The sequence below is a fragment of the Rhipicephalus sanguineus genome, chromosome 1, assembly GCF_013339695.2.
Source record: "Rhipicephalus sanguineus isolate Rsan-2018 chromosome 1, BIME_Rsan_1.4, whole genome shotgun sequence".
In the NCBI taxonomy this organism is placed as follows: domain Eukaryota; kingdom Metazoa; phylum Arthropoda; class Arachnida; order Ixodida; family Ixodidae; genus Rhipicephalus; species Rhipicephalus sanguineus.
The window spans coordinates 280,634,076-280,918,252 of NC_051176.1; the positions used below are offsets into that span (position 1 = coordinate 280,634,076).

At 45.0% G+C, this 284,177-nt stretch overlaps 11 protein-coding genes across 14 annotated transcripts in view; 6 read left to right on the forward strand and 5 right to left on the reverse strand.

Moving 5' to 3' along the window:
- The first annotated feature begins 32,345 nt into the window (after positions 1-32,345).
- Positions 32,346-96,113, forward strand: LOC119379108 (uncharacterized). Its single transcript, XM_037648287.2, has 6 exons — positions 32,346-32,963; positions 63,380-63,829; positions 77,707-77,936; positions 80,922-81,258; positions 87,651-87,824; positions 92,409-96,113. Exons 1-6 carry the CDS (start codon positions 32,457-32,459, stop codon positions 92,685-92,687), a joined length of 1,977 nt encoding a protein of 658 aa, XP_037504215.1. The 5' UTR covers positions 32,346-32,456; the 3' UTR covers positions 92,688-96,113.
- A 3,497-nt stretch (positions 96,114-99,610) lies between these two features.
- Positions 99,611-117,345, forward strand: LOC119379109 (TNF receptor-associated factor 5). Its single transcript, XM_037648288.2, has 10 exons — positions 99,611-99,658; positions 102,834-102,904; positions 103,721-103,873; positions 103,949-104,046; positions 106,486-106,569; positions 107,126-107,197; positions 107,273-107,470; positions 111,227-111,460; positions 114,319-114,369; positions 115,938-117,345. The coding sequence occupies exons 4-10, from the start codon at positions 103,993-103,995 to the stop codon at positions 116,163-116,165; spliced, it is 921 nt and encodes a 306-aa protein (XP_037504216.1). The 5' UTR covers positions 99,611-99,658; positions 102,834-102,904; positions 103,721-103,873; positions 103,949-103,992; the 3' UTR covers positions 116,166-117,345.
- A 1,254-nt stretch (positions 117,346-118,599) lies between these two features.
- On the reverse strand, positions 118,600-135,312 carry LOC119379111 (probable caffeoyl-CoA O-methyltransferase 1). The gene is made up of 7 exons (XM_037648289.2): positions 135,128-135,312; positions 132,740-132,877; positions 128,586-128,691; positions 124,144-124,262; positions 123,288-123,342; positions 119,362-119,495; positions 118,600-118,883 (listed from the first exon to the last, which is right to left on the reverse strand). Exons 2-7 carry the CDS (start codon positions 132,854-132,856, stop codon positions 118,731-118,733), a joined length of 684 nt encoding a protein of 227 aa, XP_037504217.1. The 5' UTR covers positions 132,857-132,877; positions 135,128-135,312; the 3' UTR covers positions 118,600-118,730.
- A 12,200-nt stretch (positions 135,313-147,512) lies between these two features.
- On the forward strand, positions 147,513-152,343 carry LOC119379113 (PRELI domain-containing protein 1, mitochondrial). Its single transcript, XM_037648291.2, has 4 exons — positions 147,513-147,680; positions 148,003-148,098; positions 148,830-149,052; positions 151,655-152,343. Exons 2-4 carry the CDS (start codon positions 148,007-148,009, stop codon positions 151,952-151,954), a joined length of 615 nt encoding a protein of 204 aa, XP_037504219.1. The 5' UTR covers positions 147,513-147,680; positions 148,003-148,006; the 3' UTR covers positions 151,955-152,343.
- A 4,889-nt stretch (positions 152,344-157,232) lies between these two features.
- Positions 157,233-159,415, forward strand: LOC119379112 (sec1 family domain-containing protein 1). Its single transcript, XM_037648290.2, has one exon. It carries the CDS (start codon positions 157,423-157,425, stop codon positions 159,307-159,309), a length of 1,887 nt encoding a protein of 628 aa, XP_037504218.1. The 5' UTR covers positions 157,233-157,422; the 3' UTR covers positions 159,310-159,415.
- Positions 159,416-165,447: 6,032 nt separating this feature from the next.
- Positions 165,448-167,268, reverse strand: LOC119379114 (WD repeat-containing protein 70). Its single transcript, XM_037648293.2, has one exon. It carries the CDS (start codon positions 167,252-167,254, stop codon positions 165,473-165,475), a length of 1,782 nt encoding a protein of 593 aa, XP_037504221.1. The 5' UTR covers positions 167,255-167,268; the 3' UTR covers positions 165,448-165,472.
- Positions 167,269-167,662: 394 nt separating this feature from the next.
- LOC119383033 (glutaredoxin-3-like) lies at positions 167,663-180,859 on the forward strand. Its single transcript, XM_037651003.2, is given in 11 exon segments — positions 167,663-167,724; positions 168,065-168,126; positions 168,129-168,181; positions 168,392-168,466; positions 170,562-170,675; positions 174,554-174,638; positions 174,707-174,796; positions 176,926-177,076; positions 177,860-177,970; positions 178,808-178,940; positions 180,758-180,859. Coding segments are annotated over 11 exon segments (981 nt in total). The 3' UTR covers positions 180,803-180,859.
- A 5,294-nt stretch (positions 180,860-186,153) lies between these two features.
- On the reverse strand, positions 186,154-188,979 carry LOC119379115 (RING finger protein 145). 2 transcript variants are annotated; one of them, XM_037648294.2, is made up of 3 exons: positions 188,689-188,979; positions 188,128-188,295; positions 186,154-188,057 (listed from the first exon to the last, which is right to left on the reverse strand). In XM_037648294.2, exons 2-3 carry the CDS (start codon positions 188,285-188,287, stop codon positions 186,433-186,435), a joined length of 1,785 nt encoding a protein of 594 aa, XP_037504222.1. In that variant the 5' UTR covers positions 188,288-188,295; positions 188,689-188,979; the 3' UTR covers positions 186,154-186,432. The 2 variants fall into 2 exon arrangements, with proteins under 2 accessions (XP_037504222.1, XP_037504223.1); XM_037648295.2 differs by having other exon boundaries at positions 188,659-188,898.
- A 3,672-nt stretch (positions 188,980-192,651) lies between these two features.
- On the reverse strand, positions 192,652-202,339 carry LOC119379118 (protein MAK16 homolog). Its single transcript, XM_037648300.2, has 6 exons — positions 202,196-202,339; positions 201,650-201,696; positions 201,245-201,571; positions 199,234-199,363; positions 198,879-199,001; positions 192,652-192,870 (listed from the first exon to the last, which is right to left on the reverse strand). The coding sequence occupies exons 1-6, from the start codon at positions 202,208-202,210 to the stop codon at positions 192,655-192,657; spliced, it is 858 nt and encodes a 285-aa protein (XP_037504228.1). The 5' UTR covers positions 202,211-202,339; the 3' UTR covers positions 192,652-192,654.
- Positions 202,340-202,555: 216 nt separating this feature from the next.
- On the forward strand, positions 202,556-214,596 carry LOC119379117 (catenin alpha). 3 transcript variants are annotated; one of them, XM_037648299.2, is made up of 18 exons: positions 202,556-202,804; positions 207,996-208,121; positions 208,197-208,386; positions 208,698-208,864; positions 208,926-209,045; positions 209,109-209,198; positions 209,258-209,431; positions 209,505-210,186; positions 212,205-212,405; positions 212,464-212,615; positions 212,672-212,756; positions 213,046-213,107; positions 213,168-213,455; positions 213,518-213,652; positions 213,711-213,803; positions 213,866-213,889; positions 213,978-214,110; positions 214,362-214,596. In XM_037648299.2, the coding sequence occupies exons 2-18, from the start codon at positions 208,017-208,019 to the stop codon at positions 214,364-214,366; spliced, it is 2,706 nt and encodes a 901-aa protein (XP_037504227.1). In that variant the 5' UTR covers positions 202,556-202,804; positions 207,996-208,016; the 3' UTR covers positions 214,367-214,596. The 3 variants fall into 3 exon arrangements, with proteins under 3 accessions (XP_037504227.1, XP_037504224.1, XP_037504226.1); XM_037648296.2 differs by lacking the exon at positions 214,362-214,596 and having other exon boundaries at positions 202,557-202,804; positions 213,978-214,251; XM_037648298.2 differs by lacking the exons at positions 212,672-212,756; positions 214,362-214,596 and adding an exon at positions 212,898-212,967 and having other exon boundaries at positions 202,557-202,804; positions 213,978-214,251.
- A 583-nt stretch (positions 214,597-215,179) lies between these two features.
- The window catches only part of LOC119383039 (protein RRP5 homolog), an 81,231-nt gene continuing 12,233 nt past the window's right edge, over positions 215,180-284,177 (reverse strand). The window contains 31 exon segments of the mRNA XM_049413025.1: positions 215,180-215,355; positions 215,438-215,603; positions 217,409-217,562; positions 220,973-221,141; positions 223,698-223,882; positions 224,143-224,716; positions 231,732-231,978; positions 232,088-232,187; positions 232,261-232,344; positions 235,946-236,140; positions 236,417-236,464; positions 236,466-236,514; positions 240,790-240,908; positions 244,105-244,441; positions 245,064-245,233; positions 249,519-249,646; positions 250,126-250,251; positions 250,917-251,007; positions 251,009-251,128; positions 252,931-253,026; positions 253,096-253,170; positions 254,561-254,749; positions 262,585-262,629; positions 262,709-262,753; positions 262,824-262,955; positions 264,721-264,990; positions 264,992-265,042; positions 273,601-273,661; positions 273,762-273,818; positions 281,680-281,894; positions 281,896-282,054. Coding sequence (XP_049268982.1) covers positions 215,181-215,355; positions 215,438-215,603; positions 217,409-217,562; positions 220,973-221,141; positions 223,698-223,882; positions 224,143-224,716; positions 231,732-231,978; positions 232,088-232,187; positions 232,261-232,344; positions 235,946-236,140; positions 236,417-236,464; positions 236,466-236,514; positions 240,790-240,908; positions 244,105-244,441; positions 245,064-245,233; positions 249,519-249,646; positions 250,126-250,251; positions 250,917-251,007; positions 251,009-251,128; positions 252,931-253,026; positions 253,096-253,170; positions 254,561-254,749; positions 262,585-262,629; positions 262,709-262,753; positions 262,824-262,955; positions 264,721-264,990; positions 264,992-265,042; positions 273,601-273,661; positions 273,762-273,818; positions 281,680-281,894; positions 281,896-282,054 — 4,632 coding nt within the window. The 3' untranslated portion in view covers position 215,180.

Here is a 284,177-nt window from a genome sequence, read left to right on the forward strand (position 1 = left end):
GCGCAATCTTAACAAAACGATCACTAGAATCGTGAAGCTTACTCAACATCGCGGCCAGCGTGAGCGTTGAAACCGTCCTTGCTGGTCAAACTCGACACATCAAAATAAAGAAGAAGCGGGCGTGGCAATATCGTGATTGTGACACGTAATACTCCAGCTGTTATTATTATTAATATTCCCGATGCTGCAGCCGATTCTTTTTCGACGAAGCGGTGTGGCCATTGAAGCTGCAGCCTGCTGTGCATGCGTGCTCGCCGTTTCCAGTGAGTACCCGATAAATCGCGCTTTTGTACGTAAAATAAAAAGATGCACAAGGATCGAATCTCATTCACTTGCGCATTAAATTTTCTGTCGCGAGTATGCACCAAGTCGGCCAGCAACAAGTTTCGTTGAACGTCATTCATGACGAAGGGAGCACGCCTGCCAATAATATTTTGTTATGTTATTTCTGTAGTTTTACATGACAAAGCCACGCTACATGTGATCACCATCGGGGTACGCCGTAGTGATTGACTCTGTATTAACTTTGACCACCCGTCGTGGTAACTTAGCACGTTATGTGTCGCGCTGACGTGGTTTCGATTACCGGACGCGGCGGCCGCATTTCGATGGAAGCGACATACAAAAACACCTGCGTACTTAAACTTAGATGCACGCGAAATAACTCCAGCTTCTCAACATTATTCCGGAGTCACCCACTAAGCGCCCTCCTTCGTAATAATGTCGGGGTTTCGGCACATTAATACCCAAGAAAAATATTATTAACTTTGACCACCTAGGGTTCTCTAACGTGCACCTAAATGTAAATAGATAGGTGTTTTTTCATTTCGCCCCCATCGAAATGCGGCAGCCGGGAATTGAGCCCGCGCTCTCTTTCTTAGCAAGCGCAACGCCATAGAGCTGCTAAGGCACCACAGCTGGTTCAAACATGCATTTAAAAATTGTAGGGCTGCTAGAATAGTGAAATTTTCAGACAGTCAAACACAAACATTTTGAAAAATCGATCTGCGAATATCGAATAGGATCGGACAATTTGTTTTAGGAATTTAAAAAAAAAAACAAGTGAAATATAAAGCTGCATCCGCCCGGGTAAACAACAACAACAACAACAAAAGTTCTTTGTTTCGCCCGGTTTATGAATGAAAATAATTCCTTTCGAGATTCGCTACCATCCAATATTAAATGATGCCATTCACTACGCTGTATTCTGTCGGCTTCTAAAACAGTTTGTTACCAACAACTTATTTACCCTGATTAAAAAAACAAACAAAAAAACACTACAGTGTTATTTGAGGATTAAACTTCTAGTTTATTGCTTATATATTAATTAATTTCTTGCTTTGTTGGTTTGCGCACTGTTGATTTTATATAACCATCAGATTACTAATATCAATTACTATTATTATTGTAGTACATGCATGGGTATTTCAAGATAGAAAATTTCTTTCCGATTCCCGACTAATCTTCAACTACCAGTCATTGAGTAATTACTTTTAATACGATGATTTGAATTTTTTTAATCGTAAGCATTGTCTTGCGTGTCTTGATGGTATGATGCTATGTTTAAATAGTTATGTTGCATCGATTTGTATTTTACCGTAGTTTCTACTTTCGTTGCTGATCGTTTGTTCTACATTTTTATGCATGTACTAACGGGAGCTCCCCCTGACACTTATTCCTTTGGGACCACCTTCTGCATGACCTTTACAGAATAATAAGATTAATATGATGAAGAACGAGTTGAACAGTTGAAGATAACGTTAGAAAAATTTCGACATTGGGACACCCGGTGTCCGGTTATGACGAGCCTGCCAATAACGAACAACTTTTTTTAGTTAGACTATCTATCTATCTATCTATCTATCTATCTATCTATCTATCTATCTATCTATCTATCTATCTATCTATCTATCTATCTATCTATCTATCTATCTATCTATCTATCTATCTATCTATCTATCTATCTATCTATCTATCTATCTATCTATCTATCTATCTATCTATCTATCTATCTATCTATCTATCTATCTATCTATCTAAGCATATACGCTAGCCTCGTATCGGCCTATAGCAGCGGTAACACACGTAGACAGAGAAAACCGAAATCACCCAAAAATATTTCCGCACTTGTACAAAATAAAATGCTTTGCCAGGCGCGTTGGTTAGTTCTGGAATATATTTGAGCGAATAAGGACCAGACACAAGAAGAGTGTCTGTGGTGTACTGCGCTTTATATTCTCATGTTTTTTGGGGTTTTTTTTTTTCGAATAGAACCAGTTGGTATTGAGCGCTCGTGTAGTCATCATCTGTTCTTGTGTCCCGTTCTCTTGCGCTCAAATCTATTGCACTTGTACAAACATAAAATGAACACATCAGATCACATGGATTGGGTGTGGAAGACAGATATCCTGTCGACCATGAGCATTCGGTATGTCAGGAAGGCACTTAGCGTGCGCGCCATGGCTATCACACGCGTGGGGCTGTGCAGGTGGGCACCACCGATGAGTAAAAAGCACACGTGCCGTCCTCGAAGCGATGGGCCATAAATAGACGAGGTACACACGTTGATTCAAACAGGCATCCTTCTTCTCGTGACGCCAGCAATCTTTTGTTTATCCCTTATATTCGAACGAATACAAATAACCGATAATTGCTAATAGGGATTCGAATACGAATCGAACAGTCACGACTATACGATTTATATTCGGAATAGCGAATATTCAGGAACTTTTTTTATTGAATTAAGAAAAGTAAACGAAGGAGTTGTTGACTCCATTTCTTGTCGATGGTGACACTTTTCACTTGGTTATTAGGATTTTAAAAAATTTTAAATGTATATATAGTCTTGCATTTTATGAGTTTAAAAGTTACCCTTTTAACACGGACCACTGATGTTTGGCACATACAAGCACGATGCACACTTTTGATGTAGTTCACTCAATACTTATCACAAATATAAGCGTCTTCAAAAAAACGTTGGGGCACTTTCATTGCTTTGCGATTTATCCTTGATGGTTATAGGCCTAGAATTTCGCTAATGCAAAAGTTCGCTCTGAGTCCAGCAAGCGGAATCGCTGTCTATGTGGGATGTGCTTGGGACAGTCGAGCAACAGATGATGTACACTCCTTTTTATACGCGCTTTCTGAACCCCGCCGTCTAAGACCGCGTCCGCTGTTTTGTACTTTTCTAGCGTTCAGAAGGACGTTTGGGAGGTACGTTGCGGTGACACGGAATTGCATTCCCAGCATGTCAGTTGCCTCAGCATGAATTTAAGCTGGCCCGAAATTTTCTCCTCACGTCGTACGACGGTAACAGTCATGACAACGGAAAGTCACTACTGACCTCTGCGTCACTGCTATGCGTTTTAACCGGGGTCTCGCTCATTGTCTTCTCTCGTCTATCCATTCTACTTTCAGTTGGGACGGATGCTATAACAGGACGTAGTACGTACGCGACTGAAATGAGCACTGTGTAATAATATTCTGCAGCTCCGTAGCAGGAACCGAACTTTAAGGGAATGGCCGACACACACTTCGGCCGCAGGGGCCCTTGGGTAGTTTAAAGATCATCGACATTCTCTCTTTTTTTCTTTTTGGGGCCTGCGCTTTTTTCGCGCTTCTAATTCGTCGCTATTCACAGTCGGAGAACGTAGCCTTCTGAAAATAAAATAAATAGACAAGGTCACGCGCGCGTTATACTAATAGCAACGCACTGAAAAATTTTAAGCCATCTTGCTGTGAAAGCCAAGCACGTGCCTGTGAAAAGACCACGTGTCTGTAAAATAAAAAAGAGAGTACGGACGATGATGCGCTTAAATTGGCCAAGTCTTCACTACGTCCAAGAAGCCATCCAGTCTTGCGGGGCCAAGGGCAGCCTTCATGTATGTAAATTAAGAAACGTCCATAAAGTGCAGAGCTGGGTTATGAGGGGCGTCGTCGTAGAGGGTTCCGGGCTAATTGTGATTATCAATGGAATTCTGACTACATGCAATATAAGTTCAGAAGCGTTGTCGCGTTTCGTTTGCCTCGAATTGCGGCGGACGGCGAATCAAACCGGCAGCGACCGCATACACCTTAGACGTCGCGGTAGCTCGCAAACTATGGCTCAGAGTTGACGGACATGAGGTCTCAACTTCAATTCCTGGCCGCCTTGTAACGAACACGGTATGCAGAAATGTTCACGTTATGTATCCAAACATGTACACTAAAAACAGATGCAGATCGTGTGGCGATGTTTGCCACGCTTGGTCACATGCTGTGGGAGTGTACAGTGCCGATCCCTCCCTCTCATCCACCGCCAGCCTCCGCTCGCGCTGGAAGACCGCACTGTTCATCTCGAACCTGACAGTATGTATACAACTCTGGGCCATCTAGCGAGCCGAGGAAGCCGCTTCGAGACAAGGTCTCGGAACCACGTCCGTGGCGAGTGCCCATGCAGACCCACTAAAAGGACGGCGTACTCGAATCTTATTGATTCGTCAGTAAAGTTTACGTTCTCCTTCGTGCACCGTGAATTTGGTTATTATTCAAGAACACTCAAGTGGTCAAAATTGATTCGCCATCCGCTCACTACGACGGGCGTCATAATCACATCATGATCTTGGCGCGTAAAACGTCAGCACTTCATTATTTTCTTCAACTTCATGCTCAGCAGCGGGGCATCATTTATTCAAGGTTACCATGCAGGCATGCACATGGGCGGCAGTTAGAAGTGCGTGATGTCGCCAGCGGAAATGTGGTCATAGTCGCGCCCCACCGTGGGCAGTGTATCGTTTCCGTCCGGAGAACCAAAAAAAGCACTCGACTTGGGCACACGTGGCGAGAAGGGCTTCCGGCGCCATTGAACTGGGAGATACAACGCGCATGCGATACGAAGCGCGAACGTCGCTATATGCATGCTGCGGAGGCAGTGTTGAGACGGGACGACCCTGTCGACCCGCTACACACACGCTGCACTGCGGGAGCGAAATATAACTATACGCCAACCGTGAAAGAATCCCGTGCGGCCTGTGCTCGACTTGTGGAGCCCGTTTATCTTTTATCGCGCCCCTAGGTGCCAGAAATCGTATCTTGGACTGGAGACGGGCGGAAATGCACGAGCGACCGCGTTCCTTCGTGACGCCCTGCTTATCAGCGTGCGGCGGCCATACGAGGGCCCTGTGCTTATATGCACGTTACAAGGGGCGCGACGTAACCGAGGAAGGCCCCGTCCTTGAACTGGCCGGCTAGCCAGCTGCACGCGCCGCCGAAGCTATGTCTGCGTGCTTTGGCACACCGTTTGATGCATTCCGATGAAAACAGTTGCGTGCAGTAGGAGGAGGGCGGGGATGATCTCGCGATGTCGGAATAGGGAAGGAGTCGCGATTATGTGAGGCTAAAGCGAAGAGAACTAAGTTTTCGTCAACTTTGTACACTCTGAATTATTAAAGAAGGTGGCAGCGTCACAATTAGGTACCATTTGTATGCCATGCAAATTGGACAGTTTATTGTACTTTTCTTTCAGCGGCTCGAAGAAGCCAGCAGCCCGAGAAAGGAACGCAAACACAACTTTGTGTGTGTCACGTTCGCTTTATGTTGTCTGCGCGCCGCCGAAAAACAAGCAAACAGACAAAGAGGAGGACAACAATGGTTTCAACTTGTAACAGCATCAACACAATTTATGGAGGACAAGCAAAATTATGGCATTCCAGCTAAAAGGGGGCGATGGGAAGAAGCCGAAGTGCTCTATTGGCGCACATATACAATGCACTTATCTTCTGGATCGCGCTTCTCGTCAAAAGTCGCAAACATTGCACCTGCGTTGTTCAGCATTTGCATTAAATTGAGGCTGTCTCTGTGCTGGAGAGAAGAGCGCAGTAAAATTATCTCACAATCTCGACGACTCTCAAATGATTTATGAACTCGTGGTATAGAGACATTCTTTAGAGGCTCGTGCACGACGAGTGCAAGAGAACTAGCCTCGAGGCTGCTTGTATACAGGAATCCTAAATCACGCAGCAAACGACTTACAGGAAGCCGTACTGTCCATTAACAACGAGGCAATAATCCTTAAACCTGATTCGACAGAAGATCTCGCCAGACTTAAACGTCTCCATTCCCACTGCGAACAGCACAGCAAGCACACATGATAATTGATCTTAGCAACCTGGAAATTATCTAACCAAGCGCGAAAGAAATTTCATTTCTGCATGGTACAGAGCAATCGCTGTGTCACTTACGCACTCCGGACTCGCTTTTCTGACAAAATATGCCTCCAACGTTTCACGAGCGGTTTATTGCTTCCGCCTAGGATGTAACAATACTAACTAGCCCAACATTTAACTCTTTTAAAGCACGTTTTTTTTTCATTCCCTAACAGTGCCTTCAACTTCGGCACTCGTGCGTACATTACCCCCCCCCCCCCCCCCCAATGCTCTGTTGTATGGCCTATACCTTCATTGCGTCATCACATATAAAAATAAGAGGTGAGCGTCATATCATCATTATCGTCGTCAGCCCATCTTTTCATTGTTATTCTCCAGGTTTCTGTCCCATATGTTAGAAATGACAAAATAACATGGTTGTAAATATTCCGCTTTAGCGACAGCGGTAAGCTACAAGTCATGTGTTGAGCATGCCTATACGTATGTGCACCAGCCAAACCTTAATCTTCAGTGCATCTCTTTCACATGAGTAGGCTCCCGTGTTATTATTTTGACGTAGATATACATAATCTTCTGTTGATTCTAGGGTCCGCTCGTCTATCCCGAACTCTCCGTTTGGTTGTCGAAATAACGCGTGCCATCAAGGGCAGATGGAGACACCGAAGCGTCCTTGACGACCGAACAGATCGACTGGGTTTGTCCCCTTTAGCATCAACGCGACGAACCGGTTCAACATACTAGTGTAGCTGCTATGGAGTCCCAGCAGTCTCCATTATTCGGTGCCACCACGCCGCCCAAGTGAGTGTCAACACTTCAGACGAAAATAGCCTGCGAAAATTGCGAAATGGCCTTTCATATCGCACGCTCCTAGTCTACACCTGGGAGGTCAGCTTAGACTCCCGTAATAGATAACCCGCCGCGGTGATCTAGTGGTTAAGGTGCTCGACTGCTGACCCGCAGCTCGCGGGTTCGAATCCCGGCCGCAGGTTGCCGCGTTTTCGATGGAGGCGAAAATGCTAGAGGCCCGTGTACTTAGATTTAGGTGCACGTTAATGGACCCCAGGTGGTCGACATTTCCGGAGCCCTCGACTACGGTGTCTCTAATAACCATATCGTGGTTTTGGGACGTTAAACCCCAACAATTATATTATTATATCGCTTAAGAGATAGGACACTTTTCTTCACCCCTTAATAGGCCATGAGACAATCCTCGAGGCCTGTGTAAACAAGACGTATTAACTGCAGACGTTGTCTTGTTCAGACGCAGTGTTTCACCTTGCAAGCAGTGTCGCAGCCTGCCTAGAGTTGCTCGCTGCATACATTTTAGTGCTACTTTAACCCGTTAGCGGCCACTGGTCAGACTATATAGCGAAAAAGAATGTTTTGCAAGGTTCCACCGTATATTTCTGAAGAATCTGTCCTTTGGCAGTTCACGTTCGAATATTCTCGGCTAAACTATCTCGTATACACATATAGTTGAACGCTGCTCTCTAGCGGGCGAAGCGGGCTTTAGCACCACTATAACCAGGCGTGGTGCCTCGATACTAACGCACACTGCGCGCAATTGCTGCGGCTCTGGGTTTTGTTGACTCGGCATGGCGGTTCTCTTCCGCCAATTTGACGCCATGCTGCGATCGGCTTCTCTTGTTTTTCGTATGCCGACGCGCTCTGGGAGCCCCTGTAAGCTCGGCTCTCTTCTGACGCCAGGAATTGCCACACGGAAACGAAGCAGAGACAGAGAGAAAAGAAAGAGCAAGCGAGGTACGCGATACGGAGTTGTAGGATCGACCCTCACGAGAAGAGATACTGTATTGCTTTTTGCGGCACAAGCGAGACGGCGGGCGCAGCGCGCAATGCTGCTATCTCTGTATGCGCGACGCGCAACCAACCAGTTTGTGTCAGAAAGAACCGCCGGTGTCGTTTGCCTGCACAGAGTGCCGAGGTACGTGCCATTTCAACTCGATGTTGTATTGCCGGTCGATTCCTTGAATCTCCTCGATATTTTTTTCTCTGTTTCATTGCAACAAGAACCTGAACGAGGGCACCCGGTAGAGTATACACGAGGCCTACACTGCGCGACCAGTCAAGTTGGCGGGGTAGGCTGATTAAAAAAAAAAACTGAAACATAGACGCGTGCAGAAAAAGGTATGCGCATAGGTATATACAAAAACGAAAAGGCGAACAACCCATACGTCGTTCGGGCGCGCGCTGCGCATTCCCTTCCGTTCCGAGCCGCATAACGATGGCGTCCCCTTGGCAGCAGTCTATAATTCTGAGCGGGCAAAACGAGTCAGCGATGGGAAATAGGAAGATCGTGCACCAGACATCAGCGCTGCGGGAGTTTACTCCGCGCCCGCCTCCCCCTTGTTTGGCTCGCCCTTCTCGTCATGCAGAGAGGAACGCGCTCGTACTCCACTGCGCGGACAACAACATTTATTCGGATGATTGGTTAAAAACCGAGCACCCGAAGACACTGCGCATGCGCGCGATGCTGCGATACGCGGAAGGAAGTCATTACGCTGCTCATAAACGAGCGCATCCTCTCGTCTCAACCGTTTCCGACGGCCGTTCTCCCGAAAGCCTATAGGAGGAAAGAATAAAATCCAATAAGCGCTAGAAAAAGAGAGCAGTGCGATCTTCGAGAGCGGGTGCGCGCGCGCACACACACACACACGGTACGCGGAACGGCGGTAATAGCTGCTGCTGTTGCCGCTACTGCTGCTGGATCAGCGCGCGGCCATCGTATGTAGAGCCCGGCCAAACCCATACGGAGGATGCTGGGCCCAATATTAATGGTCGCGCGCTCCAGCCGCGCCGAACTGGGTCGCGCGTCGTCCCGGGTCGGCTGGCGCAGGAAGTGTATCACACGAGCCCGCCTCGGTGCTGCAAATTTGACTCGCCGCGGCGTGTAGGAAGGGGGCTGCTGCTTAACGGCTTTACGCGCCGCCTTCTGTGTGCGAATTTGAGCGATGCAGCGGCACTTAACCAAAGTGGCCGCTTCTTGACCGTGCCCGACTCTCCTCGGAAGGAATGTGTCGATCGTGCCCGGCTTTCCGACGCTAATGTTTTGGTTTGATTTGTTGCGAGGCCTCCTGTAAATCTGATATTGAGATAATGTAGCCCTGTTTTGGCAGAGTGGCTATAGATGAAATGCCTTACGGAAAATAAAGGATTCGACAGGGAAATAATGCGTATTAGGAAGGAGCCGTAGACGCAGGGAACTGAAATAGGTTGTAGCATTTGTGTCTGCTGCTAGCTTGGGTATGGAAGCCTGTCAGTTTTTTCCAATGCTCGGCTAAAAAGTTACTCCTGACCACGGGTTCGAACTCTCCTTGAAGAGAAAAAACTTGTAAAAGATGAGAACGGATTCTCAAGGCTGACTTTACAAAACTTGCGTGGAGTGAAATATAAAATTTACACGTTCACGTTTTTTCTTTCTTTTCGTAAGCACTGCAGCTGCTCACACTCTGCACAGCAAAGACGAGGGATGAATCCAATGTTACGGGGCAACATTTATCTTACCGCAACTTTGTTTTCTTCCTTGCAATTTTTATCACCATCGCCACCTTCACCCGGGGATTTTGATGACGTGTTTGTTAATGAGAATGCGACCAGTATTATTATTATTATTATTATTATTATTATTATTATTATTATTATTATTATTATTATTATTATTATTATTATTATTATTATATTATCCTCTCAAGCCTGCAGGTTATACATGAGGCAAGACCATCAGCTTGCATCATGTGACTGCAGGCCAACCGCTTGCTCCGCAAGTCGTAGTAATGCGGATGGCTGAACGGCCAAGGCACTGACTTTCGAAACCACTGGACCTGAAAGTCGTCGAGCGCAGAGGACACAAACGAAGTCGCACAGAGCCCCGCGCTCAACTAAACCTTCGCTCAAAATGCACCAGCACGCCAACATGACCAGCTTCGGTGCCCTGACCGCAATATACCCGTATATTCCACGAAGTCTTTGCACGCGCACACACAGTCGAACAGCTTAGATAAACGCTCAGCTATAGTTCCAAACCATGTCGCGGCAAAGCTGACGTCATATCCCTGTCTGGCGGGTTAGGGGGTAATCTTATCGTTTGTTTTCAAAAACAGCACAGGAACGTAGAAATGCGCGGACAACCGCCTGCTTAAGCGGCGATGAGTGCTCCACAGTTGTTGTTTTGCACATTATTTTTCTTCATTACTTCAGCAAAAGTCTGTTAGAAAAATCACCGCCCGAGTGCTCTTCACAGATGGTTAACCAGCGAAGATGAAACGTGCGGCCCCGGTGTTTGTCACTGGACTAATCCCGACGGTTCGTTGAAGTATTTTTCAATTATTGCTCGCGTCTGCGCAGAAATCTTAATTGGTGTTTGCCGCCTGTGTGTTCCTTTCTTCATGTATAGTGGACCAGCGGTGAGTGTTGGCGCTTGCCCAATTTCTATGGCACATACGAGCTGGGAGTTTGTGCGTACGTATGACGGACGAATTTTGGTTTCACCTAGACATATACAAGACCTTCGCTGCAAAATTATTCTATCTATCTATATCTATCTATCTATCTATATCTATTATCTATCTATCTATCTATCTATCTATCTATCTATCTATCTATCTATCTATCTATCTATCTATCATCTATCTATCTATCTATCTATCTATCTATCTATCTATCTATCTATCTATCTATCTATCTATCTATCCACCTACGACTTAATAATTGACATAATTGACATAATTGAATTGATTTATTGACATAAAAATAGTGTACAGTATACAACAGTGTAAAAAATTGCATCTGAATCCCTAGCCAAAGGCTAGTTGGGATTCATTCAAAAAAGTAATTTAGAAAAGGGCATGCACAAAGAAGTTTACAAATACAAATATTTTACACATGGAAAGTGAACATAACGTAATGTATTTACAGTGCTTGGCAAATGATCATGGATGCAGGCAGAGAAAAAAAAAGAGAGAAAAGAAAGGTATGTAAGGCATTGTTTGAGAAGAGCATATCAAACTTCACAACAATAAATGAGCGCATCAAAAAGTATTAATGACATTGGGATACTATGAAAACTAATCATGACATATATATCTGGACAGCATAACAATACCGAGTAAGTACTGAAAGGAACTAGATTCTAATGCATACATACATATTATATAATTGCAGATGAGCGTGCACATAAGTAATGTAATAGCATATTCCATAACTTTCTTTGAAAATGTATTTAATATAGCTATTTCTAACATTGTAACATTTGGCGTCTATATTTTATTAATAAATATTTTTTGAGTGCAAGAGAGAAATTCTTATTCTGTTTATTTCTAGTGGAAGGGTATTCCACACGGCGATTCCATTAGCTGTAAGTTTTCTGTTACCGTATACATTCTTTGTTTGCTGAGTAAGATAGTTTCCTTTTACTTTGTTACGGCTTGCATAACTGGAACATGAAAAATTTGATGAGGAAACTGGATAGTTAGTGTTTATACTAGAATGGACCATGAGAGCTGTTTTATAATCGATTAGTGTGCTGAACGGCATGATATTTAGGTTTCGGAAGAGTGGTAGCGTGTGCGCCGCATAGTCTGAATTCGTTATAAATCGTATTGCTCTTTTTTGAAGTTTTATTACCGGTTCTAGGTACGTGCGGTAAGTGTGACCCCAGGTAACAACACAGTAGTTAAGTGACTATGGAATACGCTAAAGTAAATTACGCGTAAAGTCGGTAAATCAAAAAGGTCTCGACACTTATATAGAAGAAAACAAGCTTTACTCAGTTTTTTGCAGACTTCGGCAATGTGTGGTTTCCAGTTAAAATTTTCATCAAGGATAACGCCTAGGTATTTTATCGAATGTACTCTTTGCAGCGCTGAATTGTTTAGTGTGAGTGTGCATGTGTGTTCCTCAAGGGTTTTGCGTGGTGAAGTAAACACAATGTACTTGGTTTTCTGTGTATTTAATGTTAGTCTATTTGAAGAGAACCACTGGTGGATATCAACAAGCTCCGAGTTCACGGATGCTATGGTATGGTTAAAAGAATCTTGAGCGCATATGAGAGCTGTATCATCAGCATACATAAATATGGAAAAGTTTTGTACCACGCTAGGCAAATCGTTAATAAACAGCGAGAAAAATATTGGTCCAAGAACAGAACCTTGGGGTACTCCTATAGTTGTATTAAGAAACTCTGATTGGGTATTGGCTAATTGTACTTGTTTGTTTACGGTTTTCCAGATAGCTTTTAAAGAACTCAAGACACATTCCACGAAAGCCATAGCATTCTAGTTTATTTAATAATATGTTGTGGTTGACAGTATCAAAGGCTTTTTTTATATCGAGAAATATACCTACCACTGTTCTATTGTTATCTAAGTGAAAATTGATAAGTTCAGAAAGTGACAAAACAGCTGTGTCGGTGACCTGCCCTTTCTAAACCCATGTTGACAGGTTGTAAGAATACTTTCGTGTTCTAGGAAAGACATGATTCGTTTAACTATTAATTTTTCAAACACCAATATTTATGATAGTTAAAATGGAAATGGGACGGTAGTTTTTCTGGTATGTTTTTGTCACCGGCCTTGTAAATCGGGATAATCTTTGACAACTTAAGAAGGTTCGGGGTACGTAGACGTATAAAATGATAAATTAAAGATTTTTCTAGAGGCACACAAGGATGTCAATGCATTCCTTTAGCGCTAAAGAAGGTATATTGTCGCATCCGACTGAAAACTTAACTGGCATACCACAAACTACAGCCCAATTTCACCAGCCGTTATATCAGTAAACTTAAATGTGTTAGGGTTACGAGGAGGTATTTAATGTATTCTTCGCTGATCGCCGTAGCCGCCAGTCGAGAACTGAAGGTGCAAAAGTAAGTGTTAAACGTCAGAACTAGGGTACTTAATGATATTCCGAGAACCTCAATGTCTGGCATGGTCATATAGCTTGCAGACGGTTTAAGAACCGAATTTATAATACGCCATGTTGTTCGTGAATCACCTGAATTTTTCGTTATCAAGTTCGTGTAATATTCTTTTTTTCTTTTTCGAATCAGCGCTGTTACTTTATTACGGGCAACTCTGAATTGCTGTAAGTAATAATCATTGTTCTTGTGCATTTTTACCTTTGAATGCCAAAAATCTTTCTTTTTTATTTGTTCTAAAATGGGCCGATTCATCCATGGGCAAATTGGTGTTCTATAATACTTTTTGTCCTTAGTAGTTGTTGATTTCATTAAGGCCTCACTTAAGCATTTACTTAGCTTGGAATAGGAAGCATTCACGTCTGGAGTAGATACTTCGACAGACAGCAAAGATTCTGGTGAATAAATGCATTCAGTACTTTGTAGACATGCACGAAGGGCTGGAAAAGAAATACGACTATGGGTGTCTCGTGATGTAATGCGGGGAACCTGTGTGACTGGGAATAATATAGTCGTAGGGGAGTGATCACTTATAGTTGCGTCATAAGTAGCACACCATGCTTCTCCAGTGTCGAAGTTGCACAAATGTGATCAATACAAGACGATGATTTTGGCGTGAACACGTGTTGGTGCAAATATAACGTTATGAAACCCGTATGACAATATCATGTTGTAATACTCTGAATGGTAGTCCTTAGGCTATCTAGTTGAAGTCACCGCATATTACTGTTTTTTGCTTGAGCGTATTTACGTGTTGTAGTAACCTTTCAAAATGTTGCATGAAGTCTGATAATTTTCCCTGGGGGCGCGATAAACCACTATGATTACTCCATCTTGACATCTAACAGCAATAATTTCAAGCTCAGATGAATACGATTTTGAGTAATCAGCAAGAACACTGCAAGGTATACCAGATTTTACAAATAAGGCTACACCACCACCTCTGTGGCGAGGCGTGTCGCGCAGTCGAAAAGAAATTGTAACCAGGTATGCTGTAAGTTTCACTCTGTTTTAGCCAAGTTTCGGAAACAGCTATGTAGTCAAAATCAAAAGCGTGCAATGAAAGTAAGTACAGAAATGATCCATGTTTTTCTGTATGCTACGTATATTACAATGGATGAGGCTATGGCAAGAATTCACTTCTGCAAAATGGCTTGCAGATGTATCTCGACGTCCATTCAGACAAGCTTTTTTATTCAAATTATTAGAGAGATATCGTTTTCACATCGGATATGAACGACATTGGAATTTTCAGCTTTTCTTGCCAGAACTTTTCCATTGGAAAACCAAACAAATTTCCAATTTTTTCACGCTTCCTCGATATTGCCTTTCCCAATAGAATCTTATTCTCCGCACACAAATGTTCATTTACATATACAGGTCCATCGCCTTCGTAACCGAAATCTGCTGGGGTAATTTTCTTCTTTTTCACCGCTTGAAGGATTCGGTTGCGGGTTGAGCGTGACCGACATCTCACGACCACATTTTGTTTTGTTTTGTCTTTTGAGGGCACTCGATGAACCACATCAAGTTCCTCCGAAGTTATTGGCTTTGTGCTCTCCTTGGTGCTCTCCTGGCCGTTTCGTTAATCGGATGTATACCAAAATTGGTATGGCATAACATGACCGTATTACGAACATAAATGACCATGAAAATCATGATATGCATGTCATGAACAACATGATTCACATTCCACGGCCTTGGGGCTCTTGCGGCCGTTCCGTTAATTTCATATATACCAAAATTGGTATAGCGTGACAAGAGTTCATGACGAACATAATGACAGTTCCTAACGTGCAAATCATGACACGCATGTCATGTGCAGCATGATGTACATGACATGGTCTCGGGGCACTTGAGGCCGTTTAAATGAATGGATGTATACGAAAACAGGTATGACGAGACATTTTTTGTATAACGAACATAACTGACACGTGGTAACATGAAAATCATGACATATTGCATGTCATGTACATGATTTACATGTCATGGTCATGGTGCGATCGCGGCCGTTTCGCTAGCTTGATATACGCCAAAATTGGTATTGCGCGACGCGACTGTATGACGAACATGAGTGACAAGTGGTAACATGAAAACCATGACATGCATGTCATGTATGGCATGATTTACATGCCATACTCATGGTGCACTCGCGGCCATTTCGCTCGTTTGATATACACCAAAATTGGTATTGTGCGATGTGACTGTATGACGAACATAATTGACAGGTCCTAACATGCGAATCATGTTATGCATGTCATGTACGGTATCATTTACATGACACTGTCATGGTACGCTTCCAGCCGTTTTGTTAACTGGAAATATACCACAAGGGTATGGCATGACACGAGTGCGTGATGAACATAAATGACAGGTCATGCATTGTATATACCAGAATATACGTTTCATTAGCATGGTAAATACCAGATTGTGCATGCATGTGTGCATGGCAAACATGCGATATATGGTGAACTAGATGCCATGGCATGAAGGATTTCATTTGGCTAAAAGGCAAACAAGGCGATGTATGCATCTCTTTGCTGGGTGCTTCGCATTACATCGATTCCGACAGTGCGTGCAGATCTGCCGGATTCTTTTTCGCATCGAATGATTGTAGTCTCTCGATAATACGCTGTCGCGTCCAAAGAAAACATAAGTACATAACTGATATGGCGCAGCTGAGGCTCACAAAATGGTCGATGTTAATTTCCAGAATTTCTCTAGGATATACAATCCAGGCAGTCGTTGTGAGATTTTCGTTTGCACTGTTCTTTGGGTAGTTTTGCTTGAACACCAGCAGCAACAACAAAAAAGAAGGCCCTCTTTGTCGGCCAATATGTATCTTATAATTAGGGGTGTGCGAATATCAAATTTTTCGAATACGAATCGAATACGAATATCCACCTTCGAATATCGAATCGAATATCGAATATCAAAGGAAAAATGCCTCCACAGTAACGATATTTTATTTAGCATGTAGCTATTTGAAAAAAAAAAAAACATTAACAGCCTGACTGGCCACACAACATACCCTGCTATCTCCAGAACACAATGTCCAGGCTAGCACAATGCACATCACAACACAAGCAAATATCACGGCACAATGAAAGTAATGACTAGATGTTATCATGAAGAAATATGAGTTGCTCCACATGATCAGGCAGCAGGCGCTCCCTTCTAACAGAGACACCCCCCCCCCCCTTCCACTGAAAAGGCACGCTCGCTTGGAACAGAAGTGGCTGGTATAGGGAGGTACATGGGGCAAAGCTTTGCCAGACTGGGGTATCTGAAGGTGTCTATAGTCCGCCACCAGTCGCATGGGTCACTGTCTTTCTTCAGAAGTAGTCCCGCATAGTGAACGAGTGGTAGTGCGGCACGTTATGGCCGCATAATATTGAAAATGTACGGTTACATGATCGCCAACAGTGCTGCACGTCGGAGATGCACCAGCAATAAATCATACGTATTGGGGCGCTCGTCGCAGGCAGATGTCGTGCCTCCGTGTACTTACGATGTTTATCGCTCCTCTTGGCAACGTTTTTAGCTATACGAACGCATCAGAAATGTGGAAGACGAGTTATTTTATACATGATAATCGAATCGCATATTAGAATTTTTCGAATATTCGAAGTTATCGAATATTCGAAACTTTTCGAATACACGATTTTCGAATCGAATACGAATATTTCGAATGTAATATTCGACGAATATTCGAAACTTTCGAATATTCGCACACCCCTACTTATAATTGAGAAAAGCATCTTGAAGAGTGAATTGGTTCACGCACAAGACTAGTGGCGGATGCTAACAAAGAGACGGAACTCAAAAAGACTCATTGAAGTATGGTGTATAGTGTAGAAGAGCAGTCTGTGCATGCACCATACTTTCATGTGCCTTCTCGAATGTCCGGCGGGCCCTCGGGGTGGCGGATAGGATGAACCTGTCTGCCCCAACGTGGGACTAAGCCGGGTGCGCGACTTCGTCGCGCCCTGCTGGACCTAATAAAAGCTTTTTCATTCATTCATTCATTCATTCATTCATTCATTCATTCTCGACTGCTATCGTATCGTATGTGTGTGGTGTGTGGTTGTATGTGTTATGTGTTTATCAGTGTATATATCATAATCATCACCCAGCACCTGGAATAGCATGTCAGGCGAATAGCCAGACTAACATCTCCAGCTTTTCATTAAAACATTTCTCTCTCTCTCTCTCTCTCTCGCGAATGTTATGCCTTCCTTTACATTCGCGCAGGAATTTCGTACTTCAGCCTCTTGCACTGCATTCTCACGTCACTAGCTGCCACAAAACACAACTGCGAAACTTGGTGTATACCCTGAACATAGTTCCACGCATGCATGCTGCCGTCGTGTGGTGCGATTAGCTAGAAGCGTAGCACCGAAGCGGGACGACGCGGCGCGCTAATGCTAATGCGTTTAAAAATGAAGTCCCCAACTGTGGAGCTCGTCACGTGACGCGCAGAACGATACGAGCGTCGCCTATGCTGCCCAATGGCGCGTATCAGTGCACCACCCTACAGCGCAGTGGGCAGTCCCAAGGCGCGTGCGCTGAAGCAGCAGCTGCAAAGGGCAGCGACATGGAGGGCGAAAGATGCGCCAGGCAATTGAGGTTAGAACGACGACACGCCGGGCAATTATATGCAAGGGCCCCCCTCGTAGCTGCGCGAGTGCCGGCCGACAAACAGAGCACGCCGACGAGCTGGCCGTGCTTTCTTTCGGCCCACTTTATTTTTATTTCTCTCCCCCAATACGACGGACGCGTGCCCGGCAGACCAGTTTGTCAGGTCGCATCTCGATGGCTTGCTGCAGCCTAGGCCACGGTGCGCATGGAAAACAAAATACCACCCATCTTCCATTCAAGTGCACGTGCGCGGCTACCGCGGAATGACGCGATGAGCGATGCTGTACAGTGTCTGTGTGCATAGGAGACACGCGAGCTTCGTTCTCGACGCCACGATCGGGCCTCTGCGGTAGCGCGGTTGTGCGTCCTCTATCACTGTCCTCTATGCAGTGATAATAGCTGCGCGAGAACTAAAAGCAGCCCGCGACTCACGGCGTATACCCTCCTCACAGGCCTGTAGGATTCTCTGTTGACACTCTTAATTGTTGAGAAGGATGGTGCGTTGCACCAGTACACTATAACTATCTCATAAATTAGTACAGTGTAGCACAATTAGTACCAGCACGCATAAGAAGAGTAGAACACACGCAGCGCGCTGTTACGTTTCAATGCACCAATGTGTTTTTCCTTTGTTCATTGTACTTAGTTGCACTACACTGAACGGCTTCGTTATGATGTACCTGAAAGCCCATATCACTGCCCTAATGACACTCCTTGCTAAGGCACATCGGTATCTAGAGCACTGAATCACAGTGATTAGCTGGGCGAGTCCGTAGAGCTGGGCAGTGCACGACTGCGCGAAAACGTGGGTATGCGTAATACCCAACACCAGTGCTGGCTAAAAGGGGATAAGAAAGCCGTTTGAAATTGTTGCTGTTATGTACTTCGATTTCAGCCAAAGGGCAGATAATCGATCGCCGCACTTTGATAAAAAGAGGGAAAATCGTTGCTGACATTCTTCTGCAAGACTACATTTTCCCATTTTCCTCTGGAGCCATGCTAGCGGCATCCGTTGGGAGGTCCTGAAGAACGAGACGTCATATACGTTTCAATGCCAACTGCTTACAACATATTGGAAGTAAATACTGCTGCGTGCAACTACACTGAAGTAAATTAGAATGACGGAAACTTCTGCTAGTTGGTTAGCATTCCTTGTAAAAGAAGGTAAGGAGTGCAAACACGGACAAAGAAGGGAACAAGTCAATACTAACGCAGTAAATTATGTGTGGATGACTTCTTAAATGATACTTGAGGAGCATTTGTATGTGAAGGCAAATTCATATGTCATTCTTCGCCGGCCGCCAACACCGACTTTCCTTTATCATTTCGACGGCGGCCGCAAGACTGCAGGTATATTCTAAGAGAAGCCGTGGTTATGCTGGGGTTAGGAAGATGAGGACAGCACTGGTGAGGGTAGATGGGGAGAGACGATCGCTGCCTCCGTCAAGTGAGTGGCACGTTTTAGCTCGCGCACAGGCAATCTGCACATTAAAGCAGGGGAGAGTGACGACCACTCCTCGTCGCTCCTCACCAAGCATCTCCGACGTCACTAAACAAGGATATACTCCTCACATACGCCCACGAAACGAGCATGGGCTCCCCCTGCGTTACCGTATACGCCATACACACGTTTGCAACGCCTAGTGTTCATTCAGTGGGGACCTGACGCCGTCTGGCAGTCGTTCAAAAACTTACCGTCTATACACCTTATCGTTCGTCTCGTCGCGAGAGCGCGCTCTGTATGCGTACAGTGGCAACTCCTTTCGGCGCTCCTGCACCAAGTTACACCCAAATTGCGTCACCCCTGCGAAAAAAAGGGGGTTTTCTTGCAAAGTGTGCCGAGTCGCCTCTAGGCTCGAGTGCGCAACCACGGAGAGGTTACCCCCTTCCGTTATCGAATGTTTCAGGCCGACGTCGCGCTGACGCTTGGCAGCGAGATGAACAAGAGGAGCGTCAACAAGCGGCGCCCTTTGATGTGCGCTTCCTCCGCGCTCGCGTGAGTGGCTGATCGGACGGCTTTCCCGACCTCGGGGCGAGAACGCAATAGACGCGCATTACTACCGCTCCAAGAGGCGGCAACTGGGCGGCAAGAACGGCGCCCTCTCTGCCGAGCGAACGCAGCCAGCGAAGAACAGAGAAAACAAAATCCCCGCGTTTCGCCGAGAAACGCAACGCCCTATATTTGTCGTCACGAGTGTGTTTTGTACGCGACGAAAAAGAATGGACGGTGTGTTTGCACGGGGCTGAACGCTGAGGCTGCACCATTGTGAGCGCCGTGGTCAATCGTCGTATAATAGCCAGGTACGCTGAACGGAGATGTCTGCGCTCGCGCGGAGTGGGCTTTAGATTAGCAGCGCCCGGCGCCAACGTGTGGAATTGCTGCGTAGCCGTGAAACATGCCGTGACGTGAAATGTGTGTCGAGCCTCGATAGCATACGTCACGTTTCCTCTGCTGACGGTCTGACATACCACGAAGGGACTTTGCTGTTGCGAGCATACACGATGGGCAATAATGAACTGCTTGTTCGTTACGGAAGTGGATAATTGTGACGAAAAGACGGGGGCAGCGCTTCATGTTTCGGTTCAGTTATAAAACGTCTCCTGCGAGCTAGTGTCGTTCTAAGCATTCGGAATTTTTGGAGAAGAAAAACTGCACAAGGGGCCACGTCGAATTAATAAAGTAATTATGAGGTTTTACCCAAACCACGATATTCATATTAGGCACGCCGTAGCGGGTGACTACGGACTAATTCCGACCACCTGGTGTTCCTTCACGTGCGCCTAAGTCTAAGTGTACGGGTGTTCTTGCATTTCGCCTCCATCTAAGTGAGGCTGCCGTGGCCAGGAGTCGAACCCGCGTCCTCGAGATCAACAGTGAAACACCTTACCTGCCAAGCTACCACGTCGGGTATGGGAGCGCTCTCGACTGAAGACAGGTGTTTCGGCGGAATAACAACGAAGGAGGCAAGATACGCGTGTGATATTACTGATAAGCACACGTCTCCGAGGGCTGTGAACCTTCAAATCCGTCCGTGGAAACGTGCGCTGGAGGTCTTTTTTTATTTTCTTTTTTAGCCTGTGGAAAATCCCCCAGACGTTTCGCGCGCACTGAAACATTGTCACTGCGTTGTTCAGTATCAGCGTAGAGAATTTGTCCTTCTTAGAGAGACAGACGTGGGCAGTTTAAGAGTTGCGTGAGCTGTTCAGTTGACGGGCTGGTGTGTTGAAGCGATTAATTTGTTCGATATAAGACTGCAAGGGCATCTTCACTATCTTACTATCACTTCAGTCGAAGTTCAGTCGAAGATTGATGAGGATGGGACGTTATGAGTTGGAGCACTTTTGAACTATGCTATGCTCAATGGGCTTCTTCTTTTTTCTTCTTTCTTTTTTGATGATGTCTTCATGGGAACATTGCCACATAGAACACATGATTTCGTGCCGAGTGTAGCAGAACGCTGTGGCGACTGTGCGCCACAGCAGGTCTCACAGAAGTTTCCCAAACGCAATCATATAATTCAAGTGGAATCATGAGGTGCAAGCTCACGCTCACGAACCTCGCTCAGTCACCGCGAAACACGTTCTCCGCTCCTGCGTTAAGTCATATGAAAGATATGAATGGTAGTGACAAATTCGTTGGTTGTTTTCGCCGTCCCCGGCTATAGGTTTCAAAGACACACTTCTGTTGCAAGAGGCTCAGTACAGTGGTCATTGTAAGCTGTCACTTAGAGCTCATATTTTAGTCTACCTCTCTTCATTGTCGCTTGTTCGGGGAAATAATGAACAGTAGAGCCGTCGCAGAGAGGTATGAGGTTATTAACGTTCAACAACAAAGAGCAAAAGAAAAACGATGTATACATTCGACGTGCGAGCAGCATGGGATGAAGCAGGCGAGGATGACAGTTATGTGAGGAAAAAAAAACAACAAAAAAAGACGTATGTGCCCTTCATAACAGAATTTTCAAGCTTATCAGCAATAACGCATGCCATCGTGTTGCCGTATTGATCAAAGACCTCGTGAGGCATTCATAGGACAGGAAATATGAAACTATATTAGCCCGATACAGGTTACTTTTCCAGTGCATGAAGCACTGCATCTGCAAGGAGAGGCTCTCCTCTCGTCAGTGTCATGCTATAAAAACTGAGTGGGCCACGAGAAGGGCAACATTCTTAGTAGGTGTACGCAAATAACTGCGCCGCGATATGATAAGTTACTTGCTCTCTATGTTGTATACGTAAAAAAATTACACCATCTCCCGCTAAAGCGGACCATGAGGCGATGCGAAGCCGGAGCACTTGCACGATCGCGTTCCGTTGGCGATCGTCTGGCATGCTACCGACCTCGCGTCGTGGAACGCGAAGAGAGACGCTACGCGCGTCGTATCTTCCATCTAGCCTGGCCGTTAATTCTCACAGGGCGAGCGGGGAACGCGGTCGACAGGCGGGCGAGAGAGAGGTAGCGTAGGAGAGGAGAGAGAAGGGGAGGGGACGCGCATGCGCTCGAGCTCACCGCGGCGTTGCGCAGGAGAGAATTTCGGCATGTCTAGCCTGCGTTTCAGAGGAAGAGTGGAAAGGAGGAGGGGAGAGGGGGAGGGGAGAGGGAACGTTGGGAGGGGAGAGGGAATGTGGGGAGGGGAATGGGAGGGGGAGAGGGAAAGTGGAGAGGGGGAGAGGAGATGGAAAGTGGAGAGGGAATGTGGAGAGCGGAAGGGGAGAGGGTATGCGCATGCGCAGTAAGGGTGGTCACGCCGCACACCACCACCACCACCACCACCACCGGATTGAGCTCCGCCTTAAGATACTTCGCATCTAAAACAGGCGGGATTTCGAGCTACAACTCGTGCATATCTTGCTTTCATTTAAGTCAGTGTTCATTTCTACAGAAACTCGGTAAGCAAACAAAGATGCAAACTAGCGAGCGAGCGAACGAACGAACGAACGAACGAACGAACGAACGAAAGAAAGAAAGAAAGAAAGAAAGAAAGAAAGAAAGAAAGAAAGAAAGAAAGAAAGAAAGAAAGAAAGAAAGAAAGAAAGAAAGCTATCCTTATTTAAAGTAGTATTGCCGAAAGGGCACTGAAGCAGTTACCATATATCCTCATTCGCTAACTGCAGTGTATAAGTCTCTCGTTGCGTGCATGTTGCAGGCATTGATCATTAACTTTAAAAGCGTAAGCGAAAAAAAAAACGCTGAATGGGCTGGGCGCACTGCTTACCGACCAAGTATTGCATGCGTCGCGAAGCCGGTAACACCGCCGTCGACAAAATAAAAAAATAATAATAAAAAGGTGGGTAAGCGAATAATTAGAGCCGTACGGAAGAGAATTCAGCCGTCGGGTACAAGCAATGTTTTCCGTGCGCACTCGATGGTTCGCACGCTATAGGCTATCTTAGACGCGTCGGAAAGTCATCGCCTTCACTTTTCCATTCGTTTTATGTAGCCCGATGTTATATTAGACGCCTTTGTCCTATAATCCCGCTGGACATTTTCTAAATAGCGCTGCAATTCCTTTCTCCGCATTTTTCTCGCGTCGAAAAGGAGCGCGCGGTCATTAGCCGAGGCACCAGCGTCAACGAGCCAGTGATGCGCTCCCGCGCGCGTGTGTACTATACCATAGCTGGGAAACATCCACCAGCGTGCACTATGCATTTTCATGCGCGCGCACCGCGAGAGAGCGTAACAGCGAGGCCGATCGAGCTCGCGCGGCCTTTGTCTTCCCTCCGCGCAGGAGGAGCTCGAGAGAACGATCCCAGCAGCAGCCGCGAAATGCGTGGGGATTCCCACCTTCTGTGCCTCCCTCCGCAAATGTCCGAGACGGCAAATGCGGAAGTTTGGTTTCTTTCCTTTGTTTTTCCTGCGCTTCTATTTTTCTTTCCAGCAGCGCAAGCTTGGCGGCCGGCGCGCAGAAAGGAACACGGATGTGTGCTCAAGCTGGTAGTTTTCGGCGCGTAATCGCTCCTTTCGCTCAAGAGGATGCGCGCGCTTGTAAACTGCCTTCGCGCGAAGGCGAACCGAAGCCACGTCTCGACTCCCACGCGCATGCTACTCGCCCGCAGATATGTCGTCCTTGGAGTATTTCCCGAGTGTTGCTATATGCGGACGTTGTCAATGGATTGGGAATAGCGCACTTGGGCTTGCCGTCACAATGCGTGAGCTGTCGATCACGGCAGGAAAGTAGATATGCGCGTCACTTATCGATTGGTCTCGACGCGTGCCCAGGGGCTTTACGGGTTTCCGTCTTCCGTGATTCCTGTACATTGTCTGTCCGCGGTGAACGAATCACCTTGCTCTCGATTTTGTAGCGCAGACACGAGTCCGAACTTCCGGCGCCCGGCTTCCTTTCCGCGATCAACAACCTTCAGTCGACAGCGATCGTGAATTTGCATACTGTATAAACTCCGGAAATGTATACACTTTTTTTGGGGGGGAGGGGGGGGTGGGGGTGGGGGGTGGGGGGGGGGGTTGCTCTTCTAAAAGAGGAAGCTGCCGGTCCCTGACGCCAACAGTAACTCCAAAAAGGAGAAAGACGTTTAGTGACTCGATTTTAGTTTATTGGTGATCGTCCTTAGGGAGCCGGCTGTCTCCGCCCGCTCATCGTGGATGACATGGGTTCGATATCCCAATCTCCCAAACTCATTGTCTGCCAGCAGAATACCGGACGATTGCTGCTTTGGCTTTTCCATTACAGGGCATATTTACAGACTCGAAGTCAGCCCCGCAGTGTCTGTCATCAGCTTTAGGTCGTGGTGCACAAGACCAACCTAGTATTGGAAATAAGAAAAACATATCAGCAATTAAAAGACAAAGGGCATGACATAACTTTTCAATGGCTTCCAGGCGTCATCGACGGCAACGAACATGCCGATAATTCTGCAAAGAATGCTCATGAAGGTGGCGTGCAGGAAGCCATTCCATTATCACGAACCGATGCAGCATCAAAGATTCGCTCGCTCGCATGTGATCTAACGCATTAAATGTGGAATACGTCCGGTTTTCTGCATACCCGCCTTCACCATCTGGATCCGTCACTTCAAATTCACATTCCATCCGGACTATCCTGATTTGAAACAACAGTCCTCTGCCGCCTGTGGCTTGGAGTGTCTTTCACGAACAGCTTTGCTTACCGAATCGGAATGGCAGACAGTGCTGCCTGTGATCACTGTGGCAGCGAGGAAACCATTGCGCACGCCCTGTGTCATTGTCCTCACTACAGCTCCCAGAGACAGCGCTAGCACGCCTTGATCACCAGCCGCTTTCTGAACAATCAATTCTGGAGTGCCGAAACGTTCTATAGCTTCCAACCAGAAAGCCACGAAGGCGCTGCTGAAGTTTCTGCGCTCAACCTGCATCGCTAGACGACTATGACACTCCCGCGCTTGAGTGTGTGTGCGTTTTTCTTTCCCTTTTTTACCCTTTTCATTTTTTTTCTTCCTTAACTTTCTATCCCCCTTATCCCTTCGCCAGTGCAGGGTAGCAAACCTAAAAGCTTTCTTCTGGTTAACCTCCCTACCTTTCACTTAGCCTTCTCTCTCTCTCTCTCTCTCTGCTATCAGCTATATTGGTTCTCTTTCGTGCCAATCACTTAACCGTCAAGTGCAATGAATCGAAATACAACGGATGAAATTATGCTGTTATGTGAGTAAGAAGTTGTATCTGATCGTTTGCTAGCTTTAACAGTGCTATGGTCGTTCCAAGCTACCGGAACCTTATCTGTCTGGGGGTTTTGTGTGTGTGTGTGTGTGTGTGTGTGTGTGTGTGTGTGTGTGTGTGTGTGTGTGTGTGTGTGTGTGTGTGTGTGTGTGCGTGCGTGCGTGCGTGCTGTGTGTGTGTGTGTGTGTGTGTGTGTGTGTGTGTGTGTGTGTGTGTGTGTGTGTGTGTGTGTGTGTGTGTGTGTGTGTGTGTGTGTGTGTGTGTGTGTGTGTGTGTGTGTGTGTGTGTGTGTGTGTGTGTGTGTGTTTTCTTACCGTGCGATTGTGGTGGCTGAGTCAGCGTTCGCTTACCAGTTCTTTCTAGAGAGTGCGAAAGCAGTCGCGGAACATACGGAAAATACATATGGGTCCCCTGAGAGAACAACCACTTGTAGCCACATCCTGCATAACTTTCCGTTGCATTCATCGCGCTCTTGAGGAGGAACTGTTAGGCGCGTTGCCGTTAATGGCTCCAAATAAGGAGTCGGAGGCGCGGCTAATCTTGAGAGAACAAGTGTGAAATGCAGTGAATTAGCTTTACGGAGCACCTGTCGACACTATGCATCTGACAATGTGTTTGGAGAGGCTGCAATTCCTGTGCTACGCAGTTAATTTTGACTTTTCTGAGAAACATCGGTGTGAACGAGACATTCTTTTAGTTTCGCATGAGCCCCGGCGTACGCTTAGTGAGTGCCGTGTGTTCTCTGCGTATCATTTCATTTGTATTCAACTATAGAACGGCATAAAAACACAGTAATCATTCAGGATAGTTTTTAAACAAGCGACGATGCTCTTATTAAATGAGACATACTGGAACCGAAGGCATATTTGTACTCATGGTTCGGTCACGTCTGCCAGATCATCAGGTGCAGTTGTCATGGCAACTGTCGTAATCACAATGAAATTTATATAGTTGCATTCAAAATATTTGTGGTGACCGAGCTTGTTGATCTGAGAGCTGTCCTATACAACACATTTCACAAATGCGACCACGCAAACGGGTCACATTATGCGACTCAAAGTCAGCAATTCAGAGATTTGAGTTTGTTCTACGCAACAGGAATCACAAACAATTTTTACATGAGAGTAGAAAGTGTCACAATCGAGACCGTGCGAAATGACCCAACATAATATTTCTGCGGCTACCAAAGCATACTGGTGTTACTGGTAATGACCTAGCCGATGACGCAGCCCGACCCGCCCATGAAGAAACTCGACTGGTTCAGATAGCACTGTCTAGGACTGATATTGCAAGGCTACTTTATTTGCTCGCTCGGTATACCACACACACTTAATGATCGTCTCCTGGCTTTCAAAAGTGTCACACAGGAACTGGATCCTTCTTTGAAGCTGCAATTACAATTCGAAGTTTCCCGCTTCAACGGGACGTTATGACGCCGCGCCTTGAGGGGGGTTACATTTATGAAGGCATGTGTACTCGTTTCGCATAGGAAGGGCTAACACATGCGACTCTTGCTGGACCCAAGGAACCATTGAACACATCCTGTAAGTTTGAGCTCGTTATAGTACCCAGTGATATCGCATAGGACTAAATCGACTAGGCTCGAGACTGTTTTTTCAGAAGCCAAGATTCTTGGTTTATGGCTATGTGCGTCGATGGCGCAGCAGGCAAGGAAGACGTTGTGGTGTACCTAAAGTCCACAGGTCTCTGCGACCGCATGTAGACTTGATGTGCTCCTCCTAGGGTGCGCGCAATTAGTACTCCCTCTCTCTCTTTTCACCCCTTCGTTCCTCCCCCTCCCCAGTAAAGGGTAGCAAACAGAATGCGCGCCTGGTTAACCTCCATGCCGTTCCTCTCTCTCCTCTATTTCTCTTCACATTTTCATCTGGTATCGAAATTTTTATAATGTGTCGCGTTTTCATGTGCGTAACTTTTTGCACCGACATTAATTGCTTAACATGTTACTTAATGAGCATGCATGGTCGGATTCACGTAGCGCTGGTAAAGACCACATTGCTTAATTAATAATGCATGTGTTAGGCTGATAAAAATCATATAGTGTCAAATGTGGCCCTCAAATAATATACTTGCAGCCTTATGTGGTAATATGTGGCCTTACCTGCAGTCATTTATGGTCTTCGTACGCTTGTATGTCCATATGTACCCCCATTTAAAAAAAAGAACCATAAATATGTAAGTGTCATGTATAAAACGTATATAAAAATTCCGCGTGTATAATTATTTTGTTCATTTCATTTTTATTTATTTTGATTATTTTGTGCGTTTACAAACATACTCAAGTTCAACGAGCTCAGAGGTAAGCCTCTTGCCTACCGTTATAAGGGGGACGGCCAATTATTACTAAAACATTTCTGCTCAGTTTCAAAATTTGACAACTGACGAGAGGTTCGATTATCTAGCTGCGAGCGCCTTGGTTACAGCGTTTACACGCACGACGACGCACCACCTCAGGCACCAGCCTCGCATTATAGTGCAAATGCTCACAACCGAACCGCGGAAGACGTGATCAAATTACGCAAGATGGAGGCCGTAGCGAAATGACTCCTTTCACTGGCGCCGCACGCAGCGCGGCCGCGGTGTGGTCAGCTGGTCACGCCTGGCGCCACCAAAGGTGAAGACCTCCGGCCACGCGGCGCGTTCTCCACCAGGCCAGAAAGCTCAGAATGAAGCCACTGCCCTCCGTCGTACCTCGGACCTTTTTTTTTCTGTTTTATCAAGCGTGTTCCATTTATACATGCGCTCTCGCTGCTTTTCACAGCTGTTAAGCCCTCCGCCCTTTCACACACGCGTTACTTTTCTTGTATTTCGACTTCATAGCGTCAAGACCGTTCTCCGTGTTGTCTTGGCACTGCTTCTCCAGCTGACCTTGTTTCCATTCGCATGCAACTTCAATATTCGCCACCTTCTTACCACTGTGTATATATAGTTGTCCCTTCTCATCCCGCAGACACGCCGTTCCTTTCTTGGTCCAGCCTTGTAAATTCAACGTGTGACGAGGCTTCTGTTGGCAAGACCAAGCGTGCCTTCATCGCATCGGGATCAACTTTGCTTGCAGCAACTATATGAGACTATGCGATGTGTACAACATCCCTGGAGAACTTCAGCAAGTGTCATACGACAGCATACTCGTTATTCATCAGAAGGACAATCTCTGAACGCTGATTTGCGCATGTACTACAACGACTCTGTAGCTTGACAATATGAAACATTCTTGGCCAACAAGGAATGGCACTTCGGAATTCCATGCAACGAAAGTGCTTGTAATATTTTTCATTACAAAATGTATTAATGAGAAATCATGCACACGTTGATTGTGCGCGCATGTCTATGGATGTATGCGCCTCGTTTTTTTGTTTTTTTTTTTGTGTGTGTGTCTTAACACTGTGCATGTCATACCTTTCACCCGACAAGACGAGTAGCATGTCAGGCAGTCAGTGAAGCATTCTGCCTTGACTGAAAACACCTCTCCCTCGCTGTTCTGTCTTCCGCTTCGTCCCTTAATGAGTGTCTCGGGCTGTGACCGTTTCGAAGTCACCTTCGCCAGATCGCCGCACCCGGCCGTGCACGGACAGGAAAAGCCATAAGCCAGAAGGGTAGCTCGCGCACTTGTGCCCTTCCTTCAGTAGCGCTGTGGGAGGTCGCCTGGCCGGCTCTCGCTTTTCTAATTACTGCACCGCTCTTCGTTACCTTTACTGGCTGCGAAGTAATGTCTTGTGCTGCATACGAAGCACTGCAAACGTGGGACGGTTGAAAGGGATAGATTTTATTGACCAGAAAGAAGGCGAGATTGCATATATAGCCCGCTGCTCTGCACTTGGTTAAGGGAGATGCAGAGAAACGTGAGAAGAGGAAGAAAGATGACAGGCGGCGATGCAGCGCCGGATAGTGCACCATTACACGGCGGGGCCTAATGGGCGATACGTGGGCGAGTCGAATCAAACTCTATACGCGTAGCTCAGGGGCGTAGCCAAGGGGGGGTTGGGGGGGTTCAAACCCCCTCCCCCCGAAATTTTTCAGTTTTGCTTGCGTATATATACACGCACACATACAAACGCACGCACGAACATACATAAAGTATGGTTGAACCCCCCCCCCCCCGAAAAAAATTTCTGGCTACGCCCCTGGCGTAGCTCGAGTGAATAAGCGCACACTTACACGCTGCGCAATGGCCACGTTCCTCACTCAAGATCACTTCAGCAAGTCCCCCTAGCATAGAAACATGGACTTCGTGTCTAAAACGACTCTTGATTCTCTCCCAGCCATCAAATGGGCGCTTGTGGGAGCATCCTCAATGTGCCTATGGAGCAGCACTGTCCTTGTCCGTATGCGCGATAAGAAAGAAGTATCTTTTAAATCGAAACTTTCTTCGCGAACCCTCCCGCACCGTGTTGCTGGGTCCTGCACTCTTGCCGAATAGATCACACTAAGAAATTACAGCGGGAAACCATGTGTCGATGTATGTTTGACACAGTTAATGTGCAGCATTTAAAAATGCTCATTAGGGATACACGTGTTTGACACGAATGAGGACAAATCCCACTGCACTCCAAAACTCGTCGTTCGTGAAATGTTGCTGAAAGTACTTAGCTGCCCCGACGTTCGATTGAACTGCGGCTCGACGACGCTCCTGTCAGCGTTGTGAAAACGCACCTATAGCGTGTCAACGCGCTAGCCTGCACAAAGAAAAACCTTCAGGAAACCAACAGCATTGCGGAAAACGCACGAATCGTCTGAACGCACTTGCTTGCGCGCAGTACTTTCTGAAACGTGTTCTATGCCACCTTCTGAGACATGCGCCTGCGGCGTATGAATGGTTACGGCAATAAAGAAAAACACGTAAGAATGTTCAAGGGAAATAATCACGTGTGTGCACTTATCAGTTTTAATACGCCAAATACTTAAAAAATGAAAACCCGCGTCGCGGTGGTCTAGTGGTTATAGCGCTCGACTGCTGACCAGAAGGTCGCGGTATCGAATCCCGGCCGCGGTGGCCGCATTTTCAGTGGAGGCGAAAATGCTTGAGGCCCGTTTACTTAGATTTAGGTGCACGTTAAAGAACCCCAGGTGATCGAAATTTCCTGTGTCCTCCACTACGGCGTCACTCATAATCATATCGTGGTTTTGGGACGTCAAATCCCAACAGGTATTATTATTAGACTCAGAAATGAAATTAGCGTCATCGCAGTAGATGGAAAAATAGATGGAAAGATAAATTGATTGTCACATGCTTCATAACGTGCAGTGTAAGAAAAAAAGGGGTGCCAGCGAGGGTCTCGATGCGATGAAAATAAAAAGTTACAGGACGAGTTCGTCGCCGAGATTCGATCAAAGTTTGTCATCGTACGTTGGCACTGCAGTGCGTGTGTACAAGCTCCAGCACTTCGTGTATTTTGATTCAACGCATTTTCTGTGTTGAAAAAAAAAAACATGCTATCTAAGCTTTACCAGGGTGGCTGAAAGGCGCATTCGTCGTGGAAATCTGCAGTGTGCTAATTGCACAGTGTTGTGCCATTTTGCCGGTCTCGCTCACAGAACCTTCGCATACGCCGATTGCCACAGTTAGTGGGATCTACATAATTTTATTTTATTAGTATTATAGGCATTGCTCTAATAAGTTCTCAGCTGCTTGTATACATTTCCTTTCAAATGTGCTAATCTTACCCTCATCTATACGACACAGAGCGCACGGTATCCTTTAGATCTCAACATGAGAAAAAATGGTCATTAAGCGTCCTGTGATAAGTCGGGCGTGGTCGAAACGTAATCCTTGCAGCACATATCTGTATGTGCTGTCTTTCATGTATGTCGCGGTACTTCGCCACCAAATATTTTTCTTCGTTCTTGTTGAAAGAGATGTGTACTATCTACGCTATAGTTCTCCGGTGGTAAACTGCGCCGACGCGAGGCAATAAAAAATCGCTCATGAGGTGTCATAATAGGCAACGCTGAAATATATGCCAGCAAAAAGGCCGTCTTTGAGAACGACAGTTTTTCCGGGTCCTTTATATGAATCCTCGCATGTGAAAGAGCGGAAGGCGTGTGATGTCGTTTGCTGCGGTCTTCGTTCTCATTACGAGTCTCGTCGGCGACCAAATGAGCTGCAGCGATACAAAGCGGTGTTTATGAGTCTGGATGCGAGGCTCGTAGTCCAAGATTCATTTACTAAGATCCGAGACACGAGAAACGCCGTGACGGCACTTCTTGTCGTAGTCAAAAAAAGAAAAAAGAAAAAAAAAAGAGAGAAAACGAGCACGGAATAAAAAGGTGACAATATTCCTCTTCTTTTCCTATACTGTTCTTTTACTCGCGTCTGTATTTGCTAGTTTCCCGTTTGTTCTTGCAGCACTTCCGTTATGACCTGAATCTGCTGCCGACTGCTTGCAGGGCACGGAAGAACTGATGGGATTGTCAAGCCGGTCTTGCCACTCTTTAGCTCGACAATTGATAGCATTAAAAAAAATCATGTTTATCGATTGATATTCGAATGGCCTCGCTTTCTTTAATTTCAGCCGTAAGGCGTAATCTGCGCTATATTATACGTAATTAATATATAACTGACACAGTTTTCTGACATCGAACATCGAGGTGTCTACCTAAGGAGGTGTACACTACAGCAGCAGAGGAAAAGCGATTGATTGATTGATTGATTGATTGATTGATTGATTGATTGATTGATTGATTGATTGATTGATTGATTGATTGATTGATTGATTGATTGATTGATTGATTGATTGATTGATTGAAATCGGGTGGGTGGATGTACGGGTTTAGCTTACGGTGTGGTGCGGAATCACTCAACTGGATACGAAAAAAAATCGATCGCAGACGCTCTGTTCTCTTTTATTAGGTGCCAAAAAGAACGAGAGGTGAGTTCCCGACAGCGGTTCACTCCTCGCGGTCAGAGCCCTTCCTCCTCTTCGTTCGGCGGGGATGGTGCTGGGTGCGGCCGCCACTTTCGGACGGCCGTCGGCGGGTGGACCGAACCCGTTTTCTGGCTCAGTGTGTCAGTAGGCGAGAGAGCGGCAGCCTGACCCTCGGCGTCTGCTCACTCGCCAGTGGCTGCGCGGCCATGAGCAGCGGCAGGCGCATCCGGCCCGAGCGGTCCGCGGGCGCCCAGCGGCGCAACGTGCAGAAGCTCACCTGGCGAGACTCGCACTGGCTCCAGGGCTTCTCCGACGTCGACGATCAGCGTGGTGGCCCGTCGGCCAGCCTGAGCGACATGGGCGGAGGCGCGGCGCTACGCCGCGTGCTGTTGCTCTGCGAGCGGCAGCAGCACCGCGAGGCTGCCGCGCTGCTCTCGCGCCTCGCGCCGGCCGCCTTCCGCGCGCTGGTGGCTGAACTGCCGGTCGAGGTGCTGCTCGAGCAGCTGCCCGCGTCTCTGCCGCCCCTCGAGGCCCTGTACGCGCGCGCCGCCTTCCTGGAGGAACCCGCGACCGCGCTGCAGGCGCTCAAGCCCGACGCCCTCGTGCTCCAGATGGTGCGCCTCTTCGCGCAGCAGCACGACGCCGACCGCGACGGAGCCTCGCCGTGGCTCGGACCACCCCAGATGATCACCTCTTGCAAGAAGCTTCTCAAGGTGCGTCCTGCACCGCCGTGCATGCTGTCGCCGAGGGGCTCAGCACCAACCCGCGCTTTCTCTGGCGCTGGGCCCCCCGCGCTACGCCCACACAGTATACAGTATGCTAGTGTGGACGTACTAAGTGTCCGGTGTCTCAGGGGCCAGGTTATTTACACCTCGTGTGCGAGTGATCAGGATGCGGGATGCGATGCAGAATAGATGTGGGACGTGTTTTTGTGCTAATCTTTATTGACGTTAATCAGCATTCGACGCAAGCGTTATGTACTGTCATAATTCACGCAGTAGCGCAAAGAATCGCATGGACGGTGAAAGAGTACGTAAGACGGGACACTGCGCTGTGTCCCATCTTGAGATTTCGCCGTCCGTGTGATTCTTTGCGCTGCTGCCTGAATTATGTACTCTGTCCTTTTGTGTGTTCCGTCGTTGACGGCACTGCGGCTTGTGCCACAGCAGGTTTAAAACATTGTACTTAAACACTTGATAAACTTATCAGAGAATATGTCGAACACTTATCCCGTGTACGTCAGCTGCTAAAGCGTCTGTAAGTGGGACTGTAAGTGTCTGTAATTCTGGTAAGTGCCAGGAAACTTTCACATTTTGCTGAGAGTCTAACGGATTTCGGTAATGCACTTAGCCAATAACATGGCGTATCGGTGATCCTATACTTAACATTCTTCCTCAATTATTGAGTGCCAAGCTTTCCGCATCATCCGATCAAGCTAAAGCGTCACATCAAATGTCACTACACGAAGTTCGACTGGGTATTGTTCATTTTTACATTCCGAGCGTGGTGTGATTGCGCTACGACCCTCGAGATTTGTTGAATACAAAGGTCCGAAGTAAAGGCAGGAGCGCTTCCGAAGAGTTTTCTGTGGTGCCTTGTACTTAAAGCACTTTACTACCTTTTTTTTATCTTAAAGGAGGACAGGTCACGTTTTAAAACCGTTACATTTGCGTGCAAAGTTAAGGTTATATGCAGTGAAACGTGCATGAGCGAGTGAGCAATTCCTTGGCCCTAAGTATTTTTCCGTTTCAATCAGTGCATTCACCTAAACTTCAAGATATAGCAAACAAAGACCGTAAGTTTGTATAGTTTAGGATTCGACTTTTCAAATTTTTTTTTAGCTGCGCCAAACATCGCAAACTAGACGTTTACGAACCACGCTGACATTATTATTGTCATTAGAGTGCCAAGACTGGCAGCCTCTAGATAAACAGTAATTTGCGCAGTGTAATGCACAATTACCAAGTTACGTTAAATAACTGTTTAATTCTTAATCTAAGCTGGCTTAAGCAAATGAGCAGCTTGGAGCGCTTATAGCCAGTCTTCGAAATGATCTAGCTGAGGGGGAGAAATCCATAATCAAAACGTTTTCTTGGGCCAGTTGGTTCATGACTTCAGTAGGAAAATTGTAGCGCAAAACAACACATGGACCGACAAAGCGCCAGTCCCGTGTTCTTTGTCGGTCCTTGTGTTGTTTTGTGCTACAATTTTCCTACAGAAATCTATAGTGAAGTTCTCGTACGGGCGACGCAAACAGATAATTCACATTCGAAGAAAGCGTAACTTTCGCGGAAAGAACTCCCCTATAACGTCACTATTGCCGCCTTGGAACCTTGCCGTGACAACTCTCCTGAGGTGGTGCACTGCGGCTTACTTCAGCGTGAGCGGTCTTGGTGCCGGTATAGCGCACTAAATCTGCATCGTCATTCCGTCATGTGTTTCACCTGCGCCGCACCATGTTTACCGTGGCGGTTGTTCGAAAGCATTGAACTTGCCGTCGCCAAAAAGAACAGAAAAAAAAACACAAAAAACGGTGCTTTGCGGGGCTGCGTTAATGGCAACGTGACGAAAGGCTGACTGATAAGGTTGACTTTATAGGCGCCCTTTTTTCGCGTTAATTTCGTTTTCCGAGAGCCTTTTTTTTTTACATGATGTAAGGAGATGTTGGCGCTCAAATAAGGCGCCGGTTACTCCTTAGCTCTTAGACGTGTCGAATATAGAGCATATAGGGTCCAAAGTTTCCGAACATAACGAATCCGCAACACGTACAATATACGACTTGAAAAATGTGAAACATTCGCCTTACCAGAAAAGAAATTCGTAGGCTTTTCGCCTATTTCTTGTACAGGGTCGACCACATCTAAGCTGAACACCTCATTAGTATTCAAGACCTCATTGAAGCTGTTGTTTAATACATAATTCGGAAAATCATTACGGTGTTTGTCGACACCATGATTAGACGTTCTATAACGGGCATTGCACTCGTGAAGTATAAGAAACGTTCTAGTTTTATCGGTTTGAATACTAATGAGGTGTTCAGCTTAGATGTGGTCGACCCTGTACACCATCCTAGTTTCTTCTTTTTAACACACTGGCGTATACATCAGTAAGCCACACAACGGTAAGATTACGTAAAAGATGTTTGTGAGGACAGTACCAGTGCTCGTATAAGTAAAGGATCTTTCGATCTATGGCACTCACGTCACAGCCCGGAGTTATTTGCCATCATGATGAACCCCACCCGGGCAGTGAACGTGCGGATGCGTTTCTGCGATCGCTCTAGCCATGGTGGTGTGCGCTGTGGTTCTGTAGTTCTCGAACCTCAGTAGAACGACGGAGAGACAGGAGTCGGTGAACACAAATCTCTTCCGCCTACCAAAGGTCGTGCACAATCAGCGCGACAGCACGAAGACGCTAAGCGCGAAGCGGCTCACTTTGTGGCTGACACGTATCAAGCGCACCGATCTCCGACCGGGCCGATATCCGAGCGTGCGGCTTTCACTTCGTATCACGCGAGCTCGAAAACATTTTTTTAATGATTAAAATGCTGGGACTCGACGAAAGAAGGGCACAAATCGCATTCGTAGGCAGGCCATCTGAGCAGCATTGGGACGATACGAATACCGATTCGGCGCCGACGCTTCTGCTGGGATACAGCGCGCGTCATAAATGCCCTGCGCGCTACGATCGCGTGAAAAGACTGCGCCTGCAGAAAGCCGCGGTTCATGGAGCGGCAGTCACGGAGTTTAAATTGTCACCGGGAGTGGCGACTCAGTGGCAGACCAGCCTTCCAAAGTCGCACGAAAAAAAAAAAAAGAGCCTGGTTTTTAGCTTTCGCAAGGGACTTCAACGCTTTCATCTCCTGCGGGGTCACGAACACCTAGAGTACGCGGTAGTTGAAAATGTCCCGTGCGCCACTTGAGGTAGAGCATTCACGTTGGACGTGTCGGCGCCCGGTCGCAGCATGCATACGGGTCCACACCGTAACGCATATGCACATGCTATTCGCATCGAGAGCGCACTGATATTACTTAGCGTAATATGCCGTTTTGAGCGGGCGACATTGCGCCCAGAGAGTCACGAAAACTCCACAAACACTTCAAGCTAATCAATATGTGAGTGGCACTGTACAGAACGAAGCAAAACAAAGCAACAGCTGTTTCACCATTGTGGCCATCGCTTCGACGGAGGCACGTCGTGAGGTCACGTGCGAGCCTTGTATGGGCGCTGTGTGAAGGCTCTAGTCGAAACTAACGAGATGACGTAGTTGTATAATGACAAGTGCTTCTGTTTGTGTGATGGTCATTTCGGCATTGTATTGTGCGCCGTGCCTACATCGTCTTGGTTCTGGCTGCAAAAGCCGTTTCTTTGCACTCTATAAACGACGTGATAGGCTGTTTCTATAGTCGGTGAAATCAGGCATTACACACAATTGAACAATTTCATAGCAGTGTGCAGGTCACGGGATGATACAACAGTAATAGAAGCAGGGATTCTGGACTATTTGTGAGCAAATTACATTAACTTTGCGCAAAAAAAAACAAAAAAAACGTACCCGCTCTGGTATACGTTTGCCAAAGTGAACGGGTGATAGTTCCCGTGATGAGCCCTATCGCAGTTTACTGCTATATCGTCGTGCTCCAATCAGCTGGCCGCTTATCTACCAATATCAACGACTGAAAGTCAGGCTAGTTGGTGGACATAAAAGCTCGGCTTCCAGACACAGACAAAAGTGTAGCGTCAATGTTTCGATCCTTATTTGAGGCTCCCCATTACTTGCTTCCTTCACTTTTACTCATTATTCTTTGTCGAACACGTGCTAATCAGTCATCTTCACTCATGGACACTATATATGACACACCTGCTGTCGTCAACTTTTGTGTAAACGCGTTAGATATGCAACTCAGTGTCGCATACTTCGCCCGTTCATACAGAAAGCTGATAAAATAAAGGCGTGATTAGACTATTAGCATATTGATTGGGCTTACGAAGCAACGTCGTGGTTATCTTATGTAGCGATCGGTCATGCGCCGCGCTAAGGTCGTCCCCACCTCCCCCTTTTTTTCGCAGCGCAACTTTTCAATTTCTTTCAATCCGTAACAACGCACTAAAGCATGTAAGAAATGCCTGCAATAACAACGCCACTCTGCGTCTATCACAGCAGCTAGCTCCACGCATCACTGGAGCCGTTTTTCCGTACGAATGACGTCACATGCCGCGTAGCGCATGCGCTCATGTTACCCGTTGCGCTTGCATGCGCTCCTGTGTTGACCGCCTGTTATTCCTGTCGTCCTGGAGGTCGGCAGCCAAAGAATCCGCGACGTGACACCGCCGGCACGCGTGATTTTCGGGCTGCACGGGGACGCCAGCTGAGAGGTCGCCCTTCGTTCGACAAAAACCGGGCACGCTCGCCGCACGAACATCTCGCGTGACTCGCGCGACGTTTACAACGTCAGAGGGACCACGGTCGCCGCACGTGTTCTTGTGCGTGCAACTCGCCCTCGGCATTAGGTGGCGTGGCAATACGACCCTTTTGCATCTAATTATACCTTGTAAGCAAACTAACCGGCAGTGGCGGTTTTAAAGAAGGCTTATTGTGCGATGCAGACCTATACGAGCGTTCGTGAAACACGGCTCCTCCACGTTAACGAACGCTGCGCGGAAAAGCCTCCTTCCGGCGGGTTTCTTCACTCTTCGGGCGAGAGTACGCGTGACCGAGACCGATACAACAGAATTGGTAGGCGTTGATATTCAATAAGTAACTATATGGTGGTATATAAAAAGCGGAACCAAACCTGATTGTCACTAACTCATCACATTCAAGCTGCTTGCGGTGAAGAGCTCAGAAACTTAACGGCACAATGTGCGCTGCGCGTAAAGTATGTTGAGTGTTACTTATGGTGACTGTAGTACGTAGTGAAAGGTGTGGACGGTTAACAAACGGGACTCACTCAATACGCAGTAAGTGGAGCGTGCGCAAAGCGGTCACGTGATTTCGGAAGTCACCAGAAGTACGAAGGCGATGGTCAGAAGTGCAGTGTTAATTAAAGCAATAACAAAGTTTGTGAAATACCACATGCAGTCAAAGAAAGAAAGAATAGAACAGAATTTTAAGCACCATCATCGTCGTCAGCCTATCTTATGTCCACTGAAGGAAGAAGGCCTCTCCGCAATGATCGCCAACTCACTCTGCCCTGCGCGAGAAGATTCCATTTTATGCCTGCAGATTTCTTAATTTCGTCGCTTCACCTAATCCTTTGCCATCCGCAGATGCGCTTTCCATTCTTGGTACCCATTTCGACGCCCTAATTGACACCGGTATCTGACCTTCTCGTTACGTGCTCTGCCCAGGTCCGTTTTTTTTCTCTTATTATCTACTGGGACATCACTACCCCTGTTTGTTCTCTGATCCACTCTGCTGTCTTTCTGCCTGTTAGAAGTAAGCATAAGTTTTCATTTATTGCGTGATTACAGCCACACCACCCTGGAAGGGGCAGCCCCTCAGGATGTATCTCGCGATTTGAGAAGAAACCGCCGTGGCAGCTTATACAGCAGGCAGTGCGTTGCACTGCTCAACTAGTAGGCGCGAGATCCATTCAGGGCCAAGGCGGCCGCATATCGACGGGGACAAAGTGCAAGAACATCGATGCTCCTATATTATTGCGATGATAGCAATTATATGGACAACCTCGGCGGATTTTTGCCGTCGCCGTCCTGGATATATATATATATATATATATATATATATATATATATATATATATATATATATATATATATATATATATATATATAAAGGCAAAAATAAAGAAGAAAAACATTCTGAAGTACCCGACCGGGGATTCGAAACAGCGACCACTCGCTCCCCAGAGCGCTGCATCAGACAACTCAACCACATGCCACGTATGCGCCGGCGAAATAACGGCGAGCTATTTATATTCACCAGGGGAGCTTGAGCATGTTTTCTATCACGCAAAGCTCCTATATTTTCTTTCAATTTGAAAACTGCCCTTGAGACACGCACGACAAAGTGGCTCCTTTATGTACCCACTCGTGATGTGGAACGAAAAAAAAAAAAGAAAGAACACCGGGCACACCTTGCGTCAGACGCCCCCGTGTGGCAGGAGGGGCAGAGGGGTCACTTCGCGCGCCACAGTTTAAAAGAAAAAGAAATATCTAAGGGCGTCTGATTCTCCATTCTCGACACGCAGTCTTGGTCAATCCCCCAGAGTGGGTATGTGCCATAATTCTGAGGAAAGAAACAAACAAAGATTGTTGACACTTGCAGAGCGTTGCTCAAGCACAAAGATGTAACGACTGTGACGGTTGTTAGTTCAGGCTTGTCCTGTGTACCTGTGCGTTCATTTCGGGCGTCCTTCTTTGTGCTTCTGCGGCGCGCCACAAGTATCCAGCTGCTTGTCGTTCTCCGAGTGATATTCCAATTTCTTGCTGTCGCATTCATTGCTTCGCCCTTGCGGTGAAACTGTGACTTTTTTTAGATCCACATTAAATAACTCCAGGCGATCAAATATTAATCCGCAGTCCATCACTACGGAGTGTCTCATAAACACAGCGTGGCTTTGGCACGTATAAAGCAGAAGAATTTAATTGTACATCTGGGAAGACCACCGTCAGTCTAATACATCACACGGCACTCTATGAATAAGCATATTTCTCTCGAGCAAAATTGTTCGCGCGAGTCTTCTCGCGTGAAAAACAAACTCGGTGGTACTAGATCGCGTATGCGCTAGAAGCTGCTCTAGCCAATTCAAACACACTTGCTGACAATGTCCGGTGCGCCGTGACGACATGGCATCCACGTTCTATGTTCCTGTTCGGTTCATCGTTCGTCAGAGCCGCCCGCACATGTCCTCCTAAGCGCGCTGAACACTGCAGGAAAGGCTATCTTCCGCGCGCAGCTCTGTAACACGAACTGTTAGCGCGTGACTCGTGTGTTCCTTTATATATAACCGCCAGCCTGGCACGACTACTGATCAAATGAGTTCAGAGTTTTCTCTTTAGCTGGTGTTATCAATACCGGCACGCACTTAAAGGCCACTATAAGATCCGGCAGTCAGATGTTGCGTCGTTTATGTCAGACGTTGAAGGTACCGTGAAAGGATGGCGCACGATAAGGCAAGAAAAAGAAAGGTCCACGACGGCTGCGTGCGTGACTTGCGCCCCGTCGAGCTACACTGGGGCCTCGAGGTGCAGCTCGTGGCGGCGACTCGAATCTCAACGCAGCTTAACGTTGCGCCGGCGTGCGCAGCCCTACGCGAAAGTTGCACGCTTGTACGTTCTGCGTGAGAGGCGAAGCTCTGTGTCTCTCGACGTCAGTGTCGTTTTCTCGGCTACGACTCGAATGTCAGTGTCGCGAACTTGCTTTCTTTTGTCTCCTTCGTGACGCCGTTTCAGCATTACTTAAAGTGTAAATCGGGCGTACCGTTGAGAATGACATTCACGGTTACTTTTTACCAGAAACAATGTAGGTGAAGAAAAAGAAGCGACGCCGGCTGAGGTTCTCCAAAAGCGCTCGGTGGAGTTTTAGGCCACGCGTTTCAAGCTAGCCCTCGTCAAATTTTTTATACGCCTTGCTCAATTTATTCAAATGTGCGCCGGTGACCATCGCTGCCGATGCTCACCGTATATATATATATATATATATATATATATATATATATATATATATATATATATATATATATATATATATATATATATATATATATATATATATATATATATATATATGACTCACAATTCATGCTACACGTGCTCTTATATCAAGATACGCAATTTCAGCGAGCGGACGTTCGCGTAATATTTTCTGCACCTCGCAACCTCGGGGAACTTCGTCACATCGTCGGCGAAAGTGGTTTTCCGATCTAAGGAAAAAAAAGCGTGACGTTAGATTTGCACATTGTTTGTGCTGTGTGTTTCCGTTCTCATGCGGCAAGTATTCTGTTGGTCAAACGAGATTACGCGAGCACAGCTACAATGTAAAAAACAAACTATCAGTGGAGGTGTTCTGGCTTCTCACTGGCTTGGTTCCATTCCAAATCTGAGCAGGTACATGGTCATTGGCGTGATCGAAATCAGCTCACACGTAAAATAAGCGGGGCTGAAGCAATATCATAACTGGGACACATGTGTGTAAGATCGCTGTATATGTTTGTCCGGATAGGGGATGACGTATTATGGTTTAGGAGCAGGTGCAAGGTGAGTTGTGTCATTCAATGTGTGCGAATGAACCAAATAGAAGGTCACGGAAAAATTCGGCAGACCCCACGCGTTGTGGAAATCGGTTTCATGCGAAGCAGTCAGCGAGTACTTCTATGCTGTATTTTATGTCCTTGAGCCAACCGTTACGAGGTGGACAGACGTGTTTTTGTAAGTGTAGTAGCTCTGTGCACCTCATGGGCTTAGCAGGCAAGTCGACAACACTGGCGTTTAAAGGGTAACTTATGGTGCGACGTAACGTCAGCCTTCACGTTAGAGTGCATACGTCAGTATATTATCGAAACTAAGTGCACTTTACGGTGCAATCTATGTGAATATCATACGTAACTTTCGTTAACGTATTCCTCCGGGGTCGAGCAATGTTTCACTATAGCTTGCTGAATCATACGAAGACAATTGTAATGTTTATTAGACTGATATAAAAGCGGAGCCAACACTGGAACCACAGACGTTAATCTCATATGACGTCTGTATCGTAGGAGTACACATGTAGTGTTTATTGCTTTTTCTGTAAAATTTGATAGTCAGCACCACAACCACAATTGACGTTGCACCGGCATTACGCCTGCGTAGGCTGTTTTTCCAAACCAGTTTATAGACCTGGCCTGGCTCTGCTGTAGAATACCTGATTGCCACGCAGAATGCTTGGGTTGGATTCCTGCTGGGATCCTAATTTTTATTCTTTACATTCGTCGGGTCAGCGCTGCCGATGTCGGTTTTTCTGAACGCTCTCTTATTTCAATTACCAATGTCTGTTCTCGGCGTTCCTGGGTGGGTAGATATAAACTGTAAATCACCTGTGGTGCATACCCGTACACAGCGGCCCGTGGTAAACGGGTATGTGCCACGCGTGTCTGGAGGAAAGGGTTTGACGACGTAAGCGACAGGATTTTCACGTTATTCATGTCATCACCCGGCAGTCATATTCGTCAAATCCTCTTACCCTTCCATGCCACTTTTGGTCTACGCCAGTTAAGGGGGCGATCACGAGACCCAGACGTAGGCGGCAGATATATCTATACGTAGATAGAAACGCTCAAACGGCCAAATGTTCGCTAAGAAATGCTTCGCATTTAATAAACAGCTGGAATTTTAGCGCCCTCTTGTATCTTCGTGTGTGTCGTGTTTCTTTTTTGTTTTGTTTTTGCTCTTTTTCCTTATGTCTCGCTCAAATTCATTCTGCGACATGCATAAATATTCAGGTTCGCTAGCGGAAAGATAGCATATTTACATATTTGGTACTTCCGCTAAATTTCACGTTCGACACCTGGTGTTCGTGGAATTGATATCTCCCCCCTCCCTCCTCCGCTTCATTTCGCTGTTTCACTAAGTCCAAGGCTGGTCTTATTAGGCAGTAGGTTGTGCCAACTAAAATAATTAACATTTTGAGGTACAGAAAAAACAGCTTTTCTTTCCTTCGCGATATTCATAATGAAAGAAAACGAGGCCGCTGCAGCATACGTTGAGCTGAAGGAGCTTGAGCTCGGCGGCAGGACGGGCACGCTGACACAAGTGGCACTCGCGAAAGCGTGCGCTCGCTCACGCCGGTCATTATACTCCCCGTGAATGTACGGCCTCGTTTGTATTGCGCGGCGATGATGGTTGAGTGGTGCTCTGGTGCTCGTGTGTATCACCGTTTCTCCTGGGGACTCATGATGCCGTACGCCGTGACTTCCGCGCTCGGGAGGCACCGACGACGAAGCACGCGCGGCCACCTGCGGCTGCGGGGTCGAGGCGCGGTTGTCTTCCGCGATCCGTTGCACCTTTCGGCTCCAGTTGGCACAGCGACGCCACGGGCGACTGTTTGCCATGCAGCGCGCGCTGCCACTCGCGTCGAAGGTCGCGGCCGCGGTGCTTCGCCCGATGACCCCGCCTCGAGACGTCCGAGAAGTGTCGGTCCAAGCGACACACTTCGTATGCAGTTGGCGACGAGCACGCAGTGGCTGTACTGTTTGGTGTCTCGCGGTATTTTCTGAAGTGGCTCTCCTTTTTTTTCGTTCTTTCTTTTTCTCGATCCTTGCGGGTTGGTTAGGAGCTGTTCTGGTCGACAAAGGCGATTAATTTTCATTCGGAGAGGAAAATTTTCTTATTCGCGAAAGAGTAGCGGTCGGGGTCGGAAAATCGACTGGAATACGCTGCTTTATATTCAGCCGCTGTCGGTACAGAATACTCTCGAAATGTAGAGGAAACACACTATAACAAAATTGCGAATAAAAAGCCGTGTCGACAATAGCGTCTGTAGTTCACCAACATGACAAGTTCCCTCTGTTCTTTCTCTTTTTTTTTAAGCTTCTGTTGTGGTTGAATCGGCGAGCAAGTAACTAACTCTTAATTGTACACGAGTGTTATTGGCTCGTCGTAGAAAATGCTGAATTAGTGGCATTCACCCGTAGGAGACCCGCAAATGCTGATTTTTGCAGCCATGAATAAGATGTCTGGACGAGGGCCCCGCACGTTGTCCGTCATGTTGCCGTGCCGTAGCGTCGCTCCGAAAGTAGTTCGCTCGAGTGTCGTGCATCAACTACAGTGGATGCGACGGCCGTGTCCGGTAATCAGGCACATTTTATACACGTACGAAACAGCCGCAGTCAGGCATTAGTCCCCCTAAGCCATCTTCATGCCTTGTATGCGGCGTCCAGTTTTCGAAGTGGACGCAAAGACGGAACGGGCAAAATGGAGACGTTATGTTTCCTCGGAGTCTCCTTAGTGGGTTACGCATACTATATACATGTATATATAGAGAGCCGCTCTATACACAGTGGTGTCTCGGTAGCGGCGCCCTCGTAATTAGAGCAGCGACGGCAATGAGCGGTGAGTGATCGCCTGCTGTATGCGGGTCTGCGCGGCCGATCATTAATCGGCGCGCTTCGAAGTGGCCCCATTCACGGCGCAACGCGCTGCATCTGCGCCTCGGGGCTCCGTTCTGTGCGGGAGATGCGAGTGTCAGTTGCATACACGCGCTGCAGCGCCATATAGCCACGCGCTCGGTGCAGGAAAAAAAGAGAAGCGCCTGGACGCGCCTCTGTGCGCCCGATATCGATATCGAGGTGTTGCCGGGCGGAAAATAAAAGGAAGGGGAAAACAAAAGGGGGCTGCCTGCAACAGTCTCGCGCGCTTCCTCGATTCCGGCGCGGGGCCCCGGCGGCGGATTTCCTCGTTCCCCTTTGTTTCGAGCTCGCGCCTCACTGCGGTGCGAGCGTGTCCAAATTTAGTCACGTGCGTCGCGCATATACATATCGCATGAACCGCATCCAGGTACATACACTCATGACGCTTCGCGTCATTACGCGAGGGCGGCGCCGCATAGAGCCGCTATGGGTGTCCTGCCCAAGTCGTCGCGTAATTAGGCGCCGCGATTTGAATGCCGAGAAGGGAGCGTCCACCGCGGCGTGCTCCCGCGATTGCCAGTCTCGGCGCTTGCGAGCCGAACGGACAAACAGTGGCGCTGAGAAACTCGATGAGCGGCGCGGCTGGCCGATAGTTCACGGTCTAGTTAACCGTTGCTTGCGAAACGTTAAGGGCGCGGAAGGGTGGTGCTATACTTAAGGCCGCGACTCGACTGGCACTGTGAACGCAGCAATGCGCGCGACCGTCAGGCGTGTCTATAATCGCTTGTCTGTATATCGCTGACGGGCATCGCGTGCAAACTCTGTAGCCACCGAATCATATCACTGACATCAGCGGGAATTTCCGCCACCGGCGCGAGCGGATGCTTGCTCCATATAGCGCCCCAAGAGAAAGACGGGTGGGGTATGCCGGTAGATGAGGATGTGAATATACGGTCCGATTTTTCGTTCGCGTCCTCGAATGAAATTGCATTCACGTCAGAATGCATGTCCCTGTAGTAAGGATAATGTTGAAGAAATTGTTTTCGTAATGTCGTCTTCAACACACACACACACACACACACACACACACACACACACACACACACACACACACACACACACACACACACACACACACACACACACACACACACACACACACACACACACACACACACACACACACTTTCACACACATATGTATGTATGTATGTATGTATGTATGTATGTATGTATGTATGTATGTATGTGCTAGTCACGCTCCGCCACGCAAATCCATTCAATAACGCTGTTTTTTAACGGCTTTCCAATACCGCCTTAAGCTGAATATGCGACCAAACTGCCAAGCATTTATTTAAGCGCGCAGCTTCGAAATACTTCTTGAAGTGACAGGTGAGTTGGTTGTTATTCTGGCAAATATAATTGTAATAGTAAGATCTGGGGTTTTACGCGTGCCAAAACCAGAGCACGCATCTGCAACGCAGCGAGCGCGCGGAGCGTCGGCGTCGCGAGGCGAGAGAGGGGGGGGGGGGGCTTAACCGATCGGCGCTCGCCCGTTGCCGATCCATCTCGCCCGTTGCCGATCGGGCGAGGTGACTACATACTACTACTACAGAGGAGGGAACGACCCACACCCTAAGGAGCTTCGCCCCTAAAACTTATAGGACACTTGAACTTCGCCTTCAAGAGCGAACGCGATAGCGTATTCGGGCCCCGTGTGCATCGCCTTCTCAATTGCTAGCCTAGCTTCGGTTCTCGGTGCATGCCTCAGCCGTGCCGCAAGGAAACGAACGTCTGCGCGCGTAACATTGGCCATTTCAAACTATACTAGAATGCCTACTGCAAGTACAGTTGCGCAGTGCCCCCCTATACCCCATAATTTTTCCTTTGCAAGTCAGCGAAGAGACCACTACGCGTCCGTAAGGCAACACACGAACCTACGCAGCTGCTCACTTTGTTGATGTTTTTGCTGCTGCTGATGATTAAATATGTCCGAGCGCTTTGTAACGGGTGGGCCTTCAAAACACCCACTCGTTGCGCTATTCACATGTTTTGACGCCTGGCGCGATTGTGCGCTTCTCCCACGCAATATTACATGATTTAAGAAGAGTGCTCCAACTACATGGCATTCATATAGTGTTTTCTTCCGAAGCAGTTTCAAGCGATGTCGTGGCTCTAGGGCAAAACACCTCCTTGCCACGCAGAAGGCCTGCGTTCGATTCTCACTCGAACCGAAGATTTTTATTATTTATTTTATTTACAACTTTCTCGATTTTTCGATCACGGACAACGCTGATTTTTCGCTGACAACCAACGACGCCGACACCGATACCGGAATGTCTGCAAAACGAGGTCTTTAACGCTATCACGTTAAAACAAATGGCGACATTTTGAATACATGCTCATAAAATATCGACCTTGTAATCCAAATAGCACACTGTATATATGAGCAGCGAGTAATGGGAAGTATAATAATAACATTAATAATAATAATAATAATAATAATAATAATAATAATAATAATAATAATAATAATAATAATAATAATAATAATAATAATAATAATAATAATAATAATAATAATAATAATAATAATAATAATAATAATAATAATAATAATAATAATGAAAGATCGCGACTCAAAAATTAAAAAAAAATAAACGCTCAGTTATGCACTTTGGGAGAAACAATTTTCGGGATTCATTAGAGCCAGAAAACACCTAATTAACGAAAAACCCTGTTAATCAATTATTTCGCTTGCGTCAGCTCTAGTTTGAGCAAATTTGTCCTGTCGTTTTGTCTCCTATCGTCGTCTTCATAGCGAGTAAAAAAAAAAAAAACTCAGACGCTAACGCTAGAAGAAAACATAAGCACAGCCTTTCTACGAAAAGAAAGGCCTTAATCTCAATCTTGCGCATCAGTGTTTTTTCGAAATTTGTATGTGAACTCCAGCCAAGAATCGTGCGTTAGCTTCATTAAAAGCGACTCGCACGTGGAGATAAAAAAAACCTTTACTCGGCGCCAGATAGACGCGTAGACAAACAATAACGATAGCGTGTACTCCGAAAGGGGTGTGAAGTCATTCATGCGCATGCCTTTACGCGCTTGCGGCTCATGTGAGTGGTGAATGAGCTGACGGAGAAAGCACGCGCCGGCTTGTAACCTGATCGCCCACCGGTTCACGCGGTACGCGATGCATGACTCTTATCACAGCATTCTGCAGGCCAAACGCTTCCTGTGAAAGCAGAAACGATTGTTTTGATTTAAGTACTCCAGGCGATAAAGGAAGCAAGCACCACGGACAACAGAGCCAAATGTAAAGTGTAAAGGTCGCCGACGCCTTCTCGGTTTTTCTTAATGAATCGCAGTTTGCGATACATACATACATACATACATACATACATACATACATACATACATACATACATACATACATACATACATACATACATACATACATACATACATACATACATACATACATACATACCACTCGCTTATACAGCACAAAACTCCCGCAGTAATACTTGCAATGTGAATCTCTAACATGCGGATAATGCTTGGATAATGCTATCGTTACGAAAGATAGGAAGACAGTCATGGCTTGTTCGCGCGGCCAGGAACTGGACGATTTTGAAACGGGAAAAGACACACACAGGGTGAAGCGCGTAATGTCAGCAATAGAATGGAGGATGACGCGCTTCACCCTGTGTGTGTGTCTTTTTCCGTTTCAAAATCGTCCAGTTCCCGCCAGCGCGAACAAGCCATGTATTCGAACCAACTAGCCCCCATAGCAGCTTTAGAGACAGTCAACCACAATAAAACAAAGTTTAATATAATAGCTTAATGTACGCGTCTACTTCATATCAGGACAAAGATAGGTGGCTTGCAGAAGCTGCATACCAGAGGAGCGTATCACGGTGGTTCTGGAGTACCAAGCTGAAACAGAGACACCTTATGTGCTACTTGGAGCATGTCGCCTCATTTGCACAAAAAATTACAAGAGGACTGTGCAGATGGCAAGTTTGTTTAGCTTAACCACTGTTAATGCACACGAAAGAAGTTGGAACGCGGCTGGAAATCAGCGTTTTGTATACAGCACTTTATTCGTTTACATGTTCCTCGCTGATTAAAATCCGTGCGAGTGATAACGTGAATTGCGCAGCGGATTTTGACCGGAAGTTTCTGCATACGCAAACGCTCCTTCAATGAAGTGCAACCAAATCATTCTGCTATATATTTTGGCCATAGTCTATTTATATTCGTAGTTGTTAAATGTGCGCGGTAATGCCTCCGTCATATTTCGCAACGATATCGAGTCTCGTAGAAAGCACGGGTTTCAACTTAAAAAAAAAAAGGAGAGTTAGACGTGACGACATGCCGTCAATTTTTAGCGAGGAATGTCAGCAATAGAACGACGGCTGGAACGCGCGTGTTCGGACAACGTTGATTCTACGTTTTTTTCCCAGGGTCGGGGAGCACACAAGAACGGAAAATGTGTGCGCATTCGCTTGTACGTAAGTGGGAAGTGAAGTTACTTAGTTCACTTGCCCGCAAGCGTACGAGTGACAAGGTGGGTTACGTCGACATTATTGTCAGCTCCCTTTTCACGCTTCCCTATGTATCGCCAATTTTCTCGCGTACCGCGTTGCTCAAGAGAGAGAGAGAAGTGGTCTAGCGCTGAGTAATCATACAGACCCAAAAACAGCACATGCATGACAATTACGCGCTCATATATGGGGCTAGTCAAAAAGTCGCAGCTTTCGCAAGAAGCGCCTTTGCGGTCGCGTGGGGTGATCATGATGTCACAACAGGCGGTGTTAGTCTGGCAGAGCTCGTTGTCGATTGCGCCACCTGGGCGTCCCTTTCAACGTCACGTGTTTCACCACTTATGACTTAATCCATGGCTGTCGCGAAAAGGTCAGATAAATGCGCTGTGCTTCCGTGTGCGTTATCCACCGGACTTCTGGGAATACTATCTGTTCAAACGCGCTCGTGATTGAGCCCTCTTTTTCTCACGTTGTTCAGACGCCCCCTGCTTTAAGGACAGAAGCGCTTGCATGGCCAGGTCAAGTGCCTCCACTTGATTGCACTCCATGCACGATGGAGTAGTTTCACCCTTTACTACGAGCTTCCGTGCAGGCCGATCCTGTTCTTGCTCTCTAAGGGAGCGGATAAGGCGCTAGCAGCATACTTCTTCAAGTCCGAGAAGGTCCATGAAGTTAACTCATCTCCAAGCTCGCGCTAACTACATGATGTCATATGTTACTGCTGTTTATAGATATACAGCGGCGTCCGTCGCGGTGGTACAGTGGTTACGGTGCTCCGCTGTTGACCCGCAGGTCGCGGGTTCGATCCCGACTGCGGCGGTCGCATTTCGATGGAGGCGAAATGCTAGGGGTCCGTGTGCTGTGCGATGTCAGTGCACGTTAAAAAAAACAACCGGATATTTCCGGAGCCTTCCACTACGACGTGTCTCATGATCATTTTGTTACGGTATGAGCCGGGTTCCGTAGTAATATTTTGGTTTTGACGCGTAAAACCCCAGACATACATGCACATATACAGCGGCTGCTGTCCGGCTGTACGCTGGAGTGATATTTTTTTCTTTTTCTTTTTGCCCAAGCGGCTGTTGTTAAGTGCTTACTGGTGGGCGCAATCAAACGTTAGTAAGCGCTGTCGGATGTGTGATACATGCCCGCTAATCAGCGATAACTGGACTCTTGTTTGCATATAGTCGTCATGCCCTTTATCCCTGAACCAGGTCAGACTGACTGTCGCGCCATGCGTAAGAAAATCGCAGCGAGTGGTCCACTTCGGTACGTTGGCGTTCGCTGTCGAGCTCACTCTTACTTGGTGCGAAACAAGGGGTGCATGCGCGTTATACCGGAGACAAAGGCCTGCGTCGCGCAGGCTGGTGATTCATCTAAGCGAGCAGTAATCACTGCGACCTCCAGCTCTCGGCTCATCTATAGTCGCTGACAAACAAACGTGACTGATAAGATCGGGCTTGGGAATTCCTGTGGCGATTGTTCTAAAGCGCGTGCCATCAGTAAGCCCACCTGGCTGTGATAAATGCTTTGCGAACGTCTTGCGTGACTCTGAAAGGGTCTTATCCAATTCGACCGAAGAGCGCGAGCCAGCGCGTTCTCACATTTTAGCTGCAGACGAGACAGTATTCGCGTGTCGGTGTTCGGCTGTGAATTGTGATGTTGTACACGCGCGACATAGCGTGTACAACATCAGTTGTCGTCTATCTAAGCATACACGCATTATGACGCGTTCTCAAACGGTGCCGCACATGACGCGCTCAAGCTAGGTGTCTGGTTGCTTCTCGCGTGACTTCTGCGACAACTTCAAGACTCTTCCGGGCACATTCCAGTTCTCCTCGGAGGCGGCTACTTCGGTGCCTTCGTTATGTTATACTATAGTGAGGGTCCTGCATGTTCAGTACATTCGACCACCTGTCCAATAACATACGGTTGGACGTGGCGAACCCTTACCTCCTCTATATTCCTTCTAATATGAAGTGGTAACTGCTTTTAACGTATTTTGGACGTATTTTGGGTGTTATGTCATCCTGCGTCAACGCGTCAACTTGCAATTTACGCGCCCTTACACCCAATGCTGGTTTGCAGAACCCTGCAAACAAAGTTTGTTTCGGTCTCAACAATGTAAACGGCATCTTTCGTCAAAGCGACACAGTTCCTCCACACGAGAAGTGAACGAAGGACGAGTTGGTTTTAAAAAAAAGGAAGGGGAAGGGGGTTAGAAAACAGCCTACACGTTGGAAAGAAGGAAAGACACAGGACACAAGCAATCACTAAAAATTACTTTATTAAAGTCGACATGAATATTTAAGCGTTAAAAGCAGACCAGCCTGAACGTAAGTCCGTGATCTGTTCATATCAGTCAAAAAAATAAAACCGAAAATACACGTATATATTGGCTGTAACCGTACTATATGCTTCCCTCGATCCACCCCCAACCCCACCTTTATTATTATTTTTTTTTCGCTGAAAACATAGCCTCCGCTTCCGCAAGCAAACATTCCAATGTGGAAAGCCTCTACGCAAGCATATTGTTGACCTTTTTTGCAGCCGCAAAGAACAGTATTCGCATTGAAACCTGGACCAAATCCACAACGCTTTCTCTCGTGAGCGTTTCCCAGCGGTCGACCGACTTCCCTCATTATATCTCCGACTTCACAACTGGCTATAGAATAATAATAATAATAATAATATCTGGGGTTTAACGTCCCAAAACCACGATATTATTATGAGAGACGCCGTAGTGGAGGGCTCCGGAAATTTCGACCACCTGGGGTTCTTTAACGTGCACCTAAATCTAAGTGCACGGGCCTCAAACGTTTCCGCCTCCATCGAAAATGTAGCCGCCGCGGCCGGGATTCGTTCCCGCGAACTTCGGGTCAGCAGTCGAGCGCCATAACCACCGTGGCGGGGCTGGCTATAGGATCCACTGCTACGAACAGTCCCATCATGATAACATTTTAGTGAATACAAGACATCGCTGCTGAAAAAGAAAAGAAAAGAAAATTTCGACTACAGCTGCGAGCTCTTTTGTTTCGCCAACCTCGCGTCGCGTCCCTTTCTTTTACATGTCGTCCAAATTTTTGCGCCGGTCTTTCAACCTCGCCGAGCACCTTGGTTCTTTGTCCGAAACAACGCTGCTACCGGACCAGCAACAAATATGCTGCACTGCACCTAACTGCGGACACATGGCGCTGGGCATGAAGGCCCGGTCAAAAACAAGGGAGGACACGCTCACGCTAGATGCTTATCGTGAGAACTTCTGTTCTTGAAGCGGCCCCGTTTTTGTTTCAGTTCGTCCCGAGGAAACTCAGTGCGCCCGCGGGTGTGCCGTTGGTCGTGCAGCTCATTAGACGCCGGGCTGTTCCCGATCGGGCATGCTCCGGTGGCCCTTTGTTTCGACTGCGTGCGCTTCATTACAGCAGTTTATACCGAGCTTGCGGCGTGTTCGGCGGGAGCACTCCGCGGAAGACGCGCGTTACGCACGCATGCGCAGGCGTGAAGTCACGGGTCACTTGCCAGTAATTGATTCGGAGTTACGAGAATATTGATCCACGTCGCAACATCCGCGAGTTGAGAAAGAACTGATCGCTCGGAGATACCACCATGTCTACCGCTGAGCTCCGTGAAAAAAAAAAATAAAAAATAAAAATAAAATTCTGAGGCGATTCCGGTCACTGCCGATATATATGGCACAAACCGCGTATCGTATATTTAGACGTTGCGTGCATCCACGCAACAGGCACTGTAAACAGCTTTGAGCGGGCCCGTTCATTGGCGTCGGCATCCTTATAGCGTTGACACACGAAGCGTTAAATTGTGAATCTTAGCTAATTAGGTTGCTATAATCACACGATGTTTTTTTTTCGCCCTTTTGGCGAAGCGTATGCCGAGCATCATTATTTGCTTGGATGCTTTCTTACTGACAATTAAGAGATATGCACTTTTTTCCGGATACCCGTTATTCCGCAAAGGAGACGGAAGGACGGGGTGTCTACCGACTGCTCCCTTGTCGAGTGTGAAATTTGAACCACTTGGCAAGTGCTACTGGGAATGTGCACTGAAAGGCATGTGAGCATTCTTAAGAGTCCAATCCTCGGAACAGGCCTTTGGCGACGTGCCCGAATTGACAAGTAGGACAAGCGGCAAGTTAAGTCGACAACAGTCGCAGCGTCGAGATATAAAGGAAGTGAATGAATTAAAGCATTTCACTAAATTTCACTGATCATCGATCCCCCACATACGCGTGGGATCCACCGACCTTATCAATTTGAGACCATCGACGCTGAAATACCAAGTAGGTTTAGTTGCTTTTTTTTATGTGACGCAATACTAAGAGAGGGTTTTCTTCTTATAATACCGTTAATCGTGGCGTCAAATGTTTAGAAAGAAGGACGGCCTGCATCCATGGCTGCTACCTTGTAACCGCCGTTATCGTCCAGGTCAGGCGGCAGCAGTATACACGGGCATACAGGAACCCCAAACAGGAGAATTTGCCGATTAAGGCTGACATTCATTCATGAAACTTGATTAGTATTACATAAGACATGCAGGCGTTGGATGCCAGCACTGGGAACATGGTAACCGAAACATTCGCCCACCAAAGACTACTCTATACGCTCTATCATGCCCGGGTCTATTTATATGCGCGATGCATGAATTGTTGACTATATTTGCATTGGCGTTATCTTATTTTGCGTTCCCCGCTCTTGTAAATGCACTTCCATAATATTTTTTTAATTAATTCTAAGTAAGCTTTTCAAGAGCAACAACAACAACTTCTCTGCTACGCCTTGGACGCAGGCCAATGAGCAGACGCAAACAAATGACGCACTCAGCAGTGATCCCAATCTAGTGACGGCTTGAAAATCCTTATCCTTGATCGGTATAGGTAGGGGCGTTAATACGGCGCCTACTATATTTTCAAAATTTCTTCATCATACTTCAAGGACAAATCGTTCTAAGAAAATGGCTTGCACTTGTAAATCTCCCGAACCACGCAAAGCAATTACACGCTGATAAATGCCTTTCCGATGCTTAGTGATGGCGCCTACATTTTCTATCTCACTCTCTCGCTCTCTCTCACACACACGTACAATGAATGAGAAGAAGGGGAACCGAGTGGCCCCATCTTTTGCTTGGCATATGCAGCGACCAGATAATGAAGCCAATGAAAACATAGGGAAAATTGTTTGTGTTACGATCTAAGTACACAAATGATAAGCTGAATGTAAGTGAAAGTGGACGAATAAACAACTTGCTGGAAGTGAGAGCCTACGCTCCCGCAACGTCCACATTTAGCGCGCGTTGCGCTAACCATATTCTGAAGCGAAAGGTGCGTGTACAACGACAAACGTAAGGGAGATACATACAAAAATAAGGCGACCTCAGAATATGCTAAACCAACACGCCCACTTTTCATCTTAACGTCGCACTACCAGTTGCGCTACAAAGACGGTTGCTCACACGTCTGAATTCCTGTATAGTATATTCATGTATGTGGGCAACGTTTAACTGTAGGAGTGTTATCCAACGCTATGAATGCCTTCCTCGATACCAATATCTATCTATCTATCTATCTATCTATCTATCTATCTATCTATCTATCTATCTATCTATCTATCTATCTATCTATCTATCTATCTATCTATCTATCTATCTATCTATCTATCTATCTATCTATCTATCTATCTATCTATCTATCTATCTATCTATCTATCTATCTATCTATCTATCTATCTATCTATCTACCAAACACACATAATCACAGAAATGAACTTTACCCTATGATTTAACTTATCGGCCACCTGCATTTACCTGCATCCGGCTGTTTGCAGTGTAAGTACAGGCTCTTTCGACAACTGTCGCGCTTGCGAGCCACCAGACCATCCTCTGCGTTCCTCGCTTTACACACCTGATATTCATCATGCTGTCGCACCGTGACTAGCTCGTTAGAACCGCACAAGCGTGGCCACCAGCGCAATGAGTTCATCGGCGAGTGGTTTTCTTGCATAATTTGTTGGATTACGCGAAACCGTTCATTACATTAAAAACGAGTGCTCGCTCCAAATACGCCTTTATATTCGACCGCAACATCGTGAATAAACCACAGCTTACGGGAAATTCAACAACAGAGTAGTGGTAAACGATAAAGGAAACCTAGGGGCCCGATATTCATTACAGCGAGCATGCCTGAGAGGCCTGTGAAGCTCCTTGAGAAATTCAAGAGGGCAACGGCGTCAATCACGTTTATCAGGCTCAGCTATATGGTGACAAATTTACAGAAAATTTGAGGTGTCCAGGTCTGTATTGACAAAGTTTATCGGCTATTCGAGTAGCTGAAAGAAGAACTCATTGCAAGCGGTGGATACATTTACCCTTACTGGACCGTTTCTACTAGTACGTACAGACGGGTCCGCTGTTAAAGGGAACACTTGCGTTCAGGGCATGTCAGCATACCGCTCTCTTCCAACAGCACAGTGACTTAGGTTTGCATAAGACTACTAGTGGTTGGCAGTTCCGACTCCCTTTGAGAGACTATAGTACCGTGCAATAACAACGTTTCCGCATTCACTTGGAGTTGGGGGGCCAGCAAAGTGAAAGGTGCTCATTCGAGTGTTCCCTTTAACAGTGGACCGTACTGTACAGAATGCTTTCACAAAGGAAGCAAACAGACATAGACGTCACAATAGACTTGGGATACATCACCAAATGGGTAAAGGCGTATTGTATTTGACAAATAAGCTCGCAACACGTAAAACGAGCATGTTTGTCGGTAAAATCAAAGCACAACAAAGCGCTTTCTTTCTCAGAACCTAGAATGTGCCCCGTCTATTTTCGGGAAATAAACAAGATAATGGCCGACATGATAAGCTTTTTGCCTTGCGACCATTGCCATGGTCGACTAATAAAAGACATATTTACACGTTTAACTCCTTTTTTCACGGCATGTCACCACATATGATTAAATAGAGTAACGAGCTTTTTAAGGAAGGTGACTAACACTGACCTTCCTTGAAAATCTTCTCTTTTTTTCCCAAGTGGGGCGTTTGGAGAATACAAAAGTCGACTGCACTAATCGCTCGTTGAAGTTCTACGCTAATAAACTGCCGCTGTGCAGCGGTTGTAACATTTCAACTTTCAACCCAACTTTTGAAGGTAAGGCTTTCGGAGCAACCATTCTTTTCTGCGATGAGTAGCACTGTTTACAATTCGCAATGAATATGCGAGTATAGATGGCGCGAGATCTCCGTTTGCACTTTTGATGCACCGCTGCCTGTGCACACACGAATACCGAATACCTCCTCCTCCCAACTTGTAACAGTCCTCCATTCGGCATATAGGCGCCGATAGGGACAAATGAAATTTTTTGCACCCTTTGCCCTACGGAGACGACGCTCAGTCGCTCACCCACTTTTGAGTGCCCACGGCAAGATTTAAGGCTTTTTATGCTCGCATTTTAAAGTGCTTCCGTGCGACACATCTTCACTGCAAAGCTGTGTTCATGCGGCGGTGGCCCATAAGTGACCGCTAGATGGCAGCGACCTACGTCTTCTTGGAACCAGTATTTGTGCTTATTCTGTTGGTGAACTGAAGGTCGCTTGCCCTGCAAGAACTTCCGCTCTTTCATCTTCAAGTACCTGTGCATACTTCTTAACTGCACTGTCAACAATTTTAAACAAACGCGTCGGCTATCGCGGTTAAAAGCAGATGCTCAGATGCATTGTATTTCTTTTCCAGCGGGTGCGTGTTCCGGTCCGTCACACCACCGGAGCTCATCGACGATCAGGGAGAGCCATTCTATAGCGGCGATACGCAGGCTGACAATACCTCAAGTGCAAGGTTTTCGCGGCACGTGCACTTTCGGTTCCGCGAGCTGGACGAGAAGCAGCTCACCATGATGCGCCAGCGTCTCATGTGCCACGTAATATCTGCTCGTGCTGCTCCATTTACTACGTCGACCTTTCCTGGGCGCGGATACATCTCCGACGCTGCAACCAAATCTCCTCGCACTCATTAGAAGCCATTTGTCTGGTGCCTTCGCTTCTGGAGCTAATAATAGCGTACGCGCAAGGCTCGGAAGTGCTACCGCAAACGCACGTACGCGGTTATTCGGGCCAAGTACGCGCGTTACGCAAAATTATTCACCTTCCGTGCCCGCCATTCGCAATTGGCCTCCTATCGACAGTCTCATCGTCTGGCGGGCGCGCAGCCGCCGAACTGGATCATGTGGCCCGGCCCCAAATGCCGGCGGCTTTCTTTTATTCAGTCGCCGGCGACGAATTGCTGTTTGTATACCAGGCGAACGTGGCGTTCCTTATTGCGTGCGCTGGGCACAGGTGAGTTTCGGACACTGGTTACGCGACCTAAGCCTCGACGAGGCCGAATGGAACAAGATGTGCGCACATAGACGCACGCACAGTCTATAGCGAGCATGCGCGGATTAGCGGGGGACACTGGTCGCGACAGCGATCCCCGCCGGGTCGTTAGCGGGTCGCTTCTCAGCCCGGCTCGTCCTCCTTTTTATGGGACCGCCTCGGTTGCAGCCGCCGCCGGTCACACTGGCTCATTACGTGCCTGACCCCTCCCGCCCAGGCTTCGAAGCCGCGCTTCGTGTGCGTGCGTTAGCGCGTGCGCGCACGTTGAGAACGGCTCAACTGTCGCTCGGCGACTGGCTTTACTCAGTGAAAAAGGTCGCCTAGTTTCGGGCGCTAAAGGTGGTCGCCCAGCGGCGCCTGCGGAGATGACATCGCACTGTGTCTACAGAGGTGTGCGTTTTTGCCAGAATATACGCGGGTGTAGCTCGGCGTCTCCGCCGACGAAGGACCAAAGAAAATAAAATAGAAGGGTAGTACTTTGCTCCCTGATCTAGATACTTGGCCTAACTAGGGGCTATTGGCTACCCCGAGGATTTGTTGGAGTCCCCGTGCAGAAGCCCTCGACGAACATTTGTTTGCCCATTTATTACAAGGTGCTCTTGCAAACGTGGGCACTTAGCCCAGACCCAGTTTCGTAACGACAGTTATTGGAAGCCGGCTTCGGTGCCACCACGAGAGCCTGCTGCTGTAAACGATGTCAAAAGCGTCCGAGATAACTTCAGCGCACGGTTGCCAAATGTGCTCTTACCTGAAGACAACGTCACCCAGAGTGCACGGTTTCCTCGTGCAGGTGCTGTTCGATAACAGCCGAGTAAAGCTTTGGTGAACGACTGAGCGTTCGTTCGCCGATGCAAGGGCACATTGTTTGCCTAACTATGCGGACTCGAGTGGCTGCGATCGAACCGTATTCCCGGAAGGGAAGGTCGCATTTTGACGAAGGAGAATAGCGAAAGGGCTAGTGCGCTGATATTCGGGCAAATTAATTAAGAAACCAAAGGTAGTTGTAAATATCTCGTTATTCTCCACAACGGTAATTCACCTCTACTCAGACGTAATTTTGGTAAGGTGTCATCAGTCATTGTTATCTAAATAAAGTGGTCAACGAAGTGCTCGCGCATATCGAGAGGCAACTGGTGGCGAAAGGTCATCTGTGTTTGAAAATTGCGTTCACATCGACAAGCTTGCGAGTGATGTCGTGTACGAACACAAAAGTTGCATAACGTCAAAGTTGCATTTTCAAAGTTGCAAGAACATAAACATTGTCTAAGGTTACATTTTGCATATAGTGCAAAAGTAAACACGATTGTATGCACCCCTATTAATTTTATAGTGTTGAAATAACCCCTTCACTAAAACTTTGCTTCACATGCACTCAATACATGTATACTATTTGCATTAATTTCTTGGCACATAAAAATGGTGAAGTTTGTGCGCTTACGAAAGAAAGGACTGAGTATATAGTTGACGAGTTAACTTGGCGTAAAACTCTGCCAGGTAGTGGAGTCCTTTAGGTCGCGTTATTGCCACAGAAATACACAACCGCGATACAGCACAGGACCAAAGTTCTCGCATTCTAATTTCAGTCGTTTTTCTTGCTATCGAGTTCAGCCAATATCTCTCGAGAAGCCTTTCTATTCCGAATTTGCTGCATAATCTTGCTGTGGTCACGTTTCCGTCGACGCACGTATCGCGACGATCACCTATTAGTGTGTGCTACTATAGGGAGGAAGCTGAGTTTCGAACCAAACAGTGTTAACAGGGGCTTTGTTTTTTTCTTTTCCGAAATTTATGGAAGTATCAGAAAACAGTCGCAGAAACTATCTGTACTCTATCTGCCCTCTATCGTCAGTGCGTGTTTCAGCTAACGTGTAGAATCTGCGTCAGAAACTCGAAACAGCGGTGCCGTCAGACACGAACATCGGTGTATCGAACCGAACATCGAGGCTGAAAGCGGCCGCGCGAGGCTGGTGCGCACTAACGGAAAACCGGGCGGTCGGCGTTCGAGGCCTGCTACACGTTTCTCTTCCTCCGCGTCCGCTCGTTTCTTTTCTCCTTTGTTCCAAACGCGCGTCCTGTCTTGTTCGCAAAGAAAAGCGCACTGTAGCCGATAAAAGTAGACACGTCCACACCGCCAGCGCGCGGGCCACGAGAGATAGCTATAGTGCGCGCCGAAGCCGCTCCCTTTAACAACATTTTAAAAAAGGGGGGAAGAGGCGCAGGGGGCCTAGCCTTCGTTGTTCCTACTCTTCGCATCCGCCTCAAACCAGCCTACACGAAAAGAGAACAAAAATCAAGACGAGTTCGCCCACTGAAATTGATCGCAAGAGCGCGGACGAAACAAGGGAGTGCGGACTCGTATACCATACTATACTATCCACGAATTGGGTTAGGCACCAGTTAGAGGCGGCGGCGGCCACTTGACGCGCTCAGGTGGGCAGGCCACGCGCTCGGAGCTCTGAGAAGTGGGATTCAGAAACGACCCTTTTTATTCGAGGCTGATGGGCAACGTGCGTAGATTGTGCGACTGTGCGCCGGCGGGCCACTCAGGGTGTACGCGCAGAAAAACGTAGAAGTGAAATGTCAAGCTTCTCCTTTGTTCGAGGCTATCGCGGACGAAGAGGTGCATTCCGTAAAAGCCAACGGCTCCCCTCCTCAATACACACGAAGCGGCGAGCAGCTGCACTGCGCGGAAGAGTCTGCTGGTGATGACCTACGCGGCGTGCAGCTACAGACCCATTGTCCTTTTTAGAGAAACGTACGCGAAGGCCGAGGTAGAATGCGCGGTGCGGCGTTTCACCCTTAGCTTATCGCGTTCTGCCGCATTTAAACTTTCGTTTTGTGTCGAGCTCGCTAGAGAGTGAACTTGAATGCGGCAGAAATGAGAGCTAGTCGTGCCATATATGGCCCCGACGCTGCGGCCCAGCTCTTGTTGCCCAGTGTAGTGCGTTGAACCCGCGCCCGTCTATCGACGATCCTTGTTTCAATTTTGTTTCTCCCAAGAGGGGGGTGGGGCTGCAGGCTTGCCGCTGTATAAATGATGAGCGAACAGCCCGGTCTACTGCGAATGATAACTTACGGACTGTCGATGTTTGGTATGGTGTCCAACCAGGTGAGGTTCGTGCTTCCGGCTACTCAATTTCACTTAGTGAAAAAGCACGAATTAGCTCAAACACAAAAGGAAAGTGGAGATGCATCTTCGTACGTGTGCATTTTCTTCACGTCGAAGGTACCCCCTGGAAACAGTGACAAACATCACTTGGTAAAAGATATGACATTGTTCGCGCTTTTTCTTTTTTTGTCCCATATAAGTCATCGTCGGTATTCTTTACAACTTGACGTCGGCATGAGGAGAGAGAAAGAAAACAAACATTCACGCAAACGTACTATGTTTTACTACTGTATGTGGATCGGCGTCGCATTTACTAACTTCTATTCTTTCCTTATTGCAATGACAGCAGCCTCACGTGGGAAACATGTGACTGAAACAACTCTGGCGAGGCACCCACACACATTAGAGAGTATTAGAGCATACTCTGGTTAGGCACCTCTGACCTGAAAACAGGCCGCTCAACAGAGGAATGCAACGAGAGTACAAAAGAACGTAAAGGTTAGGGTCGCCTATTGCTCGGGGGCCACTATATTCTGTGTCTGCCCATGTTATACTCTAAGAGAGGAAAAAAGGGAGTAATTTGTCTCTTTTTTTGTGAGACTTTCTTTATAGAGGCGCGTGAACACTCTTCGGAGATCATTATACTCTCGTCGGAGAGCCTAGGAACCCAAAGAAGAGTTAACGTGTCTCTTTAAAGAGACTCATATAAGTGTCAAGTCGGGACTCATCGAAATGAGTCCTGACTCTTTTCGATATTTTTTTTTGTTTCTTAGAGTCTGTAGGGCCGAGCGGCAGGTGATGTTCACAGTGCTTGACCAAATGAACGATCATCCACCATCAGAACTTTTCATCCTGGCAGCTTAATTTGCGCTGTTGAAGTTTGCGAGGCCTACGCTTCTGCTGTTCAGTGTATGCGGTTGAATTGTTCGTGCTAGGCTATCTTTTTCTTTCTTTGTGTAAGGCCATTCTGCTCTCTTTCGCCCCCTCATTCGTGCAGAGTAACCAATCCAAACTATCTCTGGCTAACTTGCTTGCTTTTCTATGCATCATTTCTCTTTCATTCGTTCGCTTGGTTATACGAGTGTTCATTACAGCGTGCGTGACTTATACAGCACACACTGCCCGGGCGTAAATTAGAGCAACCTTTGCCCAAGGTGTTCTATTCTCCCGCTGTCTTGACTCTTTGTCTTTTAGTATTCTTTGCGGACTAACCCCAGTTTCTCGTCACTGTTTGACCGTTTTCAAAGGCATATCCCGAAAATGGCGGAGTCTAAAACAGCGGTAGAAACAGCACTGTGGTCCTGACCGCGCAGCGCTACGGCACCATGGCATGAAGGGGTGCCCGTCTCTTTTATTTATCTATTCGTATCACCCTACAGGTCTCAGAGGAGCATTGAGTTGAGGGGGGGGGGGGTTACAATAAAATGACAACAAATAAGGTATAAAAAGGAGGGCAAAACAAATAAACATTGGCATTGGATGAGGATGTGTGTGAAGGAATTTCAAGCGAGAGACGACTAGACCACGATTTATAGTAGTATTACACCGTTAAATAACAAGTCATTGTTAATAAAAATAAATCATTAAATGAAATCTAATTGAAGTGAAATTAAAATCTTTCACGCAGCGCACGAACGGCGCTTTCGTGATCACCGGTTGTACTACATATAACGGTGACGCGGGCAAAGCATGGCAGCAAATAAGTGTAATCCATCTTTCTAAAGTCGATAGAACATATGTATGCAGTTAAGCCTACGAAATTGACTTTACATGAAAACAAATCGACGTGTTAACGTATTTATTTGACAGTCTAACTTCTTGCATTCTATAACAGGTCCGCACTCTATGAAAAAAAAAAAAATGCCCTCTGAAGTTGCTGTTCATTATTACAGCGAACAGCGCAGTAGAACTACAAAGGTAAATGGAGTCGTATACAAGATCCTTATTCTTTGTGGCAGAGTTTACCCCGGACAAACAGGCCGATGCACGAACGATCGGCTTAGAGAAAACACTTGCAATGTCCGAATCTTCTTCGTGAGCACTGTCGCGACTGTGGTCGATAATCCACTTCATAGAAGCTTAAGACGATTTATAGAAATGTATCGGCTATTAACAGAGAAATTATCGAGGCTGACGAAATTTTGTATGGGGGCTAAAAATCCGTTAGCTGTCGCCTTGCGTGAGGACGAACTGACGCTTTTAGAAATCACTTTCAATAAGCGTTAATCACGGGATAATGGGAGCGGCACCTATACGGGCGGTTTTTTCTAGCTGTTCAATGGCGATTTATATCAAAACCTGTCCACTGGCAAAACAAACGTTTCTCGAAAGTTTGGCGCTGTATTCGTTTCATGTGCCCTTAACTGTTTTTTTTCTTCGCTTGGGGTATTACCGCAATTCATGTTTAACAAAATATTTAGAACAGGGGGACACAAAATAAGCGCATGCACATTTGTGCAATGCACGCAGGTAATTCAGTAATTAGTTTGCTCAATTATTGCTCGTTTTTAAGCGGGCAACTGTGAAATGTTTTCATTAACTACCGCAGAACGAATGAAGGAAACAAGAGAATAACGAAGACGTAAGAGACAAGGGTGGCTATCGTGCTATTTCATTTCACTCATTCCGAAGTTGCCCTAATTCGTGAAAACCTTATGCAACACAAGTTAGCCCTAACTGCCGCCTTTTTGAAGTCTGGAACATTATAGACTCGAGCTTGCCCTCGCTGCGCATTTTGCGCCAATATCTTTAGTAGGAGGAGCCCAGGACACAGCCACAGAAGGTGATCTGTGATGAGTGTCTCGAGTAGAGGCAGGCGCCGGACACTTAGGGCACGCTCCAGGTTTATTACTCGAAAACTATCGGGGTCAGGGGATAGCAAGTGTGAGGGCCACACTGGCCCGAAGCCACGGAAGATACACGTCGCCTAACTTGTCCTCGCGTTGTCTTCGCAGTATTCCTGCTCTGTTGCCCTGTAAGAATGAAGTATGGCGGCATCGTAAATTGTATCTTCTCGTACCGCAGATGATTCTTCAGGCGGATCCCCGAGCGCGGCAGCAGCTCCGCGGGCGCAAGCAGGCGCTGGACCGGGCGCTCGAGGGTCTCGGCCAGCATGGCCTCGTCACCGCGGCCGGAGGCAGTGCTGAGGCTGCGGGCGAGGCACCTCTGCTTCACTTGGGCGAGGCGTTGCGTGGGCAGCTGGAGTCGCTGCTGTCACGCTGCAAGGTCGGCGCCCTGAGGCTGTCGGCCGGGCACGAGGCGGCACGCGTGTCGCTCAACCGCGGCCCGGCGCCCAGCACGGCGTCGCACCAGCGCCAGCTCAGCCTGCGCCGGGTTCAGGTCCAGGAGCGTCTCATCCGCAACAAGACGCTGTTGGACGCCCTCGAACCGGCCGAGCAGGCTGCCAGGGGCCTCGAGACACTGCTCGCCGTGCTCAGGAGGAGAATACAGCTCGACAAGGAGGCCCTCTGCCAGGTAAGAGTGCATATACGGGGAGATAGAGAAAAGTAAGCCAAGTGTTAGAAACAACACCGGCAGGGGCGTAGCCAGAAATTTTTTTCGGGGGGGGGGGGGGGTTCAACCATACTTTATGTATGTTCGTGCATGCGTTTGTATGTGTGCGTGGCTATATACGCAAGCAAAATTGAAAAAAATTTCGGGGGGGTTTGAACCCCCCCAACCCCCCCCCCCCCTTGGCTACGCCCCTGAACACCGGTAAGACTTCGCACCCACTAATGGGGAACCCTGCGACTCCTATGACTGCTAGGGTACTGGTGTCGAGAAGGCGGCCTCTCTTTTCAGCTCTTTTTCACTCCCCTTATTCCTATGGCTTACAAGGCACGTGTACTTGTGAGCCATAGGCTTCTCTATCGAAACAGCAGATTGATTTCCTGATGGAAGCTAAGGCGTTTGTTTAGCGTAATATAATTACATTCATTCATTTTCGTTTCGATTATGTCATCCTTTTTCCGCGGTCATATCATATGTGTTTCACGACCCACTGTGGTAGCTTAGCAGGTAATGTGTCGCGCTGCTATAAGCTCGAGAGCGCGAGTTAAGGATTCACGATCACAGCGGCTGCACATCGAGGGGGCGAAAGGCCAGAACAGCCGTACGCTGAGATTTAGGTTCACGTTAAAGAAGCCCACGTGATCAAAATTAATCCGGATTTCCCCATTACGGCGTGCATCGTAATCATATCGTGGTTCTGCACGTAGCCCCCCCCCCCCCCCCACGAATTGTCATCGAACTACGGTAAATCGAATTATCCCTTATGTCGAACTACTTCCGAGCACGACAATGCTTTAACGCCAATGCATAGGAAAATTTACGGCTACATCGAACTAAAGCAGCAGAAACACTTGATATATCGAACAACGGGCGGGGTGAAACGCCCCAAGAAGTTGGCTTTCCCTCACAAGACCTTGGTTTTTCCTAATGGAAGGGGACTTTGGAGAGTGAGCGGTGTAATTAGGAGGGCGCTGAGCAGGGCGAGTAGAAACTGCTCTCCGTAAGGCATGTGATAATCGACAAAGTCGAAGGCAGAGGAAGGAAGTGTGACTTCGCCGCTGCGTACAGCATCGCAAGAAGCACGCTGAGTATAATATTGAAAAAAAAAAAAGGCCACATTGGGGCCAAGGCAGAGTATAGTCAGTGACAACCTAAGAATGAAAAGTAAAATGTACCACTGTCCGCAGGGGCGTAGCCAGAAATTTTTTTCGGGGGGGGGGAGGGGGGGAGGGGGGGTTCAACCATACTTTATGTATGTTCGTGCGTGCGTTTGTATGTGTGTGTATATATACGCAAGCAAAATTGAAAAATTTCGGGGGTGGTTTGAACCCCCCCCCCCTTGGCTACGCCCCTGACTGTCCGTGCGTAAAATGCGCGTCCAATCGCGGCCGTTTTGTAACAGCGAAGCTGGTGTATCTCGGCGTGTGTCGTGACCCAAAATTATCATCATCATGAACTGTCACGCGCTCTCTTCGTCCTCTTCTGCTTCGCTCCCAGAGCACGTGCAAGCACAAAGCGAAGGAGAGATGGTGAAGAAAGAAGGGCGAGGAAAGAGAAAAAGAAACAGAGATAGAGAAAGATATAAAGAAAGAGAATCTCTTGGCGAAAAGAATTCCACATGAGGTGGCGGCATTCGAACCCGCGTACCCACGATCCTAAGGTGGACGCGTCTTAACCACTCGGCTATCCAGGCACACTGACGGAACGTAGCATAGCAAGGAGGTAGAAAAGAGAAGTGAGGGTGAGGACGAGAGATGTGTGGGTGAGGAGGAGCTAAAGGAGGAGAGGGAGAGAGTATAGCATAGCATATAAAGAATGAGAAAGAGAGAAATAGAGAGAGAGAGAAAGGGAAGAGGATAGAAAGAGGAAGCAAGCGAGAAATAGAGAGAGAGTGAGACAAATATAAGAAAGAAAGAAAGAAAGAAAGGAAGGAAGAAAGAAAGAAAGAAGGAAGAAAGAGAGAAAGAAAGAAAGAAAGGAAGAAAGAAAGAAAGAAAGAAAGAAAAGAAAGAAAGAAAGGAAGAAAGAAAGAAAGGAAGAAAGAAAGAAAGGAGAAAGAAAGAAAGAAAGAAAGAAAGAAAGAAAGAAAGGAAGGAAGAAAGAAAGAAGAAAGAAAGAAAGAAAGGAAGAAAGAAAGAAAGAAAGGAAGAAAGAAAGAAAGAAAGAAAGAAAGAAGAAAGAAAGAAAGAAAGAAAGAAAGAAAGAAAGAAAGAAAGGAAGAAAGAAAGAAAGAAGAAAGAAAGAAAGAAGGAAGAAAGAAAGAAAGAAGAAAGAAAGAAAGAAAGAAAGAAAGAAAGAAAGAAAGAAAGAAAGAAAGAAAGAAAGAAAGAAAGAAAGAAAGAAAGCGCTGTGCGGCCTCGTGCGTGGAGCTTATATTTATTTTTAGGTTGCAACCGACTATGGTTTGTTTTCGTTCACACTGTCGTTTATTTTACCAAAAAGTCACAGTTTCGCCGCAACGGCGAAGCAATGATTGCGATAGCAATAACTTGTAATGTAACGCGAAGAACGTAAAGCAGCTCGGAATTGCCAGCGCATCGCTCGAGCCCAAAGGACGCACGAAAAGAACGCACACAGGACGAGCGCGAACTAATGCGTCACAGCTCGACACTTGAAGCGCACTGCTAAACATAAAGCAGGACGCACGAAACAAACGAACAGGTACACACAAGACGAGCGCGAACTAATTGTCACAGTTGTTACTTATTTCTGTTTGAACAGCGCGCTCCTTTCGCAAACGCGGCCGCTGCAGCGAGCGAAGCGAAGCACCCCACCGGCCGCCCCTTCTTTCCTTGAGATAAGCGCAGGAAAGCGACGACACCCTGTAGAGCGAACAGCAACGGCGTTTGCAGGGGCGGGGCGACCATCTTTAAAGCGCGCAATATGCGCGCACGTCGCGCCATCTATGTGGGGCACTAAAAAAGCATGCTGAATTACATGGTGTATATAAATAGCTCGCCGTTAGCAGGCTGAGAGACGGTGCTGTCGTGGCCTAACGTCTAACGCGGCGGGCTGCAAAGCGAGAGGTCGCCCGTTCGATTCCGCGCGTCGGAAAGAATTTAATGATTTTTCTTTGTGGCCTTTCTATATATATACATACTTATACATATACGGTGAATGACGGCGACGGGGACGGACATTTTCCAGCCGAGACTGTCCATATAATTGCTATCGCAATAAAATAGGTGTGTATGCTGTTGAAGAGGGCCGTTCTCGTATACACCATAATGCGCCTTGCAAATACTCCTTCGGTCTTTTCCTCCAACTACCCAAACCCTTTCTTTTTTACAAACCCAGGAGTTTTAGCCTGTAGCACTCTTAACGGCCTTTGTGTGACGTGTGAAGTCAATTGGTAAATTATGCATCTCCGTGAAAGATTTCAGGAACTAGTACAAATAACCCAATCAGTGACCAACCAATCGCGCGAGTCTTCAGGGATATAGCGCTCAGTAAAACACTAAAGCTCAGTAAAACATAACACTGCCGTTATTATAAGAAGGTATGAGGAATTCTGGACATTTTTAAAACATCGATTAGATTGTTAAAAGAAACCATCAAATACAAATTTTCGTTGCGTTTCATATTTTGTATTGCTGATGCTGCTCGTAATGGCAGCTGAATAACAGCAAGAATGGTTTGGCCTGCTTTAAACACAGCATGACGTGGCAATATGTCGTCAGCAGAACCACCGGATACCGCGTAGAACTACAACTACCTATCATTCGAGTGTATATACATGGAATGTCATGTAAGCACTACTTCAAAATATTTTTAGGTCAAGACTTGAGCGCGAACCAGAACTTACCACAAAGAAGAGATGAGACAAGCACTGGCGCTGTCTCATTTCTCCTTTGTGGTCCGCCCCGATTCGCACCGATGTCTTAAAAGTTATGCACCAACAAGGCCCAACCAAAATTTTATTTGTGCTTCAATATCACAGGACGGAAAAGACGCTTAAATAGTATTTTATTAGCAATATTCGAAAGCGTTAAATCTCAGTAGTTCATATACACTGGCAACACAAATCGTTCAGAACATAAGATCGCTGGTGAACAGCCGAAAATGGAGCCTGTTTGGAAGACCGTTCGGCGCCGCGTTGGATTCCCTGGTCAAAGAAGTGGATCCCACTTTTGAACATTGCCCTGCCCAGTCAGTGAAAGTGAGCTAGCTGGAACCACTTCCTCCTTCCGAGCCTGCTTCCTGCGCACTGCGGCTGCTGTGGCTCTGGTAGGCTCGATGTAGGTGCAAACCAACACTTGGTAGGACACAGGAGCAGGACACTTGTTGGACGAGGGACAGTGGCTCTTTGCACGAGTTCCTGCATGGTGTTAACGAGGTATATAGTTATTCATCACCAACGTCACCAGGATATATGCTAAAGCGATGGAGACGAATTGTTTTGAAAAAGGAAGATGTCACATGCAAAATTGTGCGCTGCGGACCAAAGCTGAAGTGGGAAGAAAGCTTCAATAAACTTTATTTATCTGTGCCTCAAACATCGCAGCGGATGACTGCTTTCTCGAGGCTCACCGATTCAAAAGTTGACACAGTTGCGTCACGTGTGAGTGATTCGCGTTAACAAGATCGATAACGGGGCTCACCTGCTGCGCAAGGGTTTCTTGCGTGAGACGTTCACGTCGCAGTGGCTCCTCCGATGTTGCCCTGGATGTCACGGATAGTTCGCAGTGTGGTGGCTGCCATACAGGAAAATGCGTAGCCTCGGCCTGCCAAGCCTTGCTCCGCCAGTTAGAGTCGTCCTCCTGCTGCGTCATCGGTCTGCTCCAAGTTGCCATGCGGTGGTCTGCCTTCTCTGCAAGCATTCCCGCTACGAACAGGCTTCTTCTGGACACGGGTGGAATGGCAGCTATGCACTCCTGTTGCAGCCTGGCTTCGTCGTGGCAGCCAGTGCTGACGATGCGTTTCCTGATTGGCTCTCCAGACGCCTTCAAACGCGCGCAGCTTGGCCTCGCGCCTCGTGCCTCAGATGACCCGTCGTCTTCGTCGTCTATGCCTCACGCAGCGTTTGCCGTCACCGAGACAAATTCTTTCCTTTTTTTTTTCTAATTTTATAACTATTTATTATATGAAAGTGAATATAATATAGTGCTTTAATATATTAAAACAATAGTGCTGAACGATAGTGTTAGCTATTTTACCAGCAGCTAGCTAGTGCGACATACCTTGTGAACCGCGATCAGCGGACAGCGGCCTGAGACGAGCCTGGTGGTGGGGTTGTGTCTGAGGGCGTGTGTGCGTTCGTTCGACGACGCGGTTGAGCGTACGTGAGCGCGAGAGACAGTGTGCGAGTTCGACGGACGCTGTGTACGAGTCCCCGTGCGACGAACTTGAGTACGTGTGTTGTTTCGTGTGAACATTTTTTTATTAATAATAAAAGAATATTTCATGCAACCAAGTCATCCTGTGATCTGTGAGTCCCGTATTTCCAACAATAGTATGTCACTTTAGATTTGCGAATGGATCGACATCAGTTTTGTAAAAAGAAAAAGTAAAAAAGTATTATGTTGTCGTACTCTCATGCGCAATACATACATTGGCTTATACCGTATAAACCACTCTACTCAGAGTTACACACTAGTGTACTAGATATTCTAGTACCCTGTATCAGAGTTTACCATCCCCTGTTGATAATTTTGCCGCCAGATGACACTGCGCATCCACTTTCTCTGGCGCGAAATTTTTTTTTTAATGACTATGTAGATTTTTAGGGAAAATTCGGAATGGGTGCCTTGAATGAGTGCCTAAATGACTACGCAAGTTAGTTCCTCATAGAGCGAAAGGAGATGCATGCAATTGTAATATTTTTATTAAAATTGTATAAGACAAAAATAAAGATACCCGCTGCAGTGGGTTATCAGGTAAGGTGTCGCGCTTCTGAGCTCGAGGGCGCGGGTTCGATTTTCGGCCATTGGCGGCCGCTATTCGATGGGGATGAAATCCGAGAACACCCGTGCACCTAGATTAAGTTCACGTTAAAGAACCCCAAGGTAGCCTCAATTGATCCTAAGTGTCCCGCTAAGTCTTCCCTGATAAGGACATCGTGGATTTGACGCGTCAACTCACAGAAATAATTCATTTAATATTTACAAAAAAATAATTCTGCGGTTTTCTGTTGCAAACCCACGATGTGCTTACAAGGCACTGCCGTTGTGGGTGACTCAGGCTTAGCTTTGACCACCTGATGTTATTATGTGCAATGTGTAACGTCATGCAATTCCTTGTTATGCACAACTCACAGATTTAGTATCATTTCAACGGTTTTGTCTCATGCACTATTTATGTTTTGCGCTGTGCAGGTTCAGAATGTTAGCATTGCCGCACATGACTTTGCATTGCCACACGTGACCGAATTGAATTTCATAGTTTGAAATACACTTCGGTTGGTTCGTGAGGTTTGTACAAAAGCGACTCAAGCTATGAGAGACGCCGTGGTGCAATTTCGTGCATGCACATCGCGCAGTGTTTTCGCCTCCATCGAAATGCGACCGCCGCGGCCGGGGTCGAACCCGCGGCTTTCGGGTCAGCTACAGAGCACCCTGACCGCTTGGCCACCACGCCTGCTGGAGTTCACTTCAAGTATTGTCGTACTTGGAAATCACTAGCTGCAGACGTGGTGTATCGCAAAGATTTAAATATGTGTTAGTGACTTTACCTCCGAAACAATGCGTTAATGCCACTAAGGGTCATGCAAGAATAAACAATCAAAGAACTGCTCGACTGCTTGATTATCGTGAGAAAAATAGAAAGAGCGGGAAACATCGCGTAAACACTGTTTCAAATCATAAGACGCAAATGACGCTTCAATAAGCTTTTATTATTAATACTCAAAATCGTTAAACGCTCATACTTCGTAGACACCGGCGATACAAATCGCTTGGATTCTCGGATCGCTCGTGGAAGTTCGAAAGATGAGCCTATTTACAAAGCCGTACACTGCAGCGCAGTGTGCCCTTGTTGAAGTGGACTTTTAACTGCGAGAACGTGCTCGTACAGCCGGTGAAGTTGAAGTTCACTGGAACCACTTCCTCGTTTACGGCCTTCTTTTGGAGCTCGACGACTGCGGTTGGTCTGGTAGGCTCGATGTAGATGGAAGCAAACACATGCTAGGGCACAGGAGCAGGACACTTGCTGGACCAGGGCTGATCGACTCCTTGGACGAATTTCTGCATAGTGTTAAAAATCTATTTTCATCACTAGCGCCACCAATACTACACGGAAGAGATGGAGGTGGACACTTAGACAAAAAGACGCGCTTGCACTCGCCAGGCGTGAACGGTCGTGTGTAGAATGGACATTCAACCATTATTCGTCTGGCGCTTAATTCACAACAGTACAGCAGCTGCTAACTGCTTCTCTAGCTCACTGACTCAAATACAGTACTTTCAAGAGTTCAAATTGTTGCTTCATAGGTCACTGCTTTTCGTTCATAACATTCATGACGGAACTCACCTTCACGGGGCTTTCTCGCGTGAGGCATCCACATCGCATTCGTTCCTCTGGTGTTGCCGCCGATCTTCCGCAGTGTGCTGGCCGTCATGCAGAAAATCGCGTAGCCTCGGTCCATCAAGTGTCGCTCCGCCAGTGCACGTTCTCGTCTCGCTGTGTCGTCGGTATTCTTCGCCATTCGAGTCGTCATGCGGCAGTCCACCTTGTTTGGAATCAATCCCGCTGCTGAACAGTTTCTCCAGGAAATGGAATGAAGAGATGGTCGTGCAGTAGTAGTGCAGCCAGTGGCCTAGCTCCACCGTGACAGACAGTGATGACGACGCGCTTCCTGATTGGCCCTCCTGGTGCATTCGAACGAGGTGCGTCATATCCTGCTCCCAGCGTGGCTCCGTGCCTCGTGCTCAGTTCGCGCGCGATCTTCGTCGTCTTTGCACCACGAAGCTTTCGCGTTAGAGAGGCAAATTTTTTTTACAGAACTTTAAAGCCATTTGTTCGGTGAAACTGAACATATGTAGTGGTTAAGAATAATTTGGGAGCCTATCTTTGAGGTCCCACCACGCACATATAATGCCGCGTATTTGCTGAACTGAAAAAAAACTACAATTCGTTATTTCGTTCGTTCTTGTTTGTTTTCGTTTAATCTTTTTCCTCGTTCGTTAGTCTGATCATTCGTGAATCCTCGTTCGTTCTTTAGTTGGTACATTTCTTAGTACATTCATTCTCGTTCGTTCATTCTGCAGCAGGGGCGTAGCCAGAAATCTTTTTTTTTCGGGGAGGGGGGGGGGGGGTGTTCAATCATACTTTACATATGTTCGTGCGTGCATTTGTATGTGTGCCTGTATATATACGCAAGCAAAATTAAAAATTTTCGGGGGGGCGGGGTTAAACCCCCCTCCCCCCTTGGCTACGCCCCTGTTCTGCAGGATCCCACAGATGAGCAAAGCTGGTTTTGTGTCCTCTTAAAGTGAACAGCGTAACAGACGATAGTGGGCTTTGAATGCATGCACGTGTGCTATCACCAATCTCGTTGTTATATGGCGCTGATATATCATGCGGTCTAGGGTGCCTCGATGCGTGCGCCCCCCTTAGGGTGTTGCAACTCTTTGAAGGGGGTGGGGCCGCCGCGCCGCCATTTTTTGGTCAGCGTCCCGCGCCTCTCAATGGCGCCGTCGTAGAGCGGTGAGACGCCGTGAGCAATGGCTGTATACACCTTTGCATTTTTTTAGTAATATCGCTCCGACGTTGAACGAAACTTCGCACATGATGCGCATGCGTAGAGAGAACACTCGTGTGCGAGCGCTTTCGGCCCAGCTGTTTGATTTTATAGTCGGTGACAATCTAAGAATAAGAAGTACAATGTACCACTGTCCGTGCGTAAAATGCGCGTCCTATCACGGCCACTCTTTTCTATGACGTAAAGGTTAGCAAAGTAGTGAAAAGTGCAATATCGAGTCGTTTGCTGAGACGAGAGGCGAGACACCATTGCACCGGCAGCTGCCATCCGGGTTTTCTTGTCATGTTTGTTTCTTCCAAAAGAATGTCTCTCGTATTGTTATTCTATTGTTATTCGGACATACCTCAGCGTCACTCTCGCCAGTCGTCATTCGATGCAATCAAAGCTTGTGCTTGTGCCGCTCTTGAAGCATAGCGAAGCGGCAGGCGCTCGGAGTGTTTATCGCGTACCATCGTTTCGACATCAGCAAGTTGCGACGAGGCGTGTGTTTCTTACATTATACGCCAGTGATATCGCCTGAGGATTACTACACTCGCCGATCTTTTTTTTTTTTTTGCGAGGTGCTTGCTTTCCAGCGCGGAGGCACGCAAAAAAAAAAAACGAAATGTGTGGTCTCGTGGGCGGAGTTTATATGAATTGTTAGCGTGCAACCGACTACAGAGGCTTCCGGCGTCCAACGAGTATACGCACAGCTGCGCATGAAGATGCTGAGGCGCTGTTTACATTGATACCGTATTTTCTCGCGTATGACCCGCCCCTGCATATAGCCCGCACCCCCAACTACTAACCGCGGTAAAATAAAAAAAACTAATGAAAAAATCCCGGCATATTATTATCGTGAAACAGTGCTGTGAAGCCAACTTGCTCACCGAAATTCTCACCGAAAATACGGCAAATTCATTAAAAGTTTTATATCGAATTGTACAATATACCGAATTAATTCCCGTTTTTTGTTTGTTTGTTTGTTTGTTTGTTTTTTGCATGTTCGATATACGTGGTTCGGGTTCGACTTCTTGGCGTCGTGTTTGGCCCCGTACCCCTTTCCTCGCGTTCACTGGTAACCTTGAGTAGCTAACTTACTCGTACTGGAAGGTCAACGGCTCTTTAACAGCCAAACGTGGCTTAGTTCGTAGAACATGTTCCACAGCCTATGATCACTTTCTGTTTTGATTTACAATGCGAACGATGGGCCCAAGAAATTATTTTAAAGACATGTTTCATAGTTCATCCTTGAAGTATAAGGCAGCGCATCCAATTTATATACCTCTGTTGCTCGCATTAACAGCTTCGATCGGCTACCGAGGAGTTTTATAGACTAAAAACAACTATCATTCATAACTATACAACTCCGCTGCTACATCACCCGTTTTATGCAGCACTGTTACGTACGCGTAAAACAACGTAAACAACGCAGCACTTAATTTTATAAACAGAACAATTCAAATGATGAAAATATACTATTTAATTTATTGTAAGCATGGAATTTACTTGGCATGCATAAAGAAATGGTTATTATTGTACTACCAAAATGCAGCGTAATCAACATGCAGTGTGTGTAAAGCCTCAGTATTTCTCATTACTCATTACATTTCTCACTACCAGGACTTAAAATCCCTTTGAAATTATTCAATATGAGAGCGCCGCGCGCATGTATCGCACTTCAACGGTCGTTATACTCGGCGTATCGAACGACACGCATCGCCATGTCTTCTGTTACATGTGTACTCTTCTTAATGCGATAACCTGTCGCAGTGGCCAGCGGCGTATGGCGTCAGGTCTGCTCGTGTTTCCACTGCTGCGCCTTCATACTCGTGACACCGCTGTACGCGGGTGTACGAAATGCAGCGTGCTAGGCACACAGTGTGTGTGAAAGAAAAAGAAAACGTGGTCCACAGTTCCCGTTCCAGCACTGCAGTTTTGGCAGTTCATGACGCGAAACGCCAAGTAATCCTGCAGTAGCGTTGATAGGAATGACATTATAATGAGCAAGCCCAAGTAACTCTTCTATTGGTGACATACCTCCCGTTTCTCAGGTATGTAGATGTCAGGCACAAAGTTATGCCCTTAAGGTCTCTGAAAGAGTGCCGCGCGAATTGCACCACACAGCTTGGCAGGGGTCCTGGTGAAGCAGTCTATAGGAATTTTAGGCAAAGACGCGTCGCGTTCGAGGCTTGAAAATGAAAGTGTGTAGTACAGGGGTCTCAAACTCACCTGAGCGAGCGGTCCGCAGTCACGAAATTTAGCGCCACAAGGGCCGGGACAGTCAAGATGGTTGAAGCAGTAAGGGGAGGGGGGAGTTTGAACTAAATTTCACCTACCGTTGCCCCATATCTCATACATGGCTCACTTCTGAAGGGAATTTGACGCGTCGGGTTTTGAGAAACATATCTATACTGGTCTCCGCAATGACTACAATCTGGGCGCCGATTCTGAAATATATAGTTTTCGCTAAACGGTGTTGTTTAGCGGTATATATATATATATATATATATATATATATATATATATATATATATATATATATATATATATATATATATATATATATATATATATATATATATATTAAGGTGCGAAGCTAATGCGAGTACCATTTAGCCACAAGTCACAAGACCTTATTTGTTGTGAATCCGCGGGCCGCGTGTTTGAGACCCGTTGAAGTATATTTTTATTTATTTTATTTACAGAAATACTGCAGGCCGCATGGCCCAAGAAGCAGTGGCAATATAAAAGCAATATGAACATTGAACAACAAAGATGGAAAACAAGCAATAATAATGACAGAATTTTAAAAAAATCAAGGCAACACAAGTGGCAAAAAAAAAGGCAGTACGATTGAGTGAGTGTGAATGCAGAAACTGTGAAGCAAATAATCAAGTGAATTAAAATAGAGCCAATTCTGACTAACAGGGGAAAAGGAGGTTGCGTACAAGGTAACGTATAGGAGGAGGCATTCTACTCTTCTATGGACAATAGGTGGTCATGTGACAGGTTATACCAATCTTTAATTGCCTGCGGAAAGAATGAGAATTTAAATACATTAGCTCTGGCAAAATAAGGAGCTGGAGAAAGTGTATGAGTATGACGAGCCCGCCGTGATGTAAGTGGAAATATGTGTGGTGCTGAGTCGAGCCCAAGCTTCCGAGTGAGCAAAGAAAACAGAAATTTTAAACGCTGATCTTTGCGCCGGGATCGCAATGAAAAAACTTGATTTGATTCCATAATTGATGTAACGGAAAGCCTGTGGCCATATAAAGAAAAAAAATCGCACTGCAGCACTTTTTCAAGTAAACATCGAATGGATTCATGAAAGGAGTTTATTGCCTCATGAATCGACCGCCGCAAAAATTTTTCGAATCCGTCAAGTACGAGCGGAGTTGGAGAGATTTGTCGCACGCCGTGATTGCTTTCTCTCTTCTCTCGTCCCGACGAGCGCGCTGGAAGCTAAGCGGGGAGGGATGGCCCGGGGGAAAGAAGTTACGTCACGCGCGCCTCATGACCTTGAGCACTTATTTTTTCTTTGAACGCGCTGCTTACTTTCAGTGTGATCGCGAGCGGGCACGTGGGGGCCTCACGCGGCGGCCACGGTAACTATGCAGCTCACGATGTTCAAATCAGCCAATGGCCGTGAATAGGGGTATATGGCGCGGTCATTTGGGTAAATGGCTTCATTTGTAGATGTAAGAGGGAACGATTTCTAGCTGACATTGAGAATTAATTGTAAAATCCAGGCCGCCTGCTGCGCTATAAATATTTGGCTCGAGTGCTCTCAGGAGCCCCGACTACCTATCGGCAGCGTTTTCTGACCGTGCTGAAAAAATGTTTCAGGGCCCCTCAAAGTTACTTGTTAGGGTAACATCTAGGTACTTATATTCTCAGGCCTCAGTTAAGGGTTTAGAACATATGGAATAAAAAAATTAAGGGGGCTGTGCCTTTTTGTGACGCGAAGAAGTACTGTCTTGTCAGGGTTGAGTTCCATGCCCCATTCATTACATCAAGTAAGGATATTATCGAAGGCTATATTAAGAGTCCGTGTAATGAATACCGTTATATAGTACGTAATCATCTGCGAATAAACCTATCTTTATTGGTTCATTAATAACTGAAGCTAAATCGTTTATGTACATTAGGAACAAAAGTGGCCCCGGGACACTGCCCTGGGGCACCCCTGAAGATCGCGGAAGAGTGCCTGATTTTTTTTTTATTAATTTCGACACATTGTGTACGATTAATTAAATAGGCGGAAACCCAGGAAATAAGAAAATGCGGAAGGCAAATCATATGTAGCTTCCGAATAAATTTATCATGCGAAACGCGGTCAAATGCTTTGCCGTAGTCTAAGAAGATCGCGTCGACCTGACCACCCGTGTCGAGAACGGAAGCTAAAAAATGAACAACGGAAGCCAGCTGAGTAACGGTTGAAAATCCTTTTCTAAAACCATGTTGGTGTGCTGATAATATGTTACTGTCGTCTAAAAAGTTTGTTATGCAAGTGTCCACAATATGCTCAAGAAGCTTACAACGCGATGAAATTATAGATAGAGGTCGGTGATTTTAAATTGACAACTCATCTCCCTTTTTTATGCATGGGAACTACACGTGCTGATCTCCAATAATGAGGAACGTAAGAGGTCATAAAAGAAGAATGAAATATGATTACAAGAAATTTTGCTAAGGGCTCGGCACAGAGGCGAAGAAACGCGTTTAGTATTCTATCCGATCCAGGCGATGACTTTGCCTTCAGTTTGAGTAGCGTATTCAAGACTCCCTCATAGGACACAAGACAAGATCAACATCAAATGAATTCAACGAGGAACCAGTGGTACGAATCTCAGCAGCAACAGGAAACACGCTATGAAACTGACTATTAAAATGATCAGCAACAACCTGCCTATCATTCAGTATTTTATTATGTGTAATCTTATGAACTGACATCTTGCGCTCTTTAATACAATAATTCCAATACTTCTGCGGATCATCTTTGATAAAGTTCGGCAAGGTAGTGTTGAAGTAAAAATGTTTATCGATGAGAAGCTCCCGCGGAGGTGGCCGTAGTGTGCGTGAGGGTGAACGAACAGCCGGAGCCTTTCGAGCGTCGTCTCGATGACAGGGGGCGGTGACCGCCTTCTTCTTCGTGTCGCAGTTCACGCAGCTGCGCAAGGAGATCGCCGAGGAGCTGGACGAGGCGGCCGTGTTGGCACCCGTGCTGCTGCGCTACTCGGCCGGCTGCCAGCGGGTGCTCGAGCTGATGCGCGACGTGGACGAAGACGACTCGGACCTCTCGGCCGGATACCACTCGGACTCGGACCAATCAGGAGTGCCCATGCAGCGAGCGGCGGGGCAGGGTTGCAAGGCTCCCTCGTCCAACTACAGGTCGGTGCAGGAGTGCCTTAAGCGTGATCCATCGCGAAACAGTCTGGCTATTTGGGTACCTATTAAAACTTTCGTCGAAGCCACTTCCACTTATGGCACCTAACGCATGGTTGTTTCAGGGGCTACCTTCCTGTGTCTCTCCCCGGTTCTCAATCTTTGGATTTATTATGTTCATTTAGTCCTTATGTTCAAACCATGCCCCATGTGGCTGTGCGATATGCCCCCTCGACTATGCCTTGGTGCATTTTCTTTGGGGAATTTTTACGCTTTTACTATATGTAAAAGCATATGCCCTCTTGTCATGACTCTGGCTGTTTTGTTAGCTAATGCGCATAGTTTTTCAAACAGCGCAAGAACAGGACACCTAGAATAGACCACACAACACAGGCGTTGTGTGGTCTATTCTCGGTGTCCTATTTTTGCGCTGTTTGAAAAACTATGCGTACGTACCAGCAAGCCCGCTTAAGCACAATTTTGTAGCTAAGGCAGCCGACCAATGGGGCAAACAACACTTATATATGAACACCAACGAAAGGGTTTGTTAATTTGGCCCCCGATTCAAACGCCTTTTTCTTACTGACGCCCTTGTCCATTCTCGGCTGTGTTGCCTCACTCTTCCCTTCCGAGTCATGGCTACATGTAATGTTCACGTACTTGACTGTTTGGCAAACACACTTTGTCGTGTGTTTGCTAAGCCCTCTTGCACTAAAATTGTTTGTAGAAGCAAAGCTAACCAATTCTGACACGGACGATCGGCTAAATAACACTTACGAACTAAAAGCTCTGTGAAGTAGTAGGCCCTTTCTTTTATTCCTCTCTTCACTCCGCGCGTCCGTCTCAACGTACTCATTTTATCTATACTTGGAGCCTCTGATCGAGTGCACCACTTGGCAAGGAGTAGTCACATCTCAAGTACAGTAAATATCGCATCAAAAAGCAGCCAGCTTTGCTAGATGCTTCAATTTTCGCTTAGAGGGGTACTGACCCCAATTTTCGAAAGTGATTTTACTCTGCTATAAAATCATCCTGTATACAGAGACGGCGCTGAGCAAGTGTTGAGCTCAGTAAATGCTGATAAGATATTTTATTTCTTGACATTAAAGTTGTTTCTCACACGGCGCACTATACTTATATCGACGACAGGCTACAGTGTCAGTTCTGGTGACTTCCCGCTCAAGTATGGCTAGTTGTGATGACGTCAGGTACCAGAACATTCAATATGGCCACTTGTGCGTCACCAAAAGAGCCACGGAGCGGAGCGGCAGTGGAAACGTCACGATATCTTGGGGGAGCACGTGACAAGAAGCTCATACCGCGTTGTTAAGTCAGGGTACAGTAGGAACCGAAACTAGCTTTCAGAAACATACTGTAATTACTTTTTCAGTCTGCACTGGCCCTCCATATGACGCAGAAAAAAAAAACGACAACTAAAAATTTTCGTGTCCATATTCCTTTAGAGATCGAGGTATAGATTTATACGGGAAAATTTACGTCCGCCCGAACGGCTTAGTGGCTCAGCGTTCTCAGATAAGGCAACGACGGGTTCGCCCGCCGAGGGGTCGCCTTCCGAAGGGGGCATAATTTCAGCCCAAATTCTTGCGCGCTACAGACCCAGGCAGTTTTCAGACTTCAAGATCTCTCATTCATTCATTCATTCATTCATTCATTCATTCATTCATTCATTCATTCATTCATTCATTCATTTTTTGTTCTTTGTTCATCATTTAGTCACTTATTTCCTCATTTCTTTTGATCCTTTGACAAAGCCGGTGCTTGACAGACATTATAACAAAGGCACCGGTCAGTGAAAAATCCCATGAACGAGATATTTTTTGTGAATCCTTAATTTTGTTGTTATTTTAATCTCGTATCACCTTTAATCGGCAATAAGTACGTCCGAACTACGTTCCGAATAAAAATAATAATTAATCAAACGTTTAATCAAAAGAATCAAAAAGTTAATCAAAAGAATAATGATGATAATGATGAAATTTATTTCAACTACAACTAATCCTTCAGGGTGACAACTCGACCCTGAATGTTTACTTCTAGAGGGGCTTATACACAAAACTTTCTCTATTTATCTGACTAGTACACAGCAGTCATAACTTCGCATGAGCTTATTTACATTAGGATAAAATTGCATTATTGACAGTCTGGCAGCAGCTGCTTCTCTTTCGCTGGAATTGACTCTGTTGAACAGAAAATAACTTCTATAGTCAACAAAGTTGCAACGCATGCAGTCGCCAAACGCTGTGCGAATAAAAAGGACTTCCTGTGCCACCTTCTTCATACGACTTTTGCTGTATGGTTTGTCCGCTTCATTACAGTCTAACCGAATAATGTCATCTGTAGCTTCGACCTGCACTGAAAGGGCTTGTTGGTAAGGTAATGTCTAGACAGAGCAGATAATTTTAAAAAAATAATTCTGAAGTTTTGCGTGCCAAAAGCACGATATGATTACGCGGCCAGCTGTAGTGGGGGACACCGGAATAATTCTGACCACCTTCTGGGGTTCGTCAAAGTGCACCTAAATCCAAGCACCACAAGTGTTTTTGCATTTCGCTACTACTTTCCTATCTTCTTTCTTCTTTCTGTCCTCCCATCTTCCTTTCCTCTCGCTCTTCCCTCCTCCTGAAAGACTAGGCAGGCGTTGTGCACCTCTAGGTGGCAGTTGTCAGCCTGATCTCTCCCTGTTTCCCCTGTGTGTGCATATCAACTACTACTACTACTACTACTACTACTACTACTACTACTACTACTACTAATAATAATAATAATAATAATAATAATAATAATAATAATAATAATAATAATAATAATAATAAGATAGCAATGCGACCGCTATGGCCGAGAATCGAACCCTCGTCCTCAAGCTTACCCGCTAAAGCACCTTACCCGCTAAAACATCCACGGCGGGTGTGTGGAGGATGGGGATTTATAATGCTGGGATCCTGAGTAGCCTGCCGTTTCGTTCAATCGCAGTTCCAGCTCAAGCGCAATAGGGACCGACGTCCAGTCGTCATCGTCCGAGAGCGCAGCGGCCGAGGAACTTGCCGCGGCGCGCCAGACCATCGCGACGCTACAGCAACGGCAGCGCGAGCTCCAGGACCGGCTGGCCATCCAGGCGCAGAGGATGGTGGCGCGCGGGGGTCGCTTCGAAAGCTCGGCTCAGGGCGAACAGAGGCCCTCGGCGCTGGTGCGACGCTACGGCAGCCTGTACGCGCAGGCGCGCGTCGACACGCTCGACGCCCTGGACTCCATCCCGCAGCTGCGGGACGCCGACGAGCTCAAGAGCAAGCTCCTCTTCTCCGTGGTCGTGGTAAGCATGCGCAAGCTGTGCCGCGAGCATTGGCGCATTGCCTGTTAAACATTTTCTGCACGTGGTTTCGGTCCGTTCTGCAGCAAGGTATATTGACGGGAGAAAATATAGGTTGCAGCGGCATACGTACGGCAAGCGTTACCAAATCATGACCAGCAGCTTACTCGCATCTTTGAAAGGATAAGTGTACAATTATAGCGTTCTACTGGTGCTAACATGGGCATAGGCGTGCGCACGAGGCGAGTGAGCGGGCGGGGGGGGGGGGGGGGTGCGCCCCCTCTAGTCATCGAAATGGGGCGCCAAGTCTGCCCCACACCTTTGTTCAGTCGGACTTGTCCAGTCATTGTTCAAAGTACGGGGTTATAGCTACGCATGCTTTTTCACGATAATGGCGACCGGGGGCCCCTGATGTTGCATTCGAAGAACTGTTTAATCCACCATTGACTGATATTCTACTAAAGTTTTGTTTTTGTCTCTCTCTCCCGCCTTTATCCCCGAAAAGCCGGAGACCAAAGGCAAAATTGTCATTGTGAAAAGCACGTCATCGCTTGATTTTCAATGTTGTCTCCATTGCGAAGCTTGTTTTCTTCGGTCTCAACCAATAAGAGCGGGGAGGGGGGGAAACTTGCCACCCCCCCCCCCTCTAATGGAGAACCCTGCGCACGCCTACGAGTCTAATAAAGAAACTTCATCAGAAGTTAAGGATCGCGCCGCGAGCAGTGTGACGGAGGCGCAATATTAAGAGCGTGGATTAGGACAAGTGCGGATTAGAAAGCAAAGAGTTGATGGTATCCACTATTCTGAGTGACATTAAGAGGGTGAAGAAAAAAAATGTAGTTGGGCAGGCCTCACAGCTGGTGGTCTAATAGAGAGACTGAATGGAGGGTGCCAGAAGAAGCGTAGACGAGGATGGCAGAGAATTAAATGGTTGCGATGAAATTAGGTAATTTGCAAGCATAAGAAGGAACAGTTCACACGAAAAAACTGATAATTATGGTAATAAACCATATTGTTAGCGGCGCACATACCAACGGCACCTATCGCAAATCGTTGATATATTGACTGCTTGAAAGAAAACTATGAATGGGCTATCATGTAATGCTTCATAAGACAAATACCTCTCCCTTATAATAAGATTTTAGCGGGGGGGGGGGGGCTGGTTTGTACGACTTCACCTTTTAACGCACTGGCATGCATTGACGAGGGACCACATGTAGGAAGGAAAGCCCCCCCCCCCCCCCCCCAAACAAAGTTTCTGGCTATATACGCTACTGCACCTTGTGTGTGTCTTTTGTTCCTGTGGTCCAAGTCAATAACTGGAATCGACGAAGATCTCTTCCTTGTCTACAGTGATCACGGAGATTTACGAGGAATGCTCGGCATCAAAAACAACAAAACCCGTAACTAGCCCATCAAAATGTCCCAGCGACTATAAGTACGTAGCGTAAGCTTACTACTTCAAGTCATTGTTTCTGCCGGAAAAAAGGTCCACAGTCCACACGTTGCCGTATATTGAGATTATAGGCGTCTGAGCTGCCTCGTTGGGCTCTGCAACCTTGCCGGCTGGTTGCAACACAATCACCACCACGTTGGATCGACCACTTCTGGCAAGCAAATTGTATTAGGCAAGGCAAGGCAAGGCAAGGCAAAAAAGAAAAAAAAATGTTGCGATAGCTCGCGTCCATTTTTGACATAAATCGGATTGAAATTTAGAAGCCTCAAAGGGCAAAACAGCTGCCAGCAGTTGGCTGAACATGTGACGAACGGCTGTCACGTGTATCATAAATAAAATTGTGCTGAAAATTTCTTGCTGAGGTTTCTCTTTATTTTGTTGCTTGCTTACTTATATAATCCTGTTATTTCAAAAAGTCATTTAGGACTGGGGAAGTTCATCAAAAACAAGTGCAATAACGTACGTATACCTTTAAAATCTAACAGGGTGAAAAAAAGAAAAAGAATTAGGAGACATCATCTGTTCACTTGCACATAAAGGTGTTCTCACTCAAAATGGAATGGAGTTGTGGCAACCCGTAGTTAGTATACATGGGAACAGTTGCTTAGGGCATCGCTTAGGTAGAGTGCTTATGATTTCAACGCCTGTTGCAAGTAATTTTGTCATCGTGGCGCAGGGGCGTAGCCAGAAATTTTTTTCGGGTTGGTAGGGGGTCAAGCACCATTTAGGTATATATGTATGTTCGTGCGTGTGTTTGCTTGTGTGCGTGTATATCTACACATGTAAAATTTTTAAAAATTCGGGGAGGGGCAGCAATCCACCCTCCCCCAGCGCCGGCTACGCCAATGTCGTGGCGCTATATATGTGAAACTATCATAACAAGGTCTCTATTTTTTACTTTTTTTTGGGGGGGGGGGGAGAAGGAATGATCTCAAAACGCGAATTTTGAAGTACTCTGAAAAGCTACTCAGAAGCATGCACGGAAAGACGAGCTCCTGTGTGAGCAGCTGGGCGAGAGGGCGGCTGGTCGTCAGTGCGGAGGACATGGGGATGAACTGCCGTAGACGTGCGGATTTTTAGCGCTACCCCGCTACTCCTCGTCCTCCTCCCGAAGCGGGGGACTGACCGCGCGAGAGCTCGCGAAATTATTAGATAATCTGCATGCGAGTTCAGCCGCACGAGGGCTGTTGTGGAACGCTGGCGTCCTCTGTCGAGCGTAACAGTGATCTACTTCGAATACGAGGCAGCCGGTATAGTGGCGCGGCGGGAAGGACGAAAGTCGTGGCGCCAGTTCACTATTGGCTCAAAACTAATTTTATTAACGGTCGGTTGTAGTTACATGCATTCCTTAATCGCGTTTGGTAATGGCGCGATGCATAATATTGATGGTTTTCTTAAATGCGGCTACTCGCTGCGTGGAGGGCCCTTGCAGGATACACGAGTAAAAAAGCACGAGGAAAAGCTGATTTTGCGTTGTCACCCAATGAAGCAAAAGCTGGTCGCGTCTTTCAACACGCGTGCAAAGTTCTGGGAGACTACAGACATTACTGCCGTAGGCTGCTCCTGCGTTGTCCACTGTAAGCGTGCTGTACAAGAGGGACGCTGCATTATGTAATAATCATTTCTTCAGTTGCCAAAACCACGGTCAGGGGCGGATTCTGAGTGGGCAGAGACGTGCCCACGAGGGGGCAGGGGAGGCGGCCGACCCTGCTAATCATCTGAGGTAGGCGCCAAGGCTGCCCGATACATTTACTCAGTCGGACCGTCGTTGTTTAATGTGCAAGGTTGTGGACATGCAGGTTTTTCACAATAGTGTACACCGAGGACCACTGATGTTGCATTCAAAGAGCTGTTTTACTTCCCATTTTTGCCCCCGGAACGCCGGGGACCGAAGGCAGGCCGTGGCGGGAAACACGTCGTCGCTTCATTTTAATTTTTGAAAATACTGCGAAGCTTGTTTTCTTTCGAACTCGACCAACGGCACTGCGGTGAGGCTTCGCCCACCCCAATGAGGAACCTGCGCACGCCTATGAGTGTGCGGGTCCGGTTGTGCTGACACCTTACCTGGAATGTTACCACAGCGGGTGCGCTGCAGTGGGTGATTCTTCTTCCCCAGTTAATGTAATTGGTCAGCATCTTCTAGCTGTTGGGTCCTTCTGCATTTTACCCTTGCTGCCGAGGTCTTAAAAAATTTCTACGGTCCGTCCACACAGATAGAGACTAATGAAGCGTATTCGGCGAATTTGTGTGTGTGTGTGTGTGTGTGTGTGTGTGTGTGTGTGTGTGTGTGTGTGTGTGTGTGTGTGTGTGTGTGTGTGTGTGTGTGTGTGTGTGTGCGTGCGTGTGTGTTTGTGTGTGTGTGTTTGTGTGTGTGTGTTATGAGAATGAGAGCAACCCTCAATTTCATAAGCTTTGAATAACTGGCTGCATATTGGCGCTTACATTCCCATTCCTTCTTCCTACCCCTCAACAAAAACTGTTCACACATCTAGCCGCGTCGCTTGGATAAGAATAATTCGAGGAAAGCGCTCCTCCAGCGTCATTGTATTCGAAGACGGAACGAGTGCCGCGCACCTCTGGCCTTCAGCGCCCTGTATAAATGGTCTCGACCCAGAGCTTCTTCTAAGAAAGACGTAATCGCCGGGAGCCGCTGTGCCTAGCTCTCGATCATGGATTGGCTCACAATCCGCGTTCTCTTAATCCCCGTACTTGCAATCAGCGGTTTACACACCTGGTAGATGTGCAGTTCCTGGTGTTCGAGCAATTGGCACGACATGCGGCCACAATCTTCAAGTATTTACTCACAGCTTTGTCGATAAGGGAATGCAGCGCAGCAGTATTTCTCCTTCTTAACCCGAAATGTATCTTGGAGCCGTCCGATTTATACGGAATCACTTCTTCGATATAAAACGCACTTGTCGCCGTTGTTATGCTCTGAGACATGAAGTCTCCGTCGGTATCGCTGTAGCGTGCGTTTCGCCCAGATAAAAGCTATAGGGGTATGTTTGTACAGTCACGTTCGGAGAACAGCGAAGCCGATTTTATCGGCGTGATGGGCTGCGAGGCTGCTGATAGTATTTCGCTCAGAGAATTGATAATAATATCTGTGGTTTAACGTCCCAAAACTACGACATCATTAATAATAATATCTGGGGTTTAACGTCCCAAAACCACGATATGATTATGAGAGACGCCGTAGTGGAGGGTTCCTGAAATTTTGACCACCTGGGTTTTTTTAACGTGCACCTAAATCTAAGCACACGGGCCTCAAACATTTTCGCCTCCATCGAAAATGCAGCCGCCGCGACCTTCGGGTCAGCAGTCGGTGCCGTAACCACTAGACGACCGTGGCGGAGCGCTCAGAGAAGTGAAAGCAGCGAGTAAAGCATCCGCAAGAAGCTCAAATATGTCATGAAACTACTCTCAAGGGTTTTCTGAGGAAAAACTTCGCCCGAACTACTTGTTGCGTCGGAGTTTCTGCGAATACAGCCTGATAGGACTTGTCGCCATTGTGTGCGCGTGTTTTACGACTAATTGACAGTGGTGTTTGCCATTTCTTCTTCAAAACGCCCGAACTTTTTCCCGAAGCGATTCTTTTTGACGAGCGCAGAGGGGCATGCCAACGTAGCGCGTATACTTTCTCGAGGAAACTACAGTCGAGGTATGCTTCGGATGAGAGGGCTTGTGTCGGATTCCCCCATAAATTTATTGTCTCGGTATTGTCTCTGATTCTCCGACAAATTTGTCGGCAGCTCACACATCAGTAGCAGGCCAGATCTCCTCCGGCCGACCTCTCTTCTTTGCTCGCATTAAAGCCAACCTATCTCTCTTTTAACTTTCACTTTATCAAATTTTAGTAAATACAACGTGAAAAGACAGTCGCTTCGTCGACGTGTGGGGAAATCTTGCGGCACGCTTGTTACCACCACATCCTAATAGCAGCGTAACAGATGGGGACAAAGCAAGGCAGGCGACACAGGCTGTCAGATTTTTTTCGCAAGTCGGATTTTATTGCCGACTGTTCGTCCGCGATCGCGAAACGCTAAATTGTCGCACAGCTGTCACGTTTGCACCATCGAGTTTTACCGTTGGGGAATAGAAGACAGGGCACACAAGCGAGGTTACTCAACACCTTTGTCATCGGCCCTATACTTGCACAATATCAAACACGATAGTCTAAAAATGGCAGCCATGCGAAGGTTTAATCTTTCGCGATCACTGACGTCCAGTAGGCGATAAAATGTGACTCATGGAAAAATATGTCTCTTTATTTGAAGCCTCGATAAATTGAACTTTGTTGTCATTGTGTTAGCCGGAATTAATATCCACTTCTAAGGAACTTTCATAAGCGGAAAAAGAAGTGTTCTGTATTATACGTATTTCAGATCATGTAAAGTCTTCCACAAAGGTTTACGAGACCCGAGATTTACGAAAACGCTTAGTTCCCGCGAAGTAATACTGGAGTGCATAGCCTCTAAATCAAAGGTTCAGTGTATGTGGTAGGGACGCGGCATCACGATGACCCATAGAAGCGCCATAAACGTGCATTCTCTGCGAAACTCCTGGCCCTTCCATGGCCCACTGTTTGCAGTTTTTGTTACATAATTTAATTTCTGTCACGGCAAAGTTAACGCGTGATTACTTCTGTCGAATTCTTGTTTCATCACAGAGTTGTAGTTTCGTGGAGCGGCATTAATCGCAGCCATTTGCAGCAGCCGCCATCTTTCTTGAAGAGAAGACGAAATTAAGAACGCTTATTCCTTCGTATTACAGAGATTCGTTCGAGTCTCTGGAGGATACGAGGAATGGCAGCAACCCTTGCATTGTCTTCTAATCTTATGACGACCGGTGAATATAGACTATATAGTGCGCCTGTTCGACAGTCCGCACTCCCGGAACCAAATATAGATTGCGCACGCGTCTATCTGCCTTTTTGCAGCTGGGCTTCCGGTCGGTGCAAAACAGCGTGAGCGAGATGAAGGCCCAAGTGCGGCGTGCTCTGCAGATCCCGGCGCAGCTGAGCAGCGACCCACGAGTTCTCGAGCTCGATGCCAGCGTGGACGACTACCTGCGCGCCAACCCGGACGCGTGCGACGTGTCCCGGAATGTCGAGGTACGATCGCGACAAGAGGGCGCATTGCGTTGCTCTGTCTCTCACCGACCTGAATTAGAGAGGCCCGATGTTGTATCACGCTTGCAACGTCCGCAAACGGATTGGTGTCAAAAGCCATGCGCCCGCGTCGGTGCTCATCGCCGGCCGTGAGCCCGCGCGCACGAATGCGTACGGAAGCCGCTTACAAAACTGTTCCAAGTGTTGTCGTCACCCGCTTATCGCCGATTTTATCACTCTCTGCAATCTGAATCATTAGCCTCAAAAAGCTCCTATTTCTGAATGCGGTCGTTTGTCTAATACACGGGGACATGTCTGCGAAAAGTGCCGAGGGTCGAATTCCTGAAGCGTTGTGTTCATAGAAGCTGTTCGTTATTGGCCGGTTGTCTTCGTCATTATTTAGCCTAGCATAACTATTGGCTGGAAGCTGCCCTTACGATCGGTTTTAGCGTAAAAGCTTTTTCCGAATCCCGACCCAGAAAAAATTTTCTGAAGGTTACCGAGCTGATTAACCGCCTGTGACGTCGAGTACAGAAGTGTGACAATACGGTGGCGGGAACAACAGTGGCCTTCCTCTTCTCTTAAATGTTTGTTCCCCTTCCCCAGTGAAGGGTAGCCAACCGGGCTCAGCCCATGGTTAACCTCGCCGCCTTTCTTTTATCCTTCTCTCTCTCCCTCCCAACTCAGAAAGGTATTGCGATGTTTTATGCAGCATGCTGGTGACATCAGGTATTGTTCTAATATCGGCTGAATGAGTTAACAAAAGCTTTCAAACGCTGCAGTTGCTCGCTCCTGCGAGTACTAATTAGGAGATGCCGTACATATTGTTAGCGAAGGCGGCCGCCCCATGATGAAGAGGACGACAAAAAAAATTGTGAGCAAATGTCCTCCGTGAAGGTGGATGAAGCTGTTTAGCACGCGACACCGAGGTGACACAGAATTTTCAACAAAGCTACGAACTAATTTCTTGTCTGGTTCGGAGTTGGGCGTATCAGCATGGCGTGTTCTTCTTTCCAGTGTTCTTAAAAGGCAGATCGCGCGAACACCGCAACGCATGTCTGACATCAAATTTTCGCAAAGCCCGAATTTTCCTGATGTGCATACGATTCTCCATGTCAGCTTCACACCTTGTCCTGCTGAGGGCTTCCATAACTCCACCACGAAAGTCGACGAAGGCTTCATAGAAAGCTTTCTTCCCTTACATTTGCTTTGCACCGCCGGTACAATGCATTCATATGGTTGAGATATATTCACTCTCTGCCAGCACGTGTAGCCCAGTGATCAAAACACTCGCCTTCGGAGCGAGGGGGCCCATGTTCAAGTCCAACCTCGCCAGGAAATTTATTTGGGTTTATTCATTTATTTCTGGGATTTCCTGTCTTCGGACACGAAATTGTGCCAACGAGTCATATACAACTTCGCTGGAGAAGTTTAGGGAATACGGCCCCATTCGCGTGGGCGGTCGCCCAATGTTAAAAAGCCTTTATTGACAAAAAGTCAATAAGGGCTCTTATTCGGGGCCGTTATTGGCAAAAAAAGTCAATAACCACCCATATTCACTAAAATCAACGTGCAACGCAAGAACTTGAGGTAAAGTTTAACCATATCCTAACGCAAGGCATGCCACTAGCCAAACCGGCCGGTCAATGGCAGAAAGCACGAACGAAAATGCTTGTCAGCATGGCTCCAGAATTAGAATCATATGCGTTCTTGAGTTACCAAAGTATAGGAAATAAACGAGCGTGTAGAAGGCACAAAAATGAAGATACGTCCACTATGACGATTGGGGGGCAGTTGTCCTTATCAATCGTTCTTGCATTAGAACTTCTTGGTGACTACGGGTCTGGGGCCCAATTTACAAATATTTCCGCTCGCGAGTGTTCTTTTGCTGGATGCATTTGCTAATTATATCATCAACGTCATGATCGGTTCACATATCACCTTACGAGCAGCTCTAGCGTAAAAGCTTCCTGTGAAAACGATTCCTCGTTTAGGCATTGCACGCCATAAAAATAATGATAAATCACCCCTGAGGTTGTATCTTCCTCCCAAACGATAGTCGTCATGCTTCTCGCTTGCTTCTCTTTTTTAAATGCGAAGCATTTCTTAGCGAACCTCTGGCACTTTGAGCGTTTCTATCTACGTATCTATCTATATATCTATCTATCTATCTAGCCGCCTACGTCTGGGCGCTCTCATGATCGCCTCCTTAACTTGGTGTAGACCAAAATTTGCATGCGAGGGTAGGAGGATTTGACGAATATGATTGCCGGGTCATGACATCAATAACGTTAAAATCCTGTCGCGTACGTCGTCAAACCCTTTCCACTAGACACGTGTGGCACATACCCGTTTACCATGGGCCGCCGTGTACGGGTATGCGCCACAGGTGATTGACAGTTTATATCTACCCAGGAATGGCGAGAACAGACATTGGTTACTTAAATGCTAAAGCGTTAAGGAAAACCAGAATCGGCAGCGTTGACTCAACGAATGGAAATAATGAAAATTAGGATCCCAGCAGGAATCGAACCCAAGCATTCTGCGTGGCAATCAGGTATTCTACCACTGAGCCACGCCAGGTCTATAAACTGGTTTGGAAAAACAGCCTACGCAGGCGTAAGATCGGCGCAACGTCAATTGTGGTTGTGGTGCTGTCTATCTAATTTTACAAGAAAGCAATAAACACTACATGATACTCCTACGATGTGTACTCCTACGATACACGCGTCATATCAGATTAACGTCTGCTGTTCCAGTGTTGGCTCCCCTTTTATAGCTATCTAATCAGCATTACATTTGTATACCTATCATTCAGCAAGCTATATTGAAGGATTGCTCGACCCCGGAGGAATACATTAACGAAAGTTACATATGATATCCACATCACCGCACCGTAAAGTGCACTTCGTCCAACAGAACGGCGCAGTGTCCTCTTCATTTCTTACGAGGTTGGGCGATGGCCGCATGGTGACCGAGGATGATGCCAGATTGATTGACAGCCGCTTTGTAGACTAGGCTACGCAGGCCACATACGCCCAGGTAGTCTACGAATACGACAAACACCATCCACTCATGTTGGTCTACCTAGCACTATCCAGGCCTACCAGCCTCGAAGGCCTATACCTTACCAACGCGATGGGCGGCTTCAGGTTCCGACATGTCGGCGGCTCTGTCGACAGACAATTTGTCGACGAAATGACCGCGGCATCCACGAATTCCAACAGCTCTACTATACCACATACTTCACTACACATGGACCCCTCGACACCACGATCACGACCGGATCCTATAACAAGTCATGACCAGCTGCTGGTGCTCACTGATCACGGTGATGATGCCCTTGTTCAAGAACTGTCAATAACTTCTTGCACACATGTACACTGGTTTGTGAAACGTGCGTGCGTTCTCGGGACACGTATAAGCACTACATATCAGCTTACTGCTTCTGGTGTTGGTAATACCCACGTTGCATACCCAAACGTAAACAACTGGTTATATAACACATATGCGGCACTTCAACATATATATGTGTGCGTATAAAATTTATACAAATCTTTAGCGTCATTTTGTAACGTGTCGCTCAGTAAAAAAAAGTTACGCCACAGTCTCCTACACGCCGCATGCTTCGCATAACATCGACTACCACGGTACGTGGGATCTGCCGATTTTTTTCTTTTTTCTTTTTTTGCAGTTGCTCTTGCTGTTTAAAACTCTGCGCTCTCTGCCGTCTTCTCAAGAATGGCATGTTGCTAATGACGTGTATTCCATTCTTGACACGAAAGTACTGGGAATGCAGTGTTGAAAACTGTAAATGCATGAAAGGTAGACGGTGGTCATTGTTTAGGCGCAAGATCAGCTTCCTAGGGTGGTCATTTTATTTATTTATTTATTTATTTGTTTGTTTGTTTGTTTGTTTGTTTGTTTGTTTGTTTGTTTGTTTGTTTGTTTGTTTGTTTGTTTGTTTGTTTGTTTGTTTGTTTGTTTGTTTGTTTGTTTGTTTGTTTGTAATTTGTGGCAGCGCCCGCCTTGCGTTATGCTTCTCGGCGCTACTGCTGCGCCCTGTGGCGCAGCAACATTATCAGGTGCCTTTATGCGGCTTCCGTGCCTTGGAGCGCTGTAGCGAAGTGTCGTGTGCTGCTGGTCGGTGTGTGCTGATACGAGAGCAAGCCGACATTGTTGCATATCAATAGGCGACATCAAATATAAGCACAGAAAAGTTTAGTTTATCCAACACGTAAAAAGTAAAAACAAGGTGCCGAAGATCTGAAAGGAAAGGCAGGGAGGCTAACCTGGCGCCAGTAACCGGCTTGCCACCCTGCGCAAGGAGAGACAAAAATTAAGATCACTGGCATGAAGATGGCGCAACGCATCTTATAACAATAAAAGCGAAAAAAATATGCGTTCTGACGGGCCTCCTTCATTTGTTTACAGCCTCTAGAACAATGGCAAATCAAATCAGCGCTTTCCTTTCAGCTTCCAAGTGAATGTAGTCAGTTGAATGTTTCCACGTTGCGTAGTCTAAGTGTACTTTTGTCCTGGTGCGTCATGTTCTTACCCGTGGTTCGTCTTGGTGCGCCGATGCAGGAAGTGTGCGCGCAGATCTGGGCGACGCTGTACGACTACCCCTGCCTCAAGGGCTGCGCGGGCCTGACGCGATACGTGTGCGACTGCGTGCGGCTCGCCTGGGCGCTCAGTGTCCACGGGTTCGCGCTCGAGTTCGAGACGCGTGCCTTTAGGCGGGAGCTGCACGTACGCTTTCACACTTCCGACCACCGGTCGGAGCGCATTCGCACCTACCTCTGGCCGGCCCTGTTGCAAGCACCGCGGGGGCCCTGCGTCCACAAGGGCGTCGTCATCACCTGAGCGGAGTCCGCAGGTTCGCCGGGCCGCAAGAGGAGCACGCCTCCCGCGTCGAGTTCTGACGACCGTCAAAAACACGGCTGGCCCATGGTGCGAGACCGCCTTCGTGGGCGCCTACATAAGGGGGCTCACTGCGTCACCAGCGGACCGGAGAAAACTCACCATGGGCGCCCCCGAATACTTGCCTGTGCTATGTGAAGGACTTTTGTACAGATTGTATTGTCGAGAGTGCGTGCGTAAGGGAGTAAGAGTGCAATAATATCCATCTGCGTTGTTTTGACTATCAAATAGCGAGCGCGAATTAAAGTTCGCAAATTAACTTCCTACATGTATGTCTACGACGCTTTAACAAAGCCGTTATAACGACTCGTTCAAAGCTAACTGGCGTGCAAGTCGGTCACGATAGACTCTGATCAGAAAATGTTGATGGGAGGTACGAGCATATATTGTCTGCAGTCAGATGAATGTTGGTTCGCACAAGGCTTCGGTTTCAACGTTATTAAGGCTCACTGTTGCAGCCGGAGAGTGTCACGTTAATCAGTGACCATCGGCATACTTCTCAGCTTACCAATAACGCTTGAGCGCTCGCACGTTGGCACCAAGAGCGCTTTGCAGTTGCGACGAGGTTTACGTATGATTCCAATACCATAAGTATAATGAAGTGTCCTGTAATCAAGAACAGTGGTGTTCAATTCAACGTTGTTGCTGCGCTATGATAATTAATGCGGAGAACGAGAATTCATATCAAAAAAAAAAAAAAGGAACCCTGAATGCGTACCAGCAATACGTAATGTCGTCAAAAACGGTTTAAACTATTATGCAGCGTCCGTCTATAAAGGCCGTTACTTTAGATCATTAAGGCAATGTGCTTCGACTAACGTGTCTTGAGCCATATATAGTCAATTGAGATGTTGAGGAAGAAGAAGAAGACTTCAATAAATGACGACTCCAGAACTAGTCGTCTGTTTTTGTGGAGGTGGCACCGAATAAATCTTAATACGTTATACTGAGAGAAAGTTCTTTTAGGCTGCCTGACTGAGTATGCTCACGTATTCACACTTTAACTCATTCGACTACCCTAATTGTAAGAGCTGTCAATGTAAAATGCCATGAAAGAAAAGTTTCAGAGGGTCCATAAACACTCTTACGAGATGAGGACACGATTGGAGCTGTCGAGTTGTGTTATAAAGAATAAGGCAATGCGAGAGGCCGACTTGCGCTATAGAATGTTCGGCTCGTTGAGTCTAAATCGTTTGCTCTTGCTGCGTGCGATGTGCACGAATACCGGCGAGAATTCGAGTCACACTCTGATTATTTCTCCGTGAACGTCTTTCTGCATGTACTGCCGCTTTCCAACAGCTCCGTTGACGAGTCCATCGAGCACGTCGATGTTTCGTAAAATGGTGTACGGATATCTAATGCATAAGGTTAGTCTGCCGAGCCTGTTCCCCGTGTCTGCCTTGCCTAGCCCTTCTCGTATTTGGTGACTCGGATGTAGAGCACACACGTTTCAACTCACGCTTGTCCTCTGAGACCTCCTCGTTAAAGGAGCGCCTCGTCGACGAGTCTTCTGCCGATGTCGACGCTAGGCCTACAGCGTACACGTCAGACTTACTGCAGCTATGCATGTTGCGCGACACTGCCTCCACAGAAGATACGGCGGACAATGGCGCGCTCCCTCCGAGTCGGGACTTCCCCTTCTGCTGCGGAGATTCCCCTCTCCTAATCCGCGGCTGCAAGTTGCTGCGGCAGTTGTCGGCGTCAGTCAGTTCCGCTGGGAGAGGTAGCGTGCTTTCCGGACACGGATTTTGTGGACGCCCGGCTGTGTGCGTTCGCCCCAGCCAAGTAGCGCTTTCGCGTGAAAAACCGCTACCAAGTGAAGCGTGGATCCAAACTTCGTGTCGCTGTGTGCGCTGCTGTTCTCATATTTTGGCGAAAGCAGACGAGTTTTATGAACTCAAGCTTTCCCAAACGATGCCAAAAGGAAACCACTGCATAAACAAGTAATATAGGAGGACATTATTAGCGTTCTAGCTTTGACTCGTTCGATTGTCCTAACACGCCCGACCCGGCATGCTGCAGAAACACGAACCATAAATGGCACGTCTTGTGTAGGGAACGTGCTCAACCTAGCGTGTGTTCGCTAATGTCCATTCAATTCATTGAACTTGTTTATTTTTTTACATGACAAGCGTGACTGTGCATATATCACTCAGAAGTTGTTTTTTTTTTTCTTCTTCTTCTTATGGTTTATCAGCAGGATCACTGTTCCTCTTAGCGTTGTGAAAATTCTGTCCACAATTTTCTTTTCTTTTGCTAACGTACAAGTCTAAAAAAAAGTTCTCCCTTTCCAGAAACGCATGTGCTTCTTCTCGACTCACGAGGCTAAAATATTCGCGATGGCCTTAATTAATGTCTAAACGCTCTACATTTGGAAGAAAACGACAGTATAAACATTGTCATGGCTTACAAAAAATGCAGTCGTTAACGGCAACTCCACCTTACTGCGTTACTGCAATCGTCCAGATATGTAAACGGCAAACTTGTATGCAACAAATACATCTAAATAATCCCTTGTAATTTGTTACATAATTTGACGTTTTTGTAATTAAATGGTTACACTTTTTACTCGGTAAAGCTCCTCTAATTCAATTACTTTTTTCAGTAATTAATTTCATGTGCCCTATTTCACTACTGACGAGTGTGTACAGGTGAAACAGCCAACGCAGCTTGTTGGGTCTCGAGATGAGCTGCGCTCTCGGAACACACGGACACAAGTCACGCCGTCGTGCAACCAAACACATGTACATTTTATTAACTGCTTTTACAACGGCGAGCTCGCCAGCCAAATCTAATACATGACTAGTAACGCGCTAAATAATTAGATACATAACACCGCTACAACACACAGGCAACATAACACACACAGAACAACATAACACAAACAATGTACCGCGAATGCGGCGTCGCCGACGTTCGACTCACCACACGAGTCCGTGGGACCGAGCCGCGGTATCGCCCCCACGGACCCCGCGCGAGAGACCACCATCCATGAACGCTGACAACCCCCCCTCCCCCCCCAAAAAAAAGGTTTCAGTGCTCATTCACAAGCACCTGGATAACCTTGCTACCCGCCAAGCGGCGCCACTGCGCCGATGGATGGATGGATGCTATGAGCGTCCCCTTTAAAACGGGGCGGTGACATGTCTGCCACCAGGCTCGAAGAAAAAAAAAAAAAGCTTTCTTGTTTCATGTTGGCCTAATACCTTATCTGCATTGATTAAATCTATGTTATTATACCAAAAAAATATAAATTCACGGTCCATGCCTCTTAAGGCAGAATGACCTTATTTTTCCCCCATTATTTATTTTTGTTCTTTATCTCTACTTTTCTGCCACCAATACTCTAACCGTCTCTTACTTATTTCTATCGCGGACGTGTGCAGCTTTCCATTGTTGTCCCTAAAACCCAAGGCTTCATGTAGACTCGTGCCCACACGTATACCTGGGTGAATATCGCCACATTCAATCAGTACATGTTCCATCGTTCCTTAGTTCCCCGCAGCATGTACATTGTTCTTCTTCGTTACTGAATCTCGCTTATAACTACGTGTTCTAAGGCAGCCCGACCTTGCTTCAAACAGTAAAGCGCTTCCCCTTGAATTATCATAAAACCTTTCCCTCCTTATTTCGTTTTTTCCCTTTCGGTAGTTACTCAGAGCCGGCTTCTTTTCCATCGCTGCCATCCAATAAGTCCTCTCCGCCTCTCTGACCTTCCGCTTAATGCTCCTTGTTGCCATATCGCCCGCACTGCTAGCCGTATATTTACTGGTGAGCCTCCTAGTTCTTTTTCTCCACTGCGTGTCAACGCTTTTTCTATACAAATACCTGAAAACCTTCTCTGCCCATCTACTGTTCTTCATTTTCCTCAGCCTCTCTTCGAATCTCATTTTGCTCTGAGCTTCCCTAACTTCAAAGCCTGTCCATCCCATATCACCCTTTACAGCCTCATTTGTCGTCTTCCCGTGAGCGCCCAACGCGAGACGGCCCACCGTCCTTTGATTTACATCCATTCCTGATTGTACCTCTGACTTCATGTACACCACTGAGTTCCCAAATGTAAGCCCCGGGACCATCACACCCTTCCACAGCCCTCGAAGCACCTCGTACCTATTGTATCCCCATAAAGCTCTGTGCTTCATAATTGCAGCATTCCTCTTTCCCTTTGCTACCGATGCTTTCTCTTGTACCTCCATATATCTATCCCCCTCATTTACCCATACTCCGAGGTACTTGTACTCGCTTACCCTCGGTATTTTTTGGCCCTGTATAAAGACCACATGGTCTTCGTGATCATTGAATACCATCAATCCACATTTTGTTGCACTAAATCCTAGTCCTAGAGCCTCACATTCCCTTCCGCATATATCTGCCAGTCGCTGCATATCATCTTGACTGTCCGCAAATAAGACAATATCATCAGCATAAAATAGACCTGGAAGCTTCTGCTCAACCATCGTGCCGACCTGCTTGTGTGACAAATTAAATCCAATGTTGCTACCTTCTAGCGCTTTTTCCATCCTCACCATGTACAGCATGAATAACAGCGGGGACAAAGGACATCCCTGTCTCAGCCCCTTGCTAATTTCAACGCTGTCCTTGCTACTTATTCCTTCCCATTCTACACAAACTGTATTTTCTCGGTATATTTCCCTCAAAAGCTGCATACAGTCGTCACCTATGCCCACTTCTTTCAGTATATCCCACAAAATTTCCTGATTAACGTTGTCATACGCCCCGGTAATATCTAGATAAGCTACGTATAAGGGCCTGTTTTCTATTTTCGTATTTCTATACACTGGGTAAGAACAAACAGATTATCGTCTAATCGCCTGTCAATTCGAAATCCATTCTGAAGTTCTCCCAAAATATCATTTTGTTCTACCCACGCTTCTATTTTTAATTTTACTGCCTGCATCGCCAACCTGTATAGCACCCATGTAATAGTTAGCGGTCTATACGAGCGAATGTTATCCTTTTCTCCCTTGCCTTTATAGATTAAGTTCATTCTACCTTTTCGCCAACTGTCTGGTATTTCCCTCTCCTGTAAGCACTTTTCTACAGCTTTCAGCAGTGCTTCTTTAGTTTTATGTCCGAGTTCGTTAATGAGGCTGACGGGAACCTCATCTAAGCCCGGAGTAGTGCGCTTAGGAATTTTTCCTTCGGCCTTCTTCCAATTGAAATTCTCTAGTACTACATCTTCGTCGGTTGCACTCCTTTGCGTACTTTTACTCACTGGGGAAATCCCCGGGGCGACCTTTTTACGCCGTTATGCGCCGTTATGCGCCCACAGCGCCATCTCTCGCTCGACGGTGGAACTAACCACGCTAACTACGACTAATCCGCCGCACGCGCGTGTCATGCGGCGAAAACGGCTTTACAGAGGGCGATAGCATCCCCAAAAGCTTTGAGCAGTTGAGTTTTGTGGGAGCTACAGCAGAACGGCCGCCGTTGTGTCACAAACAGCCGGGCGGATGCCCATGTTAAGACAGGCAAACCCGAGGGCGCTCTCTATTTGGTTCATCATCTTAACGCTGCTCCAGATGTTGGTCGACTAGTTGAACCCGTGCTGCTATGGCTAGATTGCGACGGCCACGTCAACTGTTCATTAATTCTACAGGAAGCACATTTCTCCGAGCCAAACCACTGTAAAGCGCTGCGATTCACGAAGGACACAGACGGGAGCATCGCGGGCAATGTAACCACAATCTTGTGCGCAAGGTGTTCGTGAGTTACAACACCGCGCGTCATTCTGAGTTACACGTACATAAAACGAGTTTGAAATGTCGCGCAAATGAACGAGGGAAGGTGATCGAAGAAATGTTGAAAAGTAATTCCTTATAAAGATAAACAAGACACGTGCGACACGCTGCAAAGAACACAGGGATAGCCAGGTACACTTGACCTATTTACAATATTTCTGTAATGTTAGTAAAAGTGAAGGAAACTAACTGAGAAGTAATCGGTTACTTTTCAACGACTCCTCAATTCATTTCTGGAGCAGTAACTGGTCACTGTAATCAACTACATTTTTGAAGGAAGTAATTGTACTTCGAACAGATTGCTTTTTTTTTCTTTTTTATCATGTGCAAGTCCGGTTAATGAGTTGCCAATAGTTAGCATGTGACCAGATTGAATACCTACAATGTAGAGAGCTGGGTCCGCATTCACAAAAACATCTTACGCCAGTTTTCTTCCTAAGAGAAAACAGCAACCAATCCTAATAACAGACACACAATTATCGAAGCTGACTGGCCAATGGCTGTGAGCACTTACGAACGACAAGCTCCGTGAATTCGGCCTCTGTTCATCGAAGCCGTGAACACTCTGGCTATAAAAAGCAAGTGCGTCGATGTTTCCTACAAGTGCCATAAAAATCTTGTTGAGCGACAAGCAATCTGCCCGTGAGGAACGAGTGCTGCATCCTCGAGGCCTCGCACATGCCTTTCTGTGAATCCTATTTATTCTCGCCATAATGAGTGAATCATTGTGCCAAACTGTTCAATAAAACACTCTGTGTGCGTCTACAACTGCTCCTTTTTCTCGACGAAACCGAAGCACTCGGCTAGCGCGCCTCTAAAAATGGCGCGCAGCCGCTATCTTTCTTATCGGGCGCCTGGAAGTGCATGGGCAGCCCAACCCTTTTTCTGACATTGAGGAAAAAAGTTTTCTTCTAACGTTGAAATTTTATTTCCTGCTATTTGGAGATAAAACAAAAGAAAAATGACATGGTGGCTTCTTAGGCAAATGTTGCCGTTACTTTACCATATTTTGTCAGGCAGTATCAGCCAACTATCTTCGCTCTCTCACTGGCGCCCTCTCGACTTCGAGCCGCTATCGCACGATAAGGACAGACGCGCCCCTGCGGGCAGCTTCCGGCGGGAGCTTTTCGCAACATCAATAGAAAAAATAAGGTAAGTCGCCACATATTTCTTGACTTCAAATAACACCGATTTGACCCAAGATCATCTGCGTGACCAACTACGGCTCTGCACGCGGTCCGTCCGCAAACACTGTAATAATATCTGGGGTTTAACGTTCCAAAACCACGACATGATTATGAGGGACGCCGTAGTGGAGGGCTCCGGAAATTTCGACCACATGGGGTTCTTTAACGTGCACCTAAATCTTACTACACGGGCCTCAAACATTTTTCGCCTCCATCGAAATCGCAACCGCTGCGGCCGGGATTCGATCCCGCGCGTCCGCAAACACGTTCTGTGTCATTCGAAGCGCGTTCAGTCTGCCGTGGCCGGTATAGTTGCATAGAACGTTTTGTTGCACTAGTGTGTGCTGATCGTGCTGCGGCCCACGTATTGTAGGTTGTGGAACAACACTGCATTAAATAATCCTGAATAAAGGGTGAAAGCATATCTTAACGCCCGCAAGAGCGCACTTATTTCTGCGTACGACATTAGGCAACGCGTAGCCGACTAGCGACGCGGTCGACTACAATCGACAGCGCCTTCGGCCATGCCGCAACGCGGCCTTGCCCTCCAGCAACGACGACGGCGCTCGTTGCCAGAACAACGTGCTCTGATAATTCCCGGGTCGCCGTCGTCGGTGCCGGAGAAAGTTGACGCGTTTAGGGTAAAGGTGGCAGCAACTCGGCTGACTTGAAACAGATACCTTCATGTAGAGTATCTATATAGTGGTAATTCTATAAAGCGGTAGTGTATTGCTAGCGGGCTGGCAATTTGTGCACTTTTCAGTACACCAGAAACCGAGGACTGCACATTTTGCCATTTGGCTGCAGCATCGGTATGTTTCATTGTTAAAAAAAAATGGTGCATCACACCCAATGTGGAAATCAATTTCATGCGAAGCACTCAGCGAGGCGCTGCCTATATGTCGCACTTTGAGCCAAGTCTTACGAGGGGGTCGACGTCTTTGTGCAATTTGAGTAGTAGTGTATATTTTGGGCTTACCAGACACGCTGACTACACTGGCGTCTAAAGGGTAGCTCATTGTCTGGCGTATACGCCGGCACTCACGTTACAGTAAGGACGTCGCTTTTTCGAAACAAAGTACAAGAAGCGTTCGTTGGCGTATTCCTGCGGGGACGAGCAACGTTAGAGACTACAGCTTGTTGAGTGACAAAAATACATGTGCAAGCGTTTGTGTATCACGCTGAGATCGCGAACTAAAATTATATCTTGCTTAATCCACGCAAAGGGCCTTGTGAAGTTTTCAATATCTATTTTCACTGTCCTGGGTTGGCGTGAATCACCCGTGGCGCATAACCGCATACCATGGGCCGTTTTATGCGGGTATGGGCCACACGCGACTATGGGAAAGGCTTACATGATATACGTGACATGCATGTTATTTATGCCGTGACCTGTCATTTGTGATCACCCAGACGAAGGCGGCTGGATATACACATGGAAACCGTCAAAGTATCTTTGGTCCCCAAAGAAATGTGCTTCGCAATTAAACTTATTCCTTCCGAACAACTCCGCCATATCCGATGCATGCAAAAAACCTATGCACTGCTCGCCCTTCCGTGATTCACCAACTTTCATTTCGTATCGAACTTTCGCAGAATAGCCATGGGCCGAACATAATACATACAGTAGCATTTTATTTGCATAAAAAAGGCAAAAGAGGATGTGGATAAAAGCTGTCTCAAAATTGCAACGTGACATAACACCATGACCGTCTATGCGCACTGTAATAAGCGATAGCAGCGTGCTGAAGACACTGGAAAAGATGCAAAAGGAAAAAAAAAGCATTGGCGTAGCCAGGGGGAGGGCGTCATTGGGAGGGAGGGTTCAAACCATAGGTCGGCAAACTCACTCGTGAGCCGCCTCGCTCAGACTCAGATCGAGACGTGAGTCTGAGTCTGAGTGAGTGCAGGTGAGTAATATTTTGGTGAGTTTGAGTCAGAGTGAGTCTGCTTGAGAACAATTTTAGTGAGTCCGAGTGAGCCCGGTTGAGGAAAATTTTGGTGAGTCTGAGTCCGAGTGAGGCCTAAGCGCAAAATATATATATTTTTTTAGTGGGTCTGAGTGAGCTCCACTTTTTTTTTTTTTTGCCTCCTTGCGGTGCTATCTACTCAACTTCAGCCTTATTATCAGCTTTATGTCGGCTCGCGTTTATACTCACGTCAACTCACACATACTTCAACGCACTAGCGTCCATATACGCCAGCTCAATATTTATTGATCAGAGGCATGAGTTACGAAGGGGGGGAGGGAGAGGTACCTTGACCTCCGCACGTAAACTCTTTCACGGGAAGTTTATAAAAATATCTCGCGTGGGTCATCTCTTTCAATACAAATGTCTTTACTGGATTGGAACCACTGGTAACTCGTATATGAAGGCACGAGATCAAATGGTGCCAAGTAGAGCTCCGATTATGCGAGATATTGGTGTTAAAGAGCATTGACCCAATGGCCGAAAAAGCTAATTATACGCTAACGGACTCATGAGTCGACTCGCTCAGGCTCACTCAGTCTCAGATCGAGTCGTGAGTCCGAGTCTAAGTAAGTCCAAGTGAGTAATATTTTGGCGAGTTTGAGCCCAGTGAGTCCGGTTCAGAAAACTTTTTGTGATTCTGAGTCTGAGTGAGTCAGTTTGAGGAAAATTTTGGTGAATCTGAGTCCGAGTGAGCGTGAAGGGCAAAATGTATTTCATGAGTGAGTCTGAGTGAGCTCCACATTTTCTGCCGACCTATGGTTCAAACCCCCTGAAATTTTTCAATTTGGCATGTGTGAATGTACACGCACGCATGCATACAAACGGACGCGCGAATTACCGTATATATATATATATATATATATATATATATATATATATATATATATATCACCCCAACCCTCCTCGAAAAAAAAATTTCTGGCTACATCCCTGAATATTAGCTATACGAAAAAATAGTAAAATACGCATAGAATAACAAGATAACTGATGGACTTTGATATTATAAGAGTAACAATAGGCCACGTCACCGCACACAGAACCGAAATGAATCATTTACATCAATCACTTCCGTTTAAAATGTTGCATGGTTTATTTGTGTAACTGTCGAAACAGCAACTATACACGTTCCATAATTAATTAAGCTTTTCGCTATTTAAGTGCTCTTAGCCACTGGCCGGCGGCATTCGCTCCACTCATCAGGGCTGACTGGATATGGTTCTTGCCAACAATTGCACATCGTAAGAGCGTTTCGTTAATACGGGGATTCTGATTTATTCACACAGGAGAGAGAGAGCAAACTGACTATTTTGACTATTTTTCTTTCGAGTATTTCGTTTAGGCAGTAACCACCTTTTAAATGCCCATATACAAGAATCGACGAAGCTTTTCGCTCAGAAGTGATGTTTGCAAACAGTGAGCGGTCATGCTCGCTAATAACTCCGACATCATGATCGATTGGCCATGCACTGTTCGCGCAAATACTTGCAGCCAGAGAACATTTTTATGCCGGCGCGAGCTCATGTCTTTAGTTAGCGCCCAAGAGACCTCGACTGGCCTGCTTTTAGTTCATTTATTCGTTTGTTTGCTTTGCACGTCTTATCTGCGCAATTATCACGTCGACAAACGGGAGACGGTTTACAGGTAATCAGGCAACGAGGGTAGTAGTTTCTCTTTTGCTCGCCAGTGACATCACCGTAAAAACGAACGCCGATATTAGCTTTTCGGAGTAAAACTAGGGTAGTGACTTTAGTGAAGTCACGCTTTTTTGTGTGTCAGCGTGACAGTTGCCTTCAGCAACGGAGTCATCACACGGGAGTAAAATTAGGCTTTAAAAATGCACCGTGGGAAAACACCACACTGTGAACAGGTTTATATAGAGCATGCGAAGGGTCCGCAGCTGTCTTTTCTTTCTTTCGGTATCGCTTCCCTGTCGACTGCCTAAAACTCTGTGTTTCTGCCACCAAATTGCAGGTTTGTACCGTTTTATTGTGCATTGTTTGTATTCTTTGAGAGTAGACGGTCCGTTTCTTTCTCTCTCTCTCTCTTTTTTTCAGCCTTGACAAACTTTCTATTCAGATCTATAGCAATGGACGTACCTATATGACCACCCTCTTGCTTTGAGAGCCCACCTGTTTTGTTTCGACGCTTGGACGATCTCGAATGATGTGACTTTCAATCCGAGGCGGAAGCGATCCTTGGATGCGAAGGTAACCTTCAGCTTGAAGAAACTTAATACCAACAGCGACTGGTTGAAACTTCTTACACTAATATTTCGCACGCAGGTCTCTTTGCTCGGAGCTACTCGTAGTAAAATTGCTAGCCAACCATGTCTCTAAGTGGGCCTCAAGTCGACATGGACGACAGCTCATCCGGAAACAATGTTCGTATGCAAATTGCTCTGTTTAAGAGTAGATATATTTAACCGATTGATTAAGTGATTGGATCATTAAGCTATCGCCTCATCTTAATTCGATTTGCGCACTTACTCTCAAAACGTGCGATCTTCACTTTATATTCACTTTTGAAGTATCTATATGCAATTTGTCTTATTGCGTTTCATACATATGTCTTATTGATTATTCAGTATTGAAGCTAACATTTCAGTGTTGCACACAACTATTTGCTGTCTCCTGTAATACGAATGTTTATTTTCTCTTTGTAAGTATTAATAGAAGATCTCTTCCTTACAGTCTTTGATTTTGAAACCTCCATCTGCATAAAAATCATACAAAAATGGACCTACACTGTATGCGATAAATAAAATTCAAAATGAATTCAAATTGAATTTAAATTGAATTTAAATTGAATTTAAAATATTCAGAGCCGGAATCATGCAGCACTACGTACGCCGAAGTACTTCATCAGAAGTGACTCGGGCCAATCGTGTCAAATACCAGTGAACGCGACGGGAAAACAACAAACAGTTATTACAAATCAAAAGCTTTAGGAACTGACCGCCCTTTCTTTTTGCAACATATACTTTAACCGGTGAATACATTAACCTTGTCACATTACTTAAAACATGATCTACCATACGGCTGGCGAAAAGGCACCGTCAAAATCACCGATGACCAATGGTAGCCGAGCCATTAAATGTTTACTTTTCAATTTTTAAGGATAATTTTTAGCTAGCCAGATAATCGGTGGGCAAAAATTGTGTTGGTAATGGAAGGGGGTACATGGCTTGTATCATAACCCTATAATCAATCAATTTTTGTTTGTTGTTTCGTTTTTCGTAAACGTTGTCAACGTTAGTTGGAACACATCGTGCACTTATTGAGGCTGACAAAGTTAGTGGTGCCGTTTATGTCAGATCGTACGTGACTTTCAGGAACCTATAGCGTGCTTATATGACTTCCCGTTATTCCTGCCCATACCGTAAGGGGTGCGGTTTTGTTCCCGTTTTATGATCGATCATGCGCACCGCTGACATTGTGAAGAGTCGAAGCTATTCGAAAAATGTGCGCACTCCCGCATAGGGAATATTTAATTATTTATTCTAAGGTTTCCAACACTACCAGTATTTACGAAGTTAACATCAACAAGGCGTACAAGTAACTTGCTGTTAGATCGAGCTAAATTTCGAAAGCATGTGCCAGTAAAACGAGTCAGTTGGTCGTAATAGCAGCAGCAATAAACGTTATCATCCTGTCAGCTGCGACATTGTGATTACTGAGACAGTTTCTCACTCTTGTCACGAAGTCACGTTCATGCTCGTTTGTTTGATGTTACGCAAGGTGTTACGCACAAAGCCAATGTGTGTACTGTGACGGTTGCAGTTTTTCTGTAAGAAAAAAAAAATCACTAGCCTAATTAGCGCATATGACACTCCTCGCGATTTAGTGCTCCGACTGATTGCCTGGCAATAGCTTGGCGAATGATGATTCCAACTTCTGCATTGCCTGTATGAGCGGCGTAATTTCTCCCATAGGAGTCAGCCCTTTCGCTCATTGTTAACACTTCGAGTAAAAGCGCATCGGTGGGCAATATTGCACTGCGAGCAATATTCACATTGTCATAATGTTTCGATCTTGTCGCTTCCGGAGCTTGTGAGGTCCGCGCTATTCCCGGGTTGAACGCAATTTCTGGAACGAGTGACTTTCACCGAGTGAAACGATTGCGCACTCCGCCGGAAGTGTCGAAAGCTGTCGGGATATACAGCTGCTATACGTATGTCGCGATAAAGATAAGGGGAAGACGTCAAAGTTTAGTGGATGGCGTTGACTCACGAGTGACAGATACTTGGCAGAATCGATTGCGAAGATGGCGACACAGAGTTCGCGAGGCCATGCGCCTATCAGATCAAGGTTGAGCCACTGTACTAAATGTATGTGGTAAGGGCTCGTGTGAAAACAACGCCTGTCACAAAGAACAAGTTATGCAGATACGATGCTGGAATCGATGTGAAACGAAATGGTTGATTATGTGCTATCGCATATAAACGCGCTGTCAGCAGTTCTCTATACCGTCCACGCAGGAATGAATGTCCCTAAAACTAAGGCGAGGCGCGATGTTTCAAGAAGAAGAATGCGATTACAGGTGTGTGCCCATAGGCGTATGGCACGAATGTAAATACGCTTAAGGATTCTACTTCCCTTACGATGGATCCTCCATCGTTACGCAACTAGCTATTCGATGAGATTTTTCGCGCTCCAGGGAGTGGACGGGGGTTGTGAAAAGGTGGGGTCTGGGGTCATAATTCAGGGAGGAAGTTGCTTTCCTGCCAGCCCTTGGTATATCTCGATGCACTACACTGTTAACCCATGTGACACAATTTAAAGTTCCTTTTTTTTTGTTCCATTGTTTGTTGCTGCTGTAGCCTTCCGTCGAGGTCATACACCGGCCACATTGTTCACCGGGAAAGAGAACATGTAGACTTTCTGTACTGGGCTGCACGTACGAGGTAAGAATTAAATGCAGCAAAGGCTGTTTGTTTTCTTGTTTGTTTACATTTTCCTCGGTGCCGTATTCACTGTTTTGCTCTTAATGTCCCTAATGTTCGTAATGTTCCTTCGGTTAGAACTTAGTACATTCACAGATGTGGAAGGCGCAATCAAAGGTTGGTTCACGCACCCGCTTCCATGCGTGGGCCAGCTATCGATTAGGTTACATAAAGAAGAAATTAAATGCCCGGACAGTTATCTCTCGCGAAGACCCGCACGTGTGCATGATTTACAGGTGGGGCTGCCATACATGCGCATGCGTAAACACGTTCTTGTGTCTACTTTCTTTCCCGTCGCAGTGCGCTTTTCAGTTGATAGTCGGCGTTTGTGATGTCTTCATCTTTTCTTTTGTGTCCATGTGTGTTTGCACACCTTCCCTGAAATGCTGATATTGACACCACGGGACTGCTCACGCGTACGCGGAAGAATGTGCAGGCATTTGTTTTATTAGGGATTAGCCATTGCAATGTAACTTACGTTTTGAACCGTGAAGGCCAATCGCTTTTCGTTGTCCAGGGCACGCAGCATGATCTCGAGGGCCACGAAACGTTGGAAAGCCACATGAACTTCATCCTCACTTACACCGAGGTATGCTGGCTATGCTCACATAATATGTAAGCCGTTCGCTTTAAATTCGGCTCCGATGTTGCTGCCGCTTTTCAGAAGGCCAATGGCTCCATGGAGACTCTCCGGCAAGCGCTCACCGAAAGCACGCAGCAAAACCTGGAATTGCAGAGCAGCTTGAATGCCATAAAGGAGCAGATGACAAATATGCTCAGAGAGCAACACATTCTTCAAGAACAAGTCCGCCTACTCGCGTCACGGGTTCACGATAGTCAGCTAGAGTGTCGAAGGAGCTCGGTAAGTGTCAAAACTATCGCGCATATATAGTATTCGTAGTCAATTTCCTTTTCGTGGTTCTATAGATGCTAGGTGACAGGTGTATCACAAAGATCCTAGGGTGTGTCCAGATAAGATCGAACACGAGGTCTCGGTCACCATTCCCGATTTTGATGAAACTTACTGTAGGTCTAGGCATTACATGATTACATCCAGAACAATGGTTTTGAAGTTAGCTTCGCGCAAAAAAAATTTTTTTTGTTCGCCTGAAAAAAATATATATATACAGCGTAACAGGGGCTGACTTCTGGCCTTGTTGGTACGACATACTTGAAGTGTTTAGCGCAGAATTATGAAGACGGGACAGGAAGAGAGAACACGTACACGGGCGCTACGTCTGTGTACGTGTTCTCCCTACTTGTCCGGTCATATAAAAAAACAATTTTCCGCCAATTTCGCGATTTCTGAAATTTGAGCGCGCCTAGGGAGAAAACGGTGCACTTCTTGGTCACAATATTTATTCCCCTCAAAGAACAAGTGATATACCATCTTATGAGTCTATTATTTCTCTTGCTTGTCGAAGCACTTTTGAAGAAAAAAATCACAAACTTGGCAAATCGCGCAAAATACCTGTATTTCAGAATTTATTGCCGCAAAGAAGTAAAAGTGAGGATAATAAAAATCGGTACATATTAACTTTGATACCTTCGCTCTCTTGTAAAATAGTTTTCGTGGTTTTATCGTGCTCCGTTTCACTTGATAATTGGGCTGAAACGTAAGTGATTTACCAAAAACGCCGAACTTTGAAAATAGTTTTCTCAAAAAGGCCATTTTTATTTTTTTTAAATCGCTCTGATTGAAGTCTAGAACGTCATCTACCATTCAGCATAAAAAAACGTTGCATTATTTTGGTTGATAACAAGTTGTAAGGCGTCAAATGTGACCAAGTCAGCCTAGCAGCCGCGTCGTTCGTTACGTGCTGAAACTCGGATATAAGTTGTTCAAAATACTTGTACGTGACATAATCACAAATCAGCAGCTCCACACCAACAAATGCGCAGCCCGGTGTCATGGTTCAGCAAGCTTTGTCTTGCCATCAGCCGCTTGACAAACCCGCAGCAGCGGCCGCTCGATGCTGCAGGCGCTCACATTACATGAGTGACGCTTCGACTGCAGATGAGCGCCGCTTGCGCGCCAAACTACGCTCAGAGGACGAACGAGAGAAGGAATGCATCACTGTGAAAGTTAAAGGCCGTTAAGTGCCAACAAATGTTATAATATACAACGAAAACTCTGCCGGCAACTTTCGCAGTGAGCGCCTTCAATACAGCACGCATGTATTTTCTTTTCCCTGCTGTTACGCCCGCAGTCGCAATATAACGTGCAAAACGCTCGGCTTGCGTTGAATATAATATGTGCAGACGCACAACAATACAGTACTGTAAACGCGGTGCTTTAATAAAGCAAAGGACTTGGATACACTTCTTTTCACAGCCAGCTGACACAAGTGTTGCACGAGATGGAGAACAACTGCAGTTTGAGTTGTTCGACCATCGGAAGCACGTATGACAGCTTTCTTTAGATGTCAATGGCTTGCTTTTGTGTCATATATTGCTGATAGAGTGAAGCTAATCATCTATAGGTCATCACAAGAGAGGAAGCAACACATGAGCGCACTACTGGACGCGGTCACTGCAAAATTGCCGACAGAGATTTCATTGTATATTATGGCTTTTGTTGGCACTTAACAGCCTTTAACTTTCACAGTGATGCATTCCTTCTCTCGTTCGTCCTCTGAGCGTAGTTTGGCGCGCAAGCGGCGCTCATCTGCAGTCGAAGCGGCACTCATGTAATGTGAGCACCCGCAGCATCAAGCGGCCGCTGCTGCGGGTTTGTCAAGCGGCTGATAGCAAGACAAAGCTTGCTGAACCATGACACCGGGCTGCGCATTTGTTGGTGTGGAGCTGCTGATTTGTGATTATGTCACATACAAGTATTTTCGACAATTTCTATCCGAGTTTCAGCACATAACGAACGACGCGGCTGCTAGGCTGACTTGGTCACATTTGACGCCTTACAACTCGTTATCAACCAAAATAATGCAACGTTTTTTTATGCATACTGGTAGATGACGTGCTTCACTTCAATCAGAGTGATATTAAAAAAAATTAAAAATGGCCGTTTTGAGAAAACTATTTTTAAAGTTCGGCGTTTTTGGTAAATAACTTACGTTTCAGCCCAATTATCGAGTGAAACGGAGCGCGATAAAACCACGAAACCTATTTTAAAAAAGAGCGAAGGTATCAAAGTTATTTTGTGCCAATTTTTATTATCCTCACTTTTACTCCTTTGCGGCAATAAATTCTTGAAATACAGGTATTTTGCGCGATTAGCCATGTTTGTGATATTTTTCTTCAAAAGTGCTTCGACAAGCAAGAGAAATAATAGACTCATAAGATTGTATATCACTTGTTCTTTGAGGGGAAAAAATATTGTGACCAAGAAGTGCTCCGTTTTCTGCCTAGGCGCGCTCAAAATTCAGAAATCGCGAAATTGGCGGAAAAGTGTTTTTGCGGCCAAAATTTATATATATATTTTTTCAGGTGAACAAAATTTTTTTCGCGAAAATAATTTCGAAACCATTGTTCTGGATGTACTGCCTAGACCTACAGCAAATTTCATCAAAATGGGGAATGGTAACCGGGACCTCGTGTTCGATCTTATCTGGACACCCCCCCCCCCCCCCCCCAGCAGGTAGTGCTGCATTAGCACAAAAGTAAAATGCTCTAGCGAATTTTTCCGCCGAAATATGCTTTATTACTTATTCTAACTTTATCACAGTTAGTCTCATAACCCGTTTCCTTAAGTACAACGGTTAGTGTTACAGGGGTATGAAAAGATTTGACATTTCGAACAGAATGTACCGGTATCCTTTCTTCCCTGATGTCATTGAGGCATGGAATGGGTTGCCGAGTGATGTAGCAAATACAAATGGTGTTAATAAATTTATGCACTTACTTGATGTACATTTATGTGATTTACCGCAAAGATTATTGCGAATGTTATTTATTGTTATAGGAGTTCAAATCTATCTTTTCGTCGGTTGTAAGAGGGCTTTTATAAATTTGTATATAGTGTGTCTTATTGTTCTAAGTTGTATAATTATGTGCCTACTTTATTTGTACGGAGTGTCGTACCCCACTGTAATGACCCTCAAGAGAGGGTTAACAGTATTTCTAAATAAAATTTTAAAAATCGAAATACTGTTATTCGATTTATATTAGATTCAAGAATTCTATTTACAAACTTGCCGAAGTCTTTTTTTCTTTAATCGAAGGCATAAAGATTCCAGCAGAAGCAATCTCCCCATGGCTGTTGACCTTATTCATGCGAATAGCAATCAAGCAATCGTAAGTCACTCTTCAAATGGCAGAATATCAACGTACAAAAATAAGAAATTAATTCACCGAATTCCAGTGTAAGTCACCTGGCCGCCGTCGTTAATATGTCGAACTGCACCGTCGGCTGTCATCTGCTCTACGAACATTTGTCGCATAAAAACATTTTTTTTTTAAATTTTAACACGGATGTACTGTTTCCGGCGTCGAAATACCTAAGTACGCTGTACTATACCGTAGAAACTTTTTCCGGCTAAAGAAACTCCACAATCGCTATTATGAAAGCTGTTTTGAGTGAGCGTAGTCGGCGTCCATTTCTTTGTAGTTCCCACCTAACCTAAGACTGAAAGGGGTGTTGACTACATGTTCCCTCTGGCAGGAAAACATGGACGTTCGGCTGGAGGAGATGCTGTCGCGGTCCTGGTCGCAAGGCAAATTCGTGTGGTACATCAAGCCCTATAGTGTCCTGCGGAGGCAGCAGGAAAACGGCGAGATTGCACGCGTTGTCAGCGCGCCCTTCTATACGGCCGCCCCAGGCTACAAGCTGCGCCTGATGGCCGACCTGAACGGCTACGGCGAAGGCCGCGGAAGCCACCTGTCTCTCTTCCTGCAGGCACGTACCGCTGCCCTGGTTTTTCGTTCGCTCTAGTTCGAAGAATAACGACCACCCAACATATTTGCCAAAAACATCATTTTATTCGCAGCAAGTGAGGTGTTGGTCATCGTTTCGTTTAGAGGATGTTGACAAAGACGAACAGATACAGTTGCTACTCATTAATCGACATTTCATTTCTGCGTCGAAATACCGAAAGATGCTTTCCGTTAGATAATCACACGTACGCTAACAACTAAGGTGACTTTGCACTCTTTGATCTTCGAGCCCTCGTCTGTTTATTAATTGTACATCTTTTTTCTGTACGCGAAGAATAATAAACCGAACATGAAACTTCAATCATTTCGTTTCGGGCCGTAGTATTGCTTTAGTATTTTTGGCGATCTTTTTCCGAAACGAATGAAATGGTGAAACATTGAATGTACATTCATGAATAATTCGTCAGCTCAAACTCCCATTGAAGGGTGACTTATTTGTTCTACGTGACAGTTTCGGCATTCTTGTTTTCAAGATAACGTTAGACTTTGAATCCAGCTCACGGCGTGGATTCACTTTCACCAAGGACAAGAACATCTCTGATACTGACCCTTTACTATACAGGGTGTTTCAGCTAAAAAGCACCAAGTCTTAAAAAATTAAGCATAGGCGCTACGCGTCTCCAATTAGCGCAATATTGTTCTGAGCCATATAGAGCACGTCAGAATATTTTTTCCAATCCGCCAAGCTCGCCAATTAACAAAGATTGCTTAATGAACTTTTTAAATAGTAAGTCTAGAGAAAAGTTTTCCATACAAAAGTTCTAGCGCTTGCTCAGAAACATCTAATTTTTCAACCTGTGTTAAGATAACTCCCCTGCCTAAATTTTTTCCGGCCTTTCTTTAAAGCGCGCGAATTTAAAAAAAAAATACCACGTGACTGCCGCCAAAGCGCGGCGCTTTCAGTGCCCTCAAATGTAAGTTGAACGAATTATCAAAGGCTGCTCCGCGCACGAAGGTCGATTGAGCAGGCTGCCGGTGACTGCGATGGACGATAAATGATGATAGAGGCGTACCATCTAAAAAAAAAAAAACATCTACGAAAGAGCGGCCGTCACGTGTGAGTGCATCTTTTATCTCGGTCCTTCATGACGCTGTCACCCTCGCCCCTTCCAATGTGTTTCTTCATTGGTACGAAAAGAAAAGAAAAAATGCCTACGCTGCATCAAATGCTGCCTACGGTGTTCTGTGGCATTTGCTCCGTGGCTGCCGCTATTTCGTTGAAGAATTTTTGTTGTTGTTGTTGAAACGGTATGCTCATTTTGTCGCTTGACGTCCATCGCCACCGATAACCTGTTCCATCGATCTTTGTGTGCGGAACAGCCTCTGATAATTCGTTCAACTTACATTTGAGGGCACTAAAAGCGCCGCGCGTTTGGAGGCAGTCACGTGGTATTTTTTAAAATTCGCGCGCTTTAAAGAAAGGCCGGAAAAAATTTAGGCAGGGGAGTTATCTTCACACAGATTGAAAAATTCGATGTTTCTGAAAAAGCGCTACAACTTTTGTATGGAAAACTTTTCTCTAGAGTTACTATTTAAAAAGTTCATTAAGCAATCTTTGTTAATTGGCGAGCTTGGCGGATTGGAAAAAATATTCTGACGTGCTCTATATAGCTCCGAACAATATTGCGCTAATTGGAGACGCTTAGCACCTATGCTTAATTTTTTAATACTTGGTGCTTTTTAACTGAAACACCCTGTACATGCAGCATCCCAACGGTTATAAAAGTATGAAAGCCTCGGCGACATGCGCGTGGTCGAACCGCATGGACTTCGCGAAGCGCCTGGCCAATCGTCTACCACTAAATGTTGAGCAAATGAGAGGCATGTCGAAAAGAAAGCTTTCGCCGTCATACGTATTGCAGCTTTGCCTGGTTGAAGACAAAAACTACGCATTGCCGCGCGTCATTTGTGCCGAGTTATCGCGGTCGTACCGAGTAGTTGTACTGAATTATCGCTGTCGCGCGTAGTACATTTTCTTTGTCCGAAACTTCGCGAACGCTCTCGCGAATTCGGGTGGGTGATAGCACTGTCCAGCTTCCACAGCACACTATTTTATTATTATCGCTTGTTTGCTGCTGAGAACCGCAGATAATGTGCTGACGTGTCATTGAGGAATTCTTTTCCGCAGCCACAACGTCACCTCATTTATCCATCGGTGCATGTACGGCGCATTGACAGTTGCGGTGGTGCAAGTGTTCGAGAGACGCTCCGCCCAGGAAATACTGTTACCCGCGCCAATATCTTTTCTGCTCCCGTGCACAGGAACGCTCAATATCACTACAATGATTAGATAAAATGTCGAGATTTGCTGCTTTAACGACCACGCACAATTTTTACAATAGAAAGAACGAGAGCGTTATTTTCTCCTGGCGGTTTCCCGTCTTTTCAACACAATTCGTGACGCCAGACGACGTCTGTTCACACGAAGTCATGAGAAAATAAGTTCTCGATTGGTCCATATACGGGGGATATCAGTTGTGAACCGTCTCCTATCATGCTTTTCCACGCAGTCGCACGCCTGTTCTTCCTTGTCTCGTATGGTTGTCGTGCGCAATCAACTGATTTCCCTTCGTTTTGTGCGTTTTCGACTGCGCAAGTGGAGATAACAGCGTGCACCGGAAAATCGCGAAATCCTGATAAACTGAACGCTAAGCGCTGACGTTGTCCATGTGTTTTACGAAGAAATAAGTAGCGAGGAGGAAATAGCGCCGGCACGAATGGTAGTGAAGGCGAGAAAGGAAGCGCTCTCTCGTCTTCGCACTAGGAGTAGTTTAATCAGGTGGTATTCCTTGTGCAACATGCTGTATTCTCCTATTGCAGGTAATGCAAGGAAAGTTTGACTGCGTGCTCGACTGGCCATGCAAGTACGAGGTGAGAATGCTAGCTATGGCACACTTGCCGCAGCCAATGAAAAATTGTCACTACATACGTGTAGTATTATACGTGTAGCGAGCCCTGGGCGCGAGGAATGTGACACGCAACTATAGCAGTCATTGCCATTTTGACAGCAAAGGTGAATCGAAGAATTCACAGCTGGATGAAGATCTGAGACTAGAACCTGATTACTCCTATTGTGGTGTAGCGGCCCCCGCTGCCACGTGGGGAACCTCTTCTTGCTTGCGAATAAATTAAGCCACCACTCTACCCTCAAGCTGTCAACACGTGCATTTCTTGCTTCCGTTAAAACGAGCTCCCGACAGTGATCTTTTAGTCTGCGCTAGAATGAAACTAAATAAAGAGACTGCGCAGAGGATACGCATGTACTGGGGAAAAGAGAGCCGAAGCTTGCGCATTCGACTGGCCAAGGCTCTTCTTTGCGTATCTTCAATCGCTTCTTGAAGTGTATTTAGGACAAACGAAACAACTTTTGGGCCTGGCGTTCTTTTGGTAGATTATTACATATGCATTTTCAGCAGTGTCCTGTTAGCACGTGGTTTGCGCGACGGTGTCACCGTTCCGTATATCAGTACCGTAATGACCGATATAGCGTTTTAGCTCGATTATGATGATCACGGCTATTATGTTGACCTCCCGCGTCTTTCCCTACTCTTATATTTTGCAGTCGTTACAGTGATATTTTGTTGACAAGTCTCGACACTCCTGACACGCATACAAAATTAAGTACAGCTGGCTGTAGAGGAGCTAGAGTAAGGCCCTCCCTAGACTGTACCTCGCCACATACGTGTACTACATTAGTAATGCAGGAGGAGTTAGACTGACAAGAAGTCATTGCTTTTCGAAATACATTTTCTATGGTTGACATTAAGCACAAGTCACAATTAGCATGCACATCGCATGAGCTCAGTCTCTCAACATCCCTACCCATTTGCGGAAGGTATTGAATGCCAGTGAGTGTTCATCTCCTGCTAACTGTAGGTGTCGCCACGCGAGCTTTTTACAGTAGGCCACAAACTGGGTTGAATTCATAAACGTCTTTCTTCGTAAGTGTAGTTGTTCATTTGCCGCACAACATGTTCAACATCACGATTGGCTGGCATAGGCTCTTACGAGCAGTTTGAGCTCAAAAGCTTCGCAAATAAGGGCACAGAACAGTTCTGAATTAGCATTCGCAAAAGAACCTTACCTTTGAGTTTTTCCTAAAAGAAAATTTCAGTCAATCTTGATACAAGATCTATCATTAGTGAAGGCGGCTGGCTGATGTAAATGGTCACTTAAGAAATTAAAACTTTGAGAATGCAGCCACTGATCTCCAAAACGTACCGTGGTAATAACCGAAAGCATAATCTACGAAATTTCGTTCCATCAGTGAAGCGAGAAATTCTGAGAACTTGCGAGCGCCAGAGCTGGAGTTGTAAGCGTCACACCGCCCCTAAGTTACATGAGCCACAGGTGTTAACGTGGTAGTGACAGGCACTGCATACCAGTTCAGGAACCCGCTTATGGAAACGATGCGTTTCACGGGTGTATCTCTGTCGCAGCACGTGCTTCGCGTGGTGGATCAGACGGGTCGCGGCCTGCACGTGGACCGGCAGCAGTCGTTCCGCAGCATCCCCTCCAGGAGCAAGCATCTGATGGGGCGGCCCGTCACCGAGTGCAACGTGCCCATTGGCTTCCACACCATGGCGCCACTATCCGAGCTGCACAACGAGCGCTCCGGTTTCCTCCGCAACGACACTCTCGTCATCGTCTACCGCTGCAGGATATGACTGCTGCCCCCCAGCGCCACAACGCCGGCGCATTTCACCGCACTTCGTCGAAGACGCTCTGCAAGCAGGGCATTCCCCCGTGTCCTCTGGTGACACAAAGGACCGCTTATCTAATGGACGATAATCCTCGCAAGGAACCAGACGCTTGCAAGTTGTCCGCGAAACGTGTCACTCCCGTCAGATGTGCTGATTCCCTTCGAAATGATTGCGGGCGTATGCATTAGAGACTTAAGGTTCACAAGGAGGCACCTCGCCTGTTACAGTGCTACTGTTGCAAAGGCCAACCAACACTCTCGTCTGCCTTGTCCTTCCTTACGTAGTCCTTGCTTCTTCTGCATTTGTGGCTACATATTACAGCGGTGCGATGCGAAAAGTGCTGTCCTGTTGTTGAAGCGAGTAGCTCGCACTGTAGGCATAAATTAAAACGCGAACAAATTGTAATTATTTGAAGCGAGTACAGGTGTTCGCTCGTGCATGTTATATTAGCGACGTTGATGCTGTGATATCGAGCTTGGAAGCGGCGGTCGGTGTGTAGTCAGATTATAAGTTAAACCCCTTCACCAGAGTGGTTCCTTTAGCCGGTATGAATTGAAGCTAGCTATGCTCGTGTTCGCTCTTCAACAACAATTATTTTGACGGTGGTGGTACCGTTAATTTTAACGATACGCTGAATTTTCAAAAAATCGCGCTGTCAAAATGCATTTCACGCTGTGTTTTAATTCATGCCGGCGATGTACTGTAGCATGTAACTAAGAATAGAAAGAAAGCACAGACTATAACGTTGCCAGTCATAAACTTTCGCAAATTTATTACTACATGCCAGGCGTTGTACGGTCGTCATCCAAGAGTCCTGTGAATGCCGACACCTCCAACCACCGTTTCTCACAAGAACATATCAGCGTAGTACTCAGGTGTAGGTATTGCGCTGCGGCTCAAATCATAATCGGACACATTAAGGGTAGAGTACCGGGTGAGAGATCCACAAAGCTTCTAGGGCCGAATTCAAATGTTTTTTTTTTCTGTTTTTCGTGTGCTGTTTGCTTCTGGCCGTTCTATTTCGATAATGATGTCCTGCAAGAAGTCGTGTGCGTGGTTATATCGTGCATGTTAATCATGTATGCCCGCGTCCTGCAGGGACCACATTGTGGTCTGCAGTATGTACTAAATAAATTTAAGAAAGAATATCGAAGTAAATCTGTGTACTAGCGTTATACCAACAGTACGACATATATGATGCTGCTACACATTCCTTGTTGCTTGGTTAGCTGGATGCGCTAATGATATGCCCAGCGTCGTGATTGGCGCAGTTTCCAAAAGGCGCCGTTCCCAAAGCATTTCGTTCGTAAATGATCTTGCCGGTGTGTGTGTGTGTGCGTGTGCGTGTGTGTGGGGGGGGGGGGGGGCTTTTTTCTTCTCCTGTGTGTGAAAAATAACTAAAAGGAAAATGAGATGGGGGAAGCCCGCACCATCAGGAGGTGTAGCGGGCTCAAGCCAATTTATGATAAATGAATAGGCAAAATATCCCAAAAGAAGTTTTGAAAAAAAAAACAATTTGCTAAGGAAAACGTCGGAGGGAAAAATCCAGTGGCTGTGCTGTCATTTCATCTAATAGCTCGTATGATTGCGGTTTTGGTATACTGAAGGTGCTTCTGTGGTCGAAGGCTATGCTTAAAAGGCGCATTACGACTCAATTATCGTGACAGCAATAAACATTGCCACCAATTAAGTGCGAGTATACAATTAGTGTAAGCAGGTCCAAAGCAAATATGTACACACTCTGCCTGTGCACCGATTGTGGTCCCAAACAGTACATTTGCTCTCGGAGGGCCATCGAAAGAACATCTAAAGAGCCGCTGTACATAAGCAATATTGCCACGCGTTTTCGCAAAGCATTACTGTATCAAGCGTTTCGCAGGAACAAGCATCTGGCCAATCATCATAGCGAACGTGTTCCTTGGATAAGTTTTTGAGTTTGATCCAAATAGCTCTACAGGCAGAACCACGCATACCGCCACGGTGGCTAAGTGGTTACGATGCTCGGCTGCTGACCCGAAAGACGCGGGTTCGATCCCGCCCGCGGTGGTCGCATTTCGATGGAGCCGATATGCTAGGGGCCAGTGTGCTTAAAGAACCCCAGGTGGTCGAAAATATTCGAAGCCTTCCACTGCGGCCTCTCCCATAGCCTGAGTAGCTCTGGGACGCTAAACACCATAAGCCAAGAACACTGCGTGCTTTATTGAATTGGATAATTGAGCACGTTCAGGAAAGCTAAGGAAAGATCAGGCAGAGACTTACTTCCACCATGGGTCTGCCACATACACGGTGTAAAACAGAATTGCGGTCGCACTTGCGCCCATCACAGAGCGACAGACGTGGCGGTATACCGCGCAGACCATGCTGGTGCTTTGCCTCCGCGGTTGAAGAGGCGAAGCGTGAAAAAAAGCTTTATTTGGGGTTTGCAAGAGACATCCCTACCAACGTTACATACAACGGGCACCAGCGTAGCGTTTGTTATACGTGGCGAACACCATGGTTAATGTCCACCTGGATTTTTTCTCTACTCTTTCATTTCTTGAGGACGATGTTGACGCCGTCGCCGAAGGGTAGCATGGCGAGTTGCACGCGTTCGTCGTCCTTCAGCTTGGCATTGAGAGCTCGCATCGCCAACGCTTCAGGGTGGGAGGTTTCAGCGTCGAACACTGAGCCGCCACGTAGGACCTGCATGAACATAATGCCTGGTATATGAAACAAACATCGTGCCCATGAAAGGACAATAAAGAGAACGCACGAAAGGAAAAAAGTGCCGATAAAAACAGAGAGAAAGGGCCAAGTACTGTTTTTCGTCCAAAAGATGCACTTCAATAACAGACGCCGCAATCAATGACGTACGCCTGTTTAATTCAATCAAGCGCGAACTCCATCCTCAGCGCACGACCGCTGGGGCGTTTTTGCGAGCATACCTTAGCACCTGTCTTATATAACTATTCTTTTATTTTTTTCACAGATATGAAAAAAATGGGTTCCCGAAATTATCTATGAATAGCAAGCTATAAGACAGCAAACAGTGCAGTACGATATCTATGAACGTCGAATACGCGAGTCAGACACAGGAGATAACGGTGCGCACTTTTTAGAGGACATATACGCAGATTCCTTATCGTATACGTTTAGAACGACATGCAAGAAGTGCACTCACATTATCGAAGGCGATAATCCCGTTCCGCTTGACTAGCTTCAGACAACGCTCATAGTAGTCATCATATTCTTCCTTGTCAGCATCAATATAGGCGAAGTCGTAGCTTTCCGTCTCTCCGTCCGCAATCATGGTGTCTAACAAGCAAGAGAGAAACCAACGACAAATTCGGGCACACCTTAAACAGTGCGACGTGCCCATTAGATCACGACACAGAACGCTTCGTAGCGTCAACCACGAATTATCGGTTGTTCTTTATAACATATAACATGTGGTGTACAACAACCTGAAAAGCAACAGCCAAGAAAAAAACGGAGAGCTTAATGATTCGGTTAGGTACTGATGAAGAGAAAAGGCCAGCATAATGGCATATGACAAGTCAGCGTGTGCGCCACAGACATGCGCAGTCCACTTATTTCTAGTAAGCGCAGCAGAGCTACTGCAGTAGGGTCGTGCGTCGATGAACCTCGAGGTCCCGGGACCTTTTTCGTTCTTAAAAATGGCTCATCGCATTACCGGCCGTAGCAATCACAGTGATAAACTCCTCGGACGTCGAAAGATGAGCACTTACACAGGGTCGGTTTTGTAGTTTCAGCGCAACCACCTATGTTCCATGCGGCCCTGCTAGTCATTCTGGTAAAGAGTTACCCACATTACTGAAAGTGATGCCTACAGCTGCAGAGTGGCACAGTGAAGTGACTGTCGTAGCGTCAGAGTGCGGGCGGCAAAAGGTCGAGTGAGTAAAACAGGCTGTGAAAGCTATCTAGCGTGGAAGTCCTCGCAAACTTCATCAGCGCAGTGTGTGCCCACTTTCCTTTCGTTGCTCCAGTGTTTGCGCTTCATATCTAAAGATGCTACAACTTCTTTGTTACAGTCCCCACAGCTGGCTCATCTTAAAAATATTAAATTAACCGTGGTGTTCTTACGTCCCGTAGGCACGATCTAGCTGGGACAGGTGTGTTTTTAGAGAACTCCAGAACTTTTTTTTTCTTTTTTTTACCTGAATGCCGCGCTACATAGCGTCTTTTCGTCTGACACGGCTTTTTTCCGCACCCACCAGAATGTGGCCGCTGCATCCGGGAATCCGGGACGCTACGACGCATAGCGCTCAGCAGCCAAACGCCATAGCCATTTTGTCCCGCGGTATTAAATTAACCGCAGATTGATTGATTGATTGATTGATTGATTGATTGATTGATTGATTGATTGATTGATTGATTGATTGATTGATTGATTGATTGATTGATTGATTGATTGATTGATTGATTGATTGATACCCACAGCTTCACGAGGAATCAGGTCGTCTTAGTGCAAGCAGGTGGCCGGATGTCCTAATAGTGTGAGTGCCTGTAAATTGAAGTAATCACGAAAGGGGGCTTCTCCTCACGATGACTCATGTTGCAGTGAAGCCAGCTGTGGCGGGCATAGTTCTAATGAACTATGCATGCAGCTCGTACGCGCGTGCATGACTTAACCGGCACGTGACAAGCGTTACTACATACAAGCTGTCTCCGTTAATATAGCCGGAGGATTACTTAAAACAAATAAAAAAGCGCACTCCTCACTGTCACCCCAACATGACTGTCCGTCAACCCACAGCAGCTTCCGCATATTTAACGAAGAAAAAAAAAACGAAGTATATTTTGCTAAAGGCATAGGTTCACAGACTGCAAAAAATACTTGACGTGAGCAACGGAATATGGGTTCCTCGAAATAAAACCCGAGTTTGCAAAAAGTAGTAATAAAAAACCAACTAACAAAAACATTGAACAGCAGATACACCGTCGACGAACACGACGGGTGCTGATGTGTGGCGACGCGACTGTCGCATTCAGAAACGATGAAAACGAAACATCGCGAGCATGTAGCTAAAGATAAACGAACAAAAATGCCACAGTTTTGCCGCAAGGGCGAAGCAATGAATGCGGTAGCAACAAATTGTAATGTTGTACAAAGTAAGGCGAGTTGCTAACTCCTGTAGCTTCCGATCTGGCGTAACTCAAAAATTACACCATTTCCCGCTAAAGGGGACCATGAGGCGATGCGAAGCTGGAACACTTGCACGATCGCGTTCCGTTGGCGTTCTTTGGGCATGCTACCGGCCTCGCGTCGTGGAACGCGAAGAGGAACGCTACGCGCGTCTTGTCTTCCTTCTAGCCTGGCCGTTAATTCTCACAGGGCGAGCGGGGAACGCAGTCGGCAGGCGTACGAGAGGGGGGCAGCGTAGGAGAGGAGAGAGAGGGGGAAGGGACGCGCATGCGCTTGGGCTCATCGCGGCGTTGCGCAGGAGAGAATTTCGGCATGTCTAGCCCGCGTTTCAGAGGAAGAGTGGAAAGGGGGAGGGGAGAGGGGAAGTGGAGAGGCGGGAGAGGGAAGGGAAGAGTGAAAGGGGAGAGGGAAGTGGAGAGGGAAAGGGGAGAGGGAAGTGGAGAGGGTATGCGCATGCGCTGTAAGGGTGGTCACGCCGCACACCACCACCACCGGATTTAACTCCGCCATAAGATACTTCGCATCTAATAAAACGCCGGCGTATGGAAACGCGGCCGCTTCAGCGAGAGAAGCAACCTTCGTGCTGCATCGCAAACAGAGCGGTGAGAGCAGCACATACGAGCCGTCGGCCGATCCGTGTAACGACCGCACCCGGCTGAGCTAAGAGCCGAGTTTTTGTCGGAGCGACGAAAGACGGCCGGAGTGTTTCCTCTCCGCCAGATGTAAGCGTTCGTCGGCTGCGCTCGCACGCCTTCACTCGCACATAGGACATACGACACACCGGGCAATGTCATCGATTTTGAATGTACGTATAAGGAACCTCAAGGCGACGCCGACGGCAAAAACACATCGCATTGAAACAACTGTAGCGCGAGGTTATAATGCGCGCTGGGCCTGAGCGCCCGGATTTCTCTACCGCTCCCAGAAACCCTCGTTACCGCGGTTTGCATGCTCAACCGTGTCACGGTAGCTGCCACTGTTTCGCCAGCTCCCACAAATGTAACAGCTAAAGCCAGAGAAGAGAGCCGTAGCATGTGAGCCATTGCGAGAAAATGTGGAAAATGTTAGGCAGCAGGATATTAGGTCGATGTAGATCGTATAAAATTCATATATTATAAAGCTTCTAATTAAGTCCCGCTGCGGCTGCATCTCTCAGAAGAGTAGCGCGCAGCACGTCCGAGACATATTCCCTGTCGAAGAGCCCAACAGCTTAATTCTGAATCAATGTTTTTAATTTTCGGCATATCACCCTTATTCCCTCTTTTGCACATTGCTGTAGCACCACGCTCTCGATTGCACTCTGGATGAATCAGGGGTATCAAGGGGCGCGGTTTGCCGTAAGAATCATATGAAACCAAAAAACGCTGCAATCAAAGAAAGTCATGCGGGAATTTAACTGTATTTTACTGAAGTGTATAAGTTAATACGCTTGACTGTTTAATTTGCGATATACTTTACACTTCTAATAAAAGAAAAAGAGCCCCCACCTCCCTTTTCTTAGGTATAGATGCAAGACCACAACATACGTGGGATGTTTCAATTTTGTGACGACTTAACCACTCATTATGCAACTTTTAGTGAGCCTTTGTGGGCTTTGCGAGAACGCGTTCACCGTGTCTTCTAGATTATAAGGCGGCTTCACTGACTGCGACGAAACTTTCTTTTCTGCTTGAATCTCATTCTCTAAAAACCTTTGCATTCATGGGTTACGGATGATTTAACACCGCTATCGACATCACAGCAGTGGGTCCACATCCATTAAACTGCGATCCAATGTGGGGAATACTAAAATAGCGACATGCCGGCGCGAAGACCGAGTGTTTGACAAGAAACCAAGTGACTTACTCCCGTTCCACCGTCGTCACATATTTTCCACTTGCACACGGGCACGGTTCTTGGTTTCAGAAAGAGACGTGCACTACCGTGCACTTAAGTCTCACCTAAAATGTCAACAGCTTTGCCAATGCGAATGTCAATCTTTTGCTCGACTCCAGCCTGCGAGAAAATAGAGAAAAAGACGCTTTACACCGGCCGCTTCGTCGCTGTAAACGAGCTTGCGCCAGAAATCAAGAAACGCCGTGATAACGGTCTGCCGCTATACTGAGCTGATGCTGTCAGTGGCAGATTCCGGGACCCATTGTGCTATCGCGCACAGTAAGAGATAAAGCGCACAAGTGCGTTTCGAACATTCGCGCATTGTAGTCCACGTATGCAGCGCATTACGTTACATCATACCGCACATTGCATTCAGTCCTTCAAGATTGTCTAGGAAGGTATTACGTAACTCATTCACCCCGGATGCGTGAGAAATAGTTTTAAAGTGCTTTAATCAGTTTCTTACCGCCAACTGGCGGAAGAATTGTCACCTCTTTTATTTAGGCCGTTGCTTCTTCACAAATGACGTCCCAAAAACAAAATAAACCGTCATCCTATATACAACTATAAGAACGTGTGCCCCGTGTTGGCAGGCGACTGAAAGCAGCAAGAAATCGCTTATACTGCCCACGAATGTGTGCTACACTCACCAGCCTCGAACAGTGCATTTAGTCGTAGAAGCCGAACGTTTGCACGCCGTGCGGATGGCACTGCTGAATGTAGATTTCTCACTCAGCAAAAAGGCAACGTCAGACAAGGCGCAAGAGACCGTTAATCAAAGATAGCTCCGCCATCGAGCCCGCTACACAACTGACAAATCTAAACAGGGACGTCGATCGCTGTGTCCCGTATAGTTGTTCGCTCTTTTCTCAGCGGGACACGTAAGGCGCCGAGAATCGCACTTGGTTCCGTGAATCGCACCTCTTTCCAGAAGGGCCTACCGACGTTGGCGGTCTCTTGGTCGATGTCGAGGCCCCGTACGATACCGTCGGGAGGAAGAGCCAGGGCCGCCGACAGCGCGCTGCAGCCAGTGAACACACCTGCGCCACAATAACGGGAGATTTATGTTTAACGTACAAAGTTCGAGAGGTGCCACAGAAAACGGTGACTCCGATCGCCTTCCTTATACACGTAGATGCCCATATATACGCCGGCACAATTCTCCATGCGAATCCTATAAAGAGCTTTCTATCCAACTCTCTCTCTCTCTCTCTCTCTCTCCGAATCGACTGATACTCACTAAATGTTGTTTAACGTACGGCCATAGTTTAACGTGCGCACGAGGGGGGCAGCCCCCTCCCTCCAAATCATCCTAAGGGAGGCGCCAAATCTGCTCCCTGTCTTGATTCAGTCGGACCTTTCACGTCATTTCTTAATGCACAGGGTTATGGCTACGCGTGTTTTTTTTTGTTTTTTTTTTGGCGATAATGGCGGCCAAGTACGCCTGACGTTGCATTCAAATGACCAGCCTTTGTGAGAAGCACGTCATCGTTTCATTTTCATTTTTGCATCCATTGCGTAGCTCATTTTCTTCCGGACTTGACCAACGTGGAGGGGGGGCTAAGATGAAGCTTGACCCCCACCCCCTCCCCCCTAATGGAGAACCCTGCGCACGCCTATGCGTACGGAAGCTTATAGCGAACGAAAAAAATAGGACAAAGAAAGACGTGACACACACAGGCGCTAACTTGCAAAAATGTTTATTTCGAAAACAGAGAACCACATATATGGCCAACATCGCTTTTCCACCATCATCATTACACGCCCTTTGCAAGTTCAACTATCTTTACGTAGACAGGCTAACTCCTTACAGGAGAGGGCAATAGACGGCTTGGAAATGCACTTATCTTCCAGCCTATCAATCAACTCAGCCTCGATAATTTCGCGGATTAGCTGACCTCTGCTGGTATTGACAATTCAACACTCCTGAAAAATGGGCATGCACGTGGTATGAACATCGTTACTTGCATTGGCACCTGAATTACTGCAGTGCCTGCAGTGGGCTTCGAGGAACCCACCCCTTTTTTCCTTCACGTTGTAGTGGTGCTCCTTCAAACGCTCGTTAACGCACCGTCCACTTTGACCCACGTAATTCTTGCCACATGTTAATGGAAGCTTGTACACTACTGTATAAGTAAATTCTATAAACCTATTTTTATGGTTCTTTTTGCACCCCTGCTTCTCCAATCACATCGACTAAAAAAGATAGGACAACGTGCGAACGTAAAAGTAGTATTTTCGGCTCCTAAAAAATTGCAGTGTTTGTGCAGACTAACCAGACCTGCCTCATTGGAGATGAAAATGAATAGATGAATAGATGAAGAGAGAGGTAGAGGGCGGGGACAAGATTCTCCTTCCCCCTTTTGGGCAGTGGCAGCCTAAAGTCCCTAGATTTTTTTTCTCTAAAAATCTAGGGACCTTATGGTAGCCGAAGCAACCTGACAAAGGAGGTGGACGATAGGTACTGAAGGGAGGGAGCGGGGGGGGGGGGGGGGTGATCGCCCTTACCGCCCCCCCCCTCCTTTGTATCCGCCACTGCATGCGTGTGCATGTGTTTTTTAACCTCTCTATGTTTGCTTTTATTTTTTACCATTCTATCTCACCCCCCCCCCCCCTTTTCCCCAAAGCGGGGTAGTAAAGTGGATATCTATATTCCGTTGATCTCTCCGTTTCTTGTATCCAATCCCTCTCTCTCTTTCTGCATGGGCATTTGACTTCAGAGTGGACAGAATCAAAATCCAACCTCAGAAGTGGTGAATCAGAAAGAGCTACTGATAAAATTAAAATATTATACATCATTTTTCGTTATGTGCCGCGATTAGTATTCTGAGGAGCACCATATCTAGTGTGCAACTAGTACCTTGCAACTAACAGAAAGAGTGCAAAATACGAGGAAAATCGCCACTCGGAGAAAAAGGGCAAGCGCCCGATTGTTCACTCGTAGTTCGTATAATGCTATAGCTGAACGATTTTTGTTCTCAGGCGTTATATTTTATTGGCTGGCCACTATCACTTTTCCCAGCATCAAGGTTATCTGGAATTATCTCTCACGAAAAAAATTCTAGCGTAACAGCGTTTCGTCAACTATGACCCCATTTGTCTTCCCCTTCTCTGCAATTCCTATGCGCATCTGTTTAAGCGCTGCCTAAAAGAAAAATAATGTATTGGTAACTTTCATTTAGCGCATCAGCCGCATGTGTTCGCACTTTTTTTTCACAATATTTGCTGTCCCCTTGAAGTTAACCCGTTTCTACGGAATGCATACACCTGCGTTCTAGTGAGTCATCCTATCTGGCGAAGGGAATTTCGTGAAGTTTTAGACTCCCCCGATGGAACAAAAATGTGGTTGCTCAGCTGTGGTGCAAGAAAAGTAAAGCCGCCACCATCACGCACATGCATGGTGTCATTCCGACAAACTGCATGCGACAAGATCCTCTGGAGTGCCTAAAACTTATCTGGGCAGAAGTAAGTTTTCTATGGCCAGTAGAAGCTTAAACGCAATTAATTTGACATTATTTTCGGAGACTCGTGTTCGCGTGTTGTAGCGGGCATTAAAAAACAATTCCTCTTTTGAGTTGTATCGTGTGACTCGTCATTTGTATAGCTCACGGTCGCAGAAAGCGTCTTGTGGGGCGTCGCAGTCCCTCCCCCCTCCCGAGAACTGAAAATCCAATTTTTGTGACTATTTAGCTTATAGGCAACTACTCGTCGCCGCCCCGTTACAAAAGCGAATTTCAGTAAATATTGTCATCATCATAGTTAACTCACAATGACTGCATAAGTGGCATGAAATGCATGCGCGTCCTGCTGCACTGACGACACAAGTTAACTTCAAGTTATAGACTAAATAATGCTCGCTTGCATGTTTATTTTTGACTACGCTTAGTAAAACTTGTTGTTGGGCTATTGGTACATGCTTACTGAAATACAAAAAAAAAACAAGAAAGCGCCCTGTTCTGTTCTGTCTCGAGTCCTTCCTTGATGGTTACGTGTCTATTTTGTATTTCAGTAAGCTTATACGCTTAGCTTGCACTCGGCCTCTCCTTGTTTAAACGGAGATCTTCACGCTGTAAGTGGAAGCTGTGTCGAAAATACCAGCCAGTATTTGTACATCGGTTGCATTTCCCTTATTTACTATTCTCAGTACAGCGAAATGGGCTAGTTGGTACTGGTTCGTTATGTTACAGCGCATCAGGAACGAAGAAAAAAGCTAAGGCACGGATACGACAGGACACAGCGCTGTGTATGTGTGCCTTAGCTTTTTTTTCTCCGTTCCTGTCGCTCTGTAACATAATAAACTATTCTCAGTGCGTTACTACTTCCATCAAGCTTTTCTGACATCAGGACAGAAGTGGCTAGTAATTTAACATATTTTTAAAAACAGCGCAAGACGCCAACACGGACACTAGAAACAGAAGGAACACATACCAGGGCTATGGTGTGTTCAGCGCTTTGATGTGTTCCTTGTACTTCTTTTGTCCGTCTCAGTTTTCCGCTCTGTTTCTTTTTTCAAATGTGTTCAAGCACTTTCACCAACTGGCGCAGCTTTTGACTCTTCCACATGACTATGAAGAAAGCACTCCTGGGACATGCGCGACATACCCGGGCCGCTGGTAATGATATATATTCCCGTCACCTACATGAACTTGACACAAGAGGGTCGAGTCAGGAGTCGAAGTGACCCAGAGTGACATAACCACGTTTACGCGCATCCCGCCAAGCCATTTGGGTGAGTCGCCCCACCCTTTGAAGGCGGGTTCACACCAAACTAGCCTTGACGCTTGCTCGGCCTGACTCGCCAGCCTTTACATAAATCCGATGATCGGATTCCGGCCCGACAACACGATCTGTCCAGGCTTCCAGAGTGCCGCACCGAGGCGCATCCGTGTTCCTCCTATACAATATCGGAAGCCGAATTCACCAAGCTTTTCGCTCGTGATATTTACCATACGCCGGACGCCTTCGCTAATAATCAGACCATCATCGAAATGTAAGCTGGAATTCGCCTTTACAAACACATTTTTTCTTCGGTGATTGGCTGTCAGTCACGACCAGTCTGGAGCGCACGCGTACAAGCGCACATGAACAGCAGCTGGGAAACGCGAACGTATCGTTCGGCCGTTGACAAAGCCTCTCATCATAGGCACATTCGTAAGATAAGCACGCTATTCTTGTGTGTTCGCTCGCTCCACATCAACATAAACAACCTGCGAGTGTTGCTAGGCGGCGACACATTTTGTGGGGATGGGCGTCATACGGAAAACTGAGCGGTGCAAACAGCGGGGAAAGTGATTTTTCCGAGTGGATCGCGAAAGCGACGTCCGAAACGTAAACTAATGTGTACCGATCGAGTCTATACTTACCCACTTCCAGGTACTTCCTGGCACGTACGGCCTTCAGCAGGATTTGGTAGAGTGTCAGCTGCGCAGGCTTGGTGTACATACGCCCACGGGGCAGCTTCACAGTTTCCTTTGCGTATTATTTTTTTTTCACAGAAAGTAAAAGAAAAAAGCATGTGAGAAGCGGAATCACGCCATCGCAAGGGTCAGTGAGGGCCCTAGCCATGCAAAAACACAAACCGAACACAATACGTTTCGCCCCGCATCCCGGGAATGCCCGCATCTCAACGCGAGCGATGCCACGATCGCATTACAAAGACTTGGGAAAGCTTCTTTACGACGAAAAATATCGTATTTACCGATATTTTACGATCATGACTGTATGCACGGATGCTGCACAGAAAAAAAATATGCAAGAATAACTGCAAACATGCACTGTTCTGATTTTTTTTTCAACTTACTGCTATGATCGCAAAAGATAATAATAGGAGTGTACGTGTATTCTATTAAACCATGGCTGATATCATTTCACCTGTATATTCACCCACGTAAACGTTCATCCATTTTGACATCTCAGCAAAGCTGCGTAGAAAAGGGAAACTATATATTCTGCTCGAACAGAGGTGTGCTGCACAGCTGTTGACTCTGCGCCAGCGAGGAGAGAGAGAGGGAACAGGAGGACTGACGAATCATGATGAGGAAGAGAAAGGATTTTTTTAATCTGTGCATATGGGCGCGTGACGCAGCGCAATTCCTGAGCCCGCGTTTTTAGCTTGCAATAACTACAAAAAGGCTCTTGTCTGCCCTGCAGCTGCAGCGTCAACCTTTATGATCCCAGGATAGCGTGCTAGCATGATGGCTGCTTACTGTGACATTTTTACGACCTATCAGTTCCTTTATTCACTGTCGATAATGAACGACTTAATAATCGCAAAAGGCGTACGCACGCAGTTCACAGAAAGCAACACGGTGCAAAGGAATGAGCGTATATCACTCGAAATGGCAGTTGTATTTAAACACAGCAGTATCTTTCAGCAAAAAAGAAATAAAATTCCATATCGTGAACGCGAATCAGCGGCTTCGTGTACGATTGGGAATTCGAGGCGTCCGCCGTGTGCGGAAAAAAGAGCGCTTTCACATCGGCCTTTTCGATGCAAAATGCCTAAGCAACATTGTACTCTGTTTATTAGACGAACAGTTATCCGTATGTAGCGACAGAAAAATGTCCTATCTGAGGTATTATTTGTGAGGCTGTAACCTGCTTCGCTTTCTTGGAAGCCTTGGTGGGAAGAAGCACAGGTGGAGGGTAGGGGGAGTAAGAGTTAACACCTCTACATCCGCACTCCCTCTAGGGCTGTCTAGCGAAGAAGAGGTGCATAGATGGCGCGTGCTGACGTCATCGCTGCCGCCAGGCCATGTGGCGATGCAGCGTATACTACCAAGGCATGGTGAGAAGTTGCACCTTAGTCTGAGGCACTTATTCTCGGCATATTGCAGCACGCTGGAATGTGCAAATGGGGGTCTTGATATTGCGCCCATGACACCATATTCAGACTTTATGAGTGCAGACCTAGACAAAAATTTCCTAATCCGCGTGTAAACCGGTGCAAATCGGGAAAATGCTAAAGAAACAGCTCGTCAGTTGCACTGGTTGAGTAGTAGACGGAGATAAGATAGATGCATCTACAGAATTATCGCCAGGTATACTCTTCAGAGAGCCTAATAATATTGGCAATGCGCCCATCTTTCCACGCATTTAACACACGTAAACGCGTGTTCCAGATGCATCTTATGGGTCTCAACAGTTTACGTTTACAAGCAGGAAAGATGACAGATTGCACATCGATTGCACATCGGTTTGCACGCCCAGTACAGCACTAGATGTCGCTGAAGTATATACAGGGCGTCCCAGCTATCACGAAGCACGATTTAAAAAAGGAGGAACGCCGTTACGCGAGCTAGTGCATATATTTCCCAGGGTAGTGTAGTAGCCACTACTAATTTTTTCGTTAATGAGGTTTAGTTAATTAGTACTAATTATGTTTCTAACTCGACAAGTACTCACCTAATCATCAAAATGTCAATGAGGAATATGCAGGCATGTTCACATGACATCTAACTGCGCTATTTTCAGCAACGTACTAATTACGTGCTCATTTTTTTCCGGCTGATAAAGAAAGCCACGAAGTATGAAAAATAACACATGACTACGCTCCCACCCGCAAAAGGTGGGAGCGTAGTCTTGACTTGCTACCTCACAGTGAGCCTGTTTGAGGGCGCTGCTTCCTGATCCGCGCTAGAGTCACTGTATATGCTACCTTTAATGCGCGCTGCAGTCTAGTCACGTGTCAATTTTCAGATTTCGCGAGCTTTCTTTATTAGTCAAAAAAAGCGAGCACGCAATTAGTACCTTGTTGAAAAGAGCGCAGTTAGATGTCATTTGACCATTCCTCATTGACATTTGAATGATTAGGTGAGTATTTGTCGAGTTACAAACATAATAAGGACTAATTAAATGAACCTCATTAACGAAAAAATTAGTAGTGGCTACTACAGTATACTGGGAACAATATGCACTAGATGTGCTTCGCGCAACGACGTTCCTCTTTTTTTAATCCTGCTGCGTGATCACTACGTTCATCCCAGACTGCGGTTGACTACTTTCAGCGAACAAGCAGTAAGGAGGGGCACAGCCAAAGGATTGTGAACCACGGGCGACGTTAGAAAATTGGGTGCGATAACTGGACTCCCAGTTCGAGAGCCTTTTGGTGCATTATTTCGTGGAAATTTACGTCATATAGTGACATACTGAGATATCTGTTAGAAAGGCGTAAAAGCGTAGACAGAGTGCCCCTCCCCCCTCTCCGTATTGGCCCTCGATTCAAGGGTTCCCCATTAGGGGGGGGGGGGCGAAAATTTGGTCGAGTCCAAAGGACAACATGCTTCACAATGGATGCAAAAAATTAAAAGAAAATGAAGCGATGACGTGTCCAATTGGTTTTTCTGAAAACGGGAAGTAAACACTTCTTGAAATGTTATATCTGGGGCCGTCGGCCGCCGTTATCGCCAAAAACCTGCGTGGCCATAACTGCGTAAACGTATGGGGCAGACTTTGGCACCCGCCCCCCCTCCGAGGTGATTAGTGGGGGGGGGGGTGCCCCCTGTCCCCCTCGTGCGCACGCCTATGGGTACGGCCACGGCAGCCGCATTTAGATTAGAATGAAAGGAAGAGGAAAAAGAAAGCTCGTTACCGCGACTTGGGTGCACGTTCAAGATTTAAGCCCCTAAAATTCTCGGAGCTCGCAAGCAAGCCAGTGGTTTCTCTGTCGTTTGATGTTTAAGTCTCTTGTGCATATCTTTTTCCTAAATATACAACCTTTGTCATCCCTCAGCAATTGATGATTAATCTCGTATGAAGATCTTTTAAGATTAGATGTGTACAGTTCACGAGAAAACCTAAATATGTGAGAGCCTGCAAGCCATGTGAAACTGCAAGATTCTGACGAGTGAGTCCGAGTTAGCCCGGCTGAGTATATTTTGACGAGTCCTGTAAGTGAAATCGGCTGAGTAGAACTATTCTGAATCAGAGTCTGAGTGAGCTTAAAGTGGTTAAGGTGCTCGACTGATGACCCGCAGGTCGCGGGATCGAATCCCGGCCGCGGCGGCCGTATTTTCGATGGAAGCGAAAATGCTAGGCCCGTGCATTTAAATTTAGATGCACATTAAAGAACACCAAATGGTCAAAATTTCCGGAGTCCTCCACTACGGCGTCTCTCATAATCATATCGTGGTTTTGGGACGTTAAACCCCAACAATTATATTATTATATTGCCCCTCTAAGGGCGCTTTCTCCTCCTCGAAACATATATACTTCTCTGAAAGACACGTGTACGCTATACGTCAGCATCGAACATCACATTGCATGTTTGTTTGAATGCAGTATTCACTGCCACTGATCAGGACTCCGTACTGTTCAGATACTCCCTGTTACAGACGTACGCGAATTGTCATGAAGCACGCTACGCGAGGTGAAGTGACTTGCTGCACACGACAGGCAAGTGGGGCGTCGAGAAAGTGATAGGGCGTCATGCAGAAACCACAGTGAGACAGTATTTGTGCAGGGAAATTTCGACAGCCGACCATACCATGGGCATGAAACACGACCTGCTCATACTTACAGCTATGAGCTTCTCGAGCACGGGGTGCAGGGTGCAGTGCTCAAGGACGTAGGCTTCGGCCTCCGGCGTTGCGATCTTGCCTTTGCCCCTAGCACGATGTGAAGGTGCCGTCTCCATGGCTGTATGATGCACGCGCTCCTGCGAACCGGCCAACAGTATTGGTCCAGTCCTTACGGTACATGCAAACACAGCAACAAAACAGGACCACAACCCTGCCAGCCCAGTTTCAGCGCAAGCAATCCAGTATCGTTATGTATTTCAAGCATATGTCAACCGTCATAACACTATAGTGTCAGTGTTGCTTGAACAGATAATCTCGGGTAATACCCCACTAGTGGCATACATGCCAGCAATTAAGTTCCTACGAAAGTGTGCATGATGTGGCCCGTCCTGTTGTAATTCATTATGTTCTCATCCACTGCATTCGAGGCTGCCCTAGACCCTCCCCTTCATCGCCGGCATGTAATACCACACCATGCACAACAAAGTGCTCAATGTCACCGTGTCTGTCATTCTTGTGGATATATATATATATATATATATATATATATATATATATATATATATATATATATATATATATATATATATATATATATATATATATATATATATATATATATATATATATCCACTTACAGCTAAGCGCGTCTACAGAGTGCCAAGCGCGCAACAAGCTCCAGGTGTTTATTCCAGCAGAAAGCTTAAATGTGTTTTTTTTTTTAATTCTCTTCGAGCTGCATCTGGTTTTCTCCAACTTCCACGGGATGAGTGTGTAAATAAAAATTCAGAAAGATACAGCCGCGGGTGATGTGAGAGTGAACTCCGAAGTTCTTTTTTATATAAGCAAAGCTAACTCGTGATGTGGACGCGTGTCGGACAAGATATGCAACAAGTAGGTTGCCCGTCGAAGTAATAAACGCACTGACAATAGGAAAACTTCTACACTCTTAAAAAAAAGTTAGCAGAAAGGTAGCAACTGCAAGCAAATAGGTCGTGACTGCAGTGGTTACTAACTTTCTTCAACCGTTACTAACCTCTTGCTACCTGTTTACTACCTACGTTAATAAGCAGTTACTAGCTGCCACCGCTACTAACCTTTTCCTACCTTTGTACTACCTACGTTAGTACATAGTCAGTAACTGCAAGCAAACAGGTAGTAAGTGCAGCCGTTACTAACTTTCTTGGACCGTTAGTACCTTTACATATCGCTTTTAATCGGAAACTGGCGAAGAAAATGTCCGTGGATCAAGAAAAAAAAACAATTTTCCTTTCTAAAATTACACAACCGCAATGTCGAAGCGTGATTCTGCTACTGTGAAAACGGAGGAGCAATCGTTAATGGACTATAGGCAAGAGCTTTACGCGCTTTATTACGCAATATAAATTCCAACAAACTGACATGACAGGCGGAGGTGAAAGAACCCCAGGTGGTCAAACTTAATCCGGAGTCCATCACTACGGCGTGTCTCATAATGATATCGTGGTTTTGGCACGTAAAACCCCAGTGATGATTATTATTAGCTTTTTACTGTCTATGTACTGACACAGGAATACGTTCAAGTGCACTGAGGCTATATTAGTAAGTTTCGTGCCTTGTCTCGGCCGTTGCATAAAAATTCAGAAACATACAGCCGCGGGTTATGTGATAGTGAACTCCGAAGTTCTTTTTTACGATAAACAAAGATTATTCTTGATGTGGACGCGTGATGTGATGCTTTGTTGTGACAGTTTTATAAAAAATAGACATGAAGTATTGTATTTTTTTATCTTTCTTGAAAGCAATTTGGGTGTTCCCTTAATTACTAGGGAGCGCGCGTTTTCACACTCTGACCTTGTGTTTTGAATTATATTCGGGATGGAACTTGGTGCCTGCGTTCAATGGCGGCATCGAATTGTACACTGCTCATTTCGCACTTTCATTAAAGAAAAAAAGAACGGGGGGTGGGGGGGGGGGTGCTGGTGAACCATGTCGGTGAATGCAAAAATGTGCGTGCGCTTTGATTTAGAATGCACGTTAAACAATCCCAGAAGGGATAAGGTTTGGAAAACATAGCGCAGAACCGAAGACAGGACAAGAAGAGGACGGGGCGAGCGCTCGTCCTGTCGTCTACTTGTCCTGTGTTCGGTTATGCGCTATGTATCCTGCTTAAACAACCCCGCTTGTCAATATTTACGCGAAGTCCCCCATCTGTACCGCGTGCCTCATAATCATATCGTGGTTTCCTCACGTAAAGCTCCAGAAATCGATTTAAGGATAGACCGACTCAAACCGAGCCAATGCATTGATCTGGTTTGATACATATACAAAAAAATACATTGATACATAAAGTGAATCTCTAAATCCACTGTCAAGCGTGACAGCACTGCAACGTATTTGAGACTCACCTTCGAGGTTCTTGAGTCTGAGAAGATCTACGTTCGTGATGTACACCTCTCGTCGTGCAGTCGCCGGCGTGATTCCGAGCTCTAGAAACGACGCCGTAGGAAGTGACACAAGTGCCTTATCGACGCCCACCGCGATACGACAGCATTCGAGGACAGCCACAAAGGTTTCAGCGCCTCTACCTCAGTGTTTACAGGCACCGCGGCGTCGTTCGGCGAAGGCTATGCGTTGACGCGCATGCTCGTCGGCGCATGCGACGTTTGCTGAGCGCCAGCGAAGGCGCCAGAAGCGCTGCCACGAGTGAAAGCTGCGGCTTGCAACCGCTAATACAATAACTCGCCTCCGCGCTCTTCGTTGTGCACGCCGAGAATGGCCATTCACGTGCATGTTTGTCTCCTGAACGAAACGTTGTAAACTTGTGTGGCTGTATGTGTTATTGTGTTATGTGTTGTGTATGTGTTATGCGTTTATCAGTGTATATGTCATGTCATATCACCCAGCACCTGGAGCATGTCAGGCGAATAGCCAGGCAAACATCTCCAGCTTTTCATTAAAATGTTTCTCTCTGTCTCTCTCTCGTTCGTTTTCCTATTTCCTCTTACCTAGTCAGAGGCTTCCGTGTATTCTAACCGGAGCCAGTTGTCTGTTTGTTACATGACCGCTGGATGAAAAGAACGCACACAGTGCGCGCTTCCATATAAATGTGTGTGTGTGAGCTGTAGTGGAGGGCCCCGGAAATTTCGACTACCTGAGGTTCTTTAACGTGCACCTAAATCTAAGTACACGGGCCTCAAACATTTTCGCCGCCATCGCAAATGCAGCCGCCGCGGCCGGGATTCGATCCCGCGACCTTCGGGTCAGCAGTCGAGCGCCATAGCCACTAGACCACCGTGACGGGGCAGGCGGCCGTAATTTATGACCGTCGAAGGGAAGCCCGCCGCCAACAATGGGCTGATCTGATCATTAAAACTAGTGCGCTTGTGATGTGGGCGCGACTTTGTCAACGCAGATTCTAGGCAAAGTGAAGCAACCCCTCTCTTAACAATGTTAGAGCGTGCAGAATCAAATGGCAACAGTCCCTTTTTCACACGAGGATGGTAAAACCGGCAAAGGTGGTCACTGTCTCACAGTAGCTTGAGGTCTAAGAATTGTAGACAGATCTCCATGGGTACATCGGCTGTAAATTTTAGTCCGCGTCCATATTCTTTAAAAACATTGAGAACATCATCAGAGAAAGAACGCTCAACTTCAACACGATTTGTGCCATAAATAACAGTTACAAACGCACTTGGCGAAGTAAAGCCATCCTGTTGAAAATCATCTGAAATATACTTGTGGGGTGAAGAGGGCGCCCGTTTGTCTAAAAGAACTAAAAAATCATCAACATATCTAAAAAACTTTAAAACCTTCTCCCCACTTAAAATATTATCCAAAGTCTTATTTACATCAGCTTAAAAAAATCACACAGAACTGGGGCGACACAGGAACCTCTACAAATTCCTTGTCGCTGCAGATAGGGCTTCTCGTCAAAAGTAATAAATGTGACATAAAATTTTGAAAGTGCTAAAACGTTCTCAGCGGACACGCCCGCGTGGTTCTTAAAAGGAACGTCACTATTATGCACTTTCGAACGGTGGCCAGAAGCTTATCACGAGGGACAGAATAAAACAAGTCTTCCACATCTACCGAGAAAGCATCAGGAGTCTGCTGGTTATTTCGAATAAAATCGCCGACATCACCTGAGCGCTTGATGCGAAAGGGATCGCTCACTGAAAGCGTCTTCAGCTTGCCTAAGAGGAACTTGCATACGCTCACCTGCCAAGAACCACCTTCATTAACAATAGTTCCGAAATGTATGCCCGCTTTGTGGATTTTTGCCGAGAAACATGCATTCAATAAGTTATTACTTTTGCAACTTGCTATAGTCCTAGCTCACGTAGGCAGACCCACTTCTTTGCAGAAGCGACGAACTTAGATTCAACGCAAATAGCACTCTTTTTAACGGGTAGGAAATTTCTGTTCACAGCAATAAGAGCCTCCTAGTTGAATAGTCCCTCAGGCAAAACAACAAAACCACCATCCTTTTCAGCTTCAGTGTTGCGGAGTTGCCACTCCGGAATTGGAATGACTCCGGAATCATTTCACATTCTCGCGACCCCGGAATGGAATGGGGACAACGCTTGGAGGAATTGAATGGGAATGGAATTAAGCGCCTTTTGCACGGAATGGAATGGGAATGGAATTACGTCTTTTTCCGAAAATATAGAACGTTTTCGCCTACGCACTGTTTTTCAAACTTCAAACATTAGTAAGTCAGAGCCTCGAATTTAACAATAAAGCAGTATTTTTAAAATGGCTTGGCTGATTACAAGCACGGTAAATTTATAAGCAACGCGCCTACTACAAACCGAAGCATGAGTTAGTGTACAAACAAATGCATTATCCCAGCAGATACTGAAGGGAGAAACAAATTATCCCTGCGCGTTGGTTCCCATTGATACCCCCACACGAAAGTGGCGAATACTCTATGCACAACCTGATCTTTATCTCACGAGCAGTTAAGTACACGACACACGCAAATAACGTTTGCGACAAGGAAGACATTGCATACCTGCGCACAGGCGAACACAGAAAATTCTCCTCACCCCATCCATGCTTGCGAGGCGCGCTTGATAAGTGTGAGTGCTGACGGGCACTGCTGCCCAGTGTTCCGTATTCGATGCAAAGGCACAAGGTGCCCGAGCGGTGCACTGTTCCAACTAATACCGGCAGATCTAGATGGTTTTGTTCCCCATTAACCAAATGTTAGTTTTCTCCATATTCACGACCGCTCCAGACGCGTGACAAAACTGCTTAGCCCTTTCAGACGCCACCTATGAATAACTGACTGTAAATGTGTAAAATCGATACAACGTTATTTCAAGGCGCTCCATATTTTATTGCAACAAAAATAACGTCATAACATGTTAATGTATGTGTGTTATAATAACTAATCCTAATTAAGTTTCAATTAAATATCTATTGATCCTGTAGTCATTGACGCTCTGTTCATAAACTGAATAAAATCTAAGGCTAGAAATATAGTGCAAGTTCATTTTTGGTTATGTTCATTTTAAGCAAAGAAAAATTATACTTTTCACATGGCTCGCAAGAAGCGGCACGTCGAACGACTTGTCGAACGTGGTAGTGCCTTCACTAAAGTGATCATATGCAACAGTACACCGCAAAATGAAGTTAAATGAAGACAAGTTTATTATGCAAGATGTTCAATTCATCCAAAGCTCGATATATATCGCTCTTTCTTAGCCCCTCGTTGATACAAATAGCAGAAACAAGTGGTGTACACAATTGTGTATACATAGCGTCTCAAAGGGTTAGTCTTCTTGAACATTACTTTTGCCAGCATAAAAAATGCTATGTCATAATTTTACCACTAACACATTTAAGCTTAAACAATATTAAAGCATCATCATTCGTTTAAACATGCTGACCATGCAAATACTATAGGCAGCGGGAGAACTGTCCCTATATGGAGATCAGTAGGGTGGTTGTACTGCACGAGATATCATATGTCACCAAGCTACTATCCCTCGACCTTGGTAACGTGTTTTACGTACTTTGGCAGTTCTTAATGCATCTGACGACATCAGCTTTATGGGGCGTTCATTGTTAACTCGATAAAACTATCAAGATGCCTTTCCTACCCTGAGGGATTACAGGAATGGAATTGAACTGTCCGGCCATTCCCGGAGTCGAAATGGGCTAAGTTCCTTAATTCCGAGGAATCGAAAGGAATGGAATTGCGGCAAGTTCTAATTCCCCGGAGTGGAATTGGAATGGAATGGAGGCGCCCATTCCGCAACACTGGTCAGCTTGCACACACATTAAATTCTTCTTCTTAAAAAACGACACCACATTGTTCAGTCTTTTTGCTGCTGCTATTGTCCAGAACTTGGGCTGTACACTCGGAAATGCAGTCAATACCATTCTAGCAGGCATCTTTCACGGTCCTGGCTGCAGCCTTTGCTGATAGATCCCTGTTCAGGCCCACCAGCTCATGGGCGGAAACCCATCTCTTGGTGGATCATTGCTCTTGCGCATCATCTTGTAGGTATATATGATGATCGGTCACGTGCTTTCACTAATATCGTCAATGGGGATGGCAATCGCCAGGCAGATTCAAAGGGCGGACGTATGGGCTCCCCGAAACGCACCACTAAAGCGCGGACAATTTAGAGTTGGTCCTTTTAGTGCGCCAGCGAACGCCGGTTGTGGTCCAATGACCGAGTCAGACCCATGAGTTGATAACACAAACAAAATATATTCTCAGTTAAGGCAGTACAAGCATCACACAAACATGCACACTCGGCTGGTACCAGTTACAACTTCACAATATAACTCGGATGGTGTTAACACAACGGGAACTAAACAAACAGATCACGCGCTACAAATGCAATCTCATGCATTACAACCTATTCAAGGCCGGTTGAAGTCCTGAATATTCAACAGCGTATCCAGTCCACAATTCTTGGACGGAACTTCAATGCTTCTCTTCCAGGAAACACTCACGCAAACTCCAGCGCTGATCGTCGTAGTTCCCTCCGTCGTCAGTCCCGAATGTTTCTCTTCCAGGAAATACTCACGTAACTTGTCACTGCTCACACGGCGTCACCATCCGATTCCTCCAGATCGACGATCGACTGACCGCACATTATCATAAACACGTCTTCTTTGGCTGCGGAGCCACACTCAACATAACTTCACCATCTCCGGACCGACTGACTGACTGACCCCTGGTCGTCGGTGCACGCTTTCATCTCCTCTCCCCCGGGTTCCAGAAGCGTCCGAAGTGTTCTCCGGCGTGCAGCCCAGCTAAAGCTAGGGAAAGGGCGACATTTTTCTCGTCGATTCCGCTCGCGGTGGCGTCACTCGGCGTTGCATCATTTGTTTCTTCTGGGTATTTCCAGACTTTGCCGGGCGTTTGATCCGAGGCGGCTGGTTGTCCACGGCTGTTTCGAGTGGGCTAGGAGGAGCGTCGGCGCGCCGGCGTCTTTTGATACTTGTTTTGTAGCGTTAGCTACATTTGCCTAGCCGGAGCCGATTTTGCGTGGATCCTCATGAGCCGTGCTGCGCATGCGCGAGGATCAGTGATGTCACACAGTTGGCTCACCGGAGCCGGCATCTCACGCGCTCTCCGCCACCGCCGCGCGCGGCTCGCCGCTGCTGGTCTGCGCGTTCGAGAGGAGTGGCATCGTAGCCGCGGCAGACGCACTGGCGCCGGCGCGCGCGCAGACTCCGCCACCGCTGCGCGCGACTCGCCGCTGCTGGTCTGCGCATTCGAGAGGAGTGACGTCGTAGCCATGGCAGACAAACTGGCGCCGGCGTGCGCGCAGCTATTCGCCTTCGCTGTGCAGTCGCCGTCTGACACTGCGCTGGAGCCGCTTGATAGCGCCTCTGACTGGCGTTTGCAGGCGGGTAACGCCATGGAGAAGGAGATGGCAAATGCTGCTCAACGGCGCAGATGAGCCGAGAATCTTGAGAAGCTTGTCTCATCGGATCCCGAAGTAGTTGCCAGGCAATTAGCGGTTCAGCGTACGAAGAATGAACAGAAGAAGGCTAATAATCCTAGACAATCTGGAAAGCTAAGAATAATCAGCTGAACTATTGCTAACGCTACGTATATCCTGGCATAGCCGAGCTAAGCCACTGCAAACTTTTTTTTGTTGCGCGCGCTTGTTGTGCGAGCGGCTGGCGCCGTGCTTTCCCTGTGCCGTCTGAAAGCGGCCGCGCGCGCGTTATTATTAACACGCTCGTTTGTGACACGTGCAATATAAACAGTTGGTAGTCAGCGCTGTGTGTGGGGTGTGTTCTTGAGTAGAAGCATGTGTGAATGTGAGTGTGTTTTTTGAGGGAATGCCAATTTGCGCTAAGTATCTTCAATATGACAAGTAACCAACTAGCCCAACAACAATTTCTAATATCGTGGTTTTGGGACGTAAAAGCCCAACAATTGTTATTGTTTACAAAACAGTAAAACAATCTACCATAAGCACTCCAACTACAAAAAAACAAAGACTCTCTCTCTCTCTCTTTACTTTGTCAACAGACGACGGGCATTTGTCTGTTAGTCTCTGTCATGCTCGCAAGGCTGCCTTTGAATACCTTCTGGCGCACTTGCACTTCACGCTCGGAAAATATAGTTCTAATTTTGCGAAACTGTGCTGTTTAGTTGTTTCTAATAATAAACTTGAGCATTTAATGTAACATGCTTTCTACTGTGCGGTGTAATGATGGAACGTGCTAATGTGAAGTATAGAATGTTAGAGTTAAGAAAGCACCTCCCCCAGTAATAATAATAATAAAAATAATATCTGGGGTATTACGTGCCACAACCACGATATGATTAAAAGGCACGCCGTAGTGGCCGGCTCCGAAAATTTCGCACAGTACACGGGCCTCTAGCATTTCGCCTCCATCGAAATGCGACCGCCGCGGCCGGGATCGACCTCGCGCCCTTCGAGTCAGCAGCCGAGCACCGTTACCGCTATACACCGCCGCGGCAGAACACCTGCCCCAGTAAGCGCTGCGCTAAACTATAAAATATTCGGCTCGATTTATGCACTATTCAATTTCGAATTGAGATATTACTATTTGCACAATCGTCGCCTGAATTCCAGGTTTAAACAAACAAACTTGAACTGATTTTTTTAAACGTGTTTATGGTCAAGTTAAACCGATAATTTCTTCATACGGAGCTCGAATTTGCTGACAAAAAAGAAAAAAAGGAAGCGGGGGGGGGGGGGCGGAGAGAACTGAAGTATCATGTGTTCCTAGGTGTCCCCCATTTCAGCGGCGTTTCCTCTCTAATTCCAGCGTCGAAGCTGCTAAACTATTAATTCACGGCCCAATACAGGGCGTTTGAGCTAGCTTGCGCCAAGTATATTTTTAAATTTCGCGCACTCTAAACAAAAGCCCGAAAAAAATTACACATGTCAGTTATCTTAGCATGGATGAAATTATCCGACGACGCTAGACAGAGAGAGAGAAATGAACTTTATTTTTGACCAGGCTCTTTGTACTTCAGCCCTAAGGTGGGTGGCCTCCTCAGTCCAGGTAGCAAACGCTAAAACATTTTTACTGAATATTTTTTTCATTGTAGTTACTATATTAAAGGTCTTCGTTAATTGCCCAGCTTGGCGAATCGGCAGTTATCTTAGCATAGATGAAATATTCCGACGTTTACAAAAAAGTGCTACAACTTTGTATTCAAGATTTCTCGCTGGTGTTACTAAATAAATAGTTAATCAAGCAATCTTTGTTAATTACCCAGCTTGGCGGATTGGAAAAAAAAATATCCTGACTTGCTGCATACGGCTCAGAACAATATTCTACACGCGTCGCGCATATCTTTTTTTTTTTTTTAATTTAGGCGCAAGTTAGCTGAAACGCCACGTATGCCCACCCTCACAATAATTGCGGTACCAATTCTTCGCGCTTCCAGTCAAAACCAAGTGGTCGTATTATCCAAAGACTACAGCGGAACAATTTGTTCATTGTTCGCATTCAAAAGGCAGCTTTTAAGACCGAACCCGTGCACACCGTGTTGGTACAGCAGTGGTACAGCAGCATGCAGCGGTAAATTCTCTTGAATGGTGACAAAGTTTCCCGTGCATAGCGAGAAAATTTCGGAGAAATGCTTCCGTTCTGGAGGAACGCACATAGAGGACGACAGTTTTTGGTTGTAAAATATATTTCCAGAAGGCGACGGGCTAAATTTTTCAAACGCTCTTTTATTTTTTTTTCGATGCCTCAAAGAAACGGACCACATTTTTCGAGTTGTCTATATTCAGGATGAACGTGCGAGCACAAAGGTTTTGTGAAAATGACTCTGAAAATTTCACGTCGTGATAGTTTCCTTATTTTCATATGGACCCTCGCAGAGTAGAGATCACTATTCCCCCGCCTAATGTAAAGAGTGGAGGACGGGGAGCAGAATCCTGCTCTGAGCTGGTTGGATAACCGAGGAAACTTTTTGGCACATGACGCTAAGGAACAGGATGGCGCCCGTCCGGTTCATTTCCGTTAATTGTGTCCTCGTTCAACTTGTACCGAAAAATTTTCTCGGTTAAGGACGGGGATAGACAGGAAGAAACGCCATTTTTTGTGCCCGTCTCCTGACCTTTGAAAGCCAGCACGACAGGCAAGGGTGCAGCCAGAAATTTTTATCAAGGGAGGTTTTATCAACATCGTTCAAGGGTTCAACCATGCGCGCTTTCCGCTGAGGCTATCTCGCCAAAGCAAGTTAGAGCATATGCCGCTTGCGCAGGCGACGCAGGCGTAATTACTTGGGGAATGGGTGACGTAGGCATGGCAATACTCCCCTCGCTTTCAGAGCCATGTGCAGTCGACACCCTAGCGAAATCCGGTCTAATCGGGACGCATCCTGGCGATAAAGACTACAGACGCGAAACGAAATAAAAGAAGTACTTAAAAACTGGTTAGGATATGCAGCTGGGACAGCACATGTGTCCTCACAACGAAAAAAAGGAGCCTTTTTTCAAAATGGGAAAAAAAAAGAGCATTAACCTAGAATCGCGTTTTATCAAACAGGTGCACGAACTTTGGAACCAAACGACGGAAATATTATCGTGATCTACGTATATGTACTGTACTTTAGTTCATGCATACATATCTTCTATATAAGGTATGACATATTAATTCAGGGTTCGTTTTTCTTCATATTACCGAAATATTACTGTTCCTACACCCGCCCTACCTTTTTACTATTCCCTTCAACTTTCCGATGCAAACATAAATTAAGGTTTAATGCATGGTTTAATTAATGAATGTATTACTTAGCTTTCTTGAAAAAAATGTCCGTCTGGGCAAATAATTTATTTCTATATGTACGACCAGTGGCGTAAATCCAGAAAAATCACAGGGGGCCACACATCGTGCAATGGCGGTCATTTTGTTTTTATAAATATGTTTTATTTTTAATTATATCAAAACTAAGATTATGCTTTCAAGTGAAATTTTAAAAATAACGTTTGTGAGCAGCTAATAGTATAAGCGTACGTTCCATGGAGAAGTTTTTTTCTAAGCGTAACATGCAGGTAGGCTGTAGAATATTTCCAGTTACGTCATTCGGGTTAAACCATGAAATACAAATGCTAGCACTTTTTTGTGATAACATGTGTAAAGGTACAGCTTTTCTTTAACGTCACCTCCATTCTCATTAGCCTGCCACGATTTAACCCTGAAAACTTTCTTGTAAAGCATTTTTATGTTCACCGGTAATTTTAAAAAAATATCGCAGTCGAGCAATCGCACTTATAGTTTATTGTGAATAGTTTCTAACATGTATTCGACCTAAATAGCGGTTGGTGATCGGGGATTCTGGTTTTCTTTATTTATTTATTTGGAAATATTTCAGAGACAGAGTGAGTCTTGGACAGTGGCGTACACGGGGGGGGGGGGGGCGCACCGGGCCCGTGCCCCCCACCCCTTAATTTTTTTACAGCGAAAGCTGTTACGGGATCACAACAAGGGCCGTTTATTGGCGCCGTAGTTATATCCAGGATGGAACGAGGTTCGAACCTGGGCCCTCTGCATGGGAGCCCAGTATTCTACCTCAGAGCCATCCCGGTGCTTGAAACTGCCTTGCAAAAAAACCCTATACAGGCTTCATGTCGGGAAGGAACCACATTTACCTATGTAATGTAGTGTGGTAGAAGAGCAAAATAACAAGCAGGCGTCACACAACGCGAATTCTGTAACCAAGCGTCACACGATGCGAATTACGCAACGAGGGGGTTGTTGAATGCTTCCAACCTATTACAAAGGGCTCTGCCATAATTCTCCATCGTCATCAGCCACACCATCAACAAAGTGCACATAGTGTCTTAAAGGTGTTTGGCGGGTGCCACGGTTCTCCGCAGAATGCATGACGAAAAATCGCATAGTGGCTGCTTCCCGACTTCACAAAAATTATGATGCTTTATAGCGTAGTGGGTTCCTCGCAAGTGCACTTCTATTGGTTGCCAAGGAAGCTCATAAGGCTCCCTTTATCCATTTCCTCAGGGTCTCAATAAAGTTAATTCCCTCTCTCTCGTTCTCACGTTAACGTATGTTATAGAGCGTGGTGGGAGTGTTAAATAACGACCGGGCGTCACACAATGCGAATTACGTAACTAGTGGGTCGTTTAAAGCTTCCAACCCATTACAAAGGGCTGAGCCATAATTCTTCATCGTCATCAGCCACAGCATCAACAAAGTGCACATAATCCCTTACAGGTGTTTAGCGGAAAATTGACGAAAAATTCCATAGTGGCTGTTTCCCTAGTTCACAAAAATTATCATGATTTATAGCGTAGTGGGTTACTCGCAAGTGCACTTCTATTGGTTGCCAAGGAAGCCCATAAGGCTCCCATGATCCATTTCTTCAGGGTCTCAATAAAGTTAATTCCCTCTCTCTCTCTTTCTCACGTTAACGTATGTTATAAAGAGTGGTGCGAGAGTTAAATAACGACCGGGCGTCACAGAATGCGAATTACGTAACTAGTGGGTCGTTTAAAGCTTCCAACCCATTAGAAAGGATGCAGCCATGATTCTTCATCGTCATCAACCGTCGCATCAACAAAGTCCACATAATGCCTTACAGATGGTACCGATCGTTTCTCCGCAGAATGACGAATAATGTCGTGGTGAGTGCTTCCCAGCTTCACAAAAAATTATGATTTGTGGCGTAGTGGGCACGTTGCTAGTGTACTTGTATTAGTAGCCACAAGGGAGTTTACAACGGGCTCTAGAAATGCCTCTCTTCCAGCTTTCGCTGTGACTGTGCTGCGCTTTCCGCGCAGGCCTGGCCATGGCATAGAGAGCACAAAATGACACTCGATCACATCTGCCTGCCCGACCCCCACTTCAGATCAAGGAGGTGCCCCCTCCGAAAAATATTTCTGGCTACGCCCCTGGTCTTGGATTTTGCATTTTAAAGCTCAGCATATTAAATATTTGCGGCACGTCAGAGGTAACCCGTAGCATTTCAGAAAGTTTGTGTTCTACAGTGCTTTTTGAAACGACAGGCAGCTTTTACTTTTATGCTTCGTTTCTGCTCAATGGAGGGGCTTCAGATTTCAGAGTTGCTTTTGCGGTGGTAGTGCGTTATCCTTAACTGTCAAGAAATTCAAATATGACGTTTGAACGAGAAATCTCAAGGGCGGACACTAGCAAGGGGTGTCCCCCCCATCCTGAACACAAGGGGGGAGGGGGATCAGGACCCCCCTGACCCCGCATTATTTTCGCTACAGTGCACGACGTCAGCTAAGTAATAAGATAATAACAGCTGGGGTATTGCATGCCAAAACCACGGCATGATTATGAGCCACGCCGTAGTGGACAGCTCCGGAAATTTCGACCATCTGGTGTTCTTTGACGAGCACTAATATCGTGCGCGTGCTCACACACACACACACACACACACACACACACACACACACACACACACACACACACACACACACACACACACACACACACACACACACACACACACACACACACACACACACACACACACACACACACACACACACACACACACACACACACATCCCTTTACTCATTCGGACTTGTCCCGTCATAGTCTGAAGTGCAGGGCTATGGTACAGTGTACTAGAGTATACCAGTATATCCAGTACACTGTCGTTATGGGCATGCAGGTTTCTGATGATAGTGGCCGCTGAGGACACACGATGTTTTATTGCAAGAACTGTTTATTTCCCACCCCGGAAAGCCAGGGACCAAACGCAGGCCGTTGTGAGGCGCACGTCTTCGCTCAGGGGCGTAGCCAAGGGGGGGGGGGGGTTGGAGGGGTTCAACCCCCCCCCCCCAGAAAATTTTCACTTTTGCTTGCGTATATACACACGCCCACATACAAACGCACGCACGAACTTACAAAAAGTATGGTTGAACCCCCCCCCCCCCCCCCGAAAAAAATTTCTGGCTACGCCCCTGTCTTCGCTTCATTTTCATTTTTTCATCCATCGCGAAACTTGGTTGCGTTTGTCTAGGCGTAGAGGACACCTGCAACCAATATGGGTGTTTCAGTTTCCTGAGAATCACCTCAAAGAAAGAGCGTCAGAGCGTGGCCATACTAAGCAGAAAAAGAAGCAAGGCGGGGCTCATGGCAGCTGAACAATTATCTACAACTCAACAACAAGGTCATGGGAATCAAAAAATTCCAGCGTTGGTGCTAATTGAAACGGCATTGTATGAATGTATCCCATGCGCTGCTCGGCGCACCTCCCAAGTGATGTCGTCAATGTCGTCTGCAAGAAATATTTTGGTTCTGTTTTTAACACAGCCACCAGGGTCGCGTCGTTCGCTATGCACCCCTTCGCCTACTGTTAGCGGTGTCGACCGGTGCCTCTGTTCCATGAGACTTCAGCGAGGGGTGCGATGTATTGGAGTTTTCGCATAAAATTAACAGATTTCTCAGCGTAGATTATTTCTCTTCGGATTTCTGTCGTCTGCGGAAAGTGCCCGTAGTGCGTAAGTTGTTGTTTACTTCGCATCTAGCCGGACATTCGGTTAAAAGCGGTGCGGTCGCTGCACGCCTAGCGCACCGCCATGTCTGCAAGGGCAGCTGTAATGTAACCTGATCTGTGCGCCTCGCGAAGGCCACTGAGGTGTCGTTATAGCCAGAAAAAAATGCATGTATATTGGCGTAATTATAATTACCAGTAATACAGATATTCGGGTGATGTTAACATCAGTGTGGTTATGTTTATAGCGCCCGTCGAGTAAACAATGCAAAGATCGCCCCCTTCGTACAACGTGCTCACAGTTATGTTTGCCGTTTCTTTCGTTAAAGCACAATGGTGAAGTTTTACGAGAGGAAGGACACGTTCAAGTTTTCGTGGGACCAAGTTGCTCAAGGTTTCTGGGCGAGGTATCCCAATCCATATAGGTAAGAACCTAAGAATCTGGTTCGCACGTTGGGATACACATTCCCGCGATAGCGGCTCGTTTCAATGGTTTCATTTGTGTTGAGGGCTTGAAGCGGTGTGTAGTGTGTTGTATTCTGCCTTGCCAAAATAACCCATTGCGCGCGCACTGCTGCTGTTACCGCGACGCACGCTTAGCGAAATTATAGGCCGTGTTGACGCAGTAGCAGCGAAAACAGCGTGTCAGGTAGTTCTACGGAATGTGTGAGACGTAGAATATTCTAAATTGGTAAGAATTACAGTCTATTGGTTCACCGTCATGGCGAAAAAGTGTGGAAAACGACGGGGCGAGAAAGCGTTCGTCCTGTCGTCCGCGCCGTTTTTCGCCATGTAGAATATATTCGCTTTGTCCAACATTCAGCTTCATCATTTATTTGGGCATTTCGTGCATGGTGTCAAAGTTAACCAAATAACCCAAATTAGCGCTCTTGTTTTGTTTGCCGGTTAGTCTTCTAGTGCCCTAAGCTCGGGGGCGCGGTTTCGATTCCCGGCTACGACGGGCGAAGTTCGATGGGGGCGTAATGCAAAGAACACCCGTGTTCTTAGATTTAGGTCAGAATTAATCTGGAGCCCGCCACTATAGCGTGCCTCATAACCATATCGTGGTTTTGACGCACAAAACGCCAGCAATTATTATTACTTCTTGTAGTGCCCCATACTTGCTCTCTTCAGTGTTTGGTGTTCTTGTTTGCAGCACGCATGTCTTGACAGAAGACATCGTATCACGATATGTAGAAGGCGGAAAGCTGTTCACAAAGCGTTTACTCACCAAGACCAATCCTATGAACAGACTACCGAAATGGGGAGAGCGCTTTGTCAGTTCCAAGTCCGTACGCATTGTTGAAGAATCCGTCGTGGATCCACGCACGAGAACATTGGTCACCTATACACGCAATATTGGCCTCCAACATATTATGGTAAGCTTCAATTCAGTATAAATTCAACTTACAGTGACAGGTTACAAGCCATTGTGAGTGAATGTCGAAGTTTTAGTGAATGCCACTCCTACCCTGGCGTTGTGCAACTTTCTTGCTCATTTGTAGGAAAGTTACGCAGCCTTGGTTGATTCTCGACGTTTGTCATGAATCATGTCTGCTCCTTGCCTCTGATTGCATTTTATCATCTAAGGATGTGAAAGTGTGTAGTTGTGACTAGAGGAAGGATCCCATAAGGTGCTGCATGATCATTGTTTCATTTCTGTTTTTCCTGCTCTTGGTCAGCTCACATTCAACAAGTCATGGAGCAGATGTGCTTTTTTCATTGTAGTTGACAGAAGTTGCTGCGAGCATTCACAAAATTAATTTTGATGTTTTCTTATGCTTCACAGTGACTCTTCACGATTTATGTTTTTCTTTCATTCTGAAATGGTCATCTGCATCTATGTGTACAATGCTTGAGTTCTGGGCTACAGAGCAGAGAATGAGTAAAGCCGCAGCAGCTGCTAGGTTTGAAGTACTGTGCTAAACACTTTATTGCCTAGGTGTTAATGTGGCTTCGGCTAGCATTGTCTTAGACTGCCCAACAAAGCAGATGTGTATTTCTTCACATTACAATGCATTGATTCAAAATTGTACAGCTGTACAATGTGTTGCAGATTACATTCCAAGTGCTAGTGTCTCTGGAATTGTGCTTTATTTAGTAAAGTGAATGAACACTAGATTTGGGACGAGCATTGCTTAGCACTTCAGAGCTCAGGCAGTTTTAATATGTCCATGTACAGATGTTGCTGGTCTCTCTCTATCTTTGTCAGGCTGAAGAGGCCATTGATGTACTACGTGAAAAATATGCCAGAAGCCCTGTTGATGTTTTGTAATTAGCTTTGGATGTGTCTTCAGGTCAGAAAAGGCCCATGGGCTTTCTTCAGTTCTTGTAGGCCCAAGCACATCTAATAATAGTGCTACTCATGGCCGTGAAAAAGTGATGCTTGTATAGCCTACCGCAACAGCTGTATGCAGTGCTGCAGATGGGAGCTGAACTTATACCTTTTTTATACCTTTCACATTATGTGTGCTGCACATGTAATGAAGATCTCTGTTCACCTATATCCACACAGGCTGTCTCTATGTCCACTATCATTTCCATTTTCCTTCATGAAAGTGGTGAACATGTAACCCAAGGTGAAAGGAATTCAAAACAGAAAAAAGCATTTTCTTAGTCCCTTCCTTAATAAATATCGATTAAACATTGCATTTAATTTCTCCTATACTTGCCATAAGTTTCACTGCCTGGCTTCTTCATCTGATTGTGACTCAATTGAGCTGCTCAGATCTCCTTATTCTTCTCACTCATTTCATTCACCAATGTGATTAGATTGGCGAAAATTTTTGCAGGATTGTGTGCAGTTCCTTGGCCTACAGAAGTACCATTGTCGGAGTACAAAATCAAGCTCTCATTGCTTTTCTGTAGCTTGTAGAGGATCAATGCAGGTTCCATTTTCTGGGCTATGCCTCTGCCTTCCATTTACTGCAGGCTCATGTTCATTGCCTATTTTATGGCCTTTCTGAACAAACTGCTTTAAACACTCGTTTTCCTTCAGGTCATTTCCAGTGTGGGGTTAAAATATATATCTATCTTAGCAGGCTTGCGTTGCCCAGTTAATAAGCCATCATCACTGTTCCAATTTTTAGTTATCTACTTTATTGCCAAACATGACCACACCATTTGGGAATTCTATGCCAAGGTAGTCCACGAAATGGGTGTAGCTGGTGGTTTCCGAATGCTGGAAGAAGCATTGAATGTGTCTCTAGTCTAGGATATAAATAGTCTGTGTACGAAATTAAGAACTTAAGTTGCATCTGAAGATATTCACAGGCGCTCATTGTGCCTTTGACTGCTATGGTGGCTGTCATCCGAAATATTAATGATGCCCCAGCAGTACCATGCATCTGCTGTTGTCACAATAGAACATGACGTGTTATCAGCATTTATGTGAACTGTTGAGTTTGTGGCCTTCGCTACATGTAGCACAGTCTAGTTATGGGCAATAAATGCGAAGTATCTGATCATCTCTAACGTATGCTGGCTGAGGGAACCTGCTAATGACCTCTTAGTTGAAGTCAAGAAGAATAAATGGGCAGGGTATGTAGTGAAAAGCCTGGATAACCACTCGTTATTAAGAGTAACAAACTGCATTCCAAGAGAAGGCAAGTGTGGCAGGGGGAGGCAGAAAGTTAGGTGGGCAGATGAGATAAATTCTACGGGAATAACGCGGCTGCAGCAAGCAGGAACGGGTTAATTGGAGAAACACGGAAGAGTCCTTTGCCCTGCATTGGACACAGTCAGGCTGAAGATGATGAAATGATGACATAATTTCATGGAAATGTGTTGATTGACACTGTCTTTGCTGGATGTTAATATAATGAAAATTCCAGCTACACCTGTCATGTTTTCAAATGCTTCTTGCCATAGCACAGCATGATGCAGTGCAGACGTATTTAGCTATTTTCGCTATTTTTTTTTTTTTTATCTTGTACCTGTAGCTCTGTCCTGAACTGACATTTGTGCCACGTTATTTTGCAGTCAGTAGAGGAGAAGTGCGTCTACAAGCCTGCTGCTGACAACCCTAAACATACCGTTGTAGAGCGGCGAGCCTGGGTTTCATCTTCTATACTTGGTTTCTCCTGTGCCATCCAGGCCTTTGGTGTGGAACGTTTCAAACAGAATGCTGCCAAGGCATCCAAAGGATTTACATATGTCCTGGAGCGCATGTTCCCTGGGACCCATCCGGCAGAGAAGGAGCGCCTTCGTTCTAAGCTGGCTACTGAGCTGGCAAAAGCCAAGGCTGTGCCACTGGTGGCTGCAGCCAGTTGCAGCAACTAGTGACTGGGTGTCAGCGTTAACTTAACACTGCCACATAGTGCTCCCATGTTATACATATGACCGCACTCAGGTGCACATTGTTAAGGTTGTTGGCAAGACTTTTCTCTGCCATGAAATGTCTTTTTTCTGCACCTTTTCTTTTTTTCTCCTTCTTTGGGTGCCAAGTAGTAGTATATAGCATTCCAGTGGAACTATAACAGTCCATGTTAACTGCCACAGCAGTTTCGTGGGGAGCTCCATATTTTAATGGAATTAATGCTTATATGTGGCACTGGGTTGATATGGCGGGGAAGTGTTTTGTTTTTACTTTGTTTGTACCATGTTTGTTACTGAGACTACTGTATATGGTAGCCGTGTAAAATAAAATTGCTGTATTTTACCAGTTGCAACCATTCACTGATCCGTTCTTACTTTGCTTAATATTCTGGCTCATTTGTCTCCTCTTGTATAAAAACGCTTATTTTCTTAAAAACGGGCAGTGCAATGCGAATTACGTGCACCTCAAACTGCACATCATCTGATGCATGGGGGCTATGAAAAAGTTAATTATTGTGGCTATGGTGTTACTCAGAGGCATCTGTTATTGGGGGGGGGGGGGGGGGGGGGGGGGGCACCCCTTGCCCCCAGGCTGCATACCTTAGCAGCCCTAACTAGCAGCTGCATTTCGTTCTAGACATGTATAATGCTGGAACGAACCTTACTCAAACAAATTCTAAATGTTTATATTACAGTGGGAGATTTGCCTTGCTTGAATGCACAGTTAGTGCAACTCAACCCCCTCTCCCACCCAATCCCGGACAAATGGGAAACCTACTCCTGTGGTGTTACTTGCTCAGCATGAGGTCATGGGTTGATTCCTGGTTGCCATATGTCTGGATAGCATGCAAAAATGTTTGTGTATTGTGCATTGGGTGCACATTAAAGAACCCCAACTTATCAGAAGTAAATTTACAGCCGCCCCTCTGTGGCATCTCGCACAGCCCTTGTGTTGCTTTGAAATGAACCCCCATCAGCACTATCCATCAATGGATGGTACTAACTACTTCGTACTGTCTCTAAGCAGATCTTTATGGCTCTTATGGCCCAGAAACATGCAAGTTGGTGTGTTCAAGTTGCCAAGCACAACAATGTCCATGTTTTTGTGAAGTTTCAAGTCGGTATTGTATGCGTTACCGAAAAAAAGTAACTAAATACGTCACTCGTTATGCTAACAAAAAAGAACGCGTTACTGCCTGCGTTACCTACAAAAAAAGGTAACGCGCAACTATTACTGTTACTGAAAAAAGTAACGCACGTTACTTCTGCCGTTACTCCAGGGTGAGAAATTTGGATCAGTGTGCCCTCGCTGTAGCAACCAGAATAATTAAATAAACCTCATTTATATTTCACATAAAACCTCTAATCAAAACGACGATTTTAGCTGAATCACTGATATAACAAGAAAACTTTGCACAAGTGTGCCGAACCTTAGCAATATTATAGTGGCCTAATGTTTACTGTAGAGTTGCATGTGATGGCTTATAACTTCGTGGCACATGGTTAAACTATTTCTCAAAGTGACAGTAAACAGAAAATGAGATTTCATCGTCAATGCTCTCAGTAACGAAAACATCACTGATCTCTTAACAGCATGCTTCTACCAATGTACAAAATATATCTGCAGATCTTGTAGGAATAAGGAAGCCTCACCACGGTGGTCTAGTGGTTATGGAGCTCGACTGCTGACCCGAAGGTCGCGGGATCGAATCCCGGCCGCGGCGGCTGCATTTTCGATGGAGGCGAAAATGTTCTAGGCCCGTGCACTTCAATTTAGGTGCACGTTAAAGAATCCCAGGAGATCGAAAATTTTCGGAGCCCTCCACTACGGCGTCCCTCATAATCATATCGTGGTTTTGGGACGTTAAACCCCAGATATTAAAAATTAGTTGTAGGAATAAAGAAGTCCTTAAATTGCATAGTCCTGGAAGAATAATATTTGCAGCATAAATCATTTCTGCCCCTTTAACCTGTATAGTTGCCACAAAAATTGCGAATGTTTATGCGAAGGTGTTCAAGGTCGGCCTTGCTCGCACAGGAATTTGACAACCAGAAATGTATACCCGCAGTCAGAGGCAGATAGAATCAAATTTTATTTTGAAAACAACTGATAAACAGCGCTATAGTATTGCAGGGATAAATTTCTGACAACTATAACTTGTAGAATTTAAGCAGAAGCTCTATTTCTAAGCTGTTGGCAGACAGCGTGCCTTGCTTTTAGGGGCGAAGCTCCTTAAGGCGGCACCCGTTCGTCCCTCGTAGTCGTTGTCGTCGTCGTAGTAGTAGTAGTAGTCGTAGTCCGTAACAAGTCTTACGCTTTGACTTCCAAGGTGGTGCCGGTGGGAGATTTTTCCTGTGCGTTGAACAATAAAAAATTCGCAGCGTGCGCGTTAACTAAAAGCCGAATTCTTCTGTCTCTCATACCCCATTAGCAGCCATTGGCATGTTCCAGTAGGAAACGTTAGTAGAAGTAGAAGTGTAAGTGTTAGCTAAAAGCCGACTTCTTCTGTCTCTCATTCCCATTAGCAGCCATTGTTTACCTCCAAGGTAGTGCCTGGTGAGATTTCTCCTGTGCGTGATTAAACAATAAAAATTTTGTTCAAAACGCCGTTGATTGATGAAATAAACCAACGAAAGACGCCAGATGTTTTGTAAAAGCAGAACGAAAGAACGCCAGATGTTTCTAAAGCAAAACGAAAAGACGCCAGCTGCTTAACGAAAGACGCCAGATGTTTTCTAAAGCAATGGTTTTCTAAACAATGAAAATTCACAGCGTACATGTAAAATTAAAGTGAGCTGCAAGTCGTCATAACTCATCGAACCTTTAGTATAAACGCGCCCGATCTCACGTCGGTGATGATGTACTGGGCAGAATTCACGGAAGATTCACGGTTTACCGATGAACCTCCGCAGCTTCGCCCACTCATCATCATTCACTCCGTGGATATGCTTTTTAGTGAATACGTCCGCAGCAAGCGTAAGTAGTCACTCGATGGACCCATGAGATAATACTCCTGTTGTCAGCACCTGGCAGGCCGATAGCAGTCCGCCGCTGCGACGTAAGGATAGCTCCGGGAATGTGGCGCCTACGAGACGAAGGAGTTTTGTGTAAGACTCCCGGGATAACGGGGATAAAAAGTGGAGTAATGTGACACCTCACGTTACCGAAAAATGTTAACATAAGTACGTTATTCGTTAGTTACAAATGGTAATGGGTACATTACTAAATTACGGAAAAAAGTAACACGTTACCGCCAACACTGTTTCAAATGTTAATACTACCAAAACATTGCATGTATATAAATGAACCCTTCTAATAACGCAAGCACAACCTTACTTCATTCAAACACCAGGATCTGTCGTCACCAGATTGTTGGCCATTTCACCAGAAAGCACGTGTGCCGTGCCTGCTTTTTGAGATTTTATAGCATTGTACAAGAAAAGAAAATTGTGGCTTCAAGGACTTCTAAAGTATTAGTGCAACTAAATACTACTGCCTCTGTTGGTAGAGCCAATGGTAGAGGGGCGGCTCTGAGGGCACTGCCCACATTCATATACTGACAATACATGTGAACCTGATTTCCTAAGTAGAAGGTCTGATGGAGCTTCTAATCCCTTTTTTTTTCTCTGCAACTACACTGTAAGTGATGCAGCTCCATCCTTGTTTCTCCATAAAACAAATGTCGTCTCTCCTCTTCTTGGATATCTTGGCAATATACCACTTGCTAGTGATGTGGGACTTAAGATATAAGGCTGCCAGTACCACCAGGACATCAGGCCCGTAGACGGGGGGGGGGGGGGGGCGCCCCCCTCCCCCGAAGCTTTTATGATACATGGTGTTTTACCGAAAATAATGAAAATAGGCGTTTTTCTCAAATAGTCGAGGCTTTCAGCAAGTGCCCCGCCCCCCCCCCCCCCCAAATTTCCTGGCTACGGGCCTGGTGGACATTGTATCAAGTCACTACAAAACTGATTAACTTGTAACAGTAGCTTTTGAGTGACATCTGGCCCTTGCACTAAAAGCATAAAAATGTCAGCATCGTGAGTTCCTGAGTGACAGCTAATTGCATCAAATGAAATGCCATTATATTAGGCTATGTGAGGGGTATATGATGTGCCCAATTTCAAAGCGTAATGTAGAGGAAGGATATTTTGCATCATGTGCTTGTTCAGCACATGCATTACTGCAAAAGAAAGGATTGTGAAAAGGAATAATTGAGGCAGTTTGCAGCTAACTGTAGAATATTATTGTAAGGCCCATGGGAACATGCAGATAGATTGAGATGGACTCTGATGGTGAAGGGGAGAGGTGTCAGAGGAGGTGCCCGACATCATTCTTTCAATGGGACTTCCACCGTGGTCTTCATTTGATGCATTGTTCGCACAGATGCACTACCAAGCACATTTCGCACCTTAAAGAATGCAGCATAATCAGTTCACCTAATAAGGTTATTTTCTAAAGCGTGGAAATGAATTGTTTTGCATTAATAATGCTGAAGGCCCAGCCAAATCCTTTCTACATCCCATATGCTCCTGAACCGAATTGATTCCAATGAGGAAAGCAAGTGCTGCAAGGCGCCCAACATGCCAAATGGTATGGGAACGTTATGGCCTGCAAAGTGCAGCTCATGAAAGAATCAACCGTTTGGCAGTGGGGGGCCAGACTGGTGAGCACAGTTATGGTACAGTGTACTGGTGAGCCTTGACCCTGCTCAGGGTGGCCAACACCGCCTAGAACTAGGTGGTGTTGGCCACCAAGCCCTGGAGGAGGCACTGGCCCTGGAGACTACCCTGGAGTACTAGGACGCCTTGCAACGAGCAGGTTGTGACCTGAATCTTCTGCGTTACTTGCGTCGCTGGCCTGGCCTTGGTGGATAGGGCGCGGCGGACGTTCAGCTAGGGGTCACAGCATCCTGCACTGAGGGCGCCGCTCACATGTGGCATGAAAACTTAGCCTGATGCTTATGTGCGCTTTATGTCATCACTCCTTTCGGGCAACTGACAACTGCATAATTTGCTGCCGTTTTTTGTGTCGTTCCCCTTTTTTTCATTGTAAATCAATTAATCGAATATTGCATGAAACTGCTTCCATAGTTGAATAGGTGCGGATAAAATTAATTCCTACGATAACGAGTTCGGCTGGGTCGAAGTCACCACACTCACAGGGTCGTCAAAGCGAAAGGCGTTGCTCTCATGGAACAACTAGGGCAACGCCAGTCGAAGCGCCACCGACATCGTTTGCATTGCAAGTGGCGACGCGCATGCTCGCTGTTCACGTCAACGTCACAAGAGTTTCGGGAGAGGTTTCCTCTCGTCGTTTGCCGTGTTTGAAGTAGCCGGTAATTTTTCTTGGAGTGGTGAGTTATCGTAGAATGTGAGCTTAGTTTCCACGTCATAAAGAACCGCCGTCGCGTAAGGCTGCAGTGTCAGTCATGTCTCTCAACATACGTGATAAGCAGATCGCTGCGCTGAAGCAGATGCTCAACTTTAACGTTCCTCAACCAAAAGGCTCCTTTTCGGAGCCTGTCTGGAAACTTTTGGTGTACGATCGTTGTGGACAAGACATAATATCGCCTCTTCTCTCCGTGAAAGAGCTACGTGACATGGGCATCACCTTGCACATGCTCCTGCACTCGGACCGAGACCCCATACCGGAGGTGCCTGCAATTTACTTCGTTGCGCCCACTGACGAAAACATTACGCGGATATCTCAGGACTTTCGAAATGAGTTGTACGACCAGTATTACCTGAACTTCGTGTCACCCGTGTCGCGCCAACACCTTGAAGATCTGGCTTCAGCGGCTCTGCAAGCGAACTCGGTCGCCAACGTGTCGAAAGTGTTTGACCAGTACCTCAACTTCATCACCCTGGAAAATGATCTGTTCTTACTGAAACACAACGATCGCCATACTGTTTCATATTACGCCATCAACCGCGGCGACGTGAAGGACACTGAAATTGAGTCAATCATGGATAACATTGTCGACTGTCTGTTTTCTGTTTTTGCAACGCTAGGTACAGTTCCGATTATCCGTTGCCCCAAAGGAAACGCTGCCGAAATGGTTGCAGAGAAACTTGACAAGAGGATGCGCGAGAATCTTCGAGACTCTCGAAACAGCCTATTTTTGGATTCCGCTCATGGCAGTGGCCAGTTCAGTTTTCAAAGGCCTCTGTTAGTCGTGCTTGATCGCAACATGGACATGGCAACACCATTGCACCACACTTGGACTTACCAGGCCCTGGCACATGACGTGCTAGGCCTGAGCTTGAACCGTGTCAGCTTGGAAGAACCTGTCACGTTATCCCCATCAGCTGAGCATGTGGGTGCCAAGCCAAGAAAAAAGACAAAGACATTTGATTTGACTCAAGCGGACAAGTTCTGGCAGCAGCACAAAGGAAGCCCATTTCCCACTGTGGCTGAAGCGGTGCAAGAAGAACTAGAAGCGTACCGTGCACAGGAAGATGAGGTCAAAAAACTTAAGGCAGCCATGGGTTTGGAAGGTGACCGAACAGACGAAGCTATCACCATGCTCTCTGACAACACAGCAAAGTTGACGTCTGCCGTCAGCTCACTACCAGAACTACTTGAACGGAAGCGGCTCATTGATATGCACACCAGCATAGCCACTGCAATCCTTGAACACATCAAGGCTCGAAAACTTGATCTGTATTTTGAGACTGAGGAAAAATTGCTTGGCAGGCAGGCGTTGGATCGTTCCCTTCTAGACCTGATCAATGACCCAGAGGCGGGCACAGCAGAAGACAAGCTGAGGTTAATCTTAATAGCATATGTGCTCGGACTCGATGGAGCCCTGGAGTACGAGGATGCCTTGCAACGAGCCGGTTGTGACCTGAATCCTCTGCGTTACTTGCGTCGCTGGAAGGACTATACCCGTGTCACAGCTCCACAACCGGTGGGCTCCTATGGCGGTGGGCCTCGCACTGTGGGCATGTTCTCCAAGTTGATGAGCCAGGGCTCACAATTTGTTATGGAAGGTGTCAAGAACCTGGTTGTTAAGAAGCACAAACTTCCCATCACACGGCTCGTGGATGCCCTGATGGAGTTAAAATCGTTGCCTGAAACTGATGACTTCCGGTATTTGGACCCGAAACTTCTTGGACGGGCTGAACCACGTGTCCAAGCACCATTCCAGGAGGCAGTTGTGTTTGTTTTGGGGGGTGGCAATTATATTGAGTACCAGAACCTGCTGGACTACACAAAGGGCAAATCAAAGAAAGTTGTTTATGGTTGTACACAGCTTGCCAATGCTGCTCAATTTCTGGAGCAGTTGTCCCAGCTTGGGGCCGAAATTAAGTAATCTATGCCTGGTGTCACTTGTGACCACATCATGTTGCAAGTCAAGCCAGGAACCAAACTTGTAGCTCTGGGCACAAAAGGCAAATAAAGCCACTGGTGTTATGAAATCATGGGAAACCCAGTCACTGAGTTTTAAAAGTAGCCTCATTGCTTGCATGGTTATTTATTTATTTTTTAATATTTCTTCATGCAAAATATCGTCAACCAAATACTTGAGTGAGAAATGTTATATAGTGTTTTGGTATTAATGGCAGCGCTTACATCTATTCTTTGTAAAAAGGAGGACTGAAGGCCGGTCTTGTCTACGAGATAATTGTGCTAAACAACTTCATTCAGTTCTGTACAGGATGTTTGCATGTTATCTTGGGGAATCTTTGGAGTGTTGACTGCATCATCATAAAAAATACAAAATTTGTGCTTGATGACGTCTTTATTTTAGCGCTAGAAAAGACAAACACATCAGAGACAACAAGACAAGCGCTTGTCTTGTCATCTGTCATGTTTGTCTTTTTTAGCACTAAAATGAAGATGTCATCAAGTATTCACCAACTCGCCGAGAAACAATTTCTTAAGAAATTTGTGCTGTGTGCAAGTTCAAGTGACCTCATTCAATACAAATAACTGCTGCAGGTTTTAAGGTGGTGTTCATGATATGCATGAATAAATGTTAGTTTAAGTTGTTTATGCTTTACTGGACCCAAGTAGCAGCATCAATTAATTTGGTTACTGCACATTGTATTTTCTAAAGAAATTTTTTTCCAAATGCTCAGAAATTGTTTTTTAGGAATGTACTATAGCAAAGCGAGTACCCCTGTAAACCAGGAATAGAAAACTTTGGGTAGGCAGACAGTCATATGCAGCCTTATATACCTGAAGGAGGTCATTTGATGTATCAGTACTTGTTGCTGGAATATTTTATTCATATTTATTACAGGGCATGGGAACCAAAAGAAAAAGTAAACTAAAACCAGGACAGGAAAGTGTGTGAACACCCTCTTTCCTGTCTTAAGTAATTTCTCACCCCACTGCATCATAATGAGGTAATTAGCACAGCTGATGCATTGTGTTTTCCAGTGCACTTCGTGCCTTCTTGTAGCATGAAGAAAAGCAGACTAATACTTGCAGTAGTAAATATTTGGCAAACAAAATTGTCATAGTGTTGTTACTGGATAGATTGAGCTAAGCATATGGAAGTTCACTTATGACAAAGCACAAATGGTGAAACATTTCAATTACTGATAAAATCAGCATTTCACATTTGCTGTAAGCTATACAGCACTTGACTACGTTGGTAATAACTTTCTGTTTTTCCATTTTATGTTATGAAGTGGGGAATCCTATTTAATTCCATGAAAGGATGCACCGGTTCCTCCTATTGTGATACCTCTGACAGAAGAGTATTATGCTCCTTACAGAGGCTTTGCGCAAGTAATGAGGACCTCCTGAGGGCCTAGTCGCAGGGGTTCTTCCGGCCTCCTAGAAATATGAAGTCCCATTATAGAAATATGAAGTCCACCACGAGGCTATAAAGTGCATGTCTTGAGTTTCAGAGATGTATGTACTGGAAGGTTCGCAAAATGACTTATTCAGTTGTACAGTGTGAAGTAGCAGCTGTCATAGAAGCATAAACTGTGTCAGTTGTAGGGTTTATGGGCAAGTGGCTGGGGTCCTCGGTCCAGGGCTCCACTGGACTTTGCGGCTTGCTGCGTCTGGTCGAACAGAGCCAGCTGAACTGTCCGGTCCTTGCTTGCAAGCCAGGTCTCCCACTTCAGTCTTCAAGATGTTGTCCCCAAAAGGGGATAATTGATTTCCTGAAGCCACAATTTGCATGGCCACCTAACCTTAGCAAGCGTATTGTCTCTCCCTGCACCTGGACAGGTGCCCGCATACATTGCGGTGTTTACGTGGTGTTTTATCTGTAGGTTGGTGTGCGTGTTGGTTTGTACTTGAAGCCAATCTTGTGCCTCTTCTCCGGTAAGTTCCAGAGGTATATAGCTGTACTTTTGCCATTCTCCTCTTTCTTTTTATCGAGGATGTCACTTGGTGGGGGTTCCTCGAGGGCTACTGTTGGTGCTCGGATTCTAATTTCGCAAGTAACCTGGCCGCCCCTTTTGTTAGCCGTCATTCCTGCATATGTGGGGTGGCAAATTATTGAACGTGGATTTAGTAGGGGTGTGCTAATAGTGTATTTTAGGACAGAAACGAACAGGAATCGAATAGCGATGACACCGAATTGAATACGAATCGACTACTATTGGAATAGCTTTCAAAAAGTAAGGCTACCCATTTTCAAAGCAACCTAGAACAGTAATGTAACCATTTTAGAAACAGCCCAAGAATTTTACAACATTCTCTTTGAAACAAATATTCACAAGCTTTAACAAAGGAACATTACGATCACTTGTAACCGGCAAAAACATACCACAATTATGAAAACTGAGGCAAGCTCGTATACAGCAGCAACTAGAGCCTTAGAGATATTTTGTAACTGCACATTGAAATACAGCAATGACTACAGTATTCAGTAGTGAAAACCAGCAGATAAAGAAGCCAAGGAAAGTATATAGGGGACGTTACTTGTACTGTTTTAAGTGTATTGTAGTAATTGTGATGTAGATGGGAAGAAAGTAAAGTGGACAAAAAGACAACTTGCCGCCGGCAGGGTCCGAACCTGCAACCTTTGGTTGATCCAAAGGTTGCAGACTCAGTCCCTGCCGGCGGCAAGATGTCTTTTCGTCCACTTTTTCTTCACATCTACATCACAATTACTACAATACACTTCATTATCTGCTGGCTTGCATTAAGGCTGTGTCAAACAAAGAAGTGAGCCCTCAAAAATTCCCTTCCTTCATTCATACAGTATTCAGTATGGCACTTTGTCAACAGTTTTTAATTAAAGTGATATATAAATATTAAACAATATTCATGAGTGTCATGAAGACAGTGGATTGAGGACTCTGTCACCGAAGTGACACTGGAGTTTTATGGAAAAACACCTCCGTGATCAATATAGCGTTGATAGTCCCGTAAAACCTTGGGCTGCATGCATCTAGGTAATTCGATGCTCAAAACAAGAAACGTTACCCCTCTTTGTTCCGACATCTTGTTCCTTTGAGGTTTCTTCATTGGTACGTATTATTCGAAAAATATTCAGCATTTCTAAGATGCACTATTTGATTTGAGTTCCAAATCGAATAGAGTGCTATTCGATTTGTTATTCAAAATTTTTGAATATTCGCACACCCCTAGAATTTAGTAGTACTTTCTGAATGCTGTAGGGAGCTAAATTTTAGAAGTTATGGCATCAGAATGAAATTTAAATTTCTTCTAGCATATTTGTGCAACACGGAACTGTCTCAAGACATTACATTGCCCAAACAGGTGCCTATAGGTTGTACCACTTGATTTCTGCCTGCATTCCTAGGCTGTGAAAAAAAAAATTGTGGTGTGCGCAGTCTCTATACTTTTGCTCATAGCAGTACATGTCAAAAATGCACTTCTGAAGGGACAAAGGTACACCCGCAGACTAAAACGTGACAATTTTTTTTAGTATGGCGACTGCTATGAGCAATTGCTCGTGATAAATGCATAGTGTTGGTGCAAATCTGGCCACTGAAGGTAATGTTGACTCTGATGTAAATGTTCGAGTCAAAATCACGCTGATATGACACGAATTGTAGACACTGGAAATGATAGTATGTGCATTACTTAGCCTTCAATTTTCACATTTCATTTTGTGGGAACTGTACAGTATAAAACCACAGCTTCTCCGTACATCCTTTGTCACTATATTATTATGTCTCAGTCAACATTCGCAATACGCAACGGCAGTTCTTTCACTGGAGAAATGTTATATTTGCTTCAGTGATATTTCTTCTTATATGCGCTATTCTGATAGTCAATCTTTGCTGGGTCCTAGTATCAAGGCACTGTGTTGCTCACCCTCGATTTTCCTCAAGGGAGTCCATGCAGTTTATATGGCTCCTTGATTGATGCTAGCATTTACTACATATTAAAATTCAGTTTTACTAGCACAAAAGCATGCAAGTTAAAGACATAAGGGATGTATGCGACTTTCAACTAAGGAATACACTATTCTTTAGTTTAATGTCTAGCATTTGTTATTTACGTATGTAGCCTTTGTCGATTGTTGCACTAGTAAGCATGAATTTCAACAGAAACCAGCTAGACCAACTTATTTCTTACCCTTACTGCTACGTGTTTTTACACGTAGACTAAAAACCATTACCCCAGGCTTTTATTTACATATCTGCAATATCATGAATTCTACACGCCATAGTCAAAGTTAAAAGTACTTCAATGATGATGTTTTTTTACAAATATTTTTTTCTATTGATGACCAACAAAAGCAGCACACTTAAACTTGTGCATTAAGGCTACGCATTTGCAGAAAAATCGGCACTGTAGGGGTATGATGAATGGGGCTGGTTGGTGCAGCATTTTTGTAAACAGAAGAGTGTAAAAACACAGTGCAGAACTTAAACACATTGTGTGTGTGTCCCCTTATTTTGTCCTGCATTATCACATTATTCTGTATCCGTGGTTCTGCACCGTGCCCTTAAATTCACCAACTGCTAAAGAAGAAAATTGTCACCAGCAAACTAGCTACATCGATTCTCATAAAAAGCAGCTGCAATGCCACTTCATGAGTGCTGACTTATAGTGCCAACGTATTGAAGCAGCGTAAATTCAAGCAAAATTCTCACAGGCAATATTCATTTGCATCACAGCAACTGCCATGTATTTGCAAAAGCAACTGTGGCTTTCCCAATTATAATGGCATTCATATGTACAGAAGCCAGTCCAGGGCACTACATGCAATGATCATAATGCTCGGCCATTAGTACAATTATGATCGTTTATTGTCTTCTTTTACATTGTGCCTGCAAATGTGCACTGCTTACCTGTGCCAGAAAATGTGCAAATGGTGGCTGTCAAATCTGATTTGCACCTGTGTGCAAATGTTTTAACGAAAGTTATGCTGAAATGCATGAGAAAAAAAAACTAATGGTACATTTGAATGGTCGTTTTCAAGCACTCCGGCAATGCGCACAACGTTTGGCTGGTTCTTTCAGAGCACCATGCTCCAACTCGGAGCGTTCCGACGTGCTCTCACTTTGACGTCAGAGCACAATCGACATCTGACCATGCAACTCCCACGCCTCATCTGTTTCCAACGGAAGCTGCAGTAATGCGTTTCTTCTTTCGGCCTCCGATTGCTCTGGTGTGCGGCTGCACGTTTGGCTCAGACGTGCGTTCTCTGGCTCAAATCAAGAGCAGGCTCCCCATTGTTGCAATCGGAGTCACAGTACAGTGGTGCCCAGCTGAATGTACCCTAACATTGGTGGTACAGAGCATATTCAGTGAGGAAGTGCTGCTAAGACTGGGCAATTCTTAGAGTTTTCTACTTTTAGTGCCAAACACCACAACAGTTGTGTTTTATGTTGCACAAGCGTTTTAACTCGGCACTTACTTATGCCACAATGTGGTGTTCATATTTACAGTTAATAATTTTCCTGATATAAGCAGCCATCAGCTGAAGCTACAAGTAGGTGGTTGTCAATTATCTCTTCCTAAAACAGTAATATATACAGAAAAATTTGCTGCAAGAGGACTACCGAACTGTACACACAGCAAATACCTGCACCAGAAAATATGCATGCATTCCCAAACAAAGCCCAGCTCCTCTGTGTAGCGTATGTAAAAAGAAAAAAAAAACTAAAAACTGTTAGAATGCTGCACTACACACATCTATGATGTAGCTTGGTACTCAAGTGTTCTTTCTAAAAGACTTGGCAAGCTTCTCCATGCTGACTCTCACACCACCTTGAATATGTACAAGCAATGCAGATGAACTCAAGCAAATATGTTTACAACATGAATTTATGAATGCACACTTTGCAGATGATATGATGCTGCAGTTAATATGCCATCAAATGGGGTTACGCTTTTACAGTGTTGTAATATACAAACATACAGCAGTATGTTGAGCATGATAAATCAGTGAAAAGTCCAAAGTTTTCAGTAAGAGTGTCTTGTACAATGCATTTAAAATCACTAGTACAGATCAGGCAACAGAAACAGCCTTTTTCTGTTATAACGTTCAAACTAAGGCTCCGCACACTGTTAAGGGTCGGAAGGAACTACACTTGCTTTGTCTTTTTGGCAGGTGTTGGTTCGTCATTCTCTTGGAAGACTGGCTTGGGCTGTGTTGCAGCATAAGCAGGTGTCACCCAGTAAGGGTTTTCAGCTGCTTCTTTGGCATACTTCAAAATAGCCTCACGTGGGTCCACATTGTCATCAACACGCTTCGTGGTACCCAGGTTGCGCACAATATAGGAAGAGAGTGTGTTTCCTGCTGAAGCAATGCGGCCTCCTTGGCCAGGGCCTGTCACAGGAAGATCAGGCCTTTGAGACAACACGGGGTCCTTTCGCGCCTTCTCCAACCGCTTGCGCGTACTTCGTGGCCGCTCTTCTCGGAACAGTGGCAGCGCATGCGGTGTCAGCACTTGCGCTTGGGTGAGCCCCTGCGGTGAAGGTTTGGCCCGAGAAGCCTTGGCCACACATAACAGTGCGCCATGGTGGCTGTACGCTGTATCGTACAGAAGGCGCACTTCACCGCATGCCAGCCCAGCCAAAAGTTGATTAAGCCGGGCGTGCCAGATGACTCTGGCCACTGGCGATGGCAGTCGAAGTCGCATCACTTCCTGCAATGTATCGCGCTCAAAAAACACTAGCTGACCGTCGCCAGAGCTCTTCGATGTGGCTGTGTAGATGAGCCGATCATCTGGGCTGAAGCCGCAGTCCGTGGCAGGGTACAAGTTGTCGAGGTCTGCAAACGTGTGCAAAGCCGACGGCCGCAATGCGCGAAGGTCCCACAGCTTCATCGTGTCGTCGCAGGATCGCGTGGCAAGCTGGCGGCCATCCTGGGCAAATGCTACGCAAGTCACGTCAATGCTCCGCCGGTGAGCCTCGCGTACCGTGTGACTCGGGTGCACTAAGGTGCGTCGCTGGTCCCAAAACTGGAGCGAGCCATCCTGGCAGCCAGCGACCATTAGTTGGCCGTCCCTGCTGAAGCGGCACGTAGACGGTATTGCTCGGAGACCGCCTTGTTGCTTAGTCTTGACCAACGCCTTGTGGCAGTTGGGTTTGTCCACATTCCACAACCGCAGTGTGCCGTCGTTGGCACAAGTGAGGAAGTCCTCGCGGCTGCGCGGATGCCAGCAACCGTAATTCAGCATAGCCACATGACCTTTGGTTCGAGCCATGTCAGTTATATACTGGTCTCCCTTAACGCACTCCATCACCTCGAATCCGTCCCGATCCAGCACTTTCGCCTGGGCGTTTCCGGACACCACGAGGAACGAGTCGCCCGTGCAGCTGTATTCTAAATTTCGGATCTGGTGACACTCGCAAGGGCGGAGCGAGCGGAACGGCTGCAGGGACGAATCCATGCCGGCGAAATCGAACAGAGTGATATCAAAGTCATACCCGCCAGTTACAAGACGTGCTCCATTAGGATCCAGAGCCAACGCTGACACAATCTTTGTGCCGTGCCGCAACGTAATGTCCTCTTTCACCGGAATAGGCCGATATGCAGCAGTACTCTCACATTCCTCCTCATCATCGTCCTCTGAGTCAAATCTGTCGTCTTTAGTCTGAGCTGACAGCGAAATCGGAGGTCCCACCAGTTCGTCTCCGCTGCCTTCATCACTCGGTTCGCCGTCCGGCGCAGGATCCTTCTCCCTTGGAGCTTCGGCATTACTTTCAGGCTGGCTGGTGCACGGTTTCGGGTCTTCGGTGAGTTTTGCATCTTTGCTCCTACTTATTGCCGTTTTCCTAGCTTCCTCGAAAATGGCGTTTAAGTCAAACACGCGAGCTTTCTTGCTCGAGTTGGGAAGCGCACCTTCACTCGACGCTGCCATTTTGAAATTGGCATGAAGAGCATTTGGCCAATTTGGCTTTAAATGGCTTTGGGCTGAGATTGATACCTGCCTAAAAGATGGCACGTTGTTTCAGTAATAGAATTATTATATTAATTACTTGTTTTTGTACAATAAAAGTTCTGCAAATTATGCAAGCACATATAATACTGCTTTTACTGGAACGTTATTTATTTCGATAAAAAACAGCCCAAGCGCCCAAGCCAGTCAAGCGCCAAACTTCGCCAAACCATAGCCACGCCGCCGATCCAGCGGATCTCGCAGTTGGGTTTGTTGTGTGCATGGATGCGTGCATCGAAGCTGTAAACATAGCTCTGCAAATATTTGTGGTGGCGTGATATCTGCAAGAATATTTTTCTTACGTGGCCTCACAAAGCGAGCCTTAGAACGATGTCCGTTCAGAGTGCGATATCAACCGCTAAAGAACTTCAGGATGCAATTACCGAAGCGAAGTACGTTGTCTCGCAACGGTTGGCCTTTGTTTTCTTGAAGAAATTTGGTTGTTTCTGTAATGAACTGGGTATTTGTGTGCTCATTACGTTTCTTCTATGCTACAAGTCTGTTGAACGCTTTGCAGGCCATAATGGTGACGATGTCACCTCGGATAAATAGTGCTCTTCTGTTTTACTGTAAGCCGTTCACACACCGTCTCCTTCTCCGCATTAGGCGGTCGTAGTCATTACCCAAATACGCTCTAAATACTGTTGTGACGGCCCTCACATTTTGCCCAACCGATTGTCATAAAAGATATTGCCTCTACTTTGCATGCAACACTTATTTTCTCTTTCTTAGGGACAAGTTACTCGCCCTGTACTTCCATGCGAGCTGGTCGCCTCAGTGTAAGCAGGTGGATGATTATTGCCCGATCTTGCGAAAGACGACGATCTGGCGCTGACAAGGTTCTGCAAGGTGAAGGTCTAGTTTCTGGAAATATTTTTTAAAATGAAAAATGTGTGTTTACATGCATAAAGCAGCGTTGTATGTGCTGTGAAGGCTAATTTGTCGTACATGCTGTGCTTATGTCGGATTATAAGCCTATTTGTAATCTGGACACGTCTATTCGGCCTTGCTTGACCTGATTATGTGCGTTTTCAGAAGTCTACATTGATTTCTGTGCAGGTCGATGCTGAGCAAGCCAAGGATGTAAGCCTGAAGTATAAAGTCACCTCAGTGCCAACATTTGTCATCCTTCTGGTGGGTTGAAATCGGAAGTAAATGCTGCCAAACCTAACAGAAGGCTACATTTTGTTGTAGTTCTTTTGCTTAACCCTATGAATACTGAGTTGTGCGTTGCAAGAAAACGTGGCATTTAACACAAGTTTAATACGATGATTCTGATGCAAGCTCAAAATTGGCTTTCTCATTGCAGTTGAACTTTTTGCACATTGCTTCAGCTATCCACGGACGTGACATTCACACACCCGTAGAAGCTTTATCACGCTGTTTGAGGCCTGTAATTGGACCGTGCCAGTGAAACTGCTCTGCCCAAAACACCACTTGTGCCCGTGCCAGTCTAATTACACCCCTTTTAGATTGTGGGCAACTGTAATGCTTTGCAGTTTTTCATAGTCTAATACGACTTCAGATAAGAGGCAAATGCTGTGAATTAAATATTACATAACCTTTATGCATGCTTTTATGCATGCTTTTAAAGTAACACGCTATGTTGTTCGAAGACAGCAATTCATACAGTACAAGCGAGGAAAATCTGCGAAAGAAAGGTGCACAGTATAAGGTAGTGGCACCTACACTGAAAGCACTCACTGAAAGCATTTTATTTGATGACATTTCTCACCTTAGCAAGCATTGTTGATTACACTTTTAGAAATGAGTATATTGCTACAACGAGATATTCAACATGTTCAGCGCAAAAAAGAACACGAAAACACAAGGAAGGGGCACGACACAGGCGCTGAGTTTTTTGTAGTAGGCCATCATTGTGGCAATCTGTATGGCTTATTTGGTCTTGCGCTGAACATGTTGAGTATGTTCCAACTAGCCCAATTTGCCACCTTACTTCAGAGATATTCAAATTGACTAATATTTCTCTACTCCATTCCAGCAAAGTACTGGTCATCACTACAGCTCACTACAGCATCTATTTAAACTTTGGTCTCTAATTGTCATTAACATTGCTTAGCTCTGTGTTACGCTTCTTGTAGGAGCCAGTTTCTAACAAGATTTTGTAATTTTTCCAAGAGCGTGAAAGAACGATTGTTTTAGACAGAGTGCATTATTATGCAGGCTGAAAGCAACATTGAAATGAGTTTTTTGTAGTAGGCCATCATTGTGACACTCTGTATGGCTTATTTGGTCTTGTTCTGAGATAGCGATCAGCTTATTAGTGTTGCAGTAAAACTCCCGATTTGTTTTTTTTCATGCTTGGTTTAAATGCAGCACAACTGGAACAAAGATGAGAGGCACAGAGAAAATGCTCATGATGTGTTTTGTCTTTGTTCCAGCCAAGATGTGTTTTAATCAAGTAAGCTTACTTTTGCAATTGTGTCTGGTCACCCCGTAATCAATAGAGCATTCCTTAGGGTGTCATTTTTTAGTAAGGCTTCAGTAACATAAGTGGCAGGGAGGGTGCTATGCTACCATCCCACTTTTTAATTTTGCATTGCCTAGTAAGTATTACTGTTAGTCTGTTAAAAATATGAATATTTAATGTAGCAAGATGAAAATGGATGAGGTTTACATGTCTAATGTTGAATTCCAATGGCGCAGTCGGAGCAAGCTTTGCTGCTCCTTCTGGAGCAAGTGTGTTCCAATGGCAGAGTGAGGGCGGGAGTCAAGCATTCCAATGGGAGAGTCGGAGTGGATTCAGAGCGGGAGTCACTCTGTGGAGCAGGAAAAGTTACTCCGCCAAAATCGGTGGAGTCGACCGGAACTCGGCGTGACGTACTTCCTTTAACACGTTTGCTTGCTTGGGGGCACTGCCGCTGTCAGAAAACTCCAGTTCCTGCATGAGCGATTCATCGAATAGTGACAGCGATGCTGAAACTGCCACGTACGAGCGGGAATTCGACAGCGGAATTAGCAGGATGGAATAACTACACGCAAGGTATTCTGGGCAACCCAAGCACTTCCGCTTCCTTCTTGCTCCCATGCTTGCTCCCGCGGCGCGGGTTGTGTTCCAATCGCGGATTTGGAGGCGTTGCTCTAGGCCACAGTCGAGTGCTCGCTCGCAGAGTCCATCGGCTGCTCCGACTCTGCCATTGGAATTCGACATAAAGCATTACAACATAGACATGATTTACGCTGATGACTGCCTCTTATCCAAATGCAGAATGGAAAGGATGTTGACAGGGTAGAAGGCGTGAATGTAATGGAACTGGTGCGCAAACTGAAGGCACTGAAAGTACGAGTGGAGATGCCACCACTTGCGGCTGCTGAGAACCGGGTGAGTGGACTTATTTCTCAAAAGCACAGATGTTAATTCGTGACTGTGAGAAAATTGGCCACATTTTGTATATTTTAGTAATTATTTTTTTATGAATAATATTATAAATACAGTGTAATATTATATATCAATATGAAGATAAGTGATTGTACTTTTTAATGCTATTTTTTCTAAAAGTTCATATTAAAGTATAATATGCAAGAATAATTATGAAAAACGATTTATTGAACATTGCATAGAACATTTTTAATGTTATGCCCCCAACATGAAAGAAAAAAGAAACGAAAAATAATCTGAGACATACAAAATATTTGCTCAACAGCTTTCTATATTATTGAATGATCTAGCTCAAAAAGTGTATGAGTTACAAATTTTTTTGTCTGCCCAGTGAAAACTGCATTATTCCATCAGGTTACACGGTTATATTTTTTCCCTCTACAAATTTATAAAACACAGCAATACAATAAATATAATTGAGAAGATAAATAAATTTGCTATTGAGCCATAGGTATTTTAGCAAATTATGCTGAATAGCAGCACAGAAAAATTAATCTGGTACCAAAAGGTAGCACACAACATGACACCAAAACATCCTAAAGCATGGCTTCACCGCACTCAGTAAAAATATCCTAAACTTGTAAGCTACAAAAAAAAGTCTTCACATTTCAATGTCTGAGATTATTGAAATTGGTGGAACCATGTCTGAAACAGTGTTGTACGGAACGGCGTTCCAAGGAACGACGTTCCAAGAACTAGTTCCTTTTGTGAGAAATGGAGGAACACCACCATTCCGTCCAGGATCGGTGGAACTGTAACGGTAACTCGTTACGTTTACGTAGGAACGGCTGAGGGAACAACGTTCCTTGTGTAAATGCTCCACGGCATTGAACAGGCGCACGCACGCAGCACATCATGCAGAGCAGGGCGGATGGGCGACCGTGTGAGGCCGCGCGCTTGTCACGTGACTACCGTAAAAACCGGAATATAGGTCGACCCTCCAAACTTTGAATGTCCAAAAAAGAAATTTTAAAAAATCGCAAAGTATCGCGGCACACCCTTACCTTGATAAATGCGCGACACAACCAGCTGCACTGTGGTGACATTTCTTTTTATTTGGACACTGATATGTAGTTAAACGCCAGAAGGCCACAAAGTGCTGTCACTCGGACTCGTCCGAACTTGAGTCTGACGACGCCTGCTTGTCACTAGTAACGTCCCAGAGTACATCGTCCTCCGTTCCATCCAATGTGTTGCTGATGCAGCATTTGCGAAAAGACTTGCGCACCATCTCTTCCGGGAGAGATTTCCATGCTGACGACACCCAGCCACAAACGGTCGCGAGAGGTGGACGTCATAGGTGGCCAGCGGGGGTCTTGGGATTGTCACCCAGCATCCACTCATTGTAGAGCTCGCGCACGCGACCTTTAAAGGGTTTGTTGAGCACTACGTCCAGTGGCTGGAGGATTGATGTTAGTCCCCCAAGGATCACGACAAGATCCGTCTTGACATCGGACAGGGCTCCCTTTACATCGGCCGTGAGGTGGCCTCGAAATGAGTTGAGGACCAACGTACTTGGTCACTGAAAAAGCGCACCGGGTCACCGATTCTACATGAGCTGGATCCATTCGAGCATGAGGGACCCATTCATGAACCCTTTTTCGTTCGCTCTCACGATCACATCCCGAGGAAAGTCTTCTTTCGGTAGCCCTTTTCTCTTGAAAATGATATAAGGGGGCAGCTTCTTTCCATCGGCTGTGCACGCGAGCATCACTGTAAATCGCGAATGCTCGTTGCCCATTGTCAAGAGCTTCACTTGCTTTGATCCTTTAGCGGTCACAGTCGTGTTCGAGGGCATATCAAACCAGATCGGAGTTTCGTCAGCATTGCCCATGTGTCCCATCATGTAGCAACGCTGTCGACGAAGCTGTATGACGAAGCGCTGATACTCGACCAGCTTGTGATCGAAATCTTCGGGCAGTTTTTGGCACACGGAAGCACGCCGCCGCAGCACAAAGCCCTTCCGCTTCATAAATCGGCGCACCCACGATGGCGAGCCCTTGAAGCGCGCCCTCGTGAGCCCAGAGTCGTGTGCTATCTCGAGAGCTTTCACGCTGATGCACTCTGCTGTCACGGGTAGCGACCTTCAACGCAACTCCCGGACGAACTCTGTGAGTAGCGTTTCCAGTTCGGGGTGCACTGCAGTCCGTCTGACTTCAGCTACCCATTGTTGCGAGACTTCCACATTTTTTTCTGCCAATGACCGGTATATAAGACGAGGGTCGACTTTTCATCGCGTTTTTTTTTTTTTTAAATTCGACCTATATTCCAGTTTTTACGGTATATGGTGCATCCTGGTTTTCGCTTTGTTTCATCCAAGTTACACTTTGGTTCTACCCTTGGGAGGGAGCGCCTTGCTGCGTGCAGCATACGCTTCCAACGTTTTATTGGTTTTATGTTCGTGCGCTCGCCGACTGCGATGCTTCGGCCCAGTACCTGGGCGTATTTTTTCTTCTCACATGGGGGGGGGGGGGTCTATAGGGGCTGGCTCGATCGTCCCTTTAGTATCTCTTGCATGGATGGCGGGGAGCAGGATGCGTGCGCCGCAGTGGAGCCAGTCCGGTGCCTTGGATGCTTGTGTTTTGACAGGCATTCCTTCAACATGCGAGTTATTGCCACGACTATCGGTCTATGATTTTATTATATTTCAGTTCGACAGCTACCGCACCAGGAACTTCTCTGTCATGCATTAAACGATACGCGCACATCCAGCATTGCATTCTTGTTGCGCCCGCTGAGCCTGTCCTCGCCCCTACGATCTCGGTTGACTTTCATTAACGCACACAATTAAAACAGCATAAACGAGAAGATGCCTGCGAAAGTTGTGGCAGACCACTGAAATGTACTAGTGCGTGCAAAAATGAAACCATGTGCACGCCATGTTGTATAGGGGGTAACCAAAACATGGTGACCATGCTGTGTTTCCGGCAGTGCACAAAATGATTATCGTTGAGATTGGCTTCCTTTACTGTGTGCAAATAGTTGCTGGGAGTGCAATTTGGACATTGTCTATTGACCATACAGAATGGCGTTCATTTTTGTCATTCGTTAGGGCTGTGAGTCTGCTGTACAGTTTCAGTGCAATACTACTAGTATATAAAATTCAATTACGAATTTTCTACGGCATTGAACGTTCTCATATTTTCCCAGCTTGCTGCGGAGTAAATACAACCTAACATTGAATGCATTGTAAAAAACTGAGAGTTATAAAAAACTGAGAATAGTTACAAATCTAAGGCAAGTTATTTTAAACTAGATTAGCTTATAACAATCTTCTAGGTGATAACTAAATATAAATCTTGCGCGAGAGGCCATTCATTCTCCCCTTTCAGTGGGAAATGAAAAATAACCAGGTAAGACATTACAAAACTCTAAACCAATTGAAGATAGAATAAGTTTTTTATTATTGATAAGTTATATGAATTATGTTTAATATTGATAAAAATAGAGCCTCCAAGGTGCACCTGCGCTTAAGTAGGATGCCAATATACATACTTCAAAGCAACATTTTTGGGGATGGGTATCTTCAGCTGGTGCCAGTCATGAATTCTAGTAAAAGGCGCACCTTGAGATTTGATTGACTTAGTCACATTAGTAAAATATGTGCTCTCTAGTAATTAGACTATCAAGTTTCAATACGTTGTCTGAATGCATATTGTGACATGTGCCAGTAATGTCAGTCTTGTAATTCAGCTGCAGAGGCAAATGGCATTCTGAAAGTAAAAATGAAAGAATCCATTCTAGTTAGCCCTTACTTGTGCTTTCAATTGAGCCTTCACACCTGGACTTGAAATCGGTTTTTGTAAAAATTTCTCCTGTAGGAGCTAATGCAGAGGCTGCAGGCCATCACAGCCCAGGCTCCTTGTGTGCTTTTCATGGAGGGAAGCAAAAATGCACCTGCTAAAGGTATGGTGTGCTGGCAAAAGTGTCCAGAACCCTTTTTGAGCACCTGGTATTGGATCTTATGTTTGCAGGTGACAGCTCAGATGCAGTGGCTTTGCTACAAAAAGCTGGCCTTGAGTTCCAGCATTTTGACGTGACCACAGACTCAGTACTTCGGCAGCGTAAGGCACCTCTATATTGTAGTTTTTCTGCATAACTATGGGCGGTGGGGGTGGGGGGGTGTGGGCTTTGTACTGCACTGGCTCCCAATGTTCAGATGCTGTCCAAAATACTGGGGGGCCAAAAGTCACAGAAGCGAAAATTTGAAAAGGGCACACATCACGCAGTTTAACGCTCAGAAATATACATAATTTGGTGCATAAATTTGACAAGTAGGACTGTAATCCTGTGTTCGACTGTGCAAGCTACTGAGACAAACAGTGTCTATTGCAGATGGCTGGTTTCAGTGAAGATCAGCCACCCATGCCTGGTCGACGTTCTTTAATTATTGAAAATAATTTATAAGATTGTTTATGGTGGCAAAAGCAAACTTGGGCTTAGATCTTCCTTGCACATTGGGCCACCATCCAGGAGCTGTGCATTCTTGACACTTTGTCAAATTACTAAACGAATAGTTTTCATACTGCAGGTGGAGTATTTTTCACAAATGATACCATCTTTAAGTTCACCTGACCAGTATATATATGATGTTGAGAGGTTTGGACATAGAAAAAAAAAACTACTAACATAGCATAAACTGTAGTCCAGATAACATTTCCATCCTTTTAGATGACATGGCTAACCCAAAAGGCTGAAACTTCCTACACGCACCAGTTATGCTATTGTCTTAATTTATGGCAAAGTTTATCTTTCTAGTCATTTCGTTTCATGTATGAAATGCACACACATTGTACCACAATTTTCACTAGATGGAAGTTTTAAAATTTGCCCCATGGAGGGGGGGACCTACTTTTTTACTTCTTCACAAATGCTACCAGTGAAACTAAGGTGTACACCCTCTCAAGTCATGAAATAATATTTTGTTTCATTCTTTAACCCTTTGAGGGTCGATTTCTTTTGCGAAATGCACTCCGAAAACGTGTATTTTTTTATTGCTCAATTAAATTCTTCAGACGATTCGATTTAAGAAAAAAATTGTCTAAAATTTTTTGCATGACCGTAAAGTGGCAAAAAAAATCATTTTTGTTGTTACATACACATGATTTATTAGTGAGTAACATCAAGCAAAATAAAAAAAAAACACACTTATACGATTTTTTATACATAAAAATTATGCATTGTATTAAACACAACTCACAGACATACAAAAATACACTTGGGGAATAGTCCACATGGGAAGAATCGCTGCTCGACTCACTAGCAGCAGAGCAACTGGTGCGCACTTCCATAGCATAAGTGAACTGCGTGAGTGAGCACACGGAAGAAAACTGTATGGTTGTGCGCCCGTCCAGAAAGCAAAACGAGTGAAAAAGCTATAATAATCTTTCGTCTTATTGCCAACGAGACGGAGTTAGTTTTTCTGAGTCCCCAAAACAGGAAACGCAACCATGGCATCAAGTTTGTGTAATTTAGTGCTGCACAGAAACAGATGTAATCACGGCCTGGGGAGCAATAAATGAGAGAGTAACAAGTGGTCACCCTTTGAGAGATTAGAAACCAGACAGCCGTCAGCTTTGCGGGCGCGAGAAGCGATAACCACCCAAAGGACAAAACCAAAACTAGCTGCACTGTGCGCGCACACGCTCGGGTGCACAAGCAAAAGCCAGCACACCGCTTTAGAAAGAAAAAGAAAAACAACGGAGAGACATCGGCGCATGAAAAAATTTCACGTATTCCTGAAGTGTGGCAGCACATGCTAAGCAAGAGAAATGATCGAAAAAGGCTCGTGCTTTAAACATGCAGAAAATGTCGTACATGTACAGCAAAAACCCTTTGGTGTCTGTTAGGTGATGCCATACATGTACAGCGTAATCCCTCGACGGGTTAAGTGTGCACTGCTTACAGAATGAAACAAGACAAAAATTTTGCATATGACAACTGGTAAGATAGCCGCTACGAATCTGGTAAAGTAACTATGATGTTGGCTCTCATGCAAGTGTACAGGTAAATATTCACCAGTGTGACTGAAGGCAGTGTAAAGTACTATGTGCATTATTTAGCCCTAAATTAATATGTATCAGTGTCTATTTTCAACCTTCATTTATGAATTTTGGTGTTTTTGTGATGTTTGTTCCTTTTTTTGAAGGGGGGAGGGGGTTTTACTCCCTTGTACATGCTTCCTTTGTTTCAGAGCTCATTGAGCGTTTGACAAACAAGGGAGCTTCCAATTACCCACTGTTGTTTGTCAATGGAGAGTTTGTTGGTGGCATTGATAAAATAAAAAGGCTGGATGAACAAGGACAGCTGGCCCACCTGTGTGCTTCTGGAGACCTGACACAGAGGTTAACACATTTGTTGATGGCATCAAATTCAGTTCGTGATAAGTTCTTGATAATTACGTGTACCTGCCAACCCTTGCAGTGTTTGCAAAGTTGGGCTCTTTCTGCGATTTTACTGTCATAGTATCAAGTTTGTGCTGTTGCATGCATTAGCACTTATTCTCGGGATTCAGCCAATTCGCATGGCTGACTAGCTGCCGAGCGTCACCAGATCACCTGAGGAGCACAGTGGCTTGAAGGATGACCGTGCTTTGAAATTGCTTCGCACTTCTGTTTGATTGTAGTGCAACAAACTAGTTCCGCTTTGTGTTCAGTAGTTGGATCAATTCCTTTAATACATCACTTCCCTGCAACGCTGAGGAAATGCAGGTGTACAGAGGGTGGTAACAGTGAAGTTATAAACTTACTAGAACCTCTGCCACTGACAGGTTTTTCCAACCACCACAAGTAAAATCTGTTAAAAGCTAGGCCAGTGTGTATGCATAACGTGTTAATTTGACATATTACATGGTGGTACATTGGCAACAAGCATGGAGTGTTTTCTTCATGAGGCCGCTTTGCAGCAACCATCTGTGCCAAAGTATTTGTTAGAACTGGGACCAGAGCTCTACTACCTTTAGGTTGAAATTCATTGGAAGACCCCATGGATATCTGTAAATGAGTGATAATTTGTTTGGTTAAAAGATTTCCTCAAAATTTATGTTGTTGTTCTCATAGTTAATTGCTTTGCAGTTTGCAATGCTGTAGTTTCCTTAGCATGAATGGAATCCCTGGACACTATTTCAGACTGCAGCAGCTCATCAGTAAGGCACCAATCATGGTCTTCATGAAAGGCTCACCTGACTCTCCTCGGTGCGGCTTCAGTCGAACTTTGGTGGAGATGTTCAAGAAGCACAAGTACGGCAATCTCGATGTTTGGCTCATTGTCTTGTACCATATTTTCTGTCTTGTTTCAAAGTATATTCCACATCACTGCTTAAAGCCTATGAATAATAACTGAAAGGCTGACTTTGCCGGTTTTTTTTTTTTTTTTTTTAATCTACTTGCTACGGCACCTGTGAAAAATGTGTGGTGTTCTGGCTCTTGTCGAGGAAAGAGTTGCAATAGGTCGTCAGTTGTTGTTATACACGATGTTCACTACGCAGTAACTCGTGATTTAATTCAAGGTTTATATTTATTTAATGATGAATCTCGTGTTTGAGCATAAAGCAAATACTTCCACCTGTCATGGTGGTTTTCCCATGCCTCACTAATTGTTGGCTCCTTTGTTTTGGCATCATGTGGGTAATATAGCAGGTCTTTGAACCATTTGTCTATTGACTCTGCAATGAAATAGCACTGCTGTGTGGCAGCTTCAGTGGCTGTTAAGTGACTATACTTATCAAGTCGACCAGGGGTGCTATCGCGGAACGATTCTATTTCTTATTCCAATGCTTTTCGTGCTTTTCGCGCTTGGCCATTGGTCAGAACGACGGTCCGTCCGCGTTATCAACGCGATCAGCCAGCCGCGAGTGGTGGATGATAAGAATAGCATAGAATATGGCATGGAATCGGAAATAGCATCGTTCCGCGATTGCACCCCAGGTTGTGCAAATTTTTAAGGCATCTTTGCCAGGTGGCCATTGCATCACTGTGCTTATTGATAGCATTGCTCACTGTGCTTATTGTATCATCTTATCGTCAAATCAGGACTTATATCCAGCCATCTCATGTGATAATTACGACTCATTCCAGAGTCACCTTTGACAGTTTTGACATTCTGACAGATGAAGATGTGCGACAGGGTCTCAAGCAGTACTCAAACTGGCCAACATACCCACAGGTGTACGTCAAAGGAGCACTTATTGGTGGCCTCGATATAATCAAGGTATGCAAAGCAGTTGCCTTATATCTCATTTTACATGGTGCAGTTTTGCTTGTACTTTTCTATATGTGACGTTACATGTGTGGAAAATGTGCTGTTTGTCTCCTCGTGTGTGCAATTTTTTAATTGGAGGACTGAGGTGGTAGCTTCCGTGAAAAAATGGTCATCCAGAGTGAGTGGTGAACCTAAATAACAGGAGGGTACTGAACCGGGCTGGTTTGTGCATAGCGAAGCAGAATGAACAGTGCAACAACATGACTCAGTAGTCTGTGCTGTGTCTGTTGACTTTACAATGTCTTGCTGTTGCACTTTTTGTCCCTATTTGAACTGAAATAGCATCACTTAAATGCTTTATAACAGATGGGTTCAAATGTGTGAAAATCAAACTGAAGCCGTTTCTAATACTCTTCGCTTAGTTTACACTAAAGTGGAATGTATTTGGCCTACACTAACAGTAACCTTGGCACTGGAAAATGTAAGCACCTAGCTCCGGACAATGTAGTACAGAACATGTGTATCAGAAGCTTGGCGATATTGCCGGATTCATCACAAGGTACTCATGGTATTGATGGAAGTGTTCACTAGATTTCACTCCTACACAGAGTTCTGTTGGGAATTGATATTCTTCCGTACGTTTGCGTCTGTGACCAGCTTCGCAGCACCCTAGAAAGATGTAATGCAACTGGTACTGAGGAAAGTGGGCTGTGCATAATTCTGCAATATTGCAGGTGTGCATACTTGCTTCGGGGCTGTCACACACATAGCTAGAATTAAAAGCTAGCTGCCTCTGAGGAGGGCCAAGATTGGCAACGTACACTACTACTAGTATTATGAGCATGCAGGTTGAAATAAGACAACTCCAATATCTGATACACTCTTATATTTTCACACCCAAAAAAGAGAATGGACACTGCACAATTTAAAAGGGCAAGCCGAAGAGCACAACTAAAACCCTCGTCGAACACGAAAGGACGTCTACACATAAGGTGTTGTGGTTAAACAATGCATCACAACATTTCACTACCGGTATGCAGTAACCTCGTGTTGCACAAATGCAATTACTTATACTGGAATACCAGATTTGGGTAAAAACTCTAGTGAGTCCTGATAGGAGTGCTGTGCAGGAGCTCCATTTTGAGGACTTACACTAGCGTTGGTTGTATGCACTGTGGCTGTGAACTCCATACAGGCAATAATTCCAGCACTGCAAGAGTAATATAAGTATACTGTCATTAAATGGAACCTGAAGGGACCAGGAAAATATGTTCCATTTAACAGGAGTGCCGTTTACTGAGAGAACAGGTGTGCAGAATACAAATACAAGATCAATTATGTCTGAGGCAGTTGTTCCGTTTAAGAGATTTCCATTTACTGAGAGTCTGCTGTAGATTGTACGCACATAACGTATTCAGCATAGTTGAAGTTTTCTTGCTTTCAGGTACTAGCACAACTTTGTGTTTTACACTTGGGGGAAAGATGTCAGTGTGTGCGTGTGTGTGGTGGGGGTGGGTGGAGCAGAGGTGCACTCCCCACTTTAGTATATTGAACTGGTCTACAGGGGTCGAAAGCCTTAACATCCACATTTACTGGCTGAATTTATCCTGCACATGTAGTACACTGCATGGATAAACCTTGTGGAAGTAAACTTCCGATCACTATGATGATTTATTTTCTGTGCCGCTGCTCCAATACAATGCTACCTTTGAGTCCGAAAAAATGGGAAAGCTACACCGCTGCTTGGGGGTATATAGTTTGATGCCACAAAAGGAGGATTATGTGCATTGTATGAAGACTGCTAAGATGTTGTGTGTCTGTTGCAGGAACTGGAAGAGAGTGGTGAGCTTGAAGCTGCTCTAAATCCATGACTACCTAGTGCATCATGCTCTTTCACATGAATAAACTCCATTTGTGCTACCTGGCCAGTGAATTTGCTTATTCTTTTGTGAATAGTACATAGTTCTGTGAATGTGTGACATGAATGTTCTGCGGATGTTTATGCAGTAAAAATAGACTGGTGTCACCACGTTTAGAGTACATGCTCAAGTGGTTCTGCAGGTGCCATGACGACGGTAGCCCTCACCGCTTTCCCTCATTAATCAGTTTCAAAGAAACATTGAGGAGAATGCCAAGGACAATGCCTTTATGGATTTTTCCAGCAAAATTGCTGGGGGATAGGGGGGATTGATTACATCCCCTAAACACTACTACTGCAGTAGAAGCCTTTCATTTTTAGAATGGCAGAAAGCGTAGCTAGTTGGTAAGGATTCATCATAATAGGCAAGGTGTGCAAACAACGTCTCTTTACTCGTGTCTGTGTTTGCGCACGTTACCTTCTTTAATGATAAATACTTTTATTTTTACCATCCTACCTTTTGATCTCAATGGCTAAGTGCCTTTGTATAGTACAAACACTCAGCATTTCATAGTTATTTTTGGGCCCACTAAAGATTACTACTACTGGCTTGCATTCTGATAGGGTCGAATGCAACCAAAATTGGCTTACTTTTCAAGTGGTTCAAATTAGGCCAGAGTGGTCCTCCAGCACAGTACTTACTTGTACAGCACCCTTCAAGGCAACTCTGCAGCTTTGGGAAGTAAAACAGCGAAACCAGTTACATTATTTAGTGCACCTGTGCTACTGCAAAAATTGAGGGTCACAGTGCAATGTTGCTATCTTCTCTTTTATTTTCGCGAGATGCTACCATACTCTGTAGTGCCTATCAGTCATTGGATAGACACAAGAAATAAAATATGGGTGATAACCCATGAGACGAATTCAAATCCTCCCATTCTTCAGCCCACTTCCTCTAGCAATACAACCAGTCAACAAAGTTGATATAGAAACAATGGATATGTTGGCTGTACAGCTGGCATTTTGTTCTTTATGTAGGTCAACTTCCCTGCTGATAAGCCCGATACATTGAGCAGCATGCATATGAACATGCTTTGCAGCAAATACCATGCCTCTTTGCCACTATAAGGCGTACGCTTTTGTTCAGTAGAGAAAAGGGTGGGGTGCGTTGTTTTGAAGAATTTTTTTTCTTGCTTAATATTCAATTTTGTTTTCTAGAATGCTGAAATGTCCCATGCTACTTAGATGATGAAAACACCTTTATTTTTCCTTATTTCGAGAATCTGATCCATTTTCAGTCATCAAAGGCAAGACATTGCATTTTTTATCCTTATCTTATGGGAATTCTTTTTTAAACTCATTATAAGCATGGTGGCAATACACTTCTTTAATAATACCCATTTCACATGTTGAGATTTTCGTACTTGGAACCACCTAATGGAAGACCGAATTAAATTTTACAGTATCAAGTTATTTTAGCAGCAAATCAATACATAAAAAGAAAACAAAGAAAAAGAACACGCACTCAATGACTGCATGCTTTACGAATGCTACACCAAAAGACTTGTGGTGCTATGAGCTTGACGTTTTCATACCAGCTTGCCATAACAAAATTAATTTTTACGACTTTTTCTCAGGCAAGGTTATTAGCAGCAAAGATATATCCTAACAGCCAAAACTTGAAGTGTGACTTTAAATTTCTCTATAATTTCTCTTTTAATTTCTCCTTAATTTAAGTGAAAAACGTTCTTGAGGAATACTTTGCCGATTTATTTATAAAATATACTTTCAGGGCCCGAAGGCACTACAGAAAGGAATGGGAAAAAAGGAATAACTATTGCAGTAAGGAAAAAAAAATGGTTACAAGGTATTTTGCAAAGCAATCTTGAAATCTTAGTCGTCTATTATGCTGGCAATTGAGGTGGGAAAATGGTTCCAGACAATGCTTGTCCTAGAAACGAAAGAGTCATTGTACAATTTTGTGTGACACGATGTAGGCCCACCTTATAGCATTATCCGTCCTTGGCGATATTTAACAAGGTCGATGAAACGGTGTTTTTCAAATCGCTGCCATAGTGATACATTTTGTGAAAATGATTCCGGTGAGATGACTTTCGATGCAGGAAAAGGTCAGGAAAGTTTATGGTGTTCATGAATACGACACTGGAATGATGTGAATAATTCAACAAGATGAAACGTGCTGTGCAATAGTGTGGTTCTATCGAGTGTCACATAACCATACTCTTAAATCTCAATACAAAAACGTTTTACTTTACGCCCCCACAAAATGCAGCTATTACATCCAGGGGTCTAACTTGCCTTGCAACTTTCCACAGAGGAACAGAATACCATAGTATTAAAGTGACACCAAAGCAATACAGTAAATTTGTTTATCCTGATAAAATAATATTTGAGAACTCCACCATCATTAATTCCACCATCATAGGCTCGTTATTAGAAGACAAAATGAAGTTTCAAAATTTCATTTTGGGGGGGGGGGGGGGGACTTTGTGCTGAAAGAGCAGCACTTGAATGTCGGCGTGACCTCGCGTATATGAAAGAATTTTTTTATTTTAGCCACATTGCCTCAATAAAGTTTCCTGAAACTTGCTATATTAAGTCTATGGCTCCCTTAAAACACCTTGTGATTAATTGATATCGATAATCATGCAGGCGCTAGCAGACACCATCAAAATCTATGACATCACAATGGGTTGGTGCAGAAAGTTGAAGGTGGCGTCACCACCTGTACTTTCCTTGCACGCATTTTCTCACTTGCCAAGAATCTTTTAATGGCAAGAGTGACACAGACACAGCATAATAGGCATTTTACCTTGTAGAACTTAAAAATCCAACTTTGTACCAATTGCCCATCAAATTTTTTTCTGGAACAGTAAAGTTGTGCTGCTTGCTGACACATACTCTCATGAAGCCAGCTACACCTAACTGTTGTCTGGTACAGAGCAAAGAAAGGCCTTCCACCAGGGGCGTAGCCAGAAATTTTTTTCGGGGGGGGGGTTCAACCATACTTTATGTATGTTCGTGCGTGCATTTGTATGTGTGCGTGTATATATACGCAAGCAAAACTGAAAAATTTCTGGGTGGGTTTGAACCCCCCCCCTTGGCTACGCCCCTGCCTTCCACAGTAGGCTGAGTAGCACCATTTGCACCACACCCTTATCACTTTTGCAATTTTCCTCCTTTTCCATCCTTTTGACAAGGCAGTGCAGACACTATGTTTTGTTGAGTGTAGTTTTTTTTTTTGTGTGTGTGGTTGCATGAGAAAGTGCGAGGCCCTCTAATATGCTTCAAAGTTATTCACTGATGTTTGAATCGTGCTTCATTCACTGAAGGGGCTCAGTTGCAATGCTTTCAAACACCCATGTTTCATAACATTAGCTGAAGCCATTCTTTCATTACCATACTAGAGCCCAGCTCGAAAGTGGGTGAAACAGTTTGTTCAGCAAAAAATAGTTCACCAGCCTTCAATAGCTGCAGTACTGAGAGAGCTGGCATTGAGTGTGATCTCACATGACCATTTCAAGAGGCCTATATATATATAACACTATATAGCATAAAAAAGGAAGGATGAAACCTGATGCAAATATCATGTCAATTTTAGTCCAAGCAGAGACGACTAAAAGACTGGGAAAAAGACTTTTTTTTTTAATACATGTGGTCAGCAGCACCAGAGGCTCAATATTCTGGAGGCTTCATTGAATTTGTGCAGCGCAGTCAGGATAGCACTGTGGCTTGCACCAAACTGACAGGCTCCAAAAGATAAAAGGTAGTGAAAGGGTGATGTAGTGAGCGTACCAGTCTGTATTTCAATAAACATTATTCTAATGGTAAAAATTTAGTGGGGGAACTTTACAGTGGAAGCACTGGTGTAGCCAGGTGGGGAGGGGGGTTCAAACTTTCCTGAAATTTTACAATTTTGCATGCAAAAATTGCAAAAAAACACATGCAAAATTGCAATTTTACAGAAAAAATACACACATACAAACACATGCACGAAAATACATATAGGGTGATTGAACCCCCCCCTCCCCCGAAAAAAATTTCTGGCTATGCCCCTGAGCGGAAGCTTGTTAAGTCACTTTGCACCAATGTGAAAGGCATTTGGTATTGTTTCATGGGAATTGTAAATGCCAGTTATCCTCGGTTTGGATGAGAGACGTTTGCTTCCACACTTCCTTCTGCATCTTCATACTTCATACTTCAGCACCCGCGTGTCCCGTATGGCGGCTTCCCTGCGGCACATTGGCCAAGCCGAAGTCTGTGGAGTCGCCACCGTGCAAAACATGGCGCCCGTGTTCGTGTGGTGGCACCACTTGACTGCACGGATGCATGGGGTCATGAGGAGTGGCCCTTTCTCTCTTGGACCTTGGAGTTGGTCGACTCTCGCGCACGCAGTGAGGAGCTCCATGGGTGCCATTCCATGGATCATGCCCGCAGACCCCCTCCCCTTCTCCAAAATGCACCTCCGTTCGCGAGACATGACCTGTGGGCGACATAGGCTTGGGTTTCCAGAGGGGTCAAACTTTACTCACTTGTTATTCTATAGCGTGGCGAGCTGAATGTCGTCGATTCTGCATCATGCTGCATTGTGTGTGCTACAGTGGCATGCTGTGTGTAATTTGACTAGTGGGCTTGCTATGTAAAAGGTAGAAATAAATGCCCCTTTTGTTGACTTGCTCTACAATGTACTGTGTCCTTTCTTTCTTGAGTGCAAAACCCCACAATCTTCATTTAAAGAGAAGCACAACTTATATCATTCTCGGGACCTTTCATCCTCAAATATGCAACGTCATACTGCCTTTTTGCTGCTCCTGCACAATGGTTATGGTTATTGGACTGTGGTTTTACTACTTCATGCCATGGCTTTACCCTGGCATGAAGTATAGTCGACTAAGCTTGATAATTACCGTATTTACTCGAATGTAACGCGAGGGTCGACTTTAGGTAGCAAAAATGTGGAAAAAAACTCGCGTTACATTCGAGTAAATATGGTACTTAGATATTTGTGATAATCTGATGTTTATACCAACATTAGTTCAAGGTTCAACTATGAGACGTGTTCATGTCTGTATGCAGCTCCATCATCACTCGTAACAAACATAGAACCACAACTCCATTCTGTTGTTCCGCACTAAAAACAAAAATGGCACCAAGGAGTACTTGACATAGCAGATTCATCACAAAAAAAAAGGTCATGACTAATGATCAGGTGAAGTTAATGCACATCTTTGTGGGTTTGTGAAGCACTCTAGCATAGTATAATGGCTTGAAATGCAACATACCCGCAATCAGAAAAATATGGTATGAGAATGACGGCACAAATAGGAGCAGTTAGATTACGTCTTTAATTCTTTCAGAACACTATCACTGTACACGTCAAAGAGCAAGTAAACAGTATTTACAGGAGTTAAAGTAACACTGGAAGAGTTGTGTTCCCGGAAGTGGTGTGAGCTGTGGAGGGCACTATGGCCATACAGGGGCATCACATTTCCTCACTGTTACAAGGGGTCCCCAAGAAGCAGCTCCCAAAAACACCGCTTGTATATTACAAGTGGCACAAGTGGGAACAAAATGGAACGTTGATCTGCGCACGGCACAAGTGGAATAGTCAGCATGTTTGCTTCAGGAGGCATGTGCATGATTGGTCTCATCTGGCACTGCAGGTGGTTCAGGATCACTCACCAGCCCAGGCTCTCCATTTTCCAAAGAGACATGAGCATGACACAGGGGGCACTTGTCTTGTATGTACAGCCACTTGCGAAGACATGTTCGATGGAAGAAATGCTGGCACTTTGTTATGCAAGCTGATCGCATCTCAGAGTAGCAGATGGAGCAGACATCGTTGTGCAGCAAGAGCTGCTCTGGCGTTGCCTCGGGAAGGGACTCTGTCTTTCGTACAGCCTCACGGCGCAGAAGGAAGCTCTTCCAGCCAGCCTGCATGCGCTGCCATACGTTGAAGTAGCAGTGGACAAGCAGGATGGATGCATTGGCCCAATTCCACTTGCCTGTTGTGGATTCCCAGAAACCCATTCCTACAACAAATAGGGCTACCAAGAACTCCAGTATTTTTGTCACTGCTCGAGCCATATAAATGACATCATCCAATGCCTCCCAAGGTTCTGTCCGCCATGCATCATACACAAACAGACCATAGATGACTAGCAGACCCACTACCTGTACAGAAGTAAGGATGCATGAGGAAAGCACAATCATCATCCAAAAATCGATGGGGAAGAGAGTAGAGAGTCGCCAAGTAATATGCAATGGGAAAGCGACCAGAAAGGTGCACATGCCCAAAGTCCGAACATGTCGTCCAACTTGCCGACTTTGTGATGCGCTCAGAGCCAAAACCACTGGCTCTGTAATCTCCAGCACTGACTGAAGCATAGATGACATGACAATGAACAAAATTATGAGTAGTACAGCCACTCTGCTGGGCATCTTGATTTCAGTTAGGCCAGTCTGCAGGGCCAGCAACAGCATGGTGATACCCTCTGTCCAGCCACTGTGCATTGGATTGTCATTTAAGAAAGTAAAGCTCCCATGCAGGAATGCCTTGGTTCCTGAGAGTGTGAGATAAGCCAAATAAGAGACTGTCACTGAGGAGGCGACCAAAGTCACAGGACTGGAGCATACGTTGCTAGCTGAGCTTAGAGCTAGCAGATACCATGGGCTCTCCCATGTAGGATAACTTTCTGCCAACTTAACGCAGAATTCAATCAGCCAAAAGACAAGAAAATGGGTTGGCACAAACAGCTTGTTCCAAAACAGTGTCATCAGACCAATCCAGCCAAAGCGCATGGTCAGCAGCAGTGTGTCCAGGTAAGTGTCTTTCAAGAAGCTGATCAAAGATGGTACCTGACTATACAGATAGCACGCCACGCTGACACACATCAGTGCATTGCCAAAATTATGAAGGACTTCAAGCGACTCTGGAGGAAAGTCCAGGACACGAGCCATTACAGGAAGCGTATAACATGACAAGATGGGAAGCATGGGCCGTGAACGGCCTTCTAGCAGAGCGAACACCATGCAGGCCAGCACAATGTGGGCCAGAAAGGCAGTCACCTGCCTTCGGGCAAAGCTTTCATCAACATCCAAATGTCGCGACAGACTTGTCTCCATCTGGATGTAGTACTTTGACAGGAGATGAGAGCTGAGCAGCAGCAGCGCGCTCACAAAGTTGGTGTAGAGAGAGCGCACCCGTGGAATGGGCAGCAACAGCAAAAGGAAGCCGTGGACAAGAACTGAAAGAAAATTTTTAAATACTCGGGTAAGTTAGCGTCGCTCTCAAGAAACCCAAGTCCAAGTATTTACCTAGGTTTGTCAGCACTGCGTTCAGCACTCCAGGAAGCGACATGGACTGCGGCACCGACTTATTTCGGTCATGCTGCCACCAGTAGTCAATAATAAACAAGCCCGGCACACGCATGATTATGCCAACGGCTGCTTCCACTTGGGCTCTAGAAGGCCTCATCCCGAAACCTGCGAATATCAAAGCACGAACAATATGTTTACTTCCTGCGCACCATCGCGAGTGGCCCCAAGTGTCCATGTGAGATCGTGGATAATATTGCTTAGAGGCCCAGTGATTTCGAAAAAAGTAAAACAAGCACGTCATTAAAAATGACTAATCGCTTATCACAAAAGTTACACATCCGTGCGACACACATCTCGTAGGCGGTCGTTCTGCAGCGCAATAGCATCCGCGCTCACCAATATGTCATCTGTGATCAACACAGTGTCAGCTGTTATTTTCAACAGAAAGTAAAGCGCTTGAGCACTTCCTAACGCACCTGCGTGCGCAGAGTGAAACCACTGTCATGCATTCAAAAAGAAAACACATACTGCCGTTTCACTCCTCCGTTCTGTACGCACCAGATTCAGTTCGCCAGGGCAGCAGTCATGGAGTACCAGGTACTCAACCGGCAAGAAAGCAAAACCCTAAACTGCCGTATCACGTCTGTGTCAACCAACGGCCACAATATTCCAGAAAACGCAACATGTTCACACGCACACCTCACCACCTCACATCGCTGACCCACCAAGATGGTAAACACAGAGCGAGCACCCCGCAGCGGCGGTGCGTCAAACTACTCCACAGCAAATGATAAAACAAATTCGTCCACGTAGTCCACGTGTCGATCGATGTTGCGGTGTTGCCCCTGTGGCCTTAATGCGCAATTCACCCCGCTGATATGAAGCGCTGTGTACCCGTCAGTAAGCTGCTAGTTCTCTTGCAGCAAGTACTCGGTTCCTTATTGCCTGTGTAAATCGTTCTAGTGCTTCCGCAAGCACTTGATGATCCGTTTCACACGTACTGGTGACGCCGCCAGATTCGTGGCTATAATATGAATAATAATAAATGAGAAAGAGATGGTGACCTTTTCACAGTGAAGAAAATGATTGCGTCAATCCTTCCTACTAAAGCAATGCCTACACAGTCCATGATATGATAAAAGCAAACTTCCTTTGAAAACAGACGGTACATGTCCAGCAATTGCAATGACCTAAGACATATGTCACTGTATGCTTACACATACTTGCTCAGACCCTTGTACATTTTTGTAATTGCAATGAAAAACCTCTTTTAAAATTAGTGTTAAACACTGGTATAAATTCAGACTGTAAATTTTAACAAATTTCGATTTACTTGAAGCTATCATTGCTGTTATGCTGCATATTCATAACGTAAGCAATTGCACAGCGTGGAATACAGGACGAAACACTTGAAGAAGTACACACGGACAGCGCTGACTCTCAACTGAGGTTTACTGCATAAGACACATGCGCAAAGAAAGAATGCTGCATATGTTACGGTACTGCATATGGCTGGTCTAAACCTTTTGCGACAAAATGCATTGGTGTTCCAGTCACTTTTAACTCTTATGCGACGTTTTGCTGAAAGTGGTGTATTGCGAAAAAATTAAATGGAGCAATGGTGCCTGTTTAGTGCAAGTTTGACAAGAGATTGCCAGTTTCAAAATTCATTGCGAGTCAATGTCATGAGTTGCAATATATATATGTGATAGAAACAGTGCCAAGGACAGAGAGAGAAATAAGGGAACAGGATGGTGCGCTGACTATCTGGAGAGCCAGTGCACCATTCTGTTCCCCTATTTTACTGTCTCTGTCTTTGGCACTCTTTATTAAATACATGTGCGAGTGTGCGAGTGTATTCATTATAAAAGAAGGCAGGGCGTGCAAACATGGACACAGGAGAGGAGAACACACACATTACAATATTGTTTTATAAGTTGGCTAGTAAAATTTTTAATTATTTAATTATGCATTATACTTTCAGTGCACATTATGTCCACATAGGTGATCCACTCAAATGAGGAGATTTGTGCTGTATATTCCACAGGTAATTGGTCAACATAAAAAAAAAGCATACATCACACACATGCACATAGGATCCTCCCGCTTCACTTAAATAAAATCCTGGCTATGCTCCAGTGTTCTGGCTATTTACTAAAGCCAGTGTCACATGGGCACTTTTGATCATGATCAAGGCCAATTCAGATCTACAATGGTCACTGCTGCACGGTCCAAACTAATCCAGATTGAGTTTGGGACAGACGTCAGTCAAATCGTGATCTCAATGCACAGATCATGTTTAAAAGTGTCCGTGTGACAATAGTATAAGAATAGAGATTAATGGGTGCCCGGAACGCTCAATGAGGTCATAGCACTAGAAAGATAGGGCAGTGCCATGGCCTCATTGAATGTACGAAACCAATTAGCCATAATGTCTGTACTCTTGGGTGCATGGATATCAATTTAGTAACGGCTACCTTGTCTTGCCCACTGTCTATTACGGTGCATGATGACAAACCAAGTAAATCAATTAATCTTGAGTTAACAGTTGTGTGCTACCTTCTATCACACATAAATGCTAAATACTGACAGTATGTTACAAAAATTTATGTCCACCACTTTGCGTAATTGAACAAATACATCAAGTGCTTGCGATTATCATTTTTGTTTTCAAGATTGCTGTTACAGATATTGCAAGTCATTCTCATAGATATGTTGTATAGTGACTATACTACAGTCATCCATTTGTCTTTTTATCGTTTGTTCCTTTCTGTACAGTCTAGTTTCCTGATATGGCCAGTACATGAGATTAACTGACAGTAAAATGAATGCGAGAAAAAACAGCAAAAATATGTATTTTTTTTGTTGCTTGCTTTTCTGCACATGTTTGAAACATGAGCAACCCAATTATCATGGAGGCAGTGCATATATGTACAGTTGCCACAAAAAAAGATTAGGACAAGTGACCGATGACCACAGCAACAAAATCGTGAATGGCATTGGAAATTTGGGCTTCAGGGTGGGCTACTTTTTACCAGCCACTCAGATTGTGCCTGCTATTCTCTTGTTGTCATGCTGGGGAACAAGATGCCCAGTGTCGTAATTTCCCGCTGCGGCATTCGCCACTTGTGCTAATTTTTTTCTGTTGCGACTGTACAACCATACTATATAGTCCCTACTAAACTGCTGAACAGTAACACAACATCGTAAGTAACGGTTACATTTTGCAATTACAGCCTTTTTGAGTTAGTAAATATTACTAATGCTGTTACTACACCAAAATAGGCAAGTGACAATCTCTGAACTTGCAACTCTTAAGGAAGCTGATCACAAGCCTACCTTAGCAATGTTGGTCAAGAAAAATGGAAGCTGTGTTGTGCCAAGTATTTTTGTGCCATTTAGAAGTCACCATTTGAACTGTCTCCCCGCAAAAGTGCTGGGTGCAGTGGTATTCTGCATCTGTAGAATGTGTTACTGTTTTGCATTTGCATTTCATACTGGGGGAATGAAATCAAATTATACAAGGAATGGTAAATCTCCAAGTTACCCGCGTGTATTCAATCCAAAGGCAACAGAGGGTGGCTTAATAAAATCACTCCTTTGCCTACACTTCTTCCATTCTTGGTTTCACATCAGTTTACCCCACTGAATTTAAAAAAAGATTATAGGCAGTGCCTTTCAGATTTAAGTGTACTAACAGACAATTTTTCACAGCACTTAACAGTCTAGTTTTTCATTGCCTTGAATGACACAGTATCCAATAGAGCTATCTCACAACCTTGCTTCTAATGAGCACATTCAAATCAAGATGTTTTGCAGTACCACATGCAATTTATTATAGCTCTTGAGAAAATCAATGAAAACTACACACCTACCCAATTTTGTGGCTCTGTGCTATATAGAGTATCGCAGGAAGCTCGGCAGTGAATATGCTAGCTGTAGCATTGAGTTTGCAGACTCATGGCTGTTTCCAATTACAGCAAAACCAATGTGCACCCCTGTTCCATAACTGTCAGCATGAAAGTGAGTCAGTGAGTGGTACTATGTTTGTATGGTATATACCCTTTCCATAGTTGTAAGGCTAGCTTTCCTGTGATGCAGCTTGCCCAACTAATGGCAGCTAGTCACTTTTGCAGAACATGCGTGTTCAAGTGCAGATCGCTTGCGCTATGACGTGGAAAATGTAGACTCAGCTTTCTTGATGTAAACACGTATAATAGACAAGCCCCAGCACGTGCAACTAGGACCTTCTCTACACTTGAAACACAACAGGTGCTGCCATTAGTTGGGTGAATGTGCAGCACAGGGAAGCACACTTGCGGATTATGAAAAGGGTCTATAAGGCCCATGGTAGGGGCTGTAGAGTGCATAGCATCACATAACAATACCTAGACAGAAAATATGGGGTCAATTAACTTTTTCCACAGCATAGAAAGCTACTTATTCAGACAATACAGCATGGTTGTCTTAAAAAGAGCCAACTATAGCCAAAGTAATATAGCCACACAACATCTAACCAAATGCTTAAAAATCATGTGAATTTATTTTGGAGGTTGAAGGCTCCGTTTCTTTTTCATACTCTATTTCTACATGTGGCCGCTTTCTTCTGGATTGCATGGCCACCACACTCTCTTTGTCTGCTTCTTCCTCTTCTTCGGAAGTGCTCTCCTCTCCAAGGTCCTCCAAATCAGAGACATCACTTTCTTCCATATCATCAGCAGCAACATATTCAACTGATCCCTGAAGATAAAGAAAACACAACTTTTCAGCACTTCTTTAACCAAGTAAAAATAACTGGCATACACATGATATCAAGAAGTTATCCCAATACTACAATGCACTCATTTTAACAAATTAAAAGTTCACAACTGTGAACATATAGGTATGTTTTGAATCTACAGTGAAGGATAACCATGGGCTATAAGCCACAAAAGTAAGAAAGACGTAACACATGCAGACATATCACTCCCACTGCTACGGCATTGTCCAAACATCACACAAGGAGTAAATTTAAATAATTATAGTATAGATTCCTTGCACAACACAGAGCAAGAAGAAAAACTCAACCAAAAGGCTTGGTTTATGCTGCACTCCACCGAAAATCTGTCCCATATATATACAGTCGCACTCAATATGACTTGCAACACGGGAGCGCGCGGCCTCAAGAGTGTAATGATTGCACACGGCTTCGACATGCTTCACTTCTGTAATTTAATATTATTTTCTTATTTGGGAACATTCCTCAGTGAGAGAACAGCGTTTAGTTGTAGAAATAAGGGCCAGTGGAAGGAATGCGAAAAATCTTTAAATTTGTGAGGCCACGCACTCCCGTGTTGCAAGTCATACTGAGTGCAACTGTACATGACACAGTCAACCCATTTTCTGGTATTCTCTCCTGAGGTGGCACTACTTTGCCATCAGTTAATTACTTCCTGCCTCAGCACAGCTGCTCTGAAACTATTCCACACTGCTGACTGCTGTCATTGGCAATGATAATTTGGCCAATCAAGAAAGCTGCTGCGGTAGGCACTCCAGAAAAGCAGCCCCATTGATGAGAAAATGTAATGAAACTGACTGCAGTCCAAGAAGCCCAACACATTTGCATGTACCAGCACATTCCAGTTAAGACAAATAATAATAACTGTTGGGGTTTAACACAGGCCTCAAGCATTTTCGCCTCCATCGAAAATGTGGCCACCGCGGCCGGCATTCGATCCCGCGACCTGCGTGTGAGCAGTCGAGCACTATAACAACTAGACCACCGTGGCGGATAGTTAAGATGAACCCCTGTGCAGTGGTAAGGTGCCCATAATGTTACAATGGCTTCAACATATCCAGAGTACTCAAACCATCTCCAATCACTCAATTGTTATGGCTGTGTATACTCTATTGTACTGCCAAGTGCCTCATAGGATATTCACCTAGCAAGACCCATAGGAGGCATCTACCCTTCAGAGCTTCTAGGAATAAAAGCCGATTGCAGGATTAATTGGTCAGTGGTTGAAACAAACAAAAGCCCTTTATGGTGTTGTTGGAAAAAAATAGAAGAGGTTGATCAAACCAGAGTCATTACATGCGTAAGTAGTAGCACATTACAGAAATAGATGCTTGCATGAAATAAAAAAGGAAGGAAAAATCAGAGCCAGAATGCTAGACTGCAATTGATCAACTAACAACTATAGAAGGATAGATGACTACATGGCACCACTCATTCTCAAAGGGGATGTCAAGTATTATCACAATCATCATCATGTATAACCAAAATTTGTAATGCAGCCTGTTGAGGAGCTTTTTTAACAGTAAAAACAGACAGAGGACAAGACAAGTAGGCAACACACATGGGTGCTGACTTTTAACTACTTTTATGTTGGCATATGTGTCACACACTCATCTTGTCCTTCATCTGTTTGCATTGTAGAACATTTACCATGAACGTGCACAAGATGTGGCTCATGCTGGCCGCTTCCATGTACCATTATCAATATTAGGTGCTTTTATATGAGATAGAAGGTTATTGATCCAAACTAGAGCACTGCACGGGCCGTATTTCTCGGCCCGGGCCCGGCCCGGGCCCGGAACTCGTTCAAATTTACCCGCCCGAAGCCGGCCCGGTGACTCAAAATGAGACCCGGGCCCGGCCCGAACCCGAGAAAAAATTTCGCCTACCCGGCCCGGCCACAGATCAGGCCCGACTGAGGCCCGACCCAGTAATCTAGGTGGTGTTGCCCGAACATGGAATCGACAGCAAGGTGTTTTAAGTGGCAAATATCTATGCTTTGTTGGCATATGTTTCGCTATCAATTATGCTTTAACATACGGTAATTTCTTGTAAAAAGGGGCTCACGGTGCAAACAGTTGAGCAGACATATTGGATACAATGATTGTTTGTTCGGCAGTGGTATACCGTACCCATTTTTTCTGCAAGTACACTGGGGATCATGAAGGGCGTTTTGTAGCAGACATTGTAGCAACGAAAGTGATTTGCAGCACGAGTTCAGTTTCGACAGGGAGCGCAATAACAACAAAGGATGGATTGATGAATGGAGAAACTTTATAATTGTCCATCGGAACGCGCACGTTGCGGGCCGCTCCGACATCGGAACAGAAAGACCAAGCCTCTCTGCTGCGTCGCAGGCCCGTTGGACTGCCCATATGGCTGTTCTAGCGCGGAGCTGGTAACAGCAGCCTCCCATTTGGACGGCGTGAGGACTTCGCCGCCACGTAGCACGGAGCACCGCCAGAGCATCTGTTCTAGACTGGCTTGGCAGAGAACAAAACGCTCACTTCACATTGTTTTTATTGCACTCTATAGCCTATTGAAATTTATAGCATGCTCTTCCTGCACATTCCAAGGCCCTATATAGTGCACTATATAGCGCACTATATAGGGCCTCAAACACGCGGCTCGCGGACCTCTCGCTAGCGGCCCGCCGCACGCACATGGCTGTCTTCAACCTATTTTCTTTATAAGTATGTTCTTGAGATACACAGGCACCACAGCTTGAAAGCATATTTTATTGCGATAGCAATTATATGGACAGTCTCGGCTGGATTTTGCCGTCGCCGTGGCCGTCGCCGCCGTCATGCACCGTATATGTATAAGTATGTATATATATATATAAAAGCCCCAAAGAAAAATAATTCAGAAAAATGCTTCCGAAGCGCGGAATCGAACCAGGGACCTCTTGCTCCGCAGCGAGTGGCGCTAGCCACTACGACACGAAACACAGATTCTCCACGTAGGTAACGGCGAGCGTTATATGCGCAACCTTTACCGCTGGACGGACTCAGAGACGGCTGCGCTTATAAGCGTTTCTTCATTACCAGCGAGATGGCGTTAGGAGCGCGACAGGCGCATTTAAAAGTCGTCGGCGAGCTCGCTCGCTTCTTCAGGGAGAACCTTGCCCTTCCGCTGTCTGCTCGCGCGGTTTTCTTGTGCTGAGGGGAAGAGGGATGTTTCACGCTTTCACCGTGATGTCCGCGCTCATGTTACGGAGCGTACGAAAGCCACTCGAGCTCAAGGGACGCCGCTAAACGAACAAACAGAAGATGAGCGCGAACTATCAAGTGTCACAGCTCGACACTTGAAGCACGCTAGTTTCCTTCGCTGCTTCGGCCGCCTTTGCAACAGGAGCGCTGTTCAAACTGAGAGTATCCATTGGCGAGCGTCACTTCATATAGCATTAGTTTCTTGCTATCGCATTCATTGCTTCGGCCTTGCGGCGAAACTGTGACTTTTTTCCTGAGGCGCACCCTGCGGTCACTGTGTGTTGATACATAACCGCGAAACAAGACCTATATTTCAGAATCGGCGTCCAGATTTTAGTCATTATGGGTGATACGAAATGACTAGTTCCCCAGACGTGAAACAGAGATGTCCGTTTAATGGCAATACTAAAGGCGAACTGCCCCTCGGTTTCCTCTTCTTCGATAGAGTCTGGCACGCTCCAAGTTGCTCCGTTCCGAACTATTTTGCAACAATGGGTGTCGATATGTTGTTGGACTCTTGCCGCTAGATCTCCTTTAGAAATAATCCCGTATATGAGATATGGGAAAGGTCTGCTGTGAAATGACAGTAGTTTTAAAACCTCTTCTCCCCTCCCACGCTTCTGCCTTCGTCATTGCCCTAGCCCTGGCGGGAGTAAATTTTCGTGAATGCGGCCCGTTAGCTGAGGTCAGTTTAAGACCCGTGATATGGCGGAACAAGACGAAAGCTCAGACATTAACAACGTGGCCACAACAAGCAAGTTGTGCATGTCGATCTCTCGCCACATGACCACTGGGAGCCGTCACATGTCACAGAAAAAGAATGTGCCTTTATAGGGATTCTATGTATCAAGACTCCGTGCAGTGCTTTAGTTTTAGAGGGGGGGCTCTAACCTTGAACAACGTTTCCCCGCTTTGTAGCACTAGCTGTGATCGCTCTTGCGATGACATCTCATAGGTATAATTTTTTTATCATTACATTTATTACTGCGATTACAGAGTAACATTTGGGATATAAAATATTAACGAAAGCAAATAAAGCACGGAATAGCGAGATGTTGCATATAAGCGGCTGGTCTATTTACTTTTAGCTCGCCCGTTTCAGATAAATCAAGTAGCTCATATGCAAGAAGAAAAAGCAGTTCAGTACTTATCCCTCATAAAACTCCAAACAGCGTACCCCACACAGAAAAAGCATTGTTTCGAGATAAAATGTGGGACTTATATGTATGCACAGCGTATGCGGAACAAGGCACATTAAAGAGAAACACGATTTTTCTGTTACCAGTAAATTACTATTTCACCACTCCAAAAGCACTGCGCTCGCCACGACAAGACTCTTGCTAAGAGAGAAAACTCGCAGGAAAATGCAAGTAACTACGCCAACTTGAAATTCACGCACCTAACACGGCGACGTCATAGATTCTGACGGCATCTACTGGGCCCTACGTAGCTTATAGTTGGTAAAAATGAAGTACATTGACCTCCGAGGGGCCTTAACAGACTTGACATACCAAGTTTCTGGAAATTTCGTTGAGCCAAGGTCCCCAAAATACGACGAATACAGTTTAAAATCCATGACGTCACGTGTGGAGATTGCAGCGCGAAATTTCGAAATGGAACTTTCATCTTGATTTTCTCCTTTAATAATGGACTCACCGATGGTGAAATAATGACGTTCGGATTCTCAGAGTACACTCTATCGGTCTAAACCGATTCAGTGTTTCACTTTAGTGACCCTCTAAGAACGGAGCAAAGTCCAAGCCCGGCCCGACCCGAGCCCGCCACCTCAAACCCGGGCCCGGCCCTAAGCCCGGAGCTTCAGGCCCGAGCCCGACCCGGGCCCGCCGTGAAAGCTACTTTACCCGGCCCGACCCGGCCCACGGGCCGGGCCGGGCCCGGGTTTTCGGGTAGGCCCGAGCCCGTGCAGTGCAAACAAGTGCAACCCCTCGCTTTCCCTAAAATATATCTTCAGACTAGCCACAGCTCAACACAGTGTAGATATAGGTTCTTTACAGTTTTGAATTGTATACTGTATTCTACTGTACTCTGTTCTATGCGATGGCTGCTAAGGCAAGGCTAAGGTCCCATAAGATGGCCTAAAATTCAAAACAATGCTTCTTTGTATTATACTGCTAAATTCACATGTTGATGGCAGTAAATAAATCACCTGCGGACGATTTTTCAGTATTTCACTGGTTTTATGTGGTGTGCTTTCCCCTACAGCATCAGCCACAGTGAAGTTCTGCACTTCATAAAACAAAGAGACTTAAGCACTGCGCATTTAGTAACCACTATCTTGTACATAAGGTATTTAAAACATTACAACACTGCCCTTCCTTCCAGCATACAAACTGAGGGAGCTTTCACTCACTCCTGTTGCATTCACATGAACGGAAAACACCCAATACAGATTTTGAAAACCAAGTGTCAAACCCTAAGTGAAGTACTACAGAGGACACACAGAAATAGCCAGGCCAGCTCACTTACCGAATTCATGCAATGTTAACAAAATTTGGGAGGGGAGTAATGTAAATGAGACAGATCACTTTTTTAATAGTTGCTCGATTACATTCTAGGGCAGTAATTGATCACTGTAGCCCATTACAATTTTGACCGAAGTAATTGTGATTGGTTACTTTTTTTCCATAACGCAAGACAACTGTGCGTCTTCTAAACTGAATTTACGACACTGCACAATTGATATTGCTTGAAAACCTCAGCACAAGAAATAGCTTAATCAGAGCCTTCAAGATACTTACCACATCCTGCTCGTCTTCATCCTCCTCTTCCTCTTCTTCATCAGACTCAACTTCACTTTCAACTTCCTCACTCTTAAGGGCATTGTCAAAGGCCTTCTGAGGGAAATTGTATATGTCCTTGTACTAAATAAGAGAGAAAACAAACAAAACAGACACAGCTGTCATGAGAACAATTTTTTCACTAGCAGCTTCCGCATATGCAGCATGCAAGTTTGATAAACATCTGAAACAGCAGAGTGTGACATGAGAAAGGCACCAGCATTGCAGGAGTGTCTCTTGAATTGTGCATTAACACCGTGCAAGACTGAACAATATACACTCTGGTTGGATGTCCGTGCTTCTGCAAGATACTCACCGTGCCCTGCCGTAACCGGTCCAGCAGCTCCTTTTCAATGGCTGTGTCGAGACGGGCAGCTACCAGTGCTTTTTCTTCTCTTCTCCGCTCACGACGTTCTATTTTGCGCTGCATTGGTACAAGCTTCCGTCTGCATTGAAAATTTATGGAGATTAATGAAAAATTATGTAAACTCTATCTGGGTCAATTTTCAACAAATTCGTAGAGTAGTGTCGGTGGTGTAAAATTGCATAACAGCTTTACTTGTTTCGCCCACGTAAATGAAAATCAGACACAATCTTTACTGCTGAATAAATGCCCGAGAACAGATGCACCTACACACTGTCATGCACCTACGCGCTGCACATCCCGCAAAATGCACTTATGTCATGGGACATAAGTGCACTTTAATTGCTGGGGAAATGGAAGCCAAGAAGACGCATTTCACTGAACAGGAATGCAAATGATATGCTGCGAAACACAAAGGTACACCTGCGCGCAAACAAAGTATGCAGTTCCAATGCACACGCTGGAACCTGCGTGAACTACACATAGATAACTTGTGCACTCATTTCATAAGCATGTCCACCCCAATGTATGCACAAACATCAGTAAACTTAAGTGCAAGCTTTACATAAAGCTTCACTCCACATTAGTTCTAACAAGTGCATTGTATCTGCTCAATTTTTACATATACGAGTTATATGTTTTGAATATTCAACTGCCTAATATGAACCATGTCATCTAGGTACACAGCACATTCAAGTTATACATTTCTGGTTACATGATGTACATCAATTAACGCATGCAATGGCATAATTTCTGAAGAATGCACTGTGTCCATGTTGGTCCTTTCAGTCCTTGTTCTTATTATGTGCTATAAAAGTGAACATGTATTACCAACATGCCCAAGCATATGCTCTTTCTGAAGATTGTGTTGGGGTTAAATTTACATATATTGACCAAAGTGGAAGTTCTCAGCTGCTTGAGTGCAACAAACATGACTGTGGCTTCAGGTGTTTAGATGTACATGGGCAGCAAAACCTGCCATGCTCAAATCAAATAGTTATAGTGTACCATCTTGAAATAAGTTGTGTTATTGTTTCCATGGGCAGTTAAAAACTGTGCGCAGAAACAACACCAGTGAAAACTATGCACAATATACAATGCTAATCATCAACAGAATTGAAGAACATGTGCAGAGTACAGGGAAGAGGCAGAATAGTCAGTTTTACATTTACGTATTATTCATTGTTGTTCAATTCTACTGACACCTTTTCTTAAAGTTAGTTTGCTTTCAGATATACCTACCATCAATCATTTGCTTCTCTTCCAATTTTCAAAACATAGTTGTTTAGAACTACGACAGTCATCTATTATGGTATCTGCCATGATAGTTACAATCATTGCCTAAAAAATAACAAAACAGCCCCTGGAAAATACTCTTGAGCTTTCCGGTCACTGGGCACATGTTTAAAAGCCTGACCCTACTTAAAATGGGCACCCTGTTAGTACCAGTGTTGCATAGCAATCTTCCTAGTACAATAAATATTTCTGAGGTCAAGAATTTGGCAGAATCCCGCCTGGCTGGGAAATGACATGGACGAAGAAAACACAGCGCCGACCAAAGTAAAAATATATTGAAACGACAAGCCCATTGTGAACAAGGCTCCTGTGTGGGAGCCGAAACGTCTTTTTAAGAATATATTTTTACTTTGGTTGGCGCTGCGTTTCCTTCGTCTAAATATTTCTGAGATCAGCTATCAAGATGCTACGTTCAAGCTACATAAAACAATGTTCATGCACAACAAAACATAGCTCATATCAGTAGACTTACAGTGTGAGGACACAAAAACAAGAAAGAAGGCAAACTGTGCAGAGTGTCGTCTTCTTGTCTTTGTGTACTCACACTGTAAGTCTACTGTCATGGATTTCCAACAAGCCTTAGCCTCCACCCTTGATAGCTCATACGTTGTGGGGATATTCAATAGGACACGTGATCATGCTGAGAAACTTTGTGCACACGACTTACTGTCGAGACAAGCGCAGCTTGCGCATGCGGATGATGTACTGAGTGATCTTCAACAAACGCTGCTTGCATTTCTGGCGCACAAATCTCGGCCAGTAGACCAGATGCTGGTTTATTTGCTCCAGTGCTTTCTCAAAGTTCTTAGACAGCTTCACTTTCTCCCACAGCCGGTCAGGAAAGGCAGCCCTTTCGATGGTCTTCATGTACAAGTAACAGACACCGTCTTCCTCCTTGATGGTCGCGTAGACAGAATTGGCTAGAGGACATGACGACCGATTGCAGAGACCCGTTAAGTTGAAATCGTTCCGGCAGAATTGCTGACCCTTGGTACTGCAAAGGCACACAAAACAGCATTCAGCAACGCAACATAAAGCTGAGTTCACATAACAAAGAAAAAATAATGCTTACTTGACTTTGAAGGAGCAGAAACTTCCTTTGATGATGCTCCATATAACCTTGAACAATAATAATAAAAGCACGTTCATAACCGTTCAACACGGGCTAATAAAGTTAGCGCTAGTCCGTTTCAGCAGCGTTGATAATTCGCTACGTCCATAAATTACGATCGCTGATGTAGCACCGAGTACCTAAAGCCCTGACCAATATTCAAAGGCGTATCGAAAGCGCATTAAATAAAATACCAATTCGATCACATAATAGGCAGTGTAAATGACAAGTTCAGCAGGCTCGCGGACTGCTTCACATAATCGTAATCACACTAAGTTGACAACAGCAATAAAACACATTGATGTCTAAACGACGACAAATAACTCTTACTCATAACAACAAGAATCACACCTTTATGACAACGAATGGTCCGCTATTTAATTAGACGACAGTAAAACACAGTCGCGCGTGCAGTAGACGTGAAGGTCCACACATGGAAATGTAGTAATATCACTCGCGCATAATCAACCAAAGACAACTTATAAAATACAACCACAGCGTACTTACATCGTCGTTCTGCATGGTTTTAAGATAAATAAAGGTTCCACTTTTCTACATTTGGTTTCAACAAACGATGCGGTAGAGCCCACACAGCTCCTCGTGCTATCACGGAGCCCAAAGAAAAGTCTTTCAGCAACAAGCCTTACGCGCAAACTGCCGTTGCAGGTACACGGCGCTGTGTGTCAAACCGCTAATGTTTTCAAATGTGCTTTTTTATATAATCAACGTGTTGCAAATTATTGAGTTTTTATATGGCACAAATATTATTAGTAAACTTCCGCACTGATTAAATTACTTTTCAAAATACTGTAACGCAGTTGGTTGCCAGCCCACACTTTCTTTTTCTTCTGACTTTGGTCAAAGAATTTTGTTACAGACGCGGACGAGAGAGCGGACGGACGTTCCCCACTTCCGGGCGCTTGTTGTGTCTTTTGAGTTATTACAGAGCTGCACTAAGCTTATTTCAACGCCTGATTTTATGTATTGTTACCCATGGTTTAGTTTTTTGTAGACTCATTGGAAGAAAAGCAATAGTTTAGGGAACAGCACTACTTTGTTTGCAAGCAACATTTTACGAAAACCGTTACAAGCTCTCAGTTGCAGCCTAATCTTTGGGTAAGCCTATTGTTGTACTTGTGGCGAAACCTTTCCCCAGTAGCTGCGCTTGTTACGTTCGCACTATCGGTGTCGGTTTATGGTCATTCAAAGTTGAAAAACTGTGTTAATTTACAAAACTGAAGCTGTGTGTGATAAAGACACGGGGCCGAAGTGGAGCTAGTGCGGACACGGTTAACGCCCTTTCATCGCTGTTTAGCGCTTGGTAACTGGCCACCTGTGGTCGGTGTGTTGCTGAAATAGCCGCACCGCTCTCGGTTGTCTGCAGTGCGGGTCATCGTTTACACAGGTTCATTTTGGCTCGACTAGGAAGCAGGCAGGCAGCGAGTACGGTGGCGTTGACCGTATTGATAGTCTGGTAGTTTAGAAGCCTTTTTCTGCAGTGCTTGGATCCCCCCCCCCTCTCTTCTTTTTTTGAGGAATGTGCCAAGATTGCATTACAGGCGTCAGTTCTGCTTGTGTGGAATAGCAGAAAAGTGCACCAGTAATTAGAATATCTGGTTATGTGTAGGAGCAAACTGTATTTGCTTCAGTGTCTCGAGTGTGTACTGTGTGTGATGTTCAGAACGACGCGTGCGCTGTCTATTGTGCTTTAGATGTAAAGATCGTTTTGCACATGCTTGCATCACAATGGCTCCCCCCCCCCCCCCCAAAAAAAAAAGGCCTTGATCTTGCAGATCATTTTCTGATCTACCCATAAGAGTTCATCTTCCAACATTATGCTAGTTAAGATGGCAGAGGACACACTGCTCATATTGTTACTACTAAAAGATATATATTAATTCCCACATTAATACCTCCACATTGGGGTCAGTGTGCACATTGAGATGTTACTGCAGGTGGCAATTCATGACAAAGATATGGAGATTTTGCATTCATTGCTTTGAGAGGAAAATTGCGAATTAGGATTTAATCATATGCCCATTAACTGCAGCTAATTCAAACAAACCTAAGAAATTTGGTTGATTTGCTCACTTCGCAGTGATACTTAAAGGTGCTAACTGTGTTAATTCACGTTGAGAGGGCATCCTTGAAGCACATATAATTGAAAAGTGTACATCTTTTGTCTCGCATACACAGCACATCAACAGAAACTAGTGATTCCGCTTTGGACCATGTGCTATTCATTATTCAGTACTAGAACTTTATTGTTCCTGGTAGACTGATCAGTCAGCAAAATACTTTTGTGTACATTGTTGAAATCCGTCAGAGATTTCCGTCTTTGTAGCTGTATTTCGGTGTGATGGGAAAGAGTCATGAAGATGACATCATCTAGTAAAATTCTTGTTTTCATATGCAAAACTTCAGATCAAGTATCCATGTTGCAGCATTGGCATTCATTCTCACAAATTTATTACGGGCGCATGGATAAAGGGAATTAGCTCCAAAGCCACAATTCAACGCCTAGCGGAAGAGCCTTGAAGCTGGATTATGGAGTCGTTCACTTCGCTGTATATGGTCTAATGCTTTCATGCGCGCCATAATTGATGCTCAGAATTAGAGTATGCCTATTATTATCCATCCCTGCACTATTCTGTGCTGCTTATGAAGAAAAGGAGTTGCACGCTGAGTGCATGCACAGCACACCGCTGCGCACAAACACGAACCGTTTTCATGCTCATGTCCTGCGGCATGTTTTGTGTGTATACGACTTCACAGTCGCCGCATCGAAACATTTAGAATATAAATAGTTTGACGGCGGTTTCCGCGTTACCGTTCCGGGATTAAGACGCTCTGACCAGTAAGCTTTCCGTTGCGATAAAGAATACAGGCACCATAAAAATTGGTTGTCGGTCCCTTGAAAAGCTGGAAATAACGACTCCTGTGTTTTCCTTGGCTTCATTATCTGTTCGCTTCGTAAGGTGGTGCCTAACAAGGAAAAAAAAAACAGGCTTCTAAAGCAATTCCTCCTCTTTTGTGCAAATTAGGAAGTGGTTGCCTTTTAGTTGTACATCAAAGTTAAGCCTTATTTAGGTAAAGAATGCAGCTGCAAAGATGTGGAGTCAGTTAAAAGTCCTCAGCCTAGTAAAAAAGTGAGCATTATTGTGACACACTATAGGGGTATGCACTGAGCCTTGATCCGCAAGGTGGCAACACCATCGCTGCGCCATCTTGGAGGTCCATTCGTACACACCGTCTGTGCTGTCGGTGAACAGGAGGTGTTCAGGAGGTCTCTAGTCATTTGTGCCGTACGGATCTTGGACACAGCGCGTGCAGCGAGTTTATTGCGAGTGCAGTGAGTGCGTGAACAGTCAAAATGGCGACCCCGCCGCTAGCACTCCCCGCGGATGACGTCAAGTGCATACCCCCTATAGGCAAACATGAAATTTGGTGAAGTGGTAGATTGTGCTTCTGAAAACTTGGACACAGCGCGTGCAGCGAGTTTATTGCGAGTGCGGTGAGTGCGTGGACTGTCAAAATGGCGACCCCGCTGCCAGCACTCCCCGCGGATGACGTCAAGTGCATACCCCCTATAGGCAAACATGAAATTTGGTGAAGTGATAGATTGTGCTTCTGAAAACCCATGATAGCAGGGGAGTCAGTGTCTAGCTTTTTAGAGTAATTTAACTTGATTTCTGTTTTCAACTGTTGTCTGCTCTTGACAGATTACTGTTTGACAGATCTACATCACTGCTTGCTGATGCCTGCATTTATAAAATGGTGGCACCCGCTTCAGCTTTCCCATTTGAGAAAGTGTTTTTCTTGGCAACATAGGCACAGTATGCTTTGTTTTGTAGCAATATTAATGAGAACTAACAGACAGTGATGCCAAGGAAAGTATAGGGGGTGTTATTTGTAGTAATTAGGATGTAAATGTGAAGAAAGTAAAGTGGACGAAAAGATAACTTGCCGCCGGCAGGGACCGAACCTGCGACCTTTGAATAACGCGTCTGATGCCCTACCACTGAGCTACGGCGGCAGTCATCTCCCCGTCCACTTTATAGGGTATATATGTGGATTAAACTTAGGAGTGTTAGTCGCCAATCGTAGCCATGGCGGCGAGTGTTGAATACTCTTTTTTCTGCCTTTTTGGCGTCACGTAGCACGTGATCTATTTACAAGTAGGCAGCTGACCAATAATCCCTTGCATACTACCTGAATGCATCAAGTCTGCCAGAACGAGACCCTCGCTATGAATGAAGGAAAGAAGATTACTTTTAAGGGCTCGTTTTTCTTTGTTAGACACAATATTAATGAGAACTAACAGACAGCGATGCCAAGGAAAGTATAGGGGGTGTTATTTGTAGTAATTAGGATGTAAATGTGAAGAAAGTAAAGTGGATGAAAAGATAACTTGCCGCCGGCAGGGACCAAACCTGCGACCTTCGAATAACGCGTCCAGTGATCTATCCATTGGCCTTGATGAACCCTTTCAAAAAATACTGCATAATGAGTAGCTTGTAACGAAGTTTGATTTGGTCCACTGGAGTCGTGTTATTTCTCTAAAAATCGTGTCATTCAGCACTTGCTCTATAGCTCGTGTGCCCACAGAATTTTACACGTAATTATCGTGGCGAATTTGAGTGCCACAGTTTTTGAGCCACTACAAACGGGTAGTACAGATGGTTCAAAATGTTTACAGGGCACGAGTTCCACAAGAAAGCAGTTTCTTAGTTGGGGCATGCAACATCTTGTCAAATGCAATGCTATATCAGTAGTGCAGACTTCTGCATGTTTCAAACTTGCTATTCCAGGCTTTGCACCAACTTGCCCAATCTGCAGTACTTGTACCCAGATTAAGTAGAAACTTGGCAATTTCACAGGTATCTCACTGCTTAGGCTTTTGATGCTGATAGTACATTTAGCATGGCTTCACTGTGAAGGCCAGTTTATTCGGTTGCATAAGTTTCAACCTGTGAACGATCCTCAAAATTCTATAGAGTATGTGTACTGCTGGAATCAGATGATATTGGTGCAGTAACACTGGTCACCAGTAATTTGTTATTCTAAACAATTCCTGTCCATAATGTTACCTGAGCAATGACGCAGCATTCCTCAGCTTCTAAATGAGGCTAATCAACTTTTCATAAATTTTGCACTGACAAACTATCCTCAGGAAGATGTCATTGTCACAGTGACATTCAAAATTAGGATGAACTTGGGGCAAATATATTTTACTGCACTTGTGATGCATGCATGTATACCATTACTAAATTTTCTGTAGTAATAGTTGTATATAACCCCGACTGTGCCTGTACCAGCTGGTTCTGATCAGTGGTATGAGGTGTGCAAAATTTACTTTCTCACACTTTAGAGTTTCTAGCGAAATGCCGCAATATAACTTGCAGTTTTTTTAACAAGCTTGTGTAGTTTAAAAAAAAATTTTTTCTAGTGTGATGAATGCTTTACCTGCTTGACAAGTTCAACAGTAATTGAACAAGGGATGTTGCTGTGATATTCCTTGTACGACTACTGTCAATATTTCTGCAAAACCCTGTCTTTGTGTGAATTACTAGCTTGATGTAGCATGCATGATAAGTTTTGGTCCTTTGGGCAGTTTTGTTGTGTGGCACTAATATTTGAACTATACATCTGCTATAGAATTCCCATGGAAGCTTACATTGAATACTGAAGTGTTCAGTATAAAATCTTATGGACTGCTTGAGCACACTGCTGAGTTGAATAAGAGCACAATCTGCTGAATCTGTATTGCTCGAAATGTGAGGGAACCTTGTGGCTTCAAAAAGAGGACACTATTCGTAACTCACAATGTGAACTACCAAATTATGCCACTCAAGCTGCTGGACACTTTCACTCACAAAACCACAAACAAGCAATCCAGGAGAGGCCAAAGATGAACCTTTCACTCAACAAAACCACAAACAAGCAAACCAGGAGAGGCCAAAGATGAACTTATCTTGTTGACATGCACCAAATTAGTCTTTATTGACAAGCCAAAATGCAAGAAATGACACATGAAGCACAAACACAGCGTCAATTATTATGCCATAATTTTACAAGCTGATTTTTCCTGCACCGGGTACTACTTGCTCATTGTTCAAAAAAAAGACAACAGTCACACAATTATGGCTGTCCTACAACACGTGCAATACAGTATTGACAAAAGCATAATGGAGAGAAAGAATGTGATGACTAGAATATGAGCACCGAGAGGGACAAAATGCAAGCGTTTGTGTGCTGTTGGAAACAGTCTTAAAAAGTGGCAGTTTCCTGTTGCTGTGACCTTTAGGGACACCGGGTGGTCTGAGATATGTCCACTATGGAGCCACCACCAGTCGCCCTCAAGTGGGATCCCAAGAACCTCGAGATCAAAACACTCTCCGTGGAGAAAACTCTGGAGCCCCTGGTCATACAGGCAAGGAGAATGCCTCCAAATCTCTGGTAGCCGGAGACTGTTGTAGTGAGATCAGTATTTTTGTTGCTTGGCTAGGTGACGACACTGGTAAACACGAAAGGACCATCAAAAAAGAAGAAAGGCCGCTCAAAGCGGGCTCATGTCCTGGTTGCTGCTGTAGAGCGGGCCACAGAGAACTTCATCAAAAAGGGAGAAGAGATTGCGACAGAGAATCCCGACATTCATCAGGAAATGATGGCAGCTGTAGATGAAGTGCGGAAGACAGGTAAGTACTAATTAGTGTGTGGGGTGGCCTTTAATGAAAGGAAGCATACGAGTGTGCAACCCACACTGTACTGTGGCCTTTGCTGGTGCTAACTACTAGTGACCGGGAAAAGCACACACACTGAGCATACCTGTCTGAGAAGTGGAGTTCGATGACTTGTTGCTTTTTGTGTGGAGCATGCGTGCTTTTTTCTGGGTTGCTAGTTATCAGCAGATGCTGCAGAGCGTGGGTCCATGCTAATGTGTTCACTTTTACGAAATGCACCCCTGTACACATCAGAAAAATGGCATGTTCAGTAACATGTCTTGCAGGAGAGGCCATGAGCAAAGCCTCGCGTGAGTTTGCGGAGGACCCTTGCTCGTCTGTCAAGAGGGGTAACATGGTGCGCTCAGCACGGAACCTCCTGTCTGCTGTCACTCGACTACTGATTCTTGCTGACATGGTGGATGTGCACCGGCTGCTGAAATCGTTGCGTGTGGTGAGCATGGCATAAGTGCCTTGTTGTGTGGCTCACTTGTGAAGACCACATATTATCTCAGGTCGAGGATGACTTGGACAAGGTCAAGAATGCGTCCAGCCAGTCTGAGTTGATGGAGTTCTTCCGAAACTTTGGTGTCAACACTGTTGAGCTGATACAGCAGGCTGCACGCAGGCAGGCGGTGAGAACTAGCAGACAGCAGTGTGTGCTGGAAGAGTGCCACACTATCCTTCTTTTGTTGTAGGAGCTGAAGGACTCAAGGTTGCGAGATGACCTTGCTGCTGCCAGGGCAGTGCTGAAGAAAAATAGCATGATGCTCCTCACAGCCTCTAAGGTACAAAACACAGCCACCTTCAGGTTTGTCACCTCACAGAGCACGCTTGCTGCCCACAGGTCTACATTCGTCATCCTGAGCTTTCAGCTGCCAAGGAGAACCGAGATTTTGTGTTTCGGCAAGTGTGTGAAGCAGTCAACACAATTGGCGATGTTGCACAAGGTCGTGCTGGTGCCCTAGTGCCATCCTATGAAGGCCCTGGCGAGTTAGCAGCTGCACTGGATGATTTTGATGTAAGGCCTGTATCTTAACCGGGTGGGGAGAAATCGTTAACATATGTACCTTTGTTCTATCCTGCTTTACCAGGAGCGTGTTGTGCTGGATCCACTCACCTACAACGAACTGCGCACGAGGCCAGCTTTGGAAGAGAGGCTGGAGAGTATTATTAGTGGAGCTGCCCTCATGGCTGATTCATCATGCACTCGCGATGAAAGGCGGGAGCGCATCGTGGCAGAATGCAATGCAGTTAGGCAGGCGCTGCAAGACCTGCTGGCCGAATACATGGCAAGTGCAGGCCGCAAGGAGGACTCCCTGGACAAGGCTGTGGAGCAGATGGGGCGCAAGACGCGGGACTTGCGGCGGCAGCTGCGCAAGGCAGTCGTGGACCACGTGTCGGACTCGTTTCTTGAGACACAGGTGCCTCTCCTAGTGCTAGTGGAGGCAGCACGTGCTGGGGACGAGCGGCAGGTCGAGGAGTATGCGCGTGTGTTTGCCGAGCATGCCCACAAGCTGGTTGAAGTGGCCAGCCTGGCCTGCTCCATGTCAAGCCATGAGGATGGTGTGAAGATGGTGCGATGTGCAGCGGCCCACATTGAGGGCCTCTGTCCACAAGTAGTGAATGCAGCACGTATCCTTGCAGCACGACCACGATCTAAAGTTGCGCAGGAGAATATGGACGCTTTCCGAGATGCCTGGGAGACACAAGTGCGTCTGCTTACAGAAGCTGTTGATGACATTACCACCATCGATGACTTCCTAGCTGTATCAGGTAAGCCAAATTCGAGTATGTAGCTTCGACCACATCCGACACTTTGTGCACTCTTTACAACTGCCTTAAGTGTACACATCTGCAACCATGATGCTTGTTTATCTGTCTGGCTGTCGTTGGCATCTTATTTCCAACCTTGAATACATCGAGTGACATTGCTGTGACCATAATGTTAGTTGCTGTTGCCAGTGGCCATAAAAACAAAGGATTTACTTAGCTCTCTTCTCACATGGCGTTTTCACAGCCCTCGCTATAGACTTCCACCGGGCATACGTCACGAAAATGCGGTAGTGCTGTCATTGGGCATTTAGTTTCGTGCGGTAGGTAAAAGCCGCTGTGCCTGCCGCAGTTGCCGCCGTGTTTTCGCTGGTGCGAGCGCTGTTTGCCATCGTGCAGCGAAGACAAAACAGTGTACCGACGAGATGCATTGTGGTTACTTACACAGGAAGGCACAAAAGAGGCGAGAAAAGCTTCTGTCCACTTTCTTTTTACAAAGACCTTCGCAAGAAATTGGCCGCAGCTGTTAAACGCGAGAACCCGTCTGTGATGCCGGCTCACCGGTTATGTGACAAAAATTGAGCGGCTTGCGCGGCTCGTTTTATCTAACAAAAACAATTAGCTTTGTCAAAAGTTTCATTGTAATGTCCCGCACAACATTTTTTGGCGTAAGCCTTGTGTGGAGCTGTTGGAAGCATGTTTACCTCTGAGCACAAATACGTAAGTGGTGTGGAAAGCTTTGTAATATGCAGAGAATTCATCACGACTGAAAAATGTGGAGGTCAGAAGGGTCAAAAGGATTTTGTAGTATTCGCGTGAACTAAAGGTGTGGCTCGGTTCATTAACACAGCAGCGAAAGAAAGCACAACTTCGGCTATACTTTTCCAAATTGTATGTGCCTGCGATGACACACCCACCACAAGTGCATTGAACATGGCTGTTTTGGCTGCGATACGCATCAAGAGATTTCCATGTCTGTCAGACTCCACAGACAAACTGCAAGCGTGAAATGTTCAGAGTCTGTTTACGGGCTGTAGGCCTTCATGGTCTCAACTTCAGCGTACAGGCAGAGCCGCGACCCGCGGTTGGCGAACCTGATGGATATGTAGCAAGCTTGTCCATGGCATGTAGTAATTGTTTAATACATTATCGCAGCTGTATTGCCAATTAAAGTGTCACTGAGATCACCCTTCACCTTTGAATGAGTAACTAACCAGGCAAATTTGTTTACGTCTGAGGATTTACCATAACAATTATGGACCTGTTCGTAATTTAACTCCGCGTATTTTCACACCGCATCAAAGAGTGCCTTGTGGGGCTAGGAGGTCCGTTTTTGCATTAGTTAAATTAAAATGTACTCATGTGACCTAGACTGCAGCAACGTCGATGGCATTTCGTGAATCAGTCACATTTATGGTGTCAAGATACCTGATGTTATGGTGAAATTATCAAAGTTAGAGTAGCACAGTGAACATAGCTTCTACATGTTAATTTCAGAGTCCTTGTCGGGGCCATGAAAACTTTCTCTGTCGTGGCCGCCCCTTGTAAACACTGCAGGAGGCACCCCGACGCGTGATGCTCGGTTGTCACGTGATCATAGAGGGCAGTGGCGAGCTTTGGGCGGGGCGGAGTCTGCGTGCCATGACGTCGCTACAAGCACGTCAGTATGTCGACGATGTGTAACGCTGTTTACAAACATGGAGTAGGTCTATAGTGTCATTGCAGATCCGTCGTAAATTATTAGCCCTTTCAGAGGTCCTTGGAATAGTGCAAGTGGAAGCACATATATGCATCGCACACAACCACAGGCACTTAGTACGGTTAAATACCTGTGGTCGTAATTGTAGTGTTATGGAATACTGGGTCAAAAGTTTTATGGTTACTGCAGCCAGTGGAGGCTGTGATTTTTGTCGCACTTTTTTGGCAGCTAGGAATGCACCAGCTTTCACACTTTAGCCCATTAGGACCTTTAAGTGAGAATTCCATTTAAACAGAATTGTTCTTTTTTTTTTTTTTCATAGAAAACCACATTCTTGAAGATGTCAACAAGTGCGTGCTGGCTCTGCAAGAGAATGATGCAGATGCTTTGGACCGCACCGCTGGTGCCATTCGAGGGCGTTCAGCCCGTGTGTGCAATGTGGTAACTTCTGAAATGGACAACTATGAGCCAGGTATCTACACAGAAAGAGTACTTGAAGCTGTGGCAGTGCTGAGAGATCAAGGTAGGATTATTACTTGCATTGGGGTTCATTCTCTGAAGCTTTCTGCTGTTCTTTTCAGTTATGCCAAACTTTGCCCAGAAGGTTGAGATGGCAGTAGAAGCACTGAGTGCCAGTCCCCAGAAAGAGATAGACGAAAATGAATTTATTGATGCTTCACGTCTAGTTTATGATGGCGTGCGCGAGATTCGACGTGCAGTGCTGATGAATAGGGTAAGTGAATTTTAAAGCCTTTTGCATACCATTTATGGTCCTGAAAACTTTTTTAGCTTGATGTTGACTCGGAGGATGAAATGGATGGCTCAGATCTCTCAGGAAGCTGGGCCTCCCTTGGTTCTCAGAGGAGCAGAGCCTGTGAGGAAAAGTCTAGACTTATCTGTGCATTATGGGATACAGGTCGCTTACTGTTATGTGCTTGTATGAGCTGTGCCTGCTTTGCTTCTGGATGTTGGTTGATGCTTTATACTAGCTGCTTTGCTGGGTGATTTTTCGTAGAGCGCTGAGGAGTTGGACTCGGAAACAGAGATTGAGTACGAGGATAACACCTATGAAACACGCAGCAAATGTAAGCTTCTGTCCTTTGTCTGCTTGGGGATTCGCCGAATGCTGTCCTAGTTGTATAGGCATGCTATTCCTTTTGCAGCCAGTGCCCACACTGCAGACTATGACGAGTATCCAGACATCAGTGGTATCAACAATACACGGGTAAGGGCCACATACGAGTCACGCATGGGAAGAGGTGCTTGACTATTTTCGTATTTGCAGGATGCTTACCGCCTCGTGTCGGAAGAAGAGAAGCAGAAGATTGCTGCTCAGGTGGAGACATTCCGCACAGAGAAGAACAAGTTTGACCGCGAAGTGGCCAAATGGGATGACACCGGCAATGATATCATTGTGCTGGCTAAGCAGATGTGCATGATTATGATGGAAATGACCGATTTCACAAGGGGTAAAGGGCCCCTGAAAACAACCATGGACGTCATCAACGCTGCAAAAAAGATATCAGAGTATGGCACCAAACTGGACAAATTGGCACGAACCATTGCTGACCAGGTAATAAAACAATAGTGTATGCTGAGATTGTGCAAGTGCACTAATGTGCATTTTTTCCACAGTGCCCAGAGTCGAGCACCAAGAAGGATCTTATTGCTTATCTTCAGCGCATAGCACTTTATTGTCACCAGCTCAACATCACCAGTAAAGTGAAAGCTGATGTGCAGAACATATCTGGAAACCTCATTGTCTCTGGGGTGAGATATCAAGCTAAAGCTTAGGTGGCACTTGTCACAATATTTTTCTTCTTTTCAGCTTGACAGTGCCACATCTCTGATTCAAGCTGCTAAAAACTTGATGAATGCAGTGGTGCTGACAGTGAAAGCTTCATATGTAGCATCTACTAAGGCAAGTACCCACACTAGGGTGCACATGGCTTTGTTCTCACACTTCTTTTTCTCTTATCACAGTATCCAAGAAGTGGCGTTGTGAGTGTAAGTATGGGATATGTAGGTGCTGGTGCATGCCAGGCCCTGTATTATATGCGAACTTTAGGTCAATGGGACCATCATTTCTTTACAGTCACCAATTGTTGTGTGGAAGATGAAGGCACCTGAAAAGAAGCCTCTGGTTCGCCGGGAGAAGCCTGAAGAAGTGAGAGCTAAAGTACGCAAGGGCTCGCAGAAAAAGAACATCGCGCCCATCAAAGCGCTCAGTGAGTTTCAGAGTCTGGCCGAATCAGTCTGAGTGGCATGCCCTCCTGCACGGCCTGTCCTCGTAGCCCCATCCGGTGCTAGGTTGTGAACAGTCACACACGGGTGGTCACCTCCCCAATAAACAGGATCACCTCCCTCCACCATGTGTATGCACTCCGGCATGCATCCCATTACCCTCTCTGTCTGCTCGATTATGTGTGCTTTCTTGTCAAGTGCCCTTTCATAACCAAGCTAGGGTTTCTATTTGCAGCATGAGTCACTACTGCTGTGGCTGTCACTGCTTTCTTGCCTGTTCAAGCGAAGGACGTGCTCTACTTTCTCCTAGCACTTCGTTAGTGGTTTAGAAACAGCTTCATCTCTGTGTGGAAACGTGGTGGGCCCACTTCTGCATCTGGTCTTGTAGCAATCGCACCGAATACCTTCCTGTACACGTGAGAACTCCTGCTAGTGTCACCGATTACACACTGTAACCCACTAATGCTTTTTTAGCCACATCTGCTACAATTAATAGCACGAATATGCTGAGTGATGTTTCTTGCTTTCCTATCTCTGTGGTGCTCTTGAAACATGGCAGGGACTGCTCGTGTTCTTGAGGGGAGTCTTGCTCGTGTACCTAACCACTACTTACAAATACTAAAAATTACACTTCAGTGAAGTTCATGTTTTGTTTGTACATTATATATTTAAGAGATGCATTATGTATGGACAATAACAAATGTGTTCCACTTGTGATTATGCTTTGTGAGAACTGCCATGTGTTTTTCCACTTTTGTATGAGCTCTTCCCATGCACCCACTGTGCCTGTAATGGGAAACTGGTGTCGTCCTTGAATGGGCAGACTGAACTGCAGTTTTCTGGCTGATTTGACATACGTGTCTGGCTTTTTTTAAGCTTGCACAGAAAGGAGACATGAAAACTGCTTTGGTGTGCTTTGTATCAAGGTTCTCACAAGTTTTATTTACAAAGACATGTACACTGAAAATAAGCCTTTGTGGACTATTTAATAAAAACAGCAAACTATGTGAACTTAGTTCCCCTTGTGTTAATAAAAAAATATGAGCATCTTTATTTACATATGTGTACTCTTTGCTGTGCGTTGTTGAACATACTGCACTGCATGCTGCTTCACCACTTCACATAGTGATGCATCACCATGTTCCTTTTCAAAGTCTAGCCATTTTTTGAACAAAGACTTCATCTTCTTGGGATTCAGGTTGAGTGATGTTGCTTTTTCAAAGGTTTTTCTGTGGGAAAAACAAGCAAAGGTTAGAAATTCTTCATAAATCCACAAAGCACATGGTATCATACTATGGCAAGAAGAATCACCTTGCATTGTCCACATCACCAAGCTTTGTGAGAATGTCCACATACACAATCCACAAGTCTGTGCGCTTTGGGTAGTTGTCCAAGATGCTGTTGAACATACTTTGTCCCCTTTCAGCATCACCATATTTGAACTCCATTTGTGCAAACTTTGTTATAAGCACAACATCTGTAAATTGATTTTAACAATTTAGTGAAAATTTAGCGTATTGTAAGACATGATGACAGAATAAACAAAAACATGGAAAGACCACAGTTCAATGGAAGTAAACTGCCATAAAATTAATGTAGTTTTTATTTGTTCAACACTTAGGGTGTCGTGTTTTTCCCAATCTATTAAAAGTCTAATCTGAAAAACGTGCCCATGGTTTCTCTCGAGTTTGACGGTGTTATTCACCATAACTCCTTCCACAAAGTAAGACTGAAGAAGAAAAGCTTTTATTGACCCCAGAGTCAATAAAGAGGAGGTAATCTGCCAGCCACCTCCCCGGCTCTGTTTATGGTATGAAATTTAATATGCTTATTCAGTTTTTTTCCACAGATTCGAAATCTCTAAGTAGATTTTTAATAGCTGCATTAGAATAAAAGATGTGTAATTTCTAGCACATATTTTAACATATTTCTTACAGGGATTTTGGCAACTTTGCTTTGTCAAATACAAAAACAAAGTAGGTGGCAAGATTGCCAGGAAGCTAGTCTAGCCGGTGATGCTATTTATTTTCTTATAATGCTGTTCAGCAAATTGTAATTCTCAATTATCAGAAATAGTATGCAGAAAAAAAAATTTCACTCATATTTGCATCTATTTATTTTGCATTCCAAGTTCATTGAAAACAATCTGATTAGCATTACCGGCTAGACCAGCTCTGGTAGTCTTGCCACATACTTCGTTTTTGTGTTCGACAAAGCAAAGTTGCCAAAAATCCCCATAATAAATATGCTTTTAGAAGTGGCACATCTTTTGTTGTAATGCACCTACCAAAAAACTAATTAAGTGATTTGGAATCTGCAGAAAAATTTCAATAAGTTCGTTAAATTTCATTCAGTTCACCCAACTAATAAAAGAAATTAAAAAAAAGACCCATGTCTCCCCTTGAGTTTTTCCAGGACAGCTTTACTTTTCAGGAGTGGGAAAATGTCCTTCACATGCATGCAGTTCTGGCAAAGTAATTATTCAATCATGGAGCAAACAACCAAGTAACTGTCTATTAAGTAATAGTAATAATAAAGGTGAAACACATTTTTAGTGTCTGCAGGCTGATTCATAATTTGTGACATGTCGGCAGGGAGTAAATAACAAATGCACACAGCAGTAAAAATATGTGCCCTATGAATACACTTGTCTATGTTTGCGAAAGAAAATTGCAAAAGGACTATGTGCGTTGGATTCAAAGAAACATACCTTTACTTTAGGCTAATTAGATTAAATACCGGGGTCTTTATGTGCTCAAACCATGATTTGGTTTGATGTTCTTGAGTACTATGGATTACCTTTAACCACATTGGGTCCTTACATTTGCACCTCAAGCTCCAAATGTATATGCAAATCAGTTCTGCAGAATACCGCAAGTTGGCGGAAGGGGTAAGAAAGGAAAATTGACAACCACCCGTTTGTAGCACTAAGTCACAAGGAAATCCAACCTGATTTCTCAGAAAGAAAGCTTCTTAGTTGCCGAAAAACTTGGCCTGGTCCAGGGATCGAACCCGGGACCAATGCCTTTGATTCTGGGTTCGATCTCCGAAGGCGATCCCCCAAAGGCATTGATTCCAGGTTCAATCCGAAAAAGCATTGGTCTAAGGTTCCATCCCTGGACCAGGATGAATTTTTCAGCAACTAAGAAGCTTTCTTATTGAGAAATCTTTGGATTTCCTTGAGGCTTTGTGCTACAAACGGGTGGTTATGAATTTCCCTTTCTTATCCAATTGTATTTGTGTGCTACTACTGAGGTTACGCAGTAAGGTGTGCACACTTACGTTCCCGACTCGGTAGGCTTTTGAGAGCTCGCTGAAGAAGGGCCCTGCAAGCCTCAATCTGTCCACATTTCATGTAGAACAGGCCAAAGCTAAGCCAGACATCTGCATGCTGTTTGAACTTGTTCAGCGTCTGCTTGTACAGCTGCTCTGCTTGCTGCAAACAGGAAAATAATATGCAGAAAGCATTTGAAGCCACTGATGCACTGTGACACTAACCCCCGTATTCAGAAACGCTCCTTGACTTGACTTGACTTGCCACCGCCTAAAGGCAGCGCGTTCGAAACGCGTTGAAGGCGGTGGCAAGTCAAGTTCAAGTCAAGAAGCGTTTCTGAATACGGGGGTAAGAATTCGTTCATGTGATATAACAAAATTCAGATTCACCTTTTCTTGTCACAGATAAGTTTGCCAAACGCTTTAGATAATTCTTAGACAAAGCAGTAGAGCGGTTTTTCTCACCATGGATAATTCTCATTGAGCTTTACTAGAGGGAACTGTAGCTTCGAACACACTTTTGGCTTTGTTTATTGTTGTGTGTTGACTTTAGTTTTGGATAAAAGAATAGCTCACTGTGAACCTCGTGAGCTGATTTAAATTGGTGAGCCTTTTAAAAGGGTCAAGGTGGTGAAGTGAGACTGCTGAACTTTTGCTGAACTTCGTCTTGCGACAAAGCAGCTGCAGGCAACGTGGAGCCACACAGAGCCGAAAGAACGAAGCTTAGGCAAATACATGTAACTACCCATCATTCCCATGCTGGCTGAAGCATATCGTGCTGCAGCTCCTACAGACACTAACACCAGATTTCCCTCTAGTGTACTATTATGAAACTCTGATGACCTGAAGTAGACTGTACTTGCAGCTCAAGTACTATTCAAATGTGGAAACAAAGTGGTGCCTGCTCAAACTGTGACTATTGATGCGCGCGCACACACACACACACAAAAGAAAACAGCACCAGTTTCAAGATAGGCATTCCTAAGCTGTGGTGCAAAAGCTTCGGTGTTTGAAAGCATTGTATACAAACTACACTGCTGGTCAGAAACAATGTCAAACATCAAGTGTACCACCGAAGCAGATGGTACAGTGGTTTGGAACATCCCACACAAAAAGTCAAATCAACTTGCAATCATGAAATCGACACCCATCCTGGATACCTCTCTAAAATGCCGCTTCAGACACTGCAAGTACATGCACCATTTTCATGGCGCTATTCTCCGAATTTTTGCTAAATAAACATGACTGCATTATTGCCTGGCTTCAATGACAAGTACTCTGCAGCAATACAGTGAAACCTCGGTGATACGATCACAGCTCATACGAATTTCGCGGTGATACCAATTTTTCGTTCGTCCCGGCCAAGGCCCATTGGCCTGCAATGTAATGGAGTACGGTTGTTGCGAACAGATTTTCAGCGAGCGACGTTTGATACGAACGTTCGCTACCACCCAGGTAGGAAGAGGTGCTGTCTGCGCTGTCGCAAAGATGTGCCAAGCACTTGCGAGCGCAGGGAACGCAAGCGTGGGCATGCGCGCCGCACCACCAAATCGTCACAATCAAGGTGTAAGAAAAAAAACTTTTCTTACGGTCAGAATAAACCTTCAGAGACGCGTCAAGGCCTCCGAGTGTCGCGGGTCAGAACACATCTGGTTCATTAATTAAATGAGCGCGTACGGGCCGTATATTTACGATTGCTGGTATGACTGCCGACATCTAAAAACTTAACTGACAATCATTCAGGATTCTTCCTGACAGTTGCCGCAGCCCTAACAAACAATAAATGAACATGTACACCAGCTTTCTTTTGCCACATGCTAATTTTCCGTGCTTTCTGGTGATACGAATTTCGGATGATACGAATATTTCTGGTGGTCCCGTGAGATTCGTATCACCGAGGTTTCACTCTATTTAATTAATGAGAGTTACTGAACATCAAAATTTTCATGCATGCAACATCCACCTGTTCCAAGTACATCATCGTCATCCTCGGCTTATTTTACGTCGATTGCAGGATGAAAGCCTCTCCAAGTGTTCTCAAATTTGCCCTGCCCTATGTGAACAGATTCCATTGTATGCATGTAAATTTCCTAATTTAACCCCTCCACCTAACCATTTGCTGTCATTGGCTGCAGTTCCAATCTATTAGTATCCATTTTGTCACACTGACCATCAGCTATCTGTCCTATGCATTACATGACCTGCTTAGGTCCATTTCTTTCTCTTAATGTCAACTAGGACATCAGGTAACGCAGTTTTGTTCTCTCATCCACTCTGCTGTCTTCCTGTCTCTTAGCGTTACACCTATCATTTTCCGTTTCATTGCATGCTGTGTGGTTCTTAACTTCTTTTTTGCTCTTATCCTCCTAGTTTCAGCACCATATGTTAGTATGAGCAGAATTCAATGATTGTATACTTTCCACTTTAAGGGACAGTGATAAGTTGCCAGTCATGATTTGGCAATGTCTGCTGTGTGTGCTCCATCCCATCTTCATTCTTTGGTAAATTTCTTTTACATGTGAAGGCTCCCCTGCCAGTAACTACCCTGTATTCTTTTTAGAATACCCTGGATATACATACTCTTGTACAGATTCTAGGATGCAGTTGCCAATTATGAGCTCTCGCTCTTTCGCCAGGCATACTAACATTATCTCTGTTTTTTACATATTTTTCTTCAACCCTACTTTAACAGTTTCTTGGCTGAGATCTCCAATCATTTTTTTGCATTTCATCACCATTATTGCCGAAGCATATGATGTCGTATGCAAATTGTAAGCTACTGAGACATTCTCCGTTAACCTTTATTTCTGTTTCTTCCCAATCTAGTTATTTAAGTACCTCGTCTAAGGAAGTACATAATTAACCTTAATATATAAAATTGTGCTACCTACAACAAGCAATTTTTGAAAGTTTTGCTCAAGGTAAACAAAAGAAGGTTACGTCGTAAACAACTTAAAATGTACTGAACAAGTCAATGAAGTTCAGTAAGGCCCTTCAGCATACCATATGAAGCCAACAAGATGTGTAGTGTGCAAGAGAAAACTATTCTGCAAGTATTCAGCAAGGACGCAAGTGAAGCACTGGTTCAGATAAATAAGTGCCAATAATAAAATGACAAAGAACACAAGGAAGGAGATGTGGACCTTGTCCTTGTGTTCCTTGTCATTTTATTATTTGCGCGAATTTATCTCAATCACTCAACCACTAGCCCAATAATCAATTCTTTTTGAGTGGAGAAAATTGTTAGCTGGAGGTCCTTGCTGCCAATTTAACTGAACTTTAGAGTAACACAAAATTGCGGACATATTTCGCACAAGGAGGACCAGATACACCTCAATCCTCAACACAACATTGACTTGACAGAATGGCTGATTGACTGAGTTGGTGATTCATGTTATACTTGGAAATATGAGCGCATAACTAAGGAAGGACTACAAAAAGATGAGGACTTGTCTTTTCGTAGTCCTTGTTCAGTTATGCGCTCATATTTCCAAGCAACAACATTGGCACTAGACACCACCAGAGTTTTGGAGAGCCACATCACCGAAAGGTGCTCTCTTCTTTAGTACTGACCTCCCTCTTGTTGCCCTCGACATAGATCTGCGCCAAGTGCATGTAGACCTTCAGCGGCTCATTGAACTGCAGTGCCTCCTTGAAGACACTGTCAAGAGAGTCCTGTGTTCCGTACAAGTGCTCCAGGTTTAGCAGTGCTGTCCACACATTCAGTTTCTCTTGCTCTTCCCTGTATTACGAATAAAATGCAAATATGTTGAAGACACCAGCTTCTTTTTAACCACTGCGAGTCAGCATTTCTACTATTAAAGCATACAAATATAGCCTAGCCACCCATTCCTGTTATGTTCCCCATTAGTCGTTAGAAGCAAATTATGCTCCCATCATTCCACACGCCAAAGGACACTCAGCTTATTGTCTCCTCATGCTGCTTCATTTGTCAGTTTTCCATGTTCCCCGAGAACTGGTCTTCCTACAACACCCCGACTATTCTTCAGTCCCACCTTCAATAATAACACCAACTTACAAAATGTAAAGCAGTGAACTATTACGCTTTGCCATACATCTTATACTTCATATTTATTTATTGACAGACGATGAAATGGCCATCTGCACTGTGATAATACTTTGGTAGAACTTTCTAATCAATCAAAGTTTTTTTCCCACTTTTTATGCTCCCTCGATTACTGGTACCTCTCAGCACATACGGTGAACATGTATGCACTGAAGTATATATCATTTAATTGTTACTACAGAAATAATACCCTTATCGCATTCCATTTAGTCACTACAAACACGAACCAAAAGCTTATGTGCACTAAAAGAGATCACATTATCCATGACCTTAACTGTTCACATAAGCATGATCAAGAGCAGAATTAAAAAGTGCAGTTTGGACACTCCGAATACACAGTGACTTGCTACAACCTATGTAAATTGTAAAGCCCAAGGTAAGGATTGACGCCTTATTACAAAGTGCTAGCACCTCAATGCCACCTGCAGCTTTCTTTCTTCCAAAGTCAATTGTCAAAGCGGCTGGAACATTCAGTAAGCAGCTTCGTCTTCCTGCTTTCATTAGCACCACTCCTCAGAGCTCAACTACAGTTGTGGTGGCATCCTGGGGCTGGTTTTGGAAGTCCAGAATCATGAGCTGCTTAAGTTCCAGACTGGTTTGACGAAGGTCTTGCCTACACACTGTTATGATGCTTCCTGCCCATATTCAATACTACTCGCCAGTGCCGACGGCCAGCCAAAGGATGTAGTTTTTTAATAATACATGACAGGTAATGCTATTAAGGCTTGAGGCACTTCTCACAGATCATATTCACACAGAAAAACAATATGTCACATAAAAAAAATATAACAGATATGTGTCACGCAATCTGATGAAAGATTAGGTCTTATACATACATCTGATTAGAAAAATGACATATTACATACAAGAGACCACAGGTCTAATCCTATTTACCCCCAAATGAGTGGAGTAGCATGTTTCCCACAATTTGCACTAATGATTATTGCACACCGTACGTTTAGCCCAAAGGCACACAAATAATGCATACACTTAACCCTCACTACAACGAAGTCTTTTCACTTGAATTATCACTCTTATAGAGGTGTCATGCGGTCCGCAAGTTGCAGGCTGTGCATAGTGAACTAGCAAAAGTTCAGAGTTTTGAGATCCCTGAGCCAGAACAGCAGCCTGAACTGGTGCCTCCTCCCTACCACGCCAACGATGCAGAGTGTGGCATGCACCTACCACCTGGCTCCTGCTCCTTTTTTTTTTTTTTTCTTTTTTGAAACTCGACACCTCAAGGGACATTACATGAGGGGTGGGCAATGGACATTGTGAATATTGGTTAACATATTAGATTATCACTCCTTATGGCTGTTTTAAACAAGTACGGTCTATTAACAAGGCAATGTAGCTAGGAAGGTCATTCTAGTCTTGTGCCAAATGTGAGAAGAGACATACTTAAGGTCTTCGTATGAATTCATTCACTATAATACACATTTCACTGCTATGACAACATGTCTGATGAATACACTGCCTGGTGGAAAGGAAGGTCATTCTAGTCTTGTGCCAAATGTGAGAAGAGACATACTTAAGGTCTTCGTATGGATTCATTCACTATAATACACATTTCACTGCTATGACAACATGTCTGATGAATACACTGCCTGGTGGAAAGGAATAAGGAGGGGTTGGAAAATGGGCAGAGACCATAAAGGGGGTATGCTTTTGGTGGGCCTCTGTGGTGGCAACACAGCATTTATTTTTATTTACACCCTGGAGAATACCGGTTCAATTCCACTTCAAGAGTCAAAATCTTTTTTTTTCCCCCTAGTTCCCTCTTTATGGAAGGGGGGGGGGGCATTGGAGTTTGTGCTCACACGCCCTTGTATTTAAGGGCATGTGAGCACAAGCAAGATTATGCTCACACTTCCCATCCCTCTAATGCGATGGCATTACAATCGCTACATTGCCACGAAAACACTAGTTCTATGCCAAACTAGCTAGCTAGCTGCTCTCTAGAAAGCATTCCTCTTTAGTTAGTTCTAGCCAGAGAGGCATGCTCTTCTCACGATTTTGCACCCATTGCAACTGCTGGGAATTGTTCTGTAAGCATGATTAAAGTAAAAGCACACATCACTGTTTTAAAGGAGGAGAGTCAACACAAAATTAACAGCATAAGCTGTGTCACAGAAACAGCATTCCTCTGCAGACTGAGACTTTTGATGTTGCAACTGACCCTATAATATTAACAGACATGAGAAATATTACCTGAAGTCGATGCATGACAGTGCCCGCCTTGCTACAGCACGTGCTTTCTCAATCTCAGCTTGACGTAAATGGAAAGCCATGTATCGAAGCCATACTATAGAACTGTTGGGCGACACCAAGACCAACCGATCAAAATCATCAACTGTCTCAGGCTCACGGCTTGGGTCAACCAGCATGCGTTCCTTCTGCAATAAAATCCAGGAGTAAAACACACATTAGTGCTTGTGATGTAGAGCTAGATCACTTGAGAAATGGAGCAGACTTTTGACTTCATTATTACATCTGGTGTGTCGTTCAGAGAAAAAGATATGAAGCTACACAAATCGGAGAAGCATGTTTACCAAACAGCCCAAATGGGCGAAAACAAAGTGATGTTAGATTCCACATTGCACTTCAATAAAAAAATGTCTCATGATACTACACACATGTTCAAATAAAGCTTTACCTTGCGTAACTGTGCTTCAGCCTGCTCCCTTTCTTGACGGATCTCTTTGCGACTTTTCTTTGCACTGCCGTCATCACCATCTTCGTCGTCGCTACTATTGACAGCTGGCCGTTCTTCCAGTAGCTTCCCCAAGTCCGGGGTGGCTTCAACATCCCAGCTGAAGCCCTCATCCAGACTGAGTCGGGGCAGCGGGTCGTCAAGCTTAATTTTCTTTTCGCTACTGTCAAAGATTAGCTCATCTGCGGAGGAATTGGACAATTTCCTCTTGCGGGGCAATGTGGCATTTGCCTGCACACGATGCACTAAACCGAGGAATAGCCGTCTCTCCGAGGCCTGGATTCTTTTCACAACAACACTGACCAGCTCGCCGATCTTCATGGCTTTGTGGCTCCGTTGCAAGTGAGCAGGCAGCTTTGACAAGGGTATCAGTCCCACTACTCCACATCCCACAGTGACAAAACAGCCATGTTTGTTCACAGTCTTTACAAACCCTCGAAGGGTAGTGCCTACAGTGATGCTGCTAAGAGCTACGATTTCCTTGTCTTCAATCTCTTTGCAACTTTCAGGATGTAGCCTGCAAAAGTGCAAGAGATGAAGGTAAACTGAAGCAGCACCTGAAGAGCAAACACACAATCATTTGAGAAGCTATGTTCACGCTGTGCACCATATTTTTTTATTGTGTAACACCTCTGCCTGAACTCAGCCATGGTTCCACGGAGCTCAAATGTTAAATTTTATGTGCAATTTTGAATAATGTCAGCATCTGCCAAGGTTACTTAGCGGCTAAGGCATTATGCTGCTAAGCATGAAGGGCGTAGGTTCAACTCCCAGTCAAGGTGACAGTATTTTGATGGAGGTGAAATGCAAGAATGATGCCTGCATATACTTAAGGTTCAGTTATTCACATCTTTTTATGCAAATGTACAAGTTCAGCAGTTCTTACAACTGTAGCAGCACAGAAAATTTGCTTAGAGTCTTTTTATCAGTTCTGTGCTTCAATTTATTCATTAAATTTCATGGTGGTTGAGCCTCGCAGTTACAGAAGTGTTTCGCATTCACCTATCGTGCACCATTGCAATGCAGTGAAGCGCAACCTTTATCATGAATTAATTTATACAGTGTTGTGCTAAGCTTTCTGTCTGCATGAGCTAAATTCATTCCAATGCAATGCACTATACCAATGGTAGTTAAAAGGACTGCCAACCAATTTTTATTGTACCTGTTTTCTTTAGTACAATGGAAAGCTTATCAGCCAGACTGTCTAATCATGCAATGATAACACGGGTAACGCGGCATTTTTAATCATAATTTTAAGATGTTCGGCACCTACGAAGCCATTCACACAACACATGCTGCAAAGAGTGCAGGTCAGTGTGATAGTGACTGTACACTGGCAAACAAGTGAGGCCCTGTCAATTAAGCCTGTATTGCGGTGGTTCGATACGCGCTCTGTGATGTGCTGTGGCTTGACGTGGGTTTCTGGTTCCCGTGGCCGCCGTGAAGGCAGTGCCGCTTCTCATCATCAACTCTTTTTACTTTCTAAATAAGCTTTGAATAAAGTGAAGATGCCTAAGAGTAATTTTAAGCATGAATACGAAATATGGTGCATCTAAACAGCAGACTGCGTACAGCAATCCAAGCGACTCAAAGTGTCAGTTTTTGTGACTTTCAAATGCATTTAAAAATACAAAGCCTATCCAAATCGCAAAAAGAATGCTCAATTCTGTCACTATAATTCATGGTCTTTCCACTCTTCCCCCAGTCTCTTGTGACATGTTCTGGCTAGTTGTCAGCCCCTTTCTCTATGCCCATTTATTCATCTGAAGAGGTGAGATAAGCAGTAAAAATAGCATCGAAAGAACAGGAGACCTGCCACTATTTAACTGTTGGAATATGGATGCACTAATAGAGAACAGTTAACTTTTATCACTTAGCCACTTTTGTACCTCAGTTTTTACATTAACTCCATGCAAAATGAAACAGCATACTATAAGTGATGCAATTGCCAATGGCCATTGGATACAAAAAATAAAATTCTGTGTGTTCAAAAAAGCTACTTAGTACCGTACGTTAATTAGGTTTCACATAACATAGACTAGAAGTGAAAAAATGGCAAAGCAAACATGTAAATGTGGGCTGCAGTATTGACATGGTGTACCCGAGGCCACACTGCATATTTAAATCCCAGGGAATTGTTATCAGCAAACGTGAAGTTTTTACATGCACCACAGGCAGTACACTATATTGATGCCAAGCCCAATATATCTACTGCAGAATGCAAGCATTGATTTAAGACCTTATTAGCCAGCTGTCAGCTGTTGTTTAAATGCTGGTATCAAGGTGACCTATTTCTAAATTTAGTTGAAACCACACTTACATGCTGAGATATGTGTGAGCACACATATTAAAGGGACACTAAAGAGCAAAACGATTTTTCTTGTATTAGTAAACTACTATTTCACGATACCAAAAACAGCACGCTTGCGGCGAGAAGACGCTTAGTAAGCAAGAAATCGCACAAAAATAAAATGCGGGTGGCGACGCCACCTTGAAGTTTCCACACCATTCGCCGTGGCGTCACATATTTTGACGGCGCCTCCTAGGGCCTACATAGTTCCTTAACGGTAAAAATGAAGTACACTGTCTTCTGAGAGAGCCATAGAGTTAACATACCATGTCTGAGGAAATTTTGTTGAGCCAATGGCGCCAAAATACCATAAATACACTTTAAAATCTATGACGTCACGTGTGGAGATTTTGGCGCGAAATTTAAAAATGAAACTTTGAACTTCATTTTCTCTTTTATTAATACACCTATGATGGTGAAATTAACGACATTATAGTTCTCAAAGTACAATTTATCAATCTAAACCGATTCATGGTTTGTCTTTAGTGTCCCTTTAATATAGGAAGAACCACTTAAACAGGTCAGCTGTTTTGACAATATATTAGTACTGCATTAAGATGGTGAAAATCGTCTCAACCCTACAAAGGTGTATTCCTGCACCAGCATTTCGTAAAGATTCATTTTATCCAGTGGCCAATCTTCGCTACAGTAGGGCCACAGTTCTGGGTGAGCCATAGGCGTATCTACCGGGGGGCAAGGGGGGCGCTAGCTCCCCCCCCCCTAAGAAATGTAGGGGGGGGCGGAGCCCCCCCACTTTCGAGAGTGGTTACTGTCGGCTGCAGACTGGGAAACTAACAAGTCAGGCAAAGTTTTACTTGAACGCAGCAATAACGTAATTTTGTAGTAAAATTTGTCCTACGATTCTGCTGTGACGACTCTCCTCCGTGTGTCATGACCACGCACTGCAGGCTACCGCTGCGGTGCGGGCTGCCTATTCCGTGCTTGTGCGTCTTGCGCTCGAGCATTGCACAGGAGGCTATCACTGAGCAGGGGCTCTATAACATTACAGCAATCTGTTTTACGATTTTGTTTTGTTCTGCCTGGCCTGAAATTTAAGTAATCGGCGACGCAAATATGACGGGAACCAGTAAACGTTTTATAGCCCGATCAAACGCTCTCCATTTTCAGAAAATTCAGTTTCTTTCTTTGAAAACGAATAGCATCACCACTGCTTCGTATCCAAGCTGCTGTGAGTTGATGAGTGTGCAGATGTGTCCAGTATTTTAGTTGTGCCTAGCCAGGACAGCTAAAATACATTCCCACTTTAAGTCTCCGATTAGCCTGCTTCACTTGGCTTATCACATGGTAGCCTGCAGTAATCGCGGCAGCTTGTAACAAGGCAGTGGACTCGAATACATTGAGAAGCCCAGCTTTCAAGTTTGCCCCATTACTTGATCTACCTCACCAGGGAGATGATCAGCGTTCACAGTTTTCTGGACTAGGAAGGCTGACTACCTGTGAAGGATTGTGTCTGTTCCTATTAATGTTTATTTCTCTCTCTACCTCTTTGTCACCAACGATGAGTTCACAGAAAGTTGTACACGCTGCAAAAACAGCTCAAAATCGTTATACTACAGCTGAAAGTATTTATTATACACATATTAATCCATCTCACCCGCTGCTATAAGCAGCCGCTGCCAATGTGATTGGCTGGCAGCCTTCTTAAATTACATTAAAAAAGAGACACTGTCTGGCTATTCCGAAAAAAAAAATGTCATTGTTCAGCACAGTAATGTGATGCTTATTGTGCACACTTCATTTTAACGCCGCGAGTTTTCGCAGACTTGTGACGTCGTGTAACAAGGAGGCGATTTTATGGCACATTGAAAATTTTTGACGAATAGCGAAGAAGCAATGACAAACAATACGCCGTATTGAAAATAGTTCATTATTATTTTTTTACGCAGTCATGCGTACGTGGTAACTACGCGGTGGATCACTTACGCGTCATTTGTGGCGTCGTTTTACGAGCAGGTGCTGGGAGCATTACCCAGAAAATTTCGACCAATCATTAACAGCTAACGACTATACGGCAGGAAACAATGCAGGGTAGTTTAACGTTATAATCGCCCACATTTTTTCAAGGAAAATTTGAGCTTACACAGTTTACGTAGGTAGACTATCTACTTGGAGGGACCGGAGGGGAGGAGTAAAGGGTCACTTCACCACTTTTCCGACCACCCCCCACCTAAGCTGGGAAAAGTAGGAGGACAAGGAACGACACCTAGTATATAAATTCATAGTCATTTAGAATCTTATAACTATACACAATCAGCTCAATGTGGTTTGCTTAAGCATTATTCGACTGAACTTGGTCTTCTTCTTAAGAAAGATTTTATATTAGAGGGGTCTAACAGCAAAGAAATTGGAACTCGGCTTATCCTGAAGACTTCTGCGAAGTACCTTGCTTTGTCAGCCACATGTTTTGTTTAATAAGTGAGAATTTAAGGTACTAGAGTCATAGCAGGCTCTTCATACTCATCGTATCTACAACGCCAAACTAAGACTGGGAAGTTTGCTGATGCAATGCTCAGATGATCAGGTTAAATTTGCGTGTACTTTTTAAAGTTCACGGTAACATTTCCAAAATTTTATTAAACACTGCTGTGTTGTTGCGGTATATGGTGGCCATATATATATATATATATATATATATATATATATATATATATATATATATATATATATATACATACACACACACAGGGTGTCCCAGCTATCACGCAGCACGATTAAAAAAAACAGGAACGGCGTTACGCGAAGCAAACCTACTGCATATTGTTCCTAGTACACTGGAGTAGCCACTGCTATTTTTTTCGTTAATGAGGTTTAATTAAAATGTCAATGAGGTGTATGTAGGCATGTTCAAATGGCATCTAACTGCGCTACTTTCAACAACGTGCTACTTGCGCGCTCATTTCTTCCGCTTGATCAATAAAGCCCGCGAAATATGAAAAGTGACACGTGACTAGAGTGTTGCGCGCATCGGGAACCAGCACCCTCAAACAGGCTTCCTATGAGGTAGACAGTATCAAGGAAAAAATGCAGAAAGAAAAAAAAAAAACACAACGCCCTATCTGCCACTCCTCGGCCTAAGAAACGCACCGCTTGGTTTAGAGAGTCAGGCCGTAATCAGAACACCTGCCGCGTTATCAATGAGAACAGTCGGCTTTGAGATATGAATGATGATTGTGGCGTACTATCGAACGGAATGAATCCCAGCGAAATTGCACGCATATCGTTGGCGCCCGACCTGTACCCTTGCCAAAATGCGGAACGCTGTCTCTCGCAACGGACAACAGGTTTGTAGCAAGCTTATTTGAGGGCGCTGGTTTCCTTTGCGGGTGGGAGCGTAGTCACGTGCTATTTTTCATATTTCGTGGGCTTTCTTTATCAGCCGGAAAAAATGAGCACGTAATTAGTACGTTGTTAAAAATTGCGCAGTAGATGTCCTTTGAACATACCTACATACGCCTCATTGACATTTTGACAATTAGGTGAGTACTTGTTGAGTTACAAATATAGTTATGACTAATTAATTAAACCTCATTAACGAAAAAAATAGCAGTGGCTACTCCAGTGTACTAGGAGCAATATGCAGTACGTTTGCTTCGCGTAACATCGTTCCTCTTTTTTTAAATCGTGCTGCATGATGGCTGGGACACCCTGTGTATATATATATACAGGGTGTTTCAAGAAATGTGTCCAACCTTCTCAAAAAATCAGGAAAATGCGATATTTGCTCGGGGATTTCAGAATTGCTTTTTCTGTAGCGGTAGGAATCTTAAGGTAGTTAAGGACATCATTTAGGACAGTAATTAAGAAAGTTACATTAATTAACTTTTAATTAGTGGAGTTAGGTGATTGTGTCAAATGGTAGAATTGAAGTTCTTCATGCGAGGAACCCATCCGAGCTTTGAGATTTCGAAAACGCGTCCTCTAGGAATTGTTGTGGCGTAATGAAATTCAACCAAATGCAACGGCTTTCAACAGCGAAAGCCATTTATTTCGGTTGAATTTCATTACTTTGTAATTATTACTAGAGGCCGCTTTTTCAAAATCTCAATGTTGGGATAAGTTTCTGGCACGAAGAAATTCAATTCCCCAATTTGACACAGTCACCTAACTCCACTAATTAAAAAGTTAATTAAATTTAACTTTCTTAATTACTGTCTCAAGTCATGTCTCTAACTATCTTAAGATGCCTAGCGCTACAGAAAAAGTCATTCACTCATTTTGGACGTCTCAGAAAAGTATGGCAGTTGCATTCTTCTATGTTTCTGTTTAGGTTTCGCCATTGAATTTGGTTTAACTTCATTAATTCGTAATTATTACTAGATGCCGCTTTTTCGAAATCTCAAAGTTGGGTTGGGTTTCTGGCATGAATAACTTCAATTCTCCCATATGACACAACCACCTAACTTTTCTAATTAAAAAGTTAATTAATTTAACTTTTTTAATTACAGTCCCAAATAATTTCTTTAACCATCTTAAAATCCATGCCACTACAGAAAAACCAATTCTGAAGGCAGCAATCAAATATTGCATTTTCCTGATTTTTTTAGAAGGTTGGACACATTTCTTGAAACACCCTGTGTGTGTGTGTGTGTGTGTGTGTGTGTGTGTGTGTGTGCGCGCTGCGCGCGCGCGCACGCACGCGCGGCGGACAGAGTGAGCGACGCCAGCCCCCCCACTCCCCCACTCGCGAATGAGTTGGTACGCCATTGGGGTGGGGGGGGCGGGGCTACGCCACTGGTTGTGAGGGAATTCAGATTAATTTTGACCATCTGGGGTTCTTTAATGTGCACCTAAATCCAAGTACATAGGTGCTATTGAATTTCACCTTGATCGAAATACAGCCAAAGCGGCTGGGAATCGAACCCGCAACCGTGAGCTTAGAAGAGCAACACCTCAGCCTGCTACGCTATCATGGCAGGTTACCGAGATTAGTTTTATGAATAATGTTACAAGTGAAATGCACTAAAATGCCATTAAAGGCACATTTATTCTATATGATTTATATTCTGCAACGCGAGTTTGTAGTGTGTTCTCAACTGTTTGCCTTGTCCTAAATTTACATAATTTCCATATTCAAAACATCTTGGAGCACATTTTACGCTTTTGTTCAAATTAATATTTTTCTGTAGCACTCCATTAAGAAAGTGTAGAGAGAAAAACATACCGAGACTCCCTTGTTGACAGGTGATACGTGTTTGTCTCACTGTCGATGTCTTGGATGTAGCATCGCAAATAGCGTTCCTGAACATAGTTGGCCATCAGTGTTGCTGCTTGACTGAAATCGTCACAGATATCAGTGATGCTGATTGTCCCACGATGACCAAGTGGAAGAGACACGCATGCGCCCACACCGGCTCGAGCACTTACAACATAGCCATTCACCACACTGTCCACAGTTAAGGTGGTTACACCTGCCAGCAGAAAAAAAAAAAAAAAAAAGCCAACATGGCACAAATACATCACTATGCAGCAAGAGCTGCCAAGACACAGCAGATGGTTAAACAGGAAAGTTGTACTCACCTAGCTGTGACAGTTCAACCACCGAGCTTTCATCTGCCCTGAGGACCTTGACCTTGACAGCCTGGCCAGCCTTAAGTTCAGTGTGTATGTAGCCAAGCCTCTGTAAATCAGTAATTTAAAAAATAACATGTTATTTTCACAAGCATTTGATGCAAACCAACTATCTCTCATACCGATGGTGGTAGGTCCATGTTCAAGACTGGAAGTCTGCCCATTTTGTTATGTGTCAATGCAAAGACCAGGCTTCCCTCAGAGAACTGTAAAGAATGCAGGACAGGAAAAAAAGTTATTTCACTAAGGACGAAATTATTTACCGTACATAACAGAACTAATAGTATGATATGTGCCCGTGTACAAGCTGCCTTTTACGTATCTATAAAAGAGAATAATTGGCAGTCATTCATATTTGCAGCGCGAAGCTACACTCTAAGAACAGTTGAGTCGTCTATAATCGTCAACTACCTTGCTTACTTTCCTTGCATTTTCTCCCCGGTCCCGGCACTTCCCAGTCGCAAACAGTGTGCACTCTATCAGGGTGACATAGCATTCTTGATAAGAAAGTGGCGAGAGCCAGGTTTTCAAGAAAAGAAACGCGAGCAAGCCAGATGAAGATTATAGTTGTGTGGCAGAAATACTTCCCAAATACTCTATTTTTTCTTAGACTGTACAAAGGAAACCCATACTTAGTCCCCACGAGCATGCTGCAAACCACACCAAGGTGGAGTGGGAATTGATATGGCAAGGAAGCATGTCCCCACCCAAATGTTATGTTGCGATGTGCCATGGCAGTGGTCGTCTTTTGAACGTGTTGGCCACTACTCCTGGTTCAGGCATGCACAGTGCTTTCTAGAAGTTGTCGGGTAGCTTGGGCTACTTGTGCCACCTCCCATCACTATGGGTTTGCAGGTGCGCCACTTATAGAGACCAATCAGAGCACGCATTTGTCGGAGCACCTTAGTGGCAAGTTTACAGTGAATGGGCTCATCGCAGCACCCTGTGGCTGCCATGCTACACTACACAGTAACAGCAGACACTTTCCTACAAATAGCACGATGCATGCCAGTCTCATGACAAGGCTGGATGGTGAGCACGTACACTAAGACTGGGCAGATAAATGTGAGTACGTGGTGCAGACCAGCTTTGTCATGCACCAGCTTGACTGACGGATAGCAGCAAAATCAAACAGCACACTTTGTAATGCTTTCAATCAGCTCAATATGAAGCAATGTCTGTCGAGGCCTTTAGATTGACAAGTTCAGTTGGTGTAAAGTGCGTAGAAGAGAGCTAGCATGCAATGTTGCAAGGGTATATGTGGTTTGGGAGATGACAACATGGGTTGGTGAGTACCATCATAGCAGGCTCAGTACAAGTGACCACTCCAGGCACATATTCTATGAAAGAGCACGCATGCTACTGCCTCACATGGTTGTAAAAGAAAACGAAACATCAAGCAGAGGACAGTCTATTGAGACTGGAAGAGCAAAGATGAAATACCCTTTCAGTCTTTCACATCGCAGGCATGATAACTTTAATTCATTTCACTAAAAATTAGCAATAACACTATTTCTCACGAATATGTTTTCACAATTAAGAAGTCAACTAATGCCTGCTGAGACTGCTTGCGCACAGCTGCTGCACAGGTATTGACAACATTGCAGAGTAGAAAACAAGCAATTTTTTTGTGGTTTGTGACAAAAGATTGCAAATTCCATGCATATCATTTGGCTCAAATGATCCCAGGAGCCTCTTCAACAGATCAAAGGTTCCTAATATGCTAAAATAGTTTGAGGGCCTTTTAAAACATACACGGCCACTACCACCTGTAGTTTTCTACTCAAATTTCTTGCAATACTGCCATAAATCTTTTTCAGTACTGTGGTGACTTTTTTTTTTTTTTTTTTTGCCAATGCAGACACATACTTTGACAAGCCAAGTGTAGGCCCAAGTCTAAGACAATTTCTAAAGTACACTTCTGGTATATCATGCCCTACCTCTGAAGGCACATGTCAACAACAGTTGTAGCAGCAACCAATGCTAAAGTAACACATTTTCAGGATGTTGTGAACATTGGCAAGCACATGTGTTCAACAAAATAAATGTACATTTGGCACAGAGCTATTAAGGATCAAAATTTTAGCACGAAAATGCGTGCAACCCTTACACAAGAATACAACAGCCTTTTCAATGTGGTAAACAAGACTGACAGGCCCACCACTCCAGCTTACAATCAAATCACAGATTTGATCAATTTAACAATTCAAGGTATTCTTTTCAGCCTTGGGGAAAATTAGAAAGAAAGTTAAGTGGAAGATGAGAAAATTTCACTGTTTGAGTGTGCTGCCAACAAAAATCTGGTTGAGGACAGGAATTCGGAAGGACCTATCACAGGACGGATAGCACAGTTTTTTGTTGATGCAACACAGCTGTCATGGTAACGTTGTAAAGAGAAAAGATTGAAGATTCAGATAGCTGAAGCGCCATATTCACCTGTCCGAAAGTAAATACAAAAGAAGCGAGTTAAAGGAAGAAAAAGTACCATCGAGATTCCTTACTACTGCTACATGTGCAGAGGAAGCACATCTATTAATTGACAAATATTTGGCCTGCTGGCATATTTTCCATGCACATTTTGACAGCAGCAAGCTGTGCATTTCTTTATCCCAATGGCAACTGGCAATCGTGGTAGGCTGCGATGCTGACTCGCATCTCTTTTGTTAATGCGTCCAATATGTAAAATTGTTGAATGAATTACTATTCAAAATGGCCGAAAAGTTGCTGTCAAAGAAAAAAAAAAACTTATTGGTGTGTGCCCTCATGCTCAGACTGCATCGCAGGCCTGTGTTTCTTTTGGTAATGCACTCCAAATGCTAAATTGTTGAACGTACCCAAAATACTTAACAAATTTGAACGAATTCGAACAATACTGTAACTGGACTTTTCATGGCAAACAAGACTGACACATTGCATGACACAAGTTTCGTCATCTACCCGTGTTTTTTCCCATGGAAACATTACTGGTAAGCAGCACAAAAACACCCAACCAGTGAGAGGAGGAGGGAATGCATTACTGCACCATCTGCAATACTGGCATGGAGACCATGCATAGTGCCCTTCATTACCACTTACGAACATGCTCCCATATGTCAACGACCAGTTGAAACAAGAATCAAAACAAGTAAGGCAAGCTCACATACACCTCAGCGACACTCATAGAAAAAAAAAGCATGTTATCCCAGTGTCGTCACAGTTTTGGTCTCACAATTACTTCTCTGGCATTTAGCTGAATTTTCATCATAAATACTTTCAAGAAAGATGCTATTCACCTGACTATTCTAGGAACCTGCAGAGTAATTTTTGCAGCTCAAACAGAAACCGTAATAAAGCTGGAATAAGTCAGCCCCAAAACAGGTTTCTGAAGGCTATTATTAGTTAAATGGCAGTATCTTAAGAGATCAAGTGAGAAGCCCGCAGACTGCCCCCCAATACAGCTCAATGAGATATGATAAGCAAAACAACAAAGCTCCTCATGCACAAATTTACATAAAATTAGCAGTGCAGCAAAATTAAGGTGAATAGATACATATACCTCGGTTCCATACATTCTTTAGGAGGGGTTCAGTTTGAAATACCCATAATCAGTGAATATGCAACATGGAGAGCACTGTTGAACGCCATCTCCACAAATCTATCTGGGCAGCACAATAGGCCTATTGTGAAAACATGTAACGTAATGAGGCTGAAGATGCATATGAATGAGCGGTAGAATAACAACAGGAAAAATGTACCCTGTGCACTATAAATGAGTGGAAAATGAGAAGCATCTGATTTTTTTTAAAAGATATTATCAAGCATACTCACATGTGAAAAATATCCAATGACCTCACTACCCGGTGCTGGAGCAAACTCGTTTTTCTCAGCAGGGAAGAGGCTGCATTCACAAAAGTTCCTGCGTCCAGTGATTGCCAATGCCCGGCTATGAAGAGGTATAACACGCTCTATGACGTATACCTCCAGCTGATCACCTGGCTCAAACCTCTTCAGTGGGCTCTCACCCTGAAAAAAAATATTAGCAGAGAAGTTTTCAAATTGAACATCCAGCCGGCTTTTTCAATGTCTTATTTAATGTTTTAAACACAGCTGAATTTGGAAGCAAAAGAGGCCACAATCCATAAAAGAAATCTATGTGACTTGAAGTTATATTTCATTGTGACAGCAATTACAGAGACAACAGGCAAAAATAAGAGCATGGATCACAGAAAGAATATGGAAATATGACTCAGGTAAGAGCACCCTTTACTTTTCATAATAGAAAAGAAAGAAGAAACCCACCTCTTTTGGGTTCGCGTCAATAAAGCTGACATGCACACGACCCTTTGTAACCATTCTCAAGGGTGATTTTGAGCTGCAGCTTCTCCACAGATCTCACACTGTAACAAAGAAATGGAGAGTTAGGTGAAGGTAGGCTCACTGCACTCAACATCAAATTTTCAGACCCCCCCCCCCCCCCCCCCCCCAAGGGACCATAAAATCACCAGAAAAATTTGGTAGTCCAAAAAAAATTAATACATTCTTTCTTGTTTCCCTCGAATGATCGCCACAGCCACATTTGAAATAGCACTGAAATCCTGTCAGGAATGTGGCATAACTATGCTGTAACTGCCAAGCACAAATGTGAGTCTCCTGACGAGCACTGCTGATACCAGCACAGAAATACTAAATCTGATGCCATGTGGCAGATGCTGCCAATAGAGTACTCACCACAAGACCTTTTCTTTGTTTTCACTAAAGCATGGAAAAAAATTCTACCACACGTTAGCACACGGTGGCATTATCAAAGGCATTTCGAAACAACCACGCGTTAGCACACGGTGGCAATATCAAGGACATTTCGAAACTATAGCGCAGAACACAGCAGCTGTTGCAGCAGATCAAACAACTCTGAATGAAAACATGTGCCATTCATTGAAACGCAGTATCTGCTGCTGTGTGGAGCCTATCGTCCTTATGGATATTTGCGTGCAGCACGTCACCTACTAAGCTCATGCCATCACTGTGCCAGGATGCTTGCTGTACCGTAAGCATTCATTTGCCGTAGGAGCGTCTGTGCAGTGTTTCTTCATCCCAGTGCCGCTCCTGAATGCGCACACGTGCGGTGGGTATCTTGATAGGCCAACGCGGTGATGATGAGCTGCTTTCTTTGCTGCAAGCAATGCGCACTTCACATTTCCACAGCACATTTAACTATCCCGCCATGGGGATGAGGCAGTGAATGACAGCACGGCACGTTTGGGTTGTTCACGAGTTCAGTACATTTACAAAGGGGCTGTACTACCGTGCTACAACTATGTGCTAAAGAGAACATGGTTGAAAATGCTTATCGTGACGGAGTGGTTGACAGTAACTAGTACCAGCACGTTCGTCACTGGCCGCCACCTCACGCATTTCTAATGCTTATCACAGTCGGGCCAAAGTTAGCTGATCGGTCTCTGTGCTTAAAGGAAAAAAGTAAGATTTTTTGTAGCTCCTTGTGAAGCAGGCCACACCACGATCTAAAGGGTGCAGTTACATTTATGTAAATAAACATGATCACGACACGTGCTAACCAGCAGGCATAGTGCTCGATGAGCCACTGTGGTGCAGTCGGCGAATACTATAGGCTCCATATGCAGACAAGGTTGGTGATCTGTCGCACCTACTTTTTGACCATTAGTACGTTCAAGACGGGCACATGTTTAATGATGTTTACTGACAGGAGACGGTGGCCGCTTATAAGTATAAATCTTTTTTGGGGGGAAAATATGCTGTGCCCCATGAAGGTGACCCCTTTGATGTCTTGGTACGCTTCACCGTGTAACACCCATGCATTACGGTGAAGCTCATTTTTTTAGAACCACTACGGCAACAAACGAATTAGTGCTCAAGAGTGCTGGCTCAAAGCTGCGAGATAATTAACAAGGCAGCAGTTGTGGCTACAAATAATGTCGTTTCAGACCTGCAATCTGAGCAGAAGGTCCGAAAAATGGGATGCCAAACAGTTACACGTGTCTGACATTACAAACACACATTGCCTCTTTGGGAAATGTGTGGCAGTGCCACATGCACGTCTGAAAAATCGGGTGTCGAGAAAATTTGTCGCTTAGTGTTCTAGAAACAAGATTTGAGTCTTGGAAGATGTGATAATGCTGCATTCATAACATTACCTAACTTAGTTGCTATAAAAAATGCACTAGAGAACAACTTTATACAAACTGCGAAGGACAGCATATGTGGTGATGCTACCGAGGACTTCTGATTTGGAGCAATTTTTGGAGCAGCAAAATGTCCGTTTTGGAGCACTTTGGAGCAGGAAAATTTTCATCTCGGAGCACTTTGGAGCAGATAATTTTGCACCTGGGAGCACTTTGGAGCAGCGAATTTTACATCCTGGAGTGCAATACAGAAGCATATTGCATTAACATTCAAGCACCTCAGTATTATTATGGGGCTCTTATGAAGGCTAGAAATATTTCGATTTATTGCAAATCTCATGGAAAAAATCATCCCAGGAGCATAGGCGTGCGCACAGGGGAGGCAGGGGGGGCGCCCCCCCCCCTTATCACTTAGGAGGGGGGGCGCAAAATCTGCCCCGTACATTGACCCTTGCGATAGCAATTATATGGACACTCTCGGCGGATTTTTGCCGTCACCGTTGCCGTAATTTTCCGTATAAAGTCCGAATTAATAACATCACCACGCGCATTCTAGCAGCGGGTAAAAGCTCGCGAGCGCTGGCGACGAACGCGGCTGAAGCGGAGATTAAACTAGCCGGCCGTCTGTCTCCGCCGCACGGACAGCGCATGCGATAACATCTTCCCGCGTGCGGGCCTGCCGTCGATTGCTTGCGTGCCCAAATCCCTTGGTCAAATAAAGTTTTACCTCCTCCTCATCAAACAGACAGGAAATGCCCCGCCCGTCTTTCGTAAGGAGCATGAAGGGACGACAGGGGAGCGGAAGGGGGGGGGGGGGCATCGTTCGAAGGGCGCAGTCGCTTGCGCGCGCGCTATCTCGAGGCATCAGGAGACGGCTCGTAAACTTGCTGTGCTCTCAACGCTTACTTCGCGTTTAGAGAACTCAGGGCAAGGAAACGCTTCAGTTCCTGGAGGGGCCATATTCCCTTAAACCAGCGTTTCGTTGAGTTACGCGAGATCGGATCCATAAGAGTTAGCTGCTAGTCTTACTTCGTTTCACAATACAATTTTTTGGTACCGCATTCATTGCTTCACTCTTAAGCGAAACAGTTTTTTTAACCGTTAGGGACTATACACGCGCTATCCGCACACCCGCTCCGCACGTGGCGGGACACCTGCCGCCCGCAAACGGACGAGGAAAAACCGGTACCCCGTGTGCGACGATTGGCGTCGTTCCGGATTTTCCTCCTCCGTTTGCGGGCGGCAGGTGTCCCGCCAGGCGCGGAGCGGGTGTGCGGATAGCGTGTGTATAGTCCCTTAGCTATTGACCCCCGAAAGCGAGGGGCGGACGTGTAACATGGCGCAGCCGCTTCACTGTGGGCCGTCAGCGACGGGCCCGCTACTGACAGCTACGCATTTGCGGCTGCTCCGACCAAGATATATGATTTTACTAATGAGATGACATTTTTGAAAAAGCAAGCAAAAATTCGAATTGGAACCCTAGCACGTGAGCTCGAAACGGCAGGGCCTTTTAGGGGGTATTTACCGCAGAGTGATTACAAACTCGGACGTGCTGGCGGAAGGAATTACGAAAAAGATGTTCTGGATGAAGATCCACGGATAAAGTATATCTGAGGAAAAGTGTCAACGCGTTTCCACCGTTCGCGTGCTCTTCGATAAACGCGAAGCAAGGAAAATTCGATATTGTCCCATATACCTACTGCAAGCGATCCCAGATTTCATTCCGCGATGTCCGGAAACAGAAGTGACAGACATTTTAGCGGCACTCATGTAGTTATTACTGAACATTGCTTTCCTTACGTGCCGTGCGACGCTTGAAACGAGCTATCAGCAGCGTTTCTGGAACAGACGACGTCCGCCGATGAATCGCCGTCGCACTTTCTCGCCACCGATAGGCCTAGACGTCACGAGCCTCTGCGGAGAGCGCGTTTTGCTGTCGAGCCGACTTGCAGAACAGAAGCTGCGTCGGCACCGTGCATGGCATCGTGGCTTACTCGGAACGCACGCGCGAGCGCTATTTATTCAGCGGAATAATTCTTGGTCCATGATTGCGACTTTATTGGCAGCCCCAAGATCGAGCTGCACATGTTCTGACGCGCCGGCGGTGCGATTGCCGGTGATTAATGCCTCCAAACCCGAGACTTTGGCGCCGTTTGGCGCAGATTTCGTCGATATTATCAGGATGGCGCAGTAAATACAATTTGGCGCACTTTGGCGCAGTTGGCGCAGGAGTGGAATCACTGCATATGTCATGGTATAATGGCAGAGCCGGTATTTTGTAACAATGTGTTATGCCTTATTGTATGCTAGTCTTATCATCCATCACCCACGGCCGGCTATCCCGTTGTCAACATGGACGGATCATTGCTCTGACTACCGGCCACACTCAAAAAGTAGGAAAAGGCATTAGCATCAGAAAGAGCATCGCTACAAAATAAAAGCCCAGGAATGTGGTCCTGTGGATGGCATGCATTTAAAAGAGCCACACGGACATAAACTTTCCACCAAACTTACATAGCCATGATGCTCCGCATATTTTGCTTTTTTGTGGACAACTTCTGGCTGACAATTCCTCTTGGTTGTAGTGACGTGCTTACTGTTTCACTGCCTCTAGCCATTCCAACAGTATGTTCCTGCAGGACATAACCAATGAGAACAAAGAAACACGAGAACAAAATGAGAACAAAGAAGTAGCTCAGTAGCGAACTGTAGATTCCACAACAGTTTGCAAAAACATGTAACGAGGCAAAAACAGTGCACACTTGACGAGGACGGACAGAGGGAACACAGGGCACAGGTGCTGACTAACAACTGGAGTTTTATTGCTCATACGCCATGGTAAATGCACAGCACGTATCAACAACAACAAAAAGGCACAGCAAAATGAGCAAAGTCTGACAGATACACAGTCAAAGCAGTCTAACGAGAGTTTTTTGTTGTTGATACGTGCTGTATATTTACCGTGGCATATGAGCAATAAAACTACAGTTGTTAGTCAGCGCCTGTTCCCTGTGTTCCCTCTGTCCGTCCTCGTCAAGTGCGGGCTGTTTTCTCCTCGTTATGATCAACCAACTAGGTCGAGATGTGTTATTTTAAAAACATGTAAGTTGGGTTTTCTGCAAGGAACTTTTTGAACCAAACTCTTGTTCACAGTCTAACCAAAACTCTCGCATTCACCACTCCACATGCCAGTGAAGGTGCACGAGTACCACAAGGGATTTTCAGAAAACTACTGTGGCATGTAGACAGAACGGGAGAAAGGCAAGCATGTGTGCCTTTCCTTTCTTCAGCAACTGAAAATGAGATTCTGATTTTCAATTGCTGCCCACTCTGTGATGCGGATTCTGTCCTCCTCTCAGAGACCACCACCAGTATCCACCTTTTGTACCACTTTTCCCCCTTTTTGTTCCTCCCTTGCTGTGCCCCATTTGTCAGGCCAGTAGTAGTGGCTTAAGCACAGAAAAAACGTTTACTTCCGCAACCCATAAAGGGAGCACGACTCAGTCATTGGGGCCGGGGGAAGGGGAGTGAAAGAAGAGGCCACCTTCCTGAGAACCAAATACCCACAACACTGAGTGCCAGGCCAGGGAACCTCTCTCCCCACCAGAAAAACCAATGGGTGCCCAGGGATACTGGAAATCAAAAATCAAATCCAGTGTTTTTGACCACCACTGTGGTTTCATGCCAACCTCTTTATCTTCAATAGCCCCTGCCTCCTTTCTTCTCCCTTCTTTGTGCCCAAGCTTGTTCTTCTACTCCTCAAGTTTTAAGGGTGGGGGAGAATGAGCAAGGTGAGCACGCTGCTAGGGAAGACAGTTGTTGCCCTGACGAAGACAAGTCAACTTGACGAAATGAAACGACATTCCCTGTTCAATGATTCCAATTAATTTAGGCCTTCATCATCCCCTGAACTTCTGCCGTCTTGAACACTAAGGGAAAGGCATGGGCAGAGAGTGATGCTAGTCTGCACCATATCAGTTCAAAATGCGCACAGTGTGAAGCGTCTCTTTTCACTGCCTCAAGGGAAGACTTGCTAGAAGACAGACTATCACCCAATGGTTTTGAACACAGCCTGTGCAGAATCCGCACCTCCTTAATTAAATGGCAAGAAGATAAATGTGTTGCACCTAATCTTAAGCTTCACATCTGCCAATGCACTGAGTTTGAAATGTTGGTTGTTATGCATAAACTACAAGACGTCAATGCTGCCAGAAAGTGCCACGGTGATTTTGACCTTGATTTTGTTGATTGGTTCATGGGGTTCAATGTCCCACAGCAACACTGGGACTATGAGAAACGCCATAGTGGAAAGCTCTGCTCCATCTGGGGTTCATCAATGCACACATAAATCATTAAGATCACTAAATACAGTAGAACCTCGGTGATACGATCATGGCTCGTATGAACTTCGGGGTGATACGAATGTTCCTGCGGTCCCGGCCACCATTAGCTTGCAATGTAATGGAGTACGGTTGTTCCGAACCGATTTTCACCCGGTGACGTTTGATACAAACATACGCTACCACGCAGGTACAACAGGTAAACAGGTGCTGCCCGTGCTGTCGCAGAAGACAAGGCAATCACGCGCGGTGCGCGTGACCGCGCGCGAGTTTGTCAGAACAGGCCATAAGTGGTGCGTCGTAGCCTCCGAGACATCCGAGACTGTGCATGCGAATCTTGGAGGCCTCCATGCACCTTCATGTACCTTCGCATTTAAATTACAGATGATGCTAACGTAGCGCTCTCTCTCTCTAACGCGTCAACGTGTGCTGCTGTGCTCGAGGCAGTGTCATTGTACTTTGTTTACACGTGCCTGCCACGTAGATGCAAGCCATGTCTTTGCGAAGAAGATAGCCCTAGCAACGTCAACATGCACGACTGTCGGGGATGCGCACACCTGCCAACTCTCCCGATTTCCACAGGAGATTCCCGAATTTTGAGCAAATCTCCTGTTTGTGTGGGCACGACCGCAAATCTCCCGAAAAACATTCAAGACACCGCCGCGATAAGAAAGTAATAATAACAAAAGACAGCGCTCCTAAATTTTTCTGGCGTTCAATCGTGTGCAAAGCGCTCCATAAGACATTTTCGCTGCAGCACTCTGATGTCATGCGAAAAAAGCGTACTATGATTTGGAAGGGGCTACTAGCTGTCACGGGTCACAGCACACCTCGTTAATCAATTACACAAGCGTGCACGCGCCGCATATTTACAAGTATGATCGTTGACATCTAAAAACATTACTGACAGTCATTCAGAACTTTTCATGATGTTGCTGCATCCCTGAGAAACAATAAATGAAAACATACGCCAGGTTTCTTTTGTCGCATATTCATTTTCCATGTTTTCTGTTGATACGAATATTTTTGGTGACCCCGCGAGATTCGTATCACCGAGGTTTCACTGTATAATCTTCAATAATCTCAAATTTAAGGAGCACATAAAGCACTAAAGTCACAACAAGCAAACACCCAATGATTCCTAGTGTTCATGCACAGTGACGTCTAGGAGAGATTGCAAACAAAAGCTTGATGTTGCAAATTTTCCAAAGTAAATGCTCCTACTTCTGACAATAAGCGTTCCTATGCATAAAAGAGAGAGAGAGAGCGAAACACCTAAAACCAGTTATGAATTTCTTCAACAGAAAGTAATGTTTTCTCGTTCTTTAGCAGACCATGTAGCTCTTTACAAAAACAAAATCTTTCACCTCAGACTTCTACTCACACAACTTATGCCCTTTTCTCAGAAGGAACATGCACAATAATTTTCCCACACAATGTGCAACACACACAAACAGTTAAAGTGTGCCTCATATTGGCAAAAACTTACCAAATTGTCTTCCTCCACAGCAGCTGTGCCAGAACTTCTGTTGCCGAAGTTCTTGCCTTTGTCAATATCAGGCTCATCCATATGACAATCTTGCTCAACTTGGGATTTCTTTTGCTTGCGATGCTGTGTTTTCACGTCAAGCTTCCCATGAGCCAGTTCTTCCCCATCTACATTGGGCATTAATTTGCCACTATCTGGGCACGAATCTTTACTTGGTTGCACCACAGTGTCGCTTGCAGCCTCTTTTTCTTTTCTAGGGTGGAATTTGGCCACTTCCTTATGCCCTAAGTAGTCTAAAGTGGCCTTTGTGCAGCCAACAATAACATTTCCACAATGCCTGTTGACAAAAGAGATACCAAAGTTATTTTATGAGGTTGGTACAAATGAGCAATTAAGAACAGCAAATACAAAGTTGTACAGCAACCACACTGGCTGGAACAAGGCACCACATCACCATATGGCATTGTGCTTTCACTGCTTCTCAAGCCCATCGTTACTCTACATACTGAATTCAGTCAAAGTATTCATCCAAAGTGTGTGTCTTGCAATGGGATTTGAACTAGTCATGCATCAACACAACAAACCTGAATATAATAAATTTGCACATATAATGAAGCAAATCTCAGAAGTTTCTTGCCAATATTACCATAGCAAGAATGTCTACTTATAATAAATATTGGACACAATGATCTTTTATGTATCATATGCAATTTAGCTATTATCAGGTAAGACTGTAGTTGGAAACTTAAAGCTAAAACCAAACAAAACTTGAGTTAACAAACATATGAATTTTTCAGTTCTATCTGTAAAGGTCAATTGTCTATAATTTTTTGGAACAAGATAAAAGGAGCAGAAAAGTACAGTTAGCAATTTTATAATCCTGATGAGTGCAACACGCAACAGTTGAGCATAAAGATATGACACAGAATTGCTAGTTCTAATGACAACGCCACACTCACTTCCAAGTCCACACGGAAACTATGGCCTTTTTTTCCAGGGGCAAATGAAAGGTGGAGTTGAAATGACTCTTGGTAGGCACCAGGCACAAGTGGCCAGAATGCAGAAGAACCACCGCATGACTGGGCTTCAGATGCAGCAATCGACCAGACTGGATGCGCCGCAGAACAGGCTAGAAAACACAGAAGGACGCCAGCTGTTCTAGCTTCATCCAAAGGAAGCCATAAGAGCACACAAGACACACCATTACTGGTGACATTTTTATATTACACAACCTGCCCAATAAAACATCCCTGCAACAAATCTACTCAATTTTATCTACTAAAGCCCATTACGTTTGCCACGGCCCCAATCAAACTGTGACCAAACAATTTTCCTTCTAATGCCCATGCACTTCTTGCATTCAATGCGTGAAATTTGTTAACACAAGCATATGAATGAAATTAACAAGAAAAACACTATGAGAGGACAAACCAAGAATCCTTTGTGTACCATTAATCCCATGCAACTTCATAGGAACCACCTTTTTCTTTTTAGAAGTTTTAGAAATGGTTTGGAATGAATAAAGTGCTTTTTAGAAATGTATATTTATGAATAAATTTTTTAAAAAGGACGTAGTACGAGCAGAAGTATCAGCAACGCTATGTTACCCCGTCTAATATGCCTTCAGGTTCCTGTGTTCCAAAGGAGTGCGGTGACACCATCAGCGCACCAAATACAGCATTCCATTTCATTGGACAGGCACAGCCGTGCATGACCAGACGAAACTCATTTAGCATCTAGAAATTGGGCAATTCTGTTCAAAATTTGAAACCTGGATTTTCAAATTATAGTAACGATAGGACGTAGTGCAGTAATTCAAGCATCCTGCCTGGAGGTTAAATGTCTATTGGCCAACGGCAGCTCTCTACAGGAATCTGCTAACTGACTTTAGGAGACAGCTGCTGGTAGACTTTCCAGTGTAAACTTATTTTATAGCGCACAACAGTATACTGAAGTTACTACTTTCATCTCAAGTAATGTTTATACATGACACTGTTCACAGGGTGCAACAAAATTTAAACACAGTGAGACAATGTAGTGGGGTCACATTAAAGGGAAGCTGAAGCACTTAAAAAAAAAAAAAAAAAGACTTTGGAATGTGTAATCGTAGTTCAATCCCTGCTGAATTCGAAAAACAATGTAAGAGTTCAGAGAAGTGAATGCAAATAGCATTTCTTGGCAAAAAACCGCAGCTGCAAACGCAGGGCTTCTTGAGCTGCTGAGCGAAGGCGGTGACGTCATCTTCGATGTGCCGCATCATCGGCGCCATCAGCTCTGTTAAAGCATGGCCTTCGCGATCAGTTCCACCAACGCGCGCAGCCAGAACTAGTCACGCAGGCCATGGTTGGAGATACAACAGTGCTGCGCGGCTCCGCCCAAACTACAGACTATGACATCGTTCCGGTTAGTTCGTTTCCGCGCCCACACTTTTGGCGCGTTCGCGTGGGCGGAGCAAGACAAACTTTCCTTTCGTGTATTTAAAAGCTCCTGCTGCCACAACAGCGAAAAAAATTACGCCATCGTCGACAATAATGTTGGTCCTTGTTAACAACAAATATTTTACTGAATTCTAAAAGCATTTCAGCTTCCCTTTAACGGGTGACACTGCTCTTAAAAATATTTCATTTCTTGATCGATTTTGATGAAACTTGGTGACATTATGTATATTTGTGTGCCGATTTCAAATATGCAGCTATTTTTTCTTGTATAATGTGTAATATTAATAATATTGTTGGGGTTCAACGTCCCAAAACCAGGATACGATTATGAGAGACGCCGTAGTGGAGGGCTCCGGAAATTTCGGCCACCTGGGGTTCCTTAACATGCACCTAAATCTAAGTACACGGGCCTCAAACATTTTCGCCTCTATCGAAAATGCAGCCGCCGCGGCCGGGATTCGATCCCACGACCTTCAGGTCAGCAGTCGAGTGCTAAGCCACTAGACCACCATGGCGGGGCTTGTATAATGTGTAGTTTTTAAAATACAATATATTTCTTGTGCCTTTTGGGGAGCACGATTTTTTCTAAACTGAGTGCGTGACAAAGTAAATCAGCACATCACAATAATCTGCAATTGGAACTGTGTGCAGTGCAACAAAAATGGGTGTTCTAAACTCATTTGAACAAATGTTATATGTTGAGCATTCGCAAGTGAGTCAATTTCAAGCTGGAATTTCACTTGTGAACGTTCAACATACCATAACTTTTGTTCTAATGGGTTCAGAACATCCATTTTTGTTGCACTGCACACAGTTCTGATTCGAGATTATTGTGATATACTCATTAAGTTTGTAACTCACTCAGTTTAGAAAAAATCTTGCTCCCCAAAAGGAACACGAAATATTTCATATTCTAAAAACTACACATTATACTAGAAAAATAATTGCATATTTGAAATTAGCACACAAATACACACATAAACTCAGAAACTTTCATCAAAATTAATCAACAAATAAAATTTTTTTTTTTTTCAAGTGCCATGTCCCCCCCTTTAAAAGACAATGATTGTTGATAGAGAATGGGTAGTGTATGCAGGAAAAAGTATGGCACACGCTAATACTAGCTTCACAGTGCTAGATACAATATTAAGTGGTCCAAGAATGGGCTTGGCCCATCATAATAAAAATTAAAAAATAAACAGTTGAAAGTCATGCCCTGTTCCATTTGGAGGTCTGTATACTTTAGATATAATTTGTGAGCAGGCATATTTATAAGCTTTAGAGGGTGACTTAATTTTTGGTTACATTGGCTCTTCTTTGTCAGACAACATGACGGCCTAACATAAACAAACAAAAGCACAGTGAATTTACAGAGGCAGATATTATACTCCATTTCACGCACTACCGTTCAGCACTACCAAGGTTATGGGGTGCAAGCAAGCCACTCGCTTGTGCAGCAAAACATAGTTCCAGATATAATTACCTTACAATTGGCAGGGTTGAGACATTTGCGCTTGTTTCGCACGTGTTATGACACATCGATGCATGATATGTTTATTCTTCGCATTTATGTCATGTGCCTTTCATGGCTGTATCAGTAACTGCTGGAGACTGTGGTTACAAATCAACATGGCAGTGCCTATGCAGATGCGACCACCCACTTTGATCCGAACTTGCGCTTGCTATTTGCCCACTGCGCTGACAGCAACAAACAAATGGCGAAATGAGCCATCGCTTTGAGCCATCTCACGCTGAGGACAAAGCATCAGGTACATTTTGTCATTATTTGTGAGATCAGCTGTTTGTTTAGCCACGCATGCTAAGCCTAACGCGCCAGGAATTTGGTAATGGTTGTTGAAATTGGCACAATATAGTCACAAATACATTGCTGTCGGAGCGTCAGCACAATAATCTAAAGCAAATAAAAGCGTCAGTTTGTAACTTATGGGTCACACAGCGCGCGATGACTTGATAAATTTGAGGCGGAGGGCACCAGCTGCGATGAGTGCAGCCATTTTTTTTTTTTCAGCGATGTCGTCTGTTCGCTTTACTCGCCCTAAGCGTGCGCGCAGACGCCAGGGAGAAGCTCAGCAGACGATGCGACGCAGAGGAATACATGTGGAGGGATTAATCGCCCTTCCTTTTGAAGGAGCCCTGTAGCCATCACAGCGCTGAAGGGAACTTCTGAGATGGAGTATAGCATACCACTGAATTTCCAAGATTTTCTTATTTTATAAGAAAATAGCACAATATACAGTACACTATCAGTAAAAAGGAATCTCTTAAACGGAACTGCTGCTTAAATAGAACTATACTTCTAATATGATTGGTTTCGTATGCTTGAATTCTGTACCCCTGTTCATCTCTCAATAAACGGAGCTCCTGTTAAAGGGAACATATTTTGCTCATCCTTTCAGGTTCCGTTTAAACGAGTCTACTGCATTTATGCATGCACACCCAAGTTGGTTACTCATCATTGACCACTGGAACGAGCATGATTGCAATATTTATAGTGGGAGACTCAAATAGCGCTGCAACTGCAATGAAAATTTGTGTTCTTTCATCATGTGAAACGGCCTTTTGATGTCACTGACATCATGAAAGTTTTATGCGACAAACTTCACCTCCTTTAATTTGTATGCATCAAATTTACAAGCAAAAAATTATTTCTTGTATCCAAATAGGTTAAAGTACTTATTATGTAGTGAGCGTTTTGATGCAAGCCTGCATTAACATCAAAACCCCATTAATTGAAAACTTAGCAAAATGCAGTTCAATGTAAACTTTTCATGCTTGAAACTTACATTCCTGCAATGAATTACAAGAAAAAAAACTACTTACAGCGAAGTAGTAACACTTACACCCAGCACATATCTACAAACACATTCAATTATTAAAATAACATTAAAACAATAAATAAAACACATAAAAATGGCACAGTGGCAGCTGCGCAGGCAAATATGAACAAGGCCTTGCCTTTGTCCTCCTCGCTGCGCTGACACTCCGTACAACTTGAGGGTCAAGACACAGCTCGACATTCAAGTGTGCAGTACTACAATGGAGAACGACAGCCTCGTGTGTGCTACCGCTTGCAATGCTCCTGCCTAAAAGTAAAACAAAAATAGGTTATAATAAATACACGTATTGCCAGTGAATGAAACAGCTCCTTGAAAAACCAATTTGCAAATTATTGGGACACAAGATATTCTTGGCAAGTGGTGTCAATGAGCAGCTCCATAAACTAGATAGTGTAAGTCTAAACAGTAATGTACTAGTTGCAATCCTGCCATTTTCAAGATTTCATATCAGGGCACTCACACTGTGGCTTTATTGCAATTCGAAAATTATTCTTTTATTCAATGAAAATACTAAATACATCTGTGACAGGGCCAGTCATGTAATATAAACACTAATTAAAGCTATTGACACCACACTACTTGTTACAAAAAGCTTCATGTTTTTGTTCAGACAGTAGACACAGTAAGAATTGATAATAAAAACCTACATAAACGTTAATGAGATAAAAAATATTTTTAAGCACTCCACTCCGGGAAAAAGTAGATAAAAAAAAAACATCACCAACCTGGAACAGTTTCAGCTGTGGCAGATAGCGTACTTTCCGCAATCTTGCAATGGACAAGCTGGTTCTCTTCATCTACATCCTGTACAGTCACTCTGACAATGCTGCCAACAATCGGATCTTGAGTTTCTGTAAAATGGCAAGCACTAAAATTACAAATGACGTACAAAAACCACAAAAATTTTGGGAAAACAAACACCACAAAGACAAATGAGCAACGAAATGACCCAGCTGACTCACTGATTTCATTAAAAGTTACTTTCTAAATGGCTCTGCTATGGTATGGCAGTATATGAGCCTCTACACAATGTCACAATGCTGTCGCCGAGTTCATAGCTTTGAAGTAATACGTGTTTGCTGTCCCTCACCTTTCCTGTTAAAGCAAAGTAAAATAAATAGGTTCAATATATACGGGTTCGCCTGTATATACAGATAGTTTTTTTTTTCTTTTTTTTAAGTAAAATTAGATGACCCCACGTAGTAGGATTTTCACAGTATTTCAGGTAACTGTCAAATGCAAGATTTATTAGGTTTGATTCTATTAGGTGTTCTGCATAGAAATCAGCATAAAAAAGGTTAAAAATTCTAGAATGCCCAGTCTTAGCTTAAATGCAGTGGTACCGTTCTCACACAAATAAGGACCAACAACATTTTAACACAGCTACACTGCTGAAACTGATGATTCACTTTATTAGAATGTTCACTGTAAAAGAATTTGACTATTCACAAACATATATGAATTATCGTGTTACACTACATGCTCGTCTTATGATGAAATGTAGAAAGCTACTTACGCTCCAATCTTGAGATAAGTTCCTCATCAGTAAGTTGTGCTGCAAGGCACTCCATTGTGCTGCCAAAGTTTTTTTCGCCACAACTGCGCATAGCTTGTGCTTAACCAGACTTGCTGTTTTTCAGAATCCACTTTGGTCACCCTGCCCACCAGGCACTGGCCAATCACAAAACCCGACTTGCAGGCATCCGTAATAAATTCGTCAGAAACATCCTGCATGACCACAAACACAAGAATGAAAGCCTTTTCAGAACCACATTACAGAAGGGTAAAATATAGCAAAAAGTTTACATCATTCTTCTTTTAGGTCACAATTAATGACAAGTGCAATCAACAAAGGGAAATAATCTCGGTGGGCTTAAAAATGCCACTTAACTGTATTCCATGCCCTTACTTTTTCAGTAACAGTATAGAACACATGCAGGTTCTTTGTACCAAAATTTTCTAAAGAAATACCTAAGCTTCATAGAGGCTTCAAAGGCAACAATTCATGGCTTTTTAAGGACTTTCAAGCTCCTGTCAAAGGCTTTTCAAGGACACTAGTGCACAATCCCAAGTAGAAACTTTTTAGTATAACGATGTTCGCAAAACACTATGGATACTTTTATTGTACTAGAAATACAAAAATTGCATCAGAAATGCCTAGTCTTTATAACTAAGTCGCTACATGCGCAAATGTTCACAACAATAACTCAGGTGCTGGGGCTTCTCTTGTATTATCTAGGTAATGTTCTTTAGTTCTGCGATTTTACTTAACTTTGGAGGCGAGATAACTTGTGGGATAGATTTGTGTGGACACATGCATCATCTACGAATTATGAATGAATAATATGGCCTAGAACTTATTTAAAATCAATTTTAAAGGGTTTGTCGCGCCACTGCATGCGAAACGTGCCCTTTGGTTTTCGTGTAAACAACCATCCGCCACCTGCGTCATGAGTTTGTGTTGGCAGCCACGATCGTTGCGAGCGTTCTCTCCTAGCAGACCTTTTCGGCGGAAAGAAGGGGCAGACTTGCACGCGAGTACAAAGGCTGATGTCCTTGTCTCGGTAGTGCATTTTTGGGGGGTCATGCATATTTACACGTCTGAGAGGGGACCCAGGAAGCCTTTGTTGAAAAGAGTTGTCAACGCGGTGCTCATGTGCGTGCAGTTTTGTGTGCTCACGTAGCCAGCTATGTTTACATCAAAACCACTCTGGGTCCCGCCTCACTCGGCGCTCTCTGAAATCAAAACTGCGACTGAGTGCTATAAAACAGTCTCCAAATAATTAACCATCGCGCGCTCGAGCCCACGAGGTCTCCAGCCGTCATAAGTGGGTCGTTAGCTACCTTTTGCAATAGAAGAAACAAGATGCAAAATTTATGCGTCAGTGCTCCTTTAACACGTTTGCCTGCTTGGGGGCAAACACGCGACCAATAGTCGCGTGCTATGGCAGTAATGGTGGACAACATGGACTGGCTTGGCAAATTGTGAGGCATTGCTTCTACTGCTCGATAGTGACAGCTCCAAGTCGGAAAGCTCCAGTTCCTGCATGAGCGAGTCATCGGACAGCGACAGCAATGCTGAAACTGCCATGTACAAGAGGGAATTCGACAGTGGAATGGAATAACTACATGCAAGGTATTCTGGGCAACTCGGCACTCAAAAGATAGAACTTCCGCTTCCTTCTTGCTTCAGCGACGCGGGTTGTGTTCCAATCGCGGATTTGGAGGCATTGCTCTATGCCAGAATCGAATGCTTGCTCGCGGAGTCCATCGGCTACTCAGACTCTGCCTTTGGAATTCAACACTAGGTTCCACATAGCCCATTACTAAAGATGATGAGCACGCTTTTATACCAACGATTAAAAATGAAAAAAAGTTCTTTCAGCCTGACAACAACAACGAGTTAAAATCCTTTCAAACACACCTGGCAGCTACACTTATGATAAAAACTTTATTATGTCTTGTTGATACCCTGCATCACTTTTCAAACTGCATCAAAATCAAGTAAAAATTTTTGATATACCAAGTACCTTGAGTGGAACAAAGCCTCGGATGCCTCCAGGGAGTTCCAGCAGCATACCATGCCTCACAAAGGCTAACAGGACACCAAAAACAAGAGTACCTGGCTGAAAGAAAATTGCAGTTTAGTATACAGAGTGTAGTCAGCTGCAACACATGCACACAAGAATACTTACAGCCATATCTTCAAAATGGGAAACAAGCAACCCCCTCTGAGCTGCATTCACAAGTGATGTTCTTCGTGACACAACCTGAACATTTTGGGTTAAGGTAGCTTTAAGTATAACAGCACAGCATGAAGTCTAAAAATTATTGTTTGTTTAAGAAGATGAAATTATTGTTTGTATAAAACAGTAGCAATATTCCTTCGGAAAGCCCACACAAAACCATAGCACTGCACTATGTGTGTATCATGAAAGTACACCGCCACTTTTAATATCAAGGCTGTGCCTTTGCAAGTGAACTGCTCCAAACAGTACTGAAATTACGTCAAACAAGGCACTGAATCTGAAGGGAATGATGTGCCATCCAAGATAAATGAGTAAAGTGTGTGCATCAAAATTAAAGCGAGGGCCTTATTTGCAATTTATGATGAATTGCATTATGCTTCACTAGAAAGGCAGGAAGGGGAAGATGGAAGCTTGCGATGAGAAATTTGTAAACAGTTCCAGCACACACCCCGTTTACATTACGCTTCACTGAAACACAAACATATATGGTGTAGTGAAGACTACAAACAGCGGTAGGAACAGTCACGCAGTGAAGTGCACTACCTGCACCTTACATCTAAGATATTGAATTACCAAAACTAGTATATAAAACCATTCTGGTATGTCCAGATGTGGTACATCCAATGTTCGATTATATCGTTTCCAAAATTGGGAGTTTGCTACTTCCATGCTGATCCACCATAGAAAGGAGGCCAGATAATCTTGAAACCATTTTCATGAAATAAAGGGCTTTCAAGGCGGAACAATACTTCCAGGAATTTAAAGGGATTTGAAAACACAATTTTCGATTTCGAGGGTTTCAAGGCCTTGTATGATCCCTAAGATACAACAGTTTCATGCAAATGGTTGCTTCTCATAAACAAATACAATGATCATGTTTAAATGCCACCTAAGAATCCGCTCTTTGCAATTAAAAAAAAAACTGACAGCGCCAGCCCACCCAGATACATTTTTCAGAAAATAGGATCCTGTGAAGTACTAGCACATTAACAATGAGAAGATAATTTACTAATAACGCTCCCATTATTTTTCTCTTTAGTGTCTTTTTAAACAGAGTAATAGAATGTAGTCTGCCAGCAGTACTTAAGAAATGTACAAGTCAACTATGTATGGTAAACTTACAGTGGCCCTACAGCGAAGCTATTATTATAATGAATTAGCCTGCATACCAATATATCCTAAGGTACAATTTGTGAATACTATATTGGATACAGTTATACCTCTAACACCTTGTATATCCAGTATGACAAACAGCTACTGCATTAATGTTTTGAATCTGTACACAGGATTCAGAAGTATCTTTGCTAGTACTGGTTGTTAGACATACAATACACTTATGCAACTACAACTAAATGCAGAGGACTAGACAGAGGAAAGTCACTTCTACAACTGTTTCAGATCACAAGGATACAAGGCTCTCTGAGGAGTTGAAAATAACGAGGTTAGTGAGGTTGGTTCCCTCTGCAAGCAGCTGCTGAAGACGGACACAGTGTGGCTCAAAATCAGACAGGTGCTGCTTGGGAAGAGATGCACTTTCTCCAGTGCGAAGTCGCACAGTGAAGCCATCTTTCACCTTAGCTTCGACACAACCCGAGACAAGCTGCAAGAAAAAAAGAAAAGGCCGTACACTATGTTACAATGGTGAGTTAGAAATAGAGACACAGTTAAGCAACGAGACTCGTACAATGTGCTCCATAATGCAAAGTTTCTGTGTGAGGCAACTGTATTATATGTGTGGTATGTATATTGTCGCAGAGGGCATTCTCTTATTAGAAGGTTGGAAGGGTGAGGCTAGTCCATTAACTCAAACTCAATAAACTAAAAGTTGGGCTTATATCCTAAGCACTACGTTTTAGTTCAAACACATCATCAGCTTACACCATAACTCACAGCAGTCCTGCTGATTATGTCCATGGCACTACACCAATCTTCAGGCTAAATCAACGAGCCAAAACAATGACTCAATAGGTAGCAAGGCAACCTATTTATAACGTCAACTTACATAAAGTATAGGCCAATAATGCCAGTGATACTGCATTACAGACAGTTGTAATCCCCCTTGTCTGCATCTACTATTGCCCCTACAATCACAACAAACCTTGTTTGATGCATGACTCTACTGCAGTCTTTGAAGCTGCGCTCACACCTGTGCTACACATTCAGCTTTGTACGATTTACGGAGAAAGAGTACTTGATTAAAATTATTTCCTTCAGAAACATAATTGATTACAGTTACCATTTACTATCACATAAAAGTAATTGAGCAATTACTAAAATTTAATCAATCACGCTTACATTACTTTCCTCCTAACCTTCCTTACTGTTCCACAAATACAATAAACAGAACAAGCTGATCTACTTTATCCAGAGTATCCACTGCCAACATTTAGCTTTTGATCTCAAAGACAATCATTTAGAATTCTAAATATTTTCATACGTCATCGGCAGTAACACTGAAAACTAGCTCAATGCATGAGCTGGAGGGATGGACGTTTTTATAATCTACGTTTCACACAAAATAGTAGCTACACTGAAGGGAAGTTCGCATCTGTTCAATGAAAAGCTGAAGTGGCCATCTACGTTAAGCCATTTGAGCGCCTATTCAATAAGTTGCCCACATCCAGCAAGCGTTCATAATAACGAAGCAAATAAAGAGCCTGAGCTTTCCCATACAATGATACACCATCACTAGGCAGCTTTGTGGCAAGACAAGCATGGCCATTCTACTGTAGTTCCTGCCAAGTTCGAATGTTCAAAGCTGTATTGCCTGTTACAGCTCCTTGATGTTTTTGTAAACAACATAATGAACTAGTTACATATAATTGATAATTGATTAATAAAATAAGTAAATGAACTACAGTGAGTGTAGCTGAGTTAGAAAAGCAATGGATTAATTTATATATTACAAAAGGACCGCAACGTGCGCTCGATTACAAATCATTAAGAGGAAAACCGGTTTTAAGACAAAGTGTAGCATCACTTATGCCCAGATGATGAAAACTTCATTGATTATGTATTTTCATGTGCGGACACCAAGTATGAACTCAGTTTTGATGTAGGGTATATCATAATTTTAAAATGAATTGCTGATAAAAACATCATTTCATCACAAATTTATTAAACTGGCTGCACAGATCTTACTGGATTCTACACATGCCAAGGAGTGAGACAAGTGCAATTTTATAGCTCTAGCTTTCCTAGAAACAAAACTTATAAGCTTTAAAGTTCTCATTTGAATGACTGAGAAAAAGCATTTTTCTTATTTCACCCTTTCTAAAAATTTATACCATATTTACTCATTTGCAATGCGACCACGACTGTAATGCAAGGGGCGACTTTCCAGGAAGAAGAAAAAAAAAAAAACTAAAATTAAATAATTGTGTGCATCATTGCACTTTTTAGACAACTTGAATTTCGGTATTCGATTGTAATGCGAGGGTCAACTTCAGGTAGGAAAAATCTGGAAAAAAAAAGTGCGCATTACATTAGAGTAAATATGGTAACTTCGCAAAGTAACATTTGGCACTTAAAAAACACTCAGCTTTTAAGCAAGACAAAAATTAATCAGAGGTGAGTGTGTCGAAGCTGACGAAAGCTTCTCAGAAGATTGCAAGGTTTCAAAAAATCAAAACAGAAAACAGCAATGAACAAAACACCATCAGTTGCTGATGTGACTATGGCTAAAATAATGACCAAGGATTCATAAAAATTGGTGATGTTATGCATCAGTAATGCAGTGATGCTACCGAGGACTTCTGATTTGGAGCAATTTTTGGACCAGCAAAATTTCCGTTTTGGAGCACTTTGGAGCAGCAAAATTTTCATCTTGGAGCACTTTGGAGCAGATAATTTTGCATCTGGGAGCACTCTGGAGCAGCGAATTTTGCATCTGGGAGCACTCTGGAGCAGCGAATTTTACATCCTGGAGTGCACTACAGAAGCATATTGCAATAACATTCAAGCACCGGAATATTACTATGGGGCTCTTATGAAGGCTAGAAATATTTCGATTCATTGCAAATCTCATGGAAAAAATCATCTCAGGAGGACTCCATACTTCACTCGCTAATGAAAAAATAAGGGCTCATGCAGTTGAGTGTTCTGAATTAACCTCTTCGGCGATTATTTTCGACACTAGCAAATAAACAGAATACCAGATCAATAAAATTGCGCTTTATCAAATAACACTCTGAATGCATCTATGTGGTTATCAGCAGACATTGTAGACAAACGCCGTGATGTACAGCAGTGCCTCAATGCCAAAGAGCCACACTGTCCCTAATGAATTCCCCTAAGAAGACTCCTAGGCGAAAGCCAGGTTCTTTTTCTTCTCGATCGACGGGTTGATCCTCCCCCTCCCTCTCTGCAAGCTTTCTGCACCTCACCTGGTTTTGCGCTAGCTCCATGATCGGCGCACCGATTACGGAAGCAGCGTAAAGCGACGATGTCGTGATGGCGTCATCACGTGACATCACGATATATGACGCCATGATGACGTCACAAGTTTTGACGATCTATGACGTGATGATGACGCCATCACATGGTTATTTTTTGCATCAATCGATTGACGCCGCCGACGGTCAATTTTCGTGTTTGCTAAAGCATCTGATGCTTTTGCATTAATATTGCGTATTGAATGTTAACAACCTGGCCTTACATACCAAACTATCCTCCACCATGTCACCTCCTTGCCATGCGCGAAACAGCTTCGCTTATCATCCACTTCACAGAGTGAAATGGCTCCTCAACTTTTTTAAAATGTTTATTACGATAACAAGTATATGGACGCTCTCCGCGGATTTTTGCCGTCGCCATTGCCGTAATTTTCTCTATAAATACCAAATTAATAACATCACGCGCATTCTAGCCGCGGGTAAAAGCTCGCGAGCGCTGGCGACGAACGCGGCTGAAGCCGAGATTAAGCTAGCCGGCAGTCTGTCTCCATCGCACGGACAGCGCATGAGATAACATCTTCCCGCGTGCGGGCCTGCCGTCGATTGCTCATCAAACAGAGAGGAAACGGCCCGCCCATCTTTCGTAAGGAGCATGAAAGGACGCCAGGGGAGCGGGCGGGGACCGCATCGTTCGAAGGGCGCAGTCGCTTGCGCGCGCGCCATCTCGGGCCATCAGGAGACGGCTCGTAAACTTGCTGTGCTCTCAACGCTTACTTCGTGTTTAGAGAACTCAGAGCAAGAAAACGCTTCGGTTCCTGGAGCGGCCATATTCCCTTAAACTAGTGTTTTGTTGAGTTACGCAAGATCGAATCCAAAAGAGTTAGCTGCTAGCCTTACTTCGTTTAACAATACAATTTGTTGGTATCGCATTCATTGCTTCGCCCTTAAGTGAAACTGAGTTTTTTTACCCGTCAGCTGTTGACCCCCGAAAGCAAGGGGCGGACGTGTAACATGGGGTAGCCGCTTCACTGTGGGCCGTCAGCGACGGGCCCGCTACTGACAGCTGCGTATTTGCGGCTGCTCCGACCAGGATATATGCTTTTATTAATGAGATGACATTTTTAAAAAGCAAGCAAAAAATTCGAATTGGAACCCTAGCACGTGAGCTTGAAAGGGCAGGGCCTTTTAGGGGGTATTTACCGCAGTGATTAAACTCGGACGTGTTGGTATAAGCAATTACGAAAAAGCTCTTCCGAATGAAAATCCATGGATAAAGCATATCTGAGGAAAAGTGTGAACGCGTTTCCACCGTTCGTGTGCTCTTCCATAAATGCGAAGCAAGGAAAATTCGATATTGTTCCATGTATATACTGCTAGCGATCCCAGATTTCATTCCGCGATGTCCGGAAACAGAAGTGACAGACATTTTAGCAGCACACATGCAGTTATTACTGAACATTGCTTTCCTTACGTGCCGTGCGACGCTTGAAGCGAGCTATCAGCAGCGTTTCTAGAACAGACGACGTCCGCCGATGAATCGCCGTCGCACTTTCTTGCTACCGAGAGGCCTAGACGTCACGAGCCTCTGCGGAGAGCGAGTTTTTCTGTCGAGCCGACTTGCAGAACAGAAGCTGCGTCGGCACCGTGCATGGCATAGTGGCTTATTCGGGACGCACGCGCGAGCGCTATTTATTCAGCAGAATAATTCTTGGTCCATGGTTGCGACTTTGGCAGCCCCAAGATCAAGCTGCATATGTTCTGACGCGCCGGCCGTGCGATTGCCGGTGATAGACGCCCCCAAACCCGAGATTTTGGCGCAGTTTGGTGCAATGTTCGTCGATATTATCAGGATGCGCAGTAAATACAATTTGGCGCACTTTGGCGCAGTTGGCGCAGGAGTGGAATCACTGGTAATGGCAGAATTTAAAAAAAAAAACATTTCTGGCAAATATATTTTTGGGGCAATTTTTGGACTTAAGTTAAGAGATGCTATTTACACAGGATATACATGCAAGGCATAATAAAGCAGCAGTGAAAGCAGCAAACTAGCAGTTGCTGATGTAATATAAAAGACTGTTATGGCTAAAATAATTATCTAGAATGCATGAAAATTGGTGAGGTTATGCATCAGTAATGGCAGAATAAAAAAACAATATTTCTAAAAAATCTATTTTTTTGGCAATTTTTGGTTCTAAAAAGCAGCTTTCCCACTTAATTCTATGTAATCCATTCCATACAAGTCTGCTTATTGCTGCTAAGGTTGAAGAATGCCACAGTAGAGCACACTGCCATAGCAATAAAAAAATGCCAGAAATGCATTAGATAGGCTAAACAGAACATGTGCATGTTATGCCAAGGTGTAGTGGTAGGGGTGGCGCCAAAGGGGGACAAAGGGAGGGGGGGGGGCTGCAGCCCTCCCCCATAATTTTTGCCTGCCATAATTCTCGCCTGCCCTACCCAGAGTTGGTCTTCTAATGTAGAGCTGAGCAGAGCTGCCCGCCAGCACGCCCTGCAGTTAGAGACTGCCTCCTTGTGGTTTCTGTGTTTTGTCATCTTAACTAGAGCCTTCCCATAGCATGTGTTTCATTTATCCATTGCCACGTCTTTCATTTATCCATCGAATAAAGATCTGGGTAACAGAGAAAAAAGATTACTGCATTTGGGTATGCGTGTGTTTACAGTTGTCTCCCCGCAACTGCCCGTTTCTGACTTAGTTTGCTGTGCAGTGGTGAGTATTTGCATTTAGCTAGTTTGTAGTGCTGCGTTATTTTCTAGTGACTAGTCATATGTTCCCCCCACTCCCCCTCTTCCTTGTACGTGGCCTTGGTTAAGGTGGCGTTGGTGTTCACGATTGAGTTGATGAGTTCAAGCAACCACGTATGCCACATCATTGCAGCCCAGCGGGGTGTGTGCGCGTGTGGGGTCAATATTGAACGTGTTGCTTTTGTTTCAGGTTTTGCCCAAGTTATTCATTAGAATTTGCACTGCCTCCCAGGAGACATGTCTTCTAGCATAGTTACATATTGCAGCTTGCTAGTCACTCATTACTACTTCAGCCTCGATGGTGGCTACCACAAGGGCGATGCCCACCTCCTCGGCTGTCTCAGCGTGCCATTTTTGCACCGCAACGATAGTCTTGCATTAGCCTTCGCGGTCAACCACCACGGCCATGTAACCACACCTGCAAGCGTATCAGGCCGTGATCCTTTCAAGCACCAGTCACTACAACCAAGAATAAAGCCTCACACCTCCTGCACAGTGGCAGAACATCACGGTCACTAAGCCATGATGATGGCTGCCTGCAGGAGATTAAACCGGCACTGACACAAAAAGTTTGGTCAGGTGTTCTTTTTTGCTGCAACATGTTGCTAGAGTCCTGCTAGTCATAACATGGCACATCGCTTGCTGCTGTGTGCGACATAATTAATTACAGTCTATTACCAAACAGCATAGGTCGGCAAAAAAATTGGAGCTCACTCAGGCTCACTCAAGAAATATATTTTGTGCTTAGGGCCCACTCGGGCTTAGACTCGCGAATATTTTCAACTAGACTCACTCGGACTCAGACTCACTATAATTTTCCTCAGCCGGACTCACTCGGACTCAAGCTCACTCAAATATTACTCACCCAGACTCAGACTCATGGCCCGATCTGAGTCTGAGTGAGTCCGAATGAGTCGATTCATGAGTGAGTTTGCCGACCTATGCCGAACAGTTCAAGTTTTGGTTTGGGAGAGCTCCGAGAACAACAAGCCACCGGGCGCAACTAACGCCATCTAGCATGCGACACGTGGTAAACAAACTTGACCACGTGAGCACACAGAGCTGACACACTCCTGCGCTGCCTGCATCGTGCGCTCACGTTTCTTTCACCTGCCGCACGTGCTGCGTGACGTCTTTGCCGTCGTCCTCGTCATCGTAATTTGGTGGCAATGACTTTCATGAGGCTTTGACACTTTCCACACGTTCACCACAGGCACAGACTCGCAAGCAGCTGCCGAATAGTAGTCGGCTAGCAGAGGCGCGGTAAAAGGGCAATGGTGACTATGACGTCATCATACTACAGTCAACGTCCGATATTTCGGACTCCCTAGGGACCAAGAAGTCGTCCGAAAAAAACGAATTCGTGCTTTTTATTCCGCTCAAGTGTTCAAATCGCCACAGCCCCATCTGAAATAGCTTTAATGCCTCCCAGTAACCTTATCAGGCATTTTGGTGCGCGCCCAGGCTCTCGCAAATACATTCGGTACCTGCCGCGAACCCCGCTTAACTACGTGCCAACCGCCACTGCAAATTTGCGTCTCGTGAATCGTGATGAGCGCCGCTGATACCAGCAAAGCACAGCATAGATTACGGCTCTCTGGCATGGAGCGTTTGGAAACGATTACACGGAACACAGACTGTGGTGGAAGAACGGACGACTCGTCCGGCTTTCCCCAATGCGGGAGCATCGGGAAAACACTTACCCCATGAAACAAGCGCACGTAAACGATTCGGCGATGCACACACACATCGCCGAATCTCCTCCGATACGCAGCATTTGCTGCCGTGTGAAGCTGATCGTTTCCAGTTGTGTGCAGCACATCTCCAACTAAGCTGACGCCGTCACTGTACTGTTGCGGTACCGTACGCACGCATTTGTCATGAAAAGATTCGTGATGCCCACTCCGTTCCTGACCACACACGGGCGCGGCAATGGCGAGCTGGTTTCGTTCGTGAAGGCAACGCGTCTGTGCGGTGCTCTAAGCGGTCTTGCACAAAGGGGCAGCATGAATGGTGGCGCGTTTGGGTTCTCGTCTATTAAATGCGCGCAGTACGCATGCGCGCATATGTCTGAAAAATCGGCAGTTGACTGGAGCTGCGCGAGCTCGGAGTTCGGCTGCAGTGGTGATGTCGTGGGATTTGGGGGTCACCTTCAGGTCATCATAGATTATGTCAATGTCAGGAGGTGGGAATCAATCCCAGAGGCTATCGTAGTCACGAAAGTTTGCATCAGTGCCCCTTTAAGGCACAACAACGATCCTAACATGCTACTACTCACTGTTCCCACTTCCATGGCACCAGACTTCGTGGACGTTGTAACTTCCTAAAAGAAAGAAAGAAAAGAAAAAGAAACCATGGTCAAATTTTGTCCGTCACAAGAGCTTTTGACATTACGCTTTTACCTGGGCAGATTGCTTTTCCTGTTCTTGTTCCCCTTTCGGAGCCAGCTGAAAAATTTTAAAATATACAAATGTATTCCAGTAAACAAAAAATTTAGCCAAGTTAGTACAAACATACCTTTAGTGACAATGTCAAACGTTCTTCTGAGGGTTGGCAGTCAACTACACGGCAGGTCACAACCTTGCCTTCAGTGTAATTTGCATTTGTGCCATGGCCAGAATGAGGCATTTCCCGAGAAGGCACCCAGCCCTGTTCAATAAAGTGGCCATAAAAACATGGCTAAAAACATGACAAAAGGTGACAAGTAGGAGCAGTATATACATACTAAATTTTCCCTTGCAGAGGTTTAAATAGCAAGAGTAATAGAAACATCTGCAAAAGTTACGAAAGCAGGGCAATAAGAAGCCAAGAAACCATGGCAGTATTGCACTGACTGCTTACATGTCACCACTGAAACATGCCAAAGCATATTCAGTCTATCCGAGACACACTGCCATAGACCGCATGAAAATTATGACTGCCATCTTATTTTCGTTTGTAATGTAACTGAGCATCTATTATAACTGGGATAATTAAAAGTAGGTTCGACTGTACTCGCAACCTTTACCTAGAATTTTATGCATAGCACCAGCTTGAGATACTGGTTTACAATGTGCTGTGAAAGGCATTACTGCTACTGTTAACACTACTCTGCAATGCTGCATTTTCCACACTGGAACAGCAAATGCACTTCACTGAGGAGTGGCTCCTTCTCGAAATTCGTGCAAGGCACTGAGTTTATAGCAAAACATTACTATGCTCCCTAAAGACACTGATTATAAAACCAATTAGAAAAAATTTGTTAATTATCACTGTGGGAATCGCCACACCAATTCTAAGGTTTGCCACTACTATTACGCTTGGACTGCAAAAATTTTGTCTCAATTCCTCTATCTCTAATGGTGCGAGACACAAATGTCACAAAAGCTTGCAGTACAGTAAAAGCTCGTTTATTCAGAAAATAGGATAATTTGGATGTGTTCCCTGGTCCCAGCCAACATATGCATTGTTTAATGGCATCAAACTCTCGTTAATTTGGTAGCATTTAGCTGCCATCCAGTTCATTCAGACTATCCTCGGAGTGCACCGAGCGCGAAGCGCTGCAAATGTGCAACGCAAAAGAGCAAAAATGGCATACGCAGACAACCAGAACAAGGTAGCGCTTGTCCACATTGCTAACTTCATCAGTTTCCACCACTCAGCAGCTTTAACTAGACACAATGCGCGCGCAATGTCACAAAACTCAAACATGGTGGAAGCTGTTGAAGATGAAGAGCTTTCAGCCGTGGTCAGCAGCAGAAAACTCGTTTGCTACAATGCGATGGACGAACTACTGGCCACTTTACCTGCAAAAGAACTATCATAACGTGTACATGATGGCTGCGGTGGTGGTGGTACGTAATAAGAGAGGGGTACAAAGCATGTTTTGGGCTAATTAAACATGGTAGTCTGGCGCCGGGTCACATTGAGAATGAAGTCTCAAGATAATGAAATTGCGGCTTTTACACTGCTTTCATGCAAAATAAGAACAGGATTTACGTACTCATCAAGAAAATGAAAGTGTATTGATATAAGAGATATTTGTTTATTGTTTTCTTTTCTTGATACTTTCAATAATTCGACATTCAGTTAACTCGGACATTTTTTCCGGTCCGGAGAAATCTGAATTAACTAGCTTTTACTGTACTGCTACGCAATTTTACAATGCAGCCGCATAAAGCACAATGATATTACTTGCCAACTGCGGAACTTCAGAGTTGATTACCATTTATGCCAGATTGAGTAGGTAACCCCCCCCCCACTTGGTTCCTATCAACAGAGCTGTGTTCCAGCACACTTTTCACAATGCGCTCCATCTGTTCTTTGGGAATTATGTTTTCTGCACATACTGTGCAGGTAAAAGGAATATGGCGGCACAGTAATCTAAACAGCACTGCTAATAAATATTGAAGTGTGTGTAAAAAGGTGCACTCACTTTAATATTGTTGTAGAAAGTCACAAGGAGGCCTTGTGGTGTGGCATGGACAATAAGGCCCTCTATAAGTTTACCAGGAATGCAATCATCATAGGAGGTTATAAGTGGGCGCTTTGAAGTGACCAGCGCACGTCGGCAGGTCAGAAGAAGCCTTGGCGGGTCAAAGCTGCGATCAACGTTGAGCAGACGACATCGCACTTTAGAGCCAAGAGTGGGCTGTTCTTCTCCCGGACCACTCACATGTAGCTTTTGAATAAAGCCTGCCGTCCACTGGGCTCAAACTGACCAGTATGCCAGAACGCTGCATTTGCCGCACCGTACACTGCAGGAGACAACAGACCAGAATCAGTAAATGCTCCTCCAAACTGGGCAGGCTGAAAAATAAGCCTGAATATCAACTAAACGCAGTATTAAACGGTACACTAGGTACCATCACGCATGTGCATGGGTGAGAAGATGTATGAAAGAAACATAACTTCTTGAAATGAAGCACTACCTAGCGTCACTCTGGAGGTGCTGCAACTTACCGAGACTAATAGGAAAAAAATTCTTATTTGTTCTCCAGCCTCTTGGTACCTCTCAAGACTGATTTTTCACTTTGCTCTGCGTTAGCTGCCACTGCAATGGTTTGGAACTACTCTTAGTACAGATAGTTTATCCATGTGGTCACATGCATGCTTGTATCATGACTAGAGGCCGGATTTTAGGCAAATGCCTATTTTTTTCCTTGCGCTCCTATCGTGCCACTTTGATATATGAGCATGAATTAGAGGTTAAGAAGGGCTTTTATAGCGTTTTTATAGTGCCTATAAATGCCTATTTTTGGCGTTTGTGCCTAAATGCTCCCAAATGCCTATAAATGCCTATTTTCAAAATTGGTGCTTGTTATAACACTATTTAGCCTCAAGTTGCGCTCCCGGGAGCAGTTTGAGAGCGTTATTCATGCTACCACGCAACACTGACTACTCGAAACTATGGAATTCAACCTAGTTCTCTAGTTCAACCAACTCCCGGAAGCAAGTGCTAGCAGCCGTGAAGTGGGATACGCACATTCGCCGCCGCAGAGACATGACGTGCGCGGTTCGCGAATGCGAGACCATAAAGAGCCGTCAGCAGAAAGGAGAGTGAAGAGAGAAAAAAAAAAAGGAAAATGTGACAATGCACGCGGCTTTTGTTTTTGTAAGTTAATTCGTAAGGTGTTCACTGCATTAGCGTAGCCAGAAATTTTTTTCTGAAGGGAGTGGGGGGCGTGTTTCAACCATACTCTATGTATACGTTCGTGAGTGCACTTGTATGCATGCGTGCATATATACACACCCAAAACTGAAAAGTTTCAGGGGGGAGGGGCTGTTGAACCCCTCTCTCCCTCCTGGCTACGCCAGTGATTCACTGGCAGGGGAGAAATTGGCCCTGCCAATAGGGGGAATCCCTCCCTTCTGGTGTTTTAGCGATCTGGCTATCCACTCGTGCCCAGCCCTTCTCAGTCATGCCGAGAAGATACCCAGGAGTGTGTTTATTCGACAGTGGAATCTTGGCTCTAAGTGCAGAACACGGGAGAGACCGCGTTCTGCGAACCCTACGGCACACAGCACATTGCACGGCTATGTTCAACTGTTTAACGCCTTTGTGCCATCTTAAGCAATAATATTTTTGTTTTCCTTTAGTAGATAGAACTCGCGCACATCTTCGTTTAAAATTATTTCCATTTATGTGAAGATTTATTGTGCCTATATTTACTATTTTGGAAGCCTAAAACGTTGTTTTGCCTGCCTATTTTTGGTGCCTAAAACGAGCTTTTTTAGTGCCTATAAATACAGCCTTTAATCATGACTATCAGGTCAAGACTAATTTCTCCCTGAATTTTTGTGCTTGAGTAAATGATAAGGATAATTGCAGGTGTTAAAAATTTATGAATGCTGCCCGCATTGTGTGACCAAATGGTCATTATTATTACTATTACTATTATTATACGAATGATACTAATATGTATACATATATGCTTCCCTTTCACTCAACACTCATTCTGCAAGTAGGTATTGTAGATGTCACAGACAAACCAGTTTGCAAGGCACATACACTACCAAGACTAGCACAATACTGCCTTTGTCCCTCTGCTCCAATGCTCCATTGCCAGGCTGCTCTGGTAAAAGTAAAACCGTTCCTGTTGTGTCTTCTCAGTCACAATGACTAATTTTTTCCACAGAGCACTGGCACCGAGAAATACCTTGAAAGTGCCAGTTACTATTAGAAGCTTGTAGAAGAACTTGCTCCTGGGTGAATTGGTGTCTAAGTTTGCTAAAAATGTTATTCCTGGTGCAATGCTTGAAACATGAAGAAAGGACAGAAAAGATCCAGTGGAGCGCCACTGTTTACAAGCGATCAAAGCTGGAAAACAAAGTAAGCTTCCAAGCATGCGCACTGGCGTGAAAACGAAACGTCAAACATGTCACGTAAGCTGTCTATTAAAAAGCATAACTCCTAGTGCAATTGATCTGTCACTGACACAAGCGGACTCGTTATTTCGGATGTGAAATGCTTCTAATAGTTCTCTCGCCGTTTGATCTCTGTTCTTGCCAATAATCTTAATTTGCACGAAACGCGGTGCACATGAGCATCTTCCGGCGCATGTTAAGTCATGCTTGGAAGTTTACTTGTTTTTGCAGCTTTTGAGTCAGTAAACAGTTGGTACATTGGTGCTCCTCTGTCTCTTTCCTCTGTCCTTTCTTCATGTTTCAAGCATTGCGCCAGAAATAACATGTTTAGGCTCTTATTCTGAAACACTCCTTATTTCAGTGTGGGGCCTAAACTGCTTAAGGGGGCCTTATCACGTATTCTGGAATGCTCCTTACCAAGGTTCCCTCACTAAAGCCTTCGTTGGTGCTCCCTTGAGTTAAGGTAGCGCTAGGGCAACCTTCGCGTCTCCTAACCTCTCTCCTAACACTGAAAGGGCGCTTCTCTGCAGTACTTTGTCAGCGACGCTGTATCCGATTTCATATTTTCGATCGATGCCTTGTACTTCTGCACAAGCTCTGTAATTATATCCTTCTCGTCATTGCTGAGAAATTGCTTGCCAGGCATATTTTCGAATGTGCGGCTGAACAGCTGTCAAAATTTTTTATTAAGATGGCGCAGCACGAAGAGGTAGAGGTACAAAGAGACAACGAAGACTGAGCACTTACCGGCCAACTCAGCTTTATAATTTCCTACTGGCATTTTATGGGAAGAGAGAAAAAAGAAGGAAAAGAGACACAAGAAATGCGAAACGGTACTTAGAGAAAGGCTTCCTCATAGCCCACCGTTTGTGCTGGCGTGTTCAAGGAATGACAGCTCTTGTTTGGATTAGGCTAATGATGGCTTCTTATTCATGGGCATTCCTCACATGTCATGCGAGCTGCTTCCACAATGATGCAGGCGTGGTCATCCGGGTAAGAGAAAATCACCTTGGTCTTAGAAAACCCAGGGGTGCAGCCGCATGCGCTACAACATATTCCCAGGAAACCCTCCTTTCCTTTTCTGTGGATTATGTCAGCCACTGAGATTGCAATCCCTCATGATACAGGTGAGTGAGCCCGAAACCTGGTGCCTACTCTGTGGTAGCACGACCATTTTAATGCGTAGGAGAAGCAAGTCTGAACAATAACCCTTTTCACAAGTTTACTGTGCACAGGTGAGAACAGTAGGATTGTTTGTACGAGCATGGTTCATATGTCCAGCAAACATGATCACTGGTGAAAGTGAGTAAGGTCAAGGAACCGGACGGAATCCCAGTGTGGAATATCATGCGTTATGACTAGGGGGGATAGACATTCTTCAAATATTCTGACAATTTGGGACAACTACTAAGAAATTGTTCACATATCAGAAGACTCTCAGGACTTGGGTTCCTGGGAACCACTGCTGTAAGACTGTCTTGGTTTGCTAGAAACAGGTCGATCCACAAAGGCGCAATTGCACAACCCGATACACACCCTTGTTCTGAATGTAAACATAATTTACTTGGACATAAGTACATTCGAGATAAAATTGCACCAAATTGAGAAAATTTCACAAGCTTAACACTTTCGTGACCGCGGAAAAATCGGTTGTTTTTGGCTAGTCCAGGAAATATTTTTTTCCTGCCACAGAATATAATTGATGCTAACGCGTAGGGTATCAAATGATAGAGGAAGAATTGGTCTTTCCAACAGTATTAATTCCAAACAACGGATTCATTTTGAATTTAATAAAAAAATTATCAAACAAAGAAAAATGCATCAAAAAGAAAGAAGGATTCATAAAAACATCAATGCTACTCTGCAATGGTTAAACATTTAAAAAAATCGAAATATACGTTTTGAACGCAAAGCCCTCGTAGAATAATAATGGAAATATAAGCTCTGTAAGTGCATAGATTATTTACAAAATACAAGAATATAGGCACTAGTGCCCATCATGCCACCGTGCGATGCAGGTTCTCGACGCGGTGAAACAAAGGCTGGCTGCGCATGTTTCGGGAAAAAATTTTTTATTTCTGTTCAACTTTCCTAGCATAGTTTGCAGTTCTGGTAATTTTCAATTTTGCTGTGTATTTGTTGAAATGAACAGTGCAGGGATGCAACAGCCAAAATAGGATTTGGAGCAATTTTTGGAGCAGCAAAATGTTGCTTTTGGAGCACAAAAATTCAAATTTGGAGCAGGTTACGAAAAGAAAACCAGAATTTTTTAGCCCAAAATCCCAAATTTGGAGCAGTGTAACAAAGAAGGCTAATTTTTAGAAAAGAAAACAAAAATATGTAAAAACCATTCAACATCAGCTAATTCGAGCACAGTGCACGTGAACACTGCTATTTCAATATAAGCAGTGTGTTGAGCCACCCCACAGTGCGAACAAGTCCACATTAGCATTTGCAGGACCTGTCGAATAATTGGACAGGCACTGGAAATGCTAATGTCATACCTGCCAAGTTTGGAGAAACGGAATCCGGGAGATCTACTCAACGGGGGGGGGGGGGTACTGCGATAGCAATTATATGGACACTGCGGGATTTTGCGGTCGCCGCTGATCTGCAGAGTCCAAACCGATAACATCGCTTACGCATCGTCTGTTTCACGTGCGAGTAACGCTAGGGACGACCGCGGTTGAAGCAGAGATGAAACGACCCGGTCGTCACCGTCGCGCGAAGGGCACATGCGATAACATCGCTCCGCGTGCGAGGCCTGTCGTCGCTTGCTTACCAGTTATTTCGTCAGGCAAGGGAGCATAAGGGGCGCCGTTGAGATGGATACGGTCGCGAGCGAACGCTCTATCTCGACAAACATCGGTAACGGCTACCCTTTCAAGTGCTGGGCTCTCCACTTAAAGCAGTAGCGACACAAAATTTTGAAGGCGAGATAACTTGTGGGATAGATTTGTGTGTACACAAACGCATCATCTACGAAATATTAATGGCTGATATAACCTATAACACATTTAGGATCAATTTTTAAATTGCGTGTAGCGCATCTGTACGCGAAACGTCCCACCTCGCGTCACCGTGACGCACGGGGCGCGCAATGCACTAGACGCGCGGGGAAAAACTGGATTTCCGGGAGATTTTCCTATGACCCCGTACAACCGGGAGAAACGTTCAAAATCCGGGAGTCTCCCGGGTAATCCGGGAGACTTGGCAGGTATGTAATGTGGACCTGCGAACCTGGCAACATGGAAATTTGGGAGATTCGTAAAGCAGGAGCAAGTGGGGGTAGCGAAAAAAGAAATCTGGCATACGCTTTTGTCTACTGTTTCTCAAGGCCGCAGAAACGCCATACACAGCAGCTCCAAATGATTGCCAATAATTTTGTAGACGTCAGCGATCATACTAGTACTCGAAATTACACGGCACGTGCACGAATGAGTAATTAAGGAACAAAATGTGCGGTGTCCCTGACAGCTAGTACTAATAGCCCCTTCTAAATCTCAGTATGCTTTTCCGCAGGACGCTAGTGTACTGCGGCAAAGGTGGCTTAAAAAGCGTCTGCACGCAATAAAACAAGCATCAGGAAATTTGAGAACTACTGTCCTTTTCTATTGCGATAACTATATGGACACTCTCGCCGAGTTTTTCCCGTCATCTCCCGTATAAAGTTCAAATTGATAACATATCCCTGTGCATAGTATGTTCTACCGCGGGTAAAAGCGCGCAAATGCGGGAGACGAACGCGGCTGAAGCAGATATCAAACGAGCCAGCCCATCTCCGTCGCTCGGAGGGCGTATGCGATAACACTACTCCGCTCGGGAAGCCTGCCATCAAAGCATAGAGGAAACGGCCCGAAAGACGCGAGAGCGGGGCGGGGGGGGGGGGGGGGGGGGGGGCTGTCGCTCGAGTAGCAACTTTGAACTTTGATTCTAAGGCCACGGTCGCGATCGCTGGCGCGTGCGCTATCTCGGCAGCCATCAGCGGGCGGCTCATATATCCTGCTACGTGCTGCGCTCTCAGTGCGAAGACACTGGGCAGAAAGAGCATCTTTCCTTGGAGCGGCTGTTTTCTCTTACACCAACGTTTTGTAGGGTTACGCGAGATCGGATACAAAAGAGTTTGCTGCCAGCCTCACTTCGTATTACATTACAATTTGTTGCTATTGCATTCATTGCTTCGTCCTTGCGGTGAAACTGAGTTTTTTTTTTCTTTCGAGAGGGGTTAGGGTTAGGGTCTGCGCGTCTGTAATGGATGACGATGCCCACACTGCAGATGACCAACGCGGCCTCCATTTCTTGCTCAAATTTGCGCAACTGAGAAAATTTTAAGCTGGTCAGGCATTTTGGCGCAGCGTGGTGCAATTTTAACCAATTTCACGGTTTTGGCTCAGCCTGGCACAAAAATAAGGAATTGTATCAAATTGGCGCAATTGGCACAGCTGTTGCATCCCTGACAGTGTAGCCTGTTCCAAATCTGCAAAAATCTATAATTGTACCCTCATTTGACCTCTTTCTCGCTCATATACTGCCGAATACCATACCGACCTTCACATTTCACCATTTTCTCATCCACTGAGAGGTTCCGACGGGGTTAAAAGATAGCGTAGAAAAATCGTTCATGTGTTGCAATAGAGAAGACACGGGGTGTAGATTCTCGTGGGATGCGACGGTCGTCTTCTTCAGATCAGAGACACCCAAGAAGCCTTGAACCTTTTCCGTGGCATCAGTGACGGTGGACGAAGGCCTGGAAATATGTGTCGTCGACACCAACACCAATGCAAGCGCGGGACTTCAACGATTACCATGTACACATGGAGTGAGACGAACTTGCTCATCTTCTCTTCAGTTACCTCCCTCCATAGATCTGTCCCTCTCACTGTATGCTGGCTTTTCGAAAGTATGCATCCACGCATACTTATCTGTGTGGTTGCATATCTCTCTGACGACTTCTGCGGTAAAAAACAACACGAAGACGCCGCCGCGCAGCACAGCGGAGCGTTGGGTCAAAGTGTGCTCCGCGCCGTCTTCGCGAAGAGAACTGCGCTCTTTCTGCAGCCGGCGCCAAATGCTCCCGCCCAAATGAAGTTAACACCTTGCAGATAATAGCTGTTATTTTTAGAACACACCGGATACGTTTACATCGACGCACGGCAGCGATAAAACGACCCGAGGAGAAGACGAAACTTACGGCTGATAGCTGCTGATGTTCCGGGGAGGTTTGACGCACTTTCGCCATCCGTACTGAAGCCTGGCGAATCGAAGTCGTCTTCTGTGTCTGTGGTGCTACCATCATCCAGAGATTACCGCTCATATTAATCGGAATCCATCGAAATTCGCCGTTTCTGTGGAGCACTGGCGAGCGGCGTCGACGCGAAGTCCGAAACAACGAGCGCTCACCTACCCGACTGCGAACGAGCTTTAAAAATCTCCCCGCGGTGGAAAAAACAAACTCGCAAACAAAAGTGATAAAAAACATGTTATTTTATGCTTTGTATTGCGTTAGCTGTCCAGAACCGCTCAGAGAGTGCCAAAACTTGATCTTGAAGTCATCGATAACATACTATCGATGGGAATAGGCGCGGTCACGAAAGTGTTAACACTGCTCAGTTTTGAAAACCTATTTCACCCATGTCCTAAATTCTTTACACGACCTTTATTGCTCACTCCAACATAGCGAGCAGTTTTAAATGCATAAATGAAAAGATTGAGCTCCAGTGTTGCTAGACCATCCTCTTTTTACCTGCTGCAACAGGCGAAAGTTAAATAAATGAAAAATATTACTTATTGGTATCCATAAAAAATATTCTTTATTCTTGCTTGAAAGCGAATGTTTAGTTAGTATTTCACAGGTACTCTTGAATCCAGACTTGTGAAACACACGCCTTATTTTACTGAGGTGGGCCTTTGTAAACGAAGGGTGAAGGAAGCTCTCATAATACGTTGGCTCCTTCAAGGAGCTCCTGAAGATAAGGAGACATGAAGGGCTCCTCCCGTAGGGAAAGTAAATGGTCCAAGGTAAGCAGCGTTTCAGAATACGAGCCTTAGGAAACTTAGAAGCTTCGTTTGTCAAAACATAAAACAGCGTGCTTAGAATAAAATAAACACATATGTGACATTGCTGAGCTGCTCTGTCCCTCTAGTGGCTCAGTCATGTACACCACACTTTGCTACCCCCTCCCCCCCCCCCAACCCTTACAAAAATATATTTAGACAATCTATAGACTGTCTAAAAATGGGTTTAGACAGTGTATAGACTGTCTAAATTGATTTTTGTAAGGGAACTGACCTCTAGAATTCCCAAATGACTAAATAGTACCTGGAAAACTTTCATCACCTTTAAAGACTTGTAACATTCCCTATCAAAAAAATTATCCTTGCTATTCTGGTAAGCAAACACTTTGCATAAGCACTGGTGGCTTGTAAATCATAATAACTATGCCCTTACTTCGAACTTGGCTCCTGGAACCAAAGCATCGGGGGTAACATATTTTTCTGACAGCATGGACCTGCAAAACAACAGCAGAAGCAGGGAGGTGAAATAAGATGTCAAGGAGCAGTTTCTACACAGACAGCACAAAAGAAAAGGCAAATGTACAACCAACTCACTTCTTTAGGGACACAACCACAACTTTATCCATGTAGCTGAGAGCCATGACACGGCAACTGAGAAAAAAAAAAAAAAAAAAAAAGAGCCTTCCATCAATTACGTATTTATGTGTAAATTTTCTAATACCCTGCATAGTCTATATTTACTTATAGATGAAGGTTTACCAAAATTAAACACACAATAGCATGTACTTGGCACTTCACTTTATGTCTACACACTGCTAGGTACTTGACAGAGTGCATATGCTAGCCAACTGTTTTAGTATACTTATGGTCATATTAATGACCAGTAGTGTACATAAATTCATTACGTGGGCCATTATTTCCACCCTAACAGCTGGGGCTAGTACTAATTCTGGAGCTGCGAGTGTGAACATGAGGAAGTATGCAGGCAAATGTGAACACGAATGATTGTTGGTGAATGATGGTACGCTAAGTACAAGTGTCAGCTAATTTCGCACTACCATTTATGGTCAGTCTTTTCATTGCACTCTGCCACACCTCTCAAACCTAATCTGTTGCACCAACCAGTAAAATTATTATCATGACCTTCAAGTATTAGGGAAACTCCTGAAAGCACAGCAAGTTGTGCTATGACTTTTCCAGCACTCACGCCAAGTTTCCCAGGGTGCATGTAAAGTTGTGTATGAGTGAAGTGCCATACTGGGAAACACATGCAAAAGGAAACAAGCGGGCATGCCCAGATGTATGCAAGTAAGCAGCGCGAAAAGCAAGACACCGCACAGGCAGGAATGACAAGAACAAGCGCTGACTTTCAACTAAGCTTTTTCAATCAGAAGTAAAACATGTATACATACATCACCCCACCGAACGGAGCATGCGCAAAGAAAAATTTCAGACCAGGGTTATGTATGTATACTACAGTATACAGTAAAAGCTCGTTAATTCGGATTTCTAGGGACCGCAAAAAATGTCCGAATTAACCGAATGTCCGAATTATCGAATGTCCGAAATAAACACAATAAATGCACGAGCTTTTTCAACATACCTTTACTTAACAAAGTAATCGCGGATGCTTGTCTGTTTTCGAGCAGATATTCGCGCGGACACAATTTTTCTGAGCCCTTCAAGGTGCTCAGCAGCTCGCATGATGTCTGCAGTGTGCGCAAAAGTTTCACCCGTCATCCACGCTTTTCGGTTGGCACGGTAATCCACGGGAAGATTGTTGATGTTCTTAAAGCAGCGTGGCTTTTGAACCTTTCCGATAACGAGAAGCGGCAAGCACTCTGTTCCCGTCACGTTGGGGGATAAAAGTACGGTTACTCGTTCCTTGCTTCTTGCCGCCGATTGAAGGATCCCCTTTCATCACTCTTCATCACTTCTTGTCGGGAGAGCCCATTATTCAGAGCACGCAAAATTTCTAGTTTGGTGGTGAAGTCCTTGGCCTCGTACTTGGGCCGCTTCGCCGGCGTTGCCATCGGCGGAGAGTGCGGTCACACGAGAAGTCCGCACAAAAGCACCAGCAACGATCAAGCTAAAGGCGCCGCTCCTCGATAAATCGGCGATCAACGATGCAGCACACCAACGGGAACAAAGCAACAAAACCCACACGCGAAAAAAGGCGTTCAACCAGTCTCAATCCAAGCCAAGTCGATAATTGATGTCCATGGCGATGCTGCGTTTGAGCTTCACTTTCGTTCCGAATTGTTCTTTTTTCGTTTTCGAGCCTCGCCAGCGGCCCGAAAGTCGCCGAATTATCCGATTTGCGGTCAAATCTGTCCGAAATAACGAGCGCCCAGTCTCATAGAGTGATGCATATATTTACAGGGACCAGATGACGTGTCCGAATTAACCGATTTTCCGAATTAACGAGAGTCGAATTAACGAGCTTTTACTGTAATCTCGTTAAATGCAACCTGAAGGGACCACGAAAATGTGTTCGTTCCATTTAACAGGAGTTCCGTTTACTGAGAAATGAACAGGGGTGCAGAATTCATATAAAATTTAAGATTTACATGAATTCTTAAATTTAAAATTTAAGATTTGTCTAAATTAACCGAAAGTTTGAATTATCGGAGTTTGAATTATCAAGAGTCTACTGTATTAATGGTTAAAACATAGTTGGGACAAATCCTGAACAAAGTTTTATAGAGCCTAATGCACTCACTGACCGCTGAAGCTGTATAGGCTTATCCTATGCCTACCAATTAGTGCATACCGCAATCACTTTTTGCCACATAAAAGTGAATTGCGCCTCTAAACTCCCGGTGTGGTGGCCAACACCACAATGTGCTGCTAAAGATCCTCTACCATTTCAGTAACTGCAAAGACCAGTTGATAAACTTGGGCATGATTGCGGCGGTGATCCCTTTATTGATAAGCAGTGGGAAAGAACATGGAAGGCAAGACGGAGGCCACTGGTGAACATGCCAGTATGACTTATTGCCGACAAGTTGACAACTCTATCATGATAAGCATCTTCCACTTGATCTTCTTGGCAGCACATCAGGCTTAGTGCTGTTATGAGAGTACTGCACCCTTAGAGGTGACAACCTAAGTGCATTGCCATTTGCTGCCACCTCTTTGTGCGAGACCATTATTAAAGGAGTGGTGACACAAAAATTCGGACACAATTTGACTGTTGAATTACAATAATGGGTGCATATAGGTGCCATCTGTACAATATAAGCCACAAATACAGCCTAAAAAGTATTTTATTTGAGTTTTGAAGTTCGTGAAAGTGCCGAATTGGAAATAGAAGCAAAAGACGATGAGGTCATCGTGCGGATACCACTTACGTCACGAGTTCTGGCCGGGTTACCGGAGGCGTGTACGAGACGGACAACGCTGGTAGCGACACCTGATGATGCATAGCCTAACCAAAGACCTACAATATAACATCGCAGCGACTTACCCGCTTACTGATTCTGTGTAAAGCATTAGTAATGAGATAATTAGCAACTCACAGTATTCTCATGGCTTTTTTTCCCGACAAGAACAGCAACGCGACGGAAAAAATAGGAAAAAAAATTACTGTATTTGGACAAAACGCTACAAGATGTCGCTACAGCTTCCGCAGTTGCTGCTACTGCTGCAGCCGTCAACAGCTCCGGTATAGTGAACTACAGCTCCGGTAACCAGGTGCCCGCAAACGTTAGGAAGTCTACAGACGAACTAAAGCTCTCTGCTGCCGGGATCATATTGCGTAGTGGACAGATAACTGCTTCAGCCCTCCGACGTGCGTACGTGTGATTGGTATGCCTTGAGAACGCGGCGTTGCCCAATATAAATACGAGTCAGTAAAGTGTACATCACGTCACTTGCATGTTACGCATAAACACTGTTACAGAGCGTCAATGTTGTGATTTCACTGCTTCCTTCATCAGTTCTCATGCTGCTACTTTACGAATGATCGGAGAGAAAAATGTTTCAGTATGTCTAATGCTGCGGCTACTCCAAGCCTCGCGGAAAACGTCGTCTCAGTTGGACGACGACGACAAGAACAAAATCGCAGCTACCAGCGAGATTCGCAAAGTGAATCGAGCTTTTCTTATTGATTTTTACACTCCTCCCAGCTCTTTCGTCCATCGCCATACCAGATAAGCAACGTGGTTTGACGATTGAGGAAACAAGCGCTCGCAACGCTCAACACCTGCTCAACACAGCAGACGAAACAGCAGCGCTGACAACATAGCAGAAGCTGGCCAGTGATGTCACTGGCTCTCGTGGTCAACAGATCAAGTAGGCCGGCTACGTCACGGGGCCACCGAGTGCTCTTCGAAAACGAAACTGCCTCCGGTCGTAACATACGAGCATATAATTAAAACATTCGTCTCGCGCTGGGGCAAATGAGTTTCGTTGCCACTATTATCGAGTCAGTAGACATTGATTAAGAGCAAAAAAACAGAGGTTCACAAATTTTCTGTCACCACTCCTTTAAGTGCGCGTTGCTTTAACCATCTTGCTGTTGCACAGTTGGCTCAATGAGGTAATCGACTAATCGCCGCATTTGTGCGTGATCGGGAACGACAAGGGCACTGAGAAAGCTCACTGCACCGACACTCCCATAGAAAATGCACACATAAGGTACAGCAAGCATAGCGCTGTCGTAAGTGTACTGCATGTCCCCATTCGTTGCCACCTCCTTATGCGGAACCACTAGTGCATTGCAGGGATGCAGAGTGCACATCACTTGCAGGAAGATCGCCATCACAACATTGATCCAACAAGATACTCGCCAGATCCATGCATGGTCAGGAAGAGAGCAGATATGAAGAACACTCCTGAGTGCAGCAAACACTCGTTTAGAGCACAGGAAGCACCGCAGCAGTAACGGCATGAGCCAAGTAGGAGGTGCACTGCATGCAACTAGCCAAGGATGGTCACATCCACACTTCAGCAGGCAATAGGTAAAGGGTTTCCAGTTTTCGCTGAATAGCAGATCATGGTACAGACGTGCACATATTTATCGCAGAAAGCAGATACGCATGTCTGTTTGCTTCATCAGTCACTGTGGGTTCCGGGCCCTGTAATATTTTTTAAATGCTCCTCGTCATCGACACTGCATGCTATTAAACGATCGTGAGAGAAAGCCGTGATGTTTTTGTGTGTTTCGATAAAAAACAACGAAAAGGCCTTGTAGTGGGTACTTGAGGAAACATTTCCTGTGGCGTCTCATTTATTTCATTGTTGGCAGCAGAAGTGCACATTAGAAGATGCAAATTTGTGCTTGATGGTTATTGTGCACTACCACTAAGTGCATACCGTAAAAACCGGAATATGGGTCGAACCCCCCACTTCACTACTCAAAATCAAGGGGGGGGGGGACAGTACATGGAACGGCCAAAGTATCAGAAGGCGCCTTTACCGTGAAACAAACACAATTTCAAATGGTGCACAGCGAAAATGCCATTAAGTTCCATATGGCAGACAGCCAAAAGACGGGCTCAAGCATTATCTTCGTAAAACGTCACAACCGTCTTGACAGCATTAACTTGGATGCACTTTGAGGCCTCTGGTAGCAATCACGACACGAGCGCGGCGGCTCCCGGTCAGACTGTGCAACCTTCATCTCCAGCTCTAGATACACTGCGGTCTGGCACAGAAACAGTTTTCTTCTGATCGCTGCGTGTCGTGATGTGATCCTTCAGCATCTGCCAGCAACGAATGCTTCTGTAGTGCACTGGATCTGCCCGCTGATCATAGCCATATGTGCCGCTATAACCAGAGCTGCCGGCATCGCAGGAAGCAGCGAGAACACCCGTACAAAGATAAACTTTCGGTTATTGTTTGTGACTCATGGCTCCCGCTTGCGTTCACGTGCGCTAGCATCCCAACACACCTTTCACACACTTCAGACCAGATTTCTTCGTGCCTTCACGAACTCGATCACTGTTTTCTTGAACACTACAGTGAACTGTCGTCAGCCACCGGTCAAGAACAAGAAAAAAAAAGCACCTCAGAGCCCAAATAGATTCACAAGACAACAACAAAAGCGCAAAATGAGACTGCCCACGGCACAAGGCTGGTAGTAAACAAAGCGACGCCAATGATTGCAATGGCGATAGAGGCGGTTGACTTCAGTTACCCATAGTGGCCAGACTGGCGAAGTTGTTCTGCCAATGACCGGTATATAAGACGGGGGTCGATTTTTTAGGACTGTTTCTTTTTTTTTTGAATTCGACCTATATTCCGTTTTTTACGGTAGTCATGGCACGTTCCCAACAAGTAAGCGTTATTGAGGTTTTACTTAGCTACTTTTAACACTTCATTTAGTTAGAACTTTCGGGTTATTCAAACACATTTTGCAGTCCCATTAATGTCACCTTAAACCAATTCAAGTGTCACACAGAGGAGCTGCTATAAACATCATGTGTGCCTTTCTAAGTACTAGGGTCATAATTAGAGACTGGATTTTAGGCAAATGCCTATTTTGTTTCTTGTGCTCCTATCGCACCACTTTGATATACGAGCATGAATTAGATAATAATAATAATAATATCTGGGGTTTAACGTCCCAAAACCACGATATGATTATGAGAGACGCCGTAGTGGAGGGCTCCGGAAATTTCGACCACCTGGGGTTCTTTAACATGCACCTAAATCTAAGTACACGGGCCTCAAACATTTTCGCCTCCATCGAAAATGCAGCTGCCGCGGCCAGGATTCGATCCCGCGACCTTCGGGTCGGCAGTCGAGCGCCATACCCACTAGACCACCGTGGCAGGGCGAGCATGAATTAGAGGCTAAAAATGACTTTTATAGTGTTTTTATAGTGCCTATAAATGCCTATTTTTGGCGTTTTGTGGGAATCGAGCCCCCCCCCCCCCCCCCCTTTGGCGCCTCGTTCCCCAGCTAGCGCGTGTGTTGGCCCCGCGCGGCTCGAGCGCCGGGGACCGCCGTTAATCGGCGGTATGGCGACCGCGGCGGCAGCGCCAGCCATGCATCGCTTCCCAGCGCGCGGGCACGCGTCCGGGCATGCCTCGACATGCTCACATGCTCACGCCACCAAGCTAGTTTACGTCACTGCGCAACGCCCGTCTTCATTGGCTGCCAGTGACAACCCCCTTCCCCCTTGAGCTCGCTTCTGTCTCGCGCGTGAGATGCTCTCAGGCTAGCACGAGATGTTGACGCGCTGCTCTAGCAGGCGGCTTCTCGTTCGTGTGCTCGACTGCTGCCCTTTGTGTGATAGTCGTAGCGCCGCTGGCAAGCGTACTCGATCGGTCTTGCGGAGTTCCATTTACGGCCTGCAAGCCCGTGACTGTCGTACTGTGCTGCATCTTGGGTTAATAAACCCGTGTTGTTTGTTGACATTCTGCCTCAAGTGCCTTTTCTGCGCCGTGCCGGAGTCGACGAACCCAGCCGTAGCGTCTTTGTTAGCTGCGGCAGTGGAGAACGTCGCGTCCCTTGCCGGTCGCCTCGTAGGGTAAGCGTTTCGCAAACCTATCTCCACAGTTTGTACCTAAATGTTTACAAATGCCTATAAATGCCTATTTTCGAAATTGGCGCCTATACGAACACTATTTAGCCTCAAGTTTTGCTCCCGGGTGCAGTTTGAGACTGTTATTCATGTTACCGCGCAACACTGGCTGTTCAGAACTACGTATGGAATTCAACCTAGTCCTCTAGCTCAACCAACTGCCAGAAACAACAGTTAGCGGCAATGAAGTGGGACACGCCAGCGAGCATTCGCCACCGCACTGACATGGCGCAAGTGGTTGACGAATGCGAGACCACGGAGAGACGTCAGTGGAAAGGAGAGCGAAGAGCAAAAAAAGAAACAAATGTTTGTAATTTACTTTGTCAGGTGTTCACTGCAGTAGCGTAAATTAATTTTGTTTCAGGGAGGGGGGGGGGGAGGATTCAATTATACATCTGAAAAGTTTCGGGGGGGGGGGGGGGGGGAAACCCCGAAGACCAGTGTCTACGCCAGTGGTTCACTGCCAGGGGCATTCGACTTGACCAATAGGAGGAATCCCTCCCTTCTGGTCTTTTAGCGATCTGGCTATCTGCTCGTGCTCTTCCCTTCTCAGTCATGCCTAGAAGACACCCAGGAGTGTGTTGATTCGACAGTGGACACTTGACTCACTGTGCAGAACACGGGAGAGACCATGTTATAGGAACCGAGCGAGACAAAGCATAATTGCACAGCTATGTTCAACTGTTGGTGCTTTTGAGCCCTCTTAAGCAATAACATTTTTGTTTTCCTGTCGTAGACAGAGGTCACGCACGTCTTCGTTTGAAATTATCTGCATTTATGCGAAAATTTATTGTGCCTATACTTACGATTTTGGAATCCTAGAACATTGTTTTGCCTGCCTATTTTTGGCGCCTAAAACGAGCTTTTTTAATGGCCTAAAGATCCAGCCTCTAGTCAATGTTCTCCGACATCATTCAGGATGGTTAACTGAAATGGAGTTCTGCATTCAGGTGTAAAGAATCAAAAGCAGCCAGTCACCTCAGACGTTCACCAGCGGCGACAAAGTCGCGGGCATCTTCAACATCTTCATCAGCCACGAGAGGTCGAGGGCAGAGAGCACGAAGACCGCTGGGCTCGAGGCGCAGATGCACAGCACCAGCCTCTATGGCCACGACTTCTGCCGCACCCTCCAAGAGGGCACCAGGGCGAATTGCTCCAAACGTACCTCGACTCGAGGGCTTTTGAAGACTTAAGGTAGGGTCGCTGAACAAGTGGCTGCACGTACAATAGCGTGCCCACTAATGTCTGACCCACCGTGATGTCCTCTGGGCTATCCCATGGTCCTGGCAAGTGGCTGCGGTGCACACATGCTTCTATACCATTCCAGCTTACCACCAGCCCTTCACTCTGCGACTGCAAAAACAAAGAGCAACCAGAAGATTTCAGCATATGCGCGAAGTGTGCCATGTCCCACGATAGCTAATGCCCCTTCTCACTCTTAGTATGCTTCACCACACGACACCAATGTACAGAAGACTCTAGTTAAACGGAACCTGAAGGGACCAATAAAATGTGTTCCGTTAAACAGGAGTTCCGTTTACTGAGCGATGAATAGGGGCGCAGAATTAAGCATGAAACCAATCTTATTAGAGGCAGTTCTTCCATTTAAGCAGCAATTCCGTTTAACAGATTTCCGTTTACCGAGAGTCTACTGTATATAGCAGTGATGGGGGGAACACTTCTTCAACTTTTTTTTTTTTGAATTCTTGGTCAATCTTGATGAAACTTGCTGAGTTTGTGTACACTGTTTGTGTGCCGATTTTGAATATGCAATTATTTTTCAAGTACAATATGTAGTTTTTAAAATATAAAACATTTCATGAGCCTTTTTTAGGGAGCAGGACTTTTCCTGAACTGAGAGAGTTGCAAAATAAATCAGCATATCCCAATAATTTTAAATGAGAACTGTATGCAATAGAACGAGAATGGATGTTCTAAACCCATTTGAACAAAAGTTATGGTATGTTGAACATTCGCAATGTCAAGCTGGAATTTCACTCACAAATGTTTACAATACCATTACTTTTGTTCAAATGGGTTTAGAATGTCCATTCTTTAGAACGAGAATGGAACAAGAATGCATACAGTCCTCATTCCAGATTATTGTGATGTGCTGATTTACTTGTAACTATCTCAGTTTAAGCAAACTCTCACTACCAAAATATGTTTGATACTATTTTAAAGGGCTCCTCACCAGGCCACAAAGCAAATTTTAGTTCTACACTGGAAGTTGTTACGTGCCCAAGAGAGAGCACTCTACTGCAAGAATGTTTCAAAATTGTTCATTACAAGCAGAGATAAAAATATTTTGAAGCGGCGCGCAACCGTGATGTGAGGAGGCGAGCTTCGCGTTCTTGCCACTTGCCCTGTCTAGCCTTTTGCAAGCCAAACTCCTCCCCTGCGTTCTCCCTTACTGTAGCAGGAGGATCATGTGACGCACACGCATCACCACATCACACACAAGTCACGATGCGTCGGTAAGAAAAACGGTCTCGTCAGCTGAAATGCGCGCCTACGGAAAAGATGTGCTTCACTGCAACACAGTGGTGACACGCAGGCAGCATGTCACCTGTTCTTCGCAGCGTCAGCACATCATGGTGCGACCATTCGTCCATTCTTTCTGGTAAAATAACGAATTTAATAATGGCCAGTGTGACAGAATTTGCGATGTGTTCTGGCTAGAAAACATCATTGAAGTTTTCGAAGTAGGGATTGCATGCAAGAACTCCGCCAGCTGTGCAAGTGCGCAAATTGCCGGAGCAACCCCCAATCGGAGGTTCGCATACATCGCAAATTCTGTCAGACCGTCCTTTATTAACTTCTTTATTTTCCCAGACAGAATGGGTAAATCATGACGCGCTGACGTTGCAAGAAACATGCGACATGCTGCCTGTGGGTCACCCTCGTGTTGCAATGAAGCCTGTCTTTTCATTTCCACAGGCGCACATTTCGGCTGACCATGAGACCTTTTTTTTTTCCTTTCTTTTTTTTAACCCTGGCAGCAGCGAGACTGGGGTGCTTCAGCTGGACTAACACATCTCGAGCTAGTTGGTTGATCATAACGAGGCGAAAACAGCGCACACTTGATGAGGACGGACAGAGGAACACAGGGCACAGGCGCCGACTAACAACTAGAGTTTATTGCTCATACGGCCACGGTAAATACAGTACTATGACCTCATTGCAACAGACCTTCATAGCGAAGAGGATTTTGTTCTGTTTTAAAGGGAGTATGTAAAATCCAAGTACTGTTACAACAGACTTTTATGTAAACGCTGAATGGGTCTGTTATAACCGGAGAGAATTATGAGTCACAAGCGCGGTCAAAGAACGGATTACACTCAAACCTCGTTATAACGAACCCGGATATAACGAATTATCGGTTATAATGAAGTAAATGAAGAATAGTCTTGTAATAGCTACAGTGTTACAAATAAACGTTTATAACGAATTTTCGGATATAACGAAGTTATTTT

Coding starts and splice junctions, on each gene's coding strand:
- LOC119379108 (XM_037648287.2), top strand. CDS start 32,457: ATGAGCAGCGGCAGGCGCATCCGGCCCGAGCGGTCCGCGGGCGCCCAG. Junction 32,964..63,379: donor CTTGCAAGAAGCTTCTCAAG/GTGCGTCCTGCA, acceptor CTCGTACCGCAG/ATGATTCTTCAGGCGGATCC. Junction 81,259..87,650: donor TCCTCTTCTCCGTGGTCGTG/GTAAGCATGCGC, acceptor GCCTTTTTGCAG/CTGGGCTTCCGGTCGGTGCA.
- LOC119379109 (XM_037648288.2), top strand. CDS start 103,993: ATGTCTCTAAGTGGGCCTCAAGTCGACATGGACGACAGCTCATCCGGA. Junction 104,047..106,485: donor ACAGCTCATCCGGAAACAAT/GTTCGTATGCAA, acceptor TTGCTGCTGTAG/CCTTCCGTCGAGGTCATACA. Junction 107,471..111,226: donor TAGAGTGTCGAAGGAGCTCG/GTAAGTGTCAAA, acceptor TCCCTCTGGCAG/GAAAACATGGACGTTCGGCT.
- LOC119379111 (XM_037648289.2), bottom strand. CDS start 132,856: ATGGAGACGGCACCTTCACATCGTGCTAGGGGCAAAGGCAAGATCGCA. Junction 124,263..128,585: donor CAGGAAGTACCTGGAAGTGG/GTAAGTATAGAC, acceptor ATTGTGGCGCAG/GTGTGTTCACTGGCTGCAGC. Junction 123,343..124,143: donor GTAGGCCCTTCTGGAAAGAG/GTGCGATTCACG, acceptor ATTTTCTCGCAG/GCTGGAGTCGAGCAAAAGAT.
- LOC119379113 (XM_037648291.2), top strand. CDS start 148,007: ATGGTGAAGTTTTACGAGAGGAAGGACACGTTCAAGTTTTCGTGGGAC. Junction 148,099..148,829: donor AGGTATCCCAATCCATATAG/GTAAGAACCTAA, acceptor TCTTGTTTGCAG/CACGCATGTCTTGACAGAAG. Junction 149,053..151,654: donor TTGGCCTCCAACATATTATG/GTAAGCTTCAAT, acceptor GTTATTTTGCAG/TCAGTAGAGGAGAAGTGCGT.
- LOC119379112 (XM_037648290.2), top strand. CDS start 157,423: ATGTCTCTCAACATACGTGATAAGCAGATCGCTGCGCTGAAGCAGATG.
- LOC119379114 (XM_037648293.2), bottom strand. CDS start 167,254: ATGGCAGCGTCGAGTGAAGGTGCGCTTCCCAACTCGAGCAAGAAAGCT.
- LOC119379115 (XM_037648294.2), bottom strand. CDS start 188,287: ATGAGGCCTTCTAGAGCCCAAGTGGAAGCAGCCGTTGGCATAATCATG. Junction 188,058..188,127: donor CGCAGTGCTGACAAACCTAG/GTAAATACTTGG, acceptor ATTTTCTTTCAG/TTCTTGTCCACGGCTTCCTT.
- LOC119379118 (XM_037648300.2), bottom strand. Junction 199,002..199,233: donor ACCGGTTACGGCAGGGCACG/GTGAGTATCTTG, acceptor TCTCTTATTTAG/TACAAGGACATATACAATTT. Junction 192,871..198,878: donor ATGAAGACGAGCAGGATGTG/GTAAGTATCTTG, acceptor CTTTATCTTCAG/GGATCAGTTGAATATGTTGC.
- LOC119379117 (XM_037648296.2), top strand. CDS start 208,017: ATGTCCACTATGGAGCCACCACCAGTCGCCCTCAAGTGGGATCCCAAG. Junction 208,865..208,925: donor TGCTGAAATCGTTGCGTGTG/GTGAGCATGGCA, acceptor ATATTATCTCAG/GTCGAGGATGACTTGGACAA. Junction 213,890..213,977: donor CAAGAAGTGGCGTTGTGAGT/GTAAGTATGGGA, acceptor ATTTCTTTACAG/TCACCAATTGTTGTGTGGAA.